Consider the following 269,336-nt stretch of genomic DNA (forward strand, 5'->3'; position numbering starts at 1 on the left):
TGCCACGCGCATCGCCCCCTGGGACGGTGGGCGATGAATTCGAGGACCCCTCCGGGCTCCCGTCTACCAGGCCCCACTGAGGAGGGGGAGGGCTCTCCCCCTGTCGTGAGGCGGGCGGCGCGCCTTCGCACTCTGAGTTCGGCCCGTGGCCGGAGCCTACCGGGGCGCCCTCGCCTTGCGGCAGTTGGGCGGCCAGGGCGAGAAGCGCTTCCAACTCCTCGCCCCACGTCTCGTGCGCCGGCGTGCCAGGGCCAGGGCCAGATGTCGTCGCTCAGTGCTCCGACACCAGGGGCGTGCTGCCACGTCCCCCTTTCAGGTTCGGTAGGGGCGTCTGGGGTGGAGACCAGATGATCGCCGGCACGGCCGGCGAGGCCCTACTGGGCTGGCGAGGCAAAGTGCTAGGGGTACGCGCTAGTCCAAGAACAGACGTACGCACGATTTTTACCCAGGTTCGGGCCACCCGGAGGTGTAAAACCCTACGTCCTGCCTGTCTGAGCTGATGTTGATTACGGATCAAATGTTCACAGGTTGCCAGGCAAGCTCCCGGGCTTTCTCTCAGTGGCTAGGCACTCCTCACCGCTCTCAGCTGGCTGCCTACTGGAGCCACTAAGCATCTATCGAGCGAGCTTCGTCCGAACCAACTAACTGACCAACTGACTAACCCGTCAAACCTCTCTAACCCCTTAGACCGTTAGCATGGGTCTTCCTTTTATACACAAGGGGATGCCACATGTGCCACGGTGCATGGGCTACAAGTGTCCAACGAGAAGGCATGCAACTCTCCCTGGTGAGTTGGTGGCATGCATGGGTGCCATCTCCGCTGCTAGGGGCCTAAGACCCTAGGGTAGGATTGGACAACCACTGTTCCTTCGACTCGACAGGTAACTACCCGTCGGTCAGCTCGTTTACTGAGCCGCGTGCCTTACTCCTTGCCTTGGTGGGACCGCTCGTTCCGCGCCCGCCACGCGCCCGTGTGGCGCTGTCCAATGGGCCCCATGACCCGAGGCGGGGGCACGCGTCCGGGAGCCTCCAGTCCCCGCAAGTCGGCCCGGGAAGCACCCGGGCCCAGCGCGCCCGGGAACCTCCTCCCGGAAAGCAGCTTCCCGGGGGGTGCCTAATCGGGAATATTCCTGGAAGCCCCGCTAGCCCATTTCGGGCTGGTAGCTTGCCGGGAAGCTCGTTGGCGCTCCCCGGGATGAGACCTTCCCGGGAACCCGGGGGAGGGGGCCACGCGTCGTGCAGCGGTGGTACCCCGGGTGCCACTGGTGCGACACTCGGCACTCCATCGGCCATATCCTTGTTTCGTTTTGTCTTAGCAGAACTCGGATTTGCTCTCGTAACCAAATGTACCAATAAGAATGTTGGAAGGGCAATCTCCTCCGGTAGGCCAGGTATGTCGAAAACCACATAACTTGACTAATGAAGATGCATGGCAAAAAATTTGCTCCAGCTATTTTGCGAAATTAGTATATGTGCTCTGTCGAGGTGTCACCTCCTAGCCCTTATATATGGGGGGCTAGGTATCGGGCGTGATAATTGGGTCGGTCACAATTAGATCGGTACATTTTGATATATCTAGATTACATTCCTTCACTTGAGCCACAGTTCCAGGTATTTGGCCTTTTTTTTTGTAAACGAGAGATATATTAGAATTAGAAGAAGATTACAAAGCTCCAGCAGTAAATGGAGCAACAACTTGCAACATACAGAAGCATGAGCCAGTGTAAACAAGAGGCTAAAGCTATGGCTAAGAGTTGCTGGAAACTTCGGCAGAAGCCACCTACTTGTCCGGGGGAAGCATCCAACGCAAAGTAGCTGACCGAGTCTTCAAGGGCCTCCGAAGAGATGCTAGCCAGTTGATGCCCTGCCGGTGGCTCGACAGTCGGTCCTTCTGACTTGTGCACAGGAGGTAGGAGATTGAGCTATAGATTTCGAGGACGCTTCACCAAGCGCAATCTGAATATGCCAAGTTTGCCACATCTGGGGCTCAGCAACGAGGGCTCTCCCATCAGCCCTTGGCGAGCAGCCCGGGCAAACCTAGCGCAACTCAAGCGTGGACAGTAGCTCTGATGCCAAAAGAAAAAGGTGTGCCTTGGCTGAAGATGATGCAGTTGGTCCAAATCTTGAACATCAGCACTGGAGGATTGCATACAAGAACCGAAAAGAGGGGGATTAAGCAACTCCCCACTTCCTATTGCCGATCCGCCACCACGGTGACTTGCCAGAAAAGGAAAAGGGGAGCACAACCCCATACGACATGGACAGACAAGAGGACCTCTAGGAGAAGAAGAGCTGACGCAAATTCCAACCTCTTCACCGTGCCCGCCACCACAACGACCCAAGGAGGAGGAAGGGGAAGAGGTCAAACCTTCGGGAGGTGCAAGAAGAGTGGGGGAGATACCAGATCCAGCCAACAGGAGAACAAAGAGAGCAACCATGGGGAGGCAAACCACCGCCGGTCGCCAGATCTGAGCTCTTCAAGAAAGCCGGAGGGTCTAGGGGGAGGGGGAGGACGCAAGAAGCAAAGCCTCTAAGGCAAATTAATATACTAACTTTAACTACAGCTACAAGGACCGGAGGGCCCCCTCCCCCTAGCCTCTCCGGCCGGCAAGCCCGCCGGAGCCGGGAGGGAGAGGGGCCGAGGTAGACTCACTGGAAGGGACTAGAGAAGGACAGGGGAAATAGCGGTCCAGCTGCAACAACATTAACATGGCTTCTAGTACTTGGGCTTCGTATGCCTCATCGGCTTTCGTATGGGCTTCATGCTAGGTTGCGGCAGGTATACGAAGAATGAGCACCAGATGGCTCATTCCCTTGGGCGGACCCAGATTAAGAGGTGTGGGGGCAGCTGCCCCCACTTAAATTTTTTATTTTCTTACACTATATCAATGGTATATTGAGATTGCCCCCACTTAGCCTAATCATTTGCCCCCATTTCTCTACTTTTGGTGTATATCTTCAAGTACTTACAATTTTTACCCCTCTAAATTAAATCAGGGAAGGCTTGGGTGAATCAATTTCACGTACACACAACCACCAAATTGCACCCACCAGATAGCCTCAATCCCACCGGTGAAGATTAGCTAGAACCTATTCTTGAACCAAAAGGTTCTGCCAGTTTTTCTGTCCAGGGCGGCAGTACCGATCATCCCAGACCGGTAGTACCGGTCGCGGTAGTACCGCCCCGGTACCGCACCAGTGCTATGAGGTAGCAAAACGCTACTGACATATAGCGGATGGTACGGTACCGATGCTGCACTACCGCTAGAGCGGTAGTACCGCCCTGTGCAGAAATGCACATAACGGGCAGAAATCGGGGATCCCTATAAAAGGGGGTCTTCGTCCCCAACGGTTTAAGGCTCCATTCTTGCAAGCGTTCTTCACCTCCAAAACTTCAAATCTTGAGATCTCTCTCCCTAGTGCTTCCCCCTAGCTAATGAGGAAGGGTTGAGAAGAGCTCGATCTAGGGTTTCACCAAATCAAAAGTTGATTCCCCTCGTTTTCCTTGGTGGATTTTGTTACTCTTAGGATTTTGGGATCCCTAGCCGGAAGGTGTCTCTTCAAGCACTCCAATCTTGTGAGGAGGTGTTTGAGAATTTGGGAAGGAGCCTCCAATTTAGTTGCGGATTCGTGCCCTTCTCCTTGTTTGTAAAGGTTCGGCATTCGCCTTCAAGGAAGCCATTAGTGAAACTCACTCCGCCTTTGTGGTGTTGTGAGAGCTCATCCCACCTTTATGGTGTGGTGAGTTTGAGAATAGAGTGAGCCTGTGTGGCGTCTCTCCCTTTGTGGTAGAGCACTCCTCCAAACGGAGACGTACACGGATCCCAATAGGTGGAACTCTGGTGAAATCTTCGTCTTCCCGTGTGTTATATACTTGCCCCTTTATGATACGGGTCGGGGTGGCCCGATCTTTCGATGAGATTGGTAACTCTCGATTTGGGTAGGAGGTGACGTTGACGATCCGACTACGGCCTAGGAGGCAGCGCCTTAGCAATCGATACACCAACTCCAAAGTGTTATTGATCACGCGGGGGCACGATCAACCTGACCACGAAGGTCTTTGTTCCTGCAAGCAATCGAAGAACAAGCAAGAACAAGATAAATAGCGGATGCAATCTAAAATTGCGAATATACTATATCAAACCAATGTCTCAACGAGACGATAAGTTGGGGTTCCGAAAGCGGTAAAACAGATGGTCTAACCGACACACGCGATTACACGAAGTAGTAGCGATGGCTAACTTTTAACTAAACAAAACCCCAGGCTCCTTAGGGGGGCTCATGGGGTATATAAAAGAGGAGGGAGAGATATTTTCGTCCACCTTGAATAAGGAGTCCGAAATCCAACTCTATCTCTAACTTTCCTAACAAACTACAACTCTTTAGGAAACAGAAAAACAGATCCGTCAGCTTGTTTTGTCCGCCACGGTCAGCATGAGTCGAATCTCTTGATGGGGCCAGATCCGTTGGAAAGGTCTTGTAATTACCTTTCCAACAAGTACTTGTTTGCTTGATTTGGACTCCGGATGCGGCCTGGGTGATTAAAACAAATTCGGGTCTCCTGGCAGCTCGGACCCGAATCGGATTCCACTTTAATTCGTGATATCTTTCTCTAGCAAGCTCCGAATCATGTGCCGTTTGATTTCTTGGAAAGTAGACTTGATAGGCTTCACTTTGAATCTCCCTTTGCAGGCTATCACACTTCATCTTCACTTTGGATTCGTAAAGTTCATTAAGATGCCTACATAATAAGATTACACAAGATAGTAGCTCCGCCTCATTGCAAGTAACATATTGAAAACATTTTGTAATTGAATTCACCTGATTATAATTGTTATTAGATACACCAACAATTAGGGTTCTAATGGTTGTATCCATGGTGATCATGTCCATATCATCCTCCCTTTCTTGAAAGAAAAGCCGTCCTCGGCGTCGTTTGTGCTGAAAAGAGACTGACAAAATAAACAAAGTGTGTGCATGGTATATGTATATGTCATCAATTTTAACTCCACTCCCATGCTGCACATTCGATGTTTCACGTAAATAAAACTCATAATAGTGCAAAAGATTAATAGTCATATTCCAACAGCAAGTATCACATTTTAATTTGTAATTCTCATCATTAAACCATCCTAATGTAGGTGAACAATAATTCAAAATTCCCAAATGGCGAGCTACAATATGCGTCAATGTGCAATCATGCCACAAGTTATTTGTCGTACAACTATCACCAATATTAGAGGTCATATCAAAATGATTGAGCATACACAAAATATTGTTGTCTCTCAAATCAAGAAAGTTATCACAAGCAATGCAAATCTGATGCACCAAAACTTTATTGTTGACATCATGTTCTCCAATTAATTGAATAGTGTATCCATGGGCATTAGCAAAAGATTTTGAAATTGTTAACTCAGAAACTTTATCCATTGCATGTGACAAATATATAGGTGTATCAAGTGTAATGTAACACAAAGAATTAATATGTGGATCCTTATCAATCACTCCATTTCTAATCAACTCGACACAACCTAAATCAAATTTATCTATATCACTTGTTTCTCCCAAAACATTAGTTATTTCCTCACATGATTCGTTCTCATCAATATCAAAATTAATTTGTGCACTCAAATCATTAGAAGAATTAATTTCAGCAGTAGGTGCACTTGAATCACCATGTACGACAATAATTTCACATGGTGCCGAAAATTCAACAGGTATCACATGTATTTCATCACATGCCCTTTTTAGTTCAGCAACACAATCCTCTGTATCACTACCTTGTGGGCTCGACTCATTTGTAGTAGACCCTCGCTGTAATTTCCTCTCAACTTTACGAGCAAGATTAAGCAAACACAAAAGAGAGTCGTATTTTTCATATTCAATCATGTAAGAAATATCAAAGTTAAGCCCACAATAAAACCTATCCATTTTTCTTTGTTCGGTTTCATCTAAACCAGATTGCAAGGTTATAATTTGGAACTCATTGTAGTAATCATCAACAGTTTTATCATCTTGTGCCAAACGTCGTAATTTTGAACGCAAGTTAAAAGCATAACTAAAAGGGACATATTTTTCTCTCATGATTTTCTTCATATCAACCAAGTGTGGGGAATTTTCTTTTCTCTAACTATCTCATTCCACCAAGATAAAGCAGCAAAAGTAAATTTACTACTAGCAATTTGAATCTTGTGACTATCAAGTACATGGAAGCATGTGAATTGTGCAGTTAAAGCTAGCTCCCAATCTATATACGTTTCAGCATCATTTTCCCCCTCAAAGAAAGGTACACACAATTTAATTGTATTAGAAGGAGTGTTTTGTACCGTTGCCGTGGCATTATCAACAAGAGACGTGGAGGATGGCCGGGGTGAAAAGCACTCATCGCGGTCACGGAATAGCATCGGTCTAGTTGCCATGCTTCGTGTAAGTCCTGTCATGGTTAGTAGAAAACAAGAAACAAATCACGGTAATATGTTCCTATCAACTACTAGGATGTGGCTACAAATCGCTCAACTCTCAAGCTAAAAATCAAGTTCTTACGAGTTCTTGCCATGCAAAACAGGAAGGTGATGGCCAGCGACGTAACCAAGCCCTCCGAAGATTAAATGTATCGATGCCTCGGTAACAAACCAACCTAGGTGTAGAATCTGTGAAGCTTGGAGGCTTTTGTGAGTAGCAAAGAATAGCAAATAATCAAATCAACAATGCAAATTTGAAAATATGCTCAATAATGCTAGTCCTAGCTGCTGGAGTCGATAAGAACGAATTACAGAAATAATCTAAGCCTAGATACTGAAAAAGGTAGGAATAGATAGATCAAAAGATGGCACAACAAGTAAATCCCTGGGATTTTTTTTTCTTTTTTTTTTCTTTTTGTGGCCTTCTATTTGGCTTCTTATTCTTTTCTTCTTCTTTTTTTCTTTTTTCTTTTTTAACCCCAGAAACTCACGCAAAAGAAGGACCGGAAAACTGTACGTCGGTCTGTCAAAGAACAGCAAAGGTTGCAGTAAGAAAAATTCAGAAAAATATGGAAAAATATAGGTTAGAAGGGTATTGACACAAGCTTTCCAGCAAGGGCAAGATCACTCAAAACGGATGTCGGACGGTGGAGAAAACTGAGAAACACCGGGCTGCAGCGACGCCGGAAAACGGATGCAGAAATTTGGAAGTTCCAAAAGTCCACCTTACAAACCGAATTTGAGGGTCAAAGTGCAGGGCATCGTCCTGAATATTTCCTGATGCGCCTCGTCGTGAGCTTTCCAAAAAGTCCAAGAACGTCCAAATCCGAGTTGGTACGCAAAAGATACGCCCGTTTTACTGAACACGGGTCAAACCCACCCGAAACTAAAATTCTACTCGGACTCGGGTCCGAAACTGACTCGAACTCTTTCTCTTTTTTTTTCCTTTTTTTTTTCTTTCTTTCTTTCCTTTTTTTTTTCTTTCCTTTCTTTTTTTTTTAACTTTCCAAACAACTTGATCTCTAAACAAAATTCGATCTATGATGAAACACTTTCCAAAAGCACTCCTTATTGGACTCGGACTCGAACTCGCGGCTGAAAACTATTACTTGCCGACTCAATGTAGAACTCGAAGAGGGACTCGGTGTAGGACTCGAAGAGGGACTCGGTGTAGGACTCGAAGAGGGACTCGGTGGAAGATATGGTGGCGGCGGGAGATTATGGCGGTGGTGTGGCAGGAAGTTTGGCGGCGGAAGATTGATGAAGGAAACCTGCGTCACACGAAGAACAAGAAAACCAAAAGCAAGTTCGATCTAGTAGAAAAAATCTGAAAAACGATCCAATCTAATCCAGCAACTCGACACGATTAATGCAGCAAAGATTCAAAAATGCAAATACTAAAGTGAAAATTGCAAGGCTCAAATTGGTTTTAGGACAAGGTAACTAATTCTAATTTTTATTTGGCTTTTTCTGGACGATAGGTAAAAACAGATCTAAACTAGGGATAAACTGGAAAAATCTCACCGAGCAACCTTAAGCTCTGATACCACGTGATACGGGTCGGGGTGGCCCGATCTTTCGATGAGATTGGTAACTCTCGATTTGGGTAGGAGGTGACGTTGACGATCCGACTACGGCCTAGGAGGCAGCGCCTTAGCAATCGATACACCAACTCCAAAGTGTTATTGATCACGCGGGGGCACGATCAACCTGACCACGAAGGTCTTTGTTCCTGCAAGCAATCGAAGAACAAGCAAGAACAAGATAAATAGCGGATGCAATCTAAAATTGCGAATATACTATATCAAACCAATGTCTCAACGAGACGATAAGTTGGGGTTCCGAAAGCGGTAAAACAGATGGTCTAACCGACACACGCGATTACACGAAGTAGTAGCGATGGCTAACTTTTAACTAAACAAAACCCCAGGCTCCTTAGGGGGGCTCATGGGGTATATAAAAGAGGAGGGAGAGATATTTTCGTCCACCTTGAATAAGGAGTCCGAAATCCAACTCTATCTCTAACTTTCCTAACAAACTACAACTCTTTAGGAAACAGAAAAACAGATCCGTCAGCTTGTTTTGTCTGCCACGGTCAGCATGAGTCGAATCTCTTGATGGGGCCAGATCCGTTGGAAAGGTCTTGTAATTACCTTTCCAACAAGTACTTGTTTGCTTGATTTGGACTCCGGATGCGGCCTGGGTGATTAAAACAAATTCGGGTCTCCTGGCAGCTCGGACCCGAATCGGATTCCACTTTAATTCGTGATATCTTTCTCTAGCAAGCTCCGAATCATGTGCCGTTTGATTTCTTGGAAAGTAGACTTGATAGGCTTCACTTTGAATCTCCCTTTGCAGGCTATCACACTTCATCTTCACTTTCGATTTGTAAAGTTCATTAAGATGCCTACATAATAAGATTACATAAGATATTAGCTCCGCCTCATTGCAAGTAACATATTGTGGCGTTTCTCCCTTTGTGGTAGAGCACTCCTCCAAACGGAGACGCACACCGATCCCCAATAGATGGAACTCCGGTGAGATCTTCATCTTCCCGTGTGGTATCATACTTTCCCGTTTACTTACTTGTTTAATTCATTGTCTATACTTTGCTTCGGCTAGTTCTTCGGCTATTGCACTTCATACTAGGGTTGTATTGCTTTTAGAAAATTTAGTGAACCATAGGATTAAGTGTTTGTATCTTTCAAGAAAAGAAAATTAAAAAGTAAAATTTGTTAGTCGCCTATTCACCCCACCCCCTCTAGTCGACCATACCGATATTTCACTTTGACCAAGAATTAGTCTATTAATATATAACTTTTGTGAAATAAAATTTATATCATTGTATCCGTATTCAAAAGGACTTGTTTATAGTTTTGATTTGTATCACATAAATCACACGTCAAATGGAGTAATCCTTGGTCAAATGCTCGGTCAGAGAAAACAATATACGCACTAGTTTAAGGAAGGGGGGAATAGTTTCTTGCATTTATTTTGATTTATTTCCTGATTTAACTTGTGTGTTTAGAATCTTTTGCAGAGTACTAAATAATTGAAAAGGTTTATTTACATACACCTCCAATAAAGAACGGGATGATAATATTATTTTTTTCTCGATAAAGGGAGCTTTATTGAACTGAGAAGTCGCATCAACAAGATACATCAAAGTTCGCATCCGGCTTCTGCATTACAAGATGCACACAGGCAAAAACGGTCTAAAAAGCAACAAAAGTGGCTTATTACAGTCCGACAATAAGCAAATTAAGGAGCTTGCAGACGTAGACTACGCTGCCACCCATTGTGGGTGAACACTTCCTTGACCGTCCGCTCTACCTGAATACATGCATCCGTAACCAATGGCCTGTCCTCCTCACTGAAGCAAAGACCACAACCGGAGCCAGAATACACTGGTAAATAACCTGCATCAAGGAAGGAGTTTGTCGTTTATTAACAAAATGTCGTTTCTGCATAGCCAAATCGACCAACAAAGAGCAGTCGCTCCCACCAAAATTTTAGCTCTAAACTTACTACCTATACCGTACAGCTAATTGCCAAATATATTTGACACGCTTCGTGGTGGGCGAAGGTTAGAAGCCACCTAAATGGTGGACAATAGAAAACGAGCAAACTGGCATTCAAAAAGTAAGTTTTGATTGTCTCATCATGAGAACAGAAAACACACTTAGGACATCCATGCCAGTTTCTTTTTAAAAATTATCTTTTGTGAGAATAACACCTCTATGCAAAAGCCACATGAAAACTCTGACCTTAAGCGGCACTTTAAGTTTCCACAATTGCCTATTCATCGGAGGCACATCAGAGTGCACGAGAGCACGGTACATGGAGCTAACCGAGAACAAACCTGACGTAAATTCCACCGGAACACATCCTGGTCCTGGGTTAGTTGGACCGATTCGACCCTCTGGAGCAAATGATTCCAAGCAATTAGCTTGGGGCCATTGTGGTCTCTCCAAAAACTAACGTTTGGTGGGGAGGAACCAAGGACTTGGGCAATGGTATCAATATCATGCTTGTTGTGAACGATCCCATATAAGCATGGGAATTGTTCGCATAGAGGCTGAGTACCCAACCAAATGTCCTCCCAGAACTGAACTTGGGACCCGTCATGGATATTGAAAGATCCGAAGCGTAGAAAATCACGCTTGACCTACATTACACCAACCCAGTAATGGAAGTCGCCTTGCTTCCACTCAACCTGAGAAAAAGCAAGGGATCACACATACTTATTCTGGAGCAAGTTCTGCCAAATTCCATCCTCAGTCAGCAGCTTGAAAAGCCCCTTCCCGAGGAGAGCCGAGTTCTTAGCATCCAAATCTTGAATCCCCAATCCGCCCTGGTCCTTGGGTCGGCATAGGACACTCCATTTTGCGAGCCGGTACTTTTTATGCTGACTATCACTCTGCATGAAGAATCTGGAACGAAAATAATCCAGCCATTTCAGTACCCCTGAGAGGTATTTGGAAGAAAGATAGCATATACAATACCATATTGGACAAGACTGAATTGATGAGTACCAAACGGCCCCCATAGGAAAGGTTTTTTCCTTTCCAACTACCCAGCCTTTTCTCCACCCTTTCCTCTACCTTTTCCATTCTGCATTACTCAGCCTTCTATAATGTATAGGGATGCCGAGATACCGAATGGGGAACTGCCCGAGACCGCGTCCAAACAGACCGACGTATTGATCTGCCACATCTTGTGCTTGGCCAAAGCAGAACAACTCACTCTTGTGGAAGTTGATTTTTAACCTAGACCATTGCTCAAAAAATAAAGAATTAACTTTAGGTTTCTCGCCTTTTCCATGTCGTGTTCCAAGAAGAGGATTGTGTCGTCCACATACTGGAGAATCGACAAACCGTCATCCACTAGATGAGGCACAGCTCCACCAATTTGACCATCCACTTTTGCATGCCCAATAAGCACAGACAACATATCAGCCGCCACATTGAAAAGGACAGGCGACAAAGGATCCCCTTGTCGAAGCCCTTCCTTGGTTTGGAAGAAATGACTGACAACATCATTCACCTTAATGGCGGTTTGGAAGAAATGACCGACAACATCATTCACCTTAATGGCGACGCTACCTCCGGAGACAAAGCTCTCCACCCAGTGACACCACCTAGGTGAGAAACCTTTCATCCTTAGAGCTTGCAGCAAAAAAAAGGCCATTTAGCTTTGTCGTATGGCTTTTCAAAGTCAATCTTGAAAATTACACCGCTCAGCTTTTTCCGATGCATTTCGTGAATTGTTTCATGTAGCACGACTACACCATCCAGAATATTGCGACCTTGCATGAAGGCCGTCTGCGACGGACGGATAACATCGCCGCCCGCTTTTCATGGGCATATTATGGAAACCTGATCAATCAAATTAGTTCCGCTAGTTTCATGTCGCGACTAATTTGAAAAGTTTCCAATCAACTATAGAACCCTCAGTTAATTACAAATGAATCCCACTCACAAATGCATTGCACATGCACGGTTACTGGTTTACTACTGTACATCACTGGTGTCCGAGAAAGAATAGTTGTGTCAGAAAAAAAATTCTCTACGAACCGAGGATCGTGTCAGGGAGAGTCAAGAGCTTGCGTACTTTCTTTGTTTTATCCTTGGTCAGAACTCATAATCAGAAGCTCTAGAGTAGCTTATGATGTGGAAAGCAAATGTAAACATAATGCAGATAGTGTGCAAAAAAAAAATACTTGCAGAGAAATGAAATTTACTCATTCTAAGTGAAGCAAACAGAACTCGGCAGGTTCGCTTCCATTTAATAGAAGCTAGAAACACATCAGAGTTTTGTCTTAAATCTTCCAACTTCCAAGAACAAATAACAAGCACGCACTGACTAATCTCACGCAGGCCTCAAATGCAACGAAAGGGTGCGCATTCTCATAACCAATGGTGACAGCCTCCACTATGCAAACCAAGGATCAGAAACAAAAATCATTTTGAAATCATGGTTTCCTCTTGACCAGAAGCGACAAAATTATCTCCATTCGCAATGTCTGACTTGTAACTGACGTAAACGAAATTCGAATCTGGATCTTTAAGAACATAATCAGGTGGGAGTTGGCCATCCACTGTCAGCGCGACTCTCCACATGGTAGCGTGTGAAGCATCATTGATCCATTTCCGCTGGTATGCAGGTGTGGCTGCTAGCAGAGAGAAAAGGTATGATATGTCAAGGACTATATGAAAAATATAAACTGGGGAAAATATCATATGTCTCGCTCTGAGTTTGCAGAATGTTGGACCTGCCAGTTTAGTCTGCGTGTTGTTGCATATGCCACCAGTACTCAATAGATGACAATCCAATGGTCAACGGTAGAAAAAGGACCAAAATACCATTGTTTAATGATGAGGCGTGGTCGAGGGCATGAAGCACGACCAGGCAGGCTCCTTCAGTCGCCATTGCCATCGTCAATAAATCAAGTCAAGGTCACCACTGACTAACCATCAAACAAGGTATTTTGGTTTTTAACCATTGAGAAGTGCCACAAAGCATAAGTGCCTTGTGTTTCCAATCGACAAATACAAAGATATGTAAACCTAGATGGTAGATCCAAACATCTTACAAACCAAGGAGCATATGAGATATATTCCCAACATAATTGTGTTCATTTAGACCCCTCCTCTTTTCCAGATTTCCCATACAATAAAGTTTCATGCTACAATCAGCAAGTAGAAATATTTTTTATATTTTTTATTGTAGTTTTGAGCATCTTATGAGGACTGGGAGGCAATGGAAGCAAAACTTGACGGTTTTAAATTCACAGAAAGAATACTTGGGCTCCCCCTTCAGCAAGAATATCCGTAAACAAAAACATATTATAACAGAGTTAACAGGAGAGAAAGAATACTTGGGTTCCCCCTTCTGAAAGAAGGAAGGGTATTCAAACTTACGCATAATGTATAGCTCAACTTTCCAATGGCATCCAACTTGGTTCAGAAGTGTCACACGTTCCTTAGGAGCACCATATGTTATCTGTCAAAGAACAATATTTCTTCATAAAATCATCAACTAGTCATTCATTGCAGAGTTTGTTTAAGGATCAGAGGATGTACCAACATGTAAATCCCACCAGGCCTAATAAGCCTGAAAAGGCAGAAAAGTAAATGAAAAGAGCTAAGTGCATCGATTGGGAATCAAATCACATGCAAATAGTAAATAAAATTTGTATGCCTCGCACCTTGCCACTTCTGCTAGCATTCTAGAAGCACCATGAGGGGCATCATCGCCACACTACAATATATAAAAGGCAAACTGGTACCATGAGATCTGTTCATGCCTAATCAGAAATTGAAACACAGTTTGCTCAATGACACTGCTTACCATCATAGCATCCAATGTCCCTACAGAAAAAAGTTTGACAGAACGGTAAACAAAGTGGCAAAGAAAAACAAATGCATGAAATGATTTGGATGAACTTCATACAAGTTATGAAACAGTATCAAGTATAGGAGAAAACAATGAAGCTTAAGGATTATACCTTTGTCAATGATACAATCAAACGATCCATCTTCAAAGAAACTCATTTCCCTAACATCGAACTGCATATCTTAAAACATAAGAAAGACACACAAGTAAATAGAATACATACAGAGATCATAACCCATAAGTTATGAAAATATAACTATCAGCAAATCACTACATGTAAGCTGTGGAATATCCATGTGCTTCTCACTCATCTGCTCGATGACAACAGATGAGATGTCTATGTTTAATATGTCCTCGTAGCCATCCTTTACCATGTCTTCCGACAAAACTGCCCAAAACAAGAACATAACAAGATCAAACTGTGTGTGATACTCAGGCAAGACAATTTCCAACACCTTACTATATGAGGACTAAACCCTAAAGCTAATTGAAAGGTCTTAATTTCCAAGATCTGAATGAAGGAAATTATCTTGAAAGGTCATTGAACCCTAAACCCTAAAGCTCCAAACGCAAAACTTGCACAACTTAGGTGACCCCAATAACGCCTTGTTAGCAATCGTGATGAAATTGACAGAGATATTTCAAGGAAGCAATGGACATTCAAGTTCCAAATAAAAATTCGCAGGGAGTAATGAACATCAGAACATGTGCTTGCGGATGAACTACGACGAGCTGCCTCCGAGGTCAGAGCACTACAAGGCTCCGAATTGGCAGATAAATCGCGAGTAGTTACGGCGTGTACGTGAAGTGGGTCGTTTTTCAGTCAAAAATTGGAGGGAGACGTACGGGAGTTGCCGCATCCGAGCATGAGGACGCGGGAGGAGGTGGGGACGCAGTCGCGGAGGAGCGGTCGGAGCGCCTGGTACGACTGGTACCAGTCGAAGAACCCGCCGCCGTCCTTGCCGCCGGTGGAGTGGGAGGAGGAGGAGTAGCGGGCGTCCCAGTAGGCTGCGGCGCCGAAATCTTTGCTGTTGCCGTGGCCGCCGCCCATCTTTGGTATCACCGCCGTTCGAGGGAGTATGATTTCTAGAAGGGGATGCGGCTGGAGGGAGACTGGGAGAGGGAGCACACGGATCCAACGGCAGAAGAGAAGAGAGATCGGGGTTTGGGGAAGCACCGAGCGCCAAACGAGATAAAATATTTTTGGATTTTTTTTGTACTTTTTGGCTTTTTGCCAGCATAAGATTTTCGCAAGTACACAAACTGATTAATATTTGTGCCGACGACGACAAGTAGCGTAAATAATCGTTACAGCGCCATAAAAAACTAACACTCCAATCTCAATTTGATGAAGATCTAAACCATAGCGTAAATAATCGTTACAGCGCCATAAAAAACTAACACTCCTATCTCAATTTGATGAAAATCTAAACCAAGCTGAAGGTTGTGTTTGCTCCAATTATTTTGCGGCGTATCCGGTGCAAACTCTATAAAAACCATATACTCCCATCCACGTCGGAGGAATTATAAAAGTTTTAAAAAATTCGTAAAAAAATGCAATATGAGAGGTGTGATGCTCGTGCAAAATTTCAAGTTGAAGATCTAATGCATTCGAAAGGAATTAAAAATAAAAATATACAAATGAATAGTGTCAAATAGTGAAGGACCACTATTCATGGTGAATTTGTTTTTTCACTGCTACCAAATGCAATTGATATTAGACTTCAAATTTTACGTATATAAAACATCACTTCTCTAACATATGCAATCTTTTTTAGAATTTTTTGAACATGGTTTATGGAGTTCGCACCGTAGAGGTGGTTTTCACTGGATACTCCACCCAATTATTTCTGATTATTTCCCAGTTTTGTAAGCCAAATGGTGTTCTATTTGTATTATCTCTATTTTACACTATACTGTAAAATAAATTTAGCGCAATGCAAAATCAAAACCAATAAGTTCACGCAGTACGGCAGTAACCCTGTTTGAGCGGCCCGTCTCCACCAACAGCCTCCTCGTGCTCTGATCAAATCTACCACCGCCGCATCCATCTCAGCCGGCGAGGCACTTGTTACCTATCCGACGTCAGTTTTATTTTAGCTTCCGAGTTGCGTTTTGGCAGATACAAATGCCAAGTTTCCGGGACATTTAAGTATGGTATAGCAAATCCCTCAAGAAAGAAGTATGGTATAGCAATGTTTATCTCTAAAAATTCATATCATTGCCTCATTGGTACAAAAGTTACATCATCGGTGCCTCAGGCCGTGAACCATTACAATGGTAGCTTATCTCTGCATCTGCCGAACTTATAACTTAATATTACAGGAGAAATTGTGTTCGATGGCTTCAAAATCTCTTGGCAGCTCAAAGAGCAAACCGTGAGCTGTCCACCCATGACGGCCCATGACCGACTATATAACAGGATGTCGTCAGTTCTTGATGCATCAGCATCAGCCCCTCCTCGTCTGGTATTAGCGTGAGCCGTGCTCAACTCTTATAAGCCGCGATGCAGCTCTCAAACATCACTTGCCACTTGCCTGAGTTCTGTTTAGTAGTGAATCTAGTTTGTCGTGCCAGAGAGCTGCTCCACATGCTGGGTTATTGCATCAGGGCACGGAGACTGCGCCATTATGAGTTCCAACCGATGGAATGGTTGTACAAATTGCAGAACATAGTCTTCGTCTGTAATAGATGGGCAAACAATATCATGCGTGCACAGGGTACTCCAGATTATGAACTTTAATGAGTGCTTTTTTAGAGAGATGAAAATGCATGTAGTTAGAATTCTTACTCTCTTTGACAGTGCCATACAACCAGCATAAAACCTCATCAGCGAAGGCCAGGCAAACACCACCCTGAAGTACAGATTGAATATATTTTTTCCAAGAATCTTATATCACGGAAGTGCAATCAAGTAAACAAAAACCCGGCATCCATTTCAAAGAATAGTCTCATGTCATATAGCAAACAATTTGGTGTGAAGGGGGTAGTTATCTGTTATCCTATACGCAAATTTTTAAAAGAGATATGATACCCGAGTAGTGATAAGTACACACTCCTTTCCCTATTTAAGATTTTGTAAGACACAAAAAATAACTACTTCAACCTGTTCATAGATTATGTTTCTAATATTCTTTATACTCATGTTTTCCTTCAAAAATCGCTAGACTTAGACTCCACCGCTGATGATGGTGGCTAAACAATATAAAAATTAATTTAGTATACCTGCCAGTAGTTCTTTGCTTTTACTTTCTGTGTGATATCTTTCGTTCTTAGTCTCTCAGTTCGTACAAGTTCACCAGCATCATTCCTGCAGGCACAACAAAAAGAGAGTAAAACTTAATCAAGTTAGAACCAATTTGGATCACTAGAATCAAATTACATATCTCAAACAACACTGAACAGGGTGCGATAAAAAGGGTAAACTGTACTCCCTCCGTCCCATAATTCTTGTCGAAATATTACATGTATCTAAACGCTTTTTAAGAATAGACACATCCATTTTTGGGCAAATTTGAGACAAGAATTATGGGACGGAGGGAGTTCTTTTTTCCATAATGTTATCAAGCATATGGTCAATGCGACAGGATTAGAATTTCCATGTCTTTCTCATTCAACACCTATTTACGGGAGTGACCAGGAGGAGGGCGCCCTACACAGGAGGCCCGAGCAAACGAGCGGGGATGCGATGAGGGAGCCCTTGTTTATTGCTTTTCTTCTTATATACTCCCTCCGATCCATAATAAGTGTCTCAGATTTTGTACTTAGTACAAAGTTGTACTAAATCTGAGACACTTATTATGGATCGGAGGGAGTAAAAAATTTAAACTGTCATAACTTTTGAACCAAGCATCCAAATTGCGAGCGGTTTTCACCATTGGATTCATCAATGTGATCTTCAAATGTGGATCACATATTGATATGTTTCGGTAAATTCTTTTTATCACTTTGCATGCCTTCAATGATTGCTATGATTGCACTACCTTGTTACTCACAGATGTACTTGCCATGATCATAATTTGGATGCTCGGTTCCAAAGTTATTGCAGTTTGAATTTTTTATATTGCTAAAAAAGAACAAAAAAACCACCTGTGGGAGACTCCTGCACGCTCTCCCAACAGAAAACGTGTAGCGTCGAGACGCCCCACGAGGGGCTGACCGCCTCCACATGCGAACGAGTCTTGGGGTGCCCACTCAGGAAGGGCATCCATTGTTTAGCAATTCCGCATCTTTATTAGCCATAGTTTGATCAAAGTACTTGTAAAGTGGTCAAGTTTTTTGGCAAAAGAACTATGAAAGCTCAAAGAAGTTATGTACTAGCCTGCAGGCCCGTTATCATGGATATTTCGATACAAAGTGAAACTCTGATGTACGATATCAGTGCATTCAAATAGAGAGCATGCCAATAACCCAGTGGAGAAATCATGTACGCAAGCAATTCAGAACATACATGAGAAACCAATGTAACCATACAGACTTAGGACAAGCATGTGCTCAATCTTAGAAGCAGAAATGCAACATTCTCATTATACTGTTGCCCAACAGGTCTTGCAAATTTAATTGTAACAATAAAGATACGGCCTAAAAGAATCAGTGTTGATTGCACACAGCTGACAGGAAGCTGGTGATACTAACAAAGAATGCTGTGATGATATAATGAGGAAATAGCAAAAATTGGATATTACCTGAAACCAACGACAACATACGATACACCAGCAAGGAATGATTGAATCTGCAATATTTAGTCAAGTAAAAATTAATGTTCCAAGCTATATGGAAGGACTGACTTCTGAAGATAACAGACAAAGCAGTTGAAATATTCATGACAGAGAGACTCGTAACAATATTGCCATGTAAAGTTGTTAAAATCTATTCTTGGTTCCAAATATTATAATGCAAGGAGCAAACCATTCTCAATATTTAAGAAACTTAGTCAAACAAAAACGTACAGATATCTACTAAAAACTTGTTTTAAGATCATATGAACCACAGTTCCAATATGGTTTTTCACATTGCCGGACAAAATGGGCGAGAGTTTGTAAATCATGAAAATAGCTACAAAAACACAAAATGTTGTAACACGATATCTAAAAATTATGAGTACGGAAATTACCCAGAACCTAAGTAACTTCTCTTTCTCAAATCTTTCCACGGTATGATACTCCAGCTGTTACACATCAAGTTCAAAGATAGTGACTAGACCAAATAGATATGGTATCAGAACAATGAAAATTCATGAAAAAATATAACGACCTCTCTGCTTGTTTTCAACTCCACGTAGAACCGCCTACCATCATCAGTTGCATCACAGCAGTCCATCTCAGCACCCATGATAATGCGATGTGCACCCAATTTCGTCTTTATTACAGAACAATACTCTACATTTGCATCAATACCTCTTCCATCCTCATCAATGGAGTTCTCAGTGGCAAGATTTTCAAAAGAATAGCCCCAAAAACATCTGACAATCAAACATAGCACCAGCAAGAAAAGGTACATCAAATCGAAATTCGTTATAGATTCTTCCATTGTAATGATGACAACTCTGAACAATGATTACACACATCAAGGCACTGGCAAGTTTGACAGCCACAAGAGGAGAATGGTATGCAGCCTTTTTAGATTTACAAGCTTCCCACTAAGACTATCATTTTAGACAATTACATCTTATTACATGATACTACATAAGAAACTAAATGAGCAGCCTTTTTAGATTTACAAGCTTCCCAATGAACTAAATGAGCATCATGAATCTCAAACTGGAGAACGTATCCCTTGTGTGACAGACCGATAGAAAATAAACTGCAACTTGTAGGTCAAAAGAGGACGTGCAAGTAGAACAGCCATAACTCAATTTCTATAAGAACTCAAACCATGAACATATTTGGAGATAGAGAGTCACCTCCTGCGCTCAATCTCACTTTGTGGTCTTTCTGGGAGCTTATGGACATCAAGGTATACAACTCCATTTCTTTTGTGCACACCCATCTTCCATGGTTCTCTTAGATAAGCCGTGGCCAATATCTGATAATTTAACAAATGGTTGTTGTATATTATGTGTCAGCATACAAGCATATTAAAAGAAATTACTCAAAAAATGTACTTTTAGAAAGTCCTGCAAAATAAATATGCTCGCAACAATCGATTAAACTAGATTAAACACAAACAGTGATGAGCTTGTGAGGTTAACTACCCGACTCTTCTACATGGACAAACATAAGCTACAGCAAGGGAGAAGAAAAAAATTATGATTTAATCTGCATTAAGAGGACCATACCTTGTTAAGGTTGTTACGGTATGTCTGCAACAAGAGCACATATGATCAGTAATCCCAAGCATGGAGTTCATAACAAATAAAAAATTGGCACAGTGCATTTTACCACAAAATGTATATTCTGAAGAGGTAGGTTTGAATTTCTTATGCATGCAAGAAGATCGCCAAATCCTTCAGAACCCAAATCTGGCATTACACCATATTCATCAGGAATCAATGCTTCCAGATAGGAAAAAAATAGAGGGGAGAGAAACTTCTAAACAGTGGAACTATTATCTCCCTGGATATATATGTTCGAAAAGAAAATTCGGAATTAACTTCAACAACTTCCTTCCTTTTCCTTTGTCTATCAGAAACAGCTAGCATGATCATTATAAATGTAAATTATCCAGTGTTACCTAAGACACAACTGCAACAACTTAGCTGAAATATAGTATGGGTGCCACAAACTCATTCTGCAGAAATTATATCTACATAGATGACTTAAGAAGTGGTCAGTTATCTAATACTATAGAATAAGGGAAAGCTGTCATGCTATCATGACCTTTCCATAAATATATGTAGGTTATTCTATGATACTCCCTCCGTTTCTTTTTAGTTGAACATATAGACCTTGCAAATTTTCTCAAAACACTTGTACATTTAGACTCCCAATGCCTACTTAATTACTGTGTTCGTACTTATCATCTTATTCGATGAAGGGAAGTGGGTCTAAGGGGAGATTGGATGAGGATTAAATACATGGTGCAATTAATTGCATGAGAATATGAAAAAGAAGACCATGTGGTATTTTCTGCCTTTGGCTTATTTTGTCTTTAGTAGGCTGCATGTACAACTAATCTGAAATGGAGGGAGTAACTAAGACAGAAGTTTGCAGGGAATGATAATGATATAGTATCAACTAAGTAGAATGTAGAAAAGAAAAGAAGAGTTCTGAAAGAAAGTACCTCTTTTCTCTGTAAATGATTCAAATCCTTTATTGAGATTTTCACCAATATAGTCACAAATGTTACGTTTGAAAAGCCTCTACAAAAATAAGGATGTTGAGTACAGCAGCCAACTTTTAAGGTAAACCTCCTTTGAAAGAAATGAAGTGTTCAGAAACTAACAGCATATTGCATAGAGGACTTTTAGCATATAGATGAACTAAGAAGGAATTGATCAGCTACTCTGAGATCTTACCAAGCTGCGATCATCAAAATACACATCCCCACCCTCAACACGACTGTAGCATGCGATCTCACAAGGCTGAAAGAAGTAAAAAAGAGTTGAACTTTATAGAGAACAGAAACATCAAATGGAAATCAAGAGAACATGGTAATATCATGCACCTCTTGAAATGCAACAGCTTTCCTAGATAGAGTTTCTTCACTCTTATTAAGCTTCATTTCGGAAACAAAACCTTCAACATTACGGCCATTTCCATGTGAAAACCTCCCATAGCCAAAGTTATGACGTCCTCCTGGATGGCCTCCTGGCCTCGGAAGAAGAGGTGGACCTCTGCCCCCTCGTCCTCCAAAAACTCCCCGGGAATGATTGTTGGTACTCCGTATTGAGGGCAGCACTACAAAAAAGGTACAGAACAAAAAAAAGAAGAGTTAATGCCCTCTCTTCCATTCTAGGTACACCCAACATTTTCAAAGCATTAGCAACCTAAGCCCCCAACATATCAAGTATGCAGGCCAGTGAAATAATCCAATCATCATCCTGTTGGTTACAGACATACATACACACAAAGCACGGGCAAAATTTCTGTAGTTTCCAGCACTAAATTATCAATGGAAAACGTGAATTCAAGGGAACCTCCTATCAGAGAGATGCATTACGTATTTCAAAAGTTTTCTGTGCGTGGAAACTGGAAAGTACAGTTTCATTTTCAGTGTCCATCTTTATGCTATATATATTCATACCTTCATGTCTCTAGTGAGATAAACTGTGATAAAGTTTAATTTGCAAACAGAACCAGATTAGATTTAGTCTTCTTCACAATTGTACTTTACAATATGGTTTGATGAGCCTCGTTTATGAATTCTCTTCAGCAATTAAGCTTGGTGCTTTTGTAACTCAAAATCTCCCTGGACCCACAAGAGCAACCAACAATCTAAGACACTAGCACAGAATTCAATATATACAGCATTATGCTCCAATTAGCTTACATTCGCTGTTGAAAGTTAGACAATGATTCAGACACAAGTACACGGCGAGAAGAGTTCATGTACTGAAGCAAAAAGAGAAAAATTCTAAACACTAAACGCTGACTGCAGCTCCCAGAGCTCCCCGCGAGCAACCACTCACAAAAAAAACCAGCCGATCAAAAACCTTGGGTAGTGTTCTGTAACTAATTCACCGAACCAAGCACTGATGTGACTATTTTGCCCGAAAGGATTTAGCGACCACTACAAGTGAGGCAAACCTGGAACTAGGTAGTTGCTACGCGCGGGGGTCTTGACGTACTCCTCGTTGTCGGAGCCGAACAAATCCCTAGGCTCCTCTTCGTCCTCCTCGACCTCCTCCCCCCTCTCCTCCTCCCCATACCCGCCGGCGACCCTCGCCGGCACAACGTCGAACGAGTCGAACTCCGCGCCGTCCCCCTCGTCGGCGCCCTCCTCGTCCCCGCCGGCGCCGCCGGCGCCGCTACTGCTGCGGCCGCTGGAGGCGTCGCTGGAAGAGGAGGACACCGCGGCAGAGGACGACGAGGATGAGGACGGGGAGGAGGAGCCGGACGAGGCGCCGCCGCCTCCTCCTCCTTCGGCTTCGACCTCGGCGCCGTCGCGGGCGTCGTAGTCGTCGCCGAAGACGTCGACGTCCTGCTCCGAGAAGTCCATGGCGCCGCAGGGATCGGGGACGGGGGACACAGGCAGGGTCTGCGAGACGAAAGGTTCGCTTCTTCTTTTCTGGTCCGGGGGGGACGCTGTAGGGTTGTAGTGGGATTCGACACGGCAAAGCAGGAGGAGGCCGCACTGGAATAGGGTTCACCGAACCAACTGGGGGACGGAACAGTGGGACACTGAGCTTCAAGCTGAAGAGCGCTTGCCTGGATGCTCGCTTTTTTTTTTTTACGAAAGAAGCACAGCGTGACTTTCATCATCAAGCAGGGAGAAAACTCAACCGGAAGAAGAGTAACAAGTTATGGATTTACAGAAAAAAAAAGAACAAAAAGAAAACGGGAAAAAAAATCAAGGAACATTGTCATTTCCAGACAGGAGGACACCAATCCCTAAAGAGTCGGCATGACTCCAAAGACGAGCATCCTCCTGGATGAGCTCCACCGTCGCCATCACTGAACGTCTGCGATTCTTGAAAATCCTTCCGTTTCGCTCATTCCAAACAGCCCATAAGGTAAGAAGGAACAAGGAGGTAGCCCCTCTGATCTCCGCTTTGGTTCTGCCGATGGAGATGGCCTTCATCCTGTCAGTCCACCAAGAGATGACAGAGCTGGTGTCGTTCCAGCTTGGAGGACGAAGAGGGGGAAGATGGAAGCGGTTGCCAACGAGGTTCCACACCTGCCGGGCGAAAGAACAGTCGATGAACAAGTGCACAGCATTCTCAGCCATAGTTGGACAGCGAGAGCACCATTTATCACAGTCAATTCCTCTCATCATAAGTACATCAGCCGTCGGGACCCGTTCATGCGTCAGCAGCCAGCCAAAGAATTTGCATTTGACAGGAGCACGACAATTCCAAATAAGCTTCGCACGGTGAGCCTTGATTAAGCCATGGAATTGAGCATGATAAGCTGAGCTAGCAGAATAAGCACCTGAACTTGTAAGCTTCCAACTTATATTGTCCGGCCATCGATCTTGAGGCCATGGGTTTCACGCCAAGTGAGCTTGACAAGCTCAGGGAGGAGGCATCCGACGCCTGATCCATCCCTACATCGCGCTGTCCGTTGCTCTTAGTTTTGTTATGAATTACTGCTTTCTTGGTTCGTTCTGTCCGGCTGCGCCCGGTGTAGTTGCTAGGCTCTTTCTCCCTTGTCTCTCCAAAGCTCGAGGTGCCCCCCACCGTTGGCAGAGCAGTAGGTCAGGGAACGCTTCTCGTCCTGACAGTAGTGTTGTCTTGTTCTTGTATCTGATGAATACTATGCGTTGTTTGTTAGTGCTGGATGCTCCGTGTTCTTTCAGGCAGGTTAGCAGGTTTGCAGGTTTCCAGTGCTTGCACTGGATCGCAGGTTTACAGGTTTCTGATGTTAGCAAATCTTAAGATTCTCAACTGGAATGTGCGGGGCCTCAATGCCCCTGCACGACGAAGGAATGTGGCCGCCCTGATTCTGAGTACTAGTTGCTCGATCCTCTGTTTACTGGAAACCAAGCTGTCCATTGTTGATACTGTGATTGCAAATGAAATTGCTGGTGGCAGGCTGCAGGGTTGGGTTTGCAAATGCGCTGCTGGCACTCGGGGGGGTCTTATACTGCTCTGGAACCAACATACCATGGACATTGATGAGAACTCCGTCCAAATTTTGGATTTCTCTATCACTGTCAAGGTTCGCGCGCGTGATGACTCCCCTGCTTGGCATTTGACGACCGTCTATGGTCCTTGCGACACGGAGCTTCGCCCCTCCTTCCTACAGGAACTGAAGAATCTCAAGCTGACGGTGTCTTCGCTTTGGCTTGTGGTGGTGATTTTAACACTATTGCCTCGGCCGCTGACAAGAACAACAGTAATATTAACAGGAGGCAAATGGGCGAATTCTGTGCGGCCATCAACGCCTGTGGGCTCATTGAGATCAAGTTGCAAGGGAGAAAATTCACCTGGTCTAACGAGCAAGATCCGTCGACGCTTGTCAGGCTTGATCGCGCTCTCGGCTCGGTGGATTGGGTCGACTTTTTCCACTCCCATGTGCTCCTGCCGCTATCTACTTCCATGTCCGATCACTGTCCGTTACTCCTCTGTAACCAGGGATCGCCTGCTCCGGTTCGGTGCTTCCGTTTTGAGGCACACTGGATTTACGTTGCTGGCTTCTTGGAGGTGGTGGCTAGTTCTTGGGGCAAGGCGTGCCAGCTTCATGACCCGGCTGCTCGTGTGGATTTCAAGCTTCGTCTTCTCGCGAGGGATCTTAAGGCCTGGGAGCGCTATCAGATTGGCGACATTCGCTTGCAGATTGAGATTGCCAATCTCATTATCGCTAAGCTTGACGTTGCGCAAGAGCATCGATGCCTTTCTGGTGATGAACTCTCCTTGTGCCATGAGCTTAAGCTGCGCGTCCTGGGGCTCGCTTCCATGGACCGTGTCAAGTGGAAGCAGCGGTCGAGGGTCAGTTGGATCCGGGCTGGCGATGCAAACACCAAATTGTTCCACATCAAGGCGTCTGGTCGTCGTAACAAAAGCTTCATCCGCTCTATTCAGACTGCTACAGGTATTCACACATCGCATGATGAGAAAGTCCTGGCCATCACCGAGCACTTCGCCCTGTCCCTTGGTGCACCGTCGCTGCCAAACCTGGCTTTCAACTGGGATCAATTAGGCATGTCCTCGTTGGCTCCGGGTGATATCGATTCTACTTTCTCTATTTCCCACCTTGATGATGCGATTAAAGAGATGGATGTGGATAAGGCACCGGGGCCAGATGGTTTCTCTGGGATCTTCTTTAAGAAATGCTGGCAAATTGTTAGGGCTGATTTCTGGGTAGCTACTCACCGATTCTTGCAGGGCCATCCTGGTGGCTTGCGCCAACTCAACTCTGCAACCATTATCCTTCTGCCTAAGAAGCCGGATGCCACTTCTATCAAAGACTATCGCCCAATTAGTCCCATTCACTGCTTTGCCAAGATTATTGCTAGGATGTTTGCCACTAGAATTACTCCTTGCATGCCTAAGCTCATTTCTCAGGGGCAGAGTGCTTTTATTCGTGGACAATGTTTGCAGGACAGCTTCCTTTTTGTGTAGGGCCTCGCGCGCAAATTCCACAAGAGCAAATGTCCTATCCTGCTGATCAAGTTAGACTTTCATAAAGCCTTTGATTCGGTCTCCTGGCCCTATTTGCTTGGCGCACTGCAGGCTAGGGGCTTCAGGCCAAAATGGATTCACTGAATCTCCTCGCTATGGACGTCCTCCTCTTCAAGAGTTCTCTGCAATGGTGTTGAGGGTCCTAGCTTCTCGCATTCTCGAGGATTGAGCCAAGGTGATTCCTTGTCTCCCTTCCTGTTCAACCTCGCTGTTGAGCCGCTCCATCGTCTGCTTGAACACGCCACACAACATGGTCTACTCCAGAAGCTCCCAAGTAGGGCTAATCGCGTCCGGGTGTCAATGTACGCTGATCATGTGGTTCTTTTCTTAACCCCTCTGACCTCCGACCTTGCAACGCTTCACGATCTGTTGGACACGTTTGGTCAGATCTCCGGCCTCCATGTTAACATCCAGAAAAGTGCTGTGCTGCCCATTGCTTGTCAGAATATCAATGTGAGTGCTTTGCTTCAGGATTTCCTGGCTCCCATTGCTAGCTTCCCTTGTACCTATCTGAGTTTGCCGTTGTCGCTCACCAAGCCGAGGAAAGTTCTTTTTCAGCCGCTCATTGACAAGCTCGAGTCTCGCCTGGCCGGCTACAAGTCGCGCATGATCAGCAAAGGTGGCAGGTTGGTGTTGCTTCGTTCGGTCATTTCTGCTATGCCGGTGTTCCATCTTACTGCCCTTCATCTACCATCCTCCGTCCTTAAGAAGATTGATAAGATCCGCCGTGGCTGGCTTTGGAAAGGTGATTCTAATTGCTCTAGTGCCAGTTGCTTGGTTCGCTGGTCTGACGTTTGCAAGCCGAAGGGTTTTGGTGGACTGGGCGTGCTTGATCTCGAGAAATTTGCTGCCTCCCTTCGGATGCGTTGGGCCTGGCTGCGTTGGGATCCTGATCAACGTCCTTGGCAGGAGCTTCAACTTCCCCTCTCCGATTCTGATATGGAGATGGTCTCTGCTTTCACGAAGGTCACCATTGGAGATGGAAACACTATCTCCTTCTGGAAGGATGCTTGGATGGAGGGCTCTCGCCCCATGGATCTTGCTCCTGACCTCTTCGCATGCTCGATCAGGAAGAACCGGTCTCTTTTTCAGGCGCTCTCCAATGATAAATGGATTCATGATTTGAAAGGTGATCTCAATGCGATGGCCTTACATCAGTTTGTGGATATCTTCCAATTCGTCTCCTTCACCAGACTTGATGCTCGCTTTTAGATCTTCGGTTCCAAAAGATAAGATTTTACTCTTCCCTGTCCGATAAACACAGGTAGGTGACACGTTGTTACTTTCTACTGTATTTGTTCTCTAACACTGCAGGCTATAGTCGTTTCTTGCCTGCCCTGGTCGCATACTAAGGATAGAGTTTGTTTTCCCCTAAAAAAAAGGCTAGAGTTTGTTTTCATCCATAAAACCCAGATTCATTTGATTGGTAAGTGATCTTAAGAATCAAACTGAAAAGTCTTTGCATACTTTTGTTTCCATGTTTGTTTGGACTCCACTTTCTTATATGAATCTCTAGTATGCCATCTAAAAAAACTCTTGTAGACTAGTGGTTTCTTCTATGAAAATCGACAATGGGTTATGTCGTGTTAGAAATATACATTACATATACTCGTGAATATGTCTATATTTCACCGTATTCACTATATTAAGTATTGTCATGGAATGTTGTCTTTAATTTTGATAAGTACGAGATTTGCTCCTCAACTTGCGTTTTATATAGTGATAAGCATACGATGACACATGTGTGGACTATCTTTGACTGATCATGTCTCATTAGTCATAAAGCACATAAATGTTGATCTAATAATGTAGACATTGAGAGATCCATCGTGAGACGCGGTGAATAGTGTAATTTGGTTGTCTCGGCTACGCAACCACAACGTGTCAAGCTGAATATACCTAATTTTAGGCACTTTAGCACTTGTGCTACATTAGCATTTTCTTTTCAATGTGGTGATGCCAAATTTTGCGTCCATGGGAATACCGTAGAGAATAAATAGTACTCCCACCGTTTTTATTTATAGAGCGCATAAATTTTTCTGCCTTTTTCCGTAATGTAAGGCGCGCACCGGCCCGCGCGATTTGCATGCGAGCGCATCCGCTTGTCCACGTGATGGCGCGATTAGCTCTAACTGAAAAGTCGCGTGCACCGTTGCTCCCGTGGAGAAAAGGCAGGTGGCATGTGGTTTTATATGCATGCATGCTGACGGCCTTCGCTCACGAGTAATGGACCATTCATTCAATGCGCCGTGCTCGCTACTGGATGTCTTCGCGTTAACATTCGCGCTAACAAATACACGCCCTATAAAAAGAAACGGAGGGAGTACTAAGGATAATATGTTAGTGCCACCGGTGGGCCAAAGGCACCACGCCACCACCTATGATGGCATCCCTCCTTCCACCTTTTTTTCTCGAAAAGGAGGAAAATCCACGTCCTCTGCATCAATCGATGCACACAGCCAAATTTTATTGCAAAGTTTAAAATATCAAGTCGTACAGTTCACTGATCGACGATTGTGGATACAAGAATATGCTTCAAGGCGTCTAGTACACCGCCAGCCAGCCCGGTTGATCCCGGGATACCATCTCCAGCCGATTGCATCCAGTAGCCAAAAGATCCCGCAGGTGCGCAGTGAGCAGAAAAGTCCATAGTCGAATCCAGTGCGTGGCTTTGAAGATAACCTGCAAAAAATGAGAAACTCTATTAAAAACAACATCATTTTTGCAATTCCAGATGGCCCAACAGAAAGCCGAAACTCCCATCTGAATATGAGCTTTTAATTATTTTTTCCTTCTCATGAAGCCGGTTACCAAACATATTAGTGACTGAACTCGAAGGTGGAAGATTGAAAGAAACAAAAATGATGCGCCAAGTAATACGAGCGAGAGGGAAAGAGAGAAAAAGATGTTGAGTGCTCTCATCGCATCACAAAAACAACACTTTAAACTTCCTACCCAATTTCATTTTCCAAGATTATCCTTAGTTAAATTGACTTGGCGATCGAGGAACCAAATAAAAATCTTGACTTTGGATGGGACTTTTAACTTCCAAATGTATTTCCGATGAAAAACCGTTTGCCCCTCCATAAAGTCAGCATACATAGACTTTACAGAAAAGACACCCGAGGAAGTAAGATCCCAAACAAATCTATCTAGTTCATTCGTTAAATCAACCATCATTATCCCTCCTTCAACCTAGCTTGGTGACGTGGGAGTGACCCACCGGGTCCTCATTTTTGGTATACCCATTGCGGCCCAGCATAAAACCCACTCAGAGGCCTACTACGACTCCAGGAGTTCATATGCCTAATCTTGCGGCTCAAGATTAGGAAGACAATTAGAGTACATCTCTCTATTGTAACCGACTTGAACTCCACCCGAGACCTGACCTCCTGCATATAAAGGACCAGGAGAGGGAGCCAAGGAGGACAAGCCGCCTAGACGCACTCGCCAGATCTCATCTGCACACCTTAGCCTCCACGGCAACCTTGTAATCTCTCCATCAATAACAGATTAGACAAACAGGATGTAGAGGTATTACCTTTCGAGGGCCCTGAACCTGGGTAAAACCGTGTCCCCTGTGTCCTTGTTAGCCGACGGAATCACCAACATACACACATGTCGCTCTCCCTAAACACAAAGCCCCTCAACATGGGCATTACCGAGGTAACCCCTCGTCACTTGGTGTCGTTTGCAATGTTGTCGTAGAGTGATGTACACATTTCCATCATTTCGCCCTATCATGTCAATATTGAGTTAACCAACAATGCTAAAGTTTCATGTGAAGAATTGTTGGACTCGTGTGTTTCCTGTGAAAAATAGTTGAAGGACTCGTCTTTTCTGGTAAAAAATAGTTGATGAATTCGAGTTCCCCCAAAGATCATGTCACCTAATACCATCTCCGATCCTGCATCCCTTCGGACAAGAAAAGGCCAAACAGTTTGAACCAGTGAGATCATTGCTCCAATGTATAGCTTTGATAGCTATATCCCTGAGAATGAGGAAACAAATAACAAAACCATACCGCTACTTTTGACTTCTTCATGGAGCTCCTTCCGTCCTCCTCCGAACTCAACCGTCTACCAAATCATCCATAAGTGATGGCGGATCTCTCCGTTGGTTACTAAAATTGAATACTATGCTAGCCGGTGACCATGCATATCATCGCCCTTTCAATTAAGCCTCATGTGATGGTATAATTTCAAAACTATATATATGACGTTATCACCAACAATGTGAGAGAACAACATGGTCTGATCTAACTCTCCAACACAATGTGCAATTGCTGTGGTGGCGAGCTCATGCAGCAGTGCATGCGTCGAGAGTCCTAGATCTACTGCAATCGTCAACATGCACCATGGGTTCTCCTGTAGCGAGAGGGCAACATCGACATCAACAGTAGCCAAAATCCGCCGATCATGCACCGAGTGAAGGACAACAACCACCCCGGCAACACTATGAGTGACCAGAGGATGGGTCCTGCAACACCTGTTTGGAAGGAGCGCGAACTAGATGGGATAGGGAAGTGAGCGATTCGGGTGAGATACGGGGATGCTACTAATTAAAGAGACGAGGTGGACGGAATAGGGTTTTGTAAATGGTCTCAAGAGTTGAGGGGGGGGGGGGGTATTTTAAGTGGTGTTGGAGTGTGAGGGGGTAATCTGAACCACACTAAAAGTTTAAGAGGTTCTTTATATATTTTTAAAAATGTTCAATCTGATGATATATAGACAAACACAAACATTATACGTAGAGTTTATTTTGTTTTCTTATGTCATTATCCACCGAGAGTTTCTCGATGTTTGTACATTATTGTTCACGATAACCATGTTAAAGATGCCGAATCGATTAATGGAACTAATCTAACGTACATGAAATAACTATTCCCTCCGACCCATATTATTTGTCGAAATATTACATGTATCTAAATGCTTTTTAAACATAAATACATTCATATTTGGGCAAATTTGAGACAAGTAATATTGGTCGGAACCACGGAGGGAGTACCATAAATTTACAACTCAATATCTGTAATATTTTTAGTAAAATACTTTTCAAAATAACTGTTTGACAAGAAAAAATACTTAAAAAATATCTCTCGTGCGCCGGGGGAAATAAAATGCAGGCGTGCCAGTGTACCTAAATACACAAATAGAATATAGGAAAATATGCATTTTATTAATCTCACTTAGAGAAACAAAATAACAATTTCCCTTAATGGAGTGCGCTCCATGGCCTGCTAGCGCGGCCAATATGATTTGGCGATTGTGGTGTCCTGGTTCACGGGGCCTCGTAAAGCTCCCGTTTAATTACTCCCACGGATCAAACCGCGAGACACCTCCAATTAAGCTGCTGCAATGGTCGTCGTCTTCAAGTCTCGTTTTCCTTGCGTGCTTGGCGTACGGTGGTGATGTGGAGGTGAAGTGGAGGGGTGGAGCGGTACGCCATCACTCCGGCGATGCTTAGCCGTAGAACTCTGGCTTGTCGTTGTCCGATGATGAAGATGTCTAAGCCTCGTCGGCTTAGACAGGTAGGTGGCCTTCGCCTTGTCGGTGCCGGGCCTGGTGATGTCTGCCTTACCGTTGTCGGATGAGATGACTTGCTAGCACCTCGTCGGTGCAAGCAAGTAATGTGTTACCTCATCGGAGAAGGACTAGTCGGTGGAGTACAACTTCGCCTCGTTGGAGGTTGGACGACTTCGAGGATGATTGTCGGAGTAGATATCGGTGGCGGTGTAGACTACAATGTGCCATAGTGGACGCCGTGTATGGCGGTGTCACGATGGGCACCACGTAGAGAGCCACCACGAGTGGCGGCGTCTAGCATATATGATGCTAAGTCGGTGAAGAGTGCCCCACGGTGGGCACCGTGTAAGGCGGCGTCTCGAGGGACACCACGTAGAAGGCCGCCGTGAGCGGCGCATCTAGAACGATACCATGTCGGTGAAGAATGCGCCAACCCAGTTCCACGCATGGCGGAACATGAAGAGGAAAATGCCCGCAAGCTGCAAGTCACAACCCGCGGTGACATGTCGCCGTACTGCCCGACATTGAGCATGCCGGTGGCCGGCAATTTCGCGTCCAAGCCTGGGACGAGAGTTTCATACATATATATATGCGCACAAGAAGGGTGTGGCCCTTACCGTCAGGCCGGGCGCCTTGGTCGAGGCGCTGGCGAGCGTGACAAGTCGATGCCACAGTTGCGCAAGGCCGCCGAGCAGCTGGCCACGGCATCTCCGTCGCCGTCGCACGTGACAAGCAACACGAGCAGCATCGCCTTCTTCAGCAGCAGGTCTTGGTGACCTCAACACATCGGCGCCGGCGGGCTGTGTATTAGTGGGCCCGGCGACCCAGCTGCAACGCCCGCATCGGTGAAGACCGAGGAGCCTGCCGACAGACCGCACGTCGGCATCCTCGGCACGTTGGCTGTGTGAAAACAGCCAACCATACGGAGACGAACTGCACAGAGAAAACAAGAGGGAAGGAGAGAAATCTACCATGGTCCTTACCGTTGTAGAAAGAAGCGATCGATGCTTGATGTCGTCTATCCAGCTGCTATTGGCCGGCTGCTTCTTCTTCCTCTTGTCCGTGTGTGCTCTTTTGGTGTTTGGATCTTGGATGCACGTATGAGTACAAGTGCTCCTTCTACCTCCAGCCGGCTGATGCCTTAGGCGAGTCGGGGGCGTTCTTGGCTTGCCGGGTGCGGCGTCTCGCTGCCCTCTGCCTAGGACACGCGCGGCCGCCCTTACGAGGCTGCTGTGCATCCTGCCGTCTGGGGTGCGTTCCCCCCCTCCCCCCCCCCCCCCCCCCCCCCCCGCCGCCGGGGTGCGGGGTGTTGGTTTATATATGCGTGAGCTAGGGCTCAGAAGATGGAAAGAGCCCTCCTCCCATTGACGGCTCCATCACTGTTTTGGAAAGCTTTACCACCGCCTTCTATTCTCAAGCACAAATCAATCAACTTGTATATACGTAAATCAGTCAATGCTTTGCCATACCTATCATATTAGCTCCCATATATACTTGACGTTAGTTTCCATGCATACACATGTACAGCAGCACGTATTATCCATATGGGCGTTTAAATCAGAAAATAAAGAGCACCAACGCGCGCACGCACACGCAGGGATGTTGCATGCGTGTATTTGAGGAGGTTTATTTCTAGCGCACATGTATTACACGTGCAGCCGTTTGTACGCACAAGAAATCTCTGTGATTTCCATCAACAAGTATCGATCCTGCACTTGTGTATTATTGTATAAATCACATGTAATCAAGCAGATAAACGTGTACAAAATATCGTCAAACAATAACAAACACAAGAAAGGTGCTTATATCAATTGTTGTCATTCTCCGAGATATCATGCATCTTTAGAATTTGTATGGTGTTGTGGGGCTGCATTGTGTCTTTGCAGGATAGAATTATCCCCTCTCTCTATCGATGAGCTGTCCATTATTTTGAACCTAAATACATACTATTTTATTGCAAACAAGCTAACGAACTAAACTTTAGAGACACCCAATATAAAGAGATATATTGCTGAATGTCCTAAAATACACAAAAGAAAACATGACAACCGCACATAGCTAATGTAGAATGTATCATGCACATCTTTCGCATAGTGTTAACTATAGGAAAACACATAATAGAACAAACTAAGCCGAGTAGAGCCACATTGAGATCTCTCAAACCTTTTTGATGTAATATAAGGATAACCTTTTTAGCAATCCATTTCGCTCCATCAACAAATATACGTACTTTTATCCGTTGGAATAAAACAACGACCAAACCCTTTCCTGTTGGTATATAATTTATTATGTGGCATAATATTATGAGGTAATTGCATCGCTAGACCAACAACTTGAGGGGTGGGAGCATTTTAGTCCAACAACTTGAAAACTGAGCGAAACTAGTCCCAAAACTGGATTAGTTGTGCAAAATAGACTAGATTAGTCCAAATTGGACACGTGGCGTGCTTTGGGGGGTTCCAGCCGGTCGATTTGCACTTTTCTGGAAAAGCCCCTCGGGATTAAACATTTCACGGCTCGGTCGGGCTGTTCTGATCGAAGCATTTTTTGCAAAATCCCCCCGAAAACCTAGGTCTTTTCCATATCCACCCCATCGAAGCTGAAGCGTTTCATCTCCCCTGTTCCGCCCGTCCTCTCTCTCGACGACGACGACGACGACGCGGCGGCCGATCATCGACGACGACATCGATGCGGCCCGAGCCGCGGCTCCGTCAATGGGACGATGGGTCGCCAGAATATGGTATGTGCTTCGATTTCACGCACTGGCTCTCGCGATTGGGGTGGTTTAGGCGGGGTTTCTGATAGGGTTTTGGGCTGTGATGATCTGGGTTAATCCGCTGTAGATAAATGTCTCAGATTTCATGTCTCGTTGATATTATGGCTAATTTATCCCTAATGGTCGGTAGGGATGGGCCTATAAGACATGTTGTTGGTCCATGTTCAGATTTGAGATGTTCAAGTGAGGAATTTCTGAAAATTGTTATAATTATTGTTCTGTATTTTGATAATTTACATCCTTCTGGTGACATTTTCTGATGTGTTGTTGAGCACGATGGAATATTTTGTGGGTTTGGTGAGACACTTAATTATGAGTACCCTCAATTTGCTTCCATCGACAACTGTAACAGAGAGACATGGTTTTTGCTTTCGATTAAGGAAATTTTGAAGCAAATAGGGTACGAGATGGATGGAAAACTTCGTGTGTATTGGTGCAGGCCAGGGATGGATGTTCATCAAAAGGGAGCGCTTCAATGCATTGAATCAGATTTTGATATTGTGGACATGATCAACGCAGCTGAGCATGACAAGTCACTGAACCTTATAATTGATCACAGGAATTTCCTGAAGAAATTTAGAGATGATGTGATTTACAGTGGAGGTGGTCCACAATTACCTGATGTTATCATAGAACAGAAGAAGGCTAGGGAGGAACCTTGTGTACAAGATTGTCATAAATCAGTTGAAGGGGAAGATGTTCGTAGGTTAGTTGAAGAACAAGGTCCAGATGATCATATGTCAGTTGAAGTGGAAGATGTTCAAGAAGAAGCTGACAAAAATGATCATGGAGAAGCAGCTTTTGTGGAAGATGAAATTGAGGAGTTAGTGTTTTCTGAAGATGATTCAGTAGATTCAAATTTTGCTGACAATGACTATGATGCTCTAGATGGAAATGATGACCTGTTTGTAGACAATGTGGAAAAAGAATTAAATGATCACAATGAGAAAGAAGAGATAACTGAGCTTGAAGATGATACTGCCATAGAAGAAGAGGAGAAGTTGAATTACAAATTTAAAGCATTCAGTCCACATGTTGACATGGATAATCCAGTGTTCAAGGTAGGTATAGTGTTTAATGAAGTAAAGGAGTTAAGGGTGGCTTTGGCAGCTTATAGCATCAGAAACAGAGTGAAGCTCCAGAAGGTGAGGAATGAAAAAAAGAGGTTTGAGGCAATTTGCAAGCCTGTATGTACTTGGATGCTGAAAGCCACAACTGATAGCAGGTCTGTGGGTCTCACCATTAGAACTTATGATGAAAATCACACATGTCAGAAAAATTTGGGAGGTGAAGACACTAACTGCTAAGTTTCTGAAAGAGAGATTCATGGATGAGTTTAGAGACAACCAGAAGTTAGATTTGCAGAGCTTTGCAAACAAGGTTCGGAGGGAGTTCAGCATGTGCCCTAGTAGATGGAAGCTTGGGAGGGCTAGAAAAGCAGCATTGGAATAAATACATGGAGATGAGGATGCTCAGTTCAGCTTACTGTGGGACTATGGACAAGAACAGAGGAGGGCTAATCCTGGTTCCAAGTTCTTCTTGTCAACAAACAAAGTCAAAGCCACTAGAAATGGGCCCTCCAAGGATCACTTGTCCACTTTGTATTGGTCATATGCCCCTTGTAAAAGGGGATTTCTGAAAGCTTGCAGGCCATTTATTTGTGTTGATGGATGCCATATCAAAACCAAGTACAAAGGGCAACTGTTAACAATAGTAGGAATTGATCCAAATGACTGCATCTATCCCATTGCAATGGTTATAGTGGAAGTTGAATGCACTAGCTCCTGGGAGTGGTTCTTGACTACCTTCAAGGATGATCTGAACATAACTAACACATCACCATTTTCCATTTATGAGTGATAAGCAGAAGGTATGTGTCTTACTCCATAACAAATAAAATGAGGTGCTGTAATGATTAGTTCTCAATGAGTTTTAACTGAATTGCAGGGGTTAATAAATGCTATCCAAAGTGTTTGGCTAGATGCAGAGCACAGATTTTGTGTTAAGCATATGTGCCAAAACTTCCAGAGGGCAGCGCATGAAGGAGAAGTTCTGAAAAATGATCTTTGGGCCATAGCAAGATCAACTGATGTTCCAAAGTGGCAAGTAAATTCAGAAAAGATGTTTAATGACAATGAGGAAGCATATGCTTGGGTGGAGCAGCTGGTGCCAGACACATGGATTAAGGCATTTTACAGTGAGTTCCCTAAGTGTGATATGCAGCTGAACAACCATTCAGAAGTTTACAACAGGTACTTATCATATCATGCCTGTCCTTATCTATCATGCATGTCCTTATCATATCATGCCTTATCATATCATGCCTGTCCTTATCTATCATGCATGTCCTTATCATATCATGCCTTACCATATCATGCTTGTTCTTATAAGATGTTTCTTTTCTTTTTGATACCAGCTACATATTACAAGCTAGGGCACTGCCAGTTTTATCTATGTTAGAGACCATCTTCTACAAAATGGTTCGAAGGATACAGACAAAGCAGAAGGATCCAGAGAAAAAGAAATGGCCAGGTACCATATGTCCTAAGATTAAGAAGAAAATAGACAAGTTCACTGCTTGGGCTGCCGATGCATTTGTTTTATATTCTGGAGGAGGACTTTACCATGTCAGATTTGCTGAGCTGGAGTGGGAATACTGTGTTGATATGAACAAGAGAATGTGTGAATGTAGAAGACAGCAGCTGATTGGCATACCATGCCATCATGCCATTGCATGTTATAGAGAAGCAAGGATTGACCCTGAATCCATGGTTCATAGCTGCTACAACATTGATACATATAGGAAGGCTTATGAAGATAACCTGGTTCCAATGAGAGGCAGATTGTTCTGGGAGAAAACAAATGGAGTGAAAGTACATCCACCACTTTACACAAAAGTTATGGGTAGACCTAAGCACAGCAGGAAAAAAGCACATGAGGAGAAGGAGATCAATGGTGCCAAGCATATCACAAAGCATGGATGTACTATGCATTGCTCAATTTGTGGCAAAGCTGACCATAAAAAGAAAGGACACAACAGATATGTTGAGCAACACCAGGATGATGAAGAGCAAGAAGATGTTGATGATCCATCAATACTCCAGGTAAAAATACCATCCAGGAAAAATGACTGCTTATGGCTGTAAATGTCCACTTTAGTTACTTACAATATTAATATGGTTGCTTATTCTGCAGAACCTTGAGCCACAAAATCCTAACCCTATACTGGATCCAATGAATCAGAGGGAAAGCATGATACACAGGATGGACCAATAGGTACTCATTTCTCAAAATGTTTTATCCCACAAAAGTTATTTCTTGCAAACTTGTAGTATCAAAACAAAGATTGTACATTTTCAGGAAAGAGATCATGGGCAGGTGAATAGGACACATGATCCATTGCCAGAAGAGAGCACATTTGTTGTTGGTGCAAGGGCCTACCAACTACCAGGGTGAGTACTGCTAATTGGAATGCTAGAGGAACTGGAGAAGGGAGGGGCAGGGGACAAATAGTGAGAGGTAGGGGAAGAAAAAATGCTGGAGCTAAAGGCAGAGGCAGGGGAAGGACAAATGCTCAAGCTGCTGTTGGAGGACAGGTGAGAGGCAGGGGAAGGAGAACTGAAATTGATGCTCAAGCTGATGCATCTACTGTTGGAGGACAAAGCAGAGGAAGGGGAAGCAATGCTGGCCAAAGGAGAGGAAAGAGTGCAACAGGTGAATCTGCTACTGCTAGAGCTGCATCTGCTACTTCTAGAGATGAAGCTAAGGCCAGGGGGAAAAGAGAACATATAACATAGGCCCAGGTTCTCTACACTTCTTGCTTTTTTGTGATGATGAACAGGGCCAGCAAGCACAAGCCAATCCAGATCTCAATGCCCCTGGTGGTGAACAAGAGATAACAGTGACACAGAATGCACCAAATGATGAGAATTAGTGTAGTTTGGTTATGTGAAACTGGCATATTTTGTTCATGTGGTCTTATGTGAAACTGGGATGTAAGCATGGTACTGTGGTCTTATTTTGCTTTGCATTTTGGTCTATTTCTTTACCTGGACATGAAGCAGGAGTTTTAGATGGCTCACAATGAAACTGGGTTGTAAACATGGTCTATTTCTTTACCTGGATCTCTAATTTCATTGCAATATGCTGTTTCAAATTGAATATGAAACTGGAATTAGACAGAGCAACTCAAATATGGATATCAAATTTGACACAGCAAATTCAAACTGAATAATGTTGTCTATTTCGCTTCAATCTCTGAACATATTCATTTCAAACTGAATCTGAACATATTCATTTCAAACTGAATCTGACACAACATATTCAGTAACATTCCAAACTACATTTCATTCAAACATTACAAGCTGCATTTCTAACAGCAATTACATTAGATGAACCCCCTTGTGATCAATGCAGCTACAACATACCCAATTGCAAAAGCTCCTACGAACATCACAATGCATAGTTCTTTCCCATCTCTAACTCTAATCTCTAGCCTATGTCGCCTTTTCATTATCTTCTTCTCCTGCTTCATCTTGTCTATGACCATTTCCAGTTCTTTCACACTGTCCATTAGCCTCCTATTTTCTCCTTCCAAAGCAGCAACAATGTTATTGTACTGCCTAAGATTGATCTCAGAGGTCGACATGTTCTTCCCTTCATCCTTCTGATCCTTGATATTGTTCTATAAAAAAAATTCCAAACTAAAAACTGATTAAAATGGCCACCGAATCAACCGGAATCAAAGAAATCAACACAAAGATGAAATGAAAAAAAGGAAAGCAAAACCATTGCAAATTTGTACCTTACGGACTGCTGTTGGATCCCAGAACACCTCGCCCGTAACCTTAGCCCACCCGCCGCCGCCCGCTAAGCTCGACCCCGCGAAGTCGCTGCCGCCCATTCCGCCGAGTCCAACCGAATTCGCCCCCCAAACGAATTCGTCCGCCCGCTGCTGTTGATTTCTTCGGCTAGGAGTATGGGATGTAGTCGCCGGCGGCCTCGCCGGATTTCTAGGGTTAGGGATTTCGCCGCCGACTCGGGAAAAATGGGGAGAACGAAGATGGGGAGTAGGACAAAATCGCTTCAACTTGAGGGGTGTGCGAGACTAATTTGTAAAAAAACGGGGGGGGGGGGGGGGGGGGGCGGGGGGTATCAGCAAAAAACCGAACCACGTCTGGGCCACTAAACATGCCACGTGCCGCTTCCTGATTCTCTTGGACCGGTAACCAATCCGCATATCAAGTTTTGGGACTAGTTTTGCTCAGTTTTCAAGTTGTTGGACTAAAATGCTCCCACCCCGCAAGTTGTTGGGCTAGCGGTGCAATTGCCTCTAATATTAACACTATTTTTTTATAAACACATAAACCAAGTATAATTTAATAATAGTGTAAATGTCTTATCAATGAAAATAAGGCGTCGCATAATTTTTGTCGGAGAGAGCATATTCATCAACTTTCAAAACGTGTTAATCCAATTTTCCTTTCTTCTACCATTTGAATGAAAGAAATTTAACATTCCTTTATCGCGCGCATAAAAAAAACTGGAAAACCCAAAACACCGGAACAGATCGCCACCGCCGAACGAACACACGCGGCGCAGCGTTCCGAGAGCAAGAAGAAAAGGTGGGCGAAAGCAAGCAGGCTCCTGCTTGTCGTCCCTCGCAGTCGCAGGCAGGCTCCTCCCACCGCATCATCACCAACCCCCCTTCCTCTCTGCGCTCTCTCTACTCCATCTCCCCTCAAAAAATCCCAGTCTGCTCGCAAACCCTCCCATCCCCACCCAGATCTACCTCCTCGCGCCTACGCTAGGGCACCGTCGCGGCCCCAAAACCCCCCTCCCCCTCCCGGGGCCGGCCGGCGCGATGCGGGTGCCGTGCTGCTCGCTGTGCCACGTGCGCTACGACGAGGATGAGCGCGCGCCGCTGCTCCTCCACTGCGGGCACGGCTTCTGCCGCGCGTGCCTCGCGCGCATGCTCGCCGCCTCGCCGGGCGCCGTGCTCCCCTGCCCGCGGTGCCGCCACCCCACCGCCGTCGGCAACTCCGTCACCGCGCTCCGGAAGAACTTCCCCATCCTCTCGCTCCTCTCCGACTCCCCCTCCTCCCCGTCCTTCCTGCACTCCGACTCCGGCTCCTCCTCCGACGCCTCCGATGACGAGGACGACTTCTTCGCCCGCCCCAGGCGCCGCCCAGCTGCTGCTGCGCCCGCGGTGCCGGCCGCACCGCCTGCCTGTACCTTGGTCGACCTCGCCTCACACCCAGACCTCAAGCTAGCCCGCCGCATCGGGAGCGGCCCGCCTGGGCCGGCCGGCCAGGAGGTTTGTGCTGGCACGCTGTCCCGTGCTGGTCGGGGCGGTGGTGCCAAGAGATGCAAGCACCAGGTGGCGGTGAAGAGAGTGCCTGTGTCGGCAGGGGATGGGCTTGAGGGTGTTCAGGAGGAGGTGGAGCGGTTGAGACGAGCCTCCACTTGGTGCCGGAATGTGTGCACCTTCCATGGCGCGGTGAGGGTCGGTGGGCACCTCTGCTTCGTCATGGACCGGTACCCAGGGTCTGTCCAGGAGGAGATGCGGCAGAATGGTGGACGCCTCACGCTGGAGCAGATCCTCAGGTGTGGCATTGCTTCTACTCATGGATACCAAGTATTATTGGGTAGCTATCCCTGCTATTGTTGAGCTATTAGTCGTTCGAAACAAGAAATCACTGTGAACATTGATCGAGTTACAAAATCCCATGAAACTCAAGTTGCAGCGCCACGTGAAACTTTATTTGCTAGCTGCACGTGTTGATGAGCATGAGTTTTTGAAGCTGGTTCACCAAGCAATCTAGCTAGAATTAGCCTTAAAAGGTGGCATACCGTTGTATGGTAGTTTGATCCATGACGTGGAAGGCGCTTACTTGATTAGTTGGGCTATTCAATGTGTTATCAGCGAGTTTTTGGTACGGATACGTGTCCAGCCATGTCTGGTTAAGTGCTACCAGCTTATTTGTTCCATTTGAGCTGTATCTGTTGTCGTGTTGTAGGTATGGGAGGTTTGGTGCTCCCAACAAAGTAAAGTTGATTTTAGTTGAACACTTGGAAGATTGAGCTCTGCTCCCATTAAAATCTAATCGGTGATTTTTTCTACTCAAGATGGTCAATTCTCATCAAGCTGTTGAGCCACGGAGCTGCAGTTCTCTTTATTTTACGTGAACAGTGTCCAATGCTGCTCTGTTATGCATGCTAAGAAAATATACTCATCCGGAGTGCGTGCTCATAAGTAACATTTCTAGAAAAGAACGTATGATGGTGCTGAGTTTTTTTAGACCATATTTAGCATTTGTAGACAATATCTCCATAAAACTGATGTTGTTAAGAATGGAAGGTGTGGCGCATAATTATAACTTGAGTTGATATTCCATGGTTGTTTCGTGCCGGAGTAATATCGGTATTATTAGCACTATGGTTTCCAAGAATCTTTGGTATATTTCTGCAGAACATACTAATGGAGGCCGTTAATATATTTTGACTGATACTGGAATTTGAATTTTACATGCCAATGAAGGTCATTTCAGCCAACAGGTCATCTAGCTTTCCATTTTTGTTCAATGCACCCTAGATCATCAACAATCCACGTTCTAAAATAGGAGAAATTACTTATTTTGTCATTACACCTTGTTTATCTCTTTTGCTAACATGGATAATCATCGTCTCATTTACCAATATCTCAGTTTGCTGCTTATCGGTCACTGTCAGTGGTTAAACTATCCTAACATGTCTCGCCGGCACTTCATTGCATGGCATGATATTATAATTTGCCACTTTACTGATATGTGAAAACAACCTGTATGATTCACTTCCCCATATGGGGTTTTCTAGTGCCATTAATAGTTCCTATTTCAGAGTGCGGGCGGACATATACAGTACGTAGCCATGTTCGTAATCATTATAGGTAGCGATGGTTGGATATATCCATGCACTCGATGCAACATAATGTGTACCCACAGGATTGCGCCACATTTTTTCCCCGAGAGTTAATTGCCAAATCAAGCTCTAATGCTAGTTTGTCTCGTAACTATCTCATACTGTTTGATCGTCCTGCCAAAACCAACGCTGGTTAAAGACCATTATTACATTTTCAAATCAACAGTGCCGATGCAAATATTGGTGTATGCTGTATTGCTGACAAGCTTGATGTGAGTTTTGCAATAGAAAGTGCTATGCAACTGCAACATTACTACACAAGTGTTAAAGAAATCCCCTCTGCTCGGAATTTCTGTTTTATCCTATTACCAACGGCGCTAGAAACTAAGTGCTGGATTCGCCAATGATATGCTAAAGCCAGCTGTGGGGTTAATTGTTTTCAGGCTAAGTGCATGAAACCACCCATGCATAATAGGAAAAGTTACTTATTTTGTCATTTCGATTCGTTTCGCTCTTTCGCCATGTGGGGGAGTTCTCGCCTCATTTACCAATATGTCTGTTCTTTTCATTCTGTAGAGCATACCAATTTATTTTTGCTTCTTTTCAGTATACTCATGTTTGATGGTCGTTTTATTATTTAAATCCGTGGGATTCCTGATGACTTCTTTCTGGGCCTTGCTATGCAGGTATGGAGCAGATATTGCTCGTGGAGTAGCAGAGCTCCATGCAGCGGGAATTGTTTGTATGAGCATAAAGCCATCCAATATTCTGTTAGATGCGAACGGGCATGCAGTTGTTTCCGACTATGGTCTTTCGGCAATTCTGAAGAACTTCACTAGTCCGAAAGTACCTGATGACTCCAGCATGGCTGGTATGGATGCTACAGTGCTTAGCCCCAACTATACAGCCCCAGAGGCATGGGGACCTTTGAAAAAATCACTGAATCTATTTTGGGATAGTGCAAATGGAATATCACCAGAGTCAGATGCATGGAGTTTTGGATGTACACTTGTGGAAATGTGTACTGGTGCTGTTCCGTAAGTTGTCTGATTATTACTTTTGTGTTTCTTAATACTTTGTGAATGGTGTGGTTAGATGCTAATTGAAATGCAGATGGGCTGGGCTAAGTGCAGAGGACATTTATAAGTCTGTTGTAAAAGAAAAGAAGACACCTCCACAATATTCAAGAGTAGTAGGTGTAGGACTTCCTGGAGATTTGTGGAAGATGATTGGTGAGTGCTTGCAGTTCCGAGCCTCAAGAAGACCATCTTTCCAGGACATGCTAAAAACTTTTCTTCGCCATCTACTAGAGATACCAAGGAGCCCACCTGCAAGTCCTGAGAAGTAATTTCTTGATCTTACTTTGTACCACTTTGAAAGCATGATAAATGGAAAGTACTACTTGCATTCTATTTTCCTGTTGTTCTGGACATTGTCATCGTCTTCAATACATACACGTTCTCTAAATACTCACTAGCACAAGTCCCAAATAACATAATGATATGTGTTTCCTTCAATAATGATGACAACTCCACTAGCATCATACCATGTATTTGTATAAATGTGTTTTATGTATATTAATGGTCATAGTTGAAGACGTTGACTGCATGCATTCTAGGATGGCATCTATTGCATCTTACCTGGAGAATGTTTACATATTAGATAAGGACGAAGCCCTCCAGTAGTAGTTGCACTGGCTGCTTGCTCCACAGTTTGTTCGTGCACTCTGCTAATGTTAGTTCTAGGATAATGTCAGTTCTCATTTTTAGACGGAGGGAGTATAAGTTTATAGAAACTGAACTGAATGTGAAGAAGCAAATGATGGAACATATTACAGATACTGAATACGTTATACATTATACTTTTCTGATATGAAGGATTCTAACACATTACTTGCTTCTGCAGTGATTTCACAAATGTAAACTTGCCCAATGGAAGGGAACCACCACCAACCTCTATTCTGGACCACTTTCATGATAATCCGAATGCTTTGCATCATCTTGTATGTGAAGGCGATGTTGCTGGTGTTAGGTTAGCACTTGGCAGCTTTTTATGGCTACATATACAGCTACAGCATATACTGTGATACTGTCTGACACCCAAAACCTTGTTTATCTGCCAGGGATCTACTTGCAGAGGCTGCCTCAAAGGGAAAAAGTAGTTTGATTAGTTCCCTCTTAGAAGCACAAAATAATGATGGACACACTGCGTTGCATTTGGCATGCCGCAGAGGCTCAGCAGAGCTTGTGGAAGCTATTGTAGCCTACCAAGAGAATGTAGACATATTAGACAAGGATGAAGGCCCTCCCATAGTATTTGCTTTGGCTGCTGGCTCTCCACAATGTGTCCGTGCACTAATAGGGAGATCTGCTAATGTTAATTCTAGACTAAGAGAAGGCCTTGGCCCTTCCCTTGCTCATGTATGTGCTCATCATGGTCAACCAGGGTGCATGCGAGTACGTCATCGGTTCACCACCTGACATTTTCAGCATGATGGTTCCTGTTTTTACAATCTCTCTCTGTGCGCATGTGTGTGTTATGCAGGAGCTGCTTGTGGCTGGAGCTGACCCTAATGCAGTAGATGGAGAAGGTGAATCTATTCTTCATATTGCTGTGGCCAAGAGATATACTGATTGTGCTATTGTCATACTGGAAAATGGAGGTTGCAGTTCTATGAGCATACCAAATTCTCAGAATAAAACGTAAGAATATTTACCTAGCGGAAATGATGAGCTAGTGACTAGGTCATATTCATGTTTATCTATGCTGTTCTTTGCCACTATTTCTCTTAATTTGTTTAAGCTGTGGCAGCTTGAATATGACCTAATTTTGGGTGTTCTAGCTGTCCAATTCTTTTCTATACCGTCTCATTTATTCTTCTGATGGTGAATAGGCCATTGCATTTATGTGTTGAGACATGGAATGCCGCTTTAGTGAAAAGATGGGTCGAAGTTGCATCAAGAGAGGAGATATTTGAGGCAATCGATGTACCTAGCCCTGTCGGAACAGCTTTGTGCATGGCAGCTGCTCTTAAAAAAGAGCATGAGAAAGGTAATTGCTGACTTTGCTTATACCAGTGTACCACGCCCAACATATATGAGGATGCATCTCTATGGTTTTGTCGCAGTTTGACAGGGAAACTTGAATATGCCAGCTCCTAAGGATAATGATTACAACAGACAGAAGCCTGCATTTATCCATGGTGTACCATCTCTGTTCTAATAGTATAATTGGCTTATTTTTGCTAGAGGGTCGAGAGTTGGTAAGAATATTGCTTGCTGCTGGTGCTGATCCTACAGCACAAGATGCCCCACACTGTCGAACTGCACTGCATACTGCAGCAATGATCAATGATGCAGAGTTAGTAAAGGTAAGGGTTGTCTGGTGGTTACATTTCTTACAACTCTTTCTTTGTTCTGTTGTCTATATCAAAATGTGACACGCTTTGTCTTTGTTGTTTCTTAATGACAGATTATTCTGGAAGCTGGAGTTGATGTAAATATTAGAAATGCTCAAAACACAACGCCACTTCATGTTGCACTGAACAGAGGTGCAAACTCATGTGTTGGCTTGCTTTTAGCCGCTGGGGCAGACTGTAATTTACAGGTATTGTAGCTTATGATCTTTTTCAATCATTTTAAAAAGTACCATTGGATAAGTCTAGAAGCTGAATTCAATAAATGCTCTTCTACCAATGGTAAAGTCGATGTTAGGAATTATGTGGTAGCGCTACTAAATAGGAGCTGTTCCCAACTTATGATTTAACCTTATACTCGTTCCGATTTATCTGTATACGCATTCAAATTTATGTCATTTGCATCATGTGTTTTTGCCCACAAATTTCTGTTTGGGTTTCATATCTAGCCTACCCCAACTTGCTTGGGACAAAAGGCGTTGTTGCATCATGTGTTTTTGCACCTTGTAACAGTTGAAGTTCTATTAAAAAAAACTGTTCAGCCAAAAAAACGTGTTAATCTGTGACTTCAGGGGAGTGCTGGAAGAAGTTACCAACTTTTTGAAATTAAGTTACTGTAGAAAGGATTAATCTGTGACTTGAGGGCAAGTTCCACCGAGTTATATATCCCTATCAAGTACCAAGCTCCAGCAGGCTTGGGTAGAGAAGCATGGAGAATAGATGGCTTCAGTTACCAAATGACCCTCAGAGCACAAAAAACAGGACCACTGTTGAATTCTTTGAATTTAATTTTTTGTTATGTTATGTTCACGAGACAAACAATTTTGTATTTGTATTTCTGGTCATCTTGACGTCTCTTGTTTACATGCCAACAGCCAACTTAATCAATCCATAAGATCCAGTTGCACCGGAATTACTTATGCCGAGTGCTGTTGATTATGCATCTGTTTAAACTCATTTGTGCTTTGGATTGTCAAAAAAGGTTAGGATGCACCAGAACTGATTTTTGACTTACCTGCTAGCGGAATATTTCTATGCTAATTCAGGGCCTTGTTCAAGTTGGAAAATGCATGCTGATAATCCTGATATAAATTTGATGAGTAACTTACATCCACTGAATTTACTGTCTCACCGATGGTATAAATTGGTCCTTGTGAGGCATTCTGTCCTGTCTTTTTCTTTCCTTTGATTTTCTTGGTCTTTTTTCAGCTTTGTAGGAATTTTACGAAGAGCTGGAATTCTGACCCTTTTTTTTGTGGTTACTGATTTCTTTTTTCAAAACCTGATTTTATTAGAACACAACTATATGCTAGCTCCAAGTAAATAAGTAATCATGCTATGTGTATTTAACGTTATGTTATTTGGTTAATCAGGATGACGATGGTGATAATTCTTTTCACATAGCTGCTGATGCATCCAAAATGATACGTGAAAACCTGACTTGGGTTGTTCAAATGCTACAACATTCATCACCTGCTGTCGATGTGAGAAATCACAGGCAAGTAATTATGGAATGAGTTATTATCCCTATTTCCTCTTGTGGTTGTTTTCCTTCTGTTTCTGAGGGATCCTTCTGTCAGGATACACCAAACTATTGCTGGATGGTGACAGAACACCAAACAACATAACACGAAACTGATATAATAATTCGTCTCCTTTTTATACTTTGCATTCGGTTGTGTGATTGTGTGAAGAAAATGGTACATCGAGCTAGTTCGCGTTTAGCAAATTTACTTATCATGTTGTATATTATATGTTTACAAGTTTGAATATTATTCTTGTCAACTACAGAGGCTGGACACTGCGAGATTTCTTGGAGAGGCTCCCGCGAGAATGGATTTCTGAAGAATTGATGGAAACGCTTGAAGAGAAAGGAGTTCATCTCTCCCCGACAACGTAAGGAACTCATGTTGTATCTCTTTCTACATCTTTTTGCAATACCTTTTAGCTCTTACCTTAATTCTCAACAGGTCTGATGTTGACTTTTTGTAGATTATAGACTTTTACAATGCACAAATTTTATGTGCTCTTTTAGCTGATCATTGTGAATGCATATTACTGCAAGAGTATAGGCAGGAAAAAGCAATGTACTTGTGAGAGTGGATGATCGAGTTTAGGATTGATATACTGTTAGAACATATGCACCTGCAATCATTCAAAAATATGATCAAATTCTTTCCTATTTATAAAGTTTGGAGTTGGTGGTGGTCTGTTCACTCTTTCTCAACCTTCTCTCCTCCATTCAGGAAAACCTTTTCTTACCACAGACAAGTTACACTGTGCAAACCCGAGAGTTGGAATAGCAAGCCATAACTCTCTCTTGCTCTTCAATCTCTGTGAGTTTGGGTTCATAATTCAAATCCAGCAAAGCTTATCATCAGGATTTAATATTGATCCGTAGTATGGCCTATAGTAGAAAATTTTCTTTCCTTGGCAATTCCGTAGCCATGGGCACAGTGGTAGTGTTCTGTATGAAAAGGACAAGTGGTTGTACTTGCACTGTTTCAAAAATAAGTTGAATCTTTTGTCCATGCGGGATATATTTGGTCATGTTTTTGCATGATTTCTTTTTTTTTTGCAGTTGCACATGTTTTAAATCAAATTCTTTTTTTTTTAGATTTTTAAGGCACCCACCCTTGGATGTACAAAATCCTCTCTCTTGTCTTTAATGCATTTTCTTTTGCTATAACCAGATATGAGGTTGCAGATTGGGTCAAATTTAGAAGAACAGTTACTTCTCCGACCTTTGGCTGGCAAGGTGCTGGACCTAGAAGCATTGGCTTTGTCCAGTCTGTTGTTGACCATGATCACCTTGTTGTGTCATTTTGTTCTGGAGAAGCCCGTGTTTTGACAAGTGAAGTTATCAAAGTCATACCATTAAATAGGGGGCAGCATGTGCAGCTCAAACCTGATATTCTGGAGCCAAGGTAAATGAACTTTGATGCTTCGTACTTTCGGTATTTTTTGCTTGGTGTCTGCCAGTGGAGTGAAGAAACCGTTGCTTAATGTGTTTATGGGAGAATAACTTTGTCTCTTTTGATATATTTTGTTTGAGTGGTTCAGTGTGTTCCACTAGCCTGTTAGCGTTTGAAAGCATGACATATAATTTTTGTGATATATCTGAACTTTAAGATAATTAAAGTGAACCGACATCATACTATGTTTAGTTAAGTTTGCACTGAAATAAAGATAGCATTTAGTGGATTGGAGCCCGAACTGTTTATTTGTCGTTAGGTGCTAGTAAAAGGACCGGACAATGGTATCAACAGATAAATGTTACTCGGTACTCCATATCCTCCTGTTGTGCTCGGCTACGGGCTCTGGTCATGATATGTTCACTTGTTCAGAATCCACTGAAACATAAACTTGGTGGAGATCTCTAGTCTCTGCTCTTTGTTCTTGGTACTTTTATCCGTTTCAATATTAAACTGCTAAATTCCATGTGGTCAAAATGATGATAGCTTGCAAATGTTGTGTTGCTTCTGCCGTTCCTTTGCGGTACTGAAGTTTGTGCCTCTGGTTTGCAAAAAGTAAATCTGGAAATCTGATGGTAGAAAATATGATTGCCATTTGCATGTTACTGTTATTAATATTTCAACATAGATTAAGTTTCTATTGCATTTGTGCTCTCAGTATCTCCTAATGATCTATGAAGGAGGAAAAAAGCACACTGTATTTAGTTAATCGTTCTCTCTTTAAAAAGAAATCAATCGCCATCTGATGTCCTTATTTTTATCCTTTAGATTTGGATGGCGTGGTCAGTCACGAGATAGCATTGGGACTGTTCTCTGTGTTGATGATGATGGAATCTTGAGGGTTGGTTTTCCAGGAGCTTCTAGGGGATGGAGGGCTGATCCTGCTGAAATTGAAAGGGTCGAAGAATATAAAGTAGGTAACTGGGTTCGGATTCGTCCCTCACTAACAGTCGCTGTACATGGCATGGAATCTATTACTCCTGGAAGTATCGGTGTTGTATACTCGATCAGACCAGACAGCAGTCTTCTATTGGGACTATGCTATTTGTCCAATCCATGGCTCTGTGAGCCAGAGGAGGTTGAACATGTTGATCCCTTCAAGGTAGTGTTTTATTTTTATTTTGCACTTTAACCATTTTATCGCATATGATAGCTCCATATTTGGGTGTCGTTACATTTATTCAGGGAGTTTGGGGTTTGTACATCAATCCAATCAATTGTGTAGTCAAAAGACCGTGATCTACCATATTGTATGGGGGCAATTACATTCATTTCCTAGCAATAGAGGGAATAGTATCAATGGGCAACTCAGATCTTTATAAGAAATAAACAATTCGTTAGTCAATTCCATAAAAATATCTCTTATTAAGTTTTTTAAAGCATGGCAGAGCAATGACAAACTGGCCTTGTATATGTGTGTGCTTCGAGATCTTATCTGTCCTTTTTCGGTATTGTTTTATTTCATTTCTTTTATCTGCATATTTTCCAGATTGGTTACCAAGTGTGCGTAAAGAGGTCCGTTGCTGAGCCCAAGTATGCCTGGGGTGGTGAGACTCATCACAGCGTGGGCAAAATTATCGACATTGAGAGTGATGGTCTGCTCATAATGGATATCCCTAACCGTTCTGCACCGTGGCAGGCGGATCCATCAGACATGGAAAAGATCGATGATTTTAAGGTATGGAGCTTAATATTTCTCTTTTAGCTGAGCATATCAATTGGAATCTTATCTTCTGTTTGTGCTTGCAGGTTGGTGATTGGGTTAGAGTAAAAGCAACAGTCCCGTCCCCAAAATATGGATGGGAGGATGTGAGTCGCAACAGTATTGGGGTAGTTCATAGTCTAGAAGAAGATGGCGATATGGGTGTTGCTTTCTGCTTCAGAAGCAAGCTTTTTCTCTGTTCGGTTGCAGATGTGGAGAAGGTGCAGCCATTTGAAGTTGGGGAAAAGGTTCATGTGTTACCTTCCATATCTCAGCCACGTCTTGGATGGTCAAATGAAACTGCAGCAACCATTGGGGCTATCTCAAGGATAGACATGGACGGAACTCTAAATGTCAAGGTTACTGGTAGAAATAGCTTGTGGAAGGTCGCTCCAGGTGACGCCGAGAGGCTCTCAGCTTTTGAGGTTGGAGACTGGGTGCGCTTGAAACCAAGTATTGGGAGCAGACCTACTTATGATTGGAACAGTGTTGGAAAAATAAGCATAGCAGTGGTCCATAGCATTCAGGATTCTGGTTACTTGGAGTTGGCTGGTTGTTTCAGGAAAGGGAAATGGTTAACTCATAACTCGGACATTGAGAAAGTGCAACCCTTTAAGATTGGTCTTCATGTTCGGTTCCGTGCTGGAGTTACAGAGCCCAGATGGGGATGGAGAGATGCAAAACCTGAATCTAGAGGCATAATCGCTGGTGTCAATGCTGATGGAGAAGTAAGGGTGGCATTCTTTGGTGTACCTGGGTTGTGGAGAGGTGATCCTGCAGATCTTGAGATTGAGCAAGTCTTTGAGGTTGGAGACTGGGTTAGGCTGAAGAATGATGTAGATGATTGGAGGTCGCTCAAACCTGGTAGCATTGGGGTGGTGCATGGGATTGGATATGAAGACGATGTATGGGATGGGACCATACATGTTGCATTTTGCGGTGAGCAGGAAAGGTGGATAGGGCTTTCTAGCCAGCTTGAAGAAATTGGCAGGTTTGTCGTTGGACAGCGTGTGCGGATCAGAGGTTGTATCCGTCAGCCAAGATTTGGTTGGTCTAATCATAATCATTCAAGTATAGGGACCATCTCATCTATTGATGCTGATGGGAAGCTAAGGATTCACACACCAGCTGGTGCCAGGGCTTGGTTGATAGACCCAGCAGAGGTGGAGATAGTTGAGGAAGAGGAGGAAGTGTGCATCGGAGACTGGGTAAAGGTTAAGGACTCTGTTGCAACCCCCACGTATCAATGGGGTGATGTGAATCACAATAGCATAGGGGTGGTTCACAGGGCTGGGGATGGAGAGCTCTGGGTTTCTTTCTGTTTCTGTGAGAGACTATGGTTATGCAAAGGTTGGGAGGTAGAGAAGGTTAGGCCCTTCCGGCAAGGTGACAGAGTACGGATTCGACCTGGCCTTGTAACCCCAAGATGGGGATGGGGGATGGAGACATATGCGAGTAGAGGTGATGTTGTGGGTGTGGATGCAAATGGGAAGCTGAGGATCAAGTTTCGGTGGAGGGATAGACTTTGGGTTGGGGACCCTGCTGATATCATTCTTGATGATGTCCCATCACTGACGGAAGCTTCTAATGGCATTTGTTCATAGTCTTCGGTATTCTTTTGACCCCATACCTGATTTCTTGCCCCCTTCCATTTCGCGGTGTTTCATATTTAGTAGATCTGAGTCAGCAGTGGAGTTGCAAGTTGCACATAGGTATCATGGCATAGGCATGGTGGCTTGTATTTGCGTGTTGATAAGCAGGAGGAAAGAAGAAACAAGGCTGAAACCTTGAAATAGACATGATAACCACCACCTAGGTTTTTACATGTATAATTATGCGCCTGACTCTTTTTTTCTCTTTCAATGTATCATATAGCAGTGTACAGGTTTGGACCTGAACATTAATTTAATTCATAGGCCTTTGTATCATTCCTTCTTTGACAATTGTGCTGGTAAATTTTCTTAATCTCTGGCCCAGTGCAGCCAGGCAACACCCCCAATGTCCTGCAAGTGACATCCTGCTGCAATGCAGATATGGCTGCTGGCCTGCTGCATAGGCTGTGATGTACATGTTTGACCAGCTATATTAGAAACTGTAGTTCTATCTATTTATATGCCAAGCTTAGCACAGACCGTGTGTTTTAGTCCAAAATGAAGAGATATTTGATGTACCGGTGCAGTGCACATAGATTGGAGTGTTACCATATGTAAAGAACAATTGCGATCAATAACACTAAGCTACATATGTATTCTGTTGAACTTTACGACTAGTGGTATTGTTATATTCCAGTGAAACTCTACCACTAAGTGGTACCGTATTCCCCCATTAAATCTTTTGGCACTCTGTTTGACGAGAAGACGATTCAGCTAAACGCGTATAGTTTTGGTTTTGCTTAACTTGTATCGTTAGAAGGCAAAGCTTGCAGGTTTACAGCATTAAGATACTGTGGACGCTGCACATCATATATGTTTCTTGTTGTGTGGGTGCTGCAAAAGGCCACTTTGCCGTAAGAAAAAGAACAGGAGTTCTCGTCATAAAGGAAAGGATGGGAATGTATGTCACCAAAACTTTTAGCCCAAAAGTGACACTATCCCATCGCACCAGTCACTACCGACTTAAGTTGACTCCAGAATGATTCGTGCACGACATCTTCTCCAATTTATTAACGGAAGTTCCGGAAGAACACATCAATCTGCCACACGCGCTTATGGCGACACCGCGACAGTAGGTGACATATATGCGATCTTGATCATCTGATCGCATTTATTTAGCGGAAAGAACAGGAGCAGCACCCATTCATACAGCGACTGAAATTCTATCATAGATAATACGGAGACACGGAGTAGATAGTACTGCTGTCATGCCCACCACCAAGGCCTCGTTCGGTTCCGCCGTTACCCGTAGAGATCAACCAAGAATCTCATAATTCTAGTTCAGATTCCTTCTAATCTTCCTCAATGCTCACCCGTAATTATGGAACCGAACGAGCGGAGCCAGGCTACCCAAGCCAGGCCACGGTACGGGGTGTGGAAATTTTTTCCAGCTTGTTTGACACTAGTGTTGGCCTAGTGTTTCCTGAGTTTTATCCCCTTTAAATTCAATAACACTACAAACTGGTAGGGAGAGATGTTGGAAATATGCCCCAGAGGCAATAATAAATTAGTTATTATCATATTTCACTGTTCTTGATAAATGTTTATTATCCATGCTATAATTGTATTAATTGAAAACTCAAATACATATGTGGATAAATAAACAAATACAGTGTTCCTAATACGTCTCTACTTGATTAGCTCATTGATTAAAAGATGGTTAAGATTTCCTAACATAAACATGTGTTGTCATTTAATAATGAGGTCATATCATTAGAAGAATGATGTGATGGACAGACCCAAACATAAATGTAGCTTTTGATAGTGTCACTTAAATTTTAATTGCTATTGCTTACATAATGTTAAGTATCAGTTCCTTGTACCATGAGATCGTGCCGCTGGTACCGGAAGAATACTTTATGGACATCAACCATTATCTCGTAACTAGGTGATCATAAAGGTGTTCTTCAGGTATCTCGGAAGATGCTTGTTGGGTTGTATGGATCAAGACTGTGATTTGTCACTCCATGTGACGGAGAGATATCTCTGGACCCTCTCGGTAATATAACATCCTAATGAACTTGCAAGCATGTGAGTAATGTGTCTAGTCACAGAGATATTATATTGCGGTACGAGTAAAGAGAACTTGCCGGTAACGAGATTGAACTAGGTATGATGATTCCGACGATCGAATCTCGGACAAATAAAATATCGCGAGACAAAGAAAATTGGATACTGGATTAATTGAATCCTCGACATCGTGGTTCAACCGATGAGATCTTCCTGAAATATGCGGGAACCATTGTGGATATCTAGGTCCTGCTATTGGTTATTGATCAGAGAGGTGTCTCGGTCATGTCCACATGTTCTCGAACCCGTAGGGTCACACACTTAACGTTTTATGTCGCTAGGGTTTGATGAGATAAATAGATAGTGATATCGAATATTGATTCGGAGTCTAAGATGGGATCCAGGACATCACGAGGAGCTTCGGAATGGTCCGGAGATAAAGAATTATATATGGGAAAGCTGTTCAAGAAAAATTTGGGATATTTTGTGGTATTGACCGGGAATGTTCTAGAAGGTTACAGAAGTTCTCGGAAGGTTCTGAAATGTTTCGAAATATTTCTGAGAATTTAATTGAAATTCTATAGTAATAAATTAGAAAAATTTAATTAACTATCCCCCGATGTTCGGTCACGGGACAGAAGGAGAGTCCCGGGAGGACTTCTCTCCCCTGGCCGCCCCCCTATAGGAAAGGAAAGGGGAAAACGGAATTAGGCAATTGATCCATATGTGATAAAATTCCTATTTCTTGAGAGGCAAGGAAGGAAAGAGCAGATTGTCTCCTCTGTCTACCTGCCGCCAGTCTCCTCCCCTATATAAGGAGGGGAGGGGCTGCCCTCTGGCATAACCCTCTTATTCTCTGAAAGATCGGTATGGTCGACTAGAGGGGGGTGAATAGGCGACTAAAAAAATTTAACATTTCTTTTTTTCTTTTCCTGAAAGATATAAACACTTAAATTTAGGGCTTAGTAAATTCTCTAAAGTGAATGCAAGTCTAGAATGAAGTGCAATAATAGAAGCAAAGGATAGACAATAAGGTAAAACAAGTAAGTAAAGGGGCGAGAATGATACCACACGGGAGACGAAGATTTATCCCAGAGTTTCACCTTTTGGGGAGGTATATATCTCCGTTTGGAGGAGTGTTCAACCACAAAGGTAGAGGCGCCATAAAGGCTTACTCTATTCTCCTCTCACAACACCACAAAGGTGAGGTGAGCTCCACTAATGACTTTTTTGAAGGCGAACGCCGAACCTTTACAAACAAGGAGAAGGGCATGACTCCACAACTCAATTGGAGGCTCTTTCTGAATCCACAAGCACCTCCTCACAATATTGGAGGCCTTGAGAAGACACATTCCTGCTAAGAATCCCAAAATCCCAAGAGTAATAAAATCCACCAAGGTAAACGAGGGAAATCAACTTTTGATTTGGTGAAAGCCTAGATTGAGCTATTCTCAACCCTTTCTCAAAGTATTGGCTTGGGGGATGGAGTAGATAGAAAGATCTTGACATTTGAAGCTTATGGAGGTGAAGAACAACGGGGAATATATCGGGCTTAGAGCCGTTGGGGACGAAGACCCCTTTTTATAGGAGTCCCCCATTTCTGCCCGTTATGTGCAATTTCTATACTGAACGGTACTACCGTCGGCGGTAGTACTGCACCAATACCGTATCAGTGCCGCCCGAGGTTAGTAGCGTTTTGCTACCCCCTAGCACTGGTGCGGTATGGCGGCGGTACTACCGGCCCTAGTACTGCCGTCCTGGAATGAAAACAGGCAGAATCCCTTAAGCTCACGAATTGGATTTCGCTAATCTTCACCGGTGGGTTTGTAGGCTATATGGTGGGTGCAAACTGGTAATTGTGTGTACGTGAAATTGATTCACCATAGCCTTCCCAAATGAACTCTTTTTTTCATAGTACGGATTTTCCTACGTACCTAAAGAGGACTAAGGAAATATTTTTTGTTATGGTGACGAACAACTCATCGTAAAGAGTTATGCCGATGTTAGTTTTGACACCGATCCGGATGACTCTAAGGTTTTGTTTGGATGTAGACAATGAGATGCTTGGCATTGAGTTGGCTCCAATGTCAATATCATGGGATGTTGATATTGAGTTTGAATGCTAATATTTTGTTTGGATGTTTAGATTCGGAATCCAGACTCAATATTGAGGTTGAATGTCAAATCTTGTTTGGATGGTTAAAGTTTTGACTCGAAATTGTATGATTATTATACTGTTCTATACATATGCCAAATGTGTATTTGTGTAACATCGTATAATAGGATTAAAAAAGAGAAGGGGTTGGAAAAAATGTGCACAACTGCGACATTGAAGTAAACTAGTAATTCTGACCGCATCTCAATCTAATCGGTCGACAGGCCTGTCGACAAGGCAGGTGACGGAAACCATGAAGATTGGAGAATAGATCAGACCACTCCAACACACATATACTGACATACTTCGAGCCACTGGAATCTGAGCTTCGATCGCACATGCACACACTAAAGAACAGATGTCAGCCGACGAGAAACAAGAATCAGAGCAAGCCACAACAAGTTTAGCTTTTTCATTACATCGCGTTTGCACTGCAGAATCCAATCCACAGTACTGTATGCACAGAGCAAGCCGAAGGCAGTTCGATCTCTCCCACCGGGTGGTGCTCGCGCCGCTCATGCGCTGCCGGCCCGGCCGGAACGTGCTGCAGACGCAGCGAGGGATAAGAGGACTGTCGGGATGGGACCGTGGCGGGGTGAGAGATTGGATGCGCTGCCGCCGGAGGATGCGGGCGAGAGAAACTGTAACTGCATCGCCGCCGCCGACAGGAGGACTCGTGCGTGGCTCGGGATTGGGTTGGAGGCTACCTGAGAAGCCCTCGTACTTGTCTTTGAGAAGGGACGAAGGGAAAAATGAAATGCGTTGAGGGGGGTTCGAACCTGGGTCTTCGGTCGAAGGAACATCATTCCCGAATACCTAACGATGTCGAGACCTTGAGCTCGGAATTGAGATCGGTCACATTTTTCCTGATGGGCTCGGTCAATGTCTAGCCCGAATACCAAACCTGAATATCTAAACTAGCCAAACAACTTGAATCTGAGTATTTGGGGTTTACATAATATCAATGTCTAATGCTAAGACCCAATGTCTACATCCAAAAAAGGTGTAAGTCTCAATCCGAATACATATTTACTTTGAATGGTCGTGCAGTTAGCTGGAGGAGTTCCAAACAGAACGTTGTGGCAGCATCTACAACTAAGGCGGAATATGTGGCTGTTTCAGAAGCGGTGCAGGAAGCGGTTTGAATGAAGGAGTTCATATCCGAACTTGATGTGGTTCCGAGTGCGTTGGATCCTATGCATCTACGTGACAACACTGGTGCCATACCTAATGCCAAGGAGCCAAGGTCTCACAAGAATTTCAAGCATATTAAACGCCGGTTTCACACTATTCGTGAAAATGTCAAGGATGGTGACATAAACATTTGCAAAGTACATACGGATCTGAATGTCGCAGACCCGTTGACTAAACCTGTTTCACGAGCAAAACATGGTCAGAACCAAGACTCCATGGGTGTTAGATTTATTACAATGTAAACTAGATTATTGACTCTACTACAAGTGGGAGATTGTTGGAAATATGCCCTAAAGGCAACATATTAGTTATTATCATATTTCACTGTTCTTGATAAATGTTTATTATCCATGCTATAATTGTATTAATTGGAAACTCATATACATGTGTGGATAAATAAACAAATAACGTGTCCTAATACACCTCTACTAGATTAGATCGTTGATTAAAAAATGGTTAAGGTTTTCTAATCATAAACATGTGTTGTCATTTAATAACGAGGTCGTATCATTAGGAGAATGATGTGATGGACAGACTGTCGAAAATTTTGCTTGCTCCTCTCTCTGTGGTCTTCACCTAATTTTTTTTGTTCTTTAGTGTGCAAATAAAAATGAATACGTAATGACTTGTGTACAAATCAAATGGATATATGAAGAATTGATATTTCTCCTTCAATAATTTGTTGTTGCAATTTAGTTTTAAAGAGGGATAAGACGAATAAGAGAAAAATGACGCTTATATTTGTACTGGATACTATCTTTTGTATCACCATTGCTTTTTTTTTCAAATTATTATCATTTTTATCTAGAATAAAAAAATATCCAAACATTTTTGGCCCAGACCGTGAGCAATTTCTGACACCGCCGCTGCTATGCATTATTGTACATGGAGTTAACAAGGTATCTATTTATCTTAAGATAATTCTCCGGTGGGACAGGGCAGGGGACGTAACCACTTCCCTGGCATCCTGAACGCGGGATGCTTCAAGAGACGAGGTAGCTCTCTAGTTTTACCATTAGCTGCTTGATTTTTCTTCCCCATTCAGAATCTTATACATGGTAAATATCAGGGGGAACATAACCATCGCGCTGGAAAATTGCAGTTATTCAGAACAAATCATGACATGATCAATATAGATGGTTTGGTCTGAAAATCACACTTCAGAATACACCTTCAGATACCTGGGGGGAAAGAAATCCAATCAACATTGGTGGTCGCTGTTGGCAGCGATTTCCTGGGCCTTATGGTTAACTAGAAATGATTTGGTATTCAATAAAAAAATCAGTTCTTCTCCTTTGCAGGCGGTGTTCCAAGCTCTGGCGTCACTTACACGCTGGAAGATTCGCCTCTCGGATAAAGGGCGGAAAGGAATGGAGGGGATGATTGGCAAGATTCATGCTGTCCTGAGGATGATGCCTGACGGGTCATCAAGAGTTTGTTTGGGCTGATCAGACTTGTTTGATCTTATGGCTGTAATAGGATGTTAAACTCTCCTGTTTTGCTGTTTCCTGGTTCGAACTTGTGCTGGTTGTTTCCCTGTAACGCTGGTATCCCCAGCAGACGACTTATTCGTCTTTCTATAAAGCTGGGCCTAAAAATGCCTTTTATCGAAAAAAATACACCTTCAGATACATGATCCATACCAGGTCTTGTCAATTCAAGTACTCCAACTTCGTAGACTCATTTATATCCGGGTCTCTGCTACTGCTTCCAAACCCCGATTTTAATCGCGCGACCGAAGCCGTTGAAACGACTGTGAATCCACACCTCTCTATATCTATTATCTGTACTATTACGGTGCCCGTGCGTTGCCACGGCCTCTTATTAAATACATGCACATGGAAATTCATGTTTATAAAAAAAACATAATTTGACATCAATCGGAATGAACGAAACAATGGGTACAATTGAATATGACATGTGTGTTGTTTGCGCAGACGGTGTTCTATTCCCTACTTGTATTTAACATAATTATACTGTTTGATTTTCATCTAATCTAATGACGTAATTTCATGTCGTGTGCCTAGTGCCACTGTCTATCATGGCCATCCGATCAATGAAAATGTTGCCTATGTCCCTGATCAATCTGCTGGGTCCGGGTCTGGTACTGCACGAACCGTACCCAGTTCAGCATAGAGCCTAGAATAGCACATGCAGCTCAAAAACTTAAGGCCGGCACAACTCCTGTGGGCCCGCTATAGCAATCCAACTCCCTATTCTTATGTCTAACCCTAATCCTAAGCGAGAACCCCCACTATAGCTAGCCAACGGCCGGGCTTTTTGAAAAAGCCCGCGACCTCACCGTGCGTGGCCCATTTTGGGCCCTGCACGATTATAAACAGATCGTGCCAGCCTGCAACCCTTGTCGGACCGTGCCTAGGCCTCAGTCTCGATCCCACGGTTCGGCACGGTCCGTTTGGCAATTTTTTTTTACTATTTTATATTTCTCAGTATATCTTTTCCCTCAGTTTGGCCCAGTCCTGCACCGGCCCATCCTCTATTTTCTCTTTTTCTCCCAACCCAGCCCCTGTTGACCTCCTCTAACCGTTGTTTCTGATCTGGATTGAGAGGATTCCCATCCCATCGATCCCCAATCACCCATGAGGCCACGACCTCGACTACCTCTCACTCGACTCCTTCTCCACCGCCGGCCAAGCCCCTCGTCTCCGGCCTCTCTGCTTCTAGGCATGTCCCGGAGTGTCTCTCCCTCTCTGTCTTCGGCCGTCCGGCGGTCTGGCTTCTCCGCCTCTAACCCCGCCCCGACCCCTTCTCTCTGCCATGGTCCTCTTAGCACAGCAAGCAGGCGGCGGCGTCCCTGACCTCTCTCCGGCACGGCGGCGCCGGCTACAGCGATGAGCCGGGCTTATTTTAGCCCACCATGCTAGACGTGCGGAGGGAAGCAGAGGTGGCGCGACGGGTGGAGGGGAAGGCAAGAGGAGGAGGGGGACGGCGACCACGGGAGATCGGGAAGATTGGACCGCGGGTTGAATTAACAAAGACTTGAAGGGACAAATTGCAAAATTCACGGACGGACGACAACGAAATAAGCGTTCCTCCCTTTATTATTTGGGTGGATTTATTAAATTGCAGTTGGTAGTGATCCGGTAGCGTTACCCGTACATCGCGTCAATTAAATTACCAAACAATGCCACCGCTCCCGCACAATCCCCGCGATCGCTCCGCGACTTGATGAAACAATAAACCGAGAAACCGATCTGCTTGCCTCGTTCTTCCCCATGGCCAGCCCGAGATCGGCCACCACCACTTCGATTTGCTTCGCTGCAGCCTTGATTCACTACGTGGCAGCCTCAATTTGCCTTGCCCGGACTACAGTGTCATCATGGTCTCCTCTGTAGCCGCCGCCTCCTGCACAAGAGGGAGGGAAGAAGAGGAGGAGCCGAGTTAGGCGCGGGGCGATCGCAGGCGGAGGGCAGCGTGAGCACGCGGGCAGGGGCACGCGGCGTGCGCAGGCGGGCATGGGCACACGGCGGGCAGTGGTGAGCGCGAGCTGACGGACGGCGGTGCAAGACGAACGCCAGCGAGAAGAGGAGCATGGCCGCCTGGAAAACTTATCTGCCATACACTCACAGTGCCGCTACGAGAGCATGTACAATTCAAGGTGATAAGACAGGTGCTTACCAAAATAAACCAAGCATTTTTTTAAGCACTAGTGTTTATTTGTATAGAGGAGGTGCCAAATTAGGCATCTGTTTAGTCTAAATAAGCATCGGTGCTTAACAAAAACCGGTTAATTTTTCTAAACACCCACCTAGACATCTTGCATTGTACATGCTCTGGTCCAATAAACGGTGGTGTGGTATTCTACTTTCAGTTCCCAGATGCGAGCTTTGTGACAGTTATTTGCCAAGTCAATTTGCGATCATGTTGATGGTTCTATTTCCGTGAAACAACCTGTGATAGTTTGTTGTACTGCAAAGGACCAATTCGATATAAGCAAAAAAATCACGCAGAAATAAGATTGTGATATTGAACCTGATTCAGATGCGTTAGTAGTCTGTTTATTTCAAAGTGTTGGTTTGAATTGTTCACATACACAATGGTAACAACTTTTATAATGAGCAGGGCTGGGCTCGCATATGTTTAAGTTTCTTGCAGCATACGAAGGACGCGCGCCAGAGTGCTCTCACATCTGGTCTCCATCAAGAAGGATACAATATGTTTTTCACAAACAATATCTTCAATAAGAAGCAGCAAAATTGTGCTGATAGATGTAGCCTTACAGGCCTTGCAGAGTGCAGAGAAGTTTTTTTTTTCTAGAATACTGAGTGCAGAGATGTAAAACGAGTTACCATTTGCAATGCTAAAAATATTAATGACCTTTGAAATTTTAGTTTGACATCCTTAGTCTTAATGGTTTGACGCACGGGCTTTTAACTAGCATACTTCACCTCCTCTTGCGGTCTTCCACCATACTCATGTCGAGGCTACAATGAATAATACCACAAATGATAAGTACTCATCTTCAGACTACAAGGTCAATTTTACAACGGCGGCGTTAACACGGATACACCAAACTGCTTGGAAAATTCGCTTGGCCCATCCTCCAAAGCAGAGTTTGGATGGTGGACTAGCAAACATTACCAAGTCTCTTCTTGGTGTCACATCGTCGCACTAGGAGTTAGGACTACAAGCATTCTGAATTCTTGGACAGGTGACAAGTGAAAGAGCTGCGGCCTGCGGACTTGCAATAAGCGGGCAAAGCGCTGGAAAATTACAGTTGAGAATAAAATCATGACACGATTAATATACATGGTCTTGTGTTGGCTGTCCATCGATTGACGCCAGAGGCTGGCTGGAGCATACCTTTTTTTCGAAGAAAAAACATGGTCTTATCTGAAAATTACAGTTCAAAATGCGTAACTTCCCTTATATCCAGCTCTCCAAATGAATAAGTACTAGTTTCAGTTAAGCTACGAAAACAAAGATTTAATCAGGACACGGGAAGCTGTTGAGACGTTTCTCGACGGCACCTCCATATGCTTGAATTACTTCCTCTTGTTCTTGGAGGCGAAGCGGAGGACGAGGTAGAAGAGGACGCGGTAGAAGACGGCCCAGCCGAGCAGGTAGAGCACCATCCACCATTTGCGGTCCTCCACCACGCTGATGGCGAGGCTGTCGAGGATGGCGTCGCCGTTGAGCGGCGGGTCCGTGGAGAAGACCCGCTCTCCGCGGAACTCGTTCATGAGGAGGCCCTCGTAGGGGTACTTCATCGTGGAAATGGTGTTCATCCACTTCCACCCCAGCGGGATGCTGTGGCTGTTGACGAAGTAGCCGCAGAAGAGGAAGAAGAGCGCCGTGAAGGCGATCACCGCCGCGTATCTGAGTCAAGATCGAGAGTCGAGACGGAGGAGGCGTCAGCATTAAAACACGTTGAGCTGCCTGTATGTGAAATGAATAATTTGTGTACTCCTACTACTTACCCAAGGATGAAGTTTGGGACGATGGAGCTGATGAAGACGACGAAAGAGTTTGTGGAGAGGAGCGAGGCGTAGAGCATGACGATGAAGTAGAGGAACTGGCCGTGGAGTTCGATCGCCCACCAGACGATGAAGGCGTAGACGGCGGACTGCAGCAGGAGGAACGGCAGGTAGGTGATGACACCCGCGACGACGTAGGCGGATGCCCGGTACGCGTTGTGCGATGTCTCCCTGATGAAGATGAAGCGCTCCTGGATGAATGCCGGCACGGCGTCGTTGGAGGAGAAGAAGAAGACGCAGACGGTGAAGATGAAGAAGCTGAGGCGGTTGGTGATGCCCTGCGTGTCGGCCTTGGGCTTGGTGAACATGGTGGCCATCAGGATCCCCATGATGGTCAGCACCATCAGCCGCGACAGGAACAGCTCCGGCGTGCGCCAGATGTTTGTGAAATTGCGCCGCATCAGCACCAACACCTCCCGCAAGTAGGAGTTGGCGAACTTGCCCCGGTGTCCCTGAAGCGCGTTCATGCCGTGGGCGCCCGTGGAGGCCGTCCCGGTGCCGGCGCCGGCCACGCGGTCCGTCGGCGTCAGGTAGTCGGCCTCGTTCACCGTGTACACCGAAATGCTGCTCAGCGGAGTGGGTGTCCCCATCACGATCTCCGGCGCGTACCTGTGAAACCCCGGCGACAAGCTCGGAGGAGCGTTCTTGCCGCCGTTGTTCTGGTCTTTCTTAGCGCGCCTGGACGGCGTGAACCCGCTGCTCCAGGGGGACTTGGAGTGCTGGCTCCTGAGGCTGTGGTCGAAGTCATCCTCGCCCCCGGCGCCAGGGCCAGACAGAGGCGTCGGGGCGAGGCTGGACACGGTGGAGAACCCCTCGGCGGCGAGCTTCCGCGGCTTGAGCCCCGTGAGGCAGAACTCGGCGAGCGCCTTGACGCCGAACTCCGACTGGTCGTACTCCTGGATCACGTCCAGCAGGTTCTCGATGGAGTTCTCCCCCTTGGGCACCTTCCGGCCCATCCGGCCCAGGTGCGCGGTGACGTCCTTGGGCCCGCCGCTGTACATGAGCTGCCCGCGGGCCAGGATGATGAGGTGGTCCAGCAGCTGCAGGATCCGCGACGACGGCTGGTGGATGGTCAGCACCACGGTGCTCCCGGCGCACGCGATGTCGTGCACCTTCTCGATCACGCTGTGCGCGCTCGTCGAGTCCAGCCCCGACGTCGGCTCGTCCAGGAACAGCAGCGCCGGCCCGTGGATTATGTCCACGCCGATCGATACCCGCCGCCGCTCCCCTCCCGACACCCCCCTCGTGCCTTCGTCCCCGATGTACGTGTTCCTCGACGTCTGCATGCATGCATCGGTAAATTTGAACTAAAACCACCGGCCGCAAGAATTATGATTGTTTCTGTACTGTATGTTCTGGTTTTTACCGTGAGGCCGAGCTGCTCGATGAGGTTGTCGACGCGGACCCGCTTGTCGGAGACGGAGAGGGCGCTGCCGAGGCGGAAGTCGGCGGCGAACATGAGCGTCTCGTAGACGGTGAGCATGGGGAACAGGCGGTCGTCCTGCATGACGTAGGCTGACGTGCGCTTGATGACGCTGGGGCTCATCTGGACGCCGTCGAGGGCCACGCGGCCGTCCAGGCTGGAGATGCGGCCCGCCAGCGCGTCCAGGAAGGTCGACTTGCCGGCCCCACTGGGGCCCATCACGGCAGTGACACAGCCCTTGGGAGCATAACCCGTGATCTCGTGCAGAAGGTCCACGTCCTTCTTCTCCCACTCCCCGCCGGCGCCGCGCTGCTTCTTCACCACAGTGTACGTCAGGCTCGTGAACTCCAGACCGCCAGTGAAGCCCGCCGCCGGCGGCCGCTGCTGCTGCTGCGCCATGTCTATCGCCGCCTCCAGGTCTCGGTGCCGGTGGTTCTGCTGCTTCGCCATTGTGCTTGTGCACACGGGCTACCGTGGTACGTGTACGATTTATTTTTGTAACCATCCGATGTGTTGGGAATTTAAAGTGTTGGGTCTTTTTATTGGGACGTCGCTGCGAGCTTGCAGGTTTTGTTCCCGTCGGTATGCACCAAAGCGCGGGCGGCGGAACTGATGATGGACAACGAGATTCATCGGAGTGAACGTTGGTATATGTAAGGTTTGTTTTTTGGGTTGGGTCGCCTCGCCAAGAGGTGATTGGCGGTTTGTCCTCGACCGTATCATGGACGGGGACTCATGAATCGCGAGATAACAGCAAATTTTGAGCTACCCTTGCAATCGCAATCAGATTCGATCAGAAAAGTTTGGTGAGCTAATTAACACGAGTCGTCAAGCCAGACATATGCTCCAAATTAGTCGGTGGATTCAAGAAATGCGTGGCGAGAAGGGAACAAAACAGGTATTCCAAGTCGAGTTAGGAGCAATAATTTGACACGGGAAGCTTCTACAGAGACCAACTACGAGAAAAAGAACAGATTCGAAACTAAGTAGCACACAGTTGGAATGCCATCCCTTTTAAGCCAACGAATTCAGATAAACCTCTTTCTGCACCAGCAGCGGTAACAAGAAATTCATGGCAATATGTTTCAGAAAAAAAACATGGCAATATGGCCCTTCAATATTTTTTTTTAACGTAAATGTAATATATTAATCATTAGAATTACAGTCTTTTCTCATCACATTTACAAGCTCGTGCGGGTAATCACCCAACCAAACATTGGTACAGTTGCCAAATTAGCAAGGTAGTCACTAGCGGCGTTTTTGTACCGGGAGATCTTGCTTATAGTCACTTCACGGTCTCCTTGAATGATCTCCTGGATCACCTGAAACAAGTTCCGATAGCTCGAGCGGGAGATATCTTTCTCATCAATGATCAGCCTCACCGCCTCAGCACAATCAATTTCCAGGCAGATAGGCAGTTGTGTGTGATGCAAGGCCAGCTTTAGACCTTCCGCAGAGGCCTCAAGTTCTGCCTCAAGTGGGTCGTTGCAATGTGCAAGAGCCCTGCATGCCGCCATGATGGGACGGCCATTGTCATCTCTGAGGATCATCCCAATTCCTGCACGTCCAGTTGCCACGGCGAAGGAGCCATCCACATACAGTTTAGTATAACCAGGGTCTGGCGGTTTCCAAGGTGGGTGTGGTTCTCTGCTCAGGTCTTGTTTCCGTTGCTTTCCATTCAGACCAACGACATGTTTCCCTTTAACCAAATCTACATCCGGATGCTGATCACAAAAAAGCAAAGTGGTTATGTAACTCGATAAGAATCTCTTTGAAGCTTCAACATGGGGAGCCGGCTTGTCATGTGTGATCTCGTTGTGGACATGCCAAATTCTCCAAATGGTCACGAGGGTGACCATGATCTGGATTTCGTTCATCTTCTCAAGTGTGTTCAGCAGCCATTCAGGTTCATTCCGGACGATGTTCTCCAGGTTCGGCACAGGCCACTCCTCGCGCATGTCAGTCCAAAGCGCCCTGGCATTGGGGCATCTAACGAGAGCGTGGAAACAATCTTCGTCCATGCAGCCACAGATGGGACAGGTTCGAAGAGTTTTAATGTTTCTATGACTCATATTCTTTTTAGTGGAAAGAGCATTACGGGAGACTTTCCAGGCAAAAATTTGAACTTTGTGGGGGACATTCGCTTTCCAGATTTTGTTCCAAATGAGTCTCCGGCCGTCGGGCATGTTACTCGTAGCAAGCGCAGAGCCAGGTGATACGCACTCTTAACTGAGAATTTGCCCAGCCGATCCGGTTGCCAGGTCAAAGTGTCCTCTCCAAATTGAGGGGCGGTTTTGATTTTCAAAATAGCAACCCGATCAATGGAAAGAAAGCACCGATTGACCTTTGTGATATCCCATTCACCGTTTGGTACCAAGAGGTCGGAAACCCTTCTCAGACGGGAATTCCCTCGTTGAGTGATTGGTTTCATGGTGAGGTCACGAGGGATCCTAGGGTCACGCCAAATGCTGATTTTAGAGCCATCTCCGATGCGCCAAATGATGCCTTTCTTTAGAAGCTCCAGGCCAAACTCAATCACCTTCCACGAGGATGAAGCGTTTCCAGTAAACACATATCAATAATATTACTGTCCGGGTAGTATTTTGTCTTGAGAACTCTTGCACAAAGACTATCAGGGTTTTGTATCAATCTCCCGGATTGCTTGGACAGAAGGGCTTGGTTGAAAAGGTGCATGTCCCTAAATCCAAGCCCTCCATGTGTTTTTGGCTGCATCATGGAGTCCCAACGATCCACAGCATTTTTCTTTTTCCATCCTTTTTTCCCCACCAGTAATCCGTCATGATTTGTGTAAGATCATTGCACAGGCCGATGGGCAATTTGAAAACTCCCATGACATAGGTCGGTAGGGTTTGGCCGATAGCCTTGATCATGACTTCTCTTCCTCCGCTAGATAGGTGGCTCTCACCCCATTGAGTCATTTTCTGCACTAACTTATCCTGGAGAGTCTGGAATTTTCCCTTGTTCATCCTTCCCTCGGGTGTGGGCAGCCCCAAATATTTGGCTTCAAACTTTGTCCACTCAACTTGTAGCAAGTTCTTGATCTCTGCCTGGATGTTTTGAGGGCAGAGGTCTCCCAAGAGCATGGAGCACTTCGAGGGATTAATCAACTGCCCCGTACTCCTCATACCTCTTAAGCAACTGCTTGATCTCGGTAGCCTCAGCAGTGTTAGGTTTAAAGAACAACAAACTATCGTCCGCAAACAAAAGGTGTGTAATACCAGGCCCCCTTCGGCATATCTTGAGCGGTGTGATGCGCCCTTCTTCAGCAGCACGATGCATAAGCAACGACAATCCATCTGCGACGAAAAGGAACAAGAAGGGAGAGAGGGGGTCTCCTTGGCGAAGGCCTCTCGATGGCTGGAAAATCTTGCCACAAGAACCATTAAATTTGACTGAATATCTGACCGACCGAACACATGCCATGATCCAGGTGATCCAAGTTTCATCAAAACCCAGCTGCCTCATCATTTTCTCCAAAAAATCCCAATCAACCCTGTCATAGGCTTTCGAGAGGTCAAGCTTGTATGCAGAGTGGTTCTTATCAGTATTCTGATTCTGCTCAATGAAGTGGAAGCACTCAAAGGCAATAAGGGCGTTGTCGGTGATCGGCCGTCCAGGGATGAAAGCGGACTGGTTGGGTGTGATGATGTCGTGAAGCATAGTTCTTAATCTATTGACCAGGCACTTAGCAACAATCTTGTACGCCACTGTGTAGAGGCTAATCGGATGGAAATCCTTCAAGGTTTCAGGTTGATCACCTTTCGGGATTAAAACAATGATCGTGTCATTTGCACCAGCAGGCATGATTCCAGTGGCGAAGAAACGCTTAACCGCAGAAATAATACTATGCTTCAGAACAGCCCAATTACGCTAGAAGAAACGGGCCGGAAATCCATCCGGGCCTAGGGCTTTGAGGGGCCCAATCTGGAAAAGCGCGTTCGAGATTTCTTTGTCGCTGAATTCAGCGCATAGGTGTTCATTCATGTTTTCAGAGACTTTAGGTTCAAACAGGCCAACAATGTCATTTGGGTCAAGGTTTGGGTCAGCCTCAAAGAGTTCACGAAAATTAGTCGTTCCATTGTTTCGAGCTGCCGTTGATTAGTCTGCCAGTCCCCATCCGTGTTCTTCAGCTTTTTGATTTTATTCTTTCTTGCTCTCCAAACAGCTCTACTGTGAAAGAATGCAGTGTTACGATCCCCTGCTCTGATCTAATCAACCCTAGAGCGTTGAATCCAAACCATTTCTTCTTTGTACAGCAGCTCATTATGTTTATCGGTTAGGCGTCTAATCTCCTTTCTGTCCGCTCCGGCAGCCACAACACTCTCAATAGCCTTTCTGGTTTTCTCAATTTCCTTCGTAATATTCCCAAAAAAATTCCGGCCCCAAGGGAAAAGGGTGTTCATCATGGTTTTAAGTCCTTCGTTAACTGAAGCAAGATCCTCAGCATGGCCCATTGAGGTCTAGGTGTTGGCCACAATCTCCTCAAGTTCGGGCGCCTTCTCCCACATAATCTCATAGTGGCGAACTTTCCTACAGTCCGGCTGTATTGTTTCCTTGGCGAAGGTGACACCGATGGGGCTATGATCTGAACAAGGCAAAGTCAGATGTTTAATTTCAGTCTCGGCGAAGAGATCTCGCCAACTGTCAGTCGCAACTGCACAATCCAGGCGGACTTTGACGTTTTTCCGACCGCTCTGTTTATTATCAAAGGTGAAGAGGGCCCCAGAGAAACCGAGATCCACCAGACCACAGCTTTCCAGTGTGTCACGAAAAGCTCTGATTTGCGAATCCGATCTCCGGGTTTCAGAGAAGTGCTCATTGTTTGGCGACAAAAATAACGAAACTCTAAGGCAAAGAGTGTATTTTCTCAAACGCTCCAGGAGAAAGAAAAAGGTGCGGGCGTGCGAGTGTACTAATGTACACAAATAAATAAAACAAAGTAGGGAACACATGTATTTTATTAATCTCACCATGGAGAAACAAAATTACAAGTTCCCTTATACATCATGCGCTCCGTGTGGCCTGCTAGCACTGCCAACATGACATAGGCGATTGCGGTTTCTTGGTTCACCGGGCCTTGGAAAGCTCCTGCTTAATTACGTCCGCAGGTCAAGCCTGCGGACCACCTCCGATTAAGCTGCTGCAATGGTGTCGTCTTCAAGTCTTGTCTTCTCCTTGTGCTTGGTGCATAAGATGGTGGTGATGAATAGGAAGAGAGGGGTGGTACGACCCCGCTCCGTCGATGCTAAGACACGATCGTTCGACCGTGCAGGTGCCGAATGACGTGCTACACTATCTTGTCGATGTACGATGAAGTGTCAAGCTGACACGCGCCTTGTCAGCTAGACAGGTTGATGAAGTGGCCTTCGCCTCGTTGGTACCCGGCCTGTAAAATCTCCACCTCGTCGGACCGGACAGGATGTCTTGCCGTCACATAGCGTCAGTGTCCAGCAAGAGCATGTGGTGTGGTGATGTACTTCATCGATACAAGGACATGTCGGTGGAGTTGATTCGCGTCGTCGGTGCTTAGTCGGTGTTGGAGAAGATGCTTGGATACCGGAATGCCATTGGCAATGCGGATGAGGGAGTAGACTTGATGTTGAAGACGATGATGTAGATGCTGTTGGAGGTGCAACAAACCTCGCCATGAGTCAATGAAGGATGCGCCCAAGCGGGCGCGGTGTAGCGGTGTCTCAACGGACACCGCGTAGGTGGCCGCCATGAGTAGCGGCATGCTGATTCGAAGTTGATGAAGAGTGCGCCAATATGGGCGCCGTGTATGGTGGTGTCTCAGCGGCCACCACGTAGAAGGCCGCCACGAGCGATATCGTATTGATGCTGAGTTGGTGAAGACTGTGCTAAGGCGGGCACCGTGTACATAGTGGTGTCTCAGCGGACACCACGTAGAAGGCCGCCAGGAGCAGCACTAACCTGTGAAGGATGCGCCAAGACGAGCGCCCCGTATCGCGGTGTCTTAGCGGACACCACGTAGAAGGTCGCCACGAGCGGTGACATGCATGACATGAAGTTGTTGAAAAGTGCGCCAAGGCGGGCGCCGTGTATGGTGATGTCTCCACAGACACCATGTAGACGGCGGTCGATGAAGGATGCGCTAAGACGGGCGCCCTGTATGGTAGTGTCTCGACGGACACCAAGTAGAAGGCTGCCATGTGCGGCGGCATCACGACGCCGGATCGATGAAGGACATGTAAGCAGGGAGCCCTGTATTGCGGTGTATTGATAGACACCACATAGAAGGCCGCCATGAGCGGTGTCGTTTGACAATGGGGGAGAGCTGCGGGTCGACGGACACCTCCCGATGACACGAACGATGCAGAAATCGCCAACAACTGGGCCGCCACTGGCGGCGGCGTTCAAATAGATGTCGGCTAGCTTGTAGATGGAGACGACGCCCTGTTCAGCAAGGTAGCGCTCCGCCTGGGGCGGGCACGGTATAGACGACGTCCATGTCCGCGTCATCGCACACGATGGCTGTTGATGTTGACAGGATGTTGTTGAAGACGCGGCGTCCCGCATCGCTCGGGCAGGTGCCAGAATGTGGCGCACGGCCCGGACGGCAATCATGAGATTGCTAAGCTCCGGAGACAACGACATGCCTCCTGCATGCACCTTCATGGCACCTTGGTAGACAAGAAAGAGAGAAAGATAGAGACATATGTACTTACCATGATGAAAGAAGAGCGCATGCTTTACAACATGCGTTGTACGTGCATGCTGCCCTTGCAGGTTGAGCTTGTGTGTGTTGTTGTGCTTGAGGCAGCGGGAGAAGACACCCGCCTGACGCCGTGTATTGCGGTGTCTCAGTGGACACCACATGGGCATGGCTACCATGCCTTGATGATGCCACTTGTTGATGAAGAACGTCCTGCCTAGGGCGTGCAGTATGTCGACATCGCCCACGACCGCACCAACGGCATGGACGGACATGTGCTGATTATTGATGAAGATGATGTCCCGCACTGAGCGGGCGCCGGAACATGGCGCACGGCCCGCGACAGCAATCAGGACCACGTCAAAAGATGATCGCAAAATCACGCTGCTAAGCTCTAGAGACAACGGCATGCCTCCTGCCTGCTTTATCTCCATGCCACCTGCATAGATGAGGAAGATAGGAAGATTGAGGGTTCTTTACGTACCATTGTGAAAGAAGAACTCATCTCCCTGTACGGCGCCCCCCTTGGACGAGCACGTGGCCGGCCGTTGTCCTTGATGTCCAGAGACATGTACTCTCGTTATGCATACATTGCTTGACGCCATGCTTTGGACGCGGCGTCTCGCTGACCTTCGTCTTGGTCCTGTACACCTCGATGAACCCATCATTGTGTAATGCGTGCACCGCCGGCAATCTTGGGCGCGTGGGCGCCGCACCTGCGTCCCCTCGGGATCTTCTCCTGTTCACCCCGACCTGCATCTGAATGTAAACGAGTAGAAAGAAGATCTTACGTGATATGCATGGCGATCTCCTACGTGACCTTGTGCGCGGCGTGCGCCGTCGTCTTGGGCGCGCCCAGCCCGCTGCCCTGCGTGTAGATTCTTCGTACGTGTAAGGCGCCGCTGTGCTGCCGTGCAGATCTTCGCCGTCCTGGGCGGCTGTGCCTGGGTGCACGAGTGGTGTGCTGCCGCCATGGGCGCGCCCGTCGCAGCCCTCGTGGTCCTCCTCTACGTCGTCTTGAGGCTTGAGCGCGTATAGCACGGCCGTGCGTCTAGCCTTCTGGATCCCTGTTAGTCCCGTTGCCGCCGACTTGGCCTCGCTCTCTGCGCTGCCCTGCGTCTGGCCCTCGATCGATCGAGTCTTGGACCTGTTCGCCTTGATTTGGGTGCGTCTGAGCGCTGCCTTCCCCCCTCCGTTTGTGATTGAGTTCCGGTATATAACCAGCTATTGGACCCCCGAGCTCCTGGAGTCCTCGGGATATATTCGAACCGTTAGTCTGTTCTTATCTGCAAATTGAGATAGAGTTTGTTAAGAGCACGTCAGGCAACGTGCATGTTGATATTTATCTCCCCGTGGACTCTGTTAGGCCTTTTTTACATGCGTGACTTCACTGCACCATGGGCCCAACATGCGCCAACCTGGATGGATTAGCAAACAATCACGTTCATGTATAAGTCAGTGCCGTGCTTGCCGGACGTACGCATGGACGAGGACGATGCTGTACGTTCATGTAAACGTCGCCAAGTTCACGACAAACATACTACTCCTCCGTCCAACAAAAAATGTCTCAACTTTAACTAAATTTGAATGCTTACACTAAGTCACGTCTAGATACATTTAAATTTTGACAAAATTAAGACATCTTTTATTTAACGGAGGGAATACGTGATAGGCTGATAGCGAGCTTCGTACGTGACTAGCTCTGATTAACATAGCTCGGACTAACATGTGCCAGCAATGAACCAGCCCTTTGCATGCAGGCACTAGTAGTTCATTTTGACTTAATCACGTGGACATCAGCCAAGCTCCATAATACACTATAGCTGACGATTATTTTAAACATGTGACATGCTTTAATATTATTTCTCCTTTGTGTTGATTTAATTTTATGCCGAATTTTGGTACAAAATATCGTCAAACACTATGTTGCCACAAAACTTCGTTGAAGTCAGCCACGGCAAGGTTGATTTATTCTTCAGGTCGTTGATGGTGTTCCACATGCGCTGGCGGTTTTCAGTTCTTGGTTCACCCTAGACGCATGTGAGACGCCATTTGGGTTCGGTAGCCGACAAGCGAACATAGCAATCAATATATCTTTCATTTGTTTCCTCAACATCCACCGGAACATGTTCATGCCAAAATAAGGCAAGGCCTCCACTGTTACCCAAACTGCTACTACCCGCAAAATCTCTAAGGCTTAGGCGGTTTCTTATTCTACGGACTTTATCTTTATTCTGACGAGTTTTACATAGGAAAACAAACTTAACCTTATTTGAATGGGATAGGTGGACGAGGTCACGAACTGTCCGAGGGTTCCCAATCCCTCGGCAGTTCCAGGCGATGAGATCCATCACTCCTGACGGCGCGCCACATGCGGCCCCGTCAGTTCTTCGGCGGCCCCTGTGACGGTTGCCTCCTTGGTGGTCTTTCCATCCTCCTGGCCATCCTCAGTCGCAGCACCCCCTTCACCAGCGCTGACCTCTGCCCTGCTTCTCTTCCTCTCCAGGGCCGACCTATCCATCGTGTCATCCCCAGCATCCCTATCTTCCTTGTCAACCTCCATGTCCACCCTCTTCCCCAGCTTCTGCATCTGTATTTTGCTGAACGCAGTAGCGACCTGCCTCGCCTCTTCTAATTTGAACTCCTTCGGTAGACTACTCCCTTCAGGGAAGCATTTCTTCAGAGGTGGAACCTTTAGGAAGGACTTGTCTCCTGCCTGCCCTCCGCGGTCACTCTGGTTAGATCTTGGGCGGCGCAGCCATCCGTTCTTTGCCTTCAACTTGTTAACTACATCTGTCACAACAGCATCTGTGATATTAGTGGTTTCTTTACCTTTCTGTTCTACCTTGTCACACATCTCCATCTTGCTGATGGCCTCAGTGACTTGCACAATTTCTGCAGGAGTCTTCGGATCCCGGTCTGCTTCAGGTTTCTCTTGCGTGGCGCCGGCATTTGCCATCTCCCTTGAGGTGATCAGGGCCTGGTTATTCCCCTTGCCTCTGGCAGCAAGGTCTTGTCCTCTACTTGAGCTAGCTCCTCCAAAGCTAAGCTTGCGACGTGGGTTCAGTTCGGCAGGTAGGTACCAGCTTCGGTGTTCAAACTCCTTGAAGGGTGATGCACGCGGTGCCGAGCAGTAGCGGACGATCTTCGCTTCTTCTGGCATCAGGCAGTTGCTGTTTACATGGCCTATCAACCCACAGAAAAATCAAAAATAGGGTGCCCTCTCATATTTGAGACCGAGCCTTAGGTTTCTGGGCTCTGCCCCGAAATCTAGAAATGTCGTGTCAAAGTTCCTCCACTGAGTCTCATCGGCAGGGTGTCTTAGGACCCCAGCTTTCTCCACACGGTAGTGCCCATCAGGATCGAATGCAGCCTGCGCCGGATCGTGATAGACGAGATACCTCGTGTCTTTAACGTTCTGCATCCAACGCTCAACTCGGCCACCTGCCGTAAGATACTGGACAGTCTTTGCCGGCCTGCCCTTCATCACTTCTTCCCCATCGTCTTCACCACATCTGGCGTTTTTCTTCTTGTATCTCGATGCACCGCATATGTGGCAGCTCTCATGGTTCTCGTACTCTCTAATGTATACCATGCAGTCGTTTGGACATGAATGATGTTTCACGCAATCTAATCTTTTTCGTCTCGTATGTGTTCTTGGGCAACTTGTTTGGCTGTGAAAAAACCGAAGCAAGGTAACTCAACAAGTCCGTGAAGCCCTTGTCTGACCAGCATGATGCTGCCTTCAACCTCAAAAGTTCGAGCGTCACTTCGAGCACATTGTTTTCTTTGCCAGCTCCATCATCCAAGGGTGTGTTTGCGTCCTCCAACAATTTTTTGAACTGAGCAGACTCTGCCTCATCTTCGGGGTCCTCCAACTGGTCCCGTAGGTACGGGTCATCTAGCATTTCGACAATCCTGCCACGTGGAGCTCCTTCACCTTCCACATTAGCCTCCTCATCGACCCTTATTTCTTCCTCGGAATCATTCGCCAGATCATATCGCAGGACATCATCATCTTCGCTACCGCTACCGACATCAACCGCATCCTCTCCGTGACAAGTCCAGCGAGAAAAACCTTCCACAAAACCCGATGCCAGCACATGCATCTGAACATTTTCAGGCTTCATCATGCATGTGTTTCCACATTTGCGACATGGACAATGCATCATCACAAGTCCTTTTCGTTCCATATCACCTTTCGCGACTCCAAAAAAGACCGTCCATTCGGTTATCCATCGAGCATTGATTCTTTCCTTAGCATGCATCCAAGAATGGTTCTTCCATCTACAACACAGTACACAAGAAAACAAAGAAAGCAAAATAGTTAGCCTAATCATTGACAAGGGGATTAAGGTGTTAATTAACCGGGGCTAACTAAAAATTTGAAATTAGAGACATTCGGAGAGAAATTGGAGGCCGGCAAGAAAGATCGGGAGGGAGAGAGAGCTCGCGAGGGAGGGGGAAGCTCCGGGCGACGACGAGGAGGCCGCATTTTGGCCGGCGACCGGAGCCTAAAAATTTGAAATTGGGGAAATTCGGAGAGAAATTGGAGGCCGGCGAGAAAGATCGGGAGGGAGAGAGAGCTCTCAAGGGAGAGGGAAGCTTCGGGCTCGAAGATCGGAGCTTGCCGGCCATGGCCGCCCGTCGGCCATGGAGATGGCGGCCGCCGGCGCGGGGGGGAGAGAGGAGGCGCTACCTGGGGGGCTCGCCGGCGGCCATGGCGCCTTCGGGCAGCGCTTCGCCATCGTCGGGGAAGAAGGGCCGCAGCTGGTCCGTTACGACGCGCAGCGCGATCAGCTGCGGCTCTGCCCCGCGTACTTAAAACGCGACAATTATCAGTGGCGGTCGGGACTTGGGCGACCGTTACTGATAATAGGGGTACATCAGTAACGGTCGCGTTAGGGCGACCGTTACTGATGCGTGGTTCATCAGTGGCGGTCGTCTCTTAATCGACCGCCACTGATGTCTCTCGCGAGGTATGATGGTTCATCAGTGGCGGTCGGCTCGCGCGACCGTCATTGATGTATGGCTGGGCGGGGACGGGCAGACCTCGCTCTGTTCATCAGTAACGGTCGTGCCGGACCCGTTACTGATGTGCCGTTACATATAGACCGTTTTGTTGTAGTGTTCTCTCTTTTTTCGGATCCTCTCTCTTGCCTTTCACTCTCATATACCTCATGAGAGGGTTGTTTACGTTCTGCTCTACACGAACTCTAATGAAACCATCCCATATCCTACCCCTATTGTCAGCAGCAACTATCAGGACCTTGCCGATCATCTCCCCCAGGGCGATGTCAACCTTCTCGTTCATGGCCGACATGCGCGGGTTCATGATTCTCACCCATATTGGCATGGTGTTGATCAGGATCTCAGCAGCGGCGGCTCGGCCATCATACGGGGCAATCAGCATTGCATATCTACTTCGGTGTATTCCAAAAAAGAAGGTACTTGTTCGCGTGCGGCTGACACCTTGGGCAACCGGATCGAAGGTGGTTTGTTTAATGTGAGCTATGTCGTGTTGTACAGCCGCAATTTGCAAGTTTGTATATCTCCTCTATCTTTCCTTCCTCCTTCGCAATCTCTTTCTATTTCTCAATTCAAATGGCTCAATGTGCCTATATGAGGAAGGCTAGAAGAGTGTGAGCCCCTTGCCCGCATTGCATTAGTTTGCGTACGTGCAACCTTGAGCACAAAAAAATACATAAATGTGGGCACAAGCAAAAAGTATAATCGGGTGCCACCTCCCTAGGATGTCGACATTGAGGGTCTGGATCGGAGCGACGGTCATTTCGTGTCGTTCCCTCCCAATCACCATTTCATCCTCGACGAGCAAGATGGAACAGTAGTGGCGGACACAGGATAAATTTTAAGGTGTAGCAAAGTTTACACAACAAAAAATTATATGCCGCATAACTATGCAAAAATACCAGATATATATTACTTCCTCCGTTTTTTATATAAGGCATATAAATTTAATCGTGAATATTAACGCAGGCTCCACGCACGAACCAGGGTCTCCCGCATCGCAACTGCTGCTGCATGCTGTTTCTCGCGCTTGCGGCCATGCAATTAGGAGAAAATCAAATTAGCATGCATATGCAACCGCAAGAAAACTGCCTAGCTTTTCTCACGCACGCACCGGTGGGGTGAGATTTTTCCGTTCGTATGCGAGCGCGTGGACGGTGCTCACACATATCGATCGATCAGTTATGCGAGCGACTAGGGAGTCGAGGGGCGACTAGGCTGAAGACCAACACACAATATACCACCGTATTGGACTTCTGGGTCTAAATTTAGGTACGGCGGTGCCGTAGCATGCCATACCGCTCGGTCCACCCCTCATGGAAGGCAAAGGGGTACAAGGGCTGACCGTCTAGGTTTCTTAATTTGAAGGCCTGAGGGCAAAATACTCAAAGGGTCTCAGAGCATCTCCAAAAGGTTCCCTAAAACTGGTTCCCTAAAACAAACCAGTTTTAGGGATAGGAGAGAGAACAAATTGTCAGAAAAAAAGTGTCCCTCTCCGGCAGGTTCCCTAAACCGATTCCCTAAATTTCTGCTTTTCTCAAAACACCTTCTAAATATGACATAATATTCATATAGATAAATGCAAACATAAATAGATCATCATTTAACCAAAATGCATCATCCGACAAACATGGTTCAACACAAAACACGGTTCAAACACATAGTTCCTTAAAACATAAAGATAATTCAAATACGAAGATCAAACTCAGCCACTTGTGCCACCTCCCATGCCACCTTCATCCCCCATGCCGCCTCCATCTCCCATGGCTCCACCACCTCCCATGCTGCCTCCATCTCCCATGCCGCCACCACCTCCCATGAAAAAGCCATGCATGAAGCCACCCATGGTCTTCGACGCCATTATCTGATCACGCATGAGCTTCAAGTAAGCCTTTCCCTAGTCATCAAGGTTGGATGAGTTCATGAACATGAGTTGCTGCTCCCTCTTCTCTTGCCTGCTCTTCTCCCTTCTTTCCTCAATTGCAATCCTATGCTCTTCCAGCTGGACACGATGCGCCTCGAATGCAATTCTTTGTTCTTCCAATGCTTTTATTTGCATAAACGTCTGAGCCTTTTCTTTTTTCCTCTCAGCAGTAAGGGACTTCTTTGTTGCCATTATCATCTCGATGGAGTCTTTACATGTACCCTCCTTCTCCTTCTTCAACCTTGCTTTCTCTTTCTTCCTCCCAAGTGGCCTCTTTTTTTCCACGGAGTTTGGTGTAGGGCTTCTTTTTGCATCCTCGGAGTCACTCTCATCAGAGCTATCACCAATATCCTCAACATCAGGAGAATATGAGTTGCTTGCAGACATGCTCTTCTTGTTTGGCATTTCACCATTTCGTGTCCTCCACTTCTCATCATGGAGAAGCAAAGCATAGCAATGCTGCATATTGAATGGCTTTTCTAGCTTCCCATTCTTTGGTGTCAATTGCCGGAAGTACTTTTGGGCAATGTTGATCTGTTCAAAGGAAGACAACAAGTTGACAAAATTAAATTTGGCAAGTCATCAAATTAACATAGTCCAAAGAAGGAAAACAACAAGTTGACAACATACTCCAAAGAAAGACACCAAGGAAGACAACAAGTTGACATATTTCCCCTATCATTTTGATTTGTTCCACTTGGGTTGAGCCGCTCAACCTGTTCCATTGCAGAGGCCCATTTGCTGCATGTATCATATATGGCGGACCACCTATTTGTCAATGACTTTTGAGTTCGGTCACCAGGCGTATTCTTGATCTGATGGTAGTGTTCGTGGATACGTTGCCAATAGGTAGATCCACTTTGCTCAACTCCATGAACTGCATCAAGTGTGATGGCCTCCCATGCCAACACCAAAGTTTCATCCTCTTGAATGGTATAGTTCATTTGCCTTCCTTTCGAAGGAAATGGATCAACTCGTCGTCCATTACCTCCACATAATCATCTACCATCATGCTCATGAAAGATCCATCACCAACCACACTGCAAAACATACATTATATTCATCACATTTGCTGACTACTATGCAATAGGGAAAAATCTCATTGGCTGCACTAAAATATTCATCACCCATCAGCAAGCACATTCATATAGTCAATTAACATGTGCACAACAGAGACAATCACATCAGAAGGAAAAATCTCACATGTGCACAGCAGAGGGAAAAATCTGTACCTTGTAGCCATTTCATCGAACACTTGGTGCTCGGCAGAAGGGGGAGGTGGAGGTGCAGCCGGCAGCACACAGCACAGTTGCCGGCCTGCCCTTGCGCTTGGCGGTGGTCTTCCTTGGCGGGCGGCCGCTCGTCTGCAGCAAGGAGGATGGCGGTGGCGACGCCATAGGCGTAGCCGGGTCCTCCTCGTCTACCATGGCAAGGGCGGAGAAGGAAGGCACATGGGCGTGGGAGGGCAGCGCAGGGCCGTGGGAGGGCGGCGGTGGCTGGGAGAAGGGCGCCGGAGGCGCGGACGAGGGTCGCGTCGTCGCCGATGCGGGCGGCGGCATCAACCCGGGGCGGCAGCGCGATTTCTTCACGAACGAGGCAGCGGGAGGCGGAGGCGGGCCGTTTCCGCGTGGATCCGGAGGCGCGGCCATGGCCGCCGGCGGCGGAGAGCAGTGGCGGCCCAAGCGCGGAAGGGAATGGAAACGGGTGGTTTTTCTTCGCGCGCTCGCTTTTCGCGTTTTAGGGAACGGGGTGTTGATTCCCTACATCTTGGGAAGAGGAGAGAGAAAATAGGAAGTTTCTTAAAATTTTAGGGATAGGAAATGAGGTAGGGAACCTGTTGGAGCAAATTTTGGGCATTTTTAGGGAATTGTTATTTTAGGGAATGGGTGATTTTAGAAAACCTCTTGGAGATGCTCTGCGCGCTCGCCTCCCTCGCCCACGCCGAAGAGACTTGGGTTTGGAGGATTTCAGCGTGAGACATTCTGAGAACGGCGAAGCGTGGGGTGCTAGCACTGTTCTAGGATTTGGTGCAACATGAACCCGAGAGCCAATTTTACAGACCGCTTGTGTGCAATTTTCAAGTTTATGTACTAAACCAAATTTATGTGAAGATATAAAAATCTCATACGCTAGACAACATATATTGCACTGGGATACCATTGATTAGGAAATTTCACTTAACTAACACTACTGCGCTTGGGCCCTCGGCATATGTACGAATGATCTGCAGCTGCAACCACCGGAAGTATCATGTACGTACGTGGTCAATCATGTGAGAGAGATTGATTCCTAAGTCTCAACTAATCACAAATTTAGCTAGCTAGCCAACACAATACGAAAGTGATGCCATTGACGACACCGCCTCCAGAAGTCATGGCGGCCGAAATCTTGGACGAGCTCGACACATCGCCATATCCGCGCGTTGCGGTCTTGTTGTTCTTCGCTGTTATGCATATCGATCTTTTTTCCGAAAAATAAGACAGAAAGGTTTGCCTCAATTAAACATTAACTATAAAAAAATTAGGAGAATATGATTAGGTTCTGTTTTTTTAAGAACGCAATTAGGTTCTTTTAGGAGTTGAGAATGTCATTAGGTAGAGTAGTGTTGTTTTGGAGAGAGAAGTTACATGAAACAAAGGCACGGGAGGTTTAGAGCGAGCCGGTGACAGTGAAAATGCAGCTGCACCGGGTTTGCCATGCATTTTAATTCACGTGTTTCTTCTCACGACACACGAGCTGTGTAGTTCTCTGTCCTGAAGATGGTTTCGTAGAAGATGGCGGTAGCTGATTTTTTAGCGTGTTGAGATTTAGTTTGACCGGTTGTGTCTTCACGGCCTCCAGATTTAGATGTTAGGCGGTGGTGTGTGGTCGGGGCCGCGGCCTTGATAATGCCCACATCCTTCATCAGGCTTCAGATTGTTCGGTCGACGCCGGAGGTTTCAACATCCTTTTCCGAAGAAAAAAAAAGTAGCCAGGATAAAATATGTACATTCGGTGGGTTAATTATTAAAGCGAGGTTCTGATCTGCCGGGTCCATTTTATTACTAACTACCTGAGATCACTGAATACTTCAGCACTGGGTTGACAAAATAAAAGAACTTCAGCACTTGGTTTATACTTCAACACATGCTCTTTCGCCAGGCCCCATGAGGTCTTGGGCCTAGGACAGTCGCCCTGGCAGGCCTGCCCTGGTCCGGGCCAGATAGTGGCATATCATTGATGATTCAATTGCTCTTTTCTTTTTATTTTGGTCGAGCCAAGTACTTCCTTCCTTCGATATTAATGTCGTAACTTCGTCTGATACACATATATCTAATGTGTAATACCGGACGGAGAGAGTAGTGTTTACTAGTAGTACCTATAGGCTACATGTGCTAGTGTGTACAATATCGATGACTGGTGAAAAGGCTTAGTGGGCCTAAAAACCGAAACCGGGTAGACCGAGACCGAAACCTAAAAGACCAAGAAAAATTTGGGTAGATATTTATATGGACCGAAATTTATTTATTAGTTCGGATATCAGTTCACAATAGGACGAAACACCGAATGAACAAAACTTGTGGACAACGGCTCATTCTTCCTGTTCAAGTCCAGTCGAGGTGGCATACCACTTCTCAGGGCATGTACAATGGTTGATAAGACTGTCTTATCTTAGGCATTCCACGTCAATTAGAAAAGACAACAAAACATGTTGAACAATGGGTTATCTCTTAGTGTTTTATCTTAAAATTAATGTGTAGATGAATAAAATTAACTAAATAAATGCTAAGAAAAGGTGAAATCTAGTACAATGGTAAATTTTCTTTATCTTTGCCTTATTATTCTTGCGAAGAGATCATCTCTTAATTAAGAAAAGGCTTGTGTCTTTTCATCGTTTCTCTCTCTTTCACATCAGATTTAATCCTATGTGTCATCGCTAAAAAAAGACTGACGTCACCCCATTGTACACGCCCTCAGGCCAACAATCCTGGCACAAGCAGGGCTAAATTTACGCCTTGATGGTTCTACTTATCTAATCCGGTAATCTCCACTAACCACCCTATCATTTTGTCGATTCCCTTCAAGTTCCAGTCTCGCAGTCGCACTCGTAGAGGCCAGAGACGCAGACGCGCAATGAATTATTATGTTAAACTGCTTATTTATTTATTCCTGGCTTCCTGTCAAGTTATGTTTTGAAGTTATCATCGACCTGTGTAGAGTTCGGTCATGACAGAACTAAAGATCAAATTTCGATGTAACAAAATTCCACAATAAAGTTTGGGTTTCGTATCATAGAAACCAAGAAAAAAAAAGAACGAAATTGCATACCGATATATCTGACCGAATGCCCATCCATTGGAGGTCCCAAGGGTGGAAGTACGATCGATGTATTATACGTGTGGGGAGCACATGGCTCGTACTGCACTTCATTCCGTTTCCATTAGGATATCAAAGGTTTCCAGCTTCAAGTCGTACGTTTGACTAATTAACACCGCCCCCGTTGGTTTCTTGCCTTGTAAGAAAAAGAAAATGGCTCGTCCATGACCAATTAGGTTCTCAATCCCGCATACACCGGCTCGTGGCGTCTAGCTAGGTGTGAGCTGTGATGCCCCGTTGAATTGCAAACTTTATAGTAATTGAAGTAGCTCGCGGCACTTCCCCACTACAATCAGACACCTACAAATGATCGGACGATAAAACAGGATCGGACGAACTTGCACTGACGGTTGGATCCTTGCCCTCATGATTTAGTTACTGGATTTTGCTGGCCTGTTTATCAACTTAATATGTATGCGTCTACTCAACGCTCGCATGAAAATGCTTCTAGGTGACACCAGATCCGTGTAGGTTCCAGCACATCCCAGAAGGAACCAGCGACGGCCTAGAAACATATAGGGCGTTGTTCGGCCTAGCTAGTGAAACCTTGTCGTTTCCTCTGTAATCTTTTTGATGGATTGGCCATGTTTGGTGCCGGAGCAGTCGAAAGTGAAAGGGGAGGCGAGAGTCAGAGTAATTTACCGTTGAGTCGCAGTCTGACACACACCTAAACGCAAAAAAAGAAAACTTTTTTGCTCCTCTAGCCCCTGCCAGTTTCACTGACCAAAATGGCCTCCCTTCAAATCGAATGTCAAAAATGGCCTGACGAAAACACTTTTTGTCAGTTGAAACGGCGGAAAACACTTATTGCCAATTGAGATGGCGGAATGCCCTTCTTGCCAATTGAGATGGCGAAAAACACTTTTTTTTTTACTTATCGAACACCTTCATTGACACTTTGTGGACCATGTTGCCCAAGCAGCCAGCTCAAGCCTTCCGCCAACACAATTGACAAAAGGTCCTTTCTGCCAACTTAATTGGTGAGAAATTCTTTCCGCCAACTCAATTGGCAAAAAGTTACACGTGTCACTTTTTGGACTTTCCGCCAGGCAAGTTTTGGCATTTGGTTTGAAAAGGGGGTCATTTTTGTCAATTAAGCTTTTCAAGAGGCTAGGGGAGCAAAAAAAATCACGCAAAAACACACACTACTAGAATGCACAGTTTTCCCTAGTGCCAAATACTCTAGGTGAAAGCAAGAAAACCTCAGGTAAAGGCTTCACCTAGGGACTGCACTAGGGAAAGAACCTTAGGGGCATTTCAACAGCTCTAGGGAAACGTTTCAAGTATGGTGGGGAAAAAGGCCTTTACCTAGGGACATTTCAACAGCTCTAGGGAAACGTTTCTTTACCTAGAGGATGGAACTCTAGGAAAAGTTATCACATGGCAGATGTATGTCAAGGTGGAAAGTTACAATCCTAGGGTCATTTTAGCTCTAGGGAAAGGGGTGGGACCAAACTGGATCGGATATGCCATATTTGATTTCGTATTGACCGTAATTAAAATATATTCAAAAGAAACCAGAATTAATGACCAATTGAAACTACACAAAACAAAAATTAATTCAATCAATCTTAGTCTTCATTCAAATAACATGTTCATGACCAATAGCAGCCACACCAAAAAAACATCCACATTGTAGCCTTAACAGATAAGTAAATGGCAAGAGTTTTCTATGCTCATTAGCAACAATGAGAAAGTAAGTGCTCCTATTTGAGACTCATGGAAGAAAGCTCCAAACAAGACATCTTGATCCGCAACAAGCTCGTGGGCAGAAACATTTGAGCTAACTTCATGCCCCTGAAAATAAGATGACGCACACTTTAGGAATTTGATGAATACATGTAAAAAGCTTGGGCAGCATAACAATTATAAATATGACAATTTGGCCATAAGAGAAATCATTCATTTGAATCATTGCATATACATGTGCATAACCATTTAAATTCAGCTAAACAAGAAATCAATTACAAAGTGAAACAAGAAGAGAAGAGCAGAAGTAAGTGCTCCTATTTGCGACTACTTAAATTGTGCTTGTTTGTTTCATGTGTGTTTTATTTTATTACTTAACTATTTTTTCTCACATGTGAAATCATGTTTGAAAAAGAGTTTAGAAGTTCTTAGTAACAGAGCAACAGGGAGTAGGAGCCGAGCAAGGAGGGTAGGAAGAGTTCAAGTGTTAAAAGGTAATGTATATTCTCTTTTATCCAGTGAGGGAGAGAGTACCGGTGAATGTTTTAGAATTAAAGCTGCAGAGAAAAACAAAAGTTAGAAGGGGAGGGGAGAGCTTATTTTCTTGTAGTTAATGACATGTCAAGTTTAGGATCATATATCCCAATTTCCCACACATATAGGCACCCAATGCACATACAAAATAGCCATCTTAAATAGGGAGGCACCCATGCAGCAAACAAAGTAGCCATCTTAGGTTTTATTTCAGATGACAATGGGTTATATTTCAGATGACATACCTGAACAGAGGAATGATTTGTGTGTTCCTGAGCACACATGTCATGCTATTTTGGCTGTCATTCAAAATCTACAGAAGAAGAGATGAGTCATGCCTGTATATGAGAATTCACAGGGTGGTTGTTTTCACTGGTAGCAAAAATAGGTTGTACAGAAGTTATTCCCTGTAATATGGAGCAGGACAGATACTTCTTCGTATATTAAACATACTCGGTACGGATCAAAATCGCATCACGTACATGATATGTTATAGCAGAACAGACACAGCTAAGCACTCTATACTTGCTCGGAAAAAACATAGGTTTATATTTATGTGTTTTACATGCTGTGTAAAAAAAGAAATACAAACATCACTCTTCTTTATCATGTTTCCATAGCAGTAAGATGGTAGCTGGCTGTTGTGTTAACAAATTTAACACAAGAAAGCAAACCATATAGGCCTGGTCCCCATAAGACACAATTACGATGAGAGACAAACTTTACCCAGTGGAGAAGAAATCAAGCTTTTCACAGGAACTGCGAGATGGACACCTAGTTTATGATTCTACCGTACCTTTACAAACATAATCTCCCAAGAATCAATAGCCACAACGATCCTTAAACCAATTGAATTCATGAACTGGCTATCGATCAGCGAATACATGTTTTTCTTCTGTTTGACAACAAGAGAAAATCAATGTAATTTGTTGGTTCATCACATATTTGTCAGCATCAATGTTGAGTACAAACTCATACCTTTAAAATAGCAGGCACAAGGGTACCTAATCTGAGATGGCAAAGTAACAAAACATTCCCTTGGCAGCAACAGTTGCAGGATATCCCACCCATGCATCAGCTAGCAGCCTAACACTGCCACATAACGTTTAACTGAACTAAACCTGCTTCCTTAAAACAACAACAAAACACACAACTACAAAGGATTGTGAAATAATTTGGCTGACATGTGTAGACTATTTCCAAACTCAACCCGGTTGTCTCCCATCCTAATTAAAATATAAACCTTCAGCAATCTACATAACCAAAAAAAGTCTTCCACTGTTAGTTGTAACCTCTCTGTTTTATTAAGGATACAAAAGCATAACCACCTATATTAATAATAAACTCAGTGAGCAGAATAACGGTCGTAGGACCTGTTGAATCTTATCGCTGGCTAAGAATAAATCGTGGTAGGCGTCAATTGTAAATTTCTATAATACAAGAACATCTTTATATGTCATCTTTTGGTGGGCAGAAGGGGGGGAAGGGAGATGGGCTCACCACAGATGGATTGGCGGGCTCGAGCAGGGCAGCTGCGGTTCGGGGAGCTTAGGCGATGCCGACGAGCAACGACTGGAGAGGTGGATGGCGCTGGGAACAGCCGCCACCTCCAGCAACAGGGGAAGGCTGGGCCACCGGCAGCCTCCCTCGCTGCACAGTCTGCCGGATCCGGAACCGTGAGTGCCGGATCTGGGGGAGAGGGGGGGGGGGGGGGGGGACGGATCCCCCCAACCGACGATCTGGGGAGGAGGGCGGCTCAACCAGGACCGGGAGCAGTGGCGTGGGCGACGGTAGGGAGGAAGAAGAGAAGGGAGAGGGCCGGCGGTAGGGAGGAGAAGGAGGAGAGAAGGGAGCGTGGTAGGCGGCGGTCCTCGGAGGAAAGGTGCCGGCCGCTGGGCACGGCAAGGCGGCGCTGGTACGGCAGGGAGGCACAGCTATGGCGTGGCATGGGGCGGCGCGGAGACGGCGAGAGGTGGAAGGACCAAAGGAGGCTGAGATTTGTTTTTATTTTACGGGAGAAGGGATCTTTTGTTGTGGCGCGTGAAATTTTCGCTCAGCTTACGTCGCTCTCAACCGGGCCCGTGTAAAGTGACCCGCGACTCACCGAAAAAATTGGCAGGATGAAGAGAAAAGAGAAAACAAAATCGCCAGCCAGGAGGATCTTTGTCAGCCACATGGTATTCTTTACCTAGGGATAGAATTACCTCTAGGGATAGTTTACTCTACATTTATTTTTGAATGCAAATATTCTTTACCTAGAGTTACACTGTTTAGACATTTGCTTTACCTAAAAGGAAGAAATCATTCTAGATAAAGATTGTTACCCTACGAAAAACTGTGATTTCAAGCAATAACATACGTATATGTAATGCTAGCAACGAAACACTAACACGACGGCAGCCACGGGCTGAAAACGTTGGGTCCCCCGTTCTCTGTTTCTGTTGGATCTCCCGCTGCAGCTGCCGGCTTTAGGCATTTGGAAAGAGACAACGGCGAGTCTGCATATATACGTGGCGGCCCATAAACAGTTCTCCTATATACCCATCATACGTCGGATCGTTCCACGCGACAAAAACGCATGTGCCGATGAGATTCTCAAGGATCCGTGGATGTCTGCCGAGGAACATGTTCACGAAACCGACGGAATCACGAAGTACCTGATCGTCAAATTTAATGATGCAGCGAGAAATTAATCAGGAGGAAACTAATCAGCTCGTTGTATATCTGGAAGCAAGCACGCAGCCTGAAGTTGAGGTTAGCGCCAGGGGTCACCATTTACCAGATCGTGTAGTACTAGTACAGTGTGCCCGTACTGGGGGCTGGCCGGGGCTGGGACGGAGATTTCGTCGGGTGCACCAAACCGACCAGGTGCTCGGCGCCCACAAAGCAAAAACTGCCTAGAATGAGATGGTGTGCACTCGAAGCTAAAATCATGTGTGGATCCATTCCATTCAGCCGGACCAGTCCAGAGTCCAGAGCATACCGCCAAGCCGGCCGGTGCGGTAGTAGGCTAGAAAGTGGCGCAATCATGCGAGGACCTGCCAGCACTCACGGGGAACTCAAAGATCAGCCGCGATCACTTTGTATCTGATTCGGCATTCGGCAGGTTTACGTTACGGCCGTGCAGTGCTCGCGGCAGAAGTACCGCGAACGCTACCGCGAATGGTACCATGATTGGGACGGAGTACAGCATGCATGTGAAGTTGCAACAACGAAGAGCGGCTCCACGGCGGTGAACAAGGTCGATTTCAACAAAATAAACCTCGTGGCGAAACAATTTCATCAGATGAACACCGGGCGAAACTATTTCATAAGGATAACCTTTTTGCTCAGCGCCCGACTCTTAGGGCATGTACAATGGTTGATAAGACTGTCTTATCTTAGGCATTCCACGTCAATTAGAAAAGACAACAAAACATGTTGTACAGTGGGTTATTTCTTAGTGTTCTATATTAGAATTAATGTTTAGATGAATAAAATTAACTAAATAAATGCTAAGAAAAGATGAAATCTATTACAATGGTAAATTTGCCTTATCTTTGCCTTATCATTCTTGTGAAGAAATCATCTCTTAATTAAGAGAAAGACTTGTGTCTTTTTTTCGTTTCTCTCTCTTCCACATCAAATTTTATCCTATGTGACATCGCTAAGAGAAGGTTAACGTCACCCCATTGTACACGTCCTTAGGCGTTAACCGAGTGGATATCGCGCCTGCCTTGAAGGCGTTGAACGCCTGCCAATGTGGCCAGGCAGCGACAGCACGGGCAGTTGCCTTTGCATCGGCCATAGGAACAGCGCGGCGCTCCCCTCTGCACGACCCGGCAGGTATTCCTCGACTCTTCCCAGATTTGGCCGTCGAATTGATTCCCCCTCCTCCCCCGTAGGTATTCTAGTTCGTTCGCATGACTTTGATCCATAAATTTTGTCCGATTTGATCCTAGTTGCTGCCCCCCGGAAGAACAGGCGCGGCCGTTCCCCTGTCGGTGCGACCACCCCCTAGGTAATAGAACCTCGATTTCTCTTTGATTTATCCGTGGATTTGTTTCCTCGTCCTCCCCCAACGGTATTGAATCTCGTTTCCATGAATTTCATCCGATCAGTTTGCTGTTTATGTTCTGGATTAGTGCAAACCCTAGAAATTTAGGGATTTCCTAAATCGGACCGATTTGATCCTAGTCTAGGCTAACCGTGATATGAAATGGAATACCCATGTCGATTTGATGCTAGTTTAGGCTAACCGATTTGAACCTTAAGATGTGAAATGAAATCCCCGTTGATTTGTCCAGGAGGTCCTGATCTGAAATGAAATTCTCAATTAATCTGAAATGCAGTAGCGATTTTCTCTGAATTTAGAAATCAATTATGACTTGATTAGGTTGACTATACTGCATGGATGTGCTTGGAATTATGTTTGTAACAATTATTGTGGACCAATATTAGCATTCTTCATCGGTGACCATTGAAATATTTCAAAATACACATGTAGGTTTAATTGAATCTTCGTGGCAAATCTGTATGTGGCTAATCTCTAAGGTTAGAAGAGTATAGTATTAGGCAGCACACCTGATATTTGTCGTCCCGGAGGATTGGAATGTGCAAGCTCTTGGGTTAGGAGATGATAGGATGGTTATGTGAAGAAGCTGAATTAAGTTAGTTATGGTTTATATTTGTTTGTGTTTATCTCGTAATGATTGTTAGCATATTTACATCATTGGTGCTGTCATACATATAGATTTTCATAACAATTGTCATAAAATGTTTAAATTATGAATTGTAGAAACCATGGCGCTTTTACATGAGCATTACGATCAGCATCACCGCGGGCGTATTATGCGGGAAGAAGCGCGGGTAACTAATAGTTTCACATCTATTTACATATGACCCATCACATTATTTTGCAGGAATTAAGACCGTTGAAACTCCGGTCTCACGGGGCATCATCCAACGCCATGCGGTATGACGAGCGGTACACACCGTACATCGAGATGATGGGCCTCCTCCCTTTCATACATCTTGTAACCCGGTCCACGGCGTCGTTGAACGCTGCTGCAATCACCGCGCTTGTGGACCGGTGGAGGCCTGAGACGCATACATTTCATCTCATGACTGGTAAGATGACGGTGACGCTCCAGGATGTATCCATGATACTCGCACTTCCAATCGAGGGAGAACCGGTATGCTTGAATACCAACTCTTCGGGATGGCGCGAGAAGATGCAGCTTCTTATTGGTAGAGCCCCCGCTGAGGCTGAAGACCCCATGCATGATAGGGTACTCAGTGGCGCCACATATACTTGGATCACGCAGAACTTCGTGCAGTGCCCCGATGATGCTACAGATGCGGTGGTCTAGCAGTACGCTCGCGTGTATGTCTGGTATGTCATCACTAGGACTCTCTTTGCCGATGGGGGTGGCAGGACAGCCCAATGGATGTGGCTGGAGGCTTTGACTCTTTGGGACATGAAATGGAGCTGGGGTACGGCGGCACTAGCCTACTTATACCGACACGTAATGAGATGTTCATTAATTTTAATTTGTTAAACAGATGTTGTAATATATCATTGACTCGAGGGCACACGATATGACATGTTTTGTTTTCTTGTAGGACAGGTACGGACAGCGGGATTGGCGGTCCTTTGCTACTCCTGTCCGTGTGGAGCTGGGAGCGCTTTCCAGTGGGTCGTCCCAATTTTCTCAACTACCACCCATGGGATGACCATGGGAACCCACTATGGTGACCCACATGGGCATACAAGTGGGACCGGGTTTCGAAGAGCACCAGCTCCACAAAAATCCTATACAAGCAATGCACTAACGAGTTTGATGCCCTAACTCCTCAGCAGGTAATTCTCTAAGCTCATTCTCTTCTTTGCATAGTATCATGGCAATGTTGTGCTTACAGAGGCTCCAAAATATGTAGGTTGTGTGGCAGCCATATGGTGCGGGTCAGAATTTTGGGGAGACTTTCGAGTTCGCTCTGAACCCGAAATGCTTAGAAGAGAAACATCTGTGGGTGATGCAATGCCCAATGGTTTGTTTGTGGGCCATTGAGTATCATCTGCCACATCATGTCATGGCCCAGTTTGGATTGTTTCAAACAAACCCACCGAAGGGGAAGGACGCTAGCATCATACTGCATGAGTACGAGTTAACACACCGTTTAATATACATAGAAAATATTTGTTTCATATTACTAATACCATGTCTTTTATTATGTAGCTATGACAGGAAGAGGTGCAAAAAGATTCAGAATTGGCCCGTGGTTCACGGAGAGCACGTGGACAAGTTTAAGCGGTGTGTTGAGAAGGCGAAGCAAGCTCGTGGATCCCAACTTAGAGAGCATTGCCCTCTGGCTTTTAGCAACTATGTACGTTGGTTTCTCGCTAACACCCGTGCAAATATATGTCCACCTTCTTATGACCCAGATATTCTGGAAGAGCCGGTCCTATTTGACGACAACCGAATCATAAGGGAAGGGACGCAGACGGATTTTGCACCTGTCTTGAAGTTTGTGGTAAGTTTTGTCATATTATCGTTTCGTTTTGCCGTCATGCATCTAGTGGATTGACCTTGCAATTATTGCAGCGCGAGGAGATTAGGAAGGACGCCGATGCGTGCGAAACTGTTCTGGAAACATCGGAGGGACAGAAGTACAGCAGCACGCTTCGAGAGTTTGTGAAGGTACATTTCTGGAAAAACTTCATGAGCTAATGTAATGGTCATAACATCTTAACTAAATAAAAATATGTTAATCCGCAGCGAACGGGACAAAGACTCCGCCGGCTAGCGAACATTATGGGCTGTCGTGACACTAAGATTGTGACGGTGTCACAATCTACGTCGAAGCAGCGGACGGGAGATGTCGAAGCCTCCACTGCTGACCTTGATGACGATTTGTCCACACAGGTATTAACACAATGCCTAACAAACAATCATCTATTTTTTCCGCATATTTATTACACTCTCATCCTTCTGCTGAAATACAGGAAGGGAAGGAAGGAGATGAAGTGGATGACAACACCACGTTGAAGGCCTGGCAACGCTCCGCTATCAAGCTGAAGCCTCGGAAGCCGACCAAGCGCTTTAGACCTTCTGATTACGAGAAGAGAAAGAAGGTTGTCTTCGATGCTGCCGATGAAGATGAGGAAGAAGAGGAAGAGGAAGAGGAAGACGAAGAGGAAGATGTGCAACCTGTTGGGCGAAGGAAGAGGGCGATTCGGAAAGCTACTACACGCTCAACTAGGGGTAGGACAAATAAGTAGATTGAACTCAAAGTTGGACCATTTGGCTGTTTTTACTTTCGACTTGGTTGTCTTAGGATGATGTGAACGTTCTATGTAGTCATATGATTTTCATGCAAAATGCATTAGTAATGGTCAGTTATTCATTATGAGTTGTTCTGGAAATTATTTGGTTCTGTTTCATTTCAGTTGTTCTGGAAATTGTATGGTTGTGTTTGATTTCAGTTTGACAGTAAGGAAATGAGACCATAGCGCCGGGAAAGCAGGCACTGAGTCTCGCGCCTAAACGGTTAGCGCTGAACCACAAAGTCTCGCGCCTACACATCGGGCACTACACAGTTAAAACAATGGCACCAGAAAAAATACACATAGTTCACGCCTACCCCCTCGGCGTTAAACTTGTGCTATTTTTTTTAAAATAATACTGCCTCTGTCCAACAAAAGATGTCTCACGATTGTAAAAATTTGGATAAATAATACGCTTTTTGTCCATCATACCACAATTTGAACTAAAGACTTGACACATTGGATAAAATTAACAGACATTGATATTACCACAATTTGAACTAAAAGACTTACACCTTCGAACCTAGCCACGACTAAATTAACATACATCGATAATATTGCAATTGGACAGAATTAATGATAGCTAATACAATTGAAACACATTAGAAGCACTATTGAGTCCACTTAGGCAATTTTCCAGACGTATCGCCACGTTCTTCTGTAGCCTTTGCCATGGCGACCCTTTCTTTTTGCCTCTCCCTTTTTGCCTCACGAGCATCCTTACGCCTTCGTTCCTCCTCTTGCATCTCAAGCGCTTTCTCCCTGTTTTTCCTTAGTGCTTCATCAAAGTAACGACGTTGTTTCTCCCTATGCTCTTTCAGCTCTCTCTCTTGCTCCTCTTTCTCCTGGGCTGCAGCTTTTGCCGCACGCTCCTCCGCATGGAAATGCTGCCATGCACTTCAGGACCTTGTTTTAATCTCTTCCACCGCCCAATCCGGCATCTCCGTGTCAATCCAACGATACCACATGCATAGGGACGGAGGAGACTACAAAAAAGTCCACCGTTAGAAATCTAATATGACACACAAAACATGTTTTAGCACACCTAAATGTGCTTACCGGATGCTTTTACCGCCTTTTTCTCCCGCCACCGATTCCCGCAAGATACGAGTGAGTCATACCTAGAATGAGCTAGAAAACATCCGTTTTTATGTGTTGAACAAGAGGAATCCGATGATGATATCTTCATGGCAAGCATCAGGAGTAATAGTTCTCCATTCTCCAAAGGGGTAGAGATTGACGCCTAGAAGCCAGGCGCTGAGCCTAGATATATACCGCCCTGTCGGTGGGCGCTGCTATTACAACATTCGCGCCCACCCTTAGGGCACTAAACTAGTTGACCCCGAGCACAAACGCTACTGGAACGATTCTGGAACGCTGCTTGAACACTTCACGCCCTGTCGGTGGCGTTGTCTTAACTACTTTCGCGCCTTGTTGTCGGGCGCTAAATGTGCTTACCTCCAGCTTTGAAGACAATGGAACGTTTCAGTATCTGTGGACACAGGATATGAAATCATCAGCAAAAAAGACCACAGAAATGCTTTCATAACCACATAGTACATAACACACATAAATGCTTGGTTCTGATTACAACAAACTCTAACAAATAGAAGCACACAACATCTTAGGCAATGCCTTAACCTACATAACATAGAGTTGTCGACACACCATCTTAGACACATCATACATGACACACCACAGGACAGTAACCTCAAAGAACAACATATGAGAATAGTACTCAACACTGTGTATGCTTGCACCAATCTGCTCCCGGCACTGACCCATCAACGCTGCCAGCATAGCAATTCCACTCGTGCACCCGGGTAACACTACGAAAACCGACATATGACATGCCATCATCTGACCCATAATCTGTCATGAGTGGGTAAGGATCGACAACCTCATGAAGATGAACGATCACATCGAAAGTGATAGTACGCCTGGACAGTGGAGTCCCAGGAGCTTCAAAGGACTGCTCTATGGTGAGCTGAGTTTCCTCATCAACTTGAACTGGTATTGTGGTACGTATTGGCTCTGGCACCTCCAGCCTTAGCTTCTTCGGAAGATGCCACGGATCACGCATCCATGCTTTAAGCTTGCCGCAGCGAAGGTCGACAGGCGTTACATACTCAATAAACCCACCCCCCCAGCTGGTTTACAATCTTCTCCACAAAGTCTCTCTCGTACCCATCTTCGGGTAGCCCATCTAGCGAAAACACAGTGGTGAATGGGAGCACTGCGTCTTCGCCCCGGTAGGAACGTTTCCATCGAGCAAACTTAACAGTGCACCCGTTAACCTCTAGATGCATCGATTGATTCAACGCAGCCGTGCAATCTTCAGGATCGGTGAATCTAAACAAGAAGTTAGCTGGGGGGGGGGGGGGCAACTCTTTACAAGACATTCCATCCTCGATCCCACACTTCTGCATTACCGCATCAATGACATGGCGGATCGTAACTCAACGAGGCAGATTCTCAACTCCAGGAAGGATGGTGACCAGAAGTGCGCGGTCCTGTAGCCCCTTCTCCATTTCTTCCATCCCCGCTGTCCTCAAGACCACGATGCGCTTCGCGGCAGGCCGCAGCTCGGGGTCCCCGCGTCGCATCATGGTCGTTGTCTTCGTGTTACTTCATTGCGAGGTACACAACGTTTTCGTATCAAGGACAAGTTCGCTCCACGATACATTCACCTTTTCAAGTTTCTTGTTTGCTTCAACCTTCCTCCAACCTCTCTAAGGTACACGTTGTTTTTCATGTGTCCTATGCTCTGCTTCGCTTCTATATCTAGTCCTTGACCTTCCTATCCAGAGCGTTTGGTTCACATCCTTCGTGAAGCCGAATGTCGCTCTTCGACAAGACCGTCAAGCTCTTCAAGGATGAACCATCGCAACGTGAAGACCATCGTTGGACCGAGTATTCCACTTCCTTTCCTTCCTTCTTTTGGAATCTCGGGACGCGATTCCTTTGAGTGGGGGAGAGTTGTAACAGCCCGAGAGCAACCCTTTTCCTTTTAAGCCCTTTTGGACTGTTTTCTAATTTAATTGTTGTCATCATGTTGTCATGCTCATATCATTATTAACATGTTGCCATGTCATTAGCATCATCTCACATGTCGCTTGCACAAAATGTCACTTCTTTTGTGTGCTCATGTGTTTGTCATTTGTTGTGTTTGTAAAAGCCTAAAATTATTTTTATAAAAATCCTAATTTGGTTTGACAAAATAAATCCGGGTTTAATTAGGCCTCCCTCTTGTCTCTTATTTTTATTGCGAAAACCTAAACGTGCAAAACCTGTATTTTGTTTGAAGCTTTTGTTGGCCCAAAAGACCATTAAGCCAAACCCTAACTCTAGCCTTTTTAATCCCCTTTTCTTCTTTCTCTTTTTCTTTCTCTCCCTAATTCTTTTCTTCCGCCGCCAGCGCCACCTTCTCCCTGGCCGATCCCCTTCTTCTTCCTCTTCCTGCCGCCGCCACCCTCCTCCATGGTCGCGCCCCCTCTCTTCTCCTCTCTCCCCGCGCAGCTTTGCCCCGCGCTCGCCCGAGCTCCGCTACACCTCGCCGCGCGTTGCCTCGTCCACAACCGCCTCGCCACGCGCCTCCCCTTCCCCGAGCGCCGCCTCTCCTCGCCGGCCCGCTCCGCCTCCCCTGCTCCAGCGCCACAACCTCGTCGAGCCGCCTCCTCCTGCTCCGCCTCCCCATGTTCCAGCGCCGCTCGCCGCCGTCCTGCACCGGCACGCCCCGCCGGCGACTTCCACTCGGCCTGCTGCTCGCCCGCGTCCTCCTCTCCCCGGCTTCGCGCGCCTCCCCGTCGCCCGCGTCCGCCTCGCCGCTTCGCCTCCCCTTGCTCCTGGCCGCCTCTCCTCGTCGCCCTCGCTCCCCGCGCCTCCACCTTGCCTGGCCGCCCGCGCGCCTGCCCTTGCTCCCCGTTCTGCCTCTCCGCACCGCCTGCAACCACCGTGCCTGCCCGCGCCTCTCCACCACGCCGACGGCCTCCCTCATCTACAGCCTCACCCTCACCACTGGCAGCATCTCCTCCCTTGCCTGTGCTGCTCGCCGCCAGAGCCTGCTCCTCGCTGGCCAGACCACCTCGCCGCCAAGCTCCACCGATGCCGCTCCTTGCTGCCCCGTCTGCTGCTCCCCGCCCTCTGCTTCTTCTCCAGCCCACAGGCCCAGCCGAGCCCCTGCACGACCCAAGCCTCCTTGCGTGCTGCTGCTGCTCTCTATCTCCCTCTCGGTTGCGTGCTGCTGCTGTTGCTGCGCTAGCTCTCCCTCTCTCTTCTCTCCTGTTGTGGTGTTGCCACTGCTCTTTGCCCTCTCTGTGCTGCCGCTGCCCTCTCTCTTTGGTGTGTTGGTGCTACTGCTACCGTGTGCCGAGGAGACCGAAGACCCGGAGCCGGACGAGTAGCCGCGCACGACTACATACGAGGAGCCATGAACGACTACGACGACTAAATCGCCTACATGTACGACTACCTCGACGACGTCGACTACATCGACTACGCCGTGGCACGCTACAAAGGTAGAACCTTGGAGCGATCGTTTGGTGTCATAGACCCGTACATTGCGAATAGTGAAATGCATGTGTTGTATGAGATGGCCGTGATTGTACCGATATTATCAATAGTTGCAGGTACCTTGTTTCCATTAGTGTGTGCAACCCCGACCTAGTTGGATCCTTGTGTTGTTCTTGTTTTTAAGCATGCGTCGCACCTATCCATGTCATTCTCATCCATGATAATACAACTATAATATTGTTGTGTGTAGTTAATCCATTAAACTCTTTTCCTTGCATATGGAGTTGTATAGATGCTATGTGTAGTGTATTCGGACTCCATTTAACTTGGTAATCGTATATCAGATTTACTCTTGGAATCCTTAATGTGACATGCATCATCCCTATGACATGCATCATTCTTTGATTGTGCATATTAACTACCACGTGTATCTTGTATGCTTATACTTTCCTTTTATGGCGTGTATTTGCTTCTTCCTCGCTAGTCTGCGATTCCTACGACGACGACTACACTTGTGTTCTTCTTTCAGGATTCTTGCTCAATTCCGGGCAATTGAGTACTCCAGGCAAGCAGCCATTCCTTGACCATGTCGATTCTACCTATTGCTTCTCCCTCAATCTTGCATTAAGTTACGATCTCAGTCTTGTCACGATGCCTCTAGGTTGCATAGCTTGTTAGTCAGCTCTACTCAAATGCCTTTTGTCCTGTTACTTATCCTATTACCATGTCACATGTTGTTGTTGCCCTACTTCTTGGTCATTAGATGTCATGCTTAGTTACGAGTCTAGTGTCCTTATATCCAGGGTTCCACAATTGCTACGTCCACATGCTACTTCCTGTATTTAAATTGCAATTATTAAACTGTGATATGATATTAAAATTGTAGCAAGACAACGATGGGAGGCCGTGCTCTAATGCATTAGTGATTTGTTCCATTTGCGCCGACCTAAGGACTGAGTTCTCGTTTTCGCCGATCCAAGAAACTTCGCGCTAACCGCTCGTGGGAGAATATATGGGTTCCCCCTCGACTTAGTACTTGATCCTCAGCTCTTCCAGGGGCCACATAGTTCGGGCGTTCCATTGGCATATCGCATATACACTGGTGTTGTGTTGGAGACTTGTTGGTGACTTTGCATTCATATAGGATTGCGGCACTAGTCTGGAGTGGTCATCCCGCGGGCCCTGAACCACTACCAGCTGTCCACGCAACTCTTGAGTCCGTACGACGCTTCGGCCGGGCTCTCGTTTCGGATAGACTCGACTGGGTGGTCCTCCTGGATTAGTTGTGGAACTTGGAAACGTCGTGTCGCTCAATCCAGCCAGCGCACATTTGAGTGTGAGCACGCTTGGCATTCGTGGGTTGGTCGAACATGTACGGGTAAATTGGTGCATCCTGTAGGGTTAAATCTTTCGGAAAGCCGTGGCCGCGGTCATGGACGACTTGGTTGGTCATTACTTGATCATAGAGAACTTAACCAACTTAATCTCAACAACTTGAGTAGTAATTAGCCTTAATCATGGATATGCTTAAAACTGCTTAAGTGTGAGTTTCCTTTTGGATTGCTTCCTTACAGGTTGTTGAGGGGGTGATATGAGGATTGTGTTGTTTGGTGTTTAGTAAATAGGTTAATCACCTTCCACCTGGTAGACGCTTCTCATCCTCTACTTAGACGATGTCATTAGTGTGTATCTCCAGATATATTGCTGCTGCATCACCACTCCATATTTATCCATCCTTTGAGACTTGTTGCATAATTAGATTAGTTCTCCCCGTAAGTCTTGCGAGTACTTTGTACTCAATTGCTATGCAACTTTGTTTTCTTCAGAGGTTCCAGCAGAGCAGGTGAGCCGCTAGCTTCTTCGTGGAGCACGACGTTGGATTCGATGTTTAGCTAGGAGATCCAGATCAGGGTTCTGAGACTCGTGGCGGGTTTCCTTCCAGCCTCTTCAGACCATGTTGTATTCTTGTCCGTACTCGGGCATAATTCGACTTCCACTGATGTAATGATGTAATGTTGGGACATGTGTCCTCTCCTTGTAATAATTGTTATTGTGCTCCTTGTATGAGCTTTGTAATTACTCTCTTCTGTAGAGTTTTGGTAATGATATTCATGTTGCAAAAATCCTGCGATGAGCACATTAATGCGTGTATGTATTGAGGTGTTTATCGTAGGTTAAGAACCTGAGGCTTGAATTATGCAAAGGTTAGCACTTTGGGGCTAAATTGTATAATTCCGGTCATGGGGTCTTACACAGGTGAAGAAGGCCGGGGGACTGGTTGTGGTTGTGGTCGTGGGTGAGTTCACAGTGCTGGGGTCGGGATGCGGATCCTTTTTATAAGTGCACGACCTTAACGCACACCGACAAGGCGTTACGCTCCAAATCTTCACGCACTGTCCGTCGGCTTTACGCAGGAGAGTTTAACGCCGACCGACAAGGCGCTACTTGATGGGTTTAACGCCGTCTCGTCGGGCGCTAAACCTCCGTGCGCTTAAAGCTCCAGCCGCGACCGAGAGGGCTAGACCTAAAACAATTTCCCCCAATCGTCGTCCTCGGCCTCTCCGCAGCCTCTCTGCCGGTTAGAGCTCTATACCGCCGCCGGCTGCCGGGATCTATCATCGCCGGCCCCGAGATCTACTGCTTCCGGCGTCGACGTCTACTCCCGCAAAGGCAACCCGATGAGTTCTTTCTCTACTCACACGATTTAGGCGTCTTGTTCGTAGGCTAGGGTTCTTATTAGCTCGTCTCGTACGTACGTAGGGATGGGCTGCAGTGGCAAATCAAAGGAAGGGCCAGCTTCAATGATGGATTGGATTACGGATTCGTTGGATGGCACCATGAACTCACTGGACAAGGTTTATTTTTTTTCACTTCATTACACGTGTACTTGTTGGTTCTTGCTTCATTTCGGAGTACTAATATGCCTTAATGTAACATGAACATGTCTAGTTCAACATTAATATCAACGACCCAAGTTTTTTGCTGGAGCATGGGCATGATGAAATTGATGTTCAGCACTTACCGGGGAGTGTTATTTTGAAGAAGATGAGGGTTGTTATGGAAGCAAAATTGAATGAAGAGAAGCGTAAGAACCAAAAATTAGTCGATGACATGATGAAGATGAAACAAACTCTGGAAGCACAAATTGCTAAAGGGAAGATACACATGGAAGAGATGAAAAACGAACTAGACGAAAGGAGGAACAAGGATGTCGAAGTTAAAGATTTCGCAGTGGCTTCATGTAGTGTGGCACTCACTCTTGCTGCTGTTTTGTTTTCCATCTGTGCGAAGAGGCCATAGGCGGCTCCAGTTGTGTCGTATCATGCTTTGTTGTATCATGCCCGTTATCTACTAATATGCATTTCTGTATGTGTTTTAGACTCCTACTAAGAACAATTCAACTATGTAATAACCGTTTACCATTCCGTTGAACAATTTAAAGTTCTTGTATGAAGCGATCGCCCCCGTACATGGTTCGATCTCTCTGCTTAATGTGCTAGTCCCTGGATCGACTCACTAGCACACACAGTTCCAAGATGTAATATCAAGATACAAAGGTCAAAGTACTTTATTACATCGCATTATCCAGAATATAATTGTACTTACAAAACTTGCATGACCCCTCGGGTCAGCATAACAAAATACTGTTTCAAAAACTTGCAGCGGAAAGGTAGAGCAAATGGGCCACAACTACTCCCAAAGGAGAGAGCATGTTGGAATGTAAACACATGACCCAAGAACATCGACGAACCTCACTTTTCGTCAGATTCATCTGCATTATTAATTGCAGCCACTACGTGCTCAATACATTGAATGTATTGACAAATTCACCTGGAAGTTATAACAAATCCTACCAAGTATATGCAATTGAGGTATAGTGGGTCAGGCTTTATGGCGTGGTAGCAAAACATAGTTTATCCTACTACAATTGAATGTTACATTATTGTTAACTAATGGACACCGGGTAGAAACACCGATGCTCCTATTAATCTAAGGACATCGAGTAGATACATCAATGCTCCTAAACCCAAGTTCAAACCATTCATTTTATTTAAGAAGTTGGAATGAGTGAGACCTTCCTTACAGCCCCCATATCTAGTTGCTCATGATTGTCCGTAACCGGGGACACGGCTAAGTACTTAGTTTGACACTCTCAAGAGGTGGTACACTTTATCCACAAGAAATCGACGTGTTGATCCCTTGCTATCCTTAGGGTAGAGTAGCAACGGCATCGATTACAGGAATTTTCAGAACATAATCCTCCAGACCGCCTGAGGGACGCACTCCCACCTACACAGCTACATACCGATGTCATCCTCGGATCCGGATTCATCTTTCTTACATCCATCCTGGCAGAGCCCATATTACCATGTGGTTGTACTGGAAGCTACTAAACAGGAAAACTAGTCCAGTCTCTGGATACACCGGGTGGCATTCCACATTTGCGACGCAAGCGCTCCCCGAATCCACGGGGAGACGTCCGTGGACGATCCGCCCCCGAATCCACGGGGACTCGACTCAGAGGGACCCATAGAAATGGACCTAACGTCGCATAACATCTCGAATCCTCAAAGCCGTCCACTCAGGATGGTTCATTAGGATTGTTTTGCCAAGTTTCCAAAATTACTCCACATAATCAGTTTCACAGTGATTGAGATTCCCTCCCACGTATACTAACATAGCATGGCTAAGCAATATCTAATCACGATGGCTATTGGTGGAGGATCCAAGACAAAGGTAACCCTATCGCTAGTAGGTCAAATCATAGCTAGCATAAGTACGAGTAATAATCCTATCAATGCATTTCTACAAGCAACACTAATACATAAATATTTAAAATAATAATAATAAGATAATGATCAAAATGAACTTGCCTTGGTAGCAGTTGGAGTTCAAACACTCGTCGCAATCACAAGGTTCGCTCTCCGAGAAAACTATACGGAACAAACAACATACACATACATAAACACACAATTCACATCATGACGAAATAAGATATGCTATGAAAATGCAATGTTGACATGAATTGGTTTATTTTATTCGGGTGATCAACTGGTCCAAAGCATTGGCAATTTAAAATTAATGCATTAGGTTTAAAAAAAAGCAAAAAAATTTGATTAAAACCCTAAATTAAGGTTTTAGTGGCATCAGCCAAACAATTTTATTCCAAAATTTATCTCCTTGTCCCACTGGACAGAAGACATTAAAACAATATTTTGGCACTGGTTTCAATTGAAAAGGATCTCTAATTAATTAGTTATGAATTAAATGGCATAAAAGGCCTTTCTGTAAATTGACTGAGATTCAAATGTTCAAATTTAAATTTAAAAAGTGTCAAAAGATTCTACAGATTGAGAGCTTTCCAGAAAGGTAAAATTTGCTAAATTTGGCCAAAGGGTTTAAAAGTTATAAGCCTTCAAAGTTACACGGGCTTTTCTGCAAAAGTGCCATTTATTTTAAACCGGGATTCATATTTTCATTTTTAACATGGACACGTGGCAGCTCCCTATTGGACGATACCGGTTCGGGTATGGAATAAAAGAGGGCCGTCGGATTTAAAGATGGATGGACGGCCGAGATGAACCCATACCCCTTCGTTTAAGTGATTTAATCTGAGCCCTAGGATGAAGATCGGACGGCTCAGGATGGAGGAGCTCACCGGCGGCTAAGGTTCCGGCCAGGGTCGGAGACGAAGGCGGTGGCGACGGCGTGGGGAGGCGGCGCTGCTACTCCGGTGCTCCTCGGGCTTCGAGAAAAGGCGGAGGAGGCGCGGCTCGGTGCGACGAGGACGATGATGGTGGCGGTGCGCCTCAGCGAGGACGAGGGCGACGCCTAGGACGGCGTCCGTGTCCAGCGGCGGCGGCGAGCTTCGGTCGAGACGGGGCTGGGTGCTACGGGACACAAGGAGCAAAAGCAAGCGCGTCACAAAGCGCGGAACGAAGAGAGGAGAAAGAAAAACGAAGTCACGGCAGCTATGACTCACCGGCAAGTCGGCGGCGACTCAAAAACGCGGCGGCGTCCGAAGCTTCAACAGCGAGAAATTTAGGCAGCCTGGCGGCGTGATTGCGAGGGAGGTCAAAGGAGAAGGAAGGAGGGGGTCGCGGCCTTTAAAAGGACGCGCTCGGGCTGCGGTTTAAGGGACGGAGCGAGGAGATCTCGGCGGAGACGGCACGACGGCGAACATGGCAGGCACTCGCGTCGCGGCGGAGATCCGGGGAAGACGATGCTGACGCGTGGGCCCCGCGCGTCAATGGCTCGGGCACGCGCGCGGCTAGCTGGGCCGATCTGGCTCGGTCGGTTCGCACGGGACTGGGCCAGTTCGGCCCATTTGGCCGGTCCGGTCCGGTTTTCCCCCTTTTTTTTTCCTTTTCTTTTTCCTTTTGTGTTTTTCCTTTGTATCTTTTGATTTTGAAGTCCAAATAGATCCATATAAATTCCAGAAAATTTGTAAAATCATGTTTTATCATGATTCAGCTTTTGGGACAAAATTCTCTCCAAAATAAAATAGCTAAAATCAATTTTGCCATATAAATGCCTTTTAGGGCAATGTAACCATTTGAAAAAATATAGTTTTTCAAATACAAATTAAATACCAAAAATTATGGGATAGTTTATTTATGCAATAAACCCCTTTTGTAGTTAAACCCTATTGGTTTAAAGATCCAAAGCTCAAATGGGTGAAATACTAGGATTTAAATTGAAATAAAACCTCTCCAAAGCCTTTTGAGATTCAAATTTGAATTCAAATATGCAATTGTGGCATGATGCTCATGAGTGCAATGCATATGAAAGGGTTTGAAATTTTGGGATGTTACACTGTACGAAAAATAAGATTCGATCTTTCTGTTGGTTAAGATCTATTTTTCCCCAGCATTAATTACTAATGTTTCTATGCTCATTTTCTGATTTAACATTCTGTCATGACCTAGCGCCTATCTAGAAGGCGTTATCATAATGACAAATAGCGCCCGGCGCTATGGCGTTAAAGGCCTTTAACGCCTTGTCGGTGGGCGCGAATGTGCCTACCTCAGCGCCTTTTCTTGAGGCGTTAAGCATATCAAAATGTAATAAAGCTTCACTCTCAGCCTTTTCTCGAGGCGTTAAGCATATCAAAATGTAATACATTCACAAAAGATGCACGAGGAGATATAGTACTAAGGTTCTTACTAAATAGCGGTTCCGATTACATTCAATAGTGCAATACCTGATACATGAAGCTAAGAACAACGATTCGGTGGAGCCAGGAGGCCAATACATATGGGGGTTAATATTCCTAATACATTGAAGCTAATACATTACCACACACACAGGAAATACATATTAGGGGTTAACTTGCAACGAGGGCCTCTTGCACGAGCACTCGCATGTTCGTAGCGAGAACTCGAACGCCCTGCCTCCATGCTGCACACCATCACTTGTTGTTCCTCTGGGCTCATTCACTTGGTAAATCCATTCATCGTTATCAAAACATACAGCGGTTTGGGAGTCTGCTTTTCTTGTCTGAAAAGTAATCCATGCATCCACCTTTGGTGGGTACATGTACTTCTTCTTTGCCCTGTTCTTTCCAGCAATCTGCCTATCTGTTTCCTCCGAATATTTTAGGAAATACCCGTTCATCTTGTCAAATGTGTATTGAACAATAGCCGTGACGGGCAATGCACGAACCCCTCGGAGTACCATATTGAAACATTCTGCCATGTTACTTGTCATTTGACCGTACCTACGACCCCCTTCGTCAAATGCTCGTGCCCATTTCGACCTTGAGGCCAGGTGCCTATTCAAAAATTCCAAAACCCCCGGAGAAAGATCTCGCGAAGTCAGCAATGCATTGATCAAATTTGAGAAACGACGCTCCGAATAGGCCTGACAACAATGCTTCAGATAATCCGACAACTCCTGGTTCCTACAAGCCCTGTAAAAGTTGGCAACAAAATGCCTCATGCACCATCGATGATGCAATGGAGCAAATCCAGGCAACTCAACCTCCATTGCATTCAAGATGCCTTGGTGACGGTCTGAGATGACACAAACTTCCATGTGTTGAGGTATAACCTTTATTCTCAATAGCCCTATGAACCATGCCCAATTATCGTTGCTCTCTGCAGAAACCAAATCAAAAGCCAATGGAAACAGCCGGCTGTTGGCATCATTAGCTATTGCAACCAACATAGTGCCCTTGAATTGTCCGGTCAGGAAAGTGCCATTCACGGAGATGACCGGCCTATAGTGCTGAAAACCCCTTATGCACTGCTCGAAAGCCCAGAATGCAAGGCCAAAGACTCGGACATTTGCACCGTTGTAAATTCTAGTTCTTTGCCCAAAAGGCTCGACCATATGAATCATGCCTGGGTTGGTATGAGCCATCGCTCCCAACAACCTAGGGAGTCGGTTGTATGCTTCCTCCCAATCACCATACAACATGTTGAATGCAGCTTGCTTGGCCTTCCATGCCTTCCCGTACTTCACCTTGTAATGGAAAAGAGCATCCACAAGTTCGATGACTTCCTTGATCGACATTGTCGGTAGTGACTTGATGGAATTGGAAAGCTTGTAGCCGATGAATTCCGAGGTGAGTTGCAGGTGATCTATTTTCACATCCTTGTCATCTCGGTTTTTTCCTGTACAAAGGTGAGTTGCAGAACAACTATATATGTGCCATTCGGGCCCTCCTTTTAGTGGTCTTGCACGAACAATCCATGGATATCCTTCCTCCACACATTTAACCGTGTAACGAAGCTTCGTGTCCGCATGAATCACCTTGTATGGATGATGAGACGTAACAGAGTACTCCTTTATCCAAACCTTGTATTCCAACAAAGTTCGAAACCTTATTCCCGACTGAATGACATACTCATCCTCATTCATATCCCTGTAGGAGATGGGTCTTGGTCCAAGAGAATTACCCTTGTCACCGTCTACTACGGCTTCATCCGCCAAACTAACATTGCGGAACAATGATATCCGATGATCATGCCCTAACACCTTGTCGTGAACTTTCGCTTCTTTCGTTGTGAACCCATCCTCATTCACTTCTTCATCGGGATCGTTGTCATCCGAATCCGCAGCATAAGATCGCCCAAAAGGTAGGTCACGATCCATGTCCTCCTGCAAACAGTATGCAGCCAAATCATTGATATTGTTGTCATGCAAATCATCATCCCTATCATCGCCCATGTTCTCATCATTCTCTTCCGATTCTGGCTTGCTTGTTGACGCATCGGAGGCCCCCTATCCTCAACTTGGTTCATGTGAGGAGAACTTGTTGTTACAACATGAGATTCCTTTCGCACAGGACTTACGATGTGCAAATTGCCATCAACCTTCCTTCCAGCGATTAACTCTGAATGCTTGCTACCGTCCACTTGGTTCATGTCTGCCGGATTACTTGTTTCACATTCAGCCTGCCTTCGAACAGGACTTGAAATGTCCAAACTGCCGTCAACCTTCCTTGTAGCGAATAACTCAAGAGCCTTGTCTTGTGATGCCGCCACCGTCTCTTTGTATGCGGCCCATCGTTGCTCGGAACATATGCGCATTGTCTTCCATCGGAGGTGACTGCCGAACCCAACATTCAGTCTTCCCTCCAACTCCACCACAACATTTCGATCCATCCATTCCAACTCAATCCGCACTGCTTCCAATAGCTCTCTATAGGTAGGACTACAATCGAATACCAAGTCTCTCTCCTCCACATCCGACTTTTCATTGCCTCCCAAAAAAGCATCTTTGTCCACGTAATGAACATGAACTATTTTTGACATCTATAAAAAGATTACAACGGAAAACTATCGTCAAGGCCCTGAGGAGTATAAACTATCAGCTTAATGGTTCCAATTACCTAGTAACCTAAATTAACCTAAATTACGATTCTCACTCAGATCTAGGTTACATCCATCAAATCTTGGCTTTGGATTCATCCATCAAATCTTGGCTTTGGATTCATCCCTACGATGCCAACACATTAAAACAACAAACCTAACTCAACCCTAGCCTTCGGATTCAATTAACCTAACTGAATCGAAACCTAGCTAAAGAAAGGAAAGGGGGGGTACCTTGCTGCACTTTGCTTGTCGGGGTTGGAGGCGAACTCGACCCCCCGAGCCGCCTCCGATTCCACAATCTTGGGGGCATGGCGCACACCGCCATCTATTCCTCCGCGCGTGCGAGCGCCCTGCCTGCAAGAATCGACTGGAGCTAGGTCTGTGCACCCGCGTGGAAGAAGTTAACCATATAAGACTCTCTTATCATGTAGCGCCTTAAGCGAAGGCGCTACATGTTACTGTCTAACACCTTACCGTAAGGCGCTACATAACCTTTCGTGCGGGGCCGGGAAGTGCCACGCTGGCTCGGACTTGCCACGTTGGCAGGCCCCATAGCGCACAAGTAAGCGGCGCTATGAAAGGAAGTATAACGTCTAAGAGTAAAGATTATCCCCGTGAAATAGTTTCGTCCGGAGTCGTGTGATGAAATAGTCGAGGCTCGATGTCTATTTCGTTGAAATCGACGTGAACAAGTAAATTCGGCCGGGGGGGCAGCATGCAGCAAAGCGTTGCTGCAGGTGGGGCTAGCTAGGAGCGCGAGGCGGGGCAGAGGGCTGCTACCAACCGTTGGTTGCGCAGCGTACGGTGGACGCCAGTTTCGATTAGTTACTGGAGTACGGGCTGTCGTAGTAGTAAATGCTTTGCTGCTGAGACTCTGGGCTGGGGGGCGTGGGCGCCACCGGCGGTCGGCAATAATTTTCGTTCCTTTGTAGCCGGCTGCCGACGCATGCGCCGAGTTAGCGGTGCTACCATACGGAAGAATTCCATTGACGCCGCCGGTAGAAACCGTGATTGAGAGAAGAAAAGGTGGATGGGCGATGATGCAAGATCGTTCTAGAGAACCAAATGGAAGAATTGATTCATGTCAGACTGCATTGCATCGAGCATGGCGCAGGTACACGTAATTTGCGGTACTACTACATCTTAGAGATGGGTCGTAGGTACTCGGGCGATTACTGCTACTGCTCTGCTAGGGACCTCGCCGACTGACCGACGTACGCTTGCATTTACTGAGGAATCCCGTTTCTTGTTCCTTCCCCGGTGGAAACTTCATTGCATACACAGAGGGGAGCTACGGCACTCCTTTGCTGCCAGGTACTCCGTAATCATTATCACCATTTAATCTTTATTAATCCCGAAACAAAACAGAAAAACACCTTGACTTTCCTGCAACAGCACACCCACGTAGAAACAACAGCAGAGACATACATACATGCGCAAGCTCATCCTCGGAAGAGACAAAGCAGCCTCGGAATAAAGAACTCCCGTTTCGCAAGCCAAGGAAGGACCCACGCACGAACCATGACACCGCCGGCCGGCCGGCATGCATACATGATGCATGGGTGTCTCAATTCAAAACTCGCGTAAACTAAACACCAGTGCAATACTCTCTTTTTCTTTAGCCAACGAATTAGTATTTTCCACTGACACACCTCCTCCAAACACAAGAATCTAATCCCCCTCTCACTCTGCCCGTAATTCGTTCGCCCAACCACCACTCGCTCTTAATCTATCCTTTGCCGCGCGCACTGCTCCACTGCTAATAATCAATGGCCATGTTCTCCGCAGGAGGCAGTGCTAATCCTTGTCGACCCCGACCCCACAGCGACTAAACAAGCAGTCACAGATTTTTCATGTCGATAATCATCGTCTCCCATCCATTATAATTATCTTTCCTCCACGTTTGTGGACTTGTGGTGGAGGGCATGCACGGCACCACAAAGGCCATTTTACAGCTAGTGCATGCGCATGCGATGCGATGCGAAGCCCTCTCGCTGCAATGCAGGAACGAACATTCTTTCAGACTTCGTAGCCCGCGAGCCGGGTGCTTCGACGATACCATTCGATTCCATGCTTTCTCCCCCGCCGGAAGCGTCAGCGCACGCACGCACGCCGAAATCCAAGAATTTACCGGCAGGGGCAGTAAAAAAGCTGCCTTTTCTTTCATTCTTTCCGTGGGCTCGGGCAGCAGCCGTGCGGCGGGTGAGAAGGGATGGAGTGGCCGTAGCAGCTTATCAGCTCCCTGCCTGTTTCCGGTTGCTTCTGTCGCCGGCCGTCCGTTGCGTACGTTCTCTCCACGACGCGCAGCAGCCAAGCAGCGCGTGTCTCGCATGCACGGACCCGGCTCCGACCCGTGAGCTAGCTGCGACTGAACCGAGAAAGGAGCGAACAGGGGCAGAGCCCAATTCGGCAGAGCCACCAGATCGAGCTGTTTTGACCGGTATGCCCGTTTGTGCTGGTTTTTCCTTTTGTCACGGGTGCTTGTGTGATTCCCATTTATGTTTGCTGCTTGTCACGGTGGCGCATACTCACTGCTGCGACAAAAATAAAAAGTGCATAGTCACTGTCACCGACCCTTTGGCGCTTGCTGGAGCAACGGTTGTGAGCGGGATGCTTGCAATGGCGAGTGTATTTGGTAAGGTAAATCCAGGGAGGACGCCAAATTAGAAAGTACTGCAGCTTTGGAAAAGAAAAAAGACACATGAAGAAACGAATGTGAACAATCCAACGTATAATCGTTATACCATCTTCAGCAGTAGCCTTTATAAAGGTCTCCAAATGTTGTTTAGGAGCTTTTTTCTAAATTTTTGATCCCTTATTCAATCTTCAGCACGAGCACCTATATTCCAGCCTCTATGTAGTTCTTCCATTACACTGACATATGGGGCCATCTGTCAGTGGGACATTTTCAATTTTTTTTCTTTCTATTGCCTTCTTCCCCAAGCCCGTACGAGAGGGAGATGTGCCATTCTTCCCCATGGAGGCTGGCGGGCCAAAGAAGGCGGCGGGCGCGGCCCTGGGAGGCAGAGACCGCGCGGCCAATGGCAGTGGAGATGGGCGGTGCGGCGGGAGGAGGAGATGGGGCCGCGGCGGGAAAAGGAGATGAGGGCGGCAAACCGGCTGCGCGCATGGAGGCGGCGCGTACATCGTCTAGCAGGAGGCACGCGGGGGGAGACGGTGTTGTGCAGGGCGGAGGTAGGCGGCGGTGTTGCTGTGGGCCGAGGGAGGCGGCAAGGCTGCGAGGATGTGAGGACGCGTGCGGGAGAAGGAGAGAGAGGGGGGAAAGGGATAGGGGCCTCGTAGGTAGCCCCCGGGAATGAGGACTTGAGAGATGTTTCTAAGGGTCTTCCTATTCTAAGGCCTGAGTACGGGCCCTGTTGAACAGTGTTTTTTGGTCTTAGCCCCTAAAAACAAGATATGTGCCTTATTTAAGTGCCCTGCTGAAGATGCTCTTAGGAGCATAGGAACTATGTGAACGTTTTGTCATAATATGTCAAGTTTGATCAATTTTTGTTATGTTTTACCACATATATTTTGATGAAATGTGATAGAACTTTAAAAAGGTTGATGAATTAACATAATTCAATAATTATGTGTCCGAGTTGTCTGCCACATCCATCGCTAAATCGTCATGTCGGTTCAGAAAAATAATAAAAGAGGCCTCATAGTAAAATGTGGTTTCAACTAAAGGTAAAACATGGCGGAAAATATATTTAGAGTGAAAATATCATAAGAATACAACTACAATGTTTTTAGGGGAAAACTGAAACTCCCTATTTTCATGGCATTCAGCTAATCCCTGCTGCCAATCACGACTGATGCATGTAAGCAAATCGACAGCAACATGGGAGTTCGTGCTAGCCGACCTTATCCCAAATAGACACGCTCCTATTCCCCTTTCTAAAATTATGTGTAACTTTAGTCTAGAGTGCCACGACTATATAGTTGCACATTTGTAAACCTAAAGAAGCAGTCATTTTTCATGCTACAGTGGTTTTGACTAGGAAGGAACAATTTCTGATACAACCTAGAAAGGAAAAAATCTAATAAAAAAATCATGGGTACATCAAAGAACATTTTATTTTTTGCGGGAGAAATCCAGTTTTTTTATTCAATAAAGTTTGAGCTTCCAAAGTACATAACGATTATTCTAGGAAATTTTTTATCGCTCTTCACCCAATGCACATAGTGTATTACAGAGTAGTACAAGTGTGGAATCAGATTTCCTTTTCAAATAGAACATTCCGTAAAGAGGTGTAGAAAATTCTTGTCATTACAAAAACAACACACATATTGCAACCCTTCCACCTTTCGCTTGGCGAGCTTATCCTTAGCGAGGACACCCCTCAATAAAATACCAAGCAAAGATCTTGATGTGAAGGGAAATTATAAGTTTTCACTGTTTTTTTTTTGAACCGGCTGGTGGTATTGACCAAAGCTGCATATATACATGGACTTTACTACATATTGCTAAAAGGAATGCAAAGTTCAGCAACAGAAAATCCAGCCGATCATTTAGGGTAACAATGATAATCTTGGCCAACATGTCATTCCAAGCCTCACGAGTTGTCCAAACGATCACTTCCTAAAAACGATAGTATAGGTGGGGAAGTTTTTGTCGCCTCATCAAATGTAATGTGGCTATTAAGAGCAATGTTATAAAGAGTTGCATATTGTTAGATGTTATGTCTAATACCACATCCTTCCATAATCATATCAAAGTCCTGTTGTTCACAGTAAAAGAACCGAAACCACCACAATAAAGGAATCACTAAGATTCATGTAGTTACAAACATGAATTTGTTTTATCATAAATAAATATTGAGGGACGAGAAAATCGTCGTTCCATGTGCGTGCATTTGTAAAATACTCTCTCTGATTGTCACGTCACGAAAAATGCCATTATAGATGTCGCCCAAACTGTCGTGGACCCACCCAAGACGACCACACAGATACATAACATGCAAAAAAATGATTTTCTTTCACGAAAACCACCGAGAAACTAAACATGCGAAAATGCAAAAAGCCGCGGCAAAAAGGAAGAACATGTCACAATTCTCAGGAGCACACGGACATACGGCCGGGCTGGCCCTGGGTTTTGCACACATGTGCTATACGATTTTGACCGTCCGGGAGGAATTACAATTAGAGCAGGACAGCTAAGAGGGAGTTGGATTACTGCCCGCGGCCACGTCGCATATATAATTAGCGTCATCACACACCCTGTTTCCCCTTGTCCTCCATGTGATTCTGTATTCCCTTCTCTTCGTCTCCTCCCACCTCTTGCCCCCAACCCGGCCTCCCCCCTTGCCGATGATCGTGAGGAGCTATTACTACTAGCTCTCTCTTCCCCTTCTCCTCCTCTCCGCCATTAGCCCCACCTCGGCAAAACCTCCCCTTCCCTGTATATATCCTCCTGTTCCCCCAATTCGGCCCCAATACTGCCCGGTGGTCAGCTCAGCTTTGCAGACGCGCGTCAGGGCAGGAGCGGCGGCGGCGGCGGCTCGCGAGCAGGGAGCATAGCATGCGGCGGTGAAACCGCGGGGAGCTAAAGCCCAGAGCGAGCGAGCGAGAGGATGCAGCAGCCGCAGCATCACAAGCCCAAGCCATCCCTCTCCGGAAGCTCGTCGTGGATCCGGAGGTCCCCGCCGCCGTCGCCGCCGCACAAGAAGCCGTGGGGCGCCGGGGGCAGCAGGAGCCGGTACGCCTGCCGCTTCCTGCCGCTGCTCGCGCTAACCGTGTACAGCCTCCTCACCGTGCTCCGCATCCCCAGCTCCTCCCTCGTCGTCAACACCGCCGATTCAGGTAGGCCCGCTGCCGCCGCACCCCTTGCTCGATTGCAATTTCTCCTCGCTCCTCGCCGCCCAAAGCTTCTCCTGGATTAAATGCGTCCCCCCTTTCGTGCTGTAATTACGTTTTGACGCCGTCCTCCATCCAGAACGCGTGGAGCGGCGCGAGGATGTGGAGGCGTTCAAGACCCACCTGCCGTCAAACCAGAACAGCCTCGAGGCCCGCCAGGAGACCCGCTCCCCGGCGTCCCTCCCATGCTCCGCCTTCATAAACGGTGAGTGAGCCTGGTGTCCAAGTTATTCAGTTACAGGCGCTTGCTTGCTTTGCTTGCTTACATAAGCCAGCAGATTTGCGGTGGTTTGGGGGATGCTAATTAATGGAGAATTGGTGATGCGCAGGCGAGGCGGGCGGCAGGCAGTCGGGGGAGGGCGTGCTGTGCTGTGACCGGAGCCACTACCGCAGCGACGTGTGCTACCTCCGCGGCGACGCGCGCACGGACCCTTCCACCTCGTCGGTGCTCCTCTACAACGCGCCCCGCGGCGCCGCCCCGGAGAAGGTGCGCCCGTACACGCGCAAGTTCGAGGGCAGCATCATGAGCACCATCGACGAGGTGACCATCCTGCCCGTGCCCGACGGCAACGGCACCTCGGACGCGGCCTCGAGGGACAGGGACAGCCTGCGGCGGCGCTGCGACGTGCGGCACCCGGCGGGCGTGCCGGCTGTGGTGTTCTCGACGGGCGGGTACACGGGCAACGTGTACCACGAATTCAGCGACGGGCTCATCCCGCTCTTCATCACCTCGCAGCGGTTCGCGGGCGAGGTGGTGTTCGTGGTGCTCGAGTACCACTACTGGTGGCTCGGCCGCTACGGCGCCATCCTGGAGCGCCTGACCAACTACAAGATCGTCGACTTCCGGTACGACCGCCGGGTGCACTGCTTCTCCGAGATGATCGTCGGCCTCCGCATCCACGGCGAGCTCGTCGTCGACCCCAAGCTCATGCCCAACGGTACGCCTCCCTCCCCCCCAAATCCCAATCCCTTCTAAATTTTCCAACCGCGTCACCATCGTAAAGTTAAATCGCCCACAAATTTCGCCGTGCCCCCGTTTTACGCTGCGACGTCGATTTGTTGGTTAGTTAGGGATGTCATTGTTCTGCTACTAAATCCGCATGGCCGGGCGATTGCGGTTGGTTTTTTCCGTTGGAATTTCGGGATCCGCCGCGCGTCAGCAAGCTAGCGGCGGCTTGTTGCTTAATATAGCGAAGAAGAACACAAAAAAGGCGTGTGAGGTGTGAGAATTCGCGCGCCTCGATCGAGATCCGTGCAAACCCTGGTCGGATAAATCATTCCCCCCAACTCAACTGCAGTTCCTCCTCCGAGTTTATTAGCCTTGGCCGCAGTTAATTACTACTTCTCAGAATCACCTTTTCACCTCTCCGGTTTTAGTAGCAGTACCCCTGCTACAGTCCAGTCCTTACTGGGTTGGTAGAATGCGATAGATAGATTGCAAGTGACGCATCCGACGTTCCACGAGCCGATCCGCTCGGTCAGCGAAAACGACCGACCGACCGACCGACCGACCGGGGCTGATGATCGACCGCTGCTCACTCACTTGGCGACGACACGCCGCACGGTTACACGGTACACATGACACATCCGAGTCTGTCTGACACCCCTCCGGCTGCGTGCGGGGCCGTCGGCCACCTGCTCGCATTACTCCTGCTCCGGTCCGGTGGCGAGTGAGTTAACGGCCATGGGCCCTCGGAACAGGGAGGCGGGTGCGCTTTTCTGTTGGGAAGGGAAAGAAAAGGAGGCGCCGCGAGGAGGAGGAAGGAGGAAGGAGGAACGGGAATCTTGCGGCGATGATGAGGCCGCCCGAGATGATGGCGGGGATTATTATTTTACGGGGAACGGGCAGGCAAAAGGCGGCTTTTGCGAAAGCTAGCGTTAGGAGGGGGGAGGAAAAGCGGGCTCGCTCTTCACGGACCCGATCGGCGCACCAGATCGGGTGCTCCCATCGCCGTCGCCGCCGCTCCTAGAGTACTTCTGTCCTGCCGTTTTCGTGCTCCCCGCTCCGTTTCCCTTTCCGTTTTCCTTGCAGACAATGTCAATGCGCTCCACTGCTGGGATTAACGACGCTAGTACTAATTCACTGCCAGTGGGTTGGGTTAGTCTAATTGGGGATGCAGTTAAAGTGTTGAATATAGCAGCAGGAGTTCGATCACGGCCATCAGGGTACGCACGAGTTTTGAAAGCGGCTCTGGCTCTGCCTGGCTTGATGAGAGCAGAGAATTAAGTGTACTGGATTTATAAAATCTTTGGTCAGATTTGTACATCGACTATTTATAGGGAAGGAAATACAAGGGGGGCTCCACGAAGGCGTAGTGTGTACCTACCTCCACGCTCGGCTTCACAACCCAGTTGTGGTTGGGTGCACAGCACAGTCCCAATTAATCTGGCCGACCCCGTATCGCACTAATGTGTTCCTTCATTTATAGCCCAATAAAACCCTTGTACTGTCCGGTACACTCGTAGGACACGCACAGCCAAGATCTTGGGCCTGCTGTACAATCTAGACTAGTGCTCCTACTGGAGCAGTAGATGGTAAATTACTATTGCAGCAGCACGTTACCTGTGCAGAGCGTAATGCTAGTAAATTAGCAGCAGCGTGTCTGCAAACAGAATTGGAGATGCTGCGTGCCACATAGAATATTTCTAGTTGCTGGTCCGATGGATCGGGCACGCAGATGCAGGGGGGGACGAGGCGTGTCTCTGCAAAAGTAATACCCACCTCGCTGCCGCTGCTTAACATGTCGGAGGCCAACCGCGCGTACTTTCCCATATCACAGAAAATAACAGCTTGGCTCGGTTGGTGCTTGTGTTTCTAAATCAGACTAGGCGTTAAAAGGTCACTAGCTAGCATATACAACATGTGCAAGGGGCACTGGTGGTGATTCGAGTTCGTGTCGTAATTTTGTTTTTTACACCCATCCACGTGCGCCTTTTAAATAGCCGTCCCAGTTTTAGGACCCCAGTTTTTAGGCCTTCCTGTCCTTTAGCGATGAAGTTGAGAAGCATGCGGCACGAGGAGGGTACAGCAAGGTCATTTTCTTCTTCTACATTTTCATCGCCGCCTCCCACGAAACAGGCTGGAATCCGCCTAGCTAATTGTGGAAGCAACTGCGACGACAGCCTCATGCGTGCTAGATGGGTGGAAGGAAGAGCACGGAAAGATAAACCCCTACGTTTCTTTTCCCTAATCTATGACCAAGAGCCGTTGCATCTATCGCTGATTTTGTTGGATTCCACTGGAGAAGATAGTGGGGGCATGCACGGTATCATTTACTAGCATATGGCGACGATGATATGTTGTCCATGCCCTGAGCCTGACAGTGGTCTTAGGCAGCTGCAGGGAGGGAACAGTACCATGGCCGGATATGCACGACACGCATCGAAATGTTGGTGATAAGAGAGGATTATGGATTGTGGCATTTGACTAGGACATGTAGGGACTCAGAGGCGCCGGCCGGCCATGGAAGCTGACTTGCTGTGCCTACGCCGCCCATAGTGCTAAGGCTCGTGTCCTAATCAGCCGCTCCATCCAGTGGATTAGTTGGTGCTGGCTGCAGATAGACAGCATGCTCGACCGGCTAGTCTGATACTCGGACGGACATTGGCAGGTATGCCGTTGCTGTCAATGGAGCCAAAAGCACCAAGAAACATTTTCCTTTCCCTTTTCTTAACATGCCTGCCTGAATTGTGATGTGTGCGAGCGATGGTGGGAGGGGGAGGGTGACCAACGTGGCTAAGCTTGTTGGGACCCATGCGATGTGAGAGAGAGGAAAGGAAAAAGAAAGCAAGGGCGGTTAGTTAAAAACCAGATCACCTACCCAAACGGCTTCGTGCTGCATCATCCTTCCTCGCTAATCGCCCCCATGGCCTTTTCGGCCAAGGATGGTTGGACGAGTGGGTGATGATGTCTCTGTACTCTTCACTCTACATTCCCCCGCGTCACCTCGCGTACTTAGGTGTGGGCCAAATTTTCCTTTGTTTGCTTTGCTGGCTGGCTGGCTGGCGTGTGGGTCTCGGCCTAGTATATGGACGACTGTCAAGTGTTACCGGTTGCTGCAACACGATGCATCCCGCATTGCTTTGCTTTCTAGGGTAGCACTGCGGTGCAGATCGACAGCCAATTGTAGAGCCCGGATAACCCCGTTTTCTTTTATATTACCAAAACAAGTGTAGCATGCAACATGAGCTTGCCGGAACGTATAGTAATTAATGGTAAGTATAATAATAAGATGGACCGACGATTTAGCTGAAAATTTAGTTCTGCTGCTGTCGACAGAACCTGTTCATGGAGTTTGGTGTTTTTATTATCGACTGAACCTGTTCATGGAGTTTTTTAGTGTTTGTAATGAAAGCACTGCACGATTGTAGTGTTGAACATAAAAAAGCTCGATGGTTGGTAACAGATCCGAGCTAAAAAGAAAAGAAATGCAAGTAGTACTAAGTACTAACCCATACAGATAATGCGAGTCTATTATATTCGGCTAAAGTAAAACACAAAGTTGATTAAAAGAAAGCTTATGAAGGTGGGAGAAAAATGGTGTTGATTTAATAATTGTGAGCCCCGAGGCAAAAGGCTCCAGATTGACCAAAGGCCGTGGAACTCTTTAATGAAAGGATGTGAGGACTTGTTGCTACGACAGAAAGCTCACAAAGAAGTCGTAAAAAGGGAAAGTGGACATGGGAGGGGGTGTGCCTAGAGACTGTAGTAGAGGGGTAATAATGATGGATTTACGACGAAACTGCAGTTGCGCTTATTATGCCACTTGTGTCGGTGGATTTGCGTCGGCACAGCTTGGTGGACGCCGAGGTTGGATCTCAAGTTCTCAGCAACGTTTATCTCTGGCAAGGAACCAACCACTTTCTCTTACTCCTATGTTAGTACTAGTACTGGCGTACGTTTAGTCTCTGAAATGCATTGAAAATCATGCAAGTACTGTCACGAGTCTCTTGCGCAGGTGGTGTTTCTATACTCTCTACGGTAGGTAAATTAGATGCTCGGTTGACTTACTGTGCTCAGTGATCAGCATCCAAAATGGAGTAAGTACTATAGCTGCCTACGGGCTTGGATCTTGTAGCGCTGACCTAAAAAAGGGTCTCCTCTGCTGCATTGGGTGATTACGCCCACTTTCAAGGCGCATTTGTAGGTCGTCGATGGTTGGCCGGCCAAAATTCCGTCTTGGCGTCGCAGTACTCTCACTTTGGGTTGCCGATGGTTGGCTCTTGGTCCAGTGGATGGAAATGGAATAACCCCGTCGTGCCGGAGGCTACCACCAAGGCACGCAAAGGCGTCTTCGGCAGCGGGGCGCGAGCTGTCCGTTTTGTCCCCGTTTAATAAAGGCCCAAGGAGCCAGTCAATCTCGGGGTGCGACGCATGGATGGACCATGTCATAGCTGGATCTCGCCGGATAGAAAGGGGTTGTTGCTGTTTCCGTTTCCCTTTGGACGCCGTGATTTTAGCATAGCTTTGGTAGCTCGGGTAGGGTGTCATCCTAGACTGATGATTGCTGGTTTCCGGCCCAATTGGCTGCTAATTTGTGTGTCATCACCATCCTATACACTCCAACTAGCTAGGTTGCTCTGGGCAGCCGAAGTACTATCTCTACTTTGTTAATGGAAACTAATGCAAGAACACAGTTTATTAATGAATATTAATCTCTGAAACTAATTTCCAACTTCTAAAGTTTAGCTATAATCAGCATACTTCACATTTTCTTGCTTATGAGCACATCCATTGTAAACGAATGCAAGTGCTCAACTCTAATAAGTTTGTACGCACGCTCGCAGGCAAGAGCATCAAGGACTTCCAGGCACTCCTCCACCAGGGCTACAGCAAGGCGCCGGCGTCGTCTTCCTCGGCGCCGGTTCCCCTACCCCTGGTCCCGCTCTCCCGGCCGTGCCTCGACCACGCGACGACGAAGGCCGCCAAGCCCAAGATGCTCATCTTCATCCGCAAGCAGAACCGCGTGATCCTGAACCTGCCCCACGTCGTCACGGCGTGCCGACGGGCCGGGTTCGCGCCGCACGTGATGAACCTGCGCCGCCAGACGCCGCTCCCCGTCATCCACGCGGCGCTGGCCTCGGCGGACGCCATGGTGGCCGTGCACGGGGCCGCGGTGACCCACTTCCTCTTCATGCGGCCCGGTACCGTGCTGCTCCAGATCGTGCCCGTGGGCCTCGACTGGGCCGCCGAGTCCTTCTACGGCAAGCCGGCCCAGCAGCTCGGGCTCGAGTACCTCGAGTACAAGGTGGCGCCCGAGGAGAGCTCTCTCGCCGCCGAGTACGGCCTGGATAGCACCGTTGTGCGGGACCCCTCTGTTATCAGCAGCCGCGGCTGGTGGGAGATGAAGAAGGTGTACATGGACCGGCAGAACGTCACCGTGGGCATCAAGAGGTTCGGCGAGCTGCTCCGGGCAGCCAAGCTGCACCTCAAGAACGCCACGGCGTGCGCCAACAGCAATGGCAATGGCAAGGCAGCCGCGGTGAGGTAGGATTGCTGGGGCTACGCCCGGTTGATTAGGTGTTGACTAATCACATCTGTTAATCTCCGTGTTTTTCTCTTTCTTTTGGTTTATTTTGTTTCCTGGTTGGAGCTGGGGAGGGGGAAGGGAGTATAATCGAGGACAAAAGAAGGGAGATCATCCTGTACATAGAATTGGATTGGTTGGTAGGGATCGTCCCCGTGCACAGTACATTCGTTCGGCTCATGCTGTTGTTTAGGGAAGAAGAAGAGTAATAATTTATGCTAGAGGCTCTCCCAGAACATCTTCTTCTTGTTTTTTTTAGTTCATACTAGTAGCAACAGCTTCTTTCTTTCGTTCTCTATACCTTTCTTTTTCATTCTTTGGGTGTCATGATGTAAGAACAACATTCTGTAACAAGTGCAATACTAGAATCCAAAGTACAAACTGAAATGATCTGGACGAGACCAGGAAGACGAAAGTTACAAACAGTGCAGTGCTTTGCAGTGCAGCACAACCTTTCAGGCAAAAGCACCAGTCATGAAAGAAAAAGGTTTGTCCATTTGCGTATTTTACTGCCGTAGATTTCGAGGCCGGAGCGGCACGTGGCTCATGCGCCTTGTAATCAGCTCCGACGGCACGGCTGCCGCGTGTTTCGCTCGGCGACAGGCGCGCAGACGAGGCAGGCAGCTGGTGCAGCGGACCTGCGGACGTGAATGACAATGGCAGCACTAACAGTTGGACCGTGGTCCTCTGCATCGAACCACAAATTCGTCAGTAAAAAGATTCTATAACACTTTAAAAATAAATACTCCACCTTTGTCAAAACTAGGCTTTTATCTCGTTTAAAGCCACAGTTCGACTAAGGGTTACTCTAGCGGGGCGACGATTTGGGCAGGAGCGGTCATTCTGGCCGAAGAGGGCAAAACGCACCCAACGGGGCGATGTATTTTCCACCTGTCCGTTTTTCGGACCGTGGGGATGCATTTTGATTGCAAATTTGGTTCGGGTTTGCGTCTCCACTAACGAGAAATTGAGCGCCGTGCGGTCTGGTTGGTCCGCGCAGTCAATCCCTTTCGCCTCCCGGCCCCACCCGTCAGCCACACACCGCAGTCTTTATTAAATGGTGACCCTGTCGTCCCCCATTTCCTCATCCCCACCCACTCGTCCCCTAAACCCCAAATGGGTTAATTCACTTTGAACATGGGTGTATCCAATACCTCTTGCGATGGCTAATTTAGTATATAGAGCGGTTCATTTAGCTTTTTATGTTTTACCTTCGAACAATATGGTTCACTTTTTGGTACTTGGTTTGGGGGTGGGCAAGAATTCATGTTTCCACATTTTAATAGGGTCGCAACAATTTTTTGGTCTATCTGATCATGTCACTATGACGCTGTTTTTGATAAAAGGAAAGTCTATTTTTTATGTATGAGTTGTTTTTATGAAGAACTTGGATGCAATTATGAGGACTGTTATAGAAGGTGCATCAGAAAAGACCGATAAATTTTGGCGCCAAGTGGCTAGAATGGATCACCAAGGAGTTATGTCTCGATTTGGGCGGTGTGCTACCTTTAAATTAGTCAGTTTGTAACTCGGTTCGAGGTGCTACCTTTAAATTAGTTTGTAACTTGGTTCGAGGTGTAGCCAATCACACGTTTGGATGTGAGTCATATGTTTTCGAATTGTTGCAATAACGTAAAATTGTTGCCAATGGTAAGAAAGCTTTCATTTGCTTAAGGAAAAATACTAACGAGGATGACCGAGGAAAAATGGACCAACGACACAAAGTAAACCTGAAATCGTCCCAATGGTCCTGAGGATACTACAAGGATTCTGCTCACGACATATGCTGATGCTCTGCACTTTATTAGGGATGTACTTATTTCACATGAATCTTATTACAGTCTTCGTTAAGATAACATTTTGACAGATAAATCGCTCCTCACATCGTCACTGCATGGTACAGGTGATAGTTCCATCCTCTCAGAATGACCCTGGGCACGGAGCCTTCGGGAGCCTCGAAGGAGATGTCAACAGTCATTTTCTCTCCCGGCGTGAGCGAAAAATAGTTGTCCGAGTAGTGGACTGGAAGGATCCTCGTGTCCCTGTAATTCTCCTGAGTGGATGATTCAGAGTTGTGCACCGAAAAATGAAGGAAAAATGCGACACCTGAATCCGTCCCGTTCACCTCAACTGTTCTTGGTTTGTCACCTGATCTTGCTAGATCAATGCCTCTGCGTATTTTGCTCCACAGACCAGTTTCCTGTCCCTCACAAATAGTTTCTTCGCTAATGCTGTTGGAACCGTTTCCGTCGACCAGATCCATGGTTGATACAGAGGTTGCGCTTTCTGCTGTTGATTTATTTGACCTGTTCTCTATGGACATTCTTACGGTGTATGCACGGCCTGAGACGTAAACTTTAGATCCAATCTTGAGTGGAACTGTTTTCTGCCGATACTGTTCCAACAACTTGTAGTCTTTCCCAGGAAGATGTAGCCAATAGAAGTTTCTGGAGAGTACTTCCTTGTCTGACAGCCTGACGAGTTTAAGTAGTAGAAAATAGACAGGCTTGGCATTCTTCATCTTAGGGTATTCCATCTCCATAATTTGCTTCACTTTCTTTGGCGGTACCACCATTTTCTCAGTAACTTTGTAGTATGGGGATGCACCATCAAGATCCCATATTGAAATTTCTACAGCCACGTTTGTCAGTTCATTGGACGTAGTGTTCACCACCTAACAAAAGGCACTCTACATGTATTAATTTCTAGAAAGTGTGCTTGAGAAAAGGCTGTTCTAACTTGCAGGAATTACCTCTATAAAGAAACTGGCCAAATTCAGTTGAACATGAATTGGTTCAGCGGCACAACGGCAACCATAAAACCCAGCAGTTTGATCTTGGAGATGATCATAGAACTGTCCTCTTAGTCCGGTCCATGGATTCTGCGTCTTCCAAATTAGTACGCCTGTAAACTTGGTCCACATAAATGAAGTCCATCCTTCCAGGAGTGCTCTGTACTGAACATAATTGACCAATTGTGCCTGAAGGTGAAAGATGAAATAAGAAACAAACTTATCATGCTTCAGCCCTGAAGCATAAAGCTCCTAGAGATGAAAAGATGGTAGAAGTAAATTGCTGTAGCGACCCAGAATGCCACTAAACTAGCAGCATGCAGGTCTTCGATATATTACAAGTGAAGTGGCATGTTGGGACGCTACAGGATTTTTGTTTTCTTGTGAGAGTTGAGTTGTATCTTACAAGTAAATGTAATTTCAATTACTTATCATATAGAACCCACTGCTTTTGTTTCTGTTGTACTCCCTCCATCCCATATTAAGTGACTCAAATTTACCCAAATATAGATGTATCTATACCTAAAAAGCATCTAGATACATGTAATATTTTGGCACTTAATATGGGATGGAGTGAGTACTACTTTGATTGATATATTACTTGGGAAACTTCACTCCACTTGTAATATGTAGAAGATCTGCATGCTACTAGTTTAGTGCCATGTTGGATCCCTACAATTACCTTTTCGCAGAAATCGTCAAGATCTTCTGGACGGCCATATAGCTCAATTTGATCATGGACCTTCCCTGGTTTTGAGTAAGGAATGTACTTGTGGTAATCCCATATTGGATTTGGAATTTCTTTTATGTACCCATCAATGTTCTTCTTAAATATTGGAATGTTCCATCCTTCTGGAGGCATTGTTGCTCTAATAGTTGCAGCAACCGGAACCCCCACAGACCCAACTTCAGGGTTAAACCCATATTTGTAGAAACTATCTTTGAAAAAGCTCTCAGGGTATTGTATCTCATATGGACCATCACTCCAGCCACCTTTGCCATTGGCAAAACCATCCCACATTGATCCTTGGACATAGACTCGAGTACCATCAAGGTATTTGCTTGGGTCACTGGAGTCTTGTGATAAACATATTTTTTGAGCTTTTGTCCTCTGGTAACTTATAAACATAGGATGTAGCTTCAGATCATTCTTCAGTGTTTTATTAATGTCAACTGGTGGGACTTGCTCGTTGCCACCAACCCACAAAGCAAGACTAGCATGATTCCTGAGTAACTTGACAGTATCTCTAGCACATAAAAGAAAGAGACCATGGTCCAAAGGACCATCAGGGTTTGATACTGGAACGCCCCGGCCATCAACATCTCCAGTTATCCAGAATTCCTGCCATACCTGTACAATACGTTCTGTCCTAAGTATTCATGCAGACATAGCACCAAACCCGAATAAACCAGCGAACTAATAAAATAACTGTTCCTACACATTCATCTCAAAGAATATTGTCAAATGATGTCTTTATGTGAAAGAATAATCAAGAATTCAGGTAGACTGTGTGCCAAACAAAATTATTGAGCAGCATCTAACCGACTAACTATACACCCCCAGATTTACTAAATCCTGCAAAGGCAAGGAAACCCAGCAACTGGCTAGTTACCTTCAGTTTATGAAACCTAAGAGAAGTAGCGGTGCATAACATTAAAAAAAGAGAGGAAAAACAACTATATTCTTCATCAGTAACTAATACTTTGTAGTTTGGATAAGGAAACACAAAAATCAATTGATAAGGAAAGGAATATAAGATTACCATCAAACCATAGACATCACAAAAATGATAAAAATCAGGCCTCTCTGCTAATCCACCACCCCAACAGCGAATCATATTGAAGTTCATATCAGCATGAAATTTAATGTCAGTCATATATCGCTTCTTTGTTAACCGAAGCAGGCCATCTGACAATATCCAGTTCCCCCCTCGGATGAAAATAGGCTCACCGTTTACCTTGAAGATCCTGCAGATGAGTTACCTTTGCACTAAAATATTTTCACGAGCTCCAGTATTATACACTAGATAGACACATACAAACAGTAGTCATCTTACCTCCCACCAGTAGAATCATCTATTGTGCTCTCAATTTTACGGAATCCGAAATAGTGACTCCATGAATCAGACTCCCCAAATCCATTGATATCTATACTAATCTCAACGTTGTATAAGGATTGCTTTCCCATGCCATTTGGCCACCACAGATTCGGCTTATAGAAGAATAACTGCACATATTCATATATAACAGTTAACCAATTTCATAATGAGCTAGTCTGGCAACAAAAGGGCCTCTTAAACATAATAATCACTAGAAGATAGTGCAAAGAAAATAAGCTTACACTGTGATTATTGTGCCTTTATATAAAAATGAGGATTGTGCAACCATGGTTTAAGCATCATTGGATGTTTCTGCCTAAGGAGCAGGACGCAATGAGGTACTTCCTAACTTAACACGACCACATGGGCCAGTTTGGTGCTGTGGTATTCTAAGTAATCTACTACATATGTCAAGAGAATCTTGGAAATTTCTGCATTTCTGGCAAAACATTTTATCCCCACCCACACCCCACCCCACCCCCACCCAGAGAACACACACAAAGGTTATCAATTAGTTTGTACTCCCTATGTTCAGAAATAAATGTCGATTTAGAAATGTACAGTCTCCAAGATGCAACTCTGAAAGTTTTCACACAAACATGTTGGTCAAAATTTATAAAATTACAATTTATGAAAATATTTTTCATAAAAAAACCTAATGGTATCATTATCACTTATAGAATCTTAATACTTTTTCCCTATTTCTATACATTATGAGTCAAAGTTGGTGAATTTTGATTGCATGCTTTCTAGGACGGCATGTACTTACAAACATAGGTGGTAGTGGTACTAGTGCATAACTTAATGTATCCAAAAACAATACACTCAACTTATTAGTTACATACCGGTGGTGCCTTAACACTACAGTTTTAGAACATAATTCAGATTAAATTCTCACATTTCTACACAAACTGCGCCCTGGAGGAAATTTGCATGCTTGAGTATTGGAATCTTAAATAAAATGCTTTCAGCTTGTCAGTTTTGTTTGCTGCAGAGCTAATTTTTGCTTTATCAACATCTGGAAGATCAAATACGAGTATTGAACAGGTGTTACTGCCAACTGATAAACCCTGAAAATTCATGACCGAAAAAGAAAAAACTGAAACTAGAACAATGTTTTCTCATTTACAGAAGGAAAATTATAGGGTGTTCCGTCCTTTTAGAAAAAAAACATCTCTATTGTTCGATCACATAAGCTTTGTCTGTACGTAGGGAAATAAACTATTCAAGCTATGTAGGAAGAAAAATCATTTAAGAACCATCATGTAAATAACAAAATTAACTAACGATGCCTGAGTAGCTTGAAAAAGTTAACTTACAGGAGGAATAGTGTATTCTAGAACTGAATGGGGATTAATTGTTATTGCATAATTTTGAAGATGTTCCACCAAGCAAACGTTACCCTCAACTTCAGTTGAAACTTGGATCTTCAATGTACAGTCTGCGGACCATGAACTTTTGTTCTCCAACTGAAGTGTACAATGTAGGTATGACCTCTTGAAATCATCATGAAAAGTTGAAACCAGATGGGGGTCCGCTATCTTCAGAGGCTGTATAAAAAAAATTAGACATGCATAAGCACTATCAATAACTTAAATAACTTGCAATTCAACAGTTAAGGACTAGTTTCCTCACAAGAGGACAACAAAGGAAGAAAAATACTAAGAACATGGACCATTGGACTAGTAAACTCACCCCAGTTATGGAAATTGATACTTCATCCCAGATACCTGTATTTCGATCCCTAGGATGACAGAAGGATAAATGTAAGAAACTGTTGCTGCTGCAACTTGTTACAAGTACTATCAGATTGAATAAAAAGGAAGAAAAGCCTTGCTGCTGCAAGCAATTAGGGCGGCTACCACCCAAACCATCCGGACTTTTGGACGAACCCAAGCTAACATGTTCTACATGGGTCGGGGAGGGTCAGTATCTAATGCAGCCAGTATGGTCGCAGTTTAGGAGGGTACTGCGTCAGACCTGGCTAGCCCATTAAACCTGTTAGCATTCTCATGCGGTCCCACTGATGCTTTTTCTAGGCATGGAGTCAACTGTGGCGATGATACCTTTCATGAAGAAGAAGCACATAAGTTACAGTATCCATATGTGCAATTGCTTTGTTTACCTAGCACTAACCCGCCAACCTCAATTAACACATAAGGCGCAACCCAGATAACCCACCACACTAGTCTCTTCAAAGTTCAAACCCAACCCGACCATAAATAATGTAAATTTGTTCATTGCGAGTTGGCATAGAAACGCACCTAAACCCGCTAATGTTCACACCTAAAAACACTACTGTGGTTTATTGCTACAAGTGCAGAAAAAACTATACTAGTCGTTTGGAACAATTACTAAAGGTGAAACCTAACAAGAAACTGGATCAGTAATCTCAAGTCTGTGGATTATGATCTTTGTTCAGGACTTTGTAATAACTTAAATTTACAATACTGTTTTACTCGAACCTTGTGACAATGACTTCTAAGTTGGTGGTCACTGGTCAATCAATCATGGAAGTAGCATTCACAGAGTTTATTGAGTCGAGCAAAACTGAGCTAACATTAATGCAAAAAACTACTCAGTTATGGAATCTACTCCCTCCGTCCGGTATTAAGTGTCGCGACTTTGTCTAGATACGTATGTATCTACACACTAAAACGCGGTCAGATACATGTGTATCTAGACAAAGTTGCGACACTTAATACCGGATGGAGGGAGTGATATTTAGTCCAGTGATCTTTGATGGACAGAAAACTTTTCAAAGCATATAATTTCCATGTAGTTCTTGTGATTTTTCAGTACGTTTTTAAAAACAGTGCAAGTATATGATGACAATCCATATACCAAACAATATGATGGTCTTCTTATGAGACTTCAGTGATTTGAAGAAATGAGCATGGCATTCATACATCACATACTATCATGGGACTACATTATCCCTTCAAAGCACTCCATTTGAGCCATTGCTAATGCTAGCACCATGCCAAGATACTGTCGATACCAAAATATACAACATAAGGTCTCTAGTTCACCAAGCAGCATACATAGTTTTACTCCCTCTGATCCATAATAAGTGTCTTGGATTTAGTGCAAAATTTTAAGACACTTATTCTGGATCGGAGGGAGTACAAATTAGGGAATGCACATACATTTCTAGGAAACAAGGTCGTGGACCAATATCAGAAGGCATCAGAAAAGAACCAAACAGAATAAAAGTGTCCTTAAAAAATAAAGTCACATACAGTTAATCAACTACCTTATTGGGCAGATCCAATCCCATCCTTCAACATACTGTGTAGCAACATCTTTTCCAATCTGAAATGGACCAAGTTGAAAGGTACGGTCATCCATACATCATTGAGTTATCCCCTTTAGCAATAATATTCCGTTTTGAAGAAGAGTAGTAGAGTCAAAAGTTATTTTCTGTTCAGTCACTGATACCTCTTGAGAACATTCTCCTAAATCTTTGACTTTCCAGTAACCTTTCTGAACATACACTACAGTTGATAATGCAAATCTCACTTGCAAAAGTGGGACACAATGGAATTTTCACTTGAAGGATGGAGAAGGGCTTGTTGCACACACTAATGGAATATTCAATTGCAAGCAATGCAACAACCAAGGGAGCGATGCATGTACTCTGATGTACTAGCCCGAGAGCAGGCTACATCCAATTGGAAAATTGAAAAAATAAGCTAAGATGATGGGCCTATGCTAGTTACTTTAATTATTAAGATACTCAACACCTTTAAAACTATGCGGGAATTTCAACGGTGCCAATTTGCTCTCTACTAAAAGGAGAGGCAAAGTACTCTCTTAAAAAAGGAGGGACAAATTGGAAATTCAAATCTGGCACATTACAGTTCTGATGAATGATCGTGCTTTCACAGTATTACAACTATCATGACCTTAGAGGAGAAAGCTAGGGAAGATATCAGAGACATCATACTAACCTCATGATCCCCGCCCTGTCCTCCCCCGGGAGGAATTGTACCAGGGTGATCCGGGGGATGAACGAGTACAGCAAGCAGATTGTTACCATCAGGATGAAGAACATCAGTAATATCCAGGGTGTGCCTTCTGAACATTCCTTTCGGAAGTACCTCTTCGTGCCCATTTAAGTACACTTCTGCTGAATAGTTTATTCCGCGGAAGTTTAAACTCACATGCTGATTTCCTACCTACAGATGGAAATTACCAAAATAAATTACATGTTCATTAGATAAGCACCAATATTTTAGTGTTAACAAGTGCATTTGATGTGGTGCAGGGTCAAGAAATACCATCCCTCCAACAAGTCAACTTTGCATCAATTAAGAGAGAGCGTGCCAATGATTGGCACTCATTAAATCTAATACTCGTTTGGATAAGGAAAAAAAAAGCATATCTCTTACACTGCTGCAATACCACTGACTTCACTATGGTAAAAACTGAATGAAAATAGTTCGACTGTATTGAATTACCCACTGCCTAGAATCACTATACTACACTAGGACTCATGCTACATTCCTTGTTAAGCAACGACACAATTAACTACTACATGGCGAATCAGTGCACAACTTCATACCGGAGCACACTGGAAGGTGGTGAAGAACCAGAATGTGTAGTGCTCCCTCCCCGAGTCCGCAATGTCGATGATCGCCTGGTTGTTCAACCCATAGAACGGGTCAGGAATCAACTTGTTCTTGAGAAGCGTCCCCAGCACGCTGCATTCAGAAGCACCCACCAGTTGTGTTAGCTAAGCAAGGACCACGCGCCAAACAAACAAACAAACAAACAAAGGTTGCAGTATTTTACAGATTACTCTATCGAATAACAAATTCCCAGAAATCGGCACTACTGCTGGTAGCAGAAATGTTCGCGGAGTAGAATCGGTGAGGAGAAGCACGTACGTTCCAGGGACGGCGGCGTGCATCCATGGGGCGGTGGCGGAGGTGTCCGGCGGGTGGGTGGTGGTGAGCTCGACGCCAGTGAGGGCGACCTCGGTGGAGCGCGCGGCGAGCCAGCCCGTGTCGAGCACCCGCTTGCCCACGGCTGCCGCCGCCTCAGCAGCCGACATCGATCTCCCGGCCAATCGCTTGCTCGGGACTTCGGGAGGGGATGCCGCGCTGCAAATTTTGGGAACCCGATCGGGGGAGCCTGGGGTCCTGGCCTGGGGAGTGGGGAAGGCAGAGAGTGCGCGGCGTTTTTGTTTGTTTTGGCGGAGGGAGGGAAGGAGGGGCCAGGCCGGCACGTGCTGCTGAGGGAATCTGCAGAAGCAACGGGCACGGGCGGGCGAGCGCGTGATCGGCGCTGCCGTGTCGTCTCCGCCGGAGGACTCCGCCGCTAGCCCCACCCGAACAAAAACCTTTTTCTAGGGATATACGACACTCACGTTAAGCGAAGCAACTCAAAAGCGTGGTTCATAAAGCCTGTTCTAAATGCTTGAACCTTTCCTGCTCCAGTAAAACCTGCACGGGTTTTTTCAATTTGCGAAATTCATATGTGAAATTATGATTTTTATGGTCTTGTAAGAGCATCTGTAGTGATTCATACTTAAACTCACTTCTAGGGGAGAAATAATGTCAAACCTAATAGAAACAATATCTTTTTATGCACTCTTTCTTTATGAACTTCGATCTAGATCGGGACTTCTCGTATTCTCTCCTCACAAGGTCATATTTTATCGACTTGACGCCTCTTGTTTCTTTGTTTCTTGATCGCCACTTTAATCGTTGCGTGTTATTTGCCTGCTGCCATCGCCTCCCAATTCTTTTCACATCTTCCTACATAGTTTAGGAAAAGAAATTAAAAGGGAGCGGCATCCACTCTTGTACTGCGTACATCTACATCAAGGTTAATCCTTGTTTTATCATGTAGTTCTAAATTTGATGATTAATCAGATTGTGCCCTAAAAACTATAGAAGTAGAAACTTCCAGCATAAAAAGTCAAATAAGGAATAATTTCATATTCTAGGACAGATGGCATATTTTGGCTATACAGACCTTACGAGGATTCTGGCTCCATCCCTGCTTGTAGCTACCACAAGAGACCATAGAGACATTTGTTCATGGGCAAGTTCGGTCGGGGTTAGGGCGAAACTAGAATCCCTTTATATAAAAGTATTCCTGTCAAATATTTTATAGATATTATCTTAAACCTTCTTCCAACATTTCTAGATGTGAAGTCGTTGATCATGGTCTCAATGTCAATCTCATCCAACAATTTCTTCTCAATGCATAAAGTTGTCAAACTATTTAACCAATCTTGAGAGATTAGAGACCTCAAAAGGTTCTTCAACAATTTCAATTTCTTCTCAATGCATAAAGTTGTCAAACTATTTAACCTATCTTGAGATATTAGAGACCTCAAAAGGTTCTTCAACAATTTCGATTTTGAAAAGCTTCACGGGCATAGTGAATAAGATGTTATGACGAATAGAAATATTAGGATAACAATCTGCTTTTCAAACAAACTAAAAAATCTCCATAGCAGACATCGATCTATTTGGAAATGTCAACTACAGAACATTTAGTTCAGAAATAAGACCATTTAACTAAACATCAGAAGAACCATCTAGAGAGAAAGTTTTGCAAATTCAATGCAAAAGTCTTTTAGTTCATAACCATCCAATGACTTCAAGATTGTTGAACTCATTAATAATGCAAATATAGTTCTGAATGATTGAAGTTCTTGAAATCTACTTGTCAATGATCTGGTTGCTATATCAACCATAACCAAAAAGTAATTAAATAGTCCATCCGGCATGCAAGGTTGCTTCATCGCAACTCAATTTCACCAAAAAAATGCTTCTTTTTAAGAGCATGGAGCTTCCCTAGAAATGATGATTCCACACCCATTTCAGATGCAATATCTCCATCAAATATTATACTGGAAGCAGACACTTCATCTCAATAGGTGTCAATCCAAGCAATTACATATACCTTAGTATTTGTTGTAAGGTACAATCAATGTGCATGGACGGTGATTGCAACTTCTTGCTCAGTGCATTTGAAAAAAAATCAACCCAAATAATTATACCAAGAATAAACTCAAAGCTGCTAAGAAATCTAAAGAGTTTTTTTTTTGCGTCACTCCTATCCTTGGGTTAGGTACCACTATCTCCACTTAATTCAAGCAAGCTTGACTATAGCTGAGCAGCTTGATATTTAATTGCTTCTACACTTTTGATACGACTCCCCAAGAGTGTTGCACAAACATTTTCCAAATTAAGCCTTCGACCAAAACTTTTCATCCTTTGGTAAAAGTACGAAGTACATATATTTGTTGCACAAAATACAAAAGAGTAACAGCTGTAACACAAGATTTAGCCATATCACAAAGTGTGTGATTAAGATTGTGGCAAGCACAAGGCATATTCAAAGTTTTTCAGGAACCTGTGTTGTCCTTCACATTATCATGACCTTGACCCATAAGGTCATCAATATTAAGACCAAACAGCATGATGGAATTAACCAATACATTGAAAATCCCAAAGCTAGATGTGTCATCCACTCTACAAAAATCCAAGAAAATAGTACTCCCTCCGTCCAACAAAAGATGTCTCAAGTTTGTCAAATTTTGGATGTATCCAGACATGACTTAGTATATAGATGCATTCAAATTTGGACAAAATTCAGACACCCTTTGTTGGACAGAGGGAGTACTCAAGTTTTATTTTGCCACCAAACAAACTTATTTGTTCACAATGACTTGCAACCATGTACAATCAAGGATAACAAATAAATTTTTGGCCTCTTTAATAATCTTGATAATATAACTTCTAATGTTATAAGCCATAAGGGAATCAACTCATTCTGAATTTTACAGCTAAGATAATAGTACCGAAACTCTTTTCTTTGAATACATCTAATGTGGTCTTCCATTACTAGGTAATATTCTGCAACTATGCCAACACAAGCTAAGAAATTACTATTAAGGTCATTGTGAAGTTGCTCGTTGGATTCTCTAGAAGCCAAGCTGTGTTTATCAAGAAACTTCACAATGGCAATTATTCTTAATATAAAACTTGCCTTATATGTTCTTCTCTGTGGTTTGCTATTGTTACTTTTGTCAATTGTTTCATGTTTGATTAATCTAGCTCTTAGTTCATTCCAAGAGTTCATGTCTGTAATATGCTCAACACTGCATTAATGTTATCCGAGTCTCTCACTGATATGCATCCAATCTATAAAACCATCATGCCCCAATTAACTCTTGCAATCACCAGATTAAAATTTTACAACAGAAAGCAAAAGTTGGTCGACATCTTTTGAATAAACTATCCATTTACTGCCACATAGCTCCCCATCGCTCAATTTTCTACAGTAATGAGTGTACAAAATGTCTTGAATTGACATTTAGAGGAAAATCAATTATTTTTTCCTATAGGCCCCTTCTCCACTAATATGTCCCTCGCTTTATTATCAAGATTATCCCAAATTCTTGGAACATAATTATCCATAGTAAAAATTTAGTTCCTCAAATTCTTCATAAGATGGACTGAATATGGGATAGTAATCACTTGCCTTTATTATCATCCTTGCAAACAAATAATGGTCGAGATTGAAAAATAGCGCATTAATTAGTAGGCCTTGACGAAAAGATCGAAACTCATTGAACGCTTGCTAACTCGGTTCGTTAAAGGCTCGGTTCGTTAACTTAATGAACCGAACCGAACATCTATTTCAGATCGTTAAGCTTAACGAGCTTAACGAGCGAGCCCAAATAATTGTGCATGAATACCCGTTTAGGATGGTAGAGCATGTTTGGTTTAATATTTTTATGAAATATATGAATGCTTTCTACAAGTTCATTGGTAGAAAGACTATTAGAGCTGAATGCATGAAGGTATTGTCGCACCAGTGGCACCTGAGGTAGCACCGCTGCATGACGCGTGGGTCGCCTCGCTTGCTTCCCGGGAGGATCACACCCTGGGCGGCAGTGTACAAGCAGCCCGGCAACCTACCAGCCCGGCAGGGCTAGCGGGGCTTCGGGGGAGAATTCCCGCCTGGGCACCTCCCGGTAAGGTACTTGCCAGGAGGGGCGTTCCCGGGCGCAGGTTTCCGCTGCGAAGGGGGGACCGAGTAAGCAGGACAGCGGCGCCATGTGGGCGCGCGGGGGGCGCCCTGCGCGCGGGGTTCATCAGGACAAGGAGTGAGGCGCACGGCACATTTAATGAACCGACAGGAAGGGGGTTCCCCATCAAGTCAAGCAAACAGTGGCTGTTCAAGAGTAGTTTTTAGGCCTTAGACCCCTAACTACAAGGGAAGTATTCTTGCATGTATGCCAGCGCACCGAGGAGGAGCTGCCCGAACTTCCTGCTCGCCACTTGTAAACCATGCACCGTGGCACCTGTGGTATCCCCTTGGCTATAAGAGGAGGACCCCCGCCAGCGGTCAAAGGGATGGTTTTTCGTTGATCCGTTCGCTGACCAACTCGTAGTACTACACTAGCAGTAGCCTAAAGTAGAAAAGGACACTTAGCTAAAAGAGGGAGCACCCAGGGGCTCCCCCTGGCAACTTGTAAGCACTTGTTCTTCTGTCAGCAGACAAGCAGGACGTACGATTTTACACCTCTGGGTGGCCCGATCCTGGGTAAAACGCGTGTCTGTGCTCATTGCATGTTGTAGCGCTTCGCATTGGTCCCGCCAGCGACCGCCGGAGCGATCCCCGTCGCCCCCTGCCGAACCAAAAAGGGGGTGCTCACGCATCCCCGGTGTCAAAGCCCCGTGCTACGACATCTGGCGCGCCAGGTAGGGGTCGCGTGAGGAGAGCTCGCTGGTGACTGCTGGCGGCAACGTCTAAACCAACAGTGGCCTCGTCTCCCTCGACGACAGAGCCAACCACCATGCCTCCCAAGCGGGCTGGTGACCCCCGGATCGATCCACGTGAAGCCCCAGTGGCACACACGCGATCACACGATGCGCAGCCCGCGTCACAGGCTCAGGAAAATCCTGAACCCTCACGAGCGCAGCAATCGCAGCTGCCACCCCCGCCTCCTCGGCCGTCGGTAGACAACCGGCTGAGGGGGCCGGCGGCTCCCAGTGCCAGGGCCAGTCGCGCGAGTGGCCACGGTGCCGCCCATGCCGGCCAGCGAGTTGAATCGCGGGCCGAAGACGCGCAGCGTCTGCTGCGCCACGAGCACACCGCGTCGCGAGCGACGCCGACGGGGTCACACCCCACTCACCCGGGTGCGCCCGGGGATAGGGCGGAGGGTAGCCGGTCGGAGAATCAGTTGCCCCCAGCCCAAACCTCGGCAGAAGCCATCATCGCCGCGTGGGTCATGGTGCGGTACGAGCCGCAGCAGGGCACACCGGCACATGAAGCATGGAGCGCGGAGCTGGATGCGCTCCTCGTGCTCGCCGCCCAACAGCCACAAGGCGAGGGCGGCCTGGCAGGCTCAGGCCACGGGAAGAACCCAGGGTGCGGAGACGCGCCCCGCGCCACGCGACAAGGAGAAAACCCTCCCCCGCAGGGAGGGCTGGGAGGCGGGGACCCGGAGGGGTCCTCGGACTCGTCACCCATCGTCACACGAGGTGATGCACGCGGCATCTTGAATGCCTGCCAGCAGGAGGACTTGCGCCAGTGCCTGGAGCACCGGCGCCGGCGCGCCATGGAGCGCCAGGACCCGCAGGAGTAGGAGGATGCTCCTATGGGCCCCGAGGATGGCTGCACCGCGTTCACGTGCGAGCTGCGGCAGGTAACATGGCCCCGCAAGTTCCGAGCGCCCGCACTCGGTACGTACGATGGGACCGTGAATCCCAGGAATTTCCTCCTGACCTAGACGTTGGGGATGCATGCCATCGGCACCGACGACAAGGTCAGAGCCAACTGGTTCCCGATGGTCCTTAAGGGATCAGCAAGAACCTGGCTGCTCCACCTGCCTCCCGGGTCCATCGCCACTTGGGCGGACCTGCGCAAGCAGTTTGTGGGCGCGTTCCAGGGCGGCTACAAGCGCCCGAGAACTATGGCGGAGCTGCACACCGTGGTGCAGAAGCTGGGAGAGACGTTGCGGAGCTTCGTCAACCGCTTCTCTAACCTTTCCTACTCCATCCCGGAGGCAGAGGCTGTCGCCATCATCAACACTTTTGCCATCAACGTCCGCGACCCCAAGATGCGCAAGCTGAGCACGCATCGGATCCGGACGACGCAGGATCTGTACGCCCTGGCGCACAAGTGTGCCATGGCCAAGGAAGGGCGCTTAGCGCCCAAACTTGCAGCTAAAGCTGCTGCGAGCCCAAGCGAGGGTTCGCAGAAGAAGATCTCCCACAAGCGTAGCGGGAACCAAGTCCTCGTTGTGGAGTCGGGGGCTACCACGAGGCCCACAAAGAAGGCCTCGTCCGGTGGCGGGTCTGGCGGCAAGCAGGGCGACGCGTCCCGCTGCCCCATCCACGCCAACTCTAGACTGGAGAGCTCGAGAGCTCGAGACCGGAGACCTTGTCCTACGCCGGATACAAGGAACGAAGGCCGGGAACAAGCTGGCTCTGAAATGGGAGGGCCCCTTCTGGGTAGTGCAGGTGACTAGGCCGGGGGCTGTCCGACTGGAAACCGAAGAAGGCTTGTTGGTGCAAAATAGCTGGAACCTTGAGCACTTGCGCAAGTTCTACCCGTGAAGCGGCGGAGCCCGACCCACAGGTGATGCCGCCAAAGCATGCCTCTCGAACTAGTTTAGCCGGGCAATCCCCGAATGTAAACCACTAGTTGTTGTGAATGAAGATAAGTGTTGTTTCCTGAATTTCAAGTTGCCTCGATTGTTTGCGTGTTTCCCCTCCTTCTGTCTCTTGCCGTAGGTTCACAGAGGTCTCTTTCCATACTTGGTTGTGAGCAGGGGGCTGCCGGAGCCTCGAAAACGATAACCCGTTGCTGGATCACTCCGACACGGGGCATGCAGTTGCCGGGCTCACCGCAACGTGCATCACGTAGACGCCGCGTCCTGGAATGTAAGAAGTGCTCACACCCAAATTTGGCATCGACCCTTCTGTGCCCGGGGACTGGGAGGCAGGAGAGCTATCCATGTTGCTATATGATTTCGTGAACAGCATCTCGGGCTTGGTAAGAATCTGACATGCAGGGTGAAGATGGAATCCAGCGCACTGTAACGCTCGTGGACCGTCCACGGGCTGTGGCGTTTAGTGGCGCCCTGTGGTGTGGAGTGACCGCACTACAAGGGTCTCGCCGCACTTCGAGGCCACTGCTTCAGGAGGGAGCCGCCACGGGTGCCAGGCGGGTTCAAAGGCGAGGGCTGCCGCGGCGATGCTATGGGGGTGCATGCCATCGGTGCCCAGCACCGATGGGTGCACTGCCATAGCGTCCCTGCCACATCCCTCCGGTAAGCATTCCAAGCACGTGAACAAATGAAAAGCTAAGTGCATGAACTTGAATGATAAACTATCTGAAACTAAACGTTGCCTCGCTAGCGTGGCCCAGACCCTGTGTGTGGTCAGGGTGTTGAAAGGACGCTTGCGGGGGAAGTGCGCTCCTCATGCGGCTGTCGGGTCCGTCCCGGAGCGCATGCTTGGGAGTAGCTACCCCACAAGCGGAGTGGCTCGTCGCCGCTACTTGGCCCCAGGTCGTCACTGCGGGTCCGTCCCGGGTCCCTGGTCCGGTTGAGTACGTGGCGCGCGAGTCCTACACAAGGTATAGTGCACAAAGGCTAAGGGATTCACCTCGCGAGACAACCCCGGGAACAAGAGTCAGGAATTAAGCAGAACCAGGGAACTAAATTAACGAACACAGTAAGCAGTTACATAGACCAATAAGGCATTAATTATTTAAACGGTGCCAGTCGCCACACTTGCAGGGAATAGGAGTAGAAGAAAACAGCACTAAGGAACGACAAGGGCCGGCAGGGGGCCCCGGCGACTGGTTGCGGCGGCTTTCGCTGGAGGCAACGGCAACGAGTGGCCGGCGCCCTCCGCCGAGGGTCCGGCGACGGCTCGGGGTCCGGCTTCTGCTGCATCCGCTCGACCACTTCGTCGACGAACCCGCTCACCGCCTGGCAGTGAGTGGGGGCATCCTCACTGTCCGACCAAGCATCCAGCAGTGTCTCAAAGGGGAACTCAGGGTGCCGGAGGTGCACCCTCGGAAGGATCGTCCCGGCAACCTCCCGGGCGCAATTGGCAATCTCCTCGTTGCAGAACTTGGCAATCCACACATCGAGCGCCGAAAGTTTCCCCACCATGTCGGAGAAGAACGGGATCAATGTGCTGACGTCCGTCCCATCCACCCGCGCGGCCCGCAGTTCGAACCGTGGCAGCAGGTCGCGCAGCGATTGGGCGATTCCAAGCAGCTTCTTGGTCTCCAGCTCCCGATGCCCGATCAGCGTGCCGTGGTTGGTCTGAGCCAAATGCAAGGCCTGCTTGGCCTTGCGGAGCAGGCTCGCCTGCGATGAGAGTTGTGCGGCCTTGGCCGCATTGTCCTCACCTGCCTTGACGAGCTCTTCCCGGGCAGTGGCCAGCTCGGTCTCGAGTCAGGCCCCCCTATCCTTGGCGGAATTGAGCTCTATCTCCTGCCGTGCAGCCGCTGTTACCGCGTCTGCGGTAGCCTTGGTCTGCACCTCCAGCTTGACGCGCAGGCCCTGGATCTGACCGAGGTAGTTGCTGATCAGGTCGCTCTTCTCGTCGATCCGAGCCTAAGCCACGGCGAGCACCTCCGCGTGCTCCTTCTTGGCTTCCGCCTGCGCCACCACCAGCGAGTCCAGGGTTTCCTGGAGCTCGGCGCACTGAGCCTCCAATCGCTGGTAGAGCTTCTCTTCAGGAACAACCGGCGTGGCGGCCTCATCCAGGGCTTCCCCGGCGAGGCGCGCCTCCTCCCGGGCGAGACGTGTCTCCTCCCGCAGCCGGGAGAGTTCCTGACGCTCCTTCTCCATGGCCAGGCGCACCTCGCCGAGCTGACTCTTGGCGATCTCGTGGTGCTCCCTCACCTGGTTGAAGGATGTGACGAAAGCCAGCTGTTGGTCCTTGATGGCGTCAAGGAACCGGTGCCCCCTGTCAAAAATGTTCGGGTCCCAGGTGATGGGATTCCAAGCCACCCCGACGAGGGTACCGAGGTTTGTGCTGGAGGTAGCAGCCGACGACGATGAAGCGCTCGCCGCCACTGTATGGCCGGACAGGGGGACGCCCGCTTGCGGGGGAGGGTCCTGCTGCTCCTCCGCCGCAGCCTCCCCCGCGCCTGCGCCTGAGGGCTGCAGGGATGCTGGGGTTGCCGCGCCCCCGGCAGGAGCCGCCTCTTGCAGGTTGGCTGGAGAGCCTGCTCCGGCAGCCTCTGTGGCTGCTGGCGCATCGCCGTGCGCCGCTTCGGGGACGGCAGTGGTTGCCGCCGCTGCTGCGGTCGGCGTGGTGGGGCTTGGCGCGGGGGCTACCTCCGGTTCCTTCGCCATCCCCGCGACCCCGGCGACGGCTTCCAGGTCAATCACCGCAGCGCCCGCTCCCGGCGCGGGCACGATCGGGCCTGCAACAGATAGAAGGGTTAAGATCCGAAGGGCTAGCCAAATTACCCGGTGGTGGACGCGGGAGGCTCTGGATGAGTACCTTGCGGGGCCGCCGGGGTGGCGGGAGGAGCTTCCTCCTCCTCCGTTTCGGTCGCCGTGGCCGGGACGCCGGCGGCGGGCTGGACGTCGCCTGCGGGTAGAGAGGGCAATACGGTTGCGGATCAACTAGCAAAAGGGATGAAAGCAAAGGAGCAGGGCCAGATGCGGTACCTGTTGCCGGCGCCACTTCCATCGAGGCCGGGTCAGTAGCAGGCACAGTAGCGGCGCTGCTGGCCCCTGCGTCGGTCGGGTCGGTGCTGCTGCTGACCTGAGTGTGCACCCTCTTGCCCAGCGCGGCAGGAGGCGAATCAGCCCTCCCCCTCTTCCCAGCGCCCGCCGGCGAGCCGTCCTTCGGGGGGTTGAGCTAGAAGTCCCGGAAGAGCCCCCGCGCAGGCGGCGCCGGGGGCGCCCGTGGGGTCGCCGCAGCCCAGGGCGCCATGGGAGCCGTCGAGGGAGTCGCTGCCGTGGCCGCCGCGGCGCCGGGGGCCGCTGCAGAGGAGGCCCCCATTGTGGCACCGGCGGCCACTGCGGAGGTGGTCGCTGCCGCTGCGGTCGCCCTCGGTCTGCGCACGATCAGGGGCGCGTCATCCTCCTCATCCTCCTCCTCGTCGTCCACGGGGATGACTACCCGGGTCGCGGCAGGCTGGCCCACCTCGTCATCCGAGGACGGAATGGAGGGCCAGCTGACCTCCGACTCGCCCCCGCTCTCTTCAAGCACCTGCTTCCGGCGAGGTACAGGTGGAGGAGCGTGCGGGGTCCAAGTGGGGAATCGTACATCAGCCCCCACTCGTTGCAGGGCGGGAAGGAGGTGATGATGTCGGTTAGCCCTGGAACGCCGGCGTGGAGGGAGATAACCCCCGGCAGAAACCCCGTGGCGGGGACGTCCTCGCCGAAGATCCCCTTCACCCACACCTGGAGAGATTCCCGGTCCACGCCCTCGTGATGGAGGCGTGTCCTGTCCCCGGACTCTGTGTACATCCACGCGGGGCGGGAGCGCAGTTGGAGCGGCGCGACGCGCTGGCTGATGAAGGTGCGCGCCACATCAACGTCGGTAAGCCCCGCTAGCCGCAAGGCCTTGATCTTCTCCACGATGGGGAGGAGATCGGCGTCACGGTGATACCGGTCCTGCCTGCCGTCGTTGGGTTGCGGCAGCTTGGTGGGCGAGTAGATGAATTCCTCGGGGTCTTCCACCCGGACCCAGCACCAGTCGCCCCGCCATTCCTTCTCGATCTTCTTTTCCGACCGGACGATGAACTCGGACTTTATCCGGTCGCGGGCGTGGAACACCACTCCCGACGACATCGCCTTCGCGTTATCGATGCGGGGGTAGAAGTAGTGCCGGAACAACGCCACCGACGGCATTACTCCGACGAACGCTTCACAGAGGAGCTGCGCCACCCGCAACTGGTATGACTCCATGAGCGCATGGAGGAACAGGGAGAACGGCCGCACTAACCTTGCAAGGATGAAGCGCCCGAACACCCGGAACTCGTTTTCCTGGTGGTCGACGCCGGCAGGGAGGATCAGGGTCTCCCCGTGCTCGTTGAACCCGGAGGCAACGGCGTGCCGAATCTTGGCCAGCACCTCGCCGTTGTAGCCGGGCCGGTAGAAGGCGAGCGTGGCCCTCATCGCCCGCCTCTTCTGCTCTTTGTCTGCGGCGGCCTTGGTGGCCGCCGGCTTCTTTAGGGCCTTCCCTTCTTTTCCCTTTCTAGTTGTGGGGGGCGCCATGGGGAGCGTGGGCGGAAGCTGGCAGGGTTCGTGGGCGCAGGGAGTCGGAAGACGGAGGAGAAAGGCTGGGGGGCTAAGTGTTTACCCCTCGGCGCAGCACTGGGGCCTTATAGCACCCCGCTGCTCAGTAACGGTCGCATCCGTACCCTACGGGTGCACTGGGATAATTACTAATCAAGGGGATAATGCGAAGAGTGGCCTTAACTTCCCATGTTTAAGGGGGAGGTTACGGTGGAAATCTCGCACCCACTAGTCCGTCCGTAACGGCGGGGTCCTTAGGACGGCGCGGGGATGCGGGCCCGAGATGACTCAGGACCCACGCGTCGGTTAAGGGCGTAGCCCGGCAACCGACCAGGGAGGAGTCCGCCCGGGAACAGGCGTTGCCGGCCCACGCCCGGGGGCTACTGTCGCACCAGTGGCACCCGAGGTACCACCGCTGCACGACGCGCGGGTCGCCTCGCTTGCTTCCCGGGAGGATCACACCCCGGGCGGCAGTGTACAAGCAGCCCGGCAACCTACCAGCCCGGCAGGGCTAGCGGGGCTTCGGGGGAGAATTCCTGCCTGGGCACCTCCCGGGAAGGTACTTGCCGGGAGGGGCGTTCCCGGGCACAGGTTTCCGCTGCGAAGGCGGGACCGAGTAAGCAGGACAGCGGCGCCACGTGGGCGCGCGGCGGGTGCCCGGCGCGCGGGGTTCATCAGGACAAGGAGTGAGGCGCACGGCGCATTTAATGAACCGAAAGGAAGGGGTTCCCCGTCAAGTCAAGCGAACAGTGGCTGCCCAAGAGTAGTTTTTAGGCCTTAGACCCCTAGCTACAAGGCTAGTATTCTTGCATGTATGCTAGCGCACCTTGGAGGAGTTGCCCGAGCTCCCTGCTCGCCACTTGTAAACTATGCACCGTGGCACCTGTAGTATCCCCTTGGCTATAAGAGGAGGACCCCCGCCAGCGGTCAAAGGGATGGTTCCCCGTCAAGTCAAGCGAACAATGGCTGCCCAAGAGTAGTTTTTAGGCCTTAGACCCCTAGCTACAAGGCTAGTATTCTTGCATGTATGCTAGCGCACCTTGGAGGAGTTGCCCGAGCTCCCTGCTCGCCACTTGTAAACTATGCACCGTGGCACCTGTGGTATCCCCTTGGCTATAAGAGGAGGACCCCCGCCAGCGGTCAAAGGGATGGTTTTCGTTGATCCGTTCGCTGACCAACTCATAGTACTACACTAGCAGTAGCCTAAAGTAGAAAAAGACACTTAGCCAAAAGAGGGAGCACCCGGGGGCTCCCCCCGGCAACTTGTAAGCACTTGTTCTTCCGTCAGCAGACAAGAAGGACGTAGGATTTTACACCTCCGGGTGGTCCGAACCTGGGTAAAACGCGTGTCCGTGCTCATTGCATGTTGTAGCGCTTCGCATTGGTCCGTCGGCGACCGCCGGAGCGATCCCCGTCGCTCACTGCCAAACCAAAAAGGGGGTGCTCACGCATCCCAAGTGTCAAAGCCCCGTGCTACGACAGGTATATTTGTCTGAAAAGGAAATTCTTAAGAAGCAACTCAAGTCTGTTGATAGCATTAGTTTGACATGCGATTTGTGGACTTCAAATCAGAATATTTGCTATCTAGTTGTGGTTGCTCACTACACAGATGATAGTTGGAAAATGCAGTATCATGTACTAACTTTTGTGGAATTAGATCAACCACACTCGGGCATTATCATAGCTCAGGCTGTATTTGAATGCTGCCAAGAATGGTAGATAGAAGATAAAATCATCTCTCTTACCATGGATAATGCATCTTCCAATGAAGTTGCTGCTAGCAAGTCGATGGATAGGTTTGCTACTCAGAAGTCAAGTAATTTCATATCAAAATACTTCCATGTTCGTTGCTGTGCTCGTATCATAAATTTGATAGTTAATGATGGTATTGCACCGTTGGAGCCTTTAGTTCGCAAGCTTAGGGAGACTATCAAGTACTTGAAAAAGTCTCCATCACGCATGTATAAATTATTGGGTATTTGCAAGTCTCTAACAATTGCTATTGGGAAAGGATTGTGCCTAGATGTCTCAACCAGATGGAGTTCTACACGTATAATGTTAGAGCCTTGTACCGTGTACAAAGTTGCTTTGGCTGAATATGCGCAATTAGATTCTCAATACAAGTGGCTGCCTAGTAATGAAGATTTGGAATTTTATGCCAATATTGAACCCATCTTGAGATCATTTGCTGAGGTTACTACCGTTCTATCCGGATCAAACTATTCCACTGCAAACATATTTTATCCTTATATCATGAATGTTAAAATTGCCATAAACAACCATGTTGTGAAAAAGGATGCTGAGAATTTGAATGCAATGGGTAAGGCAATGCTTGCCAAATTTGATAAATATTGGGATAGTGCATATGCTGTAGTTGATGATGCCAATGCAAGTAGGAGGAAGGAGAAGAACAATGCAATGGTGATTGTCACCATACTTGATCCTCGGTTTAAGTTGAAGCTTGTGGATTATTGTTTTAAGGAGTTGTATGGTAGAGACAAGGGTTGGAGAGAGTCGGATGACATCAAAGAGGAGTTCTTTGATTTGTATGCAACTTATGAGATGGAGAGCCGAATGAAGGAGACTGGAAATGAGTTCAGCTTCGAGTAGGCAGCCAGCTACATCTATGTCCACATTGTTTAGTGTATTCCAATCCTTTCTAAATGAGACGGAGTTAGAGCCAAATAAGTCAGAGTTGACCTCCTATCTTGAGGATAAGGTTCACCCCATGAATGATCCAGATTTCATAGCGCTTGATTGGTGGAGGTTGAATGGACATAGATTTCCTATTTTGTCAAAGATGGCAAAAATAAATGCTTGTCTGTACCAGCAACAAGTGTGTCATCCGAGTCAGCATTCTCAACAGGTGGTAGAGTTTTGGATGACTTCCGCAGTTCATTGTGCCCAAATATGGTTGAGGCACTAGTTTGTGGTGCTAGCTTCGTTAAAGGTTTGAAAGATAACCAAATTAGACATACAATAGTACAAGTAAATGAACATGCTTTTATTAACTTGCATCTTTCAAGTTTCAGCCTATTAGGCTTTGAGTGCCAAATTAACTTGCAAACCATTTATTTTTATAGGAACCTGATGTTGAAGAAGATGTGGAGTTTGTACCATTCCATATAGATTCTGCTCATGTTGAAAGCAACTAAAGACCGACAATGATGTGGTGTGGGGATGTGGGCGGCCTGTGAGCACAATGGGCCAGTGGGCTGCTGCCTGCTGGTTCAATCTTATTTTGGCGCTTCTGCTTGAATGGCTGAATGCAAGTGCTGTGATTTTGGTACTGTTATTTTGCATGTTCTATACTGTGTGCTGTGCTATTTGTTGCTGCTGTTAGCCTTTGTGGTTGTGAAACTTTGACTTGTGGTGACTGTGAATGGCTACAGCCTACTGGAATGTGCTGACTTTGTTATATTTCCAATCTTTATTAGAATTGATCAGCTTCTACTATATTTTATTTGCTGTCAAAAATTATTGCATACAAATAGGTCATGCCAAAATTTTTTGTCAGCATGCCTGATATTTATCTTAACGAGTTTTTAACGAGCGCTCGCGAGATCTTATCGAACCGAGCCAAACATTGGTCTCAGATAATTAACAATAACGATCTTAACGAACCGAGCACTTAACGAACCGCTCTTAACGAACCGAGCGGCTCGTTAGCAAGGCCTAAGCATTAGGGCGCGCTATGTGTCGCGAGAAATTGCATATGTGCCTACCACTTACAAAAATTCATAATTTTGTGTAAACCAAAAAATAATCTTTTCTAAAAGTTCAGCAAAAAATAACCCGAGCACATTTTTTTAGGGTTAATTGGATTTATGCAACTCTCAATTCCACCGGTTGGAGATATGCCATTACAAAAACTTGACTTGGAGAAATGCCACTCTAACTTTTTTATACCTCTGTTCCTGCCATTTTGTCCAATACCAGCACATACACTGTCTAAATACATAGAGACATAGCTCTATACGAACAATTTTTTTTCCCATCCAAAGTCAAACAGTTCTATTCGTCTTATCCCCACGCGCTCCTCTTAACAGTAGACTCATATTATTATTTTTGATTTTCTGTAATTTTTATAGATTTTTCTAAGAAGTTTGAATTTTGGCCAAATTTGATTTTTTAAACCTTTATGGCGCCTGGAAGACTCGAACGTACTGCTGAATTTTGTAAATAGGGGTATTATGGTAAATACTATTGTACACGCTGAAATACATGTATTTTATGAACAATTATTGGTCTTAAGTGGACATAATGGCATTGATAGAGGTATAAGAAAGTTAGAGTGGCATTTTTCCAAGTCAAGTTTTTGTAATGGCATATCTCCAACCAGTGAAATAGAGAGTGGCATATATCCAATTAACTCTCTTTTTAACAAACTCTGATCTTTTTTTAGAGAGATGGGTGGAGTCATGCACTCACAACTCCACCACCACAGCAATAGCAATAGTTATTTCTCAAACTTTGATCTCTTTGCTCAATGCCAACCTCTACGGCTTGATGTGACTAGGTTAACGCCATATGGCTTGCATTGAAAAAACTTGACAACTTCGCGAGCAATGAACGCTTTGGGGGCTTGATTTGTTGGAGATCACTGTGATGGACCATGGAGCTGAGCTCCTGAAAACCGAAATGGACTTCTATGGGCGGAGGGGGCAAATAGACATTTGCAAGGTCGACATCATTGTCCGCAGTGTTGAGCTCCAATACCTCAACACCACCATGTACCACGTTTAGTTTAAAAATGAGGATTGGTCATGAAAAAACATAGCCAATGTTTATGCACACCAAACTATATGACGGTAACCTGGCCACGCCAAACTAAAATGGCTAAATTTTAGTTTTTTTGTTGAGATATAACTAAATTTGACTCCTATCCTATCAAATTTTAGTTATATCTCTACAGTAAGATCATGTTGGGCTGAACTATTATGTCATTTCATTGATTTACACACTCGTAGATTGTCCAACATGGCCATGCCCACAAAGGTTAGTCACCAATTTACACGTGACAAAAATGTAACCAAAGCTATCGTTCAGATATAAGTTCTTGAGGGGCAGTGCCGAGTGGTTCAGCACCAACTTTGCACCCATCAGCATTTTCCCAACATCCAGATCTACTCCGACCTGCAAAACACCCTTTCGCAATCCCCATGTGCTACGAATGCAACTGACGCTTATAGTTCTTATTAAATCAACGATGATGCAGATCGTTCCAGCCCATTTTGATTTCGACTTTCGATCAAACGAGCACTATAGAAAAACGATAAAACTGTAGAAGAAGAAAAGAAAAACGAAATCATGCATAAAGCACCCAGCCCCGACGATTTCCCTTCCATTTCCACCCTGGTGGACGGACTGGACTCTCAACGCTTTTGGCTTGGGCGCGGCGGGCTTTCTTCCCCACCGCGACGCGCGACCACGAGCTCCCACCAACCGCTCCACCCGCTGCCGCTAAGGCTCAGGAGTAACGCACACTCCACTCGCCGACCGACCGACACCCGAGACCCCCGCGCCGGAGCGCCTCGAGCCCCCTTCGATTTCCCCGGCCGATCGCGACTCCCCACCCCACCGCGACACCGATCCCCCGCCCTCCTCCCTCCTCTCCCCGCCCCGCTGTCTGTCGGCGCCCACACCAGCTGAGAACCCAACCACCCCAAATCTCGCGCTCCCCAAATCCCCAACCGAAGCACCTTTCACTCCACTCCACCCCCAGATCCACCACCTCCTTCTCCTTCGCCGAGATGCTCGTCCAGGGCCGCGTGTTCCCGGACGACGCGCCCGGGAACAACAACAACAATAAGTCGGCCGCGCCCACGTCCCCGCGGGGCGCGCCGGGGGCGAACCGGCGCCACCCGCGGCCGTTCGCCAAGAGCCTCGACTTCGGCAGCTGGGCCTCGGAACACTCCTCCAAGCTGCTGCTCCTCCTCTTCGCGGTCGCCTCCGTCGCCGCCGTCTTCCTCCTCCGCGGCGCCGGTCCGGACGCCGCCGCCCTCCTCTGCCTCGACCGCTCCTCCCACTCCAACAACGGCGCCCCCGCCAGGCTCCCCTACCCGGACGTCCCATGGTCGAAGATCCCGCCGCTCGCGGTCGCCTCGGCGGTCCCGTTCGCGTCGTTCCGCGCCGAGAGGTGGATCGTCGTCTCCGTCTCGTCCGCGCCCACCGCCGCGCTCGCCGCGCTCACGCGCGTCAAGGGATGGCAGCTCCTCGTCGTCGGCAACTCCCACACGCCCTCCGGGTGGGAGCTCAAGGGGGCCATCTTCCTCTCCCTCGAGCTGCAGGCGCAGCTCGGCTATCGTTCGGTCGACTTCCTGCCTTACGCGTCCCACGTCCGTAAGACGGCCGGCTACCTCTTCGCCATCCAGCACGGGGCCAAGGTGGTCTTTGACGCCGATGACCGCGCAGAGGTGCCGGGGAATGATCTGGGGAAGCATTTCGATGTTGATCTGGGATCTGGCGTCGCCAACCACCCCGTGCTGCTCCAATACAGCCACGCTGATCCGAACCGGACGGTGGTGAACCCCTATGTGCACTTTGGCCAGCGGTCGGTGTGGCCACGGGGGCTGCCGCTGGATAAGGTCGGGGAGGTGGCGCACGAGGTGTTCTACACTGAGGTCTTCAGTGGCCGGCAGTTCATTCAGCAGGGGCTGTCTGACGGTTTGCCGGACGTTGATGCTGTGTTCTACTTCACTAGAAAGCCACCAACAGCGCCTTTTGATCTGAGGTTTGATGGGGAGGCCCCAAAGGTGGCCCTGCCACAGGGCATGATGGCACCAGTAAATTCGTTCAACACATTGTTCCACACACAAGCTTTCTGGGGGCTGATGCTTCCAGTTTCAGTGAGCTCAATGGCGGCAGATGTGATCCGTGGGTACTGGGCTCAGCGGATCTTGTGGGAGATTGGCGGGTATGTGGCTTTCTATCCACCAACCATTTACAGGAAGGATCATGTGCAAGCGTACCCTTTCGCAGAGGAGAAGGATCTGCATGTGAATGTTGGTAGGTTGATCAAATTCTTGAACGAGTGGAGGTCAAACAAGAGGACGCTATTCGAGAGGATTCTTGATTTAAGCTATGCCATGGCTGAAGAGGGGTTCTGGATGGAGCAGGATGTGAGATTGACAGCTGCTTGGCTGCAGGACCTGCTCGCAGTGGGGTATCGGCAGCCTCGGCTCATGTCCTTGGAGATTGACAGGCAACGGGCAACCATTGGAGAAGGTGACATGAAAGAGTTTGTTCCCAAGAAGCTGCCATCTGTGCATCTTGGGGTTGATGAGATTGGCACAGTGAACTATGAGATTGGTAATCTGATTAAGTGGAGAAAGAACTTTGGAAATGTGGTGCTGATCATGCATGTTAGTGGGCCCGTGGACCGCACGGCTTTAGAGTGGAGGCTGCTATATGGACGGATATTCAAGACGGTTATCATTCTTGCAGAGCAGAGCAATGTAGAGCTTGCTGTTGACCGCTGCGCTCTGTCACACGCATACAAGTGAGTGATTACCCCCAGTAACTCTTCATTGACTTGCATCCATAACTATTCTTGAAACTCTGATATCCATTTGATAAGATCATATGAAAACAGAACTAGATAATGATCGATATATGAATTATTAGGATATATAGGAATTGCTTTGTTTTTTGCCGAAATTTATTGTGTATACTTAATTCTGCTGTATTTTCAGTTAGATCGAATGTCATCATATGCTCTAAACCATTCCATCCAAAACAGCTCCTAACTAATTACATGTTGTCCCTAATGCCAATTACACGAAGGATCTGTACTAGAGGACGTCCCTGTATTGATGGTTGAACCTAGCTGTATACTGATAAGCACATTTTGCTCAGTTCACCATGTTATGTAATCCATTTGAATAAAAAAGAATGTAGAGCTATTGTCTTACTAAATCTTAGGGGAAGCAAATTTTCTGAGGTGTTAAATTGAGCTTGGCTGTGGGGAAGTGTCAGAATTTTGGCGCACAGAAGGTTTCTTCACTGCAGAGTTGTCTTGTTGCCCCCATCATAAGCATGTGGCACATAGAGTGATCGGCATTGTCTTGTCACACTGGAGGGCATTGTCTCCTGAACCTGCATTGCATTGAAGCTTTGCATAGTAAGATGAAATCAATGGGCATATTGAACTGGGGACCCAAGGGTTTGCATAATTGCACCAGGTTATTTCCACCTGGGGTCTCCCCCCTTTCCACCAGGTTATTAGTCTGTACTAGATATATCCCTTAAATAATCAAAATTATAGGCATACATAGATGGTGTCATTAATAGGATCTCAAGCAAATCGACTCAACAGTAAGCATCTGCAATTTGTACGTATGTAAGCTCAATTATTGGGCATAAAAGATTATCATTCGATTTGATTTATGCCATGGTGATATTTTCATGATTACAACTAACTAGCAGTGATATGCATTGACTAAATTTTATCCTAGTATGTTCTTTGTAGTTCTGTTTCCTTGTTAAGTGTACAGTATCGCCTTCTGCATAATTTCACATCATTTTCAAAAAAAAATTTATCAGGTATCTGCCCAAGGTGTTTGGAAGATACAGTGGTGCTGATGGATTTCTCTTCCTCCAAGATCACATGATTCTTAACTACTGGAACCTTCTGCAAGCTGACAAGGAAAAACTTTGGATAACCAATAAGGTCTGTATATGATTCAGTTCCTTCCGTCCACATCTTTTTGTTTCTTATTTTCGACTGTGAATGCACATTATACATTAGAATTCACTGAACTGTATCATACTGCAGATTGCACATTCTTGGGTTACTGTTCCAGTGGAGAGCAATAAAGAGGAATGGTTTGTAAAGCAAGGTGCCATGGTTAAGCAGGTTGTTGGCAGTTCCCCTGTTCATTTCCAGACCAATTACAAAGAAAGCATGGGAGAAGATAAGATCGTATTTTGTGGCAGTGAACTGTTTTATGTGCCCCGGCGGTTTGTTGAGGACTTTGGTGACCTTGTGGGTCTTGTCGGGGATTTGGATTTGCATCATAAGATTGCGATCCCAATGTTCTTCTTGGCAATGGACTTGCCTCAAAATTTTGACTCAGAAGCTCTGGCTGGAACAGTTTTCAGGACCAACTTGGCAGCCAATGAGACTTTCTCAAGTATTTATACGGCTCAGTCACCTGCCGTTTTCCCTGTGAAAGTGCAGAACGAGATTGATTTCATAAAGGTGATTCGGCTTATGTCCAAAGGAGACCCTCTTCTGATGGAGTTGGTATAAATATATACTCCTGAAGTTGAAATGCAACATATCCTTGTGGCAATGAGGACAGAGTAGGCAGCCATAGTTTTGTGTTTTCAGGGGTTTCTCTGTTGTTGTAATTTCATTTATTCTGTTTATTCTGTAGCAGTTCATTCCAAAGTTGTTGTATATTGTGTTGCATCAATAGTGACAAGATTGCTGGGGATCAGTTCGGTCCAGCTATCTTACTGAAGGAAAGTAAGGATAGCTTACTGATGGAAAGGAAGGATTCCTACGAGTTTACTGCGAAGAAGAGCTTCAACACGGTCAGCTGTTTTGCAAGAGTTTTGATGGTTGGCTATAGTACAGATCCACACTTGAGTATCTATTGTACCCTTCAAAATTGACAAATGGAAACCATACATACTCTTTCAGATGAACACATTGTGCTTAGATAAACAAGCTGTTACTTGGACAATGTGCTTTTGAGAGTGCATAATTTATGTCTATCTAGCAGTAATCTTTTGGGCTCTAATGTCTCAGATTTAGTATAACTATGTACTAAATCTGAGACAGTCTTAATATTGATCAGAGGGAGTACTTGATTGCAGACATAGATTTAGCGTAGGCACTTTGTCTTGGTTCTTATTCTTTTTGAGCTGAGCTGTATTCTGAGTTCCGAGTTAGGGCACATTGTATTTATGAGCTAGCAGTTCTTCACTTCTCCTAGGAAAAGGCTTCATTTCTCCTTTTCGAAAAGGATAAATCTATTCGCCTTCGCCACTTCTTTGCACCTAATTTGAAATTTCGGAGGTAGGGTTTGATCGGAAAAATTATTTCGAAGGTGGGGATAGGCTAGGTCAATAGTTCAGAGGCTTTAGTCTTTTTTTTTAGCGAAGTCAGAGGCTTTAGTGGACATCTCGAAGAAAAATGGCGTGTTTTATTGGGCCAGTTTCTAGTTTCAAAAAAAAATATTGGGCCAGTTTCTGAGCTCGGCCTCCTTGTTTCTGCGCTGGAATTGTCGACTGCCGATCGGGCCGTAACCTTGGCGCTAAACAGAATCTCTGTCTTTCTGGAGTTTGAATATAGGGCAGGGTCTAAAATGACACGGTTACACAAACGCATCACTGGCGAAGCTTTAGGAAGTTGCTCGCTGGTTTCGGTCACTACCAGTGGTACACGATCATAGACAATGCTTGTCCTATTTTCTTGGTCTCAACTCTCATCGACAGGTAACATCGCAATCTCTGGAAGATTATCCTGGTGTTGGATGGTGCCCTGGAAAGAGCCGCGGCCAATCCAGGCATACACGTATTAGTATGCGTTTTGTGTTGCATCTTGCCATCCCTCTTGCCCGGTGACAAGAGGGAAGGAACAGAAAGAATAGCAGTTGAACAGGAAAAGCCTTCTATCAAGGATTGCTATTTCGAACACAAGCAAGTACACGTACTCTATAAACAGCTGAACCGCCAAAAGGCACTCACAATCCGAATACTAAAACTCAACTGGTCAGCGGACGCTCGGTCGCCATGTTCTGTCTGCAGTCTCTTGGCGGTAGATGAACTGTCAAGCCGTGTCTCCACGTGTAGGCACGCGGCGTTTCACCGACAAGTGGAGTCGAGTCAAGAACTCGCAGTTTAGATCAACGGATACACCGATAAACAGACGTGCGACTGCCACGGAAGTAACATGTTCGTGTGTGTGGCTTTCCAGATGCATTGTATATCCTGCCCGGACCACATACAGGTCGTGGCCACGTCCGCCAGATAGGGGCATCCTAGGATGAGAAAATTTAGGAATGGCCACCGCCCAGCCCAGCTCCATCATTTTTGATAGAGATCCAATGCTGTTTGCTTAGACCAAGACAACGATAAACGATTAGTCCAGACTCGAGAGGTACTGTAGTTCACATTAAAGTTATCTTCTTGGTCGTCTCTCAATTCTCAGCAACCTTAATTTGTTTTCCATCAGGGTGATTTTTTCTCGGAGACGGAAGTATGATCAACGAGTGCCCTTTCTGTTACATGGATCTTCTTCTCCGTCTCCAACATAGTTGGCCACCGGTTCGATCACCAGGGAACCGATAATTTTGGTTTCCAAGTGTGCCGTGCCCTATATATTTAAGGCTTACATCGTTCTCGCAAAAAAAAAAGAAACGGAATTAAGAAAGCTCAGCAACCAAAAGCCCTCTCAACAACAAAATTCTTTCACCATTGGAGGATATTCATCACCACATGTGCCTCTCTGAAGGTATTGAATCGATCGCGACTCAGATATAATTACGCGAAAACGGAATCATTGCAGTTCGATTCCAATTTTGTCCGTACCTGTTAATGATTGGCCTCTCATGAATCAGAAACGCATCACGAGTCTGATTGCTACCTCCCAACTACATGTATCACAGATACACGTCGGTTTAACAATAAAAAGCATCCCTAATTAAAAGGTTATGAACCATTCAAAACACATAGAGTGAAATGAAAAGGCACATTTGTACGTACTATGAAATTTAAGATCCAAATTCAATCCATACACGGGGAAAATGAAATACAAATTCAGCTGCAAATAGTGTTTAAAATTGTTTTCTTAACGTTTTTATCTTCTTTTGACACTATTTTCAGTTCGATTTGTCTTTTTTATTTGAGGGACACATTTCACCCCATTTAACAAAACTCATTCCCTTTTACTTTTGATACACTTTTACTCCTTTTAAGATTTGTGACCATCCTCACAAAGTGACCCCACATGTCAGGCTTACGTGGCATCTCCACACAAAAGGCATATCTTCTAAATACATTTATGATGATGGTTTAAAATTTCAGCAACCCTAAAATTTCAAAGGTCTCTAAAATTAATGAAATTTCCAAAATCATTTTGGTATTATCTCAACCAAAAATTCATTGAATTTATATGGATTTTGATCATAATTAAATGTCAGTATTTAAATTTTGTTTGAATCTAGTTTGAAATTCAAGGTAGAAATTCCTGTACCCACCGAAACTTTGAACATGGGCGCTCGAATTGGCTAGGCCACATCACCTCGAGGCCGACCGTACCGAGTGGCTACATAGGGTTGACATATGGGGCACTCTGTCATGACTAAAATATACTAGAATTTAAGCTTAAGGGGTAAAACTTCATCTAAATTCAATGTCTTTTATTCAAGGTAATATCAAAATGATTTCTGAAATTTTGAAATTTCAAGCATCGGAAGAAAGTAGAAGAGAGAAATGATGGATTGGGTTGTGTTGTTCTTCTCGACAACAATTAGAGTAAGGGGTGCCAAAGCTCGGTGGCACAGATACGAGTATAAAAGTAGGACGTGTACGCCGGCTTTATAGAGAAGGTTGCCGTACACTTGGACAAGTTGACACGTCGATATTTTTTGAATTGGTTCGGTCGACCCTGCAGGTGCGACTTAGTCCTATGTTAGGAGAGGCTTCGAGGGGGTCGTTAGCCAAAGCGTTCGGGACGATCGAGGCTTCCCGAATCACTTAGCGAGAGGTCAAAAGGGGCCGCCTCGTACTTGGGCTGAACGAGGCTTCCCAAGTAGCGAGGTCGAGATATCCTTAAGACTCTAACCCGATTCCCTCTCCTTCGGGCTCGGGCCGAACGAGGCTTCCCGAGATCCCGAAACTTGAGCTCCTCTCAAAGAAGCTCTCTAGCCATCTCCCCTTGAGTTTATTCAAGTGAGAGTGAATGATACATGTCCCCATAGGGGTGTATTTATAGCCTAGGGGTCTATGACAAAAGACCATGGCTACCCTTGAAGGAGAAAGAAAAGTGGGGGCAAAAGGGTAAAGTATCTCATTTGGTCCATAGCTTTTGTGTGCACCATGTGAGAAAAGTGGGGCTTGGTCCATGGTCCATCATGGACTAAGGGCACCTTCCTCTCATCTTTCTTGCCCCCTACTCTAGCTCATTTGACCCTTTGACCATGGCACGAGAGATTTGACTCGTTGACTAGTTTTTCTTTGCCACGTAGGATTGACCGCGCCACGTGGGCGTCTTGACTCGTGCTTGCGAAATGTTGACTTGGTCGTCGCCACGTAGGATTTACGGCCCGGCCCATATAAGGGTTTTATTTTAGTACAACAATAGACCCCTTGAGCTGGAGGCATTGAGAATGCCTTCGGGTCAACCTTCGATGCAAGATTCCCGAGACCTTCCGCTAGCGAGAAGGAACGGTACTTTGGTGGCTTTCCTGCAAAAAAGGAGCCTTGGAGTTGTTTTCGGGGAGATTTCTTGCCTTCGGTGGTTTTCTTTGGGAAAAATCGGATTTCGGGGGGTATTTTAGCAAAAACCGGGACCCTAGGGGCCTCTCTGCGAGAAAACCGGTGTCCTGAAGGACTTTTTTTGCAAAATCAGGGATCCTAAGGGTCTCCCCGAAATTTCCGAGGACCCACTGGCAATTTTCCCAAAGTCCCGGGCCTCCACGCAATTTTTTCGCTCCCAGTCGGCCGCGCATGCGCGGGTGAGAGGTGGGCCTCCCTTTTTTTTTCTGAGCCGTTTTTTGGGCCGCCTTTCGGGCCACAGCCCAAGTAGGCCTGGTATCGGTTCGCCTGTGTTTAAGGAGATCCGACGGCTGATACGGGCTCCCAGCTCTAGATCCAATGGCCAGGAGCCTTTCTTCCTCCTCCGTACGGTTCACGGAAAGGGGGTCGAACCGACCACCCCTGTGTTCGCCGGCGTCACCATGGTTGACGCGGGAGGCTTCAGCCCCAGTCGGGGCATCTTCGGGGGGGGGGGGGGGGGGCTCCCCTTCCACTTCTTTTTCCTCCATTGGAAAAGGTGCCTTGTTTCCTCCCTTCTCGTCGATTTGGGGCAGTGGGAGGACGGCGAGGTGTCGAGTTCCAATTGGCTGGCCCGGACGTCGAGGACCCCTTGGGAGCCTATAAAATGGAACCAGGGGTTCATGGAGGAGCTCACACCGGCCTCGTCTGACTTCTCCGGTGCCGAAGCCTCGTTCGGCGGCGTCCGAGATTTCTCCGGGGTTTGGTGTTCTAGGGAGCTCCGTAGGGGCTTAGCCACTTCTTCGTCGTCACGGCTGTTGTCTTGGCTACCAAGGAGCCGTTGCATAGGCTCGTCGTTGTCGAGGCGTCGTGGGGACAAAGCGCGTGCGCGAGGCCCATTGGAGCGAGGTGTAGGCGTTGTATTCAGGTTTTCCCGGGAGACCCTTGCCGCCGGCCAACCCTTCCCTGCTCGTGTGGAGGTGAGAGGAAGTGGCTCCACGTTGGCCATGGCGAGTTTGAGCTTCGTAGGTTTTCCGTCGAACACCCTTGGGGTGCAAGGCCATCCGGCGCGGCGCGGGAGTAGGACGTGAGCTTCCGGGTCGCGCGCACGGGCCGCTGCATATGCTCTGTCGAGGCGGGACACCTTGAGCCCGTTTGGTGCGGTGGTCGCGGCGGACGCGGGGTGCAACGCGGACGCACGGGGCGTGGACTGGGCGCGCACGGCGCGACGCATACTGCGGCGTGAGCGGGCCGTGCGCGGAGTGGGGTGAGTGAGGGGTGCACGGGCGCGCGGCGCGGGCGCAGCAGGCACAGCACGGTGCGAGCGGCGCGGCGCGGGGTGAGTGAGGCGTGCTCGGCAGGACGCGAGCGAGGCACGCACGGGCGGGCGGCCCGGGCGTGGCATTATGCCGAGCACTTGGCGGGCGCGGGTGACAGCCCGTCTGCCCCTTTCTTCTTTTGTTGCGTGTGGGTGGGCCTTCGGCCTTCGGCCTGGGAGGCTTGGCCTCTCCCTTTTTTTTTAGCTAGTCTCTTTGTGATTTTTCCTACTAACCGTTGATGATTCCTTGCTTGCGTAGGCGAGATGGCGGGCCCCGATGCCGATCCTGTGACCGAGAAGGGGCCGTCCAAGGGCTCCGCGGCGGAGCATGCGGTGAACCGACCGTCGAGGAAGAAGAAGGTCACCTTTCGTCCGCGTGGGGATCCTCCGGTGGTCCCGATGGAGGGCGGTTGGGCTCACGACTACCTTCTCCCGTCTTCGATGCGCCCCGAGGACCTTGTCCAGCTGGAGGAGGCAAGATACTTCCCCAAGGGGGACGGTATCCTGCCTGACGGGGAGGAGTTCAAGCTCGACCACAAGCGGCGTCCAGGGTGCATTGTAGTGTTTTCGGCTTGGTTCCTTGCCGCCTTGTGTGTGCCCGTCCACCCCTTCCTAATGGAGTTCTTGGGGACGTACGACATCGAGTTGGCCTAGCTTCACCCTTCGGTGATCGTGAAGTTGAGTGTGTTTCGCTGGCTGTGCGAGACGGCGCTTCACGAGGAGCCTTCGATGAAGCTGCTGTTGTTCTACTTCACCGTGGAGGTGAGAGAGTCGCTCACTCCTGATAGCTTTACCCTGAGCGCCTTTGGTTCGGTGAACCTAAGGCTTCACTCCGGCTTTGGAGACGACTTTCAGCTCATGCCGGGGAGGAGCACGGTGAAGCTGTTCGACAAGTGGGAGTTCTAGTGGTTCTTTCTTCAAGCTTCAAAGACGCGTCTTCGACACTCGGGTGATCTTCCTCGACACTCGGGGGCTGGAGGCCTCAAGGAGGTGCCTCACCCCGGCGAGCTTCGATCGACCGACCTTTGGAAGGTGACCAAGATCAAGGAGGTGTCCACCGAGAGGAGCTTTCGTGACCTCATGGAGGAGATGGTGATGGCGGGGCGCTTCATGATGAGGAGTCGTCCGAGGTCCGAGCTTGGGATTCCTCGGGCTTTCCGTCCTCCGCATGCCGTCACCACACGTGAGTGTCGCTTCTTTTTTCCTTTCGGGCCTTGGTTGTTTTTCCCTTGCGGTGGTACTTAACAACTTTGGCTTGTTTTTTTTTCCAGCGACGTTTTCCGAGGAGAGGGCGGCGCTGTGGGCCGCGCAGCTGATAGGTCCGTATGGCGGGCCGGAGCACCGTGGCTACGAGACCAAGATCAGCGGCGGGGGATGTCACAACATCATCGTGAAGTGCTTCGGGAAGATGGTGCCAATGCGACAGGATCCGAAGTTCGGGCGCCTCCTTCGAGTGGGCGATCGCTACTCCCGCTTGGCGACACCGTCGATGCTGGCGGTAGGGTCCAAGTTGCGGGACACCTACGGGAAGGTGAAGACGGGGTCGGCGGTGCTGGGCCTGGCGGTGCCTGTTGCGCCGGTCCCCAAGGTACCTCGTCCGTCGAGCGGATGCAAGAGGAAGGCTCCCCCGACTCCTTCTCCTTCTTACGACTACGCCCCGGCGGATTCGGCGGATCCCGTCGTGGGTGAGTCAAGGTCCCCTTTGAAGTTGACCTTGGACCTGCACATGAAGGGGAAGATTGGACTTGAGCACGTGCTTCCTCCTTCGAGCCACGAGGTTGAGGTTTTCACTCGCGAGACAGGGCTTCGGCTGCGGAGCGACTCGGTGGTGGAGTTGTCGACCGGTGCCAGCGGTGTGGGCGTCCCGATGTTCTCCATCGGTCGCAAGCGTTCTGAGGAGGATGCTCCTACCTCGGGTGAGTGCCCTTCTCTTTGGCGGTGTCGACCTTCCTTGAAGATTCTGACACGGTTTCCTTGGTTTGCTTTCATGTGCAAGGGTCGCGGCTCCCGAGGTTCCCGAGGGCAAGCCCCAGACTCAAGCGAGGGGCGGAGAGCTTCCGACGACCGAGGATGGGGTGAGAGACCCTCTCGTGACACTGGAGCTGGTGAGCGTCCGTGACATGCCTCCCTCGGTCCTTCGGTTTTGCTTTTGGGCTAACTCCTCCTCTTTGTAGGTGAGGGGTTTGATCGAGGCCGTGGGCACCCTTCCTGCCCTCAAGACTCAGGTGGGGGCGCTTTCTGCCGCTTTGGACGTGGAGATATCTAAGTCTACCCTTGCCTTGAGCGAGTTGGCTTCGGAGAGGGTGCGGCGCGAGGCCGTGGAGGCCGAGCTTTCCCGCGTTTCGGCGGAGCTCGCGGCCATGGAGACCAGGGCTCGGTTTGCCGAGGAGTGCCAAGCGGACGAACTCGCGAAGACTCGTCGAGTTGAGGAGGACTTGGTGGTGGCCAACCTTGATAGGGAGCACGCCCGAGCGGAGGTTGCTTCCCTCAAGGTGGAGTTGGCTGCAGCGAGTGATGGCCCGATGCTCGCTTCTCGTGCTCGCCCTCCTTCGGATCGTCGTCCCGAGGTGGTTTCACTTTTGCTTGCTCAGGCCATTGAGATTCGGGAGACGATGATTTGCTTCAGGAGCGTTTCCCAGCCGGACCTTCCTCCGTGTCGCACGGTGGATGAGGCAAGCAGGGTGCTTACTTCCCAGGTGGAGCTCATTGAGCCTACTATGAAGAAGTGCCTCCTGAGTACGGGTGCTCGACTTGTTTTGTCGGCGGTTGCGGCAGTCCTGGATGGCGGTGCTGGGATGAGCGGGCTTGAGGGAGAGATGTCTCACGGGGCGAAGAAGTTTTTGGCGGAGCAGGGTGCTCCTCTTCGCGCTCGGGATCGACGCTTCGTGCATTGCCTTGAGCCCGCTCTTCAGTTGGGTGACGGCGAGGCATGAGCCTCGTTGCCCTCGGAGGTGGTGATGTACCTCAGCTGCTTACTTATGCGACGTTGCATTCCCCACTTGACTTAGCCTCATGGTCAGCATGTTTAGGCCTTTAGTCGTAGAGGTTGTAAGGTAGTTTTTTTGTTGTGTTTCATGCTTCACCATGTAGTCGACATTATCGGAAATGTTAACTTAGCTCAGCATGTATTTCTTATGTTTCACCATGTAGTCGACATTATCGGAAATGTTAACTTAGCTCAACATGTGTTTCTTGAAGTACTATATTTCCTTCTTGTGAAGTACTATATTTCCTCAGTTTATACACTTTTGTGTCATCAATTGATGTCGCCGTTGGGATACGACTTGGCTTCGGTGGCCTAGGCCATGGTTACGAGCCATGGGTCCTAGTAACCTTGTGAGGGTCGCTATCGATACGCCGGTAGTGATCCGGACATTTCGACCTGCCGTTCGGGAAATTTCATGCGGAATTTTCCCTGTTCGGACTTCAGGAAGCTATGCTTTCCTGCGATTATTATGGAGCCTTAACCCGGTTACTATCATGCAGGCCCGTGCGCGACGTCTCGCACACGGGTAGCATGGTTCTCCGAGGTAAGTAAGCTCATGCATAACTCGCTTATTTACGGTTCCCCTTAAATGCGTTTTAAGGAGCTTCCGGCCCTCGGGGGACTTGGTTCTACTTGGCGGATGGCCTCGAGGCACGCTAGGATCCACCAAGGAACAAGTCGCTAGTAGCGACTTATGTCCGTGGACATTTTTAGAGGATGCTCGGGCCAACAGAGGCCTTTTCGCGTTCCTCGGTGAGCGGCACAAGGGCAGCGGCTCTTTTACGACGATGAGTCATGTGAGTGTCTCATGTCACTCTTAATTTTTCCTCAAGGACTTGATTTATTTGTCCTTGCTTCCTTGTCTTAAGGTATGGCCCGACGGGCTCTTACAAGCCTTATGTAGACGCGGCCTCGTTGGCGCTTATGATCCCTCGAAGTTTCGTAGGGAAGAGGCCAGTTGGGCGCTGATGATCTCCTTTTGGGAGCGGCAAGGATTGCCCTTGAAAGTCCTCCTTAGGCGTAGAAACGCCGGAGCTTGTCGCCGTTCCAGGCATGGACGAGATTTTGCCCTTTCATGTTCTCGAGGTGGTATGCAACATTTCCCAATACTGCGGCGATGCGGTATGGTCCTTCCCATTTAGGGTCGAGTTTGCGCTGATGCTTTGGGTCGACATTCTTTTTAAGTACGAGATCTCCTTGGGAGAAGGCTCATTCCCGCACCCTTGTGTTGTTGACGCGTGCGGCGTTTTGCTCGTAGACGGCGTGCCTCATGAGGGCTTTGTCACGAGCTTCTTCCACAAGATTGACGGCCGTCTTATGATGCTCTTCGTTTTCGACGAAGGCCATTGGGGGGTGGCATCTTGGAGCCTTTCGACCCGAGGCGAGCGGAACTCAACCTCGGCGGGAAGAACTGCTTCGGCTCCATACACCAAAGAGAATGGTGTTCGGCCCGTGTAACGGCTTACGGAGGTGCGTATGCCCCAAACCACGCTAGCAAGTTCATCTCCCCATGCTCCCCTTGCTTTGCTAACCGTGTGCTCTACCCTTCGGCGGAGTCCTTGGAGGATTAATCCATTTGCCCTTTTGCATGCACCGTTGCTTTTGGGGTAAGCTACGGATGCGAAGTGCAGCTTGATCTCAAGGCATTCACAGAATTTGATGAATTCCGCACAATCGAACTGTTTGCCATTGTCCACGGTTATCTCTCGTGGGACGCCATATCGGCATATGATATTTTCCCAGAAAAATTTTTGAACGGCCTGTGACGTGATCTTGCCGAGCGGCGCTGCTTCTATCCATTTGGAGAAGTAATGAATCGTCACCACGAGGTCCTTGCAGCCCCCGTTGCATGCGGGGAAAGGCCCGAGGAGGTCCATTCCCCAGCGTGCAAATGGCCATGTTATCGGGATATTCTTCAGGGAAGTCACGGGCGCATGGATTGACTTAGCCATTTTCTACCAAGCTTCGCATTTCCGCAATATGGTCATTGCGTCTTGCACCATGGTGGGCCAATAGAATCCCTGACGTAAGGCTTTTGCCGCGGTGGCTCTTGGCGCAAGATGGTGGCCGCATATTCCCGAATGGATTTTCAGGAGGAGCTCGGCTCTCCGGTCAGGAGTTATGCACTTAAGCAATGCGGCCGCTCCTTTCTTGTACAGGATGCCGTCGAGGAGGACGTACATCTTGGCTTTTGCGAGCAGAGTTTTGGCGCTTGGGCCTTCTGCTTCTTCGTCCACCTCGTCTTTCAAGGCGCGGATAATCGGTGTCATCCAAGAGGGTGGAGCGTCGATGACCATGCTGGTCTTTGGAGCTTCGTCAAGGGCATCGGCTTCTTCCTTTATGGATGGGGCGCGAATTATTTCGAAGAATGCACTGGGTGGCAGCGGTTCTTTGGAACCGGCCGTTCGGGCTAACCTGTCAGCCAGGTGATTTTCTTCTCGCAGAATGCGCCGCGCCGCCATGCCCAGGAAATACCGTTCCATCTTGCGAACTTCTTCGATGTATTTCTTCATTCTTTCATCAAAGCATTGATATGACTTGTCCATTTGGTTTATCACCAGTTGGGAGTCTCCTTGGATGAGGAGGCGTCGGACTCCCATGGCTTTGGCCAGCCGAAGTCCGAGAAATAGTGCCTCGTATTCTGCCATATTGTTGGTGACATTGAAGTCAAGATGGGCAGCGTACTCCAAGATGTTTCCTTCGGGACTGATGAGTATAACTCCAGCCCCTACACCGTCGAGGCGCTTAGAGCCGTCAAACCTCATTATTCAATGTGGTTTGGGGGGTTCGGTCTTGGATGTGATTTCTTCGGGCGAGGCTGGTGGAGCGTGCCACTCGGCCACGAAGTCAGCTAGGACTTGGGATTTTATGGCCGTTCTCGCCGTGAGTTCCAACGAGAAAGGTGCCAATTCCGTTGCCCATTTGGCGATTCTTCCGGTGGCCTCCTTGTTGCGGAAGACTTCCATGAGTGGGAAGGTAGTTGCCACCATGATGGTGTGGCCCATGAAGTAATGACGAAGCTTTCGAGAGGCCATGAGAAGGGCGTACGTGATCTTCTTGATCTAGGTGTATCGACCCTTTGCTCCTCTCAAGGCTTCGCTCACGTAGTACACCAGGCATTGTGACCCATCTTCTTCCTTCACGAGCGCTGCGCTTACGGCGACCGGGGTCGCGGCGAGGTATAGAAGCAGAGGCTCCCCCTGTTTTGGGCTCGTGAGAAGTGGAGGGGTCGACAAGTAGGTCTTGATCTCTTCGAAGGCCCTTTGGGCTTCGTCGGTCCGCTCAAAGTTGTTGAGGCTCCTCAGGGCTTTGAAGAAAGGGAGACCCTTTTCAGCTGACCGGGCGACGAATCGTCCTAGGGCCGCCATTCTTCCTGACAGGCGTTGCACATCTTGGATGGAGCGAGGAGGTTCCATCTCCAGGATGGCCCGAATTTTTTCCGGGTTGGCCTCGATCCCCCGTTGGGAGACAAGGAAGCCTAAGAGTTTTCCTCCTCAAACTCCAAATGCGCATTTTCCAGATTGAGCTTCACGTCGTACTTGCGGAGATTGTCGAAGGTTTCCTGCAGGTACTTGGGATGAGTTCCTGAGATTTGACTTTTGATGACGGCGTCATCAACGTACACTTCGGCGTTCCTACCCAATTGTTCCTTCAAGATGAGGCTGACGAGATGTTGGAAAGTTGCGCCGGCATTTCTCAAACCAAAAGGCATCCTGCGATAGCAGAAGGTGCCGCTGGGAGTGATGAAGCTGGTTTTTTCTTCGTCTTCTTTGGACATGTGGACTTGGTGGTATCCTGAATAGGCATCCAAGAAACTTAACCTCTCGCATCCCACCGTGGAGTCGACCAGTTGGTCGATCCGAGGGAGCAGGTAGTCGTCCTTGGGGCATGTCTTGTTCAGGTCGGTAAAGTCGACACACATTCGTCACTTGTCGTTAGCCTTCTTCACCAAGACAGGATTGGCTAATCATTCGGGGTGCCAAACTTCTCGGATTAGCCCGGCGTCGGAAAGTTTGGCGATTTCTTGCTTGGTGACTTCGCATCGCTCGGTGGAGAGTTTCCGAAGTTTTTGCTTTACGGGAGCTTTGTCGGGCCTTACGGCGAGGCGATGCTCCACGACGTCGTGCAGGACTCCTCCCATGTCGGAAGGTGACCAAGCGAAGTGATCGGAATTGTTGTGAAGGAGGTCGACGAGTTCTTCCTCGAGTTCACTCGGGAGGTTGGCTCTGATCTTCACCGTGCGCGTGGTGTCTTCTCGGGAGACGCGTACTTCCGTGAGTTCTCCTTCGGGGAGGGGCTTAGGGATGTAGCGCTCCGGGCGATCGGTCGCTGATGCTCCTGCATTCGAAAGCATATTGATACTCTTGGATGATTCTTCCTTTTCGGTGCACTTGGTCTCATAGCGGTAGAGGGTCTTCCTGTCAGAAGATTGCTCGCCACGGACCGTTATCACGTCTTTCGGACCCGGGATCTTCATACACAAGAAGTTGTGGTGAACGGCGGCGCAGAGACGGTTTAGCGTCGTCCTCCCGAGGATGGCGTTAAAGGAGGCTTCCATGTCCACCACGTCGAAGCGCACGAGCTCGGTTCGATGATTTGTGGCGTCCCCGAAGGTCGTAAGGAGCTCAATCTGTCCGAGCGGCTGAATGGACTTCCCCGATACGAAGCCGGTGAGAGGATAAAGGGATGGCTACAACAAGCCGTTCTTGTATCCTCCTTGTGGTTCCATCAGTTTCTTCAAAGTGCTCAGGTATAGGATGTCGGCGGAGCTTCCGCCATCTACAACAATCTTTTTGAGCTCACAATTAGCGACGATCGCCGTCACGAAGAGGGCGTCGTCGTGCGGGAAGCGTATCCCCTTGACGTCTTCCTCGGTGAAGGCAATTGGCACGCTTGCCCATTTCGGCAGTGGTGTCAGGGTGAAGGTTCCCACGACATTGACTTCGCGAGCATACTCCTTTCGCTGTCGCTTCGATCCCCGGCCTGTGGCGGAGCCCCTGAGTATCACTCCGACGTGATGCGCGGGTTCCTGAAACGGGAGGTTGTCCTCCTTAGGTGCTGGGTCAGCTACGAGGACGTTGGCAGGGCACGGAGCCTCGGCAATTTTTTCATCCTTGCGCCGGGCCTGCATTCACGCCTGGAATTCTTCACGGGCCGTGATAAGAGTGTTGCACTCCTCAGTGGTATGGCTTGCTGAGTTGTGGATGAGGCATCTTCCAGTTCCTCCCTCGGTCGGACGAGGTGGCTTCTTGGGTTGCCAAGTCTTTTGGGACGGTGCTTGTCCTTCGACGGCGAAGATTTTCCGGGCTTGGTCACACCGGTGCCCTTTTTCCCCCACCTCCTCTTCTTCTTGGAAGACGAAGCGGGTGCAAGGGGTTTGTCGGACGAGGGAGTTCCTTCGGGAGCGGCGCGTGGCGCGTCCTTCTTGGCAATGTCCCCGTCTTCGCCCCGAGCGTATTCCTGCAAGATCCGATAGAGCTCCTCGGTCGTCTTCAGAGGATTGCGGCTTAGGGCCCGATTCACTTCTCCTTGGAGAAGGCCTTGCATGCACGCGTCGATCACGGTGGTTGACTGCGGGTTGGCGATTTGGCTTCGTACCTTCGCAAAGCGATGGAAGAAGTTTCGGAGGGATTCCCCCGACTTTTGTTTCACAGCATATAGCTCGTGAGCCTGCACGGGTTCTTTGAAGTTTCCTTGGAAGTTGGCAATGAAGACCTCTTGGAGGCGTTCTCATGAGTGCACAGAGTTTTTTCGTAGGTTATAAAACCAAGTTTGCGCCATTCCGGTGAGCGCAAGTGGAAAGAGGTTGCACATCTCGACGGGACCTCCCCCGATGGCCCTTATGGCAGTGGAGTAGACATCCAAGAATTGAACGGGATTCGACTCCCCGTCGTATGGCCGTATTGTGGGTGGCTTGAACCTTGGCGGAAAAGGCGTGTCTTGGATCTCCCGCGTCAGCGGATTGCAAGTCGGCCGATTCTTTTGGTTCCTTCGGTGGTGAGGTCCTCCCTCGTCGCTTTCGTCGCTGGAGGGGGTTGCTTGGAGAATGATCTCGGCGTTTTCTTGGAGGGTCGGAGCGTCGACGGGAAATCCTTTCGCCGTCAGCACGGGCTCCAGATTCTGCCACTTGCTCGTTCCCGTGCACGCTGGGGCCTCGTTCCCCGCGAGGTGCAGCTTGAGGTGGTACCTGGTGGCCGCCTTGTTCGACCCCGATGGGAGGAGCAAGGGGCGCTTGCGGGGCACTCGCAATGCGAGGTTGATGTTGAGTGTGTGCGACTTGGAGAGCGCCTTGCGGCGGAAGCCCAATAAGGATGATACCAAGGAGCTCCTTGGGCGATCGCAGCGAGCGCCAGTGGAGGTAATCCTGGGTTGGAGGGGTCGTAAGCCGGGACTCCTTGGTTTTCTGGCGCGGATCCTCCCAACGCCACATTGTTTCCCCTTGTAGGTTTCGAGGGCAGGGTCACCACCGGTTGTAGGGAAGGTGGTGCGAAGCCCATCGAGCGAGGCATGCCGAGTTCCGTATCCCGTGCGGGAGCGGCAACTGTAGGCAGCTCGCCGATCCTTGCCACTACGCTGGTGAGTGTCGAGGGATCGCTTACGACGGTTTCGAGCACCTCGGTTCCTTCCGGGACGGCCGGTAGCGGAGGGGCGACCGTGAGTTCCGTCAGGGCAACCATGCTTGCGGCGACGTCCGGATTGGTGAGGGTTCCTTCTTCCTCGAGAGCCCCCGAGGTATTTGCTTTTTTCGTTTGCAACCGTGTAGACTTCGCGGCAACTTGGGCACCCGATGAAATAGGCTTCGTCGGGGCCATTAATTCTTCAATTGCGGTGAGGATTCCCCACGATCGGCGTCACTGTTGTTGTTCTCGACAACAATTACAGTAAGGGGTGCCAAAACTCGGTGGCACAAGTATGAGTGTAAAAGTAGGGCGTGTACACTGGCCTTATAGCGAAGGTCGCCGTACACTTGGATAAGTTGACACGTCGATATTTTTTGAATAGATTCGGTTGACCTTGTGGGTGCGACTTAGTCCTATGTTAGGAGAGGCTTCGAGGGGGTCATTAGCCAAAGCGTTTGGGTCGATCGAGACTCTCCGAATCACTTAGCGAGAGGTCGAAAGGGACCGCCTCGTACTTGGGCCGAACGAGGCTTCCCAAGTAGCGAGGTCGAGATACCCTTAAGACTTTAACCCGATTCCCTCTCTTTCGGGCTCGGGCCGAACGAAGCTTTTCGAGATCCCGAAACTAGAGCTCCTCTCAAAGAGGCTCTCTAGCCCTCTCCCCTTGAGTTTATTCAAGTGACAGTAAATGATACATGCCCCATGGGGGGGTATTTATAACCTGAGGGTACATGACAAAATACCCTTGAGAGAGAGAGAAAAGTGGGGGCAAAAGGAGAAAAGTATCTCCTTTTGGTCCATAACTTTTGTGTGCACCATGTCAGAAAAGTAGGGTTTGGTCCATAATCCATCATGACTAAGGGCCTCCTCTTTTCACCTTTCTTGCCCCTTAATCTAGTTCATTTGACCCTTTGACCATGGCATGAGAGGCTTTACTCGTTGACTATTCTTCGTTTGCCACGTAGAATTGACCGCGCCTGCGAAATGTTGATTTGGTCGTCGCCACGTAGCATTTACGATCCGACCCATATAAATTTTTTATTTTACTACAATATCTGAGTCATGTAATTTTCCGAACATCCCATTTTTGTAGGCGGAAATATAATTAGTTAAAAATGGTATCCAAGCGAAATCAGAAGTGAGAGACCAGATTAATGTCAAAGCGATACGTCGAGCACAGGAGGACCATGACGGTGGGAATGAGTAACCAATCTATCAAAGCGACGACACGCCCCAAAGCCATAAAATTACAGTATCAGTTATGCATGCATGCATGCTGCTGATTGCATGTCACTGATGGATGGCACGTAGCCATCCATTCTTTTCACTGGGGACGACACCAAAATAGACCAGTACGTACGTATGAGTATGGATGGTGAGTGTGATTATTATTTTATTTTAAAAACACGGTACAAAAACAGACGCTCATAACACGTGTGTACACTCACTTACGAATGTACACATGCACATCATATCCTTATGAGCATCTTCGAAGACTGAGCCAGCAGATCTTGAGAGATTGACGAAGTAACCGCCGACGCCTCGTTGTTGACGGCTACGTCACCCAGCACTAAAGAATATCGCCGATTAAATCCTGAAATAATCCAAAAAAATGTGACACTCATATGTCAAGTTTAGGATTTGAACATGTATGTGCTGGTTCCACCAGAAGAAATCAAGCCCGGTCAGATTATTTAATTGAATTAACACTCTGCATTACTCTTTATTTCATCTAAATTTCAATTTGAGGAACTACATCCATCATTCAACAAGTGATCATGAAGCGGATTTTTGTTCTTGACAATGATGGTCATGGCTGCATATATGGAAGCACGATCAAGATATACAACAGCAGCAACGACCGAGGCCTGCACGTCTGTATGGCTACAGAGGCTAGTCAAGGCCCCATGCAGGGGACATGCAACATGCACGATGATCCCCTCCCACATGTTGCTTTGCCTCGGCCCGCCGGCCGGAGATGGAAATGACAGCGTATAGAACACGAGAAAACAAATCTTATTTCTGCTGTTAAAAAGAGTTCATTTCGTCTAATCTGTTGAACCAACAAACACCTGTTTTTAGGCTAACTGGATACCTAACTCATTGACTGATGCTACATACGGAGTTTGAGGGTACTCTAAAAGACAATGTTCTGGTACAGAGTAGATACATGACTTTTATATTCCTATATAGGACGAGATATCGGAGTGTGTACAAATCTGTCCCAACAAGTACGATTTAATCACAAGATACACACTCCATGTACAACGAAATCATGGTAAGTCCATCTCAAACGAAAAGAGCGTCTAGACCAAAATCCTCACAACATGAACACTCTTCATTACCCTATTAGTCAGATCCGCTTCAGTTTTGTCGGATACTGGAGTGTCCGTTCATTTGTACGGAACAGTTAGAAAAATACTACTGTAAGAAAATAATATTCGTACAACATTGTTGATCGGTAGGCAATTTCTTTAATCTAATTCACCGGGGCAAAAATTCGAATTTTTTTGTCTTTGCCGTAGGGCTACGCACCTAGCCCACAAAAAAGCCTAAACCGAGTGTGGCTCCCGGCAAAAACACCACATTGATCCAAGTGAATGTGCCGTGGAAGGATGATGTGGCATCATCCTGAAAGTGAGATCCCCATCTCTCTTCTCTTTATCCCCTCTCTTTCCTTTTCTCTAAAAAATCTCAACTCCTGGTTACAAAACTCGACTCCTGATCATAAAATCATGTACATAGATGAATATTTTGCAGTATGAAAATTAAAAAGAGGGAGATGAAGCATACATATATGTAAGAACAACGCTATTCATGTAGCATGAACAGACCCAATTAACTGTGTGCTGCTGCAATCTATCATCTACCACATACAAGAAGGATTTAGACCCCAACACCTGGGTGCCTACGGACATAGAACGCAAAATAGAGGGAAAATGGATGTTAGTAGCTACGGAAAAACAAATACATCTGAAAAAAATTATATAGTACCAGGAAGGTGAACCAAATCACACAAGAGATGCTCTATATAAATCGATTTATATAGAGCAATCGCATGAGAGACACGCAACAGTTGGAGGTAGAAAAAGTATACATCTCGATCGAGCAAAGAGGTCAGAGGAGGCAGTAATCAGAGAGATTGGACCGTGAGAGAAGGCGCGCCTGCTTGGAGTTGCAGAGTGCTACAGCGATCGTCGTCGACAACGATGATGGGCCCCTAGTGCTTCCGTCCAACTCACCAACCCAGATCACCATATTGGACACACAGGCATGCACGTCTCGTGCCAGCACGCCTCGTCATGGATGCCCTGCCTGCTGCAGGACCGCCCACCCGGCCGCTTGCCCGTCCAAATCGGCTTCTCTACGTCCATCGCCGACCTCTTTGTCAAGAACCATGGCCGTCTCAAGAAGCCCTCCTCGTATGCGTACACAGCCAGGCAACCCCCAAGCGCAAGAAGCGCGACGGCGTCTCCCCAACCTTCCCCTTCACCTTCCCCCTCTCCCCCGACGCCTTTCTCTCCAATTCAGCCTGTCGACGTCCTGCCGTCCACACGGCAAAGACCCGCCCTTCCGCGGGTTGAATCCGTCCGCCACACCATAGGGGATAGCGCCTTGGGCCTCGGCTTCGCTGCATGCATGGTTGGATGGGTAGGAAGGACATACACGGAGAGGAAGAAGAAGGGACGAGAGTGAGAGATGGGATTGGAGGAGGTGCGCGACGGCTAGGAATCAAGGAGGCGCGCGAGGCAGTAGTTGATTGGTCCGAGGAAGCAGGCGCACGGCAGCATCAGACCTATGAGGCACGCTTTGCGCGCGTCTCGGCAAGGGCTTCTTCGGTGATGGCGTGGACCGATGAGACACGCTACGGTGGGAGGAGGGCCGAGGAGGTTGATGGGAGGGACCGTTGTGTGCTGGAGGTTAGGAAGGGAGACGGCAGGACGAACGAGACGTGAGGAAAAGGAAGCGTGCGAGGAGGAGCGGATCGAGGAGGGCGTGCGAGGAGGAGTGGGTCGGGGCAGGCGGGCGAGGAGGAGGCTAGGCGATTAAGAGATGGGGGATTTGGATCTGGATCCATTGCTTGAGTTTGTGTTGGAGAGATCGTGATTTTGGACGAGTTCGTGTTTGACGAGGAGGCGCGGCAATGCCCACGGTTTTTACCACCAACTGCAATTTAATATATTCGTAAGGGTATAAATGTTGGTCCACATGAACTCAATTTGATACCTTGCCTAGGCTTATTTGAAACGCACAATTTTGCCGGTATTTCAACTGAACTTCAGAAGAAACAGTTCTGTTGTCGGCAGGGATTTGACAAGACAAAGGAACAACCCCGCGTTCCAAACAGGTTTTGAGAAGCCATTCGATCAGTACAAGCGATCCAACGGCTGGGGAGACTGGAGGGCAGGCATCCTACCACGTGACCCGTCCTGGGTCCCGGGCCTCCCGGCATCTTTCTCAAACACAAAGACACGATAAAGTCGTCAGACTCGTAAAAGTTCTAACTTTTCTTCCTCCCCAATCTCTTCCACCTCGCGATGCTGGCCGCCCCCACCACCTCTCCCCTGCTCTCCTCCCGCGACGCCGCCATGGACGTTCCCTTCGCATAGCACAGCACAGCACAGAAGAGACCGCGAACCATGGGTCGGTCGAGAGCCAAGGACGGGGCCGTGAAGTCATCCTTCCCGTCGCCGGCGTCGTCGTCCTCGGCGTCGTCGTCGGAGTTCGAGTTCACGGTGACGCAGTCCCCTGCGTCGAAGCAGCGGTCGGCGGCGCAGCTGTGCCCTGCCGACGACCTGTTCTACAAGGGCCAGCTCCTGCCGCTGCACCTCTCCCCGCGCATCTCCATGGTGCGCACGCTGCTGCTCGCCTCGGCGTCCACCTCCTCCGCCTCAGCCTCCGACTCCACCTCCCGCGACTCCAACGGCAGCACCTCCTCCTCCTTCTCCGCCGACTGCGCCTCCGCCGACGACCTCCTCCTGCTCCCGGACTCCGCCCCCTCCTCCTCCCGCCCCAGCTCCGCCGCCGCCGACGTCGACGGCCGCCACTTCAACCACCACCTGCTCCGGGGAACTTCCGACGCCGCCGCCGCCTCGTTCCCTCCGGCTGCCTCCAGGCGTAGCGGCAAGCAGTACCTCTCGTCCTTCGCCACACGCTTCTCCTCCGTCTTCCTCCACCGCGGCGGCGCGCCGGCACCGGCGTCGGGGAAGAAGCCGTCTTCCTCCAACAAGTCGCTCGCCAAGGAGGTGATCAAGAAGTACGCCAAGAAGGTGAAGCCGCTGTACGAGAAGCTGTCCCAGATCCCCAAGAACCAGAGCAGCCACCCGCCGCAGCCGCAGCCCCAGCAGCAGGGGTTCAAGAAGCCGTTCAGTTTCTCGATCCGGAAAAAGCGGGGCGACGAGGACCACGCGGCGCTCGTGACCCCGTCAATGGCGGCGGATCAGGCGGGCGGCGGCAACGGCAAGTACGCGCACTCCAACTCCTTCTCCGGGAACCTCCGGTTCCCGCGGCAGAAGCGGTGCGCCGCGAGCTGCCCCTCGTCCATGCGCTCCTCGCCTAACCACTCCGGGCTGCTCTCCTTCGGCGGCGCCGGCGGCGTCGGCTTCCCCGACGTGCCGGCCGCCGCCGCGGCGGCCATGGCGGGCGGCATTGCTGGCGGCAGGCCCGCCGTGTCGCTGTCGACGGCGTCGTCGTCGTCGATGGAGGAGCTCCAGAGCGCCATCGAGGGCGCCATCGCGCACTGCAAGTACTCAATGGGTGGCGTCGTCTCCCTGTGCCCGCGCAAGGGGGCGGCCGGCGAAATCTGCGCCTTCTGAGCGCGAGTGCCCTAGGATTCGTGCCAAGTAAGGCTTAGTATCTGTTAATTTTGGCCGTTTAGTTTTGTGTCCTCCGTAATTTGCAACCTTTTGGTAAGACTTTATGATGATGTTGGTAAATAAGGGTAGGTTCGAAGGGGTAAAATGATACTTCCAGACTTGGATGTCTTGTCTTCCGGAGTTTGAAGTTTGCATCGGCGTCCTCCAAACATTTCTTCTAAACACGTCAACCCCATCTAAGAAGAATAAAAGTGGCAAGAAATGTATTAAGATGATGTGGCTATTAGGTAAATCCATGAATCATAGAGAACCTCAACTCAGATTATTTTTTTGGAGGATTCAAATGCTTGTCAACTTTGGGTATATATTTTGGCTGTGACATGGGCTTTCCTGAAATGTGCCCATCAAAATGGCTTTGAGAAGTAACGGGTTGCTAGAATTCTAAGGCCTTTTTGATTTGTAGGATTGGAAAAATACGTGAATATGAAAAATGAAGGATCGGTATGTCATGTTCACTTGAATCCTATATAATTTTGTTTCCCCCAAAATTTGTTTGATTGCACCAAAAGAATTCTACCAAGTTGGAGTGGATGAAAAATTTCATGCTCCTTTGGAAAAAAAATTATAGGATTCAATCCTACAAATCAAATGACCAATATAGGAAAAAAATCCTAAGAATTTCAACCCTACAAAATTCCTATGAACATCATTTGAATCAAAAGAGGCCCTATCCCTGCAAGTAGTGTGAATCTGCCAAACAAAATTGTAGTGGAGGGTGTCGATGCAAACTTCATTCCCTGGAGAAATGATGTGCAAATTAAGTTGCTTAGTGAATTAGACCGAGATTCCGTTCACTGGGATTTTGGGACAATGATATGATGTTGCTGTCTGAGCTAGTGATGTCAAATTTTGTGTTGTAATCATGTCTCAAGACAAATGTTTATTGAGCTAATCCTAATATAGTCTGGTTTCTCGCTTCAGTTTTGGCGCACTGTTTGATTGTTATTCATATTTTGTTCTCCACAAAACATAACTATATTAGCTAAACATGAACATAAACTTTTTTTGGTTATTTTTGGCAAGGCTTTAATTTGTGTTTACACTGCAACTTTGGCACTTTGCTTAGTTTACAAAGTTATACGGGCTAGACAATAAGCCACTTATTAACGAATCCTAAGACTTTTGGTCTGCTGCTCATCAACGTGCAGCTAATTAACGAGTCAATTAGGGGTATTTAATTGCTAGCAAATCCTACATTAGGTAGTTCCTCGTGGAAGTGGATCGGAACAGGCGGCGCAAGAAGTTAAAGGCAGCTGCAACGATTGCTTGCGCACTCTGCAGCTAGATCTGGCTCGGGGTACGTATATACGTGTCGTTACACATGGCACATGCTAGGTAGCTAATAAAGTCAGATCTTAGCTCAGATTAGACATGGCATGTTTGACTGTCTGTTTAAGCTGCTGAAATATCTAGGGCTGGAATATGTCGAGCGGTCACTCAACAACCAGGACGATATATATACATCGATCGAGCCATGATTAATTTTCTTGCCTGCCGACGTTGAAATCCTCTCATCATTGCATATGGAGTAGGATGAGAGTATGAGACGAGGAAGGCACGGGAGGTAGCTACTGTACATGAAAGGCCATGTTCGAAGCAATGTGCGATTCAAGCCTCAGTGATTAGATGTACTCCGTACTACTCTGTGATTAGCTGGACCAGCCAGTGGTGATTAAACTGTCTAATTAGTTCTGATGGAATTTAAAAAATAAATTAGTTCTGATGGTAGTAGGGATTTAACTACGGATGAACATTGGTATCGCTGAGTAAAACCATGTTGTGGTAGGCAGCGTGAGGCAGAGAGATTCCTGCCGCGTGTGGATCGAGACGCAGCTGCCGAGGCCGGCGAGCTGCCACATGCAAAGGCGGGTGGGCTTGGCTGTCGACTGTTGCCCAAAGGACGTAGGGGGAATAGTTAAAAGGCCTGGATAGTTAATGCATACTGTTTAGATGCATGTTGACATTTCAACAGTTTTATTGGGGCGAGCAACGTACCGAGAACGACCGGTCAACATTGAATGCGGCGCAAGGAACCATTGAGATTTGCCGTGCAAGGAAACACGACTGTGCGACGCCAACACAGACGAGACTTGTTTGCTCTACGGAGTACGTTCATTTCATCATTTGGGACCGGCCATTGAACTCCACTGCCCAAGGATGACTTGACGCTGCATGCAAAGGAGCCTTTTTATGTGGAAGTGCGCGCGTGCGTGTTGATGCGCTTCAACGGGCAGGAGCAACTTTTTATGTGGAAGTGCGTGCAGACATTTAGCGTGCATGCAAACGCGTTACGTGTTTCGAAAAGTGCAAATCCTTTCTCTCTGAAACAAACCTTTCGCGAACGGAAGGAGTTTTTTGTTTTCTTTTGGCAATCTTCCTCCTGGTCTCTTTGCTGTCAGAAAACATAGGCGCCTGCATAAAGCTAGTTACAGTAAACTAGTAACACGAAAAGTTACTTGTCTATGTTACTATTTCAATGGTAAAAAATAACATATTTGTCATAACATAGAAATCTTCTCATGTATTAACTTATAAAGCCATCGTATCTTGAAAAATGTGATGTGATGGTAATATATCTAGTTACCAAAAACCATCTCTACTCACTTATAACATGACACGGTCTTTTCATCCAGGTCATTGTGGAATGTGGACACTTTTGACTTCATCTACATGCTTTGTTTTTGTCTTACTATAGCCGAGTAAACAAAACTCTAAAAGATACTACGTTAGGCCAATTCCAGCCAGGCGACCCATTTGACCCGGTTGCGTCCGTTCAGGCCAAACCGGACCAAAACGCGGCCTAGTGGGGCGACCCATTTGCGCACGGTCCGTTTTCGGTCTGTGGAGATGCATTCCGGGTGCAAATCTGCCCTGGATTTGCATCCCCACGGACTGAGAAACAGAGCGCCGCTCGGTCCGTCCACCCGTCCATGGTCAAACCTTTTCGCCTTTCGGCCCCACTTGGCAGCGACCACGAGCCCCCGTCCCGGTCATATTAAATGGGGACATGCCCCATCCTCATCCCCACCCCCACTTCGCCGCCGACCACCAAAACCCTAGCCCCATCCCCCGAGCTCTTCACGGACCACCGTCCTCGCCGGAAGCAAGCAATGGCGCCCAAGAAGCTGTGGCTGCTGGCGAAGCACGACCACAAGGCGGGCTCGTCCTTGGGGGCGCGCCCTCGGCACCGCCTGGCGCCGACGACGACATTCCGCGTCTCGTTGCCGGGGGGGGGGGGGGGGAGGGCACTGGCCGCCAGTACGTCGACATGCGTACGGCGGAGCACTTTTGAGAGCACAGCATCCCCGTGCTGTGGTCCGACATCCACCTGCCACACGGGTGGCATCTGATATGACGCCCATCCCGGCGAGCACCGCTGCGCCGATCTCCTTGAGGACTTTCGCGACGACCCGATGCACGTGGAGGACTCCCCTACTGGACCTCCGTCATCGGGCCTACTTTGCCGGCGTCGGCCCAGCGAGGCGCCCCTGTGAAGGCCTGAATTCTGAATGTGCCAGTGAAGAACAACGACATAGGGAGCCGGCGGCCTGCCCGAGTGCCTCGAGCCCTCGAGGAGGTCCCAACGCTTGTTGCCTTGTTTTTTTTTTTCAAACCGAGGGCATTCCCTCCGGTTTCATTAAAGGAAACCATCTGTCTCTTAATACAACTTAAAGAAATTGCATCAAAACGAACATTTAGAAACAAAAGCAGCGAGCTACTCTCGGCCTCTTTCGCTCTGTAATTCTTAGATGGCAACAACAGCTACCACCCTTCACACACCCTAACCTGACACCATCTTGATAGTGCAGGACGAAGTTCAAACACTTGCACGCAGAAACCTCCACACAACATGAAGCACAGCATGTCAGCCGGAGAGTAACTGCTGCCCACCCTTGCGCTCAATTAAAGGCTTCAACCGAGACTTGCCACAGCTGGCGTGAGCAACTGCGAAGCAATTCCAGTGATGAAAAACCTCCGCCATGACTTGCCACAATCTCTTAGAACACTAGCAAAAAAGATCCAGGACAGCATGTTCCTGCAAGCCAGCCCCTAAGTCAAACAAAAAGAGCAAACAACAAATAACACATATGAAAGCTCATTTGGCCAATTGTTACGAAAGCACGCATCATGGCGACTCTTCCACAAAGTCCAGATGATAACTTCCAGCCTCACAAGAACTAGGTTTGTCTCCCCTTTGTTAAATTGCAAGAGCCGCATATCCAGAAACTCTTGAACATAGCAAGGAAACAGGAGAACACAAAGCTACAATGAACATCATTCCACATAAAATGCACCAAAGAGCAAGTAAAAGTCAGATGATCCATGCTTTCTTCCTTAGAGCAAAAAAGACAATGATCATCACCCTTTCCCCCTCAAGCTTTCTTAACACAACTCTGGTCCGAATGCTATATTTACTAACTACTAATTTAAAAGTTATACAGTCTTCCCTCTGAGTTAGTCAAACTTGAATCGCCCTCCAGACAACAGAATAAACTCTATGAAACATCTACAAATAATACCGAAAGTAAGAAGAAACAGAGTAGGAAAATATTATCTAGAGGCATGCATCCTAAGCGATTATCTTCCCAAATCTGATCTTTCCAATCCTATCAAACATATACAGCAACTAAGGAAACCTAATTTCAATATGTTATAATTTCTTAAGGAGACAACAAAAGTTAAGATGCTAGTACTTTCTAACTCAGACATGCAAAGGAAATAGGTACCATTTTCATATGGCAGAATGACACAGCCTAAAGATTGAAGAAAGATCAAACCTCGTCACTTTCGCACAAACCACAACTAAACTAAACTAAGAACAATGACAAGAAAAATACCGAGCACAGTAGCAAGAGGAGGTACAGCGGCTTGACTCCCATCGAGACCAACCATGGAATCCAGGGAAGATCAAGACGACTCTACCACCCACCAACGAACAAGACTCTTCAAGTTCCCTAGCGGGATGAAGGCGCTGGAGAACAAACAAACAAACGATGCCTCAAGAACAAGGCCTATAGATGAAGGCGCGCGAGGCTGTTCTAGCTTTTACCCGTTTGTTTCTGTGCGCCCCATCAGTCCCAACAAACAAACGATGCCTCAAGAACAAGGCGGCAAGGCGCAAGAAGAACGATGGTCCGTTTGACGTCAAGATGGAGCTTGCAGTTGCAGCATTGCCTTGGATCCACGTACGCAGCCGCGGGAACACCAATTATTGGGACGCCCAAATGGCGGTTGCGCGATCGCAGCGTGATATGGACATGGCCACCATTGATACAACCATTAGAACCATAATTCTTAGCGCATACGATAACATTTATAATCAGGTGAAGTCAAGTAGCATTAGTTTTCAATGTCATATGCATGAAGAGACAGAGCTACTATCTTGTTTCATTTTATTATGTAGGTACCTTGTAGAGTTATTCAAGTCAAAAGTGAAGATGAAGTGTGATAGCCTGCAAGGGAGATGCAAAGTGAAGCCCTCGAAGTGTACTTTCCAACAAATCAAACGGCACATGATTCGGAGCTTGCTACCGAAAGATACACATAATTCAAATTGAATCCGATTCGGGTCTGAGCTGTTAGGAGACCCGAATTTGTTTTAATTACCCAGGTCGCATCCGGACTCCAAATCAAGCAAATAAGTACTTGTTGGAAAGGTAATTACAAGACCTTTCCAACGGAGACCTTTCCAACGGATCTGGCCCCATCAAGAGATTCGACTCATGCTGACCGCGGCGGACAAAACAAGCTGACGGATCTGTTTTTATGTTTCCAAATGAGTTATAGTTTGTTAGGAAAGTTAGAAATACATTTGGATTTCGGCCTCCTCCTCAAGGTGGACGAAAATAGCTCTTCCTACTTCTTTATATACTCCATGTGTTCTCCTAAGGAGTCTTGGGTTTTGTTTAGTTAAAAGTTAGCCATCGCTACTATTTCGTGTAATCGCGTGTGTCGGTTAGACCAACTACTTTACCGCTTTCGGAACCCCAACTTATCGTCTCATTGAGGCATTGGTTTGATATAGTATATTCGCAATTTTAGATTGCATCTGCTATTTATCTTGTTCTTGCTTGTTCTTCGATTGTTTGCAGGAACAAAGATCTTCGTGGTCAGGTTGATGGTGCCCCCGCGTGATCAATAACCCTCTGGAGTTGGTATATCGATTGCTAAGGCGCTGGCTCTCAGGACGTAGTCGGATCGTCAACATCACCTCCTATCCATATCGAGAGTTATCAATCTCATCGAAAGATCGGGCCACTCCCACGGCCACATCACAGCGGCCCGAGATGTCGAAGTCGACATGTGCGGCTTGGAATTCAGAATCGGGAGCTCAGTTCTCCGAAAAGAAGAAAATTCATTCGGAGCAGGGTACTGTTGTGCTCACAGCTCACTGACAATGCATGAGCTAAACGATTTCTCATTTCTTGACGCACTCGCAACTGAGAAATGAGTACTAGAAGTTCTATTTTTGTTCTGTCAAATTTTTTTAAGTTTGATCAAGTTTATAAAAAATATACTAAGATCTACACTATTAAATAAATATACTATGAAAATATATACAATGACAGATTTAATATAACCAATTTGGACATTTTTACATGTTGGTAGATAATACCTCCGTCCCATATTAACTCAATTTTGTCTAAAAATGGATGTATCTATACACTAGTAAAATACGTCTAGATACATGTAATATTTCGGCACTTAATACGTGACATAGGGAGTATAAGTTTGAATTGGGACAAAACTAAGTGGCATCTTTTACCCATTGTTGTGGCATTTTTCTGAAAATTTTGCAGATTTGCAATGGCATTTTTCGAAAAAAAAAATACAATAGTATTTCTCGAATTTGCCGAAATCAAAATGGCATATATCAAATTAATCCTTTAAAATTCATTCATATATGAGACTAAATCCATGGCGATATTTTTTATGTAAAGGGTGACACCTTCATTAATTTAAAATATACCGATCATTATATATGATGTCTTAGACCAGCTCGAGAGCATCGGTTACCCATGCAACATCGAGTGCATCAGCCCTTTTTTCGGGCTAAAACACGCTCACAATACCTACCAACGTGAGTAAACGAAACAGAAGCAAATTGTGACAATTTGGTAATGAAGTTTACACTTGGAACGGTAGTGCTTTGCAATATACTCACTAGAGACATAAATTTTACCAAACCGCCTCAATATTAGACCGGCCCATTAGCCTCAACAACCTCCATTGTACCATCCCATTTCTTTAGACCTTCCTCTAATATTCAACCACACTTCATATACTTTTTCTCCTATGTTGCCATACACTTGTCCTTCGATTTCCTGTCATCACCCTATAGGTGATATCAAGTATGCCCTAGCTGCCATATGCCCATTCCTCATCCGCCCTGCCCTCTTCTATGTGGTGGCCAACGTCCTAGGACAAAATCACTGGTACCTCCTTGTCACTCATGCTTTCCACCCCTGAGATCTCGGGTCGATGCTTGTAGGTAGAGGGACTCCGATGAACTTTGAAGGTGTAGAGCCCCCCTCCGTTCTTTCATCCAAACCAATTCGAGGTTAGTTGAAAACTCATCTCAGATATAATTATGTCATCTATGATGGTGGCAAAAACGTTACCCATGCAGTTTGTTTGACCCGTTCTGAATAAGTGATCATGTACGTGCTAATGTATATGTGACTGTGAGCCTGGTTGAAATACAATGCTGCATTCTGGAGGGTATTGTATGTATGTGTAAAATTTAAGATGTGACCTACAGATAAAAACAATTTGTGGATTTATAATACTAGCAAATAACACTCTTTGTTTTGCTCACAAATAAATATTTCTGAATGAAAATCCGTATGTTGGTAGATATATTTATATGTGCATGTATTATTTGTTTAAAACTTTTAGAAACTTATAAATAAGATTATCAATTTAAATAAATTTTGGCTTCAAAGAGGCCGAGCTCCAAAGGAGTTTTTCCTTGTGACGTACTCCTACACTACGATACTAATCCGTCCTATGGTCCTCATGGGCTCCAAATCTGCTAATGGTATGGGCGGATCCAGCTTATCGCTTGTGGGGGCCAATGCCCCACTTAATTTTGATAAACCAATATAAATGTTAGATTTTCACCATTGTTACCCCCACTAAGAATGTCCAAGGTCCTCTCTTAACTTTTTTCTTGGTTCCGCCCGTGGAGAGGCCCTACTAATCCGTCCTCCTATGATCTTACTCACGAGAGTATGATCAATCTAGAACGCAGGCGTAAATGTAGGATCGAGCCGTAGGAATGTAGGATCCCATGCCCGTTCGTTCATGCATCCGTTCGCCTTGGTCACCACGTCGGTCGCGGTTTACCACATGCGTCAAACAACACCGAGATGCGCTCTCGCGGCCGCATGGGCCGGTGAGCGGGCCGGCGCCGGGCACCCGTTGCGCGTCCGGGCCTCGTTGCTGGGAACTCGCAAAGTTTGTGGAGGTCCACATGCCGATCGGTGGCGGACAGGAGGGAACAACTGACAGGCAGAGATCATGTGGGACCATTCCGACCTTTCCTGTGCAAGAAAAGTCACTTTGCTTTGGACTCGCGTTTCTGCGGCTCTGTTTGATCGATCTGCACTCTATCGCTGAGTCGTCCATGTATTGATTTCCAGGTGGTGCCGTCGCGCTGGGTAATCTGGCTTGGTTTTGTCAGGCAGAAATCTATTGTCTTGGTGGGATGTGGCCTGAGCCTGACGTGGAGTTCAGGCCGGGAGTTCCGGGCTTCGGCAGGCGAGCCGTGAGGTGACACGGATGGAGAAGCGCATCCTTGTCCGCAAGTGTTTATACTACGGAGTAGTTGATAACAAGTTCCGAAGCTGCCAGTGATTCATGATAAGGGTCGTCTGAGTCTCTGAACAGGAGTAGTACGTCAGGAACACGCTTAGGAACCTATCGTTAATCAACTGCTCGAACTCTACGAGTCGGTTCGATTGGTAGCGGCAACATCATTTTCTGCAACGTTTTCCTTTCCCTTCTCCTTCCGGCCAGCTACAGGAAAATCTTCCTCCGGCTGACGGCGCCAACGATAGTTGGAGGCCTCAATCCAGCGTGGGTGGAGCAAAAACTTCTTGTTTTCAACAGCCCAGCGAGCCTTCTCTGTTCCAACATCCACAGCGACAACATGGGTGACCGTGGAATCCACGTGTGCACAGCAAGAGGCACCCAACTTCTCGGCCATCTTCCAGATTATCTGATCCTGTGGGCAAGAATTGGACGGGAACACCCGACTGAAGACTAATTTGCAGCCCTGCAGTACTTCCTGTCGCACCCTCTTGATTACCTACAAAGGGGATATGTAAGCATAGGAAACAGAGAGTCATGCGCAAGATCTATAAACGATGAGTGCATGTATATTAGAGGCTCTAGTTAGAAACCTGCAACCCATAGTTATTATTTTAATAAATACCTAATTAAGCAAATGCATTTGCTACTAAATAGTACTCCACATACCATTAAACTAGTGCGATATTTGAGTACTGTTTTTCATCGTTTTCAACACCTCCTGATCTCTATCAAAAGCATATTTACTAGTGATATTTGAGTAAGATTGTCCACATACCATTAAACTACGATAGAAATCAATACAGGGCAAAGAAAAATGCTTCAGATATAGATACATGGATAATTGTTAAACTCTGGGAGAATGGGAACATAACATATATAACTTGCAGGGTTGTTGTAAGTCTGGGGGCCTACCTGTTTTACGTTCGTGAAGAAAGAGCGGTCTCAACACCCTACAGAAGAGGTAGTATGGGAACAGATGATTAGATCTCAAAAACATCCCTGCTTATCAGAGTAGAAAGCACCATGATACTGTGATAAAAAGGTGTATGTAAATAACCAATAACCAACCGAGTCAAAGAAAATTGTGTGTATGCGCTTCAGGACATCTAAAATGGTAGACAAAGCACCATCACTCTCCCTTTCATCTACCATCAACTCTGACAAAGATCTGACACTAAAACCAAATTGGCGACAGCTCGAAGCAAAATAATGATATCTTTCCATTAGAATCAGGTTTTCTTTATGCTTCTGCCAGACCTGGAAAAAGTAATACCACTTAGGCTAGGTATGAAAGATCAATAATAAACTAAAACAGGAAACATCATGCAAACCCAGGGATCAAAAAAGGGTGCCTGGATATCAGATAATTATTACTATGCTCATAACTGACGACGAATGCTTATATCATAAAGTCTTTGGGTTGAGCCAAATATAGAAACATCACTGCTCAGGAAAGTTTATAGTAAAATGCATAAAACTTAGCTCGAGCAATGAACTACGATCAATAATATCATGAATGAAAATAGCAACATACTGGATGAGTATCAATCACCAAACAGAAGTACTTACATCCTCGGTGTCATCAAGAATCACTGCAATACTTTCAGCTCCAAGAACCACATCAAGACCTTTCTGGTGTCGCTGAGTGCAATCAGAGTTTGAAATCACTTTTGAACCAAAATAGACATTACCAGGGTCAAGAAGCTTTGCTACTTCAATTGAATAAGCCTTGTCACCCATGGTGTAGATATACATCTCAAACATATTGCTTGCTTCTTTTAGAAATCTACGGACAAAGGGTCTCAACTTCGTAAGCATGTGCATTCTTTCTAATGTGAACAAGCTTCTGTCCGGATCGTCTGCATTTAGGGCATGTTAGTGGTTAACTGCAACTGTAGTTATATAGTGGATAAGCAACAAAGTTTTCAGTGAGGATGAAAGCCAAAATAAGTTGAGGTGGAAGAAAATAATCATATGAAATGGAAGTTTGGCATACTGTTATTCAAGACTGCTACTTCCGCCCTATAAAAGATATTTAAATTTATCAGTATGCACTGTCGACATCAATGAGAACAACTGGAATGTTGACTGATAGGTCATAGAAATACTAACTGGCACAAATTGCCTGAACCAACTAACTTTATCAAAACTGTCATCCTGGAAAATGTTAACATCTAAGCAAAAACATATACTCCCTCCGTCCAACAAAAGATGTCTCAAGTTTGTCAAAATTTGGATGTATCTAGACATGACTTAGTGTATAGATACATTCAAATTTGATCAAAGTTGAGACATCCTTTGTTGGACGGAGGGAGTACAATGAAATCTAAACAGAGAGAATCACATGAACAGTGACAGCCACCTTTTATTTTTATGGCGACAATCTACTTGCTGACATAATGTTTTTTTTCCAAAATCATACAAATTCTTGTTCGAAACATAAGAACATATGCTCTTTTTTGCCATTCTATCCAAGAAGCAACCTGACAACTCATTTCTATCGTTTTACTCATAAACATCTGAGTTGGTGGCAGTCCATTCACCATCGCCGAGATTACCTCTTAAGCTAACAGAAACTCCATTACTGCAATTATCATACATGTATCACCGCCTTTTAATTATTTGATTTAATTGATGTATTTTTTAGATGATTTTTTATTTTGCACAGGGTTAAGGACTGGTGGCACAGGCATATAAATAACTCATGCGGTAAAAAATCTTCCGTAGAAACAAACGAGCATGTAACTAGTCAAACATAAGATGTCAGTGCATATTGCTAGTTTGCACTGTATTGAAAGTAGTTGACAACGAATATACTACTCACTCCTGCCTATATTACTTGTCTAAAATTGCCCAAATATGGATGTATCTATGTTTAAAAAGCGTCTAGATACATGTCATATTTCGACAAGTAATATGGGTCGGAGGGAGTACGTTTATTTCCTGCGGAATTTAAAGAATTTCAAATATATTGGATAGCCAAAACTGAAAAGAGCTGATTCACACATAGCATAGTCACTCACCCATCTATTTTGGATGTGAAGTAGTGTCTGCATGTTCATGGTCATAAATATCACATTTTGTAGAGAAATAGCTAAAAGTTCTCAAAACTTAAACAAAAAAAACCAACTTACCTTTTAATGCAGCAGTTTGAATTCCCAGGTCCATCTCAGCAGCAGAAATATCATGGAGTCTGGTTGAGTTAATCAGTGTATGATCCAAGTCTAAAATAAGTACCAGTTTTCTTTCACGCAGCAGCTTCTTCAAATCAGATCCACGTAGCCTTTCAATTTCTGAAGTACCTAGCCTCAGACCCTGCATTTAAATAGTTCTTCTAAACCCAAGAGAACACTATGGAAGGTACTTTGCTAACAGAAATATAATTTCTAAGATCTCAGAATGCAACAGACAAACAATGCTAACATCGTCCCAGAAAATGGGTGATTTGATCAAGGTAAATAAAATAAAGAAATACTGTTGCACCTCTCATGTTTGCACAGAGGTCACAGGTCTATGTACCTCGTGGATGTAACCACAAGCAACTCCTGGAACATCTTCTTCGTCTTGTATTTTCCCACATTTAATGCAAAGTCCACGAAGAAAACCAGGATGTGGAGGACATATCTTGATTTCAGCATCTTTAAATGAACCTGTTACAACATATATTCAGTAACACAACATATCACCTACAATATTCTTAAGGGATCTTTGGGGATATTTTCAAAAGGCAACAGAAGAAGACATAGTAGATTTTTAGGCAACTGGGAAATTTGTCGTAAGCGAATTCGGAAACCCACATGAAATAAATATGGTCAGTATTACGTACATAGAGAATTACAGATACAGGTTCTAAATAAAAAGGCAAGCACGTGTCCATTTGCTCCTATGTCCTTTTACAACATTGTTAGCACCGCGTTTTGCAGCTCTATACATTGTATGAACAAGGATTGCAAAATTTTCCTATCAACCCAAATAGCCATTGCATTTTCTATGCGCCAAATGAAGGTAAGAATTTAAATAGGCATTTAGCATAATCAGAACTCAAAACCAACATTCCAACACAATGTTTCCCTCACAAGTAGCAAAATAAGTAGCTTTTAGTTAAATTTATCGGTTAGCTTGTACACTCAAGTTTTTTTTTTTTTTTGGTTTCAAACTTCAACCCAAATTTAAATGTGCATTACTGCAATGCATCCCGTGGACAGAATCAATGGTAATAAGATATAAGACAAGATAAATGTCAAACAATTATTCATAACGAACTAAAGAATGAATGCACGATCTGCATATCATACAGAATGGTATGATAAATTAGAAAAGTCAGTTGGGGGCTGAAAGCCTGAGATCACATAAGTCTTTACAGATCAGACACCCACAGAATTCAATGATAATAATCATATATCCCACATGGCAATTTTGTCTGGAAACTTGTAATTGGAAACATGACCGCATATGAAAACAAAATATGAAACACAACTGTACACAATCATGCATCACTGAGCTGCTAAACCTGAGATTTGCAAAACGAGACTAACAAGCATACCGATGGCATCTTCATCAGGCCTCATTGCTGTTCCTCGATCTTGGTGTTGCTCCTCCACTCTACGCCTTTTGGTACTGCATATACAGTTGAAAGCCGTCAGATTTCACATCACAAAATCAACAAATTAAATCATCATGAGTTCTTTCTGAACACAACATCACCCCATATTTTCCCCTTCCCTTCATTGACAACTACACAAAATTGAAATATTAGTGCATCTGAATCATTTGATGCAGCAATTTTCTGGATGAATGAATTTTTGCGCGCCCTTACAATCCCACCCCATCACATTCTTCATTCAACAAATTTATGTGAATCAATAATCGAACACATTTCGGAATCAGGATAAAAGTTAACATAAGACTAATTGACAACCCTAACTTCAAGGGTTACCTGGGCCTGTTTGGATGATTACAGGTGAGCGAACTTTTTTCCCCATTAAGCAATACAAAATCCAGTGTGCAAATGGTATTCATCTAATAGAATCCACCAGACACCACATTGTAAGCAGAACCGAAAAACCCTCTCAAGCATCTAGCGGACCAACTACGATAAAACCGATCGAACTAATTGCTGCATCGAAGCCGCCATTCAAAATTAGGAGAGCGCGGAATACAAGCTCCTGATCGCACAGCCGAAGCTGCCGGGCCAAACGATTTTGTTCGAACTGGAGGGAGCGAATGCGCGCACCTGCCCTGCTCTACGGTGTCTACTTCGACCACAACGTCCTCCTCCTCCTCTTCGTCGTCGTCGTCGCTGGTGGCTGACGCGGAGGTGTCGGCAGGGGAGGCGGAGTCGGCGTCAGAGTCGAACTCGAGCTCCGCATCTAGGAGGGCAGAGAAATCGTCGCTGCCGCTCAAGGACGACATAGACGGCGACGGTGACTCGGCGGCGAGGCTCATGATCGAGGCCGCGAGTTTGAGGGCAAGGGCGACGGACGGGGGTGGGGAGCAATTTGGGTGGGCCGTGGGTTGAAGCAGACGCGAGGACTTGTAAGATGGGAACTCGCGGAGTCGGCAACTCGGCATCAGGCCGGAACGCCGGTTTCTTCGGGTGACAATATATTGGAAGCAGGGGTGGGCATAAAAACCGAGAAACCGAAACCGATCACCGAAGAACCGAAAACCGAAGCCGAAGAACCGAAAACCGAAGCCGATTGGATCGAAACCGAAGAACCGTTTAAAACTTCGGTCAGAAAACTCAAAGAACCGAAGTTTGTTTGGTTAATTCGGTCTCTTGCCTCGGTTAACCGAAAAAACCCGAAGAATCGGAGTTCATTGCTGCATTTTTAAAATTTAATGTTTTCATTGCATGTTAGATTATATTTACTCATTACGTGTGTCTGTGTCACATAAGATTATGTGTTTATTTTTGCGTGTAACTTAAATCTATTTTCTGTTGTAAGTAGAAGATTGAACTAAATTTGTTTTCATTATTTATTTTGCCGTAAACACAATGTTCGGTTAGTTCGGTTCCGAACCAAAAACCGAACCGAATTTTCGGTGAATCGAACTTTCGGTTCTCAAATTTTCTAAGATAACTTCTGTCCTCATATTTGAAGAACCGAATTTCATGAAAACCCGAAGAACCGAACCGAAATTTCGGGTATAACCGAACGCCCACCCCGAATTGGAAGGGCTGTTTGGTAAAAAAAAAATCAATGCGGAAATATTTTTCAACATGCCTTCAAAAGAAAAGTACTCCCTCGGTTCCATAATTCTTGTCGATCTAGATGCTTTGTAGAAATAGATACATCCATTTTTAGGCAAATTTGAGACAAGAATTATGAAACGGAGAGAGTATTTTTCAGCATGCGTCTGCAACCTGTTAGATGTATTCATTAGAATGCATAGGTCCTATTCTCACCCTGGGTTATCATTATGTTATTCCAAACTTTCTTAATATGTATTGTATCAGGAAGGAACAACACTGGTGAAAAATACTATGAGCTCAGGCTTGGTGAGTATGATATTTTTGAAAAAGAGTTTCGAAAGAAAACAAAAAATGTTTCAACTTGGCGGAGTGGTATGAAGGATAGGTGGCTGTCTGCAAGTGTTGTAGTCCTGTAACGGATGCATACCTAGAAATTAGAGGGCACCGTCGCTCAGTATGAAAAAGTTTAGCTATTTTTCATTGGAACCCAAAGGTTTACTGTGCAACAACTTCTCAATATGCGTTTTGGTTTAGTTAAGTAGATAAAGGGAAACCCTTATTTTCATACCGTTGTCTGGAGAAGGTCAAATGTGTCCATGAAATGGGCGGTGTTATGATTAAGTATAGGAGACTGCTAGTGAAAGACTTCGTCACGATCATTTCACGATTGCGCACCCCTGACATGCAGTGACAAAAATGATTGTTTGTGTCGGTTGGGGAAAGTGTACAAAGCTCTCGAGAGTGTCGATCCAATTGATTAGTCGTGCCCCTATATATGGGCGATTTGAACCACTAAGCCTGGGTCCATGGTAGTAGCTTGTTCACTATCTATCTATGTTCTCTCCTATTTATCGGTCATATGAGCTGACGGACATGATTATGACTTGCTTGATGTAATAATATGTGATGATGGATCCTTTGTTTATGATCTGATATGTGCTACTCACTCCGTCCAACAAAAGATGTCTTAAGTTTGTCAAAATCTGGATGTATCTAAACATGACTTAGTGTATAGATGCATTCAAATTTAGTCAAAGTTGAGACATCCTTTGTTGGACGGAGGAAGTATGAAATTCTTGTGATGGATGATTTTGAATTATTATAGATGCATATTATTTAATCCCTTCTTGATGAACCTGGCCAATCTTATAAGATACTCCCTATGTTTCTTAAATTAAGGCATATATTGTTTCTTTGACCGAGGGTTTGACCAAGAATTACTCCATCGATGTGTGACTAATGTGATATAAATCATAATCACAGACAAGTACTCCCTCCGATTCTAAATTGTTGTCGAAATATTACATGTATCTAGACGCTTTTTAAGAATAGATACATCCATATTTGGACAAATTTGAGTCAAGAATTTAGGATCAGAAGGAGTGCTATTGAATACGAATCCAATGATATCAATTTTATTTCACTATATATATATATATATATATATATATATTAATAGACTAAATCTTGGTTAAAGGATTGGTCAAATAAAACAATATACGTCCTAATTTAAGGAACGGAGGGAGTAGAACAGATGTGTGCTAGTTGGAGCCTTGAATCCTACATGAGGAGTCTCCTGTAAAGTTTGCTTACCAAATATGTTACACTAAACAAGTTGATCGACGCACTTCTATGTTTTCCAAATTTATTTATGTTTTGTTAGGAAATTTAGAGATGGAGTTGGATTTGATCCACTTTCACAAGGTGCATGAAAACCCTCTCCATCTCCTCTTTATATACCCCTTAAGGACCCTAAGTTTTGATTAGAAAACGTTTAGCCATTGTTACTTTTGTGTAATCGTCCATGCTCGTTATTACCATTGTCGGAACATCAACTTATCCGGATTAACTCTTTCGCGCCTAACCGCCGCCAACAAACCACGTGGAAGAATCTGGTGGAGTTAATCCCGGCAGGGCCCACCCACTTTCCTTATCCCTTCCGCCTTCTTTTTCTCGTTTCATCTCTTCCAAGCGTGGTCTCTCTCCTTCTCATCTCTCTCTCTCCCTCTCTCTCTCCCGAGCAGCTGCAGGCTGCGATGCGGCGGGCCGCGAATGCGGAGGCGAGGGGTTGTCGAGCTGGAGCCGACAACGATGACGTGGCGGGCCGCGTCGGAGGAGGTGAGGGCGAGCCGTGTCCGAGCCGGCGCGGCAACGGCGGAGGCGAGCAGGAGATGAGCCGCTGGCGAGGTAAGTCTAACAGTCTACCTTAGGGTTAGGGGGCGGGGCGGTGGCCGGTGCGGGAGAAGATGATGGTGCTCAGGTTTAGAGGGATGGCCAGGGGTGGCGGCAGACCGGCGGTGGCAGCGGTTGAGGCGGGGCGGGGCGGGGCGGCGGGAGACCCTCGGTTGGGCCAGTGCCAGCCGGCGGGTCAACACATCACAGGCGGAGGAAGAAGAAGCAGTGGTGCGGTTGGTGCCTCCCCACACTGTCCCGTTCACACCTGTCGGAATCGACCGCGCGGGGCGGACGACCGCCAATTAGCTCCGCCCCAACTTATGATCTCCTTGAGTTACTGGTTTGATGTAGCATATTAGCAATTCCAGCTGGCATCAAATGTTACCATGTTCATCTCGTTACTTCGTCTTGATTCTGAGAAGTTTCCCTGTGTACAAGAATAAAAAAAAGAATACATATGCTAGAATCTGGCAACAATTAGTACTCCCTCCGATCGACTTTACTCGTTGATGGTTTTGTACAAGAAAAATACATCTTTCAAAAGCAATATTTGTACTTTCAACGCGTCATAAAATCAATGAAGTATTCTTATGCAGCGATAGATGTGCTGCTAAACTTTTGTTTTAGAGATGCTTAGTGTGAAATCATAGGTGATGTGTAACATTGGCAAGTGTTTAGTGAAACACTGATGTGGATAGTTTGGGTAATATGGATACTTATGTGATGAGATGTATTTTGTTTGGACTTAATGCTTTGCTAGTGGTGTGTTGATCCATTAGTTTCTTATGTGAAAACATAGCGTGAGTTGTGTGAAACTTACCCTGTGTCAAGTTGTGGACTTGTGATCGTACTGGTTATTTGTGTGTTCGCTTTCAGGTGTTGCCGGAGCTAGAGGAACGTGGTCGATGGCTGGATTGAGGGACGAAGCTTGGGAGAAGCTGAGATCGAGGATCAAGGTCATGCGGGACGTTCGTGTGAAGGAACAATGGAAAGTGAAGGTTACGATGATCCGGGAGGGCACCGGTTTGTCGTATGTTGTGTATACCAGAGATGTACGGTATTGGAGATATTCGACACGTGATGGTCGAGTTTTGAAGACATCACAAGAAGAGTGGATGGCATGGAGTGGCATCGACGTGAAGAAACCTAGGTCCAGTCCTGACTGGTTGAGAGCTGTTAAAGACTGAGGCCTTGTTTGTTTGGGCTTCTGATTCAACTTTGGTGCTTCTAGCAATCTCAAAAGCACTTCTACCGTTTACACATGAAGCTGAGAAGCACATCCGGAAGCACTAAAAGCATGTCCGGAAGTGCTTCTTAGCATCATGTGTAAACAGGAGAAGTGCTTTTAAGATTTTTAAAAGCACCAAAAGCATGTCCGGAAGTGCTTCCCAGCTTCGTGTGTAAACAGGAGAAGTGCTTCTGAGATTGTTAAAAACACCAAAAGCTGAAGCAGAAGCCCAAACAAACAAGGCCTGAACAAATGGGTCCACAAGATGGTATCCGATGCAAAAGTGGTCCACATGAAAGTTGTGCGCGTCGTCGAGACGAACAACTTTTCTTTTGGAGTCATCTCAATCCGAGGTCGTATGCGGGCCCCACAGACAGAATAAAGACATAGGAGTTCGTGTTGGATTCAGACTCGGTTTAGAGTCGCGAATTTTCCCGTATAAATAGAGGGTGCCCTAGTTAGGGTTTTAGTAAGGACGGGAGGGAACTCAGAGCTTTGGATCTAGATCAATCCTTGGAGAGTTCTTGGATGCATGGTTGAATCTTTTGCAATCGATCGACATCGTTGCAATAAAGAGATTCGTTAGCGGTGTCATCTCTGTTCTTTTCGATCTTCGTGAAATCTTCGTGCTAGATCTTTCTAACACTTTGGTGCAGCTTTCTCACAAGAACATAACACGTTGCTCCAGGTTTCTCACGAGATCAAGGAAAGATTGCGATTAATTCATCTTTCTTGTTATTCCTCAAAATTGATTTTAGATTAATCCTCGTAACTTTCTGCCAGCTGTTAGTGTTTTGATCATATCTTTTGATTGGTACGTCCGATTAAGCTGATTCTTATTGTGTTGGTTAGATAATTTCAATACCTTTCTTTTTCATACTCATACGTAATTTGTGGTGCAGCCATCTAAAGTTACATTGGATTTACTATCACGAACAGATTAGGGTTTCAGGGTTTGAATTTTCGAGAATTTTTTTAATTTGCTTCCGCGCAATCATTCAACCCCCCCTCCCCCCCCCCCCCCATTGTCTATCTCGATCTCACACTTACAAAAATCTTAGTCAAGCGGTGATGTCTTATATGTATATCAGACACACTTCAAAGAAAGTTCAACACCTAAAAGGTTGGATTTCTATCACAGTCTAAGAAGGTAGGTTTAAGACCTAAATTTGAAAGGCAAACTCAAAGCTAATGTGGTGGCAACTCAGCAATAGCAATTCTGAAAACAAGTTAGTGATTTATTTTTTATTGGTTGAAATGGTTGCATAACTTTGATCTGCAAATTTAGAACTTTTCAATTGTAGAAAAGTAAACTTTACTTTGCACTTTATTCTTAAAATTTATAATAACTTAATAGAACACTAGTAAAAAATTAAACGGCTAGTTTGCTTAGATAATGGGAGTATCTTATTGATCTCATGATTGCATCATGATGATACAAGAGAAAGTGTTCAGCCACCTGGACTCCACGATACTAGACCGTCCATTTATAAACACTAATAATTTATTCGTCAGTAAATTGTTTGATACTTCAGGATGTCAATAATTACAGTTGTGCTAAATTCCAAAAATAATATTGGATACACATGTCTCTCTCCCCCTTGCACCATTGCATACCGCCTCATTATCTCTTCTCCCCAGATCTAGATTTGCCTCCGTTGTACCCTGACTAGGCACTCCGCTGACGAAGCCGCACTGCTCCGTCGTCCTCTCTGCTCGTCGAATTCATCACCACCTATACGGTAAGGTAAGTCAGGCTCCTCCGTGCTCTGATAAGGCCCTCCCTAAAACTAAACTCCTCGCCCTATCTTCTCTTCAGATCCGCCGCCGCCTCCGTCCTACCCTATTAGGCACTCCGCTGGCGAAGGCGCACTGCTCTGTCCTCCTCTCTACTCGTCGAATTCATCACCACCTATACGGTTAGGTAATTCAGGCTCCTCCACGCTCTAATAAGGCCCTCCCTAAAACTAAACCCCTCGCACTATCTTCTCCTCAGATCCGCCACCGCATCCGTCCTACCCGCTTAGGCACTTCGCCGGCGAAGGCGCACTGCTCCGTCCTCCTCTCTGCTCGTCGAATTCATCACCACCTATACGGTTAGGTAAGTCAGGCTCCTCCGTGCTCTAATAAGGTCCTCCTTAAAGCTAAATCCCTCGCACTATCTTCTCAAATCCGCCGCCGCCTCCATCCTACCCGATTAGGCACTCCGCCAGCGAAGTCGCGCTGCTCCGTCCTCCTCTCTGCTCGTCGAATTCATCACCACATATACGGTCCAGTAAGTCCTCCGCGCTCTAATAAGGCCATCACTAAAGCTAAACCTCTTGCCCTATCTTCTCCTCAGATCCGACGCCGCCTTCGTCGGTGTCAAGTTGGCGCTGTCACGTCTCGTGCATCCTTGTCGAGATCATCACCTGGTCAGTACCCTTACACCATCCCTCTCTTTGTCCCAACTCCTCCTTTTTCGCTGATTAACATTTTTTTTCTGAATTATAAGAATTGACAAGACAAGGAGGGGATCTAGGCACGTCGATTGGTAGGGGTTTGCAACGTTTGGATGGAGGAGTCCAGGTCAACACGTCGCCAACGTTCCTCCCAGCCAGATGATCTAGACACAGGCACCGACCGCGTGAGTGCCCTTCCCGATGATTTACTTCTCCTGGTTCTTGCCTGCCTGGGTTGCGTAAGCACAGCCGGAAGCACCGGCCTCGTCTCCCGCCGGTGGCGTGACCTCTGGACAGGACTCCGCAAGCTTGTTTTCCGTAACGTCGCATTTCCCTCGATCGAAGCAGCCCTCAGCCGCATCTCTCCTGGGGTTTCCCTTCTCGACATCGCCATCCCCCAGCAGGCCGAGGCCATCCCAACGGAGGAACTACAGGCTAATACCGCCAGTGTCAGCTCGCTGCTGCGTGCTGCCGCACGGCTTGATCCGGAGGAGCTAGTGTTCTCGATCCCATCTGGCTTATTAAGCATCTTGACAAGAAATAGCATCGACCTACCTTCCTTTCGCCGCGCCACCTCCATCCTGATACAGTCGGACTCCTTCTTAGTCCTTTCGCCCACTGGCAGTGACGAGCACCGCTTCCTTTGCTTGAAACGCTGTGTCTGTCAGGTTGCACGGTCACCGACCTCGAAGCCTTGTTCCTCCAGTGCCCGCGCCTGCGCTCGCTTACTCTCAGCACGCCCGGCATTTTTCTCAGAGAGGAACACCTGAAGGTCCATTCGGCATTGCTACAGGAGCTCGTCCTGCACGCCGCAATAAACTGGGGAAAACATGTCGAGATCATTGCCCCCTAGCTTAAGGAATTGACAGTGTCCATAGTTTCCTCTCCCGAGGCAAGCATCCATGTCCTGGCACCAAAGGTGGAGAAGCTCTGGTGGGTCTGTGCCTTCCCAAGTGAGACTATTGGTTTTGCTTTGTGGTGCCTCGAGAAATTGATGTTTCAGACTGGACAGAGAGAGGGGCAGCCCACTTCGCTGAAAATTCATGCCCGCAATGTATGTCTCCTCTCCTCCTCGATTTGCTAGAATCGACGATTAAACTGAATTTTAGGAATGATATATACCGTGCCACATTCTTTTTCAGGGCTCGTTACATTTTTCCCCGGAAATAGCCAACTTTGTGCGGGAGATAAAGAAGCATATGGTCACTGACTTCTCTGTTTTGGAGCTACGTCTTAGAACAATGGGGCATTCTTTTGGAGCACTCTTGTCGCTTATCCTTGGGATGCAAGAGATCCGTACTACTGTGAAGAAGCTTAAGGTCGTTTTACGGAGATCAACGGTAATTCTCTAGTGTTCTGCTTATATGTCCCAATAAAACTTCGTGTAGTAATTCACATTTAAATTTCTATTTCAGGAGCAAGAAACATGTCATGCAGATTGTGCTTGTGAGCCTACGGAATGGACAACACAAGTTATCTCCTTGACTGCTCTCAAAGAAGTGAAAATCAGCGGTTTCAAGGGTGACAACCATGAGTTTGATTTCTTGCAACTGATAATCAGAAGTGCGCCAATGCTTAAAGGATTAACCGTGGTTCTGGCACCTGAGAGCTTGTCAATGAATGATGTACGCGCAAAAGTATCCAACATCTTGGGGACGCTCTCTTCTAGCCTAAAACTTCTAGGCTAGAACTTCTAGGTGCTCTCTTACTGATCTCAGCTCTGGTGAGTAAATGTTATATGTGGATAATTAGCATGCTTCTAGGTGCAACAAGGATGTAATTGTTCATCCAAACTTTCGCAAAAATCTAAAGTTCAGCCGCTGGTGCTAAATTTGTGCATATATCCTATTACAGTATGCTATATTACTGCTAAATCTGTGTACACACCCTGCTGATTTTTAGCAAAACAGAAGCTGAATAGTAGAGTGGGCTTATATAAAGTTTGTGAAACTTTTATGCGGGCTCCCTTACCTTAATCGCCCTTATACTTATGCAATCTTGTCTACTTATTACACTATAGAGTTTTGCATCTGTATTATAACCTAGAAAAGGGTTGCTAGATTAGTGGGAGCTAGTTGTCTCAATTGAATATCATTGACCTTCGATTTGGCACAAATTACTCAGTTCCAATCAAATTCTGTTCTGCAAGTTCTTTGCTAGTTTAGTTTAGCCCGTCAGCATTTGTTGTGTTTTCTTTGAGTCATCACTCATTAACAAGTCTACACCTGCCTGTTGTGATACTGATGCAGTTTGGCTTCAATTTGTCTCCTATGCAGGGGTGCATGGCAGCCAAAATGGTCCATCGACATGATTCTCATCCTTACATTTGCGAATTTCATGCACATTGACAAGATCATCCTTTCCCATGTCTGGTTTCAGGAGTTTGCTTAGCTGTATGAACTGATGTGTGTTTCCTTTTGTTCTGTCGGTGTATTGCAATTAGCTCTTGGATGGTACTCTCTGACAGTCAATTGTCGATGTTATTGTAGTACTCGATCAACCTATGTCATGTGCTACAAATGATTCTGTTAAGCATAAACTTTCAATTGCTTTTTGCACTGTTTCATTTTACTTTGACTCCCCGATCGAGTTTCTTGACAAAAATTAGATATATAAAAAACAGCGGATAATGTTTAGTTTTAGTGCTTGCATGAGCTAAATTAGCTCTATCATTACCTCACTGGGATCTTACAAAATGAACAGAATGCTACTTTATTCAGTCTACATATTCATTTTGGCACTTTGTAAGCCCAACAGTGAGAGTTTCCTTGCAAGTAAATTTCACCATGACTGTCTTATAAAAACTGAAGTCTTCACTTTTAACGTTTGTTGGATTTTATACTGGCTATGACCGTGCACATATATACTCCTACCATTACAGTGTCCTCGCGGCTGCTACAGAATAGCAAAACAGATTCATAGATGTTAGCTTTATACACAATTAGATCGTTGTGGAAAGTAGACGGGAGACGATATTTGTTAACGAGATTCAGCAATCAATGCCTTTATGTGCGTGGCATGCCTAACGGGCACTCCTCCCCATGTACTATCAAACATAGTATAGTCGACGACAAGCCTGTCAAGGTCATCGGTCACATCACGGTCACCGCGCCACGCTGGTGCGGTCATCCACGCCGGTCCGGTCATCCTTGGAGCAGGCACCAGACTTTTCCCTTGTAATCTGTGTCTAACAACCTACCAGCTTCGTCTAGTCGATTTGACTATCCACGACACCTTTATATACTAGGCTCAGGATACAAGTCTTCGACTCGAATACATAACCTGACATGTAATCCAAGTCCAATTGTAGCCTATTGATGAGTGGACTTACACTCATTTCTACCCTTGTTAAAACCGGACAATTTGAATCATTTATTTGATTATTCTTTCAACTTGCCTGCTAATCACTAATAAATGCAAATATGTACAAATATCCTTGTTTATGTTATCCCTTGTAGATAAGGATACTTTTTTCGAGGAAATGTGAGCAAATACGGGAAGTGCTAAAGGAGTCGGTATTACCCGATGATTATATTATCTACTCTAGTTTGGTATTACCCGATGATTATTCATGGCTATCCGGACTTCAATATTTCAGCCAAAATCCACCGTGCTGCACGTGCTGCTACCTTATGAAGTACATGTCGAAGTGTCGCGCACTTGTGCACCTCTTTAGTTCGGTTTGTACCACATATCTATTATCGTCTAGACTAGTGTCTACTGCTGCTAATCTTCCACAGGGCAAAGAGAGAGAACGGCTTACTGCAATTTTAAGCACTGGATTGACGACAGCCATTTGATTTCTTTACATGTAATTACCTCACTGTAACTTTTCATCGTTAATATATTGCAGTAGGTACTTTATGTTCCTCAAAACAACACCCCTACGACTGACATCTAGAATTAATTCCCTTTATACAGAGGATTTTTTTTTGAGGGAAAGGACAGTAGATCATAGACCTACTGTCATATATTAAAATATAAAAATGTACAAAGGAAAAGCCTCAAAAATATGTACAAAGGCAAAGCCTCAAAATCTATCTAAAATGTGAGATCAATGTCTCGAAATTTACATATTTCTTTTTCTTAGATCTATGGAAGACAAGATTAAGTTCCTCTTTGAATAGCCTTCTGCACCGATAGAAGCTAGGAGTAATATTGTTGAAGATGAAGTCATTTCTAGTTTTCCAGATGCTCCATGCACACAGGACCATGATTTCTAAATGGAAAGGGACCCTAAGTTCTTCCTTAAAATGGATCACATTGGCATGCGCATTCTGCTTAGCAGAGAAATCAGGCCAGAGATATTGCCAGCAAGACTTAGCAAATTTGCAGTGAAAGAAAACATGATCCCTGGTTTCCAGCACATTGCCTTCACACATGATGCAGTTAAAGGAGTGGACATGGAATTGTCTTTTTTGAAGCATGGCTCTAGTGTTGATTCTATCAATGAGTAGAAGCTAGAAGAAGAATTTATGCTTCAGTTGGCATTAGCTTTCCCACAGCCATTTGATGGAGATTGGGATTTCAAGGTGGATAATCTGGGCTTGATAAACCTGGGTAGGTAGGAACTCCTCTTTGTTCCAAATGTAAGACTAGACATCCTTGGTTAGGGTAGGTGTTGGGGTAGTGACAAGTTCTTGCATCAAGTGGAGTTGATCATGTGACTCTTGTGATAAGGGAAGGTGAAAGGGACTAGTTAAATCCTCAGTATCCATGATTCTCTTGGATGAAATATTTTGGTCCATGACATATGAAAAGAGGTGAGGCCACTGAGTCTCAAGTGATTTTCCTGTCCAATTATCTTTCTAGAAGAGTATAGTGTCACCCAGGTTCTGATTGCAGACAACCAGCCTTTTGAAGTCATCAAGCAGTTTTAGAATGTCATTCCGTCAGAATGATGCATTGTCACAGCAAGAGGGTGGGAGGCCAGTTGAATATTGTTGTTCCCAAATCCAGTTGACCCAGGGATGTCATGTTTGTTGAAGAATTTGTACAATTTTTTTTAGGAGAAGCGCTTTATTCTGGAAATTCAGGTTCATAAATCCCAAGGCCACCTTCTTTTTTTAGGGCGACAAACCATTTCCCATGCTGCAAGGGGAGTTTTTTTTTTTGTGAGATATTGTCCTCTCCACAAGCAATGCCTTCTATATTTGACAATCTGATCAATCACGCCTTTGGGCATAAAAAATGTGCTCATGAAAAAGGATTGCAGAGGAGAGAGCACTGAGTTTACCAGCTGAAGTTTGCCTCCATATGATAGCAAATTTGAAAAGCAGGTGAGTCTGTTTCCACTCTCTTGATCAATGGCATGAAGTCTTGGATTTTTGGCCTGGAAAGCCCAGGTGGTAGACCTAAGTATGCGAAAGGAAGGCGCTCAATTTTGCACCCAAACAATTCAGAAAGCAGCTGGGTTAAAGTGGGATCCATGTTTATGATCAGACTGGATTTTGGGTAGTTGACCTTAAGCCCTGTAGACATGTGGAAATTATCCAGGATGCTCTTCATGACCAGGAGCTGATTGACTGCTTTCATGATAATCAAAATATCATCATCATATTGTATTATAGGGAATTCTGTGCAGGCAGCAGAAGCAATTGGCAGACTAAGACGATGCATGGTCATAGCATGGTTGATGCAAGATTGGAGAACATCAGCCAGGAGAACAAATAGGAGAGGTGAGAGAGGATCCCCCTTCCTTAGGCCTCTCTTGCAATGTATGATTTTCCTTGGGTTGCCATTCAGAATGACATGAGATGTGGCTATAGAGAGACATTCTGATCCATTCACACCATTTGGTCCCAAAGCCCAAAGCTCTAAGGATTTCCAGCAGAGCAGATTGATTGACCATGTCAAAAGTCTTCTCAAAATCAATTTTGAGCACAGTTTCGCTTTGGATCTATTGCATGCATGAAAGTATTCCAGTGCCCATGCCATGCAATCTTGTACAGTTCTAGTCTTAACGAAGCCATACTGATTTCTGTGAATTATCTTCATGAATAACAGCTTGAGACTATTAGCCAACAATTTGGTAAGGATCTTCAGAGTACAGTTTAGCAGTGAGATGGGCCTGTAGCCATTGACTCCTTCTGACTTGTCTGACTTGGGAATCAAAGAAATTAAACAACTGTTGATACAGTTTAAATCCATTGTCCTAGCATAGAATTGGTTGCAAAGTTCAATAAAATCCTGTTTAATGATGTGCCAGTATTTCTTGATAAATAAGTTAACCATTTGGGCCAGGAGATTTGTTATTGGGTAGGTCCTTGACCACTTTTTTAATTTCTTCAGGAGAGAAGGCCTCCTCAAGGAAGGAGAGGTCAGGGTGGGCAGATAGGATCTCTTCAAGGTTAAGAACCATTCGGTGATTATCAGCTTTGCCCAATCTGTCTTTAAAAGCATTCTAGAAAAGGGAAGCTTTCCCATCATGATCAAATTCAAGGCTGCCATCAGTTCACTTTACACATGCAATTTTATTTTTCCTTTGCTGGATGGTAGCCAGTGAGTGGAAGAATTTGAGTTCTCATCTCCAAGTTTTACCCATTTAATTTTGCCTCTTTGTTTCCAGTATGTTTTTTGAGAGTTGAGGCATGCACACAGGTGATCCTTGCACTTTTTTCTGAATGCTCCTTCTTCGGTGGTAAGAATTCTGGATTCCTCAATACTGTCAAAGAGGAGAATTGCATCATTGAGGTCCTCAATAAGAGTATCTATATTGGATGGGATTTTGGTCCATTTTTTTGCATGATACCTAAGGGATTTAAACCTGGCCGAAATTCTCTTAGCACTATCAATGATATGGCGGTGTTTCCCCATGAGTCTTTAACTACCTCTTCAAAACTTGGCCTATCCATCCAATTATTTTCAAACCTGAAAAATCTGTGGACTTAGTACCAATTTTGAAAACACATGAAACATGATCAAATGCAGTTCTTGCCATTGGCAGGATTTCAGTACTAGGGAAGTTAATAGTCCAACTCAGCGATGTAAAACACCGGTCCAATTTTTCCAAAAGGGAATTATCTTGCATATTACTCCAAGTGTATTTTCTTCCATTAAGTGGAATTTCTACCCATCCATGCCTATGAATGACAATATTGAATAGAAGCATGTCATTAATATTACCACCTGGCTTGTTTCTGTCCTCTGAGGATCTAAGGAAATTAAAATCACCCATAATAATCTGGTCAATATCATCAGTTGTGTCAATGTTATTCAACCAGTCTAGGAATTCAGTTATTTTATTATCCAAGCATGGGCCATAAATATTGGTAAGCATCCATTCCTTCCTAGATTCAGACAAGTGAAGTTGACAGACCAAGAGAATTCATTCAGAAAAGCCAATTCTCCATTAAATTGAGTACCGACCCAAGTGATCAAGAGAACCCCAGATCTACCAGTAGATGGTAGAAGGAGAAATGTGTTGAATCATTTAGGACAGAAGTTCCGAATGAAACCAGAGTCAAAATCAGCGTTTTTGGTTTCCTGAAAACATGCTATAGAGCATCCACTTTCCTCCATCTTGTTTTGAATGTTGGCCCATTTTTTATGGGAGTTAGTTCCTCTAATATTCCAGGACATAATCTTCCGATCAGATGTACTCAATATAAAACCAAGAAATTTTACCCACAATAATGCAACCCAAGTTCATGTGTGTCCAACTTAACACAAGTTCTGAGATCTTGCAATACAATAACTTAGAGGTCTTATTAATTATTACAAACCAAAAGAAAATATAGCCAAGCCCACTTCCAGTGGAGCATCTATGCATCCCTCTTCTTCTGGGTCTTCTTGCTCTTGGTTGTATCTTCATGGGCACTCTTCTTGGCTTTCTTCTTCTTATGACCATCAGTAGTCTGATTAGCTTAGACCATGACAAGGCCAAATCTTTCACTAAGGTTCCTTATCACTTTCTTTGATACTTTTGGGACATGAACATTACATGCCAAGCAGTGCTTGTCAACATAGGTAGAGTGCTTGAAGCCAGCAGATTTATGTAACAGTCTGTCACTTCTTGTGACTTCAGTGATCACAACAGGAGGTTTTCCTGATCTTTTAACCTTAAGGACTGATGTGGTCACATTGGCAGCACTAGAGCCCATAATCTTAGGGGCTTGTGGGGTGGAGAAGCCTTGGCAGCTATGAACAACTCTTGCACTTAACTTGCAGCTAAGTGGGGAATTAGTGGGACAATCATCTGGAATAGAAAAATCCATGCCAAAGCAAGCACCTTCTGAGAAGATCTTTCACATGTTGTAGACGAGAACTTTCCTGGCCCAAGCAAATTAGTCAGGTGGAATCAGTGCAGCAGTGAAGAAGTCCACCCAAGGTGCGGGGATGGGCACAGAGTCTCCTTCTGTGGGCTTGTGAGATGAGGCCCATACAACACAGGGAAATCCTCCATTGATGAGAAAAATGTGGCAGCTGAACCCTACCAACCAGCAAGTTCTGCATGTGGGCTTCTCCGTCAATTCGCATGGGAACATTCTCTTGCCCAATAACATCAAAGGCAAGTGCAAGGTTAACATGAGGTGCAACGGTAGGCTGAGGGCCAAACACAGATCCTTCTGATGGTTGTGCAGGGGCATTGGAGCTAAGTGTGAGTGTGATCTCACTTTCATTTTCAGCTTCAGCTTGCTCATTGACAGATGTATTTTTAGGTGCCACGTCAACATTGATCAGGTCATTCCAGTTAAGCAGATCCTGAGCTAGAGCATTAGCATGATTCTCATGAGCATTCACCACTGACGTGGTTAACCACGTACTCGACTTGAGTATACCCGTTACGGCCCAGCCAGGGGCCCACAAGGAAGCCTACAACGACTCCAAGAAGTCTACATGCCAAATCTTGTGACTCAAGATAAGAAAGCTTAATTAGAGTATATTTTCTCATTGTAACCGATTTGGACTCTACCTCAGACCTAGGTTCCTGCATATATAAAAAGACCAAGAGGGGGAGCCAAGGAGACTCCAACTTAGTTAGAAGCCGCCTAGACGCACTCACCAGATCGAATCTGTGCATCTAGCCTCCGTGGTACCCCATTGTAATCGACTCATCGATACAAGATCAGACAAGCAGGACGTAGGGGTATTACCTCATCGAGGGCTCTGAACCTCGGTAAATCGTGTTCCCTGTGTCCTTGTTAGCCGACGAGTTCGCCAACACATACACTCAAAAACTTTCCTAGATACAAGTCCACCAATATGGACATTGTCGAAGTCACAACTTCGTCAACCACCTTGTCCCATGGACCCCAATTGTCTACTGCCATATTAAGGTCAGGCAGAGCTGCAACATGGAAGGGGAGAGCTGGAAGTGGGTGTGGAGTGGCTCCATTCTCTGGTGGCACATCTTCATTAGGTCCAAGCCCACCAAGCAGAGCCTGATCCAAGATATAAACAGGAGCAGCCCAAGTGTTGCCTTGAAAATCAGGCTCATGTGAGAAGCAAAATGCTCTAAGGAATCAGACTCACATCCTCCACTTTCACTTTAATGACAATTATAGCATAGTTGCTAACCGATTTGTCCCAAAGCACAAGTTTGCCCCAATCTGCAATTGCATTTGCCACATGTTCTGCCTCCTAAATGTCTTGGTGAAACCCTAGAATCATCAACCACACCTCTTGGTTATAAGTAAAGGAACGTCAGTTAGTGCCCCTATTATATATGTTGTGTGGAGGTAAAGGTGACCCCATTGTGCTGGTGAGGTCCATTCTGGACAAGTCAATCCCTATCAATAGCAGAGTCCATCCGGATGTATACATGTCCCAGGGGGCAGAGTTGCAGGTACTCGATCCTAAGCCTCAGATGATCGGCTATAAAGTTATTGATGATACCTCTAGTGACATGGAATGGCTTGTCCGGGTTCGGAGGGGGGTTGATGTTGACGATGGTGATGTCTTCATTCATTCTTGGCCTCAATGCTCCCGCGGATGTGATACCGGCTTTGCTGCAGTCGCCCTGGCACGTCGACGATGTCGAGGCACGAAGGGCGCGGGGTCCACTGGGAAGTTCGCCATTGTCACCGAGTGGCCGGCTGAAGCAGGAAGCGTGCGAGTGGAGTGGGGTTTTGGTGGCGCAGTGGCGGAGGAAGACGAAGGGTCCGGAGGAAAGTGATTAAAATATTTAGCGCTTTCGGTGAAACTGGCAAAGGTGGGTGGATTAGAGCGTTTTTGGACCGTGGATCTGAACCACATGTCCACCATCCCCTCTGGCTAGAGTGATTTGGAAATTCCTTTGAATCTAGGCGCAAAAATAAATCCTTGTTTTCGCCCTGACTTATTTTGGAAACCAAAATCTTCGTCCACTTTCCTTGCATGGCAAAACCTGAAAATGTGCCCGTTTTAAACAGTAACGGCAGTGAACAACGCCTTGACATGTGCCGGCCGTATGGCCTGATTTTAGGCATCTGCCGCACGTGGGCTTATTCGAGTTGGGCCAAGCAGTGTTAGGGCCCAGGTCTTCATTGCCCATGAAAGCCGCTCCAGCATTACTGGCATTGTTAGCATAATTGACATTAAGGCCCAAATAAACCCCATTATTGTTGAGACGACCGTTGGTATGTTTCCCGTTGACCGGTTTGAACCGCGTCTTCTCCGTCACCGACGTTGACTCCGACGAGGTTGATTCAGGGAATTTCAACCTCTTAAAGATCGTACTGACTAGGATGGGTTCCTTCTGCTGCTTGCTGTATTTAGCAATATGATTTTCCTTGCATAAGTGAATAGCAATTGGTGAGTGATCTGCATCCGCCAGGTCAATTTCATTAGTAGGTTACCTCGGAGATAGTGGAGGCAAAGGATTGGCCTTCTCCGGACGCAAGAAAGCAGATTGTCAGATGATCTGGATGGCATTCGCACCAGTAAGGCGAGGAACTTGACTGGGCGCCTCAGCATATGATCTAGCAGATTTCTGTGGGGAAAGAGGCTTCTTGGGTAGAGGCCATTGTTGGTGTTGTTCCTCCTCCCATGCAGCATACTCTTTCATATAATCCGGGCCTCCGAAACCCCAAAGGTGGAAATAAACCACAAAGTTGGAACATTCGAAAGAGCTAAGCTTAGCAATATGAAAACCAATGGCCTTATTGGTGACCGAGAAGCGAAAAGTCCTATCTTTGAGGATTGTGACACGGAATTCCTCCGGCTTGCCACCAAGACAGACATTTAGGAGATTACCGACAGAAACTTCAGTGAGTTTGAATTTGCTCCTCCCAAATGAAGCAACCATGAAGAAATCAGGGCGAGCGTTGCCAGCACCATGATAGGGACGCGCCACCTGCCGTAGAAATCTCTGCGCAATTGTTCTCTAGGCTGTCGATCAATAAGGAAATCCATACCTTGTTTAGGGGCAGTCGGCACAGTTGAGTCGGCAGGGCACGTCTCCTTCCATTTCTATGCTCCAGAATGGAGAGATCAAGGAGGGCCATCCTATCCATGGAGCAATCATGGGCGTTGAGTCTTAACTCCCGTCTTCTTTCCAAGGTGGAGAGGTCCATCGTCGCCACCATGAGGCATGCCGGCGGGGTGCCCCCCGGAGGGAGTTAGGCCGCCATAGCCTGAGAGCTCTGAACTTCATGTTATGTTCTATTAGGAGATTTATACAGAGGGTTTATCCACGGGCACAAAATGACGAGACGAAAAGATCGAGGTTGTGGTTAGATCATCTTGTAACTCCATATGTGCGAGGCGCTTGCGTCAAACTCAATACTGGAACAATTAATTGCATGGACAAGCCAGAGCCTTTTTTCGTCGTCGTTGTTTTGTCCACATATGAGCTGCATATAGGAGTTACTTATTAGGTCTTGTTTGATTCAAACTTTGGACAGAGACTTACTTATTAGGTCTTGTTTGATTCAAAGGATATTTATAGGAATTTTGAAGAGCTGCATTTTCTAGGTATTTTTGTTACTTTGGTCGTTTGATTTGTGTGATCGAATCATATAGAAATTTTTCTAGGGTTCTTTTGTACTGGCATTTTAGAGGAAAAATTTCATCCAGTTCGTAAGGAATGCAAAACATAGGAATAGTAAAAATACAGAACAATATGTAAAATAGAGTATTGGGAAACAAATGAATCTAAAATGAGATCTGAGTGGATGTTAAAATTCCTGTGTTTTTGGCATGAAAGAGGCCACAAAGGAGATTTCCCTCTACTTTCTTACAATGCACTCCTATTATGAATCAAATACATGAACACTACTACTAAAATAAAAGGGGGGAAATTCCTATTCCTCCTTTTTTTTTGCGGAGATATTCCTCCATTTTTCGTGTTAATCGAAGAGGTCTGAAGAAATCCTTTGATGCAATGCAATCAAACAAACTTTGGTCCAAACTAAAGCTTGTAGTAATCAAATGGACATGACATTGCAATCCTCTTTTTTTTCTGAATTTTTCTAGCTGTGTGATGAATCAAAGAGGACCTTAGACGCCGAGTTTCAGAAAGCTAGCAGACAGTAGTACAAGGAGGTAAGTTCCTTTTACTTTTAACCGAAGAGTCTTCAGTAAAAACTGGTGTGTCCTTGGAAGAATGAAAATCACGGATCTCGCATCTTTCGTACGCTCTCAAACCATAGTCGATATAAAATGAAGCCAACCAAATATTGCTTCTACTATGTACAAGGTGTGTCGCTTTCATCATTTTGAAAGTTAATCCCAGCAGTTTAACGAATCCCGTTTTCAGTTCAGGTGATGGCCACCCAGAACGCGGCCGCCTGCTCCGGCTCCCATTTCTCCCCGCGCCTCGCCGCCGTCGCGGCACCTTCCGCCATCTCCGCACACCGCCCGCCGCGCACGTACTTGGCAACGACGCCGTACTCCTCTTCCTGCTCCCGCTGCTGATCAACTTCCTCTGCCTCCTCCTCTGCCTGATCTTCCGTTTCTCGTTGTATGCTGCGCGCGGCGCCAATGTTGCAGCCGTGGCAGGGGCGGAAGCGGAGCTGGAGGCGCCCGCCGCTCCGCTGCGCCTCCATCCCGGCCGCCCGCACCGCGTACACCTCCAGCCGCCCGTCGCGGCGCTCGTGGACCATGCGCGTGCGCGCCACGCCGGCCGCCAGCGTCGTCAGCGGCGGGGGCAGGGGCAGCACCCGGCGGCGTACTCTGGTCGCCTCCACCTTCGTCTCCTCCCTCCTGGCGCGCCGCTTCCTCTCCGCGCCCTCGTCGGCTTCTTCGTCACCGGCGGCGTCGAAGCCGCCGGTCTCGCACCCGAGCGCCTCCGTGCACATCTCCAGGTTCCGCTTCACTCCGTACGCGGGCTTCTTGGGAGAGGAAGACGGTAGTACTGCCACCGCCGACGCGTCACGAGGTTTCGCGGGCTGTTCTTGGGGAGCGTATAGGGAGCTCCAGGGGCCGGCGGCGGGGATTTGCGGCGGCGAGTAGAGTGTCGAATTAGTCATGGTGAAATGCTGATACGGTAGTGGGGATGGCTGGTGTCTGAAATAGCTAGGCTAGGGAACTTGATCGGCCGCCGCAAGAACGAAGTGGAAGGATTTGTAACAGGACGCAGCGCAGGCTGTGTGTTGTGAATTGTGATGACTGATGAGTGAGGAAGAGCAGAGCCCCTGCCGCTGGTTTATATAGGGCAAGAAAGCGAGACAGGGAGGGGCAAGATGGTAGTTCTCCGTTGGAGAATGTTCCTTATGTTTTTCTTTGCTGAGAATCTGGAATGTTCGCCATTTTGTCCATCTTGGTTCTAATCTATTGGCATAATGTCGCTCCGGATTCTGATTCCATTTCCACAAGAATGCATGGAAGAAAACAAATGAACGAAGAGCACCGGAACCATTGCCCTAGCGTTTGATGTAGGTACGTTGCAACATTTCACTGCTTTATGCTATCGGTTTCGTTCATAAATGTAAGATGTTCTATCTTTCTTCTAAATCAAAAAAATTGTAAAGTTTGATCATATTTTTAGAAAAAAAAATACTAATATTTACAATATCAAATAACTACACTAAAACGATATATATCATCGCGGATTTAACAAAAGTAATTAAGTACTAAATGTACATGTTGGTAAATTATTCTGTAACTTGATCAAAGTTTGATCTAAGACAAATTAAAGCATCTTACATTTAGAAACGGTGAAAGTAGTTAAGATAGTAGTCCCTCCTAGCGGTTGAGATAGTAGTCCCTCCTAGCGGTTGGTGTGTACTACCATCCGTAGGTAGGTCGCCCTTCAAATTTTACTACTCATATTATCTAGCTCTAAATTTGTAAGTTACAATGGTTGGAACTAATTAATGTTCACCTTACAGAGGCCGGGAGTATCATCCTCAGAAAAATAATAATCTGTTCTCCTTGTACCAGATGACTAAAAACTCTTGGCCTAAATGACAACCGGGGACCTGTAATTTATAGTGGAAAACGTGATGGATTCTACTCCGTCCATTCCTAAAAATAAGAAGTTTTACCTTTCTCTTAAGTTATTTTTTTTTTAACTTTGATCAAAGTTTAGAAAAATCTACCAACGTCTACGACTTCTAATTAGTTTTATTAAATTACCATGATTTTTTTTCATATTATACTTATTGATATTATAAATGAGAAAGGTAGAAACTAGAAAAGAATGAATTGATCTAATCAGCTCCTCCATCTGTTTCTAAATCTAAAAGGTTTTAGTTTTGTTTTAAATCAAATTTGTAAAACTTCGACCAAGTTTATATAAATCTACCAACATCTATCAATTTAGATTAGTTTTATTAGATCCATCATGATATGTATTTGTAGTATACATGATATACTAGATACTGTTTTGTAAATTTGTTCAAACTTTAAATTTTTTTGACTCAGAACAAAACTATGAATAATAGATACTGTTTTGTAAATTTGTTCAAACTTTATATTTTTTGACTTCAAACATAACTATGACTTCTCACGTTTAGTAATGGAGAGAATATTTTTTTGGAAGGCACGTGTTGTACAACTGTGTACACCTCCTTCAGGTTTTGAATGGATAAGGAGACTGTGCACCACGAACAAGCTTGCAAAGGATCCACGCACCATGCACTTGCCATGTTGGTGTAGTTCCGTCGCTTTGTGCGGTCGTTCCTCACCACATTAGCTCAAACCCCAGTGCTTTGCAAAGGATCCACGCACCATAATACCCTTACGCTTTATCCTGGTGGCCAGCAATCGCACTGCGGAATTGATGGTTCAAAATTTGTTAAGCCGAGGTGTACAAAACCATGCATCAAAAGTTCGCATCTGGCAAGTGTTTTTCCCAGCTTGACGGCGACATATATACGCAATGGTTGGCTGCTGCTCTGTTTTAACCCCTTTCTGAAAGCAGAATTTTCGTACCTGTCAACATCTGCTGATTTGTGGTCTGTCTCTCGGAGTTGGATAAGAATGCTATCGACGGTGTGAAACGTGGCGACATCTACCGTACATGTACATAGTTACCGGGTTTTGCAGGATTTTTTTTTCCTCAACCGGTTTCAGTTGGTATATGTTGATTTGTTCGCTACATCGTAAATCATAAATAGTTACTGATTTGACGAATGTCCGCCCGAAACCAAACTGGCGGACGAATTCCGACAGCCCATTTTTTGGCCTGTCGGATTTTGTTTTGCCATTTTTTGCAACTTTTAATTTTGTGCTGTCTGACTTTTATTTTTTTATTTTTTGAACTTTTCGTTTTCTGAACTTTTACTTTTTATACAAGGATTTAAGGTTTTATTTTCAACTTTCATTTTGTTAACTTTTTATTTTGAACTTATCATTTTCGAGAAAAAAAAGAAAACAGAGAAAAAATAGTTACCAGGAGGGGAGCCTTCGGCTCAGGCGGCGGCGAGCCTCGGGCGGCCGGATCCGGTTGGGTGAGGGGGTGGCGTGGCTGATCCGGCCGGGGAACGGAGACGGTGCCGCCCGGGTCGGCGGCACGACGGGAAGCCAGACGCGGCAGCGCAAGGAGGCAGCGACGCGGCTGCTGCGGGGTAGGAAGGCGTTGGGGGACACAGGGCGAGCACAGAGAAGAGAGATGGGGGGCACCAGGAGTGCGTCATGAGAGGAAGAAAGAGTTCTTAGTCTCTTAGGGGGGTGGGTTTGTCTGTCAGTTTGATTTGTGGCGAAGCATCGCCGAAGAGGCTTCTGGATTCTTCAACCTATACAGGACGAATCAAAGTTTCGAACTGGACAGAACAGAGACTCGTGTAAATATACTAGTACTACTAGCTAAATGACGGTTCATTGGTACGAATAAAACAAATTCTATGTTTGCTATAGATAAATTACACTATAAAAACCATAGTCGCGTGTTAGAGGCATTTATCATCATTTTAAGAGAATAAGGTGAGTATTTCTTTTCAATAAAAGGATGTGAGGACGTGACAGACCACTTCCTATGATTGACTCTTTTATATAGGAGTAAATTTTTTTTTTATTGATCTCCAAGTTTGATGTTAGATTAGCACAAATATTTAGATGTGCCAAGTGGCATCACCTCATTCCTCTTCTTATTTTCCAAATTCAGAGATAGATTACAGAAAATAGGGAAACAAATGTAGGGTCGTCCCTTGTCAGAAGTGGTGCGAGTGGTACCATAACATGAGAATCAAACCAGGAGTTGCTTTGTTTATGATAGATCGTGTGGGTGGCATAGGGTTTATGGTGTATTTTTCTTTATGGAGTATTTCTCTAGTGGATTTTTGAATCCCAAACCACTCAAGTCTTTGCCTTTTCCATGCCGACTCTATCTTCTTTCTTCTAGAATATGTCCTTGAAAAGGCTTACCAGGTTTATGGATGGAAAAAGAACCAGAAGACCCATCATCGCTCCGAGACTTACAAAGATAGCCGATAGGGGGCGCATAGGCGGGTCAACTATATCCAGCACCCACCACAAAAGAAAAATAATTATTGCCACTTAGCAACCTCACTGGCTTTACAGACAACACCATGAATTTGTGGCCACGGTTTACTTGTATTATTGTGTTGCCTGTCGCCAGAAGGATAAAAAATCAGTTGTGTCAATAACAGGGCAAGTATTTAGCCTCTCGATACTTGCCTGCAGCTTGTGTATAATTTTGGAAGAAACTGAGCTTCAAGCTAGAGTATAGTCAAATCAGTTTTCTATCCGCGCCATATATTTAGCGAACGTCGGTGATACGCTATGAGGCTACGACCACCGGTATTATTTTGACGGCTGAGGTAGTGGCATGCTTAATGTTGGCATCATATGCCTATAGCCCTTGATTATGACCTATATGTTCCAACTTTTGCATATATGTTAACGAGTATCTAGGGTTGGTTAGGTGGTACTGACCTAGCTCCATCTGTTGTAGAACAGTACACCTGCTTTTTCCTTGTTATAAGTGAAATACTTCCTCTGATTCATAAAAAATATCGTCCATTTTATACCAATTTAGTATAAATTTTGTACTAAGTGGACGACGTTTTTTATGAATCGGAGGGAGTTGTACTCTCCACATACATGCCTATCTCAAAACAAATACTAATACATCTCTCCTTATGCGTTGCCGAGTACTCCAGAAAGTATGTCCCAGCCTTTTGGGGGCTGAATAAATGGCTGGACAGTATTTCTTCAGGAGAGATGACATCAAAATTCTTTCGCTTTGACAGCGCGCGCGGTCCATAGCTTTGCTTTTGCAAGTAATTAAGCTTGCTCACCGTCAAATGAATCTTGATCCCATCTACACTTCAAATGTGACGCTACCATGCATGTTCTTCTCCGTAAGGACTTAGGACACATATGTAGACCCTGGTCATTTTGCTCCGACAAGTTTAACCGGCAAACGGCAGGGAAGTTTCAGAGATATACCATACCTGCATACCATGCATGCAAGTTTGGTTCTGGACCTTCTAGTCGATCACCGTTGGTACGTGATAACGTGAACCAACAAAGGTGATTGCCATCACTCCGCGAATAGGTTATGCTCTAGGGAATTAGGAAAAGGGAACGTGAGTTGAAGGGACGTGTGATGTTAAATCATTTGTTTGGTAAGAGAGAATGAGAGTTTAATAGAGATTTGGAATGGGAGTCGAGGGACTACTTCCCACCATTTTAATAACAGGCGAAGGGAATTGTTTCATAATGATGATATATCCCAACCGTTCATTATAACTTATCTTATCCACTTCCCTATGGACTCCCACCAATTAAACACCGAAATATATCTTGCTCGCTAATTCTTATGTGTATTTCCTATCCCAAACCAGAGATTGAGACTAATCTCCCTCCTCTAGACGCCCATTCCTCTTTCCACATATTCCTATCCCATACCAAACAATAGATTACTTCGGATTGTCATAAACTAATCAATCATATAAGAAAAATCAATCAATTAATCATCCAAAAAAAACTGATCAGCGGCGCCTCAATGATTTGGAGCTCAGAACCAGAGCTCGGAAACAAGTCTCGACAACCCTAGCATATATGTATGTCTAGTGCTACACCATGGTCTGGCACGAGCAGGCAACCATCGATCACTTTGTAGTGCCGTACCTATTATATCATCATACCGACATCACTAATTCACTTGCCTTGGAAGCCGTTTTGTCCACAAAACAAAGTGATCCAGCCGCCTAGTCACAATTCAACGAAAACACATCAGGTTCAGCCTCTCGCCCGAATGATGTCAACTCAAGCGCCCTTTTAACAGTAGCTGCTAAACAATGGTAGAAGAACCTGCTTTCTGCGCGCCGTGCTCTTTTTGCATGTGTGTCCAACGATCCAGCACCGCAAAGGTAAGAAGGATCCTACGGTGCACTCTCTTCTAATTAATCAGGGTCACCGTAGAAAAAGCCTATGCTGCTGATGCACGAAGGACAACCAAATTGGAGGACCTGGAGACATGCTTTGGGGAAATATGTATAAACAAGGACAGATAAGTGGAGTAATAGGCAATTAGGCACCCCGCTTTATGCAAGTTTTGGAACGACGAAAATTCAACTGCTTGTTAATTAACCTACGCTAAATAAAATCTTGGATCACCGGTACTACGTTTGGGAGCTTTAAGGCCTTTTCCAATCCTAGGGAGAGAATAAATTCTGTTTGCCATCTATATTTTCTTACAAGTTTGGAGGAATTTGACTATGCTATTGACTGTACCGGGTTAGCAGCGCACTAACCGAAAGGCTAGATGCTCAGATGCAGAGCGCCATCATAATTCATACACTACGTACGTAGGAGTACTGACTTATAGGCAACAAATTGTTTTAAAACTCAAGCATATAGCAATAAATTGTGTAGTTGAATGCCCTCTTTCGTGCCAAAGGAAGTGTTGATTCCATCTGAAGCTAGCTCTTCTGCTGCTTTGCCTAAGGGTCGTTAGTTTTGCTTTTATATATGGACTTTGGGTGTAACCGCTGCAGGTGATTGCACAGAATTTCTTCAACTTATACTTGTGAGGTGTCAGCAATAGACAATGTGATGTATGCAGAGCTTGGAATTATCCCTTATTTTTGCAAAAAGAAAATCTTCTAATTCAAAATTATGATTTCTCGTTTGAGATGTTGTTTCGTTTGATACAGTAATTATATTTTGATTGCACTAAAACAGCGACAAGTATTGAACAGATACAGCAGGCCGGCACGAGAGGAAGATGACACAACAGTGCTGGAAGAGGTTAACACGGAGGCACAGAGCCGCTGGAGATGAAATCAGCGGAGTCACGGTACAAGGAAAATGCACGGATGCCATTTTCAAGGGAGGTAATCAAACTTTTCTCAAGTCCTTACTAACGATTTGCACATAATTAATAGATAGTACAATGTCCGTGCGTTGCAACAGAACAACATATTAAGCATATAAACACTCACATGTATAAATTCAGGTGTATGCAAAATATATTACAATGATATTCTCGCCCCATACAAAGAGAACCAATTATCAAATAAATCATCTATAAAGTGACCTGTAAATTTCATGCTAAATGCGCGTCGGGACACACTTCAGATTTATGAGGCCATAGTACAACCAAAGAATAGATGATATATTGTTTCACTCTTAGGACAAACTGACATCCCGTTAGACCTTCTCATCCTCTATGAGTCAAGTTCTCTCTGGTCAAAATTATTTGAGGACAGGCAAATGAAAAGCGTGGTCTATTTTCTGGACTGGGAATCTCTAAGCTATAACCTTCTCTGGTAGAAAAAAATAATCTACGAATAGCAGATTCAGTAGTTGTCACAAAAAGATGGAACCTCTGGTGTTTTGTTGAGCTAATATCTTCAGGAGAATAAATCTGTGCTTCACTGTTGAATAAAGCAGAAAGCAAAATGCAACTTATCTTCGGGTGAGCTTGCATGTGTGCACCCTATTGAATGATCAGTTCTTTTGAGTCACAAGAATTATCAAAATGCAGAGGAATCTCTCCAAACTGCAGAACAATGAGATCTGAACTTTATGTGGTGCACTTCACATTGATCTGAACAAATAGATTAATCGAAAACATGAGTATCGGCAATTAGACAGTATGGAAAGAAAGCAATAAAGAAACTATTTCATCTCACTGACATGCCCTCATCTCCCATACCGGCCAGAGTTAGCACCAGGCCTACATTAAGCAAGAACCCTCCTGAAACATAAGCTTAGGCCCTATGCAATTCTTCCAAATCCAAGCAACTTACACGTTCATAGTTCAGATCACATCGACTTTGGTCATAACATAAACAAATTCTTTTCTTAAACAAGCTTTCACTGATGACTCATAAAATATTGTTCAAATTAACTTCTATTTGAAGAAAACATAAAGCAACATGAATACTTACAGGTGTCTAACCAGGAACATCTCTTTTTTTTGAGGACCTAACAGGAACATCTAAAATGACCAAGGACCCAAATCAATAGCAAATTTCTGATCTTATCTAAATTCACCATGACACCGCAACCCTCGTCAGCAATCCTTGCGTCTCTCAGTGCTACTACACCATCTTCTCAGCATGTGTTGTGCAGAACTGTTAGTGGTGTATGTAAGATCTATCTTTTTCACTTCCTTTTGGAATTTAATTGGTATAAAACTGCAATTTGTGTATGTGGGTAAGCAAACTAGCACAACCAATTGTTAGGGACCAACTCACCGGCACCAAGTAGACCTCACTGTCAATGAGCATGAATCGAAATCTCTTTTCCTCTGTTGACTTTGTCTTGCCACATTTGAGCCAACAAACAAGGCAAGGAAAATGTGAGCAAAGCAAACTGCAAATCACCATTCATCGGCAACAAAAAAAGGTTGGGGAACTCACAGGATAGGGACTAGCAGACTCTGTCTCCGATGGCAGAGCCAGTATAAATGGTTGATGCGACATGTCTAGAAGAGTAGAAATACATATAAATGCGCTGCATATTTAGCATGAGTGTAATTGCAAAAAAAAATAGCAAATCATGACACATATATCAATACTTTGGAAAACCACAAGCTGCTCCTGCCATTGAATCAAAAATGAAGAAATGACAGTCTAATTTCAACACACATCAACAATATATTTCACCACAATTACTTCTAATGGAGAGGGAGCACAACCCAACTGATAGAACTAGATGCAGGACCAACCCCCATGATCTCTTCAAGCATAAGCATTGAGCAAACAAGCGACCTGATGACAATCACAATTCACATCCACCGAACAAAAAAATCCACTAGAAAATGAATTAAAACCTACAACAACCATTGACCAACAATTTACTATATAGAGGAGAGATTCAGAGATAGAGGAGACATAGAAGAGAGATGAGAGAGGAGAGAAGAGAGAAGTGGAGAACAGGTAGGAGGAGGGGATGGAGAAAGCTGACCTTCTCCGGGCGAGTACTTGGCGGTGAGGGAGCAGCAGGGCCGGCAACGGCGGAGGCCGGAGAGGTGGAAGGGAGGAGCAGCAGGGGTAGGCTGGCCATGGCCAGTTGGGTGGCGACGGCGCAACAGCAGGGGCGTCGGCCGGTCGAGCGCGCGGTGGCGCAGCACAACAGCAGGGTCATGGGTGGCGCAGCAGCAGGGCCGACGAGCCCGTGGCGGCATCGCAGCAGAGAAGCACGGACGACACAACAGCAGGGAGGGAGGACGGGGGACTGCACACCGGTGTAGCAGTGGCAGAGGCCTGGGGCGGCGGCCGTAGACGGCAAGCCCGCGGCGTGCGGCACCCAGGCGGAGTGGTCGGGACTGGCCAGAATGGCAGAGAATGGGAGCGCGAGCTGCGAGCAGACCGACGAGAAGATCTCCAGGAAGATGCCTTGTTCGAGCCAAAAGAAAAAAAAAAAAAAAAAAAAAAAAAAAAAAAAAAAAAGCCCGACCAAAAGTTCAGGATCTTCATGCGATCGGACGGCGCACAAAGTGACTGATTTCCAAAAAAAAAAACAGGCGCATGGTGTATAGCAAAACCGTTTGTTATACCTTCAGCACAAAGGAGTAATAAAACTGCAATTGGCTGTCTTCTTAAGAGATCTGGGGCGAAAACTGCAATTGGCTTAGTTGGTCTTGAGGTGACCTTTGCGGACAGAATGGAGCGGGGGGAGCTCAGTGCTGACGTCGACCTTGTCATCGTTGAATCTACAGCCGGATCCTCTGTTTAGTGGGCCTTGGGCGTGGGGAAGGATGGGCTATGGAGACGGCGGGGGTCCCGGGCTGCGTCCCGTCACGACCTAGATGAGGAGTTGGAGGCGTCTCTGGTGCGAGTGCGTGGCGGGGGAGGACGGCCGCGACGACCGCAGCGGGTGAGGGCGGCGGCTTTGGACGCGGCGTTCTCCCGTGCTCGTCCCATCCGGGGAGGTTGGCGGCGTACATGGCTGCGACAGATGACGGTGTTGGCGGCAGTGTCCGCTCGGGACGAGCGCGGCTGGGTGCCAAGGTGGAGCAAAATGAGTCATGGGGATAGGACGGGAAGCCATCGATCCGCACGGCCGGCGAGGTACAGGGCCACGACGGAGGTAGAGGGTGGCGGCGGTGGCGCGGGGGATCGAGTTGAATGCTTCAACAACGAAGAGGTACGGAGTACGATTAATAGGCAGGGAAGCCGAGAGGTTGGCATCTTGTCCGGCGCGGCCTCCATTCCCGGCCTTCGGGGCGAGCCCGGCGGGTGGCGCAGGACGAGGCGGCGCGGCATATCTGCTGCCCCGAGAGCCGCTGAAGGAGATGTTGGCGAGGGTCAAGTAGTTGGAAGCAAGGTGGCTTGCGCCGGCGGGGTCAACGTCCGGCAAGGGAAGTGAGATCGCTGGCGCCGGCGGAAGGAGGAAGTGGCCTTGTTTGGAATCACGAGGAGAATTTCAGGATAAGACTCGTTAAACATGGAAACACGACCCTTTGCCAAATCAACGGTGGATATTAGGGAGGTACGAGTACCTCGTGGTACCTGCCAAGTACCGTAGAATTACCTGTTTGCATGACCATAACTATTAGTATTGTTGTAGTAAAATAAACTAATATATGAGCCGGACCGTAAATCTTACGTGGCGACGACTAAGTCAACATTTCCCAGGCATCAGTCAAGATGTCCACGTGTCGCAGTCAATCCTACGTGGCAGAGAAAGACAAGTCAACAACTCAAATCTCTCATGTCATGGTCAAATGGATAAAATGACCTAGAGTAGTGACAAGAAAGGTGTGGGGATGAGACTTTTAGTTCATGGTGGACTATGGACCAACCTTCACCTTCCCCCACATGGTGCACACAAATGCTATGGACCAAAGAGCTATTTTTACCATTTTGCTATAAATACCCCCTCAAGGTAGCCATGGTCTTTTGTCATGTACCCTTAGGCTATAAATACCCTCATGAGGGCATGTATCATTCACTCTTAACTTGAATAAACTAAGGGGAGAGCGCTAGAGTGCTCCCTTTAAGGTTCTCTCTCAACCGTCACTCTCGACTGAAAATCGATCGGCCTCGAGGAAGCCTTTTAGGAGACTCTAGTTTCGAGACTCCGAGCTAACCTTGGTTAGCATGGGCTCGAAGGAAAAGGGGTTGGGTTAGGATACCCTTTCCAAGTTCCAAGGGTATCCTAACCTCGATACTTGGAAAGACGCGTTCGGTCCAAGTACGACGCAGCCCTGACGAATCTCTCGCTAAAGGTGACTTGGCAAGATCCGCTCGGCCCAAGCACCTGGCTAACAACCCCCTCGAAGCTTTTCCTAACGTAGGATTAAGTCGTACCCGCAGGGTCGATCGTACCTATTCAAAAAATATCGATGTGTCAACTTGTCCAAGTGTACGGCGACCTTCGCTATAAGTCCGGCGTACACGTCTTACTTTTACACCCGCACTTGTGCCATCGAGCATTGGCACCCCTTACTCTAATAGTTGTCGAGAACGACAACAGTGGCGCCGACCGTGGGGAACCCTCGCCGCAATTGAAGATTTAATGGCCCCAAAGAAGCGTACTTCATCGGTCACCAATCCGGACGTCGCCGCAAGCATGGTCGCGACGACGGAAGTCGTGGCCGCCCCTTCGCTCCCGGCCGTCCCTCGACAGTCACCAACGTGGTGGCAAGGATCAACGAGCTGCCTACGGTTGCCGCCCCTGCAGGAGATACGGAACTCGGCATGCCTCGCTCGATGGGCTTCGCGCCACCTTCCCTACAACCGGTAGTGACCTTGCCCTCAGAACCTACAAGAGGAAACAATGTGGCGTCAGGAGGATCCGCGTCGGAAAACCAAGGAGTCCCAGCCTACGACCCCTCCAACCCGTGATTGCCTCTGCTGGCGCTCGCCGCGATCGCCCATGGAACTCCTTGGTATCATCCTTATTGGAGGCTTCCGCCGCAAGGCGCTCTCTAAGTCGCGCACGCTCAACACCAACCTCGCTTTGCGAGCGCCCCGCAAGCGCCCCTTGTTCCCCCCGTCGGGGTCGAGCAGGGTGGCAACCAAGTACCGCCTCAAGTTGCGCCTCGCGGTGAACGAGACCCCAGCGTGCATTGAAATGAGCAAGTGGCGGAGTCCAGAGCCCGTGCCGGCGACGAAAGGAATTCCCGTCGACGCTCCGAGCCCCCAAGAAAACGCCGAGATCATTCTCCAAGCGACCCCTCTAGCGATGAAAGCGACTCCGACGAGGGAGGACCTCGCCACCGAAGGAACCGGAAGAATTGGCCGACTTGCAACCCGCTCACGCGGGAGATCCAAGACACGCCTTTTCCGCCAAGGTTCAAGCCGCCTACAATACGGCCGTACGACAGGGAGTCAAATCCTCTTCAGTTTTTGGATGTCTACTCCACCGCCATATGGGCCGCCGGGGGAGGTCCCGTCGAGATGTGCAACCTCTTTCCGCTCGCGCTCACCAGGATGGCGCAAACTTGGTTTTATAACCTGCGGACGAACTCCGTGCACTCATGGGAGCGCCTCCAAGAGGTCTTCATCGCCAACTTTCAGAGAAAGTTCAAAGAACCCGTGCAGGCTCACGAGCTATACGCCGTGAAACACAGGCTGGGGGAATCTCTCCGAAGCTTCTTCCATCCCTTTGCGAAGGTACGAAGCCAAATCGCCAACCCACCGTCGACCACCGTGATCGACGCATGTATGCAAGGTCTTCTCCAAGGAGAAGTGAATCGGGCCCTAAGTCGCAACCCTCCGAAGACGACCGAGGAGCTCTGTCGGATCTTACAAGAATATGCCCGGGGCGAAGACGGGGACATTGCCAAAAAGGACGCGCCGCGCGCCGCTCCCAAAGGAACTCCCTCGTCCGATAAACCCCCTGCGCCCACTTCGTCTTCCAAGAAGAAGAAGAGGTGGGGGGAAAAGGCCCCCGGCAACCAAGCCCGGAAGATCTTCGCCGTCAAAGGACAAGCATCGTCCCAAAAGACTTGGTAACCCAAGAAGCCACCTCGCCCCGCTGAGTGAGGAACTGGAAGATGCCTCATCCACAACTCGGCAAGCCACAGCACCGAAGAGTGCAACACTCTCATCGCGGCTCGCAAAGAGTTCCAGGCACGAATGCAAGCCCGACGCAAGGATGAGAAGACAGTTGAGGCTCCGCGCCCCGCCAACGTCCTTGTCGCGGACCCAGCACCTAAGGAGGATAACCTCCCGTTTCAGGAACCCCGCGCATCACGTCGGAGTGATACTCGGGGGCTCCGCCACGGGACGTGGATCGAAGCGGCAACGCAAGGAGTATGCTCGTGAAGTCAATGTCGTGGGAACCTTCACCCCGACACCACCACCCAAGTGGGAAAACGTGCCAATTGCCTTCACCGAGGAAGACACCAAGGGGATACGCTTCCCACACAACGACACCCTCTTCGTGACAGCGATCGTCGCCAATTGTGAGCTCAAGAAGATTCTTGTGGATGGCGGAAGCTCCGCCGACGTCCTATATCTGAGCATGTTGAAGAAGCTGATGGAACCACAAGGAGGATACAAGAACGGCTCGCTGCAGCCATCCCTTTATCCCCTCACCGGCTTCCTGCCAGGGAATTCCATTCAGCCGCTCGGACAAATTGAGCTCCTCACGACCTTCGGAGACGCCACAAATCATCGAACCGAACTCGTGCGCTTCGACGTGGTGGATATGGAGACCTCCTTTAACGCCATCCTTGGGAGGACGACGCTCAACCGTCTTTGCGCCGCCATCCACCACAACTTCTTGTGCATGAAGATCCCAGGCCCGAAGGGCATGATAACGGTCCGCGGCGAGCAATCTTCCAATAGGAAGACACTGTACCGCCATGAGATCAAGTGCTCCGAAAAGGGAGAATCATCCAAGAGTATTAACATGCTTTCGAACGCAGGAGCATCCGAATCCAATCACTCGGAGCGCTACATCCCTAAGCCCCTCCCCGAAGGAGAGCTCAAGGAAGAACGCGTCTCCTAAGATGACGCCACGCGCACGGTGAACATTGGAGCCGACCTCCCAAGTAAACTCAAGGAAGAACACGTCGACCTCCTTCGAAAGAATTCCGATCTCTTCGCTTGGTCACCTTCCGACATAGGAGGAGTCCCCCGCGACGTCATGGAGCATCGCCTCGCCGTGAGACCCGACAAAGCTCCCGTAAAGCAAAAACTTTGGAAGCTCTCCACCGAGCGAAGCGAAGGCATCAAGTAAGAAATCACCAAACTCTCCCACGCCGGGCTCATCCGAGAAGTTTGGCACCCCGAATGGTTAGCCAATCCAGTCTTGGTAAATAAAGCTAACGGCAAGTGGCGAATGTGTGTCGACTTTACCGACTTGAACAAGGCGTGCCCCAAGGACGACTACCCGCTCCCTCGGATCGACCAACTGGTCGACTCCACGGCAGGATGCGAAAGGTTGAGCTTCTTGGACGCCTATTAAGGATATCACCAAGTCCACATGGTCAAGGAAGACGAGGAAAATACCAGCTTCATCACTCCCATCGGCACCTTCTGCTATCGCAGAATGCTTTTTGGTTTGAGAAACGCCGGCGCAACTTTCCAACACCTCGTCAGCCTCATCCTCAAAGAACGATTGGGGAGAAACGCCGAACTCTACGTTGACGACGCCGTCATCAAAAGTCAAATTGAGAAGACCCATCCCAAGGACCTGCAAGAAACCTTCGACAATCTCTGCAAGTATGGCGTAAAGCTCAATCCGGAGAAGTGCGCATTCGGGGTTCGAGGAGGAAATCTCTTGGGCTTCCTTGTCTCCCAACGAGGGATCGAGGCCAACCCGGAGAAAATCCGGGCCATCATAGAGATGGAGCATCCTCGCTCTGTCAAAGATGTGCAACGCCTAGCGGGAAGAATGGCGGCCTTGGGGCGATTCGTCGCCCGGTCAGTCGAAAAAGGTCTTCCTTTTTTCAAAGCTTTGAGAAGCCTCGACAACTTTGAGTGGACTGACGAAGCTCAAAGGGCCTTCGAAGAGCTCAAGACCTATTTGTCGACCCCTCCACTTCTCACGAGCCCAAAGCAGGGGGAGCCTTTGCTCCTGTATCTTGCCGCGACCCCGGTCGCCGTAAGCGCAACACTCGTGAAGGAAGAAGACGGGTCACAACGCCCAGTATATTACGTGAGCGAAATCTTGGGAGAAGTAAAGGGTCGATACACCTAGATCGATAAGATCGCATACGCCCTCCTCATGGCCTCTCGAAAACTCCGTCATTACTTCATGGGCCACACCATCATCGTGCCAACTACCTTCCCACTCACAACTATCTTCCCACTCAAGGAAGTCTTTGGCAATAAGGAAGCGACCGGAAGAATCGCCAAATGGGCAACGGAATTGGCTCCCTTCTTGCTGGAACTCACAATGAGAACAGTCATAAAATCCCAAGTCCTGGCTGACTTTGTGGCTGAGTGGCATGCTCCACTAACCCTGCCCGAAGAAATCGCATCCAAGACCGAGCCCCCCGAACCACATTGGATAATAAGGTTCGATGGCTCTAAGCGCCTCGACGGTGCCGGGGCTGGAGTCATACTCATTAGCCCTGAAGGCAAGATCTTGGAGTACGCCGCCCATCTTGACTTCAACGCCACCAACAATATGGCAGAATATGAGGCGTTATTTCTCGGACTTCGACTGGCCAAGGCCATGAGAGTCTGACGCCTTCTCATTCAAGGAGACTCCCAACTGGTGATAAACCAAATGGACAAGTCATATCAATGCCTTGATGAAAGAATGAAGAAATATATCGAAAAAGTTTGCAAGATGGAACGGTATTTCCTGGGCATGGAGGCGCGACGCATTCCACGAAGAGAAAATCACCTGGCCGACAGGTTAGCCCGAACGGCCGGTTCCAAAGTACTGCTACCACCCGATGCATTCTTCGAACTAATTCGCGCCCCATCCATAAAGGAAGAAGCCGATGCCCTTGACGAAACTTCAAAGACCAGCATGGTCATGGACACTCCACCCTCTTGGATGACACCGATTATCCGCGCCTTGAAAGGCGAGGTGGACGAAGAAGCGGAATGCCCAAGCATCAAAACTCTGGTCGCAAAAGCCAAGATGTACGTCCTCCTCGACAGCATCATATACAATAAAGGAGCGGCCGCACTACTTAAATGCATAACTCCTGACCAAGGAGCCGAGCTCCTCTTGAAAATCCATTCAGCAATATGCGGACACCATCTTGTGCCAAGAGCCACCGCGGCAAAGGCCTTACGTCAGGGATTCTAGTGGCCCACCATGGTGCAGGACGCAATCACCAGATTGCGGAAATGCAAAACTTGCCAGAAAATGGCTAAGTCAATCCATGCGCCCGTGACTTCCCTGAAGAATATCCCGATAACATGGCCATTTGCACGCTGGGGAATGGACCTTCTCGGTCCTTTCCCCGCATGCAACGGGGGCTGCAAGTACCTCGTGGTGACGATTGATTACTTCTTCAAATGGATAAAAGCAGCGCCGCTTGGCAAGATCACGTCACAGGCCGTCCAGAATTTTTTCTAGGAAAACATCATATGCCGATATGGCGTCCCACGAGAGCTAACCGTGGACAACAGCAAACAGTTCGACTGTGCGGAATTCATCAAATTGGTGAAAGCCTTGAGATCAAGCTGCACTTCGCATCCGTAGCCTACCCCAAGAGCAACGGCGCATGCGAAAGAGCAAATGGACTAATCCTCTAAGGACTCCGCCGAAGGATAGAGCACACGGTTATCAAAGCAAGGGGAGCATGGGGAGACGAACTCGCTAGCGTGGTCTGGGGCATACGCACCTCCGTAAGCCGTTCCACGGGCCGAACACCATTCTCATTGGTGTATGGAGCCGAAGCAGTTCTTCCCGCCGAGGTCGAGTTCCGCTCACCTCGGGTCGAAAGGCTCCAAGAAGCCACCCCAATTGCCTTCATAAAAAATGAAAAGCATCACAAGACGACCATCGATCTTGTGGAAGAAGCTCGTGACAAAGCCCTCATGAGACACGCCGTCTACGAGCAAAGCGCCGCACGCTTCTACAACACAAGGATGCGGGAACGAGCCTTGTCCCAAGGAGATCTCGTGCTCAAAAAGAACGTCGACCCAAAGCTCCAGCACAAACTCGACCCTAAATGGGAAGGATCATACCGCATCGCTGCAGTATTGGGAAATGGTGCATACCACCTCGAGAATATGAAAGGGCAAAACCTTGCCCATACCTGGAATGGCGACAAGCTCCGGCATTTCTACACCTAAGGAGGAACTTCAAGAGCGATCCTTGCCGCTCCCAAAAGGAGACTATCAGCACCCGACCAGCCTTTTCCCTACGAAACTTTGAGGGATCGTAAGCGCCATCGAGGCCACGTCTACATAAGGCTTGTAAGTGCTCATCGGGCCATACCTTAAGACAAGGAAGCAAGGATCAATAAAACAAATCCTTGAGAAAAAATTAAGAGTGACACGAGACACTCACACGACTCGTCATCGTAAAAGAGCCGCTGCCCCTTTGCCGCTCATCGAGGAACGCGAAAAGGCCTCCGTTGGCCTGAGCATCCTCTAAAAAATGTCCACGGACATAGGTCGCTACTAGTGACTCGTTTCTTGGTGGATCCTAGTGCGCCTCGAGGGCCAGAAGCTCCTTAAAACGCATTTAAGGTGAACCGTAAATAAGCGAGTTATGCATGAGCTTACTTACCTCGAAGAACCATGCTACCCGTATGCGAGACGTCGCGCACGGGCCTACATGATAGTAATCGGGTTCAGGCTCCATAATAATCATGGGAAAGCATAGCTTCCTGAAGACCGAAGAGGGAAAATTCCGCATGAAATTTCCCGAACGGCGGGTCAAGATGCCCGGATCACTACCGGCATATCGATAGCGACCCTCACAAAGGTACTAGGACCCATGGCTCGGAACCATGGCCTAAGGCACTGAAGCTGAGTCGTATCCCAACGGCAACAGCAATTGATAATACAAAAGTGTAATCATAGCGAATGATCGCGAGCTGTATAAACTGAGGAAATATGGTACTTCACAAGAAGGAAATATAGTACTCCAAGAAACACATGTTGAGCCAAGTTAACATTTCCGATAATGTCAACTACATGGTGAAACATGAGAAATACATGCTAAGCTAAGTTAACATTTCCAATAATGTTGACTACATAGTGAAGCATGAAACACAACAAAAAAGTTGTCTTACAACCTCTACGACTAAGAGCCTAAACATGCTAGCCATGAGGCTAAGTCAAGTGGAGATATGAAACATTGCATAAGTAAGCAACTGAGGTACATCACCACCTCCGAGGGCGACGAGGCTCACACCTCACCGTCACCCTCCTGAAGAGCGGGCTCAAGGCAACGCACGAAACGTCGAGCCTGAGCGCAAAAGAGGAGCACCCTGATCCGCCAGAAACTTCTTCGCCCCGTGAGACATCTCACCCTCAAGTCCGCTCATCCCAGCACCGCCATCCAAGACTGCCGCAACCGCCAACGAAACAAGTCGGGCACCCGTACTCAGGAGACACTTCTTCATGGTAGGCTCAATGAGCTCCACCTGGGAAGTAAGCACCCTGCTCGTTTCATCCACCGTACGACACGGAGGAAGATCCGGCTGGGGAACACTCCTCAAGCAAATCATCGTCTCCCGAATATCGGTGGCCTGAGCAAGTAAAAGTGAAACCACCTCGGGATGACGATCCGGAGGAGGGCGAGCACGAGGAGCAAGCATCGGGCCGTCACCCGCTGCTGCCAACTCCACCTTGAGGGAAGCAGCCTCCGCAGGCGCATGCTCCCTATCAAGGTTGGCCACCACCAAGTCCTCCTCAACTCGACAGGTCCTCGCAATCTCGTCTTTCTGGCACTCCTCAACAAGTCAAGCCCTGGTCTCCACGGCCGCAAGCTCCGCCGAAATGCGGGAAAGCTTAGCCTCCACGGCCTCGCGCCGCACCCTCTCCGAAGCCAACTCGCTCAAGGCAATGGTAGACTTGGACATCTCCACGTCCAAAGCAGCGGAAAGCGCCCCCACCTGACTCTTGAGGGCAAGAAGGGCGCCCACGGCCTCGACCAAACTCCTCACCTACAAAGAAGAGGGAGTTAGCATACGTCACGGATGCTCACCGGCTCCAATGTCACGAAAGGGTCTCTCGCCCCATCCTCGGTCGTCGGAAGTGCTCCATCCCTCGCTTGAGTCGGGGGCTCGCCCTCAAGAACCCCGGGCTCCGCGACCCTCGCACCTGAAAAAAACCCCAAGGAAATCATGTCAAAATCATTCGGAAAAAGAATGACGTGACCAAAAGAGAAAGGCGCTCACCCGAGGTAGGAGCATCCTCCTCGGGACGCTCACGACAAATGGAGAACACCTGGACGCCCGCACCGCTGGCTCCGGTCGACAACTCCACCACTGAGTCGCTCCGAAGCCGAAGCCCCGTCTCGCGAGTGAAAGCCTCAACCTCGTGGCTTGAAGGAGGAAGAACTTGCTCAAGTCCAATCTTCCTCTTCATGTGCAGGTCCATGGTCACTCTCAAGGGAGACCTCGACTCACCCATGATGAGATCCACCGAATCCGCCGGGGCGTAGTCAAGAGAAGGAGAAGGAGTTGGGGGAGCTTTCCTTTTGCATCCACTCGACGGACGAGGTATCTTGGGGACCGGCGCGACAGGCATCGCCAGGCCCAACACCGCCGTTCCCGCCTTCGCCTTCCCGCAAGAGTCCCGCAACTTGGACCCCACCGCCAACATCGACGGTGTCGCCAAGCTGGAGTAGCGATCGCCCACTCGGAGAAGGCGACCAAGCTTCGGGTCCTGTCGTATCGGCACCATCTTCCCGAAGCACTTCGCGATGATGTTGTGGCATCCCCCCTCACTGATCTTGGTCTCGTACTCGCGGTGCTCCGGTCTGCCATACGGACCTATCAGCTGTGCAGCCCACAACGCCGCCCTCTCCTCGGAAAACGTCGCTGAAAAAGACAAGCCAAAATTGTCAAGTACCTTCACAAGGAAAAACAATCAAAGTGCGAAGGGAAGAGAAGTGACACTCACGTGCGGTGACAAGCTGTGGGGGACGGAAAAATCGAGGGATCCCAATCTCGGACCTCGGGCGATTCCTCATCATAAAGCGCCTCGCCATCACCATCTCCTCCATGAGGTCACAAAATCTCCTCTCGGCGGACACCTCCTTGATCTTGGCCACCTTCCAGAGGTCGGCTGACCGAAGCTCGCTGGGGTGAGGGACCTCCCTGAGGCCTCCTGCCCCAGAGTGCCGAGGAAGATCACCCGTGTGCCGAAGACGGGTCTTCGAGGCCCGAAGGAGAAACCACTGGGACTCCCGCTTGACGAATAACTTCTACGCGCTCTTCCCGGCATGAGCAGGAAGTCGTCCCCAAAGCCGGAACGAAGCCTCAAGTTCACCGAACCAAAGGCGCTCAGAGCAAAGCGATGCGTCGTCTCACACAGCCACCTGAAAACGTTCAACCTCACGATCGTCGACGGGTGAAGCTGGGCCAACTCGATGCCGTACGTCTCCAGGAACTCCATCAAAAAGGGGTCAACAGGCACACACAGGCCTGCGTGGAGCCAAGCCGAAAATGCCATGATGCATCCAGGACGCCGCCGCCGCTAGTCAAGCCTAACCTCCTCGCCATCGAGCAGGATACCATCCCGTACCCGCGCCGTGCGCGCACTGCGCCAAGCCGCGCGCCCGTGTCGCTCGTGCCCGCGCCGTGCTCGCGCTACGCTAGGCCACGCGCGCGAGTGCCGCCCACGCCTGTGAAGTGCTCACGCCCGTCAGGCACCGCCTCGGCAACGCCCGCAACGCGCCGTGCCCTAGCCGCACCCGCCGTCCCCGCAAGTCCGAGGCGCACCTAAGATGTTCGATGAAATGCTCGCAAGCCTCCCGACGACCAAGGAGCGTCGAAGCTCGTGCCACGGGACTCCGCTTACCCTCACATGAGCAGGAAGGATGCGGCCGACGGCGAGGGTCTCCTGGAAGCACTTGTAGGCACGACCGGCAACTCGCTCCAAGCGGGCGTGCTCCGCGTCCCCACGTAGGCTCGACGACGAGAAGCTTCCGCGGTGGTTCCTCGGCCATGAACGCGACCTCCGTCGCTGCTAAGGAGTGGCTAATGCCCCTGCGAGGCCCCTACAATACACCAACCTCTCGAAGAAATGTCGGGCACCGCCGAACTCGTCTTCGAAGCTGGACAAATCAAACAAGCACGGTGTGAGCCTCCCCAATGCCCGGGGGTGCCATTTTATAGGCCGTCGGAGCTCCTATGTGTCCGGGTCGGGCCAATGGTGCGGCGACACCTCGTTGTCCTTCTCCCCAAGGAACAAGACAAGAAGAGGAAGAAATGGGCAAGGGGAGCATCCCCTTTTCCTAAAGGAGGCCGGCCTGGTCGAAGAAGGGCGGGCCCCGCGCCCCGGCGTCACCTGCAAAGGAAAAAGCATGGACCGAACGGTCCCTCCCCGTACGAAGGAAGACGACCTGTGACCGTCCGATCTAGGGCGCCCAGTCGCCCGTGGCCGTCGGATCCGCTCACTTATTCCCGAACCGGTATCGGGCCCAGCTGGGCCGTGGCCCAACTGTGGCCCAAGAAGCCGGCACAAAAAAAAAAATGTGGCGCGCCCGAAGGCGGTCCAAGCTCTGGCCCAACTCACGTTCGTGCGCGCGAAGCCTACCCAGCAGGCCCACGCAGCCAGCAGGGTTCGAAAACTTTGCAAAAAAAACCCAAGATTTCGGAAAAATTACCAATAAGACCTTGAAAATTTCGGGGAGGCCCACAGGGGCCCTGATTTTTGCAAAAAAGTCTTCCGGGACGCCGGATTTCTCGCAGAGAGGCCCCTGGGGTCCCGGTTTTTGCTAAAATATCCCCCGAAACTCGATTTCTTGTTGAGAAAATCGCCGTAGGCATGGAATTTCCCTGAAACACCTCCAAGGTTCCTATTCTTTGCAGGAAAACCACCAAGTACCTTTGTTTCTCACAAGGAAGCTTGCTAGGGAATTTATCAAAGACACCATCATAAATATAAGAACAAGAAAAAGGATCAAAAGTTTCGCATCGAAGGTTGACCCGAAGAGAATGCCTCCCGCTCAACGGGGCTACTGTTGTAGTAAAATAAAACCCATATATGGGCCGGACCGTAAATCCTACGTGGCGACGACTAAGTCAACATTTCCCAGGCATGAGTCAAGATGCCCACGTGGCGCAGTCAATCCTACGTGACAGAGGAAGACAAGTCAACAAGTCAAGCCTCTCATGCCATGGTCAGAGGATGAAATGAGTTAGAGTGGGGGGGCAAGAAAGGTGTGGGGATGATACTTTTAATCCATGGTGGACCATGGACCAACCCTCACCTTTCCCACATGGTGCACACAAAAGTTATGGACCACTGAGTTATTTTTACCATTTTACCCTCACTTTTCTCTCTCCCTCAAGGGTGGCCATGGTCTTTTGTCATGAACCCTTAGGCTATAAATACCTTCCATGGGGACATGTATCATTCACTCTCAACTTGAATAAACTCAAGGAGATAGCGCTAGAGTGCTCACTCTAAGGTTCGCTCTCGAGCGCCGCTCTCGACTGAAAGTCGACCGGCCTCGAGGAGGCCTTCTAGGGGACTCTAGTTTTGAAGTTTCGAGCTAACCTTGGTTAGCACGGGCTCGAAAGAGAAGGGGTTGGGTTAGAATTCCTAGTGTATCCTAACCTCGATACTTGGAAAGACGCGTTCGGTCGAAGTACGAGGCGGCCCCGACAAATCTCTAGCTAAAGTTGGGAAGATCCGCTCGGCCCAAGCACCTGACTAACAACCCCTTCGAAACCTTTCCTAACATAAGATTAAGTCGTACCCGCAGGATCGATGGAACCTATTCAAAAAATATCAACGTGTCAATTTGTCCAAATGTACGGCGATCTTCGCTATAAGGCCGGTGTACACGTCTTACTTTTACACCCGCACTTGTGCCATCGAGCATTGACAACACTTACTCTAATTCTTGTCGGAAACACCAACAAGTATGTTAATAGGCGACTTATCCGATGAAAATTCCCATTCAGTGAAAACCTGAAAATTTTCACCGTGAACCGTTGAATCCAAAATACACGGTTTGGATCAAAGATCGGAATCCCACGAACCATTGAACGTACCTTTGGGCAAAAGCCCCTGCAGTTACCGTTCTCGTAGGAAACGATTCACCGTAAAGAGAAATTCATCCATCCGTCAGGCCAGAGGCGATGCTGCCGCCAGGAGCCGCCTCCTAGGCCGAGCGCCGGCGCTGGCCAGGACCACCTGCGCGATGGCGACCATCGGCCGGCGAAGACCACCTCCACGACGGCGCCCTTCATCCCCAATCCGAGGGCGACCACGCTCCTTCGCGCATCCAGCAACCTAGGCCGAGCGCTGGTGCTGGCCAACCGCCGAGCTCCGCAAGGACGACCTGCATCCCCCATCCAACGATGATCGCCGAGCGCCGGGGCTGTTCCTCCGCCCGCTCCGTCTGCCGGCGCTGCAACTACGACGGCGACGACTTCCTCCGCCCTGGAGCCTTCACGCGACGGCGGCCGTGATCCCCTCGGCGACGGCCCTGCTGTTTCCCCCTCGGCGACCCTGCTCTTTTTCCTGTAACTGAAGAAATTGCTTGCTGTAGTCCAGGTTGATGTACAGGCAGATTTCTGCTCTTTTGCTGTTGTACAGATTCAAATTACGGGTGTAAAAATATTCTGATCTAACAGTCTATAAAGTTGTGCAATATGCTGATGAATTGGTGAATAATTCTACATGATGTCCAGTTTATTACTACATGATGCCCAGTTCATCCAGATAAACTTGTTTAGACTATAGTAATGAGATGCCCAATTCATTTCCTACATGATCCAGCAGTCTACATGATGCCCAGTTCATTGAATGTACCTCTGGTCACCATGGCATTCAGAATGAGATCACAGCCATGCTGTTAGGTCACTATGTAGCTCTTTTGTGAACCATATATGCTGTGTAACCTGAGATTGGATGGTGCATCCGTTTAATTTAAACAATGTCCCGAAGCAATCTGTTTAATTTCCTCCGGCCAGAAAATCCAATGTTTATACAGATCGTATTAATTTCATGATGCAATGTATTTTCTGATGATGGCTCTAGTGCGGAGGGGATGATGACCGCCGTCAGGTGAGGGCTCCAGTGCGGAGGTAGTCGTCGGCGTAGTAGTTGCAGTGCCGGAAGACGGAGCCAGCTGTGGACCAGTGCCGGCGCCGCGCTTGGCCTAGGAAGCGGCTGCATCGCCAGAGTGAAGGATGCGAAGTACGGAGTAGCAGTCTAGCAGATCATCATCGTGTGGGGGATAGAAGTCGCCGTCACGTAGGCATCCGGTGCCGATGGCGAGCCAGCGCCGTCGCGGGCGGGCGGCTTCTGGAGGCTGCACCTGCATCGCCAGACGGGGAAGATGACTCGTCCCGTTTTCTTTTCCTTTTTCGGTGAATGTTTTTCTGACGAGAAGGGTAACTACAGGGGGTTTTGCGCAAAGGTGCGTTTAAGTGTTTTTCTCACCTTTTATCCGAACCGTGTATTTTAGATCCAACGATTAATGACGAAAGTTTTCAAGTTTTCACTGGATGAGAGTTTTCATCACATAGGTCGCCATGTTAGACATGTTACATTGTGGCCAAAAAATATGTTTTTTGGGCCACCCTGACTCGAAAACCTGGCTACCCCACTGGCCGCCGGCGTGAGGAAATAGCCGCCATCGGCTCCACCAACTCTTCCTCGGTGTAGGAAGGCGCTTGACCGTCAACATCTTCGAGATTCAGTCAATTTGGACCTGCGTATACATCCTGCAACTGAAATGAACACATGATTTCCAACATTTTTATTTAGTGCAGGGGAACCGCAGGCTGTACTGGGAGTTGCAATTGACAAAGCTTCTGTGTGCTGGCTGCCCTCAGGGTAAAAAACCATAGAATGTGACTAACTGAACCTTTGGAAGTGCATTGCTCTACTACTCCGAATAATTGACCAGTCTCTCATTTGTTTTGATAACATATACTCCGTATTACATACATATCTGCCATACAGCACAGGCTCTACACCAGCATCACCGTGGTACAAACCAGGCAAAATTAGATGAGCGGGTAAATGCAAACAAACGAAGAAACGATTAACAAAAGCAAATGCTGTCATGGTCCGTGGAGATTTTGGATGTCTACTTTGAAAGTTTGGAGCTTACGCTCGACAGCTGACATCTCACCCTGAACACCCTGCAGCCAATCTATTTTTCGCTGGCAGGCGTCCTGGTATGGTTTACTGAGAACGTCAACAAACTGGACTAGTTTACTAGCACTCTGAGATATATCCTCCTGAATAGCTTCGTCGACTTTACGAGATAGATCATCTGCAGCCTTGCTGACCTTCTCTAATGCAAGCTTTCGTCGACCAGGGAAATTTGATATTGCAAAAAACCTGAAAACCATCATCTCATTCCATGCACTCTTAACATATTTCCTAAAAGAGTGATTTATAGTTATCAATCAGAAATTACCCGCCAGCTGAGCAAAGAGCAAGAGCAAGTAAATCTTCAAGTGTAGTTGTCAGAACAGAGGTCAAAAGAGAAGCTGACAATCCAGCAACGCCAAGCCCTCCAAAAGTTCCGGTAGCCTCCACGACACAATAGCACAACTCAGAATGATAAATAGTCATGAAAATACAACTACAAAGAAGTCAGAGATGGACTCTAAAGTAGACAATTTGGAGAACAGCCTCATAAAAGAGCACCAGCAGTTTGAACTTTGAAGTCTTCTCAAACACTTCTACGTAGTTCAAAACTGTGGAATATCAAGCCTAACTTATAAGGATTTTATTTTTCAGATTTGTTGCAAAATATAAGTGTAGAAAAGTTCGGATAGTTTAATAATCTCCCTTTACTCGTTCCTCAAATATAATCTCCTTGATCGACGTGCATAACCAAAATAGGGTGGTCATGATTTAGTGAGAGGGAGGTGCATTATGCTCTGGCTACTTTTTTCGAGGTTTAAAGCATCTGGTACCACATCTGATTACATGTGAATAATCTTCCCTTTTCCCGAAAAAAAAAATGTTCCACTAAGCCACAGAAGTCTTCTTTTTTATCTTCTAAAGCAACAGATAAAAAAAACCAGTAGGATTTTCCAGCAGGTTTTAGCTATTATCCTAGCATAAAATATATGTGCTGAAGTTCAGGGGAGTGAAAGTCACATTTCCATTTATATCGTCTTGTAACTAGTAGAAATTCGTACAGTTAAAACATTCTATCTGGGCAAACTTACTGTTTAGGAAAATAAGATACATAAGGAAATCTATAAAATTCAATAGACATACCACTTCACGAATTTCTGCTTCAAAAACCTTAGCAGCAGCATAAGCACTGAAGCCATTTAGTGCCTTTATGCTGAGTTTCTCTCCTTCATTAACAAGTTCATTTGGATCTGATGGGAGCCTTTCTTCCTGAGTAAGCAATGAACTCCACCTTTCATGGAAACACTCCAGATATAAATTTGCTTCACGGATATTGCTAGAACTCAACCATGTTGAATATTCACCCATTAAATTCTAAACAAAAGAAAGAAATGTCTCTGTTTATAACAAGAATCAATAAGCATGTTGAAGCAAATAATAAAACTAAGTTCAGTAAGGAAATAAGAAAAATATTAAACAAAATATTGCAGTATTGTTACAAGGATTAATACATCTAACAAAACGCTGCAAAATGCTAACACTAAATGAAAACAACTCATGTAAAAAGTTTCAATAGATAGGTGGACAATTGGACATGCATGTGTCTGCATGTCATTTCTTATTAAATCAACCGCAAAAGTCATATCTACAGGGAGAATAACAGATGAAAGTGGGTGGTCCGCAGATTGCCTGGACAATGATCGTTTGTAGCACAAATAATGTTGCTGGAGGTAACCACTCAAATACTTTCCCTGGTCAAGCCAGCAATAGGAAAAGCATTAAACAAACTCAAAGTGCACCGACAAACCAGTTCTGGCTAGTTCAACATGGCAAATTTATATGGTTAGTTTGAAGTTCAAGTTCCAGCTGTCCATGGATTCATGTAATTTGAAATGTTCGCCCAATATGTTACCGCCAATATGAACGTAGCTAGCTGAGAAGCAATAGGCAGCTAATGGGTGCTAGACCAGCTATGTCTCTGCTTGTTCGCAGCAAAGTCTTGCAAATTCAGGCATGCGCAATAGTCAAGTTAATGTGGACACTACTAAATGGTATAAAAGCACACTTCATTCATCGAATATGAAATATCGTTGAATGCCAGACGTACGACTGCGTCGTCAAGGGCAGGACTCAGAATATCATTTTGAACAAATGATGTGGCTTTGGCAGAAGTGCCTTTTTCTCCAGCAAGCATGTATGTAGAAATAAGGTCAATGTTTGATAACTGAAGCGTAGATTCCATGAGCGTTATAGCTCGACTTTTAGCTCTCTCAATCTGCAAGAAGAAAACAAAATAGAAGCATGTTCTTGATCAGCAAGAAAAAATGTGTTAAGGATACTAAATATTGATCTCACCAAATGGCAATGCAGGATGCAACACAAATATGAAATATCACTGTACAGTTAGGACATATATGGAACACGCAGACAGCCTAAGGAAATGGCATGGACAATGAATAAACTATATTTCTTAATTGCATAGATTAAGGTAAATAAATAGGTCATGTGTTCGCATAGATGTTGTGGAGAGAGGGGTAAATAAATAAGCAAATAGCAGGATGACAACACTATACCATTGTTTTGCAGGAAAGCAAGAAAACTAAAACACTGCATGCCATATGTTTTTCAAAATGGTGAGTATATCACAGCAGAACTTGAAAAAAAAAAGGTAAAATATAATTAGTCATATTTGAAACACCTACAAGAGATGAAATCTGTTTCTGCCAAGAATTGCTGTCGGCCTCAATTTTCACAGCGTAACTGTTTGCACCAGAAACAAGATCCTTGATGGCTGTTAAATCATCAATAGACTTTTCATACTCTAGTTTCACAAGTCTTTGGCATGAAGTTAGCAAACGATCTGCAATTCCAATTGGTGTTTCAAGTTTCAATCGGACCCTTTCCTTTCCATTATCTGTTGATCCATCTAAGAAGCTCAATAGGTAATGCTCAAGATCATAAAACTTGCTGCTTCTCCATCTAGGATCATTTAACAAAACTTTCCCATAATGCTCTCTATCATTGTTCTTTGAATATGAAAGTTTGACTTCCAGAGCAGAGCGTGAAGACACAGGAAACAGTGTTACATGCTCTGTGTTAAGCAATTTCCTTGCATTTTCCTTGATAAAGGCAGTGGCTTCTTCAAGCTACAAAAGGAATGAGAAGTAAAACCACAAAATCAGTAAAATGGCATTTCAGAAAGACTACCATGCTGAGATATTGAATGCTGAATATATAAGTTGTATCCAACCTCATCACTATTCCGATAGAGATCCAATTTGTTTAGAACAAATACAACTTTCTTCTTCCACTGCTGGACATACTGGAGAAATCCAACCTAGAAGTTCCGAGCAAGCATGTTAGCTCTATTAGAAGGTACACAATACATCCTTCAAAATATAAATCTGAATTCTAAAATGAGAGTAACTTTTCTGGACCTAGGTCCAGCAGTCTCGATGACATGGACCATCTGATTCATTTTGTTTTCATGGTAATGGAAGACTGGTTAATAAAGATGATGCATCAAACAAGAAACTTGAATTCGTTCAAGTATTACAATTTTTTGCGTGTTTGTCTTTCTAACAAAATATCATGTTCTTCGCCAAGTGCCCTAAACAAGAAATTTTGTATGTTTCGCTTCCATGCTTATTTTATTCCAATTTTGAACCTATAGAGTAACAAACTGTAAATTACTGTACACTTGCTTGCTAATTTGGTCATAGTGATTAATTTACTTAGTATTAGCCAAGAGACACGCCCAATCTTGAGGTCATCCAAAGACTGCTTTCTTTGGTCTAGCGGGTCCTAGATTCAACCAAGCATTACTCATTTACGAATTTGTCATCACATATTCAGAAAGGAATTCACAGAAACAGAAGATCCTACTGCATATGTATCTGAGAAGGAGAAAAAATGGAAGGACATGTAGAACACAGATGAACTGATGAATCACAAGATTATTCGTATCACCGAAATCTCACAATCCCTAACTTTGCAGAAAGGGTTAATTGAGCAATGTTCAGAACTTCCAGGGCAGCAGCACCACGTAGTAACGCATATACTTGAATCCATGCATATGTATATCCTCATTTAAATAGTATGCACTTCACAGATAATCATCAATCTGCTAAACATATTATTGTACTATTTGATTCAATCACATCCATAGTTCCATTGTAGCATGTCATCCTTCCTCACCAACAGCAATCGGTATAAAATCTTTAAATAATAATTGGATATATCAAAGAGGCGACGTATCAGGTGAAAACCTATATTCAGTGAAAACTTAAAAACTTTCAGTCCTATCCATTAGATCTCAAATAAACGGATGAGATGAAAGGTAGAAGCTCATGTATTTTATGAAAAAACCTTAAACTTTTCTACCTCGTGTTCATAAAATATGTTTAAGTGATTAGAGGTTCCACCTTTCATCACATCCGTTTATTTAAGATGTAATGGTTATGATTGAAAGTTTTCAGGTTTTCACCGAATAGAGGTTTTCACCTGATACACCTGATACGTTCTCAAACAAATAATCATAACTTACCTCACTTTCAGTCAATGGTCTATCTGATGACAGGACAAAGAGTATTAAGTCAGCTCGTGGCACATATTCTTCAGTGAGTCGCTGCTGCCTCTGGAGAATAACATTTGTTCCAGGTGTATCAACTAGGTTCATCTGCTCAATAGTACACAATGAAGATCTCATGAACAAGGGCATGAAATATTAAAAAAACTGCACAGGCTAAGTTGCAACAAAGAAATACTGCCATCGCTTCTGGCATCTTTTTAAAGATGTAGTAAATGCTGATCTGCAGCCAGTTTGATACAACACATAGGGCGCGTCTAGTGAAAAGTGCAGCATTCTTCTAGGAGAAAGCCGTGTTCCTGATAATTAATTCTGATTCCTTTTGACTCGGAATTTTATTTTATTTTTGGTGCGAAGGGTTCTTAAAATGTTTTATGGGAACAAATATATCTTTGAGGTTTTTCATTCAGAGAGCACCTTTACAGCGGGTGTAAAGAGAATATCATGATATTCACTCTCCTGATGTAGCTACTCTATTCAACCATGCACTATTCAACAAAAGGTGAGCATCTTTAAACGCATTGGAGAAAACAAGGTAGCATTGAAGAATTAAATTCCATAGCATACTCTTTGAAACATAAGGATTACCAACATGACTAACTTCAATTATGTACCTCCTTTAAAATTGGAGCTGATAAATAGCATGTGAATTGACCATCCGGGTGCCTCTCACATCGTTCCATGCTTTCAGAATCAACCTCTGAATATGAGAGCAGGGTGATCTCATTTGTCGTGGGTACAACTCCTTCCTGAAGATACTGCCTTCCAAGTAGAGCATTTATAAAAGTTGATTTTCCCGAGTTGAATTCACCCTGAGATAAATTTGAGGAGGGATTCCATCTGAATGAGTCGTTTAGAAGACTAAGAAAGAAGACAGTATGCCAGAAAAAGATAGCTGACTTGAAGATTATGGAGAAAACACAATTAATATATTTTTCGTGAATAAAAGTGTAAGCAAACTTTTCGGTTCAAAGAAATTTGTTTTTGCATGGCAACAAAAAAGATCAACAGGTCAGCCTATCCAACTGTAGAACAGGAGCTATGTTGGCACCACTCTGATAGGCTGACGGCAGCATTAGAAATCTAACAAGCTTTGTGTTGTATTACAATCTGGTTGTCATTACGATAGGCTGATCGTAGCATTAGAAATCTAACAAGCTTTATGTTGTTTTATGCATATGCATAACAATCAAGGATGCAAATAGTTATGACATCACACATCTACATAATGATCTGAATGAGCAGATTTTTCAAAAACAAATTGAGAATTTCATCATCATCATAGGAATGAGCATAGTAAAAACAGTATTTCTCCTCTTATAGAAAGGATATAGAAGAACAAGACTGAATCAGAAGCTTTAGCCATGTTTCATGCGACAGGAAATTCATAAAGCAGCACGGCTAAGTGCTAATGATCGATCAACTACGTCATAACTTCTCATGACTATAAACTACTAGACAAAACAATGGCATCCGTTGGTGGAAAAAGAATTCTTGACAGCTTTATGGGAAATGCATGATATGACTTGTCATATCAGCCACATCACATCATTCCATGGTTTATCTAGGCAGAAGAATCATTTTGAACATGTTTCAGCAGGGGAAAACAAATTATAGATATACATGAGGTCATGGATGATTTCAGAATCAACATTTAATGGAAACCCAAAATTACCACAATAACCAACAAAAATGGCTCACTCAGGCGAGAAGCAGCATCAACTAGAAGTTCAACCTCTTCCATCTGTGACAACATATCAAAGATCATATTCAAGTAAAGCATATCCTAGAGATGATGATATGAAATATAACTGAGTTCATTCCAGGGTATCTTCAACTACCAAATGTGTAACATTAGATCATCACCATTGGTGCTGCCTTGCGAATAACAGCAACAGCTTCATTAAGAATAGGCTTTTCCATGGCTATCAGCTCCATCACTTTTTCATCCAGTTTTGTAAATCCAGCAACTTTTGTCTTCTCACGACTTAGGACCATCACATTATTTGTTTCTTCCGACGTACTAGCAGATAAGTAAGTGGCTTGTGGTACTCCATCAGTTGTATCCACTCTTGAAAAATCCCTTTCTATAATATTGTCAGTGAGATGGTGGATGCCAGCCAAGGACAAAACAATTCCAGATGCACCAGACTGGAGCAGCTTGGATGAGGTATCGGAATAAGAGCCTTCACTTTGTGAATCATTTAAGGTGAAGAAAATTGGAATCTTGACATTTTGAGCACCAACACCACTGATAGCACTCGAAAAATCATCAGTCCTGGTGTTCACGATAAGAAAATCAGCCCCTTCAGAACTGGAAGCGCTTCTTGCAGAATCCGAAGACTGAACCGTTCTAGCAACGAGAGGGAGATATATGGATTCAGAGTTGGATTTCATCATCATGCTCCTTGCAACAATAGCAGGAATACCTGCATAAAAAAAGAGACAGGAACTTCTTAAGAAGATCATATGTGGCAATGCAGTTGACTGGTAGGCTAGAAAATGAAGCATAGGATTAAGACATAACAGTATTGAACAATATATAAAAACATTATTCAACGTAATTACATCAAATACAAACATCTGGAAAAATAGTAAGAATGCAATAAAACTGAATGATGCAAACTGTAAGCTCGAGGACACAATATGCCACATTCTTAATTAACTGCCCGCCTAGAAAAGCAAGCAGCTAGGCACCACGAGCTGACGAAAATTCAATCACCAACCATCGTCGGCGAGCACGACGCCGCTCGCCCCGACCGCCGAGGCGACGTCGACGCGCTCCGCGATCAGCAGGTACGCGCGGTCCCCTACTGCTGCCTTGAGCGCGCGTGCGGCCTCGTACGCGCGCCCGCCGCCCTCCTCGCCAGCTTCGAGCACGACGATCCCCACGCCCCGCGCCACCGCGGAGGCCACCGTGTCGCCGGAGCCGAGCGCCTCGTCGACGCCGACGCGGAGGACGAGCGCCGGGACCTGAATCTCAGGCCGCTTGAACCCGCCAGGGAACAGCGTCCTAGGAGGCTGCTTGGCAGCGCCGCTGCCGCCGGAGGCAGCGCTCCTGGCGTCGACGGCGCGGCGGGAGCGGTGGCGTGGGAGGAGGAGTGGATGGAAGGGGAGGCCCCGGCAGGGGCCGGCCGGGCGCGGCAGCAGGAGGCGGGTGGTGGCGGTGGAAGCGGCGAACATGGAGAGCGACAGGGGCAGAACCGTGGAAGTGCGCGCGCGTGTGGACAGTGGAGCAGAGCGAGGCGAGCAGCGGAGCAGGCGGTGAGGAGTGGAAGGTGGAGCCGTAGAGGTGGCGAAGTGTGTTCTGTCGCGGATTTGGTTGGATAGGGTGGGGAATATTGGTGGCCAACGGGCCTGGCCCCTCAGGCCTGACTACATAGGGGCCGGGCCCGCCTCAATCTACTCTCGGCCCACGCGCGGCACCGAGCCCGGACGGGCCGGCCTGGGCCATTTAAGCCTGATGGGCCTCTAAAATAGCATGGGCTTGTCTCAGCCCAGCAAGAGATGATGCAAAAAAGAAGAAAGGGGCCCAGGCCCAGCTGCTAGAAGCCTGGTATAAAAAATAAAGGGCGCGGCACTGAACGGGCTGCAGGCCGGGCTGGCTCGATTAAATCTATGTCGAGCATGGCCCGCTAGGCTTCCTAGCTTTTTTCGAAAGCTTGGCCCGATGGCCATCTATAGTGGGAAACAAAGGAGAGCGTTTTCTCCTGGTCACACTACTACACTAGTCGTATGCAAGAAAATAGATATTGAACAACTAGGAACGTGGAAACATTCAAATTATTTTTACAGCTTAAAATTTGACACTAGACATGCCAAAGAAAATATACTAGTCAATTTAAGTTATTTTTATCTGCAAAAAAACATCAACTTGTCGGGTGTACAATGATCGTCGCTAATAAAATTGAAATACACACCCAAATAACGGCATACACTCCTCCATTGTTGACACCTACAAACCGTAGTATTGTTCTTGAATAACATCAAAGTGGGAGGCTTTGTTTTGTTTGGCAGAGGAGTGAACATGAGCAGCCTTTGATTAGTTTGTAGTGATGTGATTGATGATAGCATAACACCTGGATTGGGAGGACTAACTTGACCCATGACACGTGGGATGGGTCGACCCATCAAGGTGGAGTCCTGTCACCACAGGAGGCTCTTCAGCAGCTTGTAGTACAGGACATGGAAACTTCCTCCCTCTTGTGCATCCACTTCCGTCCACCACAAATACACCAGATGTAAACACTGACATCGATAAGTATGTCAACACAAGGCCGTTCATTATATTGTAATGTTTATTTACATGTTTGTGTTTATTAGCATTGTACAACTAAATTGTTGTAGTAAAATAAAACCCTTATATGACACCTGCCATAAATTTTACGTGGCGACGACTAAGTCAACATTTCCTACAAGGGTCAAGATGCCTACGTGGCGCGGTCAATTCTACATGGCAACAATTAAGACAAGTCAACAAGTCAAGTCTCTCATGCCATGGTTAAAGGGAGAAATAAGCTTGAGAAGGGGCCAAGAAAGATGTAGGGATGAGGGTTTTGTTCCTGGTGGACCATGGACCAACCCCTAATTTTTCCCCTTGGTGCACACAAAAGTTATGGACCAATGAGCTACTTTTACCACTTTGTCCCCACTTTTCTCTCTCCCTCAAGTATAGCCATGGTCTTTTGTCATGGAACCCTAAGCTATAAATACCCTCCATGGGGGCATTTACCATTCACTCTCAACTTGAATAAACTCAAAGGGAGATGGCTAGAGAGCCTCTTTGAGGAGCTCTAGTTTCGGAATCTCGGGAAGCCTCGTTCGTCCCGAGCCCGAAGGAAAGGAAGTCGGGTTAGAGTTCTAAGGGTGTCTCGACCTCGCTACTTGGGAAGCCTCGTTCGGCCCAAGTATGAGGCGGCCCCTTTCGATCTCTCGCTAAGTGATTCGGGGAGCCGCGATCGACCCGAAACACTTTGGCTAACGATTTTCTCGAAGCCTCTCCTAACATAGGACTAGGTCGCACCCGCTGGGTCGACTGAACTTATTAAAAAAATATCGACGTGTCAATTTGGCCAAGTGTACGGCGACCTTTGCTATAAGGCCGGCGTACACGCCCTATTTTTATGCACTTGTGCCATCGAGTTTTGTCACCCATTACTCAAATTGTTGTCGAGAACAACAACATAAATCATGGAAGCTTTGAATTTTTTGGAACTTTAGAAGGGGGGGGGGCGACGTCATCTAGACATACACAAAGATACACCCGGAGAAAATTATAATAAACTTATCAAGTACATGGTCTCAAGTTTCTTAAAAGTTAGTAAAAACACTTGTTAAATTGTAGCCTAACGGAAAAAGGCCTTGATCCTACCATGGAAACTTTTGAGGTAGCTCAGCGTCTTATTATGTGTTTATCGTATCTCTCGGTCAAGCTTCTGCCTGTCTCTTGTTTCATTCAATTTAGGATAAAAGGGTCCATTTGGTTGCACTGTTTACATGTGTCTTTGGCTAAATTATTTGTAATATTGATTACTTCATAAATCTGTAAACGTCTAATTTGATTTCCAATGCTTAAAAAAAGAATCCTAGGGTGTTAAAGAAAATCCTCTAGGAATCCTAGGACGTTCCAGATTAAGAAAATTACCCCACACTTCAACTAAATCATAAGGTGTTCAAGAAAATTCTCTAGGACTTCGAGTGAATCCTAGGATGTTCAAGAAAATTCTCTGGGATCCCCGTAAATCCAAGGATGTTCAAGAAAATTCTCTCGGACTTTCAGTAAATTCCAGGATGTTTAAGAAAATTCCCTAGGAATTTTTAGTAAATCATGGGATGTTGAAGAAAAATTCTGAGATTCCTAGTGTATCCTAGGATGTTCAAGAACATGCATTGGGATTTTTAGTAAATCGAGATGATCACGAAGAGTTAAAACAGGTGGAAGTATTGCTCCTGTTGGGGTATAAATAAATCCATATATGGACCGGACTCTTCATCTGACATGGCGAGAGATCAAGTCAACTAAAGTCTCCGCTTGGAGAATATGTCAACTAAAGGCTATGTCAACAAGTCTGGCTAGTCAAACAAGTCAAGGAAGGGCCTATTAACAAGAAAATGATCTAACTGTGAGGAAAAGAACCAAAGTGCAAAGGAAAGATGAGCAGGCTCCAAGTAATCTAAGGATGCTTCCACTTCTTGGCTCCCAGCAAAGTGCAATCATGGCATTTGCCAAGGACCTTAGGCTACAAATTAATACCCTCAAGAGGTGTATAACTCATTCCATCTTCTCTTGAGGGCCTTGTTTGGCTGTAGGGTATTGTAGGGCACTGGGTGTATTTTCCCCTAGAGTATTTGGTGAAAAATTCCCCAACACAAAATACTATGAAATACCCTTCCCCAAAAATACAGTACGATCTCTTTTCTCAAATGTGTTGTTTGGTAGGCAGGTAATTGATCACTTCATCAAAAAACCTCAGACAACAATTCAATAAAAATCTAAATTGTTACAACTTCAGCTCGGAATATTATTTTTTTAAACAGTAGTCCACAAAGTACTAGCAGAACAGTTGCAGACAATATTGACAGTCTAATCAGCTCTCAAACAATGGCATTTGTGTTGCTGCCAATCCTAGGCCAAAGGTCAACACACTCCTTTCCCAACGGGTCCAGTGATAGCTGATCTTGCAAAGGATGAATAACACCAACATTACTAACAGTTCAATGTGAAAAGTTGCCTTATGTAACAGTGACCAAGTTAGACGCCATAACGTTTCGAAGTGCACGAGAGGTAAAAATGTGAAACTCTGAAGATGCACACAATTTCTAAAATGTACCAACAACTCAGCTTAAATTACAGATACTTGATCCTTCAAAAAAATGTAACAGATACTCGAGATTCATGGTCGTTGATCGACTTTCGATTCAGACTAGTATTCCAGATTGAATTTCCCAGCTAGTATTCCAGATTCAAACTATAGAAACAGATTAATACTTGGGGCACTAGTATTCAGATTATCTAATTCTACTCCTGAGCTTCAAACCAATTTAATAACCCAAGGGAATAATCTGAGAACACCAAAATCACTAGGAATGAGTACAGTATAGTAGTCATTAGGCAGCATAATTAATCACATGCCCAAAAGAAAGAAGACAGTACTATATAACACCCAGCAATCAATCCAAACATCGCACAATGCAATTTTAAGCTGTTGCGTTTTGCATCACTACAGCAAAGATTCATCGCTAGCCAGTATTTGCTCCGGTGCTAAATCTGGCTGAGGCGCAGGCGGCTGTGGAAGAAGTCGGTGCTGGGGACTGGCCAGAGGCAGGGATGGGAGGAGAATCAAGATTAAGGCCTTAATCAGGAGGGCAACAACAGAGGAAAGGGTAGATCCAGACGGGAAGAAGAAGACCTCGTCTCGCTACTGCTTGCCATCCCTGACCACGACGCCGTAGAGCAGATCAACGGCTTCGTCCAGCGCGACCTACTTCGGTAGGATTTGGGGAAGAGTTAAGTTGGGAAGAAGAGCAAGAAGACAGTATAATAACATCGACGTCGCCCGAGGATTTGTCGACTGCTGCAGAGTCGTCGCCGGCTGGACGGAGGGGCACCGCGGTCGGGCTTTGTCTACTCCCCTCGCGTGAGAGCTCGCTGCGCCTCCGCGGACACGTCTTCGTCGCCCGAGAATTCTCCGGCCGCCACGGAGTCGTCAGCAGGAGAAAGCACCCGCCGGGACCAGGTTTTGCCTCCGCGAGGCTCGCTGCGCCGCCGCGTCTCGTGGATAAAATGCGACCCCCCCCCCCTCTCTTCTCGAATGATAGCCCACGAGAGGTGTATCTAGGGTTTTTTTATGGGGTTACGCGACTTAATACCGGGCTGCCAAACGGGCTGCAAAGTGGATCTGCGAGCACTGGGCCGGTAATTTACACGGGTTTCATCTAAAATACTCTACAGACTACAGCCAAACGAGGCCTGAATGGGCTCAAGGGGAGTGTCCTAGTATTATATATTTGAGCTTCAAGGAGTTCCTAGGGTCGAGAGTAGAGTGCTTGAGTCAGGTACGATATGGATCAGCGTATGAAGTCCTTGAGTCGAGTACGTTCAAATCGATGCATTGAGCCCTTAAGTGAGTGTGATTCATTTGTACATGTTGAGTCCTTGAGTCGAAGTACGATTCAAACCGATTAGAATGTCGAGAGTTGATTCATTTTACACGTGTCTTTTCAGAATTTTAGTAGGGCTGCCCAGCAAAAATTCTAACAGAACATATCAAATGCATGGTTCGATCCTAAGTTTCTGATTAGTTAATGGCGCCCTAGTGTAAGAGATAAGTTATCTGCATGATCGTTTCTGCCTTGGTTCCACCTGAAAACCTCGAGACAGCCCAATGTCTTATTACATGTTTCTCGTATCTCTCCCCCTCAACAGAGCTCCATGTTTCTTGTTTCAGCCAATTCAAAATCAAAGTTCCGTTTGGTTGTACTCCATACACGTGTGTCTTGTCTTTGGCTAAATTATTTATTAGATTGATTACTTCGTAAAGTCCTAAACGTCCAATTTGGTTTTCAATGCTTTTTCCAAGAATCGATGTCATCATGTACCGAAGGTGCATTTTAGAGGCTGCGAGCGATGTGTCTGCATGCAACGATTCGACATATATTGTCATATTCCAAAGACGTCCACAATACGCATAAACAAAAGGGAAGTGACAACGAGTGTGCCGGTGCGCGCACACATCTCAGAGGTCCGAAAATGTTGTTTGGCTCAGTGGTACCGCTGCTCCAGGGGGCAGATGCCGCACACGTGTCCCCTGGGGATATGTGCTAAACAAGGCACCTGCAAACCATGTGTAATTAGCATTAATCGTGGTAGAGCCCCATCCCTGGACCTGCATGGGGCGACATCACTCGAAGCATCGGAACTGTAAAATATTAGGATGGCGCAAGTTACGAGATGCTGGCTATTAAGACATGTTTTCCCCTGGGGCTCTACTACTCCTGCGCTGCTCATCAGGACAAAATAATAATAGTATTAGAATTTGTTTTCTTTTGAAAAATAATAATAAACTCCTGAAGTCCAAAACCACCCTATATAATCTGGATACGGTTTGGAAACAATTCATTAGTCTGGAAAATGATATAAAGTGGCAACAAAAAACATAAATCAATATGATTACATGTATTAATTCCACGCCAGAAAAATAAATAATTGTGTCATTTTTACACGAAACAATATTTCTGATATCGTTGGATCGATGAACTTTTGCAGCCAATCATATTCACAACATTCCCTGCACCTATGAACAGATGAGTATGTTCACATTTTCTCTGAAAAGAATCAAATGTAAACCAAATATTCAAATTCGGGTTCAGAGAGTTGAAAGTTTTTAATAAATGTTTCCACAGGTTAGGCTTCAAACGGTCCAAACAACAAACACCGTATTTCAGGTTCAAAACGAATCTTTTTAATTGAAGCAACCGTAAAATGGGAAGATCCCCTCCCTCCCAAAATAAGTGACATGTATTTGTATAACAATCTATACAAATACACATAACTTATTTTGGAACAGAGGGAATAGTAGTATAAATCCTGGGCCTTGCTAAGAACAGGGGTATTTTCGGAATTGTGTAAATGAACAGTATTAGGCAGGGAAGAGAGCTCATAAAAATAATATTTTGGCTGCCACCTGAGGCAGCGGCCAGCACAGGAATTCAAATAATATGCTGTACCGGCCAAAGAGCTGTCTACAAACACGGCGATTAGCACGAGCGATTAGCGAATCTGGGGCATGCCCACGCGCGTCAGACCTTTTTGTTGGATCTCCATCGAACGGCAGCCGGGGGGTGGAGCAGTTCAGAGGTCAGAGCGATGGATTGTGCGAAGAACCTTCCCCTGAGGGCATAAAGGCCCCCTGTCCGCGTGTCCATTGCCCGATCGACGACTGAACCATCGTCTCTTCTTTTCCCAATCATGGCGCCAATCTCCTGCCGGGACCTCTCCCCGCAGCTCTCCCCCACTCCCCACCGCGGCACCGCCGCCATCACCCGCACACGAATCTCTTTCCGGTGCGCGCCAACCCCGTGCCGACCACTGACCACCACCACCAAAAGGTCATCCCAGCTCCCCTCCGCAGCCACGAGGGACGATGCCGTCGCCTCCCTGGTCGGCCGGCCAGAGCATGACGCCGTCGAGGAAGCAGAGGAAGAACTGTACCTCCCGGAAGATGCGCCGGCCGGCCGTGGCCGTGGTGCAGAGAAGCAGCAAGACGAGCTGGCCGCGCGGTGGCGCGAGATCCACGGCTGCGACGACTGGGCGGGGCTCCTGGACCCGATGGACCCGCAGCTGCGCTCGGAGCTCATCCGCTACGGCGAGCTGGCGCAGGCCTGCTACGACGCCTTCGACTACGACCTGGCCTCCCGGTACTGCGGCAGCTGCAAGTACCCTCGCCGCGCCTTCTTCGACCGCCTCGGCATGCCCGATGCGGCCCGTGGCTACGCCGTGTCCCGCTACCTCTACGCCACGTCCAACTTCCGGTTCCCCAACTTCTTCCCCTCGCAGCAGTCCCGCGCCGACGCCAAGGTGTGGAGCCAGCGGGCCAACTGGATCGGCTACGTGGCCGTGTCCACCGACGAGGAGTCGGCGCGCCTGGGCCGGCGGGACGTGGCCATCGCGTGGCGTGGCACCATCACGCGCCTCGAGTGGGTGTCGGACCTCATGGACTTCCTCCGGCCCGTGGCCGACGAGGGCATCCCGTGCCCGGACCCGGAGGTCAAGGTCGAGTCCGGCTTCGTGGACCTCTACACCGACAAGGACCCGTCATGCCGCTTCTGCAAGTATTCCGCCCGGGAGCAGGTGCTCCTGGAGGTCCGCAAGCTCGTGACCCACTACACGGCGCTCGGGGAGGACGTGAGCATCACGGTCACCGGCCACAGCCTGGGAAGCTCCCTGGCCGTGCTCAGCGCCTACGACATCGCCGAGACCGGCGCCAACCTCGGCGCCGATGGGAAGACGAAGGCGGCGGTGTGCGTGTTCTCCTTCTCGGGGCCGAGGGTGGGCAACGGGCGGTTCAAGGAGCGGTTCGAGGGGGAGCTCGGGGTGAAGGCGCTGCGGGTGGTGAACGTGCACGACAACGTGCCCAGGATGCCCGGGATTTTCCTCAACGAAGGGGTGCCGGAGATGGTGCGGCGGGTGGCGGAAGGGCTGCGGATGCCCTGGTGCTACAGCCACGTCGGCGTGGAGCTGGCGCTGGATCACAAGCGGTCGCCGTTCCTCAAGGATACCCTCGACCCAGGCTGCTCCCACAACCTCGAGGCGCACCTGCACCTCCTGGACGGGTACGTTCGAATTCTACTCTAGTGCTAGCTACTTTCTGCTTAATAATTGCTGCGTCTGCTGTCTGCATCGACCACGCATTTACAAATCGATGGCCCCCTGTCACATCGGCACCACCAACCAATGACGACTTGCTTCTCTTAAATGGTGACGTGGCTCTAGTAGTGTATACTACGTGGATTAGAACAGTAAAGTCGTGCTCAGTCATTACGTGCGCTGCAACTAAATAAACTCGATCAGTAATTATAAGGAGTACTAATTCCTTGCTTAAGGTCGCTAAATATCTCGATCAGAGGACCATCGCTTTTTAGACCACATGGTGAATAGCGGGTGCGTGTATCACGTTAGGTGGTTTCTGGTTGGTCAGTATGCGCAATTACGGTGTGTGGTATGCATGCAAAGGAATCCAATTAAGGCCGTCAAATCGTATGTAATTGGAATTGATAGTGAGGGATTAGTTAGTTAATGACCCTATTTTGATGGGTCAAAGAAGTGTATAGTAGTAAGCACGTGCTTGCATTGCTTTACGCATGTGCACTTCTTTTTTTTGTCGAGATCGATGCATGATTACGTTTGGACCGGGACAGACGTGTGCCAGGATGTTATTCCAGCCACATCTATGTGAACAGATCAGATCAGATCAGATCATCCATGCAAATCAAGCCAAGCCGTAGATAAGCAATGATATGATCGATCTTAATTAATTAGTTGGCTCATATCCGCCGAGACGTCAATAGGCCATGCTAATTGACTTGCAAAGATCTTTTGGTTAACACGTTCCAGCGAATGCAAACATCCTCATGCCTGTACTCGCCGGCAGATCGAAGATAAAATAGCGAGTATAGGATCAGTATGAGCGGGTCGTACGTCCAAACTACTGGCAGCTTACAAGTTACGACGCAAGTGATTAAACTAACACAAGACGACAAAACTATCTGCATTTTTAAAGGGATGACAGATGATAGATGCGTGGGGTTTATCAATAAGGACCAACCAATATGCGTGAGCCTAGTTTGATGCGTCACATGCCTATTTGAAATACTGATCCGTCGCCCGTCAAAGTGTCATCGATCGGCCTCATGGCTGCATTAAAGAAACTCGTACTACTTGCTGATCTCGTGGATCAATACGACAGCATACTGGAGCACATATTGTTAAACCAAGCCAGTGTGTCAGGCTGTCAGGATCAGACAACCTAGCTAGCCAAAGGTGCCAGACTGAGACGTGCCAGAAACCAATACAATTAAGCTGTACATGTCAGAAGGACCATAACCCAGTTAACACGCACACTTGACATGAATTGCACCGAACGGAGCCACCAAACATATCAAATGCGATGAGGTCAGAGTGCAGAGGCCCAGTTTAATTCGCCAGCTGGTAGGTACTGCATCAGGGATCGAGCACGTACTCCCTACGCTTCGTCCTCGACCCAAGGGCTCGATGATTCTTTGTTTTCGAGTTTTAGCCTCTGTTTGATTTCAGATTTTTCAGACCTACTGATGTGTCGATCGGAATCTATCTGCGCAGGTACCATGGCAGCGGGGAGCGGTTCGTGCTGGCGAGCGGGCGAGACCCGGCGCTGGTGAACAAGGCGTCCGACTTCCTCAAGGACCACCACTGCGTGCCCCCGTTCTGGCGCCAGGACGAGAACAAGGGCATGGTCCGCGCCCTCGACGGCCGCTGGATCCAGCCCGACCGCCGGGGCCACCTCGACGACGACCACCATCACGACGGCCACCACCACGATGACCACCTCCGCCTCTTCCGGCGGCCGTAGATCCGTCCGAGGGCGATCGAGCAATTAATCATCTGTACTATTCTGTAATGTGTCTGTCAAATGAGCTTAAATTACCCTGATGCACGTATCCGGCGGTGATGTTTGAAGCGCAGGGTGATCTACTGATCTGTTTTGTCGAGCGTAGTGTGGACTTTAAGTGTGTGGACGTGCACGTGTGGCAACACCAACATGTGTGTACAGGGAAATGGAACGGAGGACCGGCCGGTGAACATATGTGTCCCTTTCATCACAAAACGAAAGTGCTACTATGTTGGTACGTTACCGCCGTGCAACGGGTAATTTGAATGCTGTTTTGTATCAGTGTGGTTTCCAACCGAGATGAAATTTGCTACGGGCATTATGTTGGTTTTTTTTTTCGAAAAGGGGAAACGATCTTCGGTCTCCGCATTGATCAAAAGTCGATACAAAGATAAACCAACGGAATAGCTCAAACAAGACGAATTATGCATCTAGGTATCTAGTACACCGCCAGCCAGCCCGGTTGAAGATATCATGAGCGACCATCTCCAGTCGGTTGCATCCAGTAAACAAAGGCTCCCGCAGATGCGCAGGAAGTAAGAAACCCACGGTCGGATCTAATGGAGATTGGCAGGGCCCTTATATGTGCCGGAATCAATTGTTACAAAGTGGATCCTCATTCCTCAATCGCGGCAACATTTAGAAGGAGGAATGAGGGGATTACAAGGGTGGTGGTGGTTGCCGTGAGAAGGAAGGGGGCTGGTAAGGGTATGTACATTAGTTTAGACAGTTAGTGTCTATAATACCAGTCTGTCGTACCAATGGCCCACGGGGTCCCACTGATACGGGACACGTGAGTCGCTAGTGACAAAGCCCCGACGGGTTGGCCTCCCGAGAACGATAGGCCCGGGAAGCCCACCCCGAGGAGACGGTCGTTGGTGAAGACAAAGCCAAGGGCCGGGACAGGAAAAGCGCCCGCTTCGGTGGGTAGCCGGAAAGTCTGGTCCCCTGAAGTGGAAGGAACGCTGCCCCGGCAACTGGCCGGGTGCGCTAGCCGGGAAGGGGCTCCCTAGCAACCCGCACTCGGGCATGTAGGCGGGGCCCGCAGAACAGTGAGGATAGGACGAGACAGCGGACGCAGTGCATTTAATGCACCGACAGGATTCACATCGGCAGGGCTATTCTTGCTCAGCAAGGCTAGGGCGTCTACCCTATAATCCATTTTTTCTACCGTGTATAGTGGCCTGGGCGCTGCATGACGCCCAACGTGAATCAACAGTAGTGTAATTCCTGTGGCGATGACACGCGTGTAGGAGACGTGTCGCGCTGCATGCATCGGCACATGTGGTATCTCCTTGTCTATAAAAGGAAGATCAATGCCACCGGTCAAAGGGTTCTGTTCCAATCCTAGTTGGAGTCGTAGTCAGTAGTAGCAAAGAGTATCGCTCCGGTAGGCAGCTAACTCTCTAAGGAGAGCAAGTAGCTCCTCGGGAACCCCCCGAGGCATCATGTAAAACACACACATATTCGTGAATACAACTCCAAGCAGAATGTAGGGTGTTACACCTCCGGGTGGCCCGAACCTAGGTAAACTCACGCGTCAACACTTCGTGTCTTTCGTCACACCGGCGATCGCCGGAGCAATCGCCTTCGCCCTCCACCGAACCAAAAAAGGGGTGCTCGGCATCCCCGGTGCCGGAGACCCGTGCTCCGACACAGTACATGTCATATGTAAGCACTATTATACACAAAATACACAACAAGCCATCTGTAAGGAGTCGATTTTAGCTTAACCATATGTGAGTACAAGTTACACACACCATCCATACAACACGAAATTATCATCTGTAAGCTGTTTGTAAAGATGCTACAGACTATCTATAATTTTATATGTAAGCAGTCCATGTCATATGTAAGCACTATTATACACAAAATACACAACAAGCCATCTGTAAGGAGTCGATTTTAGCTTAACCATATGTGAGTACAAGTTACACACACCATCCATACAACATGAAATTATCATCTGTAAGCTATTTGTAAAGATGCTACAAACTATCTATAATTTTATAGACACCATCATTTCTCTCCTCATTCTCTTTCCTCCACATCACCAAAACAACACATAACTGCTCTTTGCAGTCAACCATTTTACATGCCTTAAGGGTGGCCATCCGGAGATTGCCTCTAGAGAGTGGGACAGTGGGAGGAGTAGGGGGTGGGAGGGAGGAGGGGAAGCGGCGGTGATGGTGATGACTGTCGGAGAGGTCATCGTGATGAAGGAAAAGGAGTCGACGAGTGATGGTAGAAAGTAAATTACATAAAACCACCACATTTGAAGCGACCTTCTAACAAAACCACTTTTTTATTTTTATCTTTTACAAATCACCATCATTTTTTGCATAATTTTCACCCCGTACACTAATCTGACGGTGTACCGAGTTGGACATGGCCCCTCATGTCAGCTCTATCTTCTTCTTCCTCCTATCCCGGGCAGTCTTCTTCCTTTCTTGTGAGATGCACGCCATCCGTTCCTCGTCGATAGCGACGGATTCACTGTGAAATTTTCCAATTCCTCTCTTCCCAACCTCTTGTAACCCCCCTTGAGCAATTACCTTCTCCAATTTTGGGAAACTTCAATCAACAGCAAAATCCCTAATTCCTCGCCGTCGGTACTGAGATTGACGCCGCCGTCCCTTCTTTGTCTACGGTGGATTCACGGGGCTCGCTAGGCCTCATCCAAGTTGCTGCAGCTCGTGAGGTTCACCTTCGGCTGGTTCGCGCTCACATGGGGCACGACCAACTGGTCCACGGATACGATCTTCACTCCGTTGCCCAAAGCTGGGGCGGAGCTTCTCTGCAGTTCGCACCACAAGCTCCTCTCTCTAGAGCGTCGTATCTCGGACCCACCTCCGTCAGGCACTCGGACGTAGGACTGGGATGGGCTCACCGTCGAGGACGACCTCTCGTGCTCTGTCTCCATCGAGATCACCGAGTGTGCCGCCCTCTTGGTGCTCCGGCTTGTGCAGCCTTGAGGACTTCGTCTACATGAACAAGCTCGTGGGATGCAACATAGAGATCATGCTTAGGCCTAGCTGCGACGCCTCAGAGGTAGAAGATAGAGATGGCAGGTGGGACCATGTCCTCCTCGGTGGGGCCATTGTCAGTTTCCCTATCAAAAGTTCAAAACGAGTAATCAATGTTTTAGGTGACTGGTATCCTAAAAAACGGTGATGATTTGCATAAATATTAAAAAAAAAGTTTTGTTAGAACATGGCCTCAATCGTGGTGGTTTTATGTAATTTATTAGATGGCAAATGTCGGAGATGTCACCACAATCGAGCGAGGGGAGATGGTGGCGATTGAAGAAGTCGTCTCAGCACATTGCGGCTGGCCAGCTTGCTTCTCCAAAGCTCTCGGTGCCCCCCCCCCCCCCGGGCATCTGCTCCCATTTTCCTGTCCACACACGTACCCCCTCCTAGCCCCTACTTTTTCTTAATCCCTGGGCCTGCATGTGATTAGTACCAGGTGGGTTGTCTCTCTCCTCCGAACCTCCACTCTTTCCCCTCTCTCCCCCGACTCCTTTCTTTTCTCTCTGCACGGCACGGCTGCTCGCCTCCACATCTCCGTGCCTCCCCCACCTCTGGATCCAGTCAAGGATGCCGTCGGCAACGCCACGGGTTCGTCTCCCCAGCCTCTCCGCGCCTCCCCCAGCGATGAGGAGCTCTGTCCCGAGCCTCCGTCCCGGGCTCCTCTGCTGCCACCCCCGCCGCCACGGGGAGCTTCCGTCCCAGTGATTTTGTGTTGTGATTTTTCTTTTGATGTACCATGTGATTTTTTATTTTGGATCCATCATGTATCATGATTTTGTGTTGTGATTTTGGAGTACCATCATGTACCATGTGATTTTTTAATCTTTGTGGTTTCTTCTTTGAATGTTTGTGCTGTGATTTTTTAGTACCATCATGTACCATGACAAGGTAGTTATTTATGAATGTATGTGTTCTAATTTTGTCCCAGTACATGATGTAATTTATCGTTGATGAGGTACTTGTTAATTGTATCTGTGATGTAACTTCATGTACTCGTCATATACCTTCATGTACTCGGCATTTGCATGAGGTACTTAAAAATTGTTAGGGTACATGTGATGTACCATACGATATACTCGTATCATAAATTCATGTGCATGAGATGTTTAAAAACTGCTAAGGTACAATTTATATACCATAATGTACTAAATATGTACTTAAAAATATGTCATGTATCATAATGTACTTAGAAGAGGAAGAGAGAAAGAAAGAGAAAAGATTAAACTCCTCTAATTTAAAGTGCGTGAGAGAGAAAGAGAAAAGGACAACCTTGTGGCTACTATGGTGCATGCAAATGCCACCTGGGGGCACAGCCTCAGCTTTAAGCTTGCTTCTCCTCCTTGCCCGCTTCATCACTCATCCGTTTCATTCCCTCTAGTGGAAAAAAAAAATCTGGACAGCAAAAATAAGCCCAAAGCGAAAGCCCAACAAAGAACAGTCCACAAAAACACATCCAAGAAAAAATAAACTCGTACAGAAGACCCAAATGCACCTCCACAACTAAAATAAACAGAACCCTACACCACGTGAGCGAATCAACAAATTAGACGGGGGCCCTCAAAAATTTGAGAAAAACAAATCAGACGGAAGTCGGTTTCTGAGATCGAGTCGGTTTCTTGTGGATCAATCAACTGGGGAGTAATAAAAAAAACCCTAGTCGGTTAGCGTAGCGGTAGCAGAGTCCAGACCGACCTACTACTCCCGCGTCCCCTTTGTGGCTGGCGGCGGCGGGGTGAAGCACCACCGACGCGGCTCGTGTCCGCCGTCCGGCCAGGCCATGGCGAGCGAGGCCCAGCTCAAGACGCGGGTCTCCGATCGGCTGATGGCGCTGCTGGGCTGCTCAACGGGCACGGCGGTGCAGGTCGTGATCCGCCTCGCACGGGAAAGCGCCTCGGCGACCGTCCTCGCGTCGCGGCTCGTCGATCTCGTCGGGTTCCCCTCCTCCGCCGACACCGTCGCGTTCGCGGAGGACGTGTGCGGAATGATTCCGCGCAACGCCGCCGCCGGAGGAGTCGGGGCCAGCGAATACCAGAAGCAGATTCAGGAGGCGACGGCGCTGGCCAAAAACCAGAGCACCTTCAAGCTGCCCGACGACGACGACGACGACCATGAAGATGCAATCGTCACCGCGCCGTCCTCTAACACCGGAAAAAAACGTTTCAGGAGGAAGGCCGGGAACCAAGGGGGTGAGGAGGATGACGAGACAACGCACGATTTGGGGCGGAAAGTGCGAGCGCGGCCTGATCCGGAGGAATGTGGTGGTGGTGGTTCTGATGGGGAAGAGGAGATGGTTCGGGATCAGATCGAGAGGGCTAATCTCGAACGGCACATCCGGGAACGCGACGCAGCGAGCACTAGGAAATTGATGGATCGGAAGCCAACCAAAGGGGAACAGGACGAACTCGCCCGCCGATCCGAAGCAATGGCAAGGGACGACACCTCGGAGCTCAGGAGGTTCTCGCGGCACGCGTACCTGCAGAAGCGTAAGGAGAAGAAGCTCGACGAGGCACTGGACGAGATCATCGACCACGAGTACATCTTCCAGGGCGTCAAGCTGACGGACTCCGAGGAGAGAGATTTCAGGCGGAAGAAGGAAATTTACAAGCTCGTCACCGATCGCGTCGGGAAGGACGAGGATGCCGGCGACTGCTACAGGATGCCCGAGGCCTACGACGCTGTCGCAAATGTCGATCAGGAGAAGCGGTGGGCCGCGGCGAGGCGGCGGTACGAAGACCCTGCAGAGGCGAGAGAGGGCAAGAGGAGCAGCTTGTCAGAGCAGGAGGCCTGGGAAGAGCAGCAGATCAGGAAATCCCGGCTACAGTTCGGATCAAGCGATCATGGACAGCGGGACGACGGCTACGAGCTCGTCCTGGACGACAGGGTTGACTTCGTCAAATCGACGGCGCTGTCGCCGGACGACGAGATGGAAGAATTGGCCGAGGCCATTGATGCAAAGGTGACATTGCAGAGGGAGCTCCAAGACGAGAGGAAGAATTTGCCCGTGTACAAGCTCAAGGATGATCTTCTCAAAGCCATCGAAGAGCACCAGGTGCTGATCATAGTCGGAGAGACCGGGTCCGGCAAGACCACGCAGATTCCTCAGTACCTCCACGAGGCCGGGTACACGGCGCAGGGGAAGAAGATCGCGTGCACGCAGCCGCGGCGCGTGGCGGCCATGAGCGTGGCGGCGAGGGTGGCGCAGGAGATGGGCGTGAAGCTCGGGCACGAGGTCGGCTACTCCATCAGGTTCGAGGACTGCACCTCGGACAAGACGGTGGTCAAGTACATGACCGACGGGATGCTCCTGCGGGAGTTCCTCGGCGAGCCGGACCTGGCGAGCTACAGCGTGGTGATCGTGGACGAGGCGCACGAGCGCACGCTGTCCACGGACATCCTCTTCGGCCTCGTCAAGGACATCGCGCGCTTCCGGCCGGACATGAAGCTGCTCATCTCCAGCGCCACGCTCAACGCCAGCAAGTTCAGCGACTTCTTCGACCTGGCCCCGATCTTCAAGATCCCCGGGAGGCGGTACAAAGTAGACGTCCACTACACAAAGGCGCCGGAGGCGGACTACGTGGACGCGGCCGTCGTCACGGTCCTGCAGCTGCACGTCAGGCAGCCCGCCGGCGACATCCTGCTGTTCCTCACGGGGCAGGAGGAGATAGAGACGGTGGAAGAGATCCTGAAACAGAGGATGAAGGCTCTTGGCAGTAAAATGGCGGAACTGGTGATATGCCCGATCTACGCGAACCTGCCGACGGAGCTCCAGGCCAAGATTTTCCTGCCGGCGCCGGCGGGCGCGCGCAAGGTGGTCCTGGCCACCAACATCGCCGAGACGTCGCTGACCATCGATGGGATCAAGTACGTGGTCGACCCTGGGTTCTGCAAGGTCAAGTCGTACAACCCGCGCACGGGCATGGAGTCGCTGCTGGTGGCGCCCATCTCCAAGGCGTCGGCGGACCAGCGCGCCGGCCGTTCGGGCCGCACCGGCCCGGGCAAGTGCTTCCGCCTCTTCACGGAGTACAACTTCAGGAACGACCTGGAGGACGACACAGTCCCGGAGATCCAGAGGAGCAACCTGGCAAACGTCGTGCTCAGGCTCAAGGCGCTGGGCATCAACGACCTGGTGAGCTTCGACTTCATGGACCCTCCAGCGTCGGAGTCGCTGCTCAAGGCCCTGGAGGAGCTCTACGCGCTCGGCGCGCTCAACGGCCGCGGCGAGCTCACCAAGACCGGGAGGAGGATGGCGGAATTCCCCTTGGACCCCATGCTCTCTAAGGCCATCGTCGCGTCGGAGAAGTACAGGTGCTCCGAGGAGGTGATCACCATTGCGGCCATGCTATCGGCCGGGCCCGGGAGCGCTGTCTTCTACCGGCCCAAGGACAAGCAGGTGCACGCCGACGCCGCGCGGCAGGCATTCCACGCCGGCGACGTTGGCGACCACGTGGCGCTGCTCAACGTGTACAACGCGTGGAAGGAGTCGGGATACTCGCCGCAGTGGTGCCGCGAGAGCTTCGTGCAGTCGCGCACCATGAAGCGCGCGCGGGACGTGCGAGACCAGCTGGAGGCGCTGCTCGAGCGGGTGGAGATCGAGCCCTGCTCCGGCGCCGGCGACCCCAACGCGATCAGGAAGGCGATTACGGCGGGGTACTTCCGCAACGCGGCGCGGCTGCAAAAGGACGGGTCTTATCGTGCCGTTAAGAGCCGGCAGACGGTGTTCGTGCACCCCAGCTCCGGGATGGAGCAGGTACTCCCGCGGTGGATTGTGTACCACGAACTGGTGCAAACCTCGAAGGAATACATGCGGCAGGTGACGGAGCTCAAGCCGGAGTGGCTGCTGGAGATCGCGCCGCACTACTACCAGTGCAAGGACATCGACGAACACGAGCAGAAGAAGAAATTAGCCAAGGGAACCACGTAGAAGCTGAGTTTGAATCAGAATGGCCTCTTCAGTGTGTAAATTGTGAAATCATAAATTGTACTCTTGTCAGGTTTCGTGGCAGCTGCTTTCTGTGAACAAGGATATCACACACCCAAACAGCTGCAACCGTCCAGAAAACATTACTTCGATTAAAACATACATGCATTGTTTTTTTGCTGGAACATTCAACATAACCCAAATCCATTCAAAGGTAAATCCGGCAAAATATGTAAAATTTGAAACATAACATTCGATATACCATTTTCAACTTTTCATGAACTAAATCCTACATGACATGTTGCTGAGATGGTACCATACTATTGCCAGTTTCCGTTTCCATTCCCGTACTGCTGCTGGTTGCGAGAACCACCTTGCTGTGGAAAGTTTGGTCCTCGGCCTGGACCAGAAGGGCCATAAGGACCAGCTTGTGGATAATTGGGCGCACCTACGCCATAACCACTGCTGCTGGCACCCCTCGGCCCACCTGCGCTGCCCATCCCGCCACCAGGGTAAGGAGGCAGCCCTCGGCCTTGTTGAGGGTAAGGGCCACTGCCATAGCCACCACCATGCCCTCCACGGTTCTGATACCCTCCACCTTGGTTCCCACCCTGTGGGTACCTGTTTGGCCCTCCTGGTCCTCGGGGCTTTCCATAGTGATGACTTGACCCAGATGTCATTGGTGGATGTGGGTTGTTCGTAGGTTGAGCTGGTCTGATTTGAGGATGTGGGTGACCTGCATGCTGGATTGGGGGCAAACGGGTGTGCGGCTGAGGATGCTGCGGTTTTTGGCGCTTTACTTCATCAGCTTGCCGCTGCTGTTGACGTCTTTTCTTAGTCTGGAATTCGTGGGATGCCTCATACTTTGGCAAGCTGCATGAGAAAACATGAAACCGATTGTCAACTAATTAATGAGAGAAATGTAAAACAGCAGCGGCATAATTGATTTCAAAGAACTTAGGATCGAGATGGCAAGTGTAAATCATTGTAAGAGAAAAGCCATGATCATCACCTTTTAGGATCACACGGTAGGGGATCAGTCCAGAAATACTCAGCATCAAGTGCATCTTTTGCGGATATCCTCTGGACAATGCAAGAAATGTAAAGCTATGGTTCAGTAATGAAAGAATGACAGTTGAAGAAACACCGAGGAAAAGAATCAGGCTCACAAACATTTCACATAGCAAAGCATATAAATGTAAGAAGACAGAAAAAAAGAAGTGAATATACCTGTGATGGGTCCAGTGTTAACATCTTCTCTAGAAGATCCAGAGCATGCCAATCAAAACTGGAAGACAAATAACTAAGCAAATCCTCTCCTTGAGTATGTATGATGAAAATAAAACCATAAGACAATACTTACTGTTTAAAAGCATCTTTCACATGCCTCTTCAATTGGCGGGGAGGCTTCAAATTATTATACCACGGCATTTTTGTCACACCCGGCCAAATCAATTCATCAGGGGTCCCACAAAGCTCGAATATTTTGGTCAGTTGGTCAGGCTGCATAATAGCAGAGAGCGACAAAAAAGGTTTACTAACAATTGCACTGCATCTTGTATAAATTCGAACATGGAATGTACACAGGTAGTGTTAAATGACTCCAGATACTAATTGAAGTGTAGGTAAGGCCCCTGCAAGGCTAGACAAGGAGATAATCTTATGACCTCAAAAGACCCACACATACCTTGAAGCATAATCAAGAGAAAAGATGGATGGGGACTGATGAGTTAAGTTCAGATTTCTCTTGGGAAAACATACAGGCAACTTTAAAAACATCACTAATGAATAGAACATGAGATTAATGTAGTTCATTCAGTCACGTAATAGGGCCACATGAATGGAATTTGTTTTTCCACACGTAACCAGGTCTAAATGTAGTTATATTATAAATTTAGATATGGAGAATTTTGTCAGAAAGGTTACAGCCTGCAAGAATATCATTTTCAAATGGCAGGAGTATAATAACAATATTTGTTTTTCCTACGGTACAAAGTTTAGGGGTATGGTTCAACAAAGACCTGGAGAATTTTTAACATTGTGCATTTCCTATTGTCAGCCCAATTGTGTAACAGCGTCTATTTGTTTCTCATTACCTAAATGCTCTAGCTTCACATTGTGATGTATATATTCCAAGTCTCTTATTGTCACCGGAAAGGATTCTTACAATTGATTATGTTTAGAAATATAAATAAATGGAAAAAAAAAATTTGATTGGTCTTTAGCCTTTACTCTTACAAAAATTTCAATTGGTGTCGGAAGTCCATCCACCATCTTTTCTTTCTATTTTATTACATGCGGAATCATTTGCAATGCTTTTAAAGACATGGCAAGAAACACACGTAGACATCTTAGGGTAGTCTAATTTACTTATCTGTAACAAGGTATTTAGCTAGTAACATCAGTTATTTTACACTAGAGACTTGACAGGAAAAGTATGAAAAGAAAGCTTCAAGATGTCTTTTGATAAAAAATATTTCCTACTACAAAAAACAAAAGGTGGTGGGTTCATTCCCCCTGTCTTCCTCCCCCTGTACTCTTAAAAACACACATATTCACTGTCATGTGCTTATTATATGAAAGATGTGGTTGCACACAATTGATGATGGATCCAAAACAATTGCACTCATTTGGCACGTTACAGTCTTGATCACTATTTTCTTTGCAGTTCTGTAACAATACACAGGAACTACACTGGTAAGCATAATAATCTCCTACCATGAATTTGCTATTCATCTTTCCAAGCAAATCAACATTTTTAAAGACAGGAATCAGAATAAATCCATGGTTACTCGGTTCATGCAAAGACATGTAACAACCTCATCACAGGAATTGATAAAATAACTAGCCAACACCTTAAGAAACCAAACCTCATTCTTTCCAGGCAGTATTGGCTTTCCATTGAGAAGCTCTGCAAAAATGCAACCCACAGACCACATGTCAACTGCTGGCCCATATTTTGTGCTTCCTAGCAGCAACTCTGGAGGTCTGGATATCAGTAACCAACATAATGGTCAGCAAGACACAAGTACTAAGTACTAACACTGCAATATAATATAACTTGTGCATAACACAAGGATAACACTATAATACCTGTACCACAAAGTGATCACGCGGTTAGTGAGGTTTGCATTATGATCACTCGAAAATGATCTTGCCAGGCCAAAATCAGCCAGCTTCAAGTTACCCTCATTGTCAATCAAGAGGTTAGACCCTGCAAGAGTAGATTTTGGTGCAGAATTAGCACAAATAAAAAATTCATAGTCGCTAGGTAACCCCAAAATTCAAGTATTCGATACATACCTTTAATATCACGATGCAGAACTTGATTGATATGGCAATAGTGAAGGCCCGTAAGGAGTTGCCTCATGTAGCACTGGTACATGACAATACCAGGCATCTTGCTATCATTAGATCAAGCACTACACCTTGTAGTAACCAGAACCATCATACACATATGGATGGCTTTACCTTAATTTGCGGAATGGTGAACCGCATCCCAGGCTTATCAGCCAACCCAGTCAAGTCATGGTCCATGTACTCAAAGACCATGTAAATGCTCCCTTTGTACATGTTGCTTTCAACTATCCAACAAAAAAGCAACAGGTCAAATGATAAATCTAGGCAACAAACCATTTATTTGGATTTTACAGAACAAATAGAAAAAGTTGATAGCGTTTTTAGATTAAACATACTTTGCTTCCCTTGCTCGTCTCTGTCTGGCCCTGCAATAATTAATGTACTCCATCAGTCCTCTGGACGCAGACAATTAACAACCAGATAACATGTCACTGCTCAAGAAATCGGCCGATTCAGCGATTAATCGCTGATCGGCAGGGCACGATGTAGATTAACACTAATCGCAGGAATTAATCGCCCAGGCCGATTAATCTGCCGATTCCCAATTAATCGTGCGGGCCCAAAAAAAAATTCTCTGCCCCCAAAACTGCCGCCCCTTCCCAAATCTCACCACCCGATACAATCCCCCCCCCCCCACCACCCCATGCCACAGCCTCGTTCTGGGTCAGGAGACCTGCCTGCCACCCCCCATTCACCCCGCCGCCGGTGCAGAAGGTGGTCGTCAGCGCTCGCCGCAGGCGCTCTTTCTCGTCTCCTCCTCCGCCAGCCCTAGCCGCTTCCGCCGGCCAGCCCCTGCAGCCTCCGCCGCCAGCACCAGCAGACTCCGCGGCCAGCACCAGCACCAGCAGTCTCTGCCGGCCAGCCCCAGCACTAGGTGTGTCCACCGGCCCCTGCTCAAAGAGCTGCTGCTACACGCATGTCCTCCACAGCTCCACCCTCTCACTCTCATTCTCTGCTGCTGCTGCTGCCCCCTTCTCACTGATGCCTTTGCTTCTCTTAACTTGCTGAATATATACCTATATATGCTGTATGGTATAATGGTTGACTGATTAATGTCGACCGATTAAACCGACTAATCAGAATCTGATTAATCGCTACCGACCGAGCAGTTACCGATTACCGATTTCTTGAACAGTGGTTCTCATTCTTGGTGTTATTTATCAAACCTGGTGATGTGACGATCTCCTTGAGCTGGATGACGTTCTGGTGGTGCAGTTTCTTAAGTATTTTGATCTCACGGATGGCCGTGATAGGGAACTGCATCAAATTAAAAGAAATACTCAGAGCCAAGACATCTTGAAGAAAAAAGACGCACCACGGAAGAGCACCAGGATACTTACGCCCTCGCGCTCGTTGTCCATGCGGATCTTCTTGAGCGCGACGATCTCCTTGGTCTCCGTCTCCTTCGCCATGTATACTTGCCTAATGACAACAACAATGCGGCTGAATTGGAGCGACGCGTAGGTGTCTCGCGGGATTGGTGAATTGAGATTGCGGTGTAGATAGACGCGTACCCATATGTGCCCTCCCCGATCTGTTCCAGCTTCTCGAAGCAGTCGACGCTTCGGGAGCCCCACGCCGGCGGTTCGTCGAGGTTGAGCTGACCAGGCGCCGCTGCCGCCATGGTTTCCGGAGCTTTTCCCCTTGCAACGCGCTAGGGTTTAGAGGACGAGGGTCGGGTTTGGGGGTGGTAAAGGGCCTGAACCGAAAGAACCGTGGTGTTCTGAACTTCTGAAGTCGGAAGTTGGGTCGGTTAAATGGGTCGGTTCGTTCGATCTAGAGGACGCCGTCCGATGAGACCGTGTTTTGTGTCAGATCTTTTTAAAAGAAAACCATAAGAAAGACCATCACCGTAGAAGTATGAACATAAATTCGGATTTGTGAGAACTTGAACATGGACGGTGGAATTGTATATCCACTTCTTCAGTCGAGGAAGGCATGTACGATAGTTGATAAGACATGTTCTACGCTGGAATATAGAACGTTTTATTTTATAGTTTCATTTTATTTAGATAAGACAACAAAATATGTTGTACAATTGGTCATCTCTTAGTGTCATATCTTACAATTAACGTCTATATAAATAAAATTAATCAAATAAATATTAAGAAAAAGGTAAAATCTAGTACAATGAGTAATTTGTCTTTTCTTTGTCTTATCCTTCTTGTGAAGAGATCGTCTCTTAGCTAAGAGAAGGCTCATGCCTTTTTTCACTCCTCTCTCTTCCACATCAGCAATTATCCTATGTGGCAGCGTTAAAAAAAGACTGACGTCACCCTATTGTACACGACAATACGACATAAGGTAGGCTAACTTCTCATCTTCGTGCAAAAAAAGAAGGCTTGATCAGAAGATGGTGGTGTACTCTAAGTATTGACTAAATCACACGTCTATCTTTTATAGATAAAATAACTTCCTTACAGGTTCTTCCACCACCACTCGGATGCCTAACAATTGGTAGGTTGTCATGCGCTATCCAATTAAGAGAGTTGTTATACGTGTGATGCTCTTTGTCCGATATATGTCCAACGGTGCACGTCAAACCATCCATATGAAGCACAACACTACATCACGCCATTAGATCTTTTATATGACAGATGGCCACTTAAGTTTCACATAGAAGTTCCGTTCAATTAAATCACGAGCAAGCAAAGCAAGGATGACGCCACATTGCATTTAATTCCATAAATAAAAAAGCAACATCTTCCAAACCGAATACGGGAATTATGATCTACTATTTACAATAGTGGGTGTTTCGATCTTCAAAACAAAATCTCATTTGGGTACACGATACCTTGAAAACGTTTTGATTTATTCCAAAGTTAATTATTTTGATGACCAATCCCCCTAATTACTAATAGAATACATAACTCTCCATCCTTTTGTATTCACGTGCAACACGACTTCCCGGAATTGGATAAAACTTGGCAAGTGAAATATACATGGAAGGATGAATAGACCGTGAGAACACGACGGTCATGGGAGAACCCATAACCATCATAGTTTAGAGTGGCGCAAGGCGTCGAGCCAAACTGTCCCGACCACGCTAACATCCCTCGTGGGCTGATGGCCCACCTTACTTATGATGTTTAAATCTTGACCCACTTCATTTATATATCCATGAAGCGTTCGCGATGGAGGGAAGGCCAAATCATGAAACAAGATTACCATGCAAAAACCATCTTGTGCATGTTTATAGTAATAGTAGTGTAGTGGACTCTCTTTTTTATCGCATGAGATACAGCACATAATTGTGATATATAATTTTGAACGATCGTATAAATTGTTGTACATGGTATGTTGTCATGGTGATACTTTTATACACGTGATGATTTCTGAATATGCACTTGTCCCCTAAAAAAAGAATATGCACTTGTGTTGCTATTAATGAAAGCTTTAACTGATTATCATGTTCTTGACATTGATCCACCAACTTCATGTCATCATACTTAAAACAATGCTCCGTATTAATTACTTTTGCTTGGTTGTAACTTCGATGAAGACCAGATGGCAAGCTTAATCACATGTGTCCTTTCCAAACCATTTCCTTCAGCGTGTCCACCAATGCATATGCTCTAACATGACTTTGAGTCACTGGAACATAGAGCCCCACGTCACGTGGGCCAGATGATAGATTGCCACTGTGCACTAAGCCCGCATACAAGTGGCCCAGAACGTTAAGCTAAAGAATCTCTTTGACGCGACCATAGCTGCAGGTCCCATGATGGAGGGAGGACCCCGAGGCCATTTTTTGTAGAGAAAATATGGACGGAGTAGTATTTGCTTTTGAACATATTGTATCGCAAAGTCTCAATTTTTGAAAAATTTATCAGTTAACCCATACTATTTTACTAATATGTAACCCATAATCTGGCTATTAAAGCAATGGGACTTACATGTTAGTTTCTACCGCATGAGAGGGTTGGTTTCATGCGTTCCGGTGCGGTTCTAACCTAGTTCGCATTGGTTCGGGCCCGACTGACTATTAGATAAATTGGTGAATGTGGAAAATGTGCTTACATGGTGTTAAAGGAGAAGAAGGTGGATGGTGACGAATTGAAACTTGAACTTAAGAAAGAGAAGACAATTCAGAAGTTTGGGCAGAAGATTGTTAGGACCAAAACAAGACGAGGACGCATAAAACCAACCCTGTTCATGCAGACACTGTTATCCAGCTGGATAGACAGATGATTAATTTTCTTATACAGATAGATAGTATTCCCTCCATTCCATAATTCTTGTTGAAATATTAGATATATCTGACGTTTTTTTACGAATAGATACATCCATTTTTTGACAACTTTGAAACAAAAATTATGAAACGAAGGGAGTATAATAGTACGGGTTAAGTGATAAAATTCCAATAGTTGTGATTTTGTGATATAAAATGTTCAAAAGTAAGGGTTTCTTGATATTTACTCTCTTAACGCAAAGGCCATATTTGCACATGAATGGTTGAAAGAGTTTCTCATAATTTCGCAACATAACCTTACCATAAAGACCACAGTTTTCTCGTGAAAGCCATGCATCACAAAAAGTCACAATGTGACAGTTTTTTCCTGGCGCAGCATAGTCACGGCCAGGCTAATTTCAAACATCACTCTAAAAGAAAAGGTAAACCGAAATACCAACAGATATCAACATAACACCCCCCCCCCCCCCCACCACCACCCAAAAAAAGAAAAATACAACAATCTGAAATTTACATGGCAGTTCATCGGTCTTATAATGGGACGACTGCGATGCAAATTTGCCATAACATGAGCATCCTGAGTTGTTCTGACCAGATGGTGAAGAAACAAAATGAATTGCACCCGCCACAAACTGCAGGTCCTATTGAGTTGGATCAGAGAACAACCGTCTGAAGCTCCATTTCCCACCCAAGCTGGATCCTTAAGAGACAAAGAATCAGCCGAGCTTCACCATGCTCGATGAATCAGATCTGCAGACGTCGCCACGACAAAGTGGACAAACCCTGGGAATAGAAATATAATTCATCTTAGCAGAAAGATACATTATATGGGATACTGCAACAGACTAGCTGATCCTTATTATATTATATACCAATAGATGCATAACTGCATGAAGTAAATAAAAAACAATATAGCAACTCAGGAAGAGCAAATGCTGACGAGAAATTTTCTACCAGTTATGTTGCAGTAAAGATATCAAATCTTCATATATAAACTAAGTTATGTGCCATAAAATTGAGGTTGGGAAATCAGGGTTAGTTTCAAAGACATGCCTTACTTGCACGAAAAGTATTTAAAAGGTGCATACTTTGAATTAATAAGCTCAACACTTAACTTAAATTGCATATATGCAAGCATCCAGGCATTTTTCCTTTCTTTCTAAACATAGATAAGAAAAACTTTATTTAGTCGAATGATTGCCAGTGGTTGAAACATTTGAAAGGGTGCCTTCAATTTAAAACATTTATGTGACAAGACATTTAACACCACTAAAAAGAGATTGACACCTCGTGAGTTGTAGCTAGCAGATGTAATGCATGCAGTGGCGGAGCCAGGTGGGTGGCACGGTGGAGCATGCCTCACCCTTAAAAGCTCAAAAGGACAATCTCTTATAGAGGAAAAATCCAACAAAATCCCACTTGCCCCACCCTAAATTTTTGTTCTAACTCCGCCACTGAATGCATGTCTCGGTAAGTCTAGTCTCTGTCACAACACAAAATCTCTGACACAACACAAAGATGATTTATCTGGTCATATTGGCACTACATTTCAAATGTACAAACCAAGAACTACAGCTTGGTTTAGGTTGAACTGCGTTCTTTTTACATGGCTGAACTTCATTGTTTCTACAAAAACACCAAAAGTTGTCCAACTAATTAACTGAAAAGTACGTTTAGGAAGCATGTAGCTCTTTCGTTAGAGAATGTCAATTGTCATGTTAGAGAACATGTCCACATGGAATAGCTATAGAGCTCCCATGTCAAGGAGATATAAGCACAGAATGTTGAATTTGGAATTTCCTTCTTTACCTTCCATGTGAATTAGAAAGTTTCATGAAGAATACCTGTGAATCTCTTTCAGCCATTTATCTACACATGTTAGATGAAATTCATGATTGCACGGAAGTACGCGAACACAGTCTCCCTCTTCATATTCAACAAGGCAAATATAGCATCTGCATAGTGGGAGGAAAATGAGAAGTTGCAAGAAGATGTAGGGTTGTTTAGATTATTTATCTCATAAATATCTACCAACAACAGGACAGGAAAAAAAAAAGAATGCTTACAAACAAGTAGCAAGACAGAGAGTGCTAAATGTTCCGCTGTCCTAAGATACTTACGTGCTTCACAGCTGGAAATGAACCTGCCGCTTAGATGACAACTATACAAACCACCACGTGCGCAACTGAGGGAATAGCAGTTGTGCTGAGGACCTTGCAAACACGAGTATTCAATGTCTAAAGCGGGTTTTTTTTCTAATTAGCTTGTGCTTAGGAGATTTGGATACCCTGCCCTTCGGCTTCAACCCCGATTACAAGTGCATACATGCCTTTTGAGTCATACAAATTATTTTGGCTAGAATGGTAGATTGAGGCGTATGAGAAAAATGGAGTGTCCTCAAGCACCTCAAATCTTCATGCATGTATCCAAGAACTTGATTTGTGATCTAACTGAGCTCGAGGCAGTGGATCTAAATCCTTCTGGATACTAGTGTGAGTTTTTTTCCTTCTTAACCAGCCTCTGCTATACTTGCAATTCTTACAATTACTGACAATAATAGTGTCTACGCAGATGTGAACATAGGCATTGGCATTTCATGTATTAACTTCCCATCATGTGCATGGATGCTACATTGTTGAGTAGTCTCAAGAGTGCATCATAGCGTACTAGCATTAATGAAACACCGATACATATATCAAAAGTTGCTAAGTTCGAACATTTAAGTAACAATTTGTAAAAGAACTTCATGGTAAGCTTAATTTAATGGCTTACTGTGCCGCCTCATCAGCTTGTTGTTTTAATGGCTTCTTGTACACCTTGACAGGAAGACACTCAACAATCTCCTTTGGAGCAGGAACAGATCCAATTGAAGGAAACGATGGCCTAGAGGATAAAGCAGCAGACTGTTGGTGGATTTCATCCAGAACCTATGAGAGCCATAACCATGTGGATGTAAGTTCGCATCTTTCAACAGTTAAGGTAAATAGCAATAAGTACAAATGCATGCACAACATACCTCAAAGAGTGCTTCTGCTAGCATAACAATTCTTGATATGCTAGCCCTTGTGCCGGTCTCTTCATCAGAATTACCTGGTCTAGTGCTTGTTCTACAGTTGCAATTTCCTGTTCTATGCTGGCCAGATAGAATGCATGATCTCTCATGACCTGATAAATTTTCAAACCTGCCACCCAATCTTTGGAGAGCTCGTACCTGTTAAGAATGCAAAAGCTATAAATATACATGCAGGTAAGTTAGAAAGGCTCAAAATAGTGGAACTCTAGACCACCTGAGATCTTATTCTCCTCCTCCTCTCAAGAAAAGCTGATCTGCGCTCAAGTAGATCCCGATTACTGGTCTCTCTTATAGTTCCAGAGCCAGGAGTGTACATGCTAGTTGAAGAGTCTGATTGCAGTTCAGACCTTCTATCTGAATTAGTCCTTTGCATCACTGATGAATCTTGCCTCGCACTAGCATTTCCTGCTGGCCACACTGGCCTATCATAAAGAAGTGAAGGGGTGAACAAACCATCTGAGAGTGGAGTCCTCCTGAGAACTCTGTCACGAAGCCTTCCAACACTTAGTGTTCGGCTAAACCGAACACTTCCTTCGGAAGGTTCCTGGGACCCCATCCTTCTGTATGAATACCTCAAACTAGCATCTTCAGATTCCATCAAAGTTCTCCTAGCCTGATGAGCCGCTCTAGCTTGTGTTGTGACGCTATCTCGAAGCATATCCAGAGTTGAATCAATTCCAGAAGTCGATGGGCCACTTTGTTGCGAGATGTTCGCAACAGAAGAATGATCCACATTTCCACGGCCTCCAACAGGATTAACTGAAGTGGAGAGTCCAGATGACAGAATGGAGCATGCCACTGATGATCCCAAGCTGACAGCTCTGCTCAACCCAAAGTTGACTCCAAAACATGGCCGCGATCTGTCAGAGGGATTTGGTGACTGGTATTCCTCGACCACGATACTGGTGGTAGTGGCATTCTGCAATATGTCATCATCTTGGTCTCTGTCGCTATCTGATGAAGGCACCGTTCTGCCTTCACTTGGATGAGATTTAGGAACCGTAGGAGCACCATCATCTGATTTGTCAATGTGAGGAACTGAAGGCAGGCTTGCAGTGTCCCCTCCCTTGCTAGACTGCAATCATGCAAATGTGCCATTCGGTTACAAAGCTAGGATTTAATTCTAAAACGTCATTCACCGATACATATACTTAACGACACATCTCTTACACTTAACGCAAGTACAATTAATCATTGACAAATACATATACTCCTAGTTTGAATCAGGGAAACTCACACCACACATTCCTCCTGCACCTCTCATAATTCCAAGACAAAAGGTCAATGCAAGAGAACACAATGATTTTGCAAGAAATACTCTGCCATATCTAATTCATCAGAACACTCGTCGTGAAACCAAATTACCAACTAATCCACGTGTGTGGCGCACTGAAAGATCATCTCCCCATCCAAGAATAAACTGACTCCACAACTCTGAAAAAATCCTATCAAGAAATTGGAGAAACCAAACTCCTGAACCGAGACAGGAGATGGCAGACATCAATCAGTGGGCATGCGCAAGATCTACCACAGCCCATACACAGAAACGCCTTTTTGTTTACCAGATTTACCAATGGCGTAGCGGCAGTGCCTTTACCTCGACCCGTGGCGGCGGCGGCGGCGTTGAGGAAGCATCACACTCCGGCGTGAAGCCTCGGAAGCAGGAGGAGCTCGGTAGAGGCAGCAGGCTCCTCCCCCTCCACTTCCCATTCCGCTTCTTCGCCTCGCCCCCGCCTGACGACGAAGACGCCACCTCCAAGGCGCCCTTGCTGCTTCCAGATCCCATCCCAACGACAACCCCCGCCGCGCCGCCCAATGCCTACAGATCAGCGGAGCGGTCCAAACCTAGCGTCATCCGAGCTGCCATTGTTGTTTGGATTCCACGCCTCACGCCCGCATAGACGGACGTGAAAGGCAAGCGGCTTCCGCTCCTAGTAGCTTACCGAGAAGACGACCGAGGGGAGGGGAGGCTCAAAGCGAGAAAGACAGGGGAGAGATGATTCGGTAAAATTAAAAGTGGAGGCAGATTGCTTCACTCCTTGCCTCCTCGATTTGATTTGATTGGACAGTAACTCTCCCCTACTCAGGGATTAATAATGACGTCCTCGTGGAGTTGAGCCTACGATAAGTGTGCAATAATGCACTTTCCTCGGTGTACGCGACCCATTTCATTTACACTCCCCATTTTATTTTAGTACACTGTACGGGAGTAAACACCATTTTGTTTTTCAGGTAAAACTCCATTTTCTTCTTCTTTAATGTGGAATTTGTACGGCTATAGGAGTAGTACAATTACACATCTGCCAGCAGGTACTGTAGCCTGTAGGAGTAGTGTACCCAGGAAAGAATTTGACTTGATTTTCCGGTAGTAATTTCGTTGGTGGAGTAGTACACTAGTACTAGCAATTGACCCATCTCTGATTTGAAATGACTTGTCACTTATCGTTTCACTCGAGAAACCCAACTGAGCACTGATGATGATAGTACTGCTACTGGACCAGTCTGTAGCATGGAGTCGAGGAGGAGGGGATAATTGATGCAGGCAGTTGGGGGACGCCAGCGGAGCCGCACAAGATCCAGCGGAGCGGTCAGCAGCGGAGGACTGGGGGGAGCAGGTGGCCTGCCCTGCAGCAGCGAGCGGCAATCAAAACGCGCGCCCCCGCGCAACAACTTGTCCGCATGTGGAGGCACGAGAAGAGACGAGACCGCGAGACCGCGCAGGGAAGGAAGGGAGTCAAGGGACCCGTTTGCCACATTCCCCGTCCCCTGCCGCCCAGTCCCCCCACGCACCGCACCACGCTAGCCCTGGAAGCCGGCCCCGGCCGCGCGCTCCGCGGTCGGGGTTCGTACGTGGCGTGCCTCGATTCGAGCGGCCCGCGCGGGTGCCTTGTGCGCGGCCCCTCGTCGGATGGCTGAATCGGACCTGCGCGGCCGGGGCGCGCCGGTTTTTGATTTCGGACTGTGCCGATGTCTCATGTGCGTGCGTCGTGTGCTGTGTGCCCCGCGGGTACGGACTCTGGCGAGAGTTGGTTGTCTCGTTTGGACTCATGACTTCTGACAGGCAGCAGAACGGCTAGCTCGTTGGATTTGATGAACTGTCGGGCTTTCAAAAGAATTACGCCGGTAAAAGAAGAGTTTCTTTTTAGGAAACCAGTAAAAGAAGGGTTTAAAAGTAACGGGAGATGAAATCACGAGTTTTACTTTTAGGACGAAAGCAAAGTATCCTTCTCTCCTAACCACACTAGCGTCGCCCGGGGTGGCTGCTTCCTCCCCGATGGCGTCTTCTTCCTTGGCGGCGCGATTCGGGCCGCCTCGAGCGGCGCACGGCGGCCTGGGGCAGGCGGTGTACCGCGGCGGCGTGGTGGCGCAGCTCTGCAGTCGTCGGCTCTGCGGCTTGGCGGCGCTGGTGCGGTGAGCTCCGGCGGCTCGCGTGGCCTCATGGTGGGGTGGTGCGGCTGCAAGGCTCCTCTTCTCGGCGGTGGTGGCCGGCGGCCGGATCCGGTCAGGTTTGGCCAGATCTGCTCCGGTTGGAGGTGTTGCAGCGGGTGGAGGTGAAGGTGGGCCAGTTGGTGGCGGGTGGGGAGACTTCGACGGGCGAAAGCCATGCCTCTGCTCGCTAACCGGAGCCAGCAGCGGTGACGTCCGAGGGCGCCACAACCTTCTATGAGGTGCTGTTGCGGCGTCGTCCTCTCCAACCATCCCCAAGGTGAGCTCCGGGGGAAACCCCAGGTTCAGAACCAGACGATGGCGGCGCTTGGCGCCGTTCCCCTTGTTGGAGGCATCATCTTTGGAGCTCACGCCGACCGGAGGGACCAGTGGATGGAGGCTCGCGGTCACGTTGCGACATGTGTGGCGACGACAATGATGGCAAGCGAGGCAGGGTCTCGGCGTGGCCTTCGGCGTTGACCATCTGTGGTTTTCTATGTTTGTCCTTGCAGCGATCTTTGCGGAAGCGGTGGTGTCGAAGCTGTGGCTTTGCAGAGTTCCCTTCTGTGTTTTGCTTGTGGTGAAGTGGGAGTCGCCGGCCGAGGGGGCTGTTGCCGATGACGATGACGCTATGGTGGACGCGTTGGGGGCTTCCTGCTAGGTGCCTCGTGGAAGGTAGTTCAATGTTCGGCGATCTAAATCGCAAGGCTTGCCTTTCTCCCTTTCGAGCTTGTTCTCGGAATCGAAGTTGCCTTGTCCTCGACATGGTGGCCGGCTGTTTGGCATAGGCCGGTATGGGCTCTGTGCGGCCTTTGTGGCATGGGTTTCGTTGGTGTTCGTTTGTTGTGA

The 269,336-nt window shown here is 46.9% G+C and overlaps 20 protein-coding genes and 1 pseudogene across 40 annotated transcripts; 7 read left to right on the forward strand and 14 right to left on the reverse strand.

Annotated features, from left to right (window-relative positions):
* Positions 1-12,183: 12,183 nt before the first annotated feature.
* Positions 12,184-15,021, reverse strand: LOC100833988 (EEF1A lysine methyltransferase 4). Of its 6 annotated transcripts, none has more exons than XM_014898270.2 (9): positions 14,706-15,021; positions 14,134-14,247; positions 13,972-14,040; positions 13,815-13,834; positions 13,672-13,724; positions 13,547-13,577; positions 13,385-13,466; positions 12,736-12,880; positions 12,184-12,636 (listed from the first exon to the last, which is right to left on the reverse strand). In XM_014898270.2, the coding sequence occupies exons 1-8, from the start codon at positions 14,908-14,910 to the stop codon at positions 12,744-12,746; spliced, it is 711 nt and encodes a 236-aa protein (XP_014753756.1). In that variant the 5' UTR covers positions 14,911-15,021; the 3' UTR covers positions 12,184-12,636; positions 12,736-12,743. The 6 variants fall into 6 exon arrangements, with proteins under 6 accessions (XP_014753756.1, XP_003566288.1, XP_010231442.1 ...); XM_014898269.2 differs by having other exon boundaries at positions 12,538-12,633; positions 14,706-15,018; XM_003566240.4 differs by lacking the exon at positions 12,736-12,880 and having other exon boundaries at positions 12,200-12,636; positions 14,706-15,016.
* A 1,023-nt stretch (positions 15,022-16,044) lies between these two features.
* LOC100833686 (decapping nuclease DXO homolog, chloroplastic) lies at positions 16,045-22,958 on the reverse strand. The gene is made up of 13 exons (XM_003568484.4): positions 22,547-22,958; positions 21,465-21,697; positions 21,316-21,381; positions 21,081-21,159; positions 20,240-20,319; positions 20,137-20,160; positions 19,762-19,883; positions 19,113-19,320; positions 18,973-19,026; positions 18,545-18,591; positions 17,085-17,169; positions 16,651-16,714; positions 16,045-16,541 (listed from the first exon to the last, which is right to left on the reverse strand). The coding sequence occupies exons 1-13, from the start codon at positions 22,956-22,958 to the stop codon at positions 16,420-16,422; spliced, it is 1,596 nt and encodes a 531-aa protein (XP_003568532.1). The 3' UTR covers positions 16,045-16,419.
* A 15,691-nt stretch (positions 22,959-38,649) lies between these two features.
* Positions 38,650-39,505, reverse strand: LOC112270657. The gene is made up of 2 exons (XM_024458591.1): positions 39,188-39,505; positions 38,650-39,067 (listed from the first exon to the last, which is right to left on the reverse strand). The coding sequence occupies exons 1-2, from the start codon at positions 39,284-39,286 to the stop codon at positions 38,771-38,773; spliced, it is 396 nt and encodes a 131-aa protein (XP_024314359.1). The 5' UTR covers positions 39,287-39,505; the 3' UTR covers positions 38,650-38,770.
* Positions 39,506-40,027: 522 nt separating this feature from the next.
* On the forward strand, positions 40,028-52,317 carry LOC100833999 (E3 ubiquitin-protein ligase KEG). Its single transcript, XM_010233143.3, has 15 exons — positions 40,028-40,989; positions 42,969-43,319; positions 43,396-43,626; positions 44,188-44,313; positions 44,405-44,738; positions 44,827-44,984; positions 45,176-45,333; positions 45,531-45,652; positions 45,754-45,888; positions 47,071-47,195; positions 47,489-47,593; positions 48,391-48,624; positions 49,441-49,774; positions 50,162-50,350; positions 50,422-52,317. Exons 1-15 carry the CDS (start codon positions 40,247-40,249, stop codon positions 51,976-51,978), a joined length of 4,902 nt encoding a protein of 1,633 aa, XP_010231445.1. The 5' UTR covers positions 40,028-40,246; the 3' UTR covers positions 51,979-52,317.
* A 9,800-nt stretch (positions 52,318-62,117) lies between these two features.
* LOC100834899 (ABC transporter G family member 6) lies at positions 62,118-64,798 on the reverse strand. Its single transcript, XM_003566242.2, has 3 exons — positions 64,250-64,798; positions 62,827-64,163; positions 62,118-62,725 (listed from the first exon to the last, which is right to left on the reverse strand). Exons 1-3 carry the CDS (start codon positions 64,754-64,756, stop codon positions 62,392-62,394), a joined length of 2,178 nt encoding a protein of 725 aa, XP_003566290.1. The 5' UTR covers positions 64,757-64,798; the 3' UTR covers positions 62,118-62,391.
* Positions 64,799-69,267: 4,469 nt separating this feature from the next.
* LOC112270594 lies at positions 69,268-72,224 on the reverse strand. The gene is made up of 2 exons (XM_024458344.1): positions 71,014-72,224; positions 69,268-70,947 (listed from the first exon to the last, which is right to left on the reverse strand). The coding sequence occupies exons 1-2, from the start codon at positions 71,432-71,434 to the stop codon at positions 70,217-70,219; spliced, it is 1,152 nt and encodes a 383-aa protein (XP_024314112.1). The 5' UTR covers positions 71,435-72,224; the 3' UTR covers positions 69,268-70,216.
* An 11,625-nt stretch (positions 72,225-83,849) lies between these two features.
* Positions 83,850-86,548, reverse strand: LOC104582675. Of its 2 annotated transcripts, XM_010233145.3 has the most exons (5): positions 86,032-86,548; positions 85,510-85,623; positions 85,328-85,426; positions 84,777-84,844; positions 83,850-84,105 (listed from the first exon to the last, which is right to left on the reverse strand). In XM_010233145.3, exons 2-5 carry the CDS (start codon positions 85,600-85,602, stop codon positions 84,015-84,017), a joined length of 351 nt encoding a protein of 116 aa, XP_010231447.1. In that variant the 5' UTR covers positions 85,603-85,623; positions 86,032-86,548; the 3' UTR covers positions 83,850-84,014. The 2 variants fall into 2 exon arrangements, 1 of the variants encoding a protein (XP_010231447.1); XR_001405753.1 differs by lacking the exons at positions 85,328-85,426; positions 85,510-85,623 and having other exon boundaries at positions 86,032-86,544.
* Positions 86,549-89,313: 2,765 nt separating this feature from the next.
* LOC100835521 lies at positions 89,314-92,023 on the forward strand (annotated as a pseudogene).
* Positions 92,024-103,669: 11,646 nt separating this feature from the next.
* On the reverse strand, positions 103,670-105,523 carry LOC104583173. Its single transcript, XM_010234941.1, has one exon. It carries the CDS (start codon positions 105,521-105,523, stop codon positions 103,670-103,672), a length of 1,854 nt encoding a protein of 617 aa, XP_010233243.1.
* Positions 105,524-111,388: 5,865 nt separating this feature from the next.
* LOC100836135 lies at positions 111,389-118,946 on the forward strand. Its single transcript, XM_003566244.4, has 4 exons — positions 111,389-111,975; positions 112,109-112,234; positions 112,359-112,967; positions 117,817-118,946. The coding sequence occupies exons 1-4, from the start codon at positions 111,747-111,749 to the stop codon at positions 118,518-118,520; spliced, it is 1,668 nt and encodes a 555-aa protein (XP_003566292.1). The 5' UTR covers positions 111,389-111,746; the 3' UTR covers positions 118,521-118,946.
* A 1,378-nt stretch (positions 118,947-120,324) lies between these two features.
* Positions 120,325-128,801, reverse strand: LOC100834607 (mannosylglycoprotein endo-beta-mannosidase). Its single transcript, XM_003568487.4, has 11 exons — positions 128,339-128,801; positions 128,014-128,152; positions 127,400-127,627; positions 126,703-126,761; positions 125,142-125,190; positions 124,766-124,996; positions 123,405-123,574; positions 123,111-123,315; positions 122,030-122,698; positions 121,309-121,536; positions 120,325-121,230 (listed from the first exon to the last, which is right to left on the reverse strand). Exons 1-11 carry the CDS (start codon positions 128,503-128,505, stop codon positions 120,436-120,438), a joined length of 2,940 nt encoding a protein of 979 aa, XP_003568535.1. The 5' UTR covers positions 128,506-128,801; the 3' UTR covers positions 120,325-120,435.
* A 16,266-nt stretch (positions 128,802-145,067) lies between these two features.
* LOC100834910 (probable glycosyltransferase STELLO2) lies at positions 145,068-149,427 on the forward strand. Its single transcript, XM_003568488.4, has 3 exons — positions 145,068-147,205; positions 148,249-148,375; positions 148,481-149,427. The coding sequence occupies exons 1-3, from the start codon at positions 145,458-145,460 to the stop codon at positions 148,955-148,957; spliced, it is 2,352 nt and encodes a 783-aa protein (XP_003568536.1). The 5' UTR covers positions 145,068-145,457; the 3' UTR covers positions 148,958-149,427.
* Positions 149,428-168,493: 19,066 nt separating this feature from the next.
* Positions 168,494-170,870, forward strand: LOC100835220 (probable membrane-associated kinase regulator 1). Its single transcript, XM_003568489.4, has one exon. The coding sequence runs from the start codon at positions 168,715-168,717 to the stop codon at positions 169,888-169,890; it is 1,176 nt and encodes a 391-aa protein (XP_003568537.1). The 5' UTR covers positions 168,494-168,714; the 3' UTR covers positions 169,891-170,870.
* Positions 170,871-178,777: 7,907 nt separating this feature from the next.
* On the reverse strand, positions 178,778-184,333 carry LOC100837063 (RNA polymerase II C-terminal domain phosphatase-like 4). Its single transcript, XM_010233146.3, has 8 exons — positions 184,001-184,333; positions 183,311-183,384; positions 182,287-182,417; positions 181,902-182,082; positions 180,337-180,626; positions 179,836-180,024; positions 179,680-179,717; positions 178,778-179,263 (listed from the first exon to the last, which is right to left on the reverse strand). Exons 1-7 carry the CDS (start codon positions 184,210-184,212, stop codon positions 179,685-179,687), a joined length of 1,110 nt encoding a protein of 369 aa, XP_010231448.1. The 5' UTR covers positions 184,213-184,333; the 3' UTR covers positions 178,778-179,263; positions 179,680-179,684.
* Positions 184,334-203,165: 18,832 nt separating this feature from the next.
* LOC104582676 (protein FANTASTIC FOUR 1) lies at positions 203,166-204,384 on the reverse strand. Its single transcript, XM_010233147.3, has one exon. The coding sequence runs from the start codon at positions 204,196-204,198 to the stop codon at positions 203,488-203,490; it is 711 nt and encodes a 236-aa protein (XP_010231449.1). The 5' UTR covers positions 204,199-204,384; the 3' UTR covers positions 203,166-203,487.
* A 6,176-nt stretch (positions 204,385-210,560) lies between these two features.
* Positions 210,561-214,195, reverse strand: LOC104582677. 14 transcript variants are annotated; one of them, XR_002963987.1, is made up of 6 exons: positions 213,147-214,149; positions 212,555-212,985; positions 212,008-212,072; positions 211,843-211,895; positions 211,280-211,340; positions 210,561-211,190 (listed from the first exon to the last, which is right to left on the reverse strand). XR_002963987.1 is itself a non-coding variant. In XM_014898200.2 (6 exons), the coding sequence occupies exons 1-5, from the start codon at positions 213,292-213,294 to the stop codon at positions 211,325-211,327; spliced, it is 726 nt and encodes a 241-aa protein (XP_014753686.1). In that variant the 5' UTR covers positions 213,295-214,159; the 3' UTR covers positions 210,561-211,190; positions 211,276-211,324. The 14 variants fall into 14 exon arrangements, 9 of the variants coding, with proteins under 9 accessions (XP_014753686.1, XP_014753687.1, XP_014753685.1 ...); XR_730567.3 differs by having other exon boundaries at positions 211,276-211,319; positions 213,147-214,137; XM_014898200.2 differs by having other exon boundaries at positions 211,276-211,340; positions 211,843-211,908; positions 213,147-214,159.
* Positions 214,196-228,791: 14,596 nt separating this feature from the next.
* Positions 228,792-236,648, reverse strand: LOC100838168 (probable transmembrane GTPase FZO-like, chloroplastic). Of its 2 annotated transcripts, XM_024459043.1 has the most exons (11): positions 236,068-236,647; positions 235,208-235,770; positions 235,017-235,085; positions 233,956-234,153; positions 233,300-233,431; positions 232,004-232,090; positions 231,456-231,899; positions 230,861-231,028; positions 229,897-230,127; positions 229,080-229,197; positions 228,792-229,001 (listed from the first exon to the last, which is right to left on the reverse strand). In XM_024459043.1, the coding sequence occupies exons 1-11, from the start codon at positions 236,522-236,524 to the stop codon at positions 228,931-228,933; spliced, it is 2,538 nt and encodes an 845-aa protein (XP_024314811.1). In that variant the 5' UTR covers positions 236,525-236,647; the 3' UTR covers positions 228,792-228,930. The 2 variants fall into 2 exon arrangements, with proteins under 2 accessions (XP_024314811.1, XP_014754907.1); XM_014899421.2 differs by lacking the exon at positions 229,080-229,197 and having other exon boundaries at positions 228,906-229,044; positions 236,068-236,648.
* Positions 236,649-243,115: 6,467 nt separating this feature from the next.
* LOC100838464 (phospholipase A1-Igamma1, chloroplastic) lies at positions 243,116-246,799 on the forward strand. The gene is made up of 2 exons (XM_003566247.4): positions 243,116-244,672; positions 246,198-246,799. Exons 1-2 carry the CDS (start codon positions 243,309-243,311, stop codon positions 246,445-246,447), a joined length of 1,614 nt encoding a protein of 537 aa, XP_003566295.1. The 5' UTR covers positions 243,116-243,308; the 3' UTR covers positions 246,448-246,799.
* Positions 246,800-251,173: 4,374 nt separating this feature from the next.
* LOC100835841 (pre-mRNA-splicing factor ATP-dependent RNA helicase DEAH1-like) lies at positions 251,174-254,728 on the forward strand. Its single transcript, XM_024459751.1, has one exon. The coding sequence runs from the start codon at positions 251,296-251,298 to the stop codon at positions 254,437-254,439; it is 3,144 nt and encodes a 1,047-aa protein (XP_024315519.1). The 5' UTR covers positions 251,174-251,295; the 3' UTR covers positions 254,440-254,728.
* LOC100836145 (cyclin-dependent kinase C-2) lies at positions 254,584-259,528 on the reverse strand. Its single transcript, XM_003568492.4, has 12 exons — positions 259,311-259,528; positions 259,137-259,218; positions 258,963-259,053; positions 258,132-258,161; positions 257,908-258,020; positions 257,740-257,812; positions 257,530-257,650; positions 257,307-257,424; positions 255,800-255,939; positions 255,667-255,724; positions 255,449-255,519; positions 254,584-255,309 (listed from the first exon to the last, which is right to left on the reverse strand). Exons 1-12 carry the CDS (start codon positions 259,418-259,420, stop codon positions 254,757-254,759), a joined length of 1,560 nt encoding a protein of 519 aa, XP_003568540.1. The 5' UTR covers positions 259,421-259,528; the 3' UTR covers positions 254,584-254,756.
* Positions 259,529-262,267: 2,739 nt separating this feature from the next.
* Positions 262,268-267,160, reverse strand: LOC100838775 (E3 ubiquitin-protein ligase RLIM). Its single transcript, XM_010233149.3, has 6 exons — positions 266,659-267,160; positions 265,276-266,136; positions 265,005-265,199; positions 264,761-264,915; positions 263,833-263,943; positions 262,268-262,771 (listed from the first exon to the last, which is right to left on the reverse strand). The coding sequence occupies exons 1-6, from the start codon at positions 266,845-266,847 to the stop codon at positions 262,705-262,707; spliced, it is 1,578 nt and encodes a 525-aa protein (XP_010231451.1). The 5' UTR covers positions 266,848-267,160; the 3' UTR covers positions 262,268-262,704.
* Positions 267,161-269,336: the final 2,176 nt, after the last annotated feature.

This window comes from Brachypodium distachyon, chromosome 2 (genome assembly GCF_000005505.3).
Source record: "Brachypodium distachyon strain Bd21 chromosome 2, Brachypodium_distachyon_v3.0, whole genome shotgun sequence".
NCBI classification, from domain to species: Eukaryota; Viridiplantae; Streptophyta; class Magnoliopsida; order Poales; family Poaceae; genus Brachypodium; species Brachypodium distachyon.

What these genes read in the sequence shown, in the direction of transcription:
- LOC112270657 (XM_024458591.1), bottom strand. Translation starts at nt 39,286, where the DNA reads ATGGGCGGCAGCGACTTCGCGGGGTCGAGCTTAGCGGGCGGCGGCGGG. An exon ending in ATCCAACAGCAGTCCGTAAG is followed by an intron (nt 39,068 to 39,187) that starts GTACAAATTTGC and finishes TTTTTTTTATAG; the next exon opens with AACAATATCAAGGATCAGAA.
- LOC100838168 (XM_024459043.1), bottom strand. Translation starts at nt 236,524, where the DNA reads ATGTTCGCCGCTTCCACCGCCACCACCCGCCTCCTGCTGCCGCGCCCG. An exon ending in CAGCTCCAATTTTAAAGGAG is followed by an intron (nt 233,432 to 233,955) that starts GTACATAATTGA and finishes ACTATTGAGCAG; the next exon opens with ATGAACCTAGTTGATACACC. An exon ending in AAGCAGAAATTCGTGAAGTG is followed by an intron (nt 229,198 to 229,896) that starts GTATGTCTATTG and finishes TGTGTCGTGGAG; the next exon opens with GCTACCGGAACTTTTGGAGG.
- LOC100837063 (XM_010233146.3), bottom strand. Translation starts at nt 184,212, where the DNA reads ATGAGCCTCGCCGCCGAGTCACCGTCGCCGTCTATGTCGTCCTTGAGC. An exon ending in CTTGTGGTTACATCCACGAG is followed by an intron (nt 182,083 to 182,286) that starts GTACATAGACCT and finishes ATTTAAATGCAG; the next exon opens with GGTCTGAGGCTAGGTACTTC. An exon ending in TCAAACTGCTGCATTAAAAG is followed by an intron (nt 180,627 to 181,901) that starts GTAAGTTGGTTT and finishes CCCTAAATGCAG; the next exon opens with ACGATCCGGACAGAAGCTTG.
- LOC104582675 (XM_010233145.3), bottom strand. Translation starts at nt 85,602, where the DNA reads ATGGGTGGGATATCCTGCAACTGTTGCTGCCAAGGGAATGTTTTGTTA. An exon ending in TTGTGCCTGCTATTTTAAAG is followed by an intron (nt 85,427 to 85,509) that starts GTATGAGTTTGT and finishes GTTGTCAAACAG; the next exon opens with AAGAAAAACATGTATTCGCT. An exon ending in CAAATCATTCCTCTGTTCAG is followed by an intron (nt 84,106 to 84,776) that starts GTATGTCATCTG and finishes TCTTATTTTCAG; the next exon opens with GGGCATGAAGTTAGCTCAAA.
- LOC100836145 (XM_003568492.4), bottom strand. Translation starts at nt 259,420, where the DNA reads ATGGCGGCAGCGGCGCCTGGTCAGCTCAACCTCGACGAACCGCCGGCG. An exon ending in TACTGCCTGGAAAGAATGAG is followed by an intron (nt 255,940 to 257,306) that starts GTTTGGTTTCTT and finishes GCTATTATGCAG; the next exon opens with CCTGACCAACTGACCAAAAT. An exon ending in GTGAAAGATGCTTTTAAACA is followed by an intron (nt 255,725 to 255,799) that starts GTAAGTATTGTC and finishes TTTGTCTTCCAG; the next exon opens with TTTTGATTGGCATGCTCTGG.
- LOC100836135 (XM_003566244.4), top strand. Translation starts at nt 111,747, where the DNA reads ATGCAGCAGCCGCAGCATCACAAGCCCAAGCCATCCCTCTCCGGAAGC. An exon ending in ATGCTCCGCCTTCATAAACG is followed by an intron (nt 112,235 to 112,358) that starts GTGAGTGAGCCT and finishes GGTGATGCGCAG; the next exon opens with GCGAGGCGGGCGGCAGGCAG. An exon ending in CCCCAAGCTCATGCCCAACG is followed by an intron (nt 112,968 to 117,816) that starts GTACGCCTCCCT and finishes GCACGCTCGCAG; the next exon opens with GCAAGAGCATCAAGGACTTC.
- LOC100833999 (XM_010233143.3), top strand. Translation starts at nt 40,247, where the DNA reads ATGCGGGTGCCGTGCTGCTCGCTGTGCCACGTGCGCTACGACGAGGAT. An exon ending in GGCGATGTTGCTGGTGTTAG is followed by an intron (nt 44,314 to 44,404) that starts GTTAGCACTTGG and finishes TTTATCTGCCAG; the next exon opens with GGATCTACTTGCAGAGGCTG. An exon ending in ATGATGCAGAGTTAGTAAAG is followed by an intron (nt 45,653 to 45,753) that starts GTAAGGGTTGTC and finishes TCTTAATGACAG; the next exon opens with ATTATTCTGGAAGCTGGAGT.
- LOC100838775 (XM_010233149.3), bottom strand. Translation starts at nt 266,847, where the DNA reads ATGGGATCTGGAAGCAGCAAGGGCGCCTTGGAGGTGGCGTCTTCGTCG. An exon ending in CGCCGCCGCCACGGGTCGAG is followed by an intron (nt 266,137 to 266,658) that starts GTAAAGGCACTG and finishes GCATGATTGCAG; the next exon opens with TCTAGCAAGGGAGGGGACAC. An exon ending in TAGCAGAAGCACTCTTTGAG is followed by an intron (nt 264,916 to 265,004) that starts GTATGTTGTGCA and finishes TGGCTCTCATAG; the next exon opens with GTTCTGGATGAAATCCACCA.
- LOC104583173 (XM_010234941.1), bottom strand. Translation starts at nt 105,523, where the DNA reads ATGGGCGATGATAGGGATGATGATTTGCATGACAACAATATCAATGAT.
- LOC104582676 (XM_010233147.3), bottom strand. Translation starts at nt 204,198, where the DNA reads ATGACTAATTCGACACTCTACTCGCCGCCGCAAATCCCCGCCGCCGGC.
- LOC100833988 (XM_003566240.4), bottom strand. Translation starts at nt 14,910, where the DNA reads ATGGGCGGCGGCCACGGCAACAGCAAAGATTTCGGCGCCGCAGCCTAC. An exon ending in GGATATTCCACAGCTTACAT is followed by an intron (nt 14,041 to 14,133) that starts GTAGTGATTTGC and finishes TTATGTTTTAAG; the next exon opens with ATATGCAGTTCGATGTTAGG. An exon ending in ATGCTAGCAGAAGTGGCAAG is followed by an intron (nt 13,578 to 13,671) that starts GTGCGAGGCATA and finishes CTGCCTTTTCAG; the next exon opens with GCTTATTAGGCCTGGTGGGA.
- LOC100834910 (XM_003568488.4), top strand. Translation starts at nt 145,458, where the DNA reads ATGCTCGTCCAGGGCCGCGTGTTCCCGGACGACGCGCCCGGGAACAAC. An exon ending in GCTCTGTCACACGCATACAA is followed by an intron (nt 147,206 to 148,248) that starts GTGAGTGATTAC and finishes AAAATTTATCAG; the next exon opens with GTATCTGCCCAAGGTGTTTG. An exon ending in AACTTTGGATAACCAATAAG is followed by an intron (nt 148,376 to 148,480) that starts GTCTGTATATGA and finishes ATCATACTGCAG; the next exon opens with ATTGCACATTCTTGGGTTAC.
- LOC104582677 (XM_014898199.2), bottom strand. Translation starts at nt 213,294, where the DNA reads ATGACAAGGTCGACGTCAGCACTGAGCTCCCCCCGCTCCATTCTGTCC. An exon ending in ATTACTCCTTTGTGCTGAAG is followed by an intron (nt 212,986 to 213,146) that starts GTATAACAAACG and finishes GGCTCGAACAAG; the next exon opens with GCATCTTCCTGGAGATCTTC. An exon ending in CAAGTACTCGCCCGGAGAAG is followed by an intron (nt 212,073 to 212,554) that starts GTCAGCTTTCTC and finishes CTACTCTTCTAG; the next exon opens with ACATGTCGCATCAACCATTT.
- LOC100835841 (XM_024459751.1), top strand. Translation starts at nt 251,296, where the DNA reads ATGGCGAGCGAGGCCCAGCTCAAGACGCGGGTCTCCGATCGGCTGATG.
- LOC100835220 (XM_003568489.4), top strand. Translation starts at nt 168,715, where the DNA reads ATGGGTCGGTCGAGAGCCAAGGACGGGGCCGTGAAGTCATCCTTCCCG.
- LOC100833686 (XM_003568484.4), bottom strand. Translation starts at nt 22,958, where the DNA reads ATGGACTTCTCGGAGCAGGACGTCGACGTCTTCGGCGACGACTACGAC. An exon ending in AAGCTGTTGCATTTCAAGAG is followed by an intron (nt 21,382 to 21,464) that starts GTGCATGATATT and finishes TACTTCTTTCAG; the next exon opens with CCTTGTGAGATCGCATGCTA. An exon ending in AAGCAAAGAACTACTGGCAG is followed by an intron (nt 16,715 to 17,084) that starts GTATACTAAATT and finishes TCTGTACTTCAG; the next exon opens with GGTGGTGTTTGCCTGGCCTT.
- LOC100838464 (XM_003566247.4), top strand. Translation starts at nt 243,309, where the DNA reads ATGGCGCCAATCTCCTGCCGGGACCTCTCCCCGCAGCTCTCCCCCACT. An exon ending in CACCTGCACCTCCTGGACGG is followed by an intron (nt 244,673 to 246,197) that starts GTACGTTCGAAT and finishes CTATCTGCGCAG; the next exon opens with GTACCATGGCAGCGGGGAGC.
- LOC112270594 (XM_024458344.1), bottom strand. Translation starts at nt 71,434, where the DNA reads ATGGAGATAAAGCAGGCAGGAGGCATGCCGTTGTCTCTAGAGCTTAGC. An exon ending in TGCGCTCTTCTTTCATCATG is followed by an intron (nt 70,948 to 71,013) that starts GTAAGTACATAT and finishes AGGTGCATGCAG; the next exon opens with GAGGCATGTCGTTGTCTCCG.
- LOC100834607 (XM_003568487.4), bottom strand. Translation starts at nt 128,505, where the DNA reads ATGTCGGCTGCTGAGGCGGCGGCAGCCGTGGGCAAGCGGGTGCTCGAC. An exon ending in GTGATGTCTATGGTTTGATG is followed by an intron (nt 122,699 to 123,110) that starts GTAATCTTATAT and finishes CGTATTGTACAG; the next exon opens with GTATGGCAGGAATTCTGGAT. An exon ending in TGGCCAGTTTCTTTATAGAG is followed by an intron (nt 121,231 to 121,308) that starts GTAATTCCTGCA and finishes GCCTTTTGTTAG; the next exon opens with GTGGTGAACACTACGTCCAA.
- LOC100834899 (XM_003566242.2), bottom strand. Translation starts at nt 64,756, where the DNA reads ATGGCGAAGCAGCAGAACCACCGGCACCGAGACCTGGAGGCGGCGATA. An exon ending in TCGAGCAGCTCGGCCTCACG is followed by an intron (nt 64,164 to 64,249) that starts GTAAAAACCAGA and finishes GCATGCATGCAG; the next exon opens with ACGTCGAGGAACACGTACAT. An exon ending in GTCCCAAACTTCATCCTTGG is followed by an intron (nt 62,726 to 62,826) that starts GTAAGTAGTAGG and finishes ATCTTGACTCAG; the next exon opens with ATACGCGGCGGTGATCGCCT.